Consider the following 286,673-nt stretch of genomic DNA (forward strand, 5'->3'; position numbering starts at 1 on the left):
AGTGCTACTTCTGACTCAAGAGCTAAATTTGAGCCATCTTCTCTCTCTTCTCCGGGCCACGTATATCACACAACAAGTAAGAGTGAGGGGGGGATGGACCCATTCATACATGAATGCATGAATGGGTCTATCGGGTCTGGTTCTAACGGTCAGTATGCATTTAGTGCCCCGTTGACTGATTCCAAGGGGAGTGGGGCGGAACAAAAAGTCGTATCGCGAGTGTACGTTTCTGTGCTTTTCCTATAATGACTAGCAGTAGCAGCACAGGGCTATTGTTTTAACTTGGTCAGGATTCTACTCGAATTTCACGCGGGGTATTTCTGTTATAGGGAGTGTTCAACAGGACGCGAAAGGGTCAACAGGACGTGAATGTCGGCAAAAATTGAAGATCTTGGTGAGATTGTCTTCCCCAGTTAGTGGAACTGTAAGGGTTTTTAATACTGAGGGGAGTCGAGTCATCTTGTCGGCCCTCTTTCCAAAACTCCATTCATAGGATACAGATATAAGTATATTTTAGCTTCTTTATGCAGTCACCTGCCTAAATACCTCTATAAATTTGGTGACTTTTTACAAACATTTCATAGCCGGGAGCTATTGTACGGAAGATGTAACAGGGGATTTAAGAACATTCAGAAGCGGTTATCTAAGGAATATATTAACTATCTAATAAGGCATCCAATTCAATCAAATATGTAATATTTAATGCACGTCTTCCAGGGTGGGGCAAGGGCCTCCATCATGGCTACCAAATTACACAAAGAAAAGAAACAAAAAGGAGGACAACCATAAAATAATAATGATGATGAAAAAAAACAAGGAATAACAAGAAACATTCACGTAAGTAACAACTATTTACATATGTACATTTAAATTCAAAGAATCAGTTGTGATCTGTCTAAATCATAGAATTTTGTTGGGTGTTTCAGTGTAGCAAATAATTGTGGTCCCTATCCCTGTAGAAGACCTACAATAAAATGTTAATGATGAACTTTCATTGTAGGTTGTCATTTTGGAGAATAATGATTTCCTACAATTAATTTGCTCATGTGTACATCGTTTTTGTGATGGTAATGCAATGAAACGTGCATCAAAAAGCGTACCTCATAGCATGCATCTACTTAGGTACTTGGTAAACTCTGCTAAGGACAGAATCTATAGCTTGTAGCCCTATGCATCTACTAGTCGTTTTAGAAAACTTTATGCTTTAAGTTTATTCGAAGAATGGGCTGTTTCTTCTTGTGGCAGCAGTGAATGAATATTTTATTCTCTAATGATGACACAGACTCTTAACCGCTTGAATTTCATGAAGGGCCTTCTGTAACGCAGATGCATAGTGCTCCTCAAGATTTGCTGTATGAGGGCCCTCAAGAGCCTGAAAGATCAAGGAGGGAATCTCAAACTCAACCCTATAAATTACCAAGATTGCCAATTTCAGCAAATTACACAACTTTGAGTTTACACAAGAGGTCCTGCGCGTTTGGAGAGCGTTTAATGTTGGGCCTGGAAAGTTTATTCAGTAAAATTAAAATTGCAATTTTTCCACGGAAAAAAGACGGATCTGGTGGAGGAGATTCCATTTTCCCCCACTAATGCTCGACAAATTACATCAGCAGGACAAAGCAGTGATGGCAACGACGGTACTTCCTATCAATGTCCTGAACCTGGTGGCGATGACGATTTTAAGACCCAGGCCGACTTTGACCTCCATATGAACTAGCTAGTTCATCATGTAAGTCCTGTGGCTGCGAGCATGACTTAAAGTCTTTATGACAGACTGAAGAGGTAGTGGGTTAATCATTTTCTGTCATCGTCATTAGAGGGTGAAAGTTCGACTGAACTGGTTGCAGTGGCCACAGAACCCTTGACAACTGCTTCACGGCTTCCCATGGAATGGGCTCTTCATAGGAGAGTTGCAAGTGTACGGTTTTCGCAAAACGTCAGGCAGTACTTGACCCAAAAATTTAATATCGGATGAGACACTGGCAGAAACCAAACCCAGAGAAAGTAGCAAAGGATATGCAGACTGCTTGCACAATAGATGGAGAGAGAATGTTCGATAAAACAGAGTGGCTATCCAACATACAGATTCAGGGTTTCTTCTCAAGATTGTGTCCTCAATAGCGATCTAAAATACGACAAGAATCGGATGATACCACCGACGCAGACGACGAAGAGGACCACTTCGTAGAAGCATTCGCGTCAGATGTAGACGAAGAGTTGATATCTATGATGTGTGCTAGTTGGTAAGAGAAGCAAGGTTGCCAAGCCTCAAAGTCAAGATGCTAAGAGACATGTGCAAACATTCTGAGCTCGCATTGAAAATGTGAGATACGAATGCAGCACCTCTTGCATAATGGAGGAAATGATTTCGGAGTGCAGTTGTTACGCAATCTAGTTATGACGTCCACCCGTCATGCGAATGCGGTGTCCTTTTTCACAAGAACTGTCCAAACTAATGAACAGAAACTGCTATGCAAACAAGTGTGACGACCAAATTTTTTTCCTTTCAGCTAGAAATCCGAGCAATCGCTGCTTTATTCAGACGTGAGAAGTATTCAGGACGATTACACGATGGAATTACGTGACAGAGTCACTGGTCACGGTGTATTTCAGTGTGTGCTGTTATCACCCGTTACACTAAATAGAATCCTGTAGTTTGGTTTGAAATGTTCATACAGGTTTGAATAGCGTAAGCTGTCAGAACTCAAATATGAAATAACAGAAGCCAAATTTTTAAAAAAGAGTTTGTGAGCGCTAATCAAATTATGATATTCGATACGTTGTTATTGACGTCTTTCGTCACGAGATGATAAAATTTGTCAAATTTTGGCCTTTTAAAATGTTTAAAGTATTAATCGGTGTGGTCTTAAAGCTCTTTCCTCCTACTTAAAATGATTAAAATCTAAGATTTATTGAGCGACTCATATAAAACGGTCGGAGTTTGCTCAATGAACTAATTTGCATAATCGTCTGTCACGCTAGCAGTATCGCTTAAAGTAGGAAGTCACCCCGGTGAAGAAAATAAATAAGTGCAAGATGTTTTTATATTTTCTGCAGCCAAACATCTTCTTAGCAGAAATCAAGCGGAGTTTTTAATGGTCAGGTCTGGACTTGAGCAATATCAACCAAGAAAGAAAGAGTACTTTCGACCACTTTCAGAAAGCTGTCCAACGAGTGTTTTTAATAAATTATGACGAGCCTCTGAATAAACAAATATCAAAATTGAAATGCATTTTATACACCTCATATATCACACAGTTTAAGGATACAAAATATTTTTTACTGCATGCGGTGTGACGCGAGGACCGGGCTATTCAACTTTTGAAATTTTCGATGTCGCAAGAGGTCGAAAAAGGGCCTTTTGCAGTTTTGACTTTTGAGAGCTCTAAAAATGTTATTTTAACGTATTTCCAGAAACTAATGTGGTTTTATTTACTTGTTACCAAAGATAGTTTATTAAGCAAAATTTGGGGGAAACTTTTTTTTCTGATGCGAAATGCCCTGGACTGCTCTTACAGAGATCGCCACTTAATAATGGTAATAGGACCGATTGGAGTCTAACTTGATCTGTAATCATACGAGTGATCAACAAAATCGGTCGACCGCGAAGCGAGAGTCCGATTTGTTGATCACGGTATGATCACAGATAGAATTGGACGACAGGAAGTCCTCTTACCAATTAATCAAAACTATGACAAAATTCCAGAAAGAAACTAGGTCAAACCGCGGCTAGACATCGGTTATACGTTTTCTTAAAAAAAAAAACAACAACAACAGATAACTCGGCGAAATGCGAGATAACAGCGCGTGCCCATGATGCGTTCTGTCCACTCGTACAGGCATGACATGTTAAATGTCCCTTTAACTGTCCTATTACACTTTCTTATTACAAGCATGACGCGCGCACTGTCCTATTAGTGCTCAAATCGGGCTGGTGATAACCAATCACGTTCGTGAATTTTTTTATGGTTTTGAATTTAGTGAGAACATGATAAGAAGGATGAATGATAAACGTAACAGTGAACATGGCAACTCTGTAGCGTTTAGCTCTACAATAATCAAACAACGAAACATTTTTCATAAGTGAGGTGCAGTTTTTTCATGTATTTTGTCTACAACCACTTTAATCATTTCGCTTTTCAAGCTAATTGTTTAGATCTAATCCAAGGAAGCACAAAAGCCATATTTTTGTCTAATTCAAGATTGCGGCACACATGTTGATTTTTTTCTCAGAAGAAATCCGACGTCGATCTAAAAAGCTGAGAGTCTCGAAACCTCTAACTTCTAACCAAAAACTGCCGACCGCGGTTCGACATTTGCGATGAACACTCCAAAGGTGGAACTAAAACTCTTTACTGACTACAGATAGTAATTGATACTTGGAGGGTGCAAAGGCGACGGTCTCTGTTTCAACACTTTGTTGTGATAAGTTTTGTCGAAAGGTTTTGTATTTAAGCGTCAAGAATAATTGGACAATTGCCTGCTTCATAAATTGTACAAAGTAGCAGTTACGACATCCTATGATTTAAGTGATTTAAAGTAGTAGTAGCCGTTGTCCGGATGGCTTTTTATAAATAGTAACTGAGATTCGTGTAAATTAATCCTAGTAAATTATCAGAATCATACATCCCTTCTTCTTTTTAGTTAGCAGTTCCTATTCAGCTATTTAATTGGAGATCTATTCAGTGCATGTTGATTTGTTGTCACAAATCATCGTTAGTGTCAACCTCAATAATTTTCAAATTATTTAGTTAGTTTTCAAACGTCCTTTTCTTAATTATTTTCTTCAAGATTTCTCAGGAGCATCTTAGCCGGCAAAACATGCTTAAAAAGTGTATGACGCATCACTGGGAAATTTGCTTCAGTCTTATTTGTTATTAAACTGAAGTCATACCTTTTCCTAGATCACAGACGCTTTGATCACGCCACGTACCATCACGTAGCCAGCTTAGCGTTGTTATTAAATATCCTGTAGCTATTACAGTCACAGGATCACGAGCAAGCTATCCGATTTGATTTTCCATCTGGCTACCTGGCCCTTTCTATTATGCAAGTTGGCACAAAACTGAAGAACCTTAGGCCTTCGTATGCCGTCTTTATCGTTTAGTTTCGTTTAGTGGTAATCGATTGTTTCATGTTCTCCATTTTCCTTCTTCGGCATTCACACAATTGTTATTTCCTAGGCAGACAAAGCCTTATCCATTAACTCACGTTTCAGTGTAATCTGCCTTATATTATAACGTTGTCAGTCAAGTCTTTGAACTCTTGCGGTTATGCTTATGGATTCCTACCTTTTCAAGAGGTGTGGTCGAGTCTCCTAATCAGAGTGTATGGACTTAACTTTAGGAAATTTGTCGCTTTTAAGGTCGAGAGACTAACCGATAATTACGTGACCATGATCGTGTTATTGGTATGTAAGAACCAATTGTGCAAGGCACGAAGCCAAGTAACTGATTAGTACGTGATCGCTGTGAATTTGTTATCAGTCTCACCAAACACATTTGTGACACTTACGTCCATTCAAACAAACGAACCTTTATGGAGTTCCATGGGAACTGATGTCATGTAAATGTTGAAATGTTAACCGTATGTCAGACATTATTTCCTCGTATAAATTTACAGATACACCACTAGTTCCAAAGGGTCAGTGGTTACGAGCATGAAAGAGAACTTGAAAACTAAATATAAAAACTGTACAACCTGATAAAAACAAAGATCCTTAGTATCAATTCTGCCCAGTGGAACGCGGTGTCTAGTACAAACAGATTAAGAGGGCGTAACCCCGCTCCAACTTTAATTTATTAACTATTTTTACTCGCGTCCACTGTTCTGAGCGGAAACTCCATCTAAGTTGATATCAACAAACTCTGTAGGGCCAGGGCTACAACTCAGTGTGCATTTGGAGTCTCCTGGTCTAACCCCAGGGGAGTGGGGTGGTCGTAAAAAACCGTATTTTCACTCTTTGAGTGCTACTTCTGACTCAAGAGCTAAATTTGAGCCATCCTCTCTCTCTTCTCCGTGCCAGGTATATCACGACAATCAAGAGGGGGGGGGGGAGGGTGAGGGGTGGAATGAATAGGTCTATCGGGTCTGGGTCTATTGGTCAATATACATTTAGTGCCCCGTTGACTAATTCCAAGGGGAGTGGGGCGGAACACAAAGCCGTAACGCGAATGTATGTTTCTGTGCTTTTCCTATAATGATTAGCAGTAGCAGCACAGGGCTATTGTTTTAACTTGATTAGGATTTTACTTGAATCTCACGCGGGATATCAGGAGTTTTAGGGAGTTTTAGGGAGTATTCAGCAGGACGCGAAAGCGTCAACAGGACGTGAATGGCTACAGCAAGCGGAGATCTTGGTGAGATTGTTTTCCCTAGTTAGTGGGACTGTAAGGGTTTCTAATACTGAGGGGAGTTGAGTCATCTTGCCGGCCCTCTTTTCAAAACTCCATTCATATGATATAGACATAGTATATTTTAGCTTCTTTATGCAGTCACCTATCTAAATACCTCAATAAAATTTGACGACTTTTTACAAACATTTCATAGCCGAGAGCTACTGTACGCTACTGTCATTTCGGAGGCTATTGTGTTCCTAAAATTAATTTGATCATGTGTACATCGTTTCTGTGGTGGTAATGCATTAAAACGTGCATCAAAAAACGTACCTCATAGCATGCATCTACCTAGGTACTTGGTAAACTCCACTAAGGACAGACTCTATAGCTTGTAGCCCTATGCATGTACCAGTCGTTTAAGGAAACCTTATGCTTTAAGTTTATTAGAAGACTGGGCTGTTTCTTCTTGTGGCAGCAGTGAATGAATATTTCATTCTCTAATGATGACACAGACTCTTAACCGCTTGAATCTCATGAAGGGCCTTCTGTAACGCAGATGCATAGTGCTCCTCAAGATTTGCTGTATGAGGGCCCTCAAGAGCCTGAAAGATCAAGGAGAGAATCTCAAACAACTTTCCAGACTTGGCAGACCTGGATGCATCAGAGTCTTTCAGTGGGTCTGTTTCATGTTTGGCAATTCCAGACTGAATTAAGGGGTTTGTTACCACCGTTTGTGTGTCTTGGTAGAATCCGTCTCCAAAGAAAGGTAGATTGGGAACAGTAGAAGAGCCTGGATGCACCTGTTGTATGCAAGGTTGTGTTTGATTTCCAAGCACTCGGATCCCTTGGCTGAAACATGGTCTTAGTATTGCGCCTAACTGACTGGGAGAAGAATCATTTTGTTCATAGAGGAATGACCGGTCAGTGTGGGTGTTACTGGGAAACTGATCCAGAATCCCCAAGCTTTGAAGGTCTCTCCACCATTGCTCCATATCTCCATTTGCGGCGACGCTGTTCATTTTACAGTCAGCAGCATTTTTCAGGCTCATATCCGTAGTTGCCTTAGAATTTTCAGCTCTTTTGCAGTCAGTGCTTTTCATGATAAGGTTACCAAGCTTTGAGTTGATGCACATTGGGAGCACACAGTCTGAATTTGAGCAATGAACACCATTCTCTGTAATTGTGTGGTTGGGATCTTTCAGCATTGCTAAGGACATTTTTATTCCGCGATCTGAACAAAACTGGTAAGGAAAGTCATCGCAAAAAGTCGTTAATCAAGATTTTTACGGATCAGCGTGTTTTGAGCCAATTCTACAGCTGCCTAAGGTAAGAAGCATTGTCGCAAATTGTGTGGAGAATAACTTTTTACCACAAAGTCAGCATGCAAATGGTCATTTTTTCCATGGCGTGATTTGCGATTGAGAACGAAGCACAAAGTTCGGAATGCATTTCGCTTGCTTTATTAAATTATGGCAGAGTACTAACAATGAGCTCTGTTATCAACCTGGTAATTCGCGACTTTTGTTGGCTGTGTGAACTTCACTGTCAATGCATTAAAATGAATAAGCCTATTTACGTGTTTTAATGACACCTCTTTGAAATTGGCCCACGTTTTCTGCCAACTTTTAATTTGCTCCTCTCTAATTTGTAGATTTTTTAAAAAATTATTGATATTTTAAAATATCTATTTTTCAGTAGAGCAGAGGTTCTAAAATGCTCTCTGATAAAGCAAAAATCAAAATATGTTGATAAGTATTTATGATTCTAATCCCTGAAGTCGAGGCATGCATAGCTTTAATTTACAGAAGCACGAAACTTCTTCATCCATCAAATCTTGTGACTTCTTTACGAATGCTTGACTTTTTCTAGAACCAGTACCTTATGAAGGTCGTGCAGGATACAAAATTTGATCGATGTGTGTTCACTAGGCTTCATGTCGTTGTTTATATGGTACAAGTGAAGCAAACGGTAACGATAGTGAAATAATGAAAACAGTTTTCTTTACTATAGCTATTGAGCCTTCAGAAAAATTGAAACGTTCCTTTGTAACACTTTCACGAGTTGTGGTTTACAAAAACAAACGATACTCACTTTCAATGTATGGACAACGTTAAGATTATTTTCGTTTTCGAGTAGCAATCATTGGTATTTTACCAGACAATACAATTCCTTTTACATCCCCTCTTGCAGAACAAATATCAAACATTTTGTGTTATGTTTCCAAGGACTTAAATTTTTCAATTCTCTGAATATAGAAATCCAAAACATGGGCACACTTTCCCTGTTTAAGTCTAAGTTGCGAACATTACTCCTAAGTTGGCTCCTTTGTTGTTCTTCTTTATTTATTTATTCTTTTTTATTATTATTGTTTTTTTCTTACTTTTCTCACCCTGCTTAAGTAAATGTTTGTTTGAGTGCCAACTGTTGTTGTTATTGTTTTATGTGTGTACGATCTTTCCTTTTCAACCTTAAATATTTTGTACATAAATCACGCCATAAAACTGATACCTCACTTTTGAAAAAATATGAGGAGCCTGTAGCTCACATAAGCTTCTTAATTTCCCTAGGGGTTTCCTCGCCCCATGCTAAATCTTTAGCCATATCATATTAATACTGAAGATAACTAAAGTTTGCACGTAAGTTATGCCGTCTTTATCATTTGGTTTCGTTTAGTGGTAATCTACTCTTGCATGCTCTCTATTTTCCTTCTTCGGCATTCACACAATCGTTATTTCCCAGGCAGACAAAGCCTTTCTTTTCTTTACTTCGACTGCCTAGCTATGGAATTCTATTAACTCAAGTTTCAGTGTAATCTGCCTTACATTATAACGTTGTCAGTCACGTCTTTGAACTCTTGCGGTTATGGATATGATTTTTAATATTTTTGTCAAGTGGAGGTCGTTGAGTAATAATCTCAGTATCATCTGAACGCTGTCACCGCCGGCGAAAAACCCTACAGACCTGAAAATTGGGCAAATTTTACTTATATCAATATTCTAAAATAGCCCACTCTCTTGGATTTTGGTGGCGTGAGAGAGAAAATCACCAATTGGCCAGCGTAAAGAGTTTCGAAACTCCGACTTCAATACGTATCCAATTTCAACGCTATTAAGCTGTCATTTTTTCAGCCTGTGAAAAACAAATTATGTTTTCTCGTTTATAAAATTCTATTTTACGCCTCGGTGGACGTTTAGATAGAGGTCAACAACCTTTGCTGGATACTGGTGTTTGACTGGATGTAATAGACAACAATCAAGTTTCCGTTTTGCTCTCTGTTCCCGCATCTTGCCCTTAAATAAATAAACAGCAAGCAAGTTGCCGTTCTGCTCTCTGCTCCCGCATCCTTCCCTCAAACAATCCCGCTTCCCGCTCTCTCCCGCCGCCTGTTTTTCTGGACTTACGCCCTCTTGTAACTCTCCACATATTTGCAAATGAAATAGCGTGATGTGAGAAACGTTATTTTCATATGCTCGATGTTGGCTGAATGATTTAACACCGGATGTATAGCCAAGTAAATTATGCGGTTATGTGCTCCAGGCTAACTGGAAGTTGTACCGGAGATGTTGGACAATTTCACAAAAATCCTGTGAACGGGGCCATCGGAATGGGAAAAGGCAAAAAAATTGTGCTTTAAAATTTCGTTTGTGAAACATGGTATTGATGGTCCATACTACATCAGTGTATCCGCTCTGGACTTTGAATTTACAATGAGGTGTCCTTTTCCACTGTCCTAACTCGCCGAGGGAATAAGTCTTAATTCAAGGAAACAGTTGCAAACAAATCTGTTTAGTCCAGGGGTTAAAAATCAATACTACTAAAGACCTTAAATCGGAAGTTTCAAGGAATCGCTTGTTTGAATGGTTCGTACGTGTCATAAATGTGTTTAAATAGTACATTTCCTATGGATACATACATACAGGAGGGTCTCAATGGGGTGATGGCTTTTACGGCTAACGGTTAAAATTTTGGCCAATTTACGGCTAACGGTTAACACCTTTCCATTGTTTCTACCAGATATATTTTTCACGGTAAACTTTTTTTACGACTAACGGTTAAAATTTGTCAATTTTTACGCCTTACGGCTAAATTTTTTGGCCGTTTTACGCCTAACGGTTATCCCCATTAAGACCCTTATACAGCGGATGAAAAGTGCAAAAACAGTTGATTATCGCCATGGATGCCTACCTTCTCAATAGCTGTGCTTGAGTTGCCTTATTAAAGTAAATGAACTTAACTTTGAGAAATTTATCGCTTTTAAGTTCGAGAGAGTAACCGACAACTACGTGACCGTGATCGTGTTATTATGTAGGAATCAATTGTGCAAGGCGCGAAGCCAAGAAACTAATAAATACGTGACCGATGTGAATCTGTTATTGGTGTCTTTAAACACATTTGTGACACGTACGGTCCATTCAAACAAACGAAATGTTAACCGTATGCCAGAAATTATTTCCTCGTTTAAATTTACGGATACATCACCTGTTCAAAGGGGTCAGTAGTTACGAGCATGAAAGAGAACTTGAAAACTAAATATTAAAACTGTACACCTTGATAAAAACCATGATCCTTAGTATCAATTCTGCCTAGTGGAACGCGGTGTCTAGTACAAACAGATTAAGAGAGCGTAACCCCGCTCCAACTTTAATTTTATTAACTTATTTTACTCACGTCCACAGGCTAAAAAAGGGAAATGAGCGTCATGAGAAGTAGTTACCTGATCACTGTTTGCATCTTGTTTAGCGTTGTATCCAAGCAACTTATAGGGTCACATCGACCACAGGCTGAATAAAGCATATAGCGTTATTAGAAGTAGTTACTTGATCACTGTTTGCATCATGTTTAGCGTTGTATCAAAGCAACTCATAGGGTCACATCGACCACGTGGTGAGTGAAGCAAATAGCGTTATCAGAAATACTTACCTCATCACGTGTTTATTGTTGTATCAAAGCAACTTACAATGTCGACCTAAGTGGGTGGAACATTATCAAAACGTCTGTTGATGCTTATTATGCGACTTCCTCCTGGATCAAGTAAGTGCAGAATCTATCTATTCATAACTTTTGCAATCGTATCAGAAAAAATGTCGTCGTAACGAGGAGGTAGCCAGCTTGAACTTAATGTTTGACAAGTTCAAGAATGGGTAAATTAGCACATCTTACCTAGTGCTCGCTACAAGATGTTAATTGATTGATGTGCTCATTTCTGCATGTTTTACTTCTAAGGTGCATCAGTGAGCAACAACAGAGGCTATGCAGTCTGATTAATGATAAAGATATACTTCAATTACAAAACGGAGCAGTTAGGACTCTTTCGTTGATAAAAATTTTCCCGAGGAAAATTTTTTTGCGTAGATAATAATTGCACGTTGACGAAAAATTCTGGAGCTCAAGAGAGCGAGTTTTGCGAGGCCGGAATGGCAAATATTGACTCGTTTTTCTCTTATTCAGATATTCTGTAAAAGAGGTCGTATCAAAGTTTTCTTGTCTGGTGCTCAATATTCAGAGAAGAATTCTTGTAGTTTTGTAGATGTAGTTTAGAAAAATTCCTTTCGGTATATGTATTGAGACGAGAAAATATCTCTATGCTCCGAAGGGTATGAACCCAAATGCCTACGCAATACGACGTTTTCTCATTAATTCAATTAATCTATTAGAGAAATGTAAAATTAAATACCAATACACTAATTGTTTCTTTGTTGAAGGTAATAGCTTCTACAAGCCACGCTGAACTTGTAAGTGCTTCAAAATAATGCGAGCTTACCTTTTCGTAGCTGCTTTTCACTTTAAGTAATACGAATGGAGACTCGTATGCTAACCCGGCGTACTTATGTATGATTCCAAAAGAAACTGACTCCAGCTTATAAGGACACCCGGGATAGACTACGCCTGTACACTGATACTTGCAAAATGTTTTTTTGCGTAACAGAAATCCGTCAAATAAACGATACGAACCGGTAATTACAGGATGTTTATTTCTAGTCGGTAAAAAGTGTAATAATAATAATAATAATAATAACTTTATTTGTATAGCGGTATATACAAAAGCTCTATATCGCTTTACAATCAAAAAAGAAAATAACTAACGAACAATAACACTAAAACAAAAAATCAAATGAAAGCGAGTCTGAAAAGATAAGTTTTCAATCTAGATTTAAAAACATCAACTGATCCACTTAATTTAATGTCTAAGGGGATATCATTCCATTGCTTTGGGGCAGCGACCGAAAAGGCCCTGTCCCCATAGCTCTTCAGGCGCACATTCAGTACTTCTAATAAATGTTTGCCACCAGACCTAATATTTCTTGTAGGGTTATATGGGACTATAAGTTGACTTAAATACGGAGGCGCCAGATTATTGAGAGCTTTAAAAGTTAACAGTAATACTTTAAAGGTAATTCGCTGCTCCACAGGTAACCAGTGTAGTTCCTTAAGGATGGGGCGAATGTGCGCAGCCCCAGGTTGCCCAGCTACAAGGCGTGCGGCGCAGTTTTGAACGCGCTGGAGCTTCTGAATAATATAGTCCGGTGACCCGAGGAGCAACGAGTTACAGTTGTCCAGTTGACAAGTAACGTAAGCATGGACAAGGGTCTTTGTGCTCTCAAAAGTCAGATACATTCTAATCTTAGCGATATTCCGAAGATGAAATAAAGCAGATTTACAAACGGAACTTACATGCTTATCCAGTGACAAGGTCTCATCAAAAACAACTCCTATGTTCCTAGCTTTGTCAGACCGCTCTACACGATGATCACCAATCAGGATACTATCTAAAGATGGGCGTGGTCGATAGATAGTATCCTGATTGGTGATCATCGTGTAGAGCGGCGACACTTGAGATGGGAAAGAGGCATGCAGCGAAGGCCCACAAATACTGAATTTGTTATATATATTTTGATTTGGCTGTCTTGGAATAACAAAAAAACCTTTCCAAGCATTTGACCATAAAAGTATTTAGACACTGTTAATGCAGTTAGAGGTTTCACACGAAACTGAAATCCCGCTAAAAACGCTTTATTATAATTGAACGTGATAGACTTTGAGCAAATATTGCTAAATATTGCCTTCCTCCCAATTACACGTTTGAGAAACTGCCAAAGGGGAACCACTGAAGGCGATCTATAAAGCCAGAGGCAGTTATTATCATCAAAATCAAAACTAATTATCATGGCATTTTCCTCTGCGTGGGCAGATGGCTTCCGTTCAGGATATTATCACTTGAAAAAATCAGTTAGGGAAAAATCTTAAATTAATGTTTGAGACAGTTGTACTCAAGGTTTGTTTAGCTGCTAAGACTTCGTTATCTTAATTAACAGTGTACATGTTCCGGTAGATTAACATCCGCACCTCTTTTCATGGGTCGCCTTGAGTACAAAATGAAGGTAAGGGGTTGGTCGGTTTCTTAACACTGGGTGCAGCTATCACGCGCTGAAACTCTATGTTACGTGGCATAGTAATTTGCAATTTTATGCTTCAATGCGTTAGTGACCTATGACAGTCTATCTATTTACCACTAGTGAAATCCTTCCGCTGTCTCGAGGAACAGTGCGTTAGTCATTTACCTTCAATATCTCTATCAAACAAATTAAGTGGAGTTCATATTGTTAATCATCGCTTAGCCATCTTAGAGTCTCGGCAATTTCAAGGTGAATGAAGAACAGTTAAAAGTGCCTTTTTCATTTAGCTCCTCACAAGTATGTGACCTGAGGATATTGCGTAACAATGAGCTCTGTAGTTTTTTTTCAAACAATCCGAATAAGGTTTCTTCTTTCACGATCATGGTTAAAGGATCCACTCATCCACAAACGTTGTTACCCTCTCCCTCGATCAACTTAAAGCAGCCTTCATCACCAAGAATAAATAATAAAATAAGAAAACAGAAATGGACTGTTCGCTTTTAGCAGATGTATAGTTTGAAAGATAAGGTCGGGAAGGGGTTAGCTAACGACGAGCACCGTAATTTCCTCGTCAAGATGAGGCATTTCGGCCACTGACAGTACTTATCACTATTTTATGCGATAATATTGTTCTTTGAAATCGAAGAAGAAACTACTTCAAGCTGTCCAAGGAAAAGATGTTTGAATGGCTCAATTAAAGAGCGAAAAGGCAACAGAGCATAACACGATAATTACAGTCTAAGCGCTAAAGTAAAGACGTTAGATTTTTAAGAATCTCGTTCACACACGAATACATCCAAAACTGGAATAAATAATATTCAAACAAATTTGCTTAGCTGCTTATCAGTTAAAGTTTTCTGCACATATTATGAATGACATCAATTGTCACTGATGGATTAAGGTCGGGCCTTGGACAGTCATCGGTAAATTATGTTTTTTAATTATGTGACTGCGTTGTTTTACGATATCTCTTGACGGCAAAATATTGAAGATTGCCACCATGATCATGAAATGATTATCTTTTGAAAGGAGCGTGAGACTTGTTGCAAAGGTTTCGGTCAAAATGGTAGTAGTCAAAAGCGCTCTTGTTTAGGTAAGCGGTGCCTTTCGAGTAATGAGAGCTACGCGTGGGTAGATGCAGCCTGTAAGTATTATCTTTGTGAGAGTGGGGGTAGACAGTTTATTTATCAAGAGAAATGAAATAAAAGTTTACAGTTCGTGGAAAACTATTTTGTCAATGACGCATATATATTTGTTTTCTGTGAAAGAAGTGTAACTTCCCTCAACGCATTCTCTACTTGTTACGTCACCTCTGATTTTAATCTAGCTCAAACATGGGCAGTGAGTGACCAGGAATCGATTTTATTTTTGTTTGTCGCGTATATTAAATTCGTATACCAGAACTTACTTAAGTAAAAAATCAAAGTGCTCTGTGAACAAACTCGTGAATTGACGCATGATTTTTTGGATTATGTTTAATGTTATCTGGTTTAGAGAATTTTGTGGTTGATTGTTCTTTAAAAATTCACTGAGAATCGGTAGCTAAAATTGTTTGTTTAGGTGTTATTTGATTTTCGTGATAACTTGTAATTTCGTTAGTCGCCGGCATCTTCTGTTGCTTCACACAGGAAAAACACACGATACGTAAAGTAATGATCAATTTTGTCCTCAATCTCACGCCATAACAGAAAAACCTTTTGGGCATCTGTAAACTCCAAGTGCTTCGCAGTAAGTGATATTTTCAATGAATCTTCGGATTGTTTTCAAGTTCAGGGATTGTAAATTACAATTTTATGAAAAACGAAGGTTGTTCTGTTATTTCAGTGTGAATCCTTGCATGCCTGCCAGTCGCTGGCGCCGCTTGTTGAAACTAAAACAAAACAAAAAAACTCTTTTAAGATTATCATTGGCTTCTTTTTCACCCCACCACTATTCTTAGCAACAAAGGTCGCCATTTCGTTTGTTTACTGCTCGCCAAAAACTATCAAATGCACTCAAAAGCCTAAAATCGAAAAAAAGTTTACAGGAATCGACCAATCGAGCGAGCGAGCGAGCGAGTGCTATTCCCCACATCGTATCTACAACTCGCTCTTGCGCATGCGCGCAATTCACGAGTTAAAAAACGATTGAATTCCTCTGAAAAACCATTCAGGTTAATTATGTTTCGGACTCTTATCCAACAAGGCGGATTGTTTTATCTAATTTTCCACTTTTCGATAATGCTGCGAGAGCTCACTACAATTTTTTTCAAAAATAGAGGACCGGAAGTGAATATTTCCGACCGCTAAAATGGCAAAACTTGATTCACATGACATGCCCAACACTTTTCGACCGATGCTAAATGAAAATTTAACGCTAGGAAATTTACTATTTACTTAAGTGAAACTTAAAAGATGCGTACCATTCAATAATGTAACATCATGCTTTGGCGCTTTTACTTTTGCTACCGAGAAGAAGTTGATTTTTATTTGCTTTACTCTATTTACAATGAACGACAGAAGCGTTGACTTCCGGTTAAAAGTAAATGCAGCAAACCTTGGATGAATCATTTTCCATTTACCAGGCAATTTGGTACATAGGCTGATAACCGGAGTTGAGAGAACCAATCAGAACCTCAGAAATGCCAGAGTCTTCAATTAATCGTTGAGATGTATTTGTAGATACATGGGTAATGTTTCTAGTTGGAAGTCAGTTCTGTATTTATCTCGAAAAAGCCAGGAAAAGGACATTATTAAATGATTTTTTGGGCCAATTTTTCATGTACTGTGTATCGCGGCTCTGTTTTAAAGTTTAATACAGGAATTTCAAAGATATATTGTCTGGTTTTAATTAAAAAATAGAGAAGCCTTGACTGGCTCTGTACTGTTATAAAGCACGCAGGAAGCGGCTAGAACACGAAAGAAGTGTAGGCAGAAACACGAGACGTAGTGGAGTGTTTCTCCTCACTTCTCTATTTTTTTATAATAAAGAATCCATTAAATTCCCCTAGTATTACTTTTAATTTTCAAAACAAACTTTATTTCCAAAGCGATCAACAGTGTCGTCAGCATGCTCTATACTCTCATAAAGCACGCTACAATGAGCCAATCAGAATCCCTGTTAGAATGGTTCAAACAATCTGATTGGCTGTACAAGACGAAAGCTGTCAAAAGTGTCAAACCATCAAAGTTCAAAAACCATCAAAGGTCACAATCTGCGATAGTTTAGAAACTAAAATAGTTCGGCAGGTCGAATTTAACACTATTGCCTGAAGTTTTTAAGTCTCTAATACAGAATCTTGAAGTGAAATGTTCAGTGAACTTCAGCCGAATTATGGCTCATAAAAACACGCGAGTTTTATCACATGACAAGGTAGAAAACAAACTGTTCAAGGCGAGTGTTTTTGGAATGAACAACAGCCGAATTCACCGGAACATGAAGATCACTCGGGATGAAAGCGCCGCAAAACTCGGCTGCAGTGACTGATCTGACTTTTCACTCAACGCATCGGAAAGGATATCAGAGCAAGCTCTTATTTTTTCACTCGAAGGGCGGCCGATGTAGTTTCTGATGCTTGCTTTACTGTGACGACCGGAGATCGCCATGATGAGCGAGCCGCGATGGACTTCAGCATGATCATATTCGCTCAGACACCGTCATGATTAGTATGAATTTTAATATTTATGGCAGTTTGGTTATATTTTTCATCATTTCTGTTTTGTTCTGTTTTGTTTTTACTTTATATACTATACGAGTGTTAGCTGTGTTTGATTTTTATTACCGTACGTAATCTTGCAATCTAACTGAGCGCGAAAATATTTAAAACTCGGAATGTCTGTTTTGTTTTTCCTTTAAGGATTTTTGTATCTGTTCACGTTTTAATAACGTAAATTACGGCGCCTGGTATGTTTACAAACCTTTGTTTGGTTCTTCTGTTGCTACTTGCCGGCTCGCTTCAGTTCCGAAATTTCACTTTCAATTATCGGAAAAAAGCTAAAAAGAAGTCCGGAAAAGGTCGAACATAATACAATTTGGCAGATGGCGTGACAGCTTTAGCTCAGCTCTATGCTCTATACTCTCGTAGAGCACTCTCTTTCAACCAATGACAGCGCGCGTTATATCCGAACTTTATTATAATGACGGTTAATAGTTAACCCCGTACGTACGTATGATAATTTTTCATCCGTTATTTTGATAAAAAACTTGATGTATTGATCTCTATACAAATAAGAAGTAGTTTGGTCGGTAATTTTCATGTTTTAACCCGGATATGTCATATGTTAACTTCTTCTTCCTCGGTTATATGTACTGGGACGTCTTACCTTCAGTAAATAAAAGATGAATAAGTCCCGAATTTGCATGAACGCGATTTGTGTTTTGATCTATTGGCACTTGGGGTGTTCCGAAAGTCTACGATATCAAATGAGCCGCAGGCGAGTGAAATTTGAAGACCTTTTTAACATCACGCGTTGCCATAACTCAAAAAAGATGCTAGCAATTTTTTTGCTCATTTTATTCTTGACAAATCATTGTCTACCGCAATTTGTTGGTTCTCGGTACTCATAACTTGAAGCACTTTTCAACGGTTTTGGAAAGTCCCCGTGTTATTATTAAGTAAGGCATAGCTGTCACAAACAGGTTGAGCCAAATGTATTTCCATGTGTTTCAAAGTTATCTTATTTATATTCATTTCAGACAAAAGCGGAGTTTTTGAGAGTGCAATACTTGTATTTCGTCTTTCCCCCGACAACCTGTTATGATGCAATGATCATTTACCAGTCTTGTTGACTATATCATAAGGCTGGTTATGTTTTATCCATGGTGGTAGTTACCGCATGCATATCCAAATAAATCAGACTAAAAGCCTTCGCCTCTATCCTAGCTATCACTACTGAGGTGAGAAAGCAGAAGTTAGTTTCTTCGCAGCTTTTCTTTACTTTATCGGCCCTCCTGTCCTCAATCCTAACTAAGGCTCGCTCTCTTTGGTACCTCTCGATTTTTTCTACTTACAAGCTCGAACTAGCAGCGCTTAGCAGGTCCGCCCCTGAACTGGAATCGCCTCTATTTCTCCTATTTTAGTTTTTTCCGAAATTACTCGCCGAAAGAGCCGAGCACTGGATATCATTTTCAAAAATGCGGCGACGATGCGAGTTACCACAAAAGCAAATATAAAGAACCAGTGAGGTTCTTGATATTGGGTTTTCAGCTGAAGCCTTTAATTCTAAAGTCACTAGGAGATCGATATCTGCTCTTAAGTTCGCAAGCGAAGAAACGAAAGTTCGAGGGAACAAAAAAAAGAACAGGAAAGGATCGAGGAACGACAGAAGGAAGAAACGAGAACACAAGAGAAACAAAGAAAAACATTAACGAAGGTAGAGGGCACGAAGGGGGCGAAGAAACAGAAAAAGGAACATGTTCAATAGAACAGAACGGCGGAACGAAGGTTTGAACAAATAAAGTATCGAAAAATCAAATTAAACAGTGGTGCTGTGTATGTGCAATAGGAGTGAAATCAGAATTGCTGCCTGACATACTTAAATAATTTTTTGCAATTGAATCTAAATTGTGTTACAAATGGAGACTGTAAAGTTTGCTCGCTACCAATTGTTTGTTTCTGCATTTGTTTTTACGCACTTTCTGATTGCAATCTTTACATAGCGAGATTAAATTGGAATTTCATATAAAATCCAAGGAACCACAGATATTGTTTGGGAGTTATTTTGTGCAGCCTGGTTAAATATTTATCAATCATTTGTCCATTTGTCTTGTGTTTGTTAAATCTTGATGTGCCTGAAGTAGACCCCTGAATATTTAATCCTTCAAGAAATCTTTTAGCAGCTGGATATGAATGGGATATTGCTTTATATTCAATCAAACAAACGAGCGAGTATGCTTTTAAAGCCGGCTTACATCAGTGTTAAGAGTGGCTTCGACCAGTTAACTCTAGTGTATGTGAAAAAGAATCACTCTAGAAAAAAGAAACGAAGTCACTGCAAACGTCTACAACATATAAGATAGGCCCACACACTATGATAAATAGAATAATTATTTGGTTCATTTATGTCGGTACAATCTGACAGTTTTTAGGGAAAATTAATAACGCGGAGGGGAAAAAAAGATTTTGAGAAAGACTCCTCGGCCAGTAAAAACAATCATTAAGTCAAATATATTACAGAAAGTACAACTCTACCTTTTTTTCACGTCGGCCACTTAAACTTTCTCCTCTCGAAGACTCTCTGTGGAAGAGCTTTCTTCCTTGACAATAAATTAAGTTGTGTAAGACAGCTCTAAAACCACTACGATAATTCTCGCTATAGATTGCGTAGATGAACGGATTAACAGCGCTTGTGGCTTGGCAAAGAAAATACCCAATAAATTGAATCACCCCACGGACAGAGCATCTCTCATTACCAGTATAAACTAGGAATTGAAATATGTATATCGGGAGCCAAAAAAGAGCGAAAACTACAATTACCGTGACAAGCATTTTAAGCACTTTCTTATTTGATTTCTCGACTTCTTGATAGTTGGCCTTTGCTCGAAATTTGACGGAATTCCCTCGCCATAACTCGATAACGATTGCCGTGTAAAGTACCGCTATAACTGTGAGTGGTCCTGCGTAAAGAAAGCCAAACTGGACGAAAGTGTAATCACTCCTAGCTTTGCTGCTGTTGAAAAGAGGCTCCCAGACTTCCTTACAAGTAAGTTTGCCGCTTCCGTCTTCCACGACAGTCCTGTTAGCATACAGAACAGGAGCTGTGAACATGGCACCTATCAGCCAAGTAAGAGCGACGAGGACTTTTGTTGTCCGGCGGTTGATGATTTTTCGAAATGGAAACAGGATGGCGAAGAAACGGTCAAAGGCGATAGCGGTAAGAGATAATATGGAAACTGCTAGCGAGACTTGCTGTATGAAGGTGACAAGCTTGCAAATCAGGTCAGCTGTTATCCCACGAACTAACAAATAATCTCCTACGTAAATTGTTCGAATGGATGGAGGAGTTGTGAAGACCGCAAAGAACATGTCACTTACAGCCATGTTTACTATAATGAAATTTGTTGTTGTCCTCATTCGTCTTTTCTTGTACACCACCAGTATAACCAATGTATTTCCAAAGAGAGATGCAAGGATGATAACGCAGTAAGAAATTGTCTTCCAAGCTTTAGTTAAATCCGTGTCAGGACTTGTGGATGAGCAGAGCAAATCAGGTCTCGATGTACCATTTTCAAAAGTGTTATTGTTTGTCATATTTGAACCACCCATAGTATCCGAGACTGTTTTCAGAGCTTCGAAATATTTCTGTGATGAAAATACGTGATAAACTCGATATGTCTCTGTTTGCTCGACTCTTGAACTTTGTAACTGCAGCTGATGTACAGAATAATCTTAGCAGGGATATTCACCAAAGAGAGATCCGACGCTTTGTGGATAGTTCGACGAATTACACTGACACATCTAGACCGATGTAATTGGCTGTAAACAACCCAAGGTTTATTACTAGTCACAAATAGTTTAAACTCGTATTCGGAATCGACTGGCTAAATAAGTTTTTTCCTCAATGTTGATTCAACAGTGATCTTCAGCGAGTAAATGTTAGCATATATAATAGGAAAAGAAAACCTTAAAATTTGGAATTTTGTCGATTAAATGGCCTTTCGGTACCTTTGATCCCAAATGAGGTTTAAAACTTAGAGAAATAAACTCCACCCTACTGCTAGAGCTGAAAGACGCTTTTTTTGAGGTGCAAATGAAATAGCTGACACTTAATCCCAAACGCTTCCTGAGGCCTTTATCTACTCTGACAGTTTCGACCCTAATCCAAGCTTTTAGCCTCCAGTAGATGATTGTTTTGTCACAGAGACTTTACAAAAGGACGACGAAAATGGCGATTCTCACGTTATCTCAAAATATCTTCGCCTGGCTTGACTCGACAATTTCTCTTGATAAGATTGCACTGGGTCTGAAAACTTCTTAAAGCGTTTTCCAAACTTGAACAAGCGGACAAAGTTTCGCTCTAAATAGCATGAACAATCTACACTCAGATAAGTGATGTTTTTTTTTTTTTAAATTAAAATTTCTTGCCAACAGGTAAACATCATTTTTAAACAGAAGCCGTGAAAATGTCATTTGAGGTAAAGTAATATAGATTGTGATTTTCAAAAGCAAACAAAAGTCCTAAAAAAGAACCACATATTCGTGTAATTTATTCTGTACTTAAATTACTGATAATGTATTTTGGTGTTTTTAGTGAAAACTTACTCACGACATACAGGAGCGGACGAGCCCATCTGTCTACTTCTTGAAACGATCAATATTACACCTTTCATCATTGATTTAACACGTGACAGTTGGCTTTTAGTGTTCTTTATATACAGATATTGATGAAAACATGCTCTAGAAATTTTCTTAATTGAAATTTACTCTTCTTCTTCTTCTATAAATAATTAATATGTATCAGTCAACTGAAGTTTTCTCTGACCTACTCCATCGGTCAAAAAACAATATTTTTCGAGCAAAGATGGTTTAATATTTTAAAATTTTATCTGTATTGTTTTACAATGATTGATAAGGAGAAAAACTGCAAAACTCATAAAATTTAATTTTCAAATGGAATTCAGACTATCAGTCTTCACGTATTTTAGCATTACAAAGCAAGTTTCTGTCTGTGCATCTTGAGGTTCAGTGAGCGTTGAACTAAACGCAGCTGCTGAAATTTGCTATAAAGGATTGTTATCTCAAAAAGCAGTTGAAAGAAAGTAATATAAAGTACTAATGACATGTTCATTATTTGTGACAAACACATCAGAACACGAAGATTGATTGCCCAGATCTAGCAACCAAAGGGTTGATGGTCTATGGCGGCAAAAATATCGTTCTGTGGTCGTTGGTTTCGTGAGGGGGATATCAGAAATGCATGTGTGAAAAATTTATGTTTACAAATGACCATTTAATGGGTGTTGAACAAAGGGAAAAAAAGAGGCGAAAGGTCCATTCAGTAGTCTGTTGCTGTTAAGACTTTATTACCTGAAAAATGACACGTCGTTATCCAACACTGTTGGATAGCTTTTTAAGTATAATGTTGGTAAACTTCACCTACGAAAATTTAAAGAAAAAAGTTCTCTGTTGAATACTTCGCATCTCACATATATTTATAAGACTCGTGCCATATTTTAGTTCCTATGTATCACAACACCGAAGTAACGTTTAAAATCAATCAATCTGATTTTGTTACCGTGTTCAGTTTCAACTATTGGACCAGACATTTGGGAGTTCAAGATACTGTACAAGAAGCTTTGACAGTAACCATCATTGTGGCCCAAAATGATCATTTAGACGACGACCTTTTATCTCCCCTGAACTTTAAGATTTCATCATATTATTACGGTACAACTTTCGGGACTGCACTAATACTGACAGTCGGAGGAGGATATGAAATGGTGATTGAACTGAGTGCAGTGCAATTTGGTCTGAAATCATACTTGTGATTTCAAAATCGAGTATAATTTCAGAAAAAATACCTCGACACGAGGTCCAATTACCATTTAATTAAAGTTTTTTTAATCATTGTTAGCCTCTTCATGCGAACAAGTATTATTACTCTTAAAAACAAGGACTATTCTACATGCTGTGATGCTGTTTAACGCGCGATGTTAATATTAAAAAAATTATTTGATTGAACAATATATACAAAGAATAGCACTCCTAGATCTGGAGTAATTTCGAAAGAGAGTTACGCAAGCTTGACTCTAGTTAGAAATTGTTACGTAGTCTTTAAGTTAGTTCAACACAGCTTACACGATTTGTGACAATGCCTGATAACAAAGTCATACAAACTGTGTGTTGTGGTCCAACACAACTTTTTAAAGTAGTGGCAGGCTGGCAGTTCTGGACACTCTGGTTCATCTCCTGCAACTGACAAAATAACAAGATAAAATAACGGTAAGTGACTATCCGTCGTCTTGTTTTAATTCGATTTAGGCCGATTTCGAACAGATTTTTCCCTCGCTTTTTTTTTGCTGCGTAAAAGGCACAGATTAGCCTTTTTTAAGGACGCATTTTCAAGAAATCTTAAAAATTGTCTGAACAGTGGTTAAGAGAGACAAACTCAAATTAATTTTTACTCACAGTTATCTTCAAGGGATGCTGCATCTGTTGCGAGAAGGAAAGAGGAGTATAAGCCAAAGATTTTTTTGACAGATCGATTTGGAATGTGGTGTAAAAATATGGGATCGTGTCGTTACTATTATGACAACATGATAAAGTTACAACATTTCTTGTTTGAAACAGGTTAGTGAGGCATACAGATTTTTCGTTAAAAGGTACAGGGTTTGAAATCTTAGATGGTACACTCCACCTCAAGCATTCAAAAATATCCTCTCTTGTAGCGTCGGAGGATTCAAGGTCTACATGTAGACTCTTCTGAGGGTCGATAGTGGTAAATGAACGGTTTATTACAAACAGGGAAAATAAAACTAAGCCCTAGTCCAGGTTTAAAAAAGTTAAAAACTGCTTTTGTAGCTATAGGCTCTGCGTTATTTTAAGTGGCGAAGCAACATTAAGAGCAAAGGCATGCTAGACCTTCGGAAGTGTATCAAGATATCACGTTGGAAATCCCATTGGGAAACTGGGTAGATCTCAGCGATCTGTGTAGTTTTTTCATTTGTCCTATACTCTGCAGTGTTTGATCGGCTCCTATTCGATGTAACTAAAATTATATCACGGCTAAGTCACATTGATACTAGGGTAAAATCAAGCGGTATTCGGGCTCTAGAATAGACGCGGCGGTGTAATATTTCATGTAGATTTTCATTATCGTCAAAAATGCTTCCTTCTATGAAATAGTTTTGGTAATCTCCGATAGATCTATCAGCCACCTGTTTCGAATGACAATTTTCGCTAAAATTTGCTTTCATTCGTGAAGAATGTGTGGTTGTTGACATGAATATGTGACTAAAAAAATGCTCCTTCATTTATTGATATAAGATCTCGTAAATAGACTAGACACTTCGTACACCTTCACTGATCGATAGTTCTGTGTGGGCAGGAATATATAGACACGATAGTTTCCTTTTAGATTCGCGCGTATTTTTAAGGAATATTTTTATTTTCTTAGAACAATAGAAGACATTTCCCATTTTTTTTTCATAATATAATAATCAAATTCTCGAAAGTAATCCACACCCTCGACTTTTCTTATACCTTCTCTGCTCGTGTTTACCTGTCTTTAAATTTACGTACGTAATTCTGTTACCTTCCTCGATGTATGGATCTTCTCCTAATTTATTTAGGCTTGCCTCAAGACTTTGAACGATGCAGAAAGAAGCAATCAAGGCCAACGAAATCGTCATTTTCTCCATTTCTGAAGTGTCAAATCGAGACGGAAACACCGCAGGGTTACTGTTTTGTCTTAAAAGCGAAACAATTTTGTATTCTTTTTAATCCGGAGTCGAGTCAGTGATAATTTACATAACGAAATTATGGCACGATTTTCTATTAACCACAAAAAATTTGTTTTAATTCCCAAAAAATCTTTTTGTATTTATCTGCAATAAATTTTGATTGCCAAGACAAATTGGATAAGCATTAATTGATCTCCCCGTTAAAAACGAGGATTGAAGGCAATGATTTTGCGAACAAAAACAGATGGGAATACGCTGAAATACGATGGCATTCCACCTAAGTGTTACAAAAGTCTATCGCAGCAATTTTAGACTTACAAAACTGAAATTTCATATTTTTAGAGAAGTATTACGACTAAATTTTCATTCATAACGGGAAAATTTTAGCTCATTGTAATCATTAGTCAAGATAAATTGTACTAGGGGGTAAGTTTCTAAAGAAACAGTGGTGCTGCGTCGGTGGAAGAGTATGACAGGGTAATTAAATATTATCAACTGAGTTGATAACGTAAATTGACCATCGTAAAGAGTTTCAAAGCTGACGTTTCGAGCTTTAGCCCTTCGTCAGAGTAAGTGAATTGTACCAGCCTTTGGGAAAAAATCCAATACCTAATTTGTTGCAATCGCAACAAATAACGTTCACTTGTGGTCAAGTAGGGTGATAAAGAATATCACCGCATATCATATTATACAAAACTGATAATACAATGGATTGGGGATTGGTTGAATTATCAGCTTTTTTAATTTGCGGGATCCTTATTTTTACTTTCCCTATTCCGAAAATTTGATAAAAGTAAGTCCTACAAAGAAAATATTATGTAACAAATTTAGAGTTATTTCGTCAATAATGATAACGGATCAGTTGTCCGCGCAAAGTCATCAAAATTATTCGAACTAATTGATGCAGTATAAATCACGTTCAAATTGGGGTGTGAACAGCAAAAAACACCCAAAAACAGGAATCTACAAGCAATGTACTTTGTATCTCTTTTGCAGAGGTGAAATAAGGTCAACTTGAAAGGCCCATAAAAAAAGTCAACCATATATATATTTACAAATCACGATAACCATCATCTTAAAGTTTTATCCTTGTGGTTAAATTTCTTCAAATCGTTATCTTGGTCAGCCATAAGCGGTGTTTGAGTTCAAGCTGTTTTTAAAACAAATGCAAATCTCTTAGCTTGGCCAATAATGTACCATGTACTTTTTTCAATACAAAACTTAAGGAAAAACATGTCATCAACTAAACGCCTTTGGAATTGAAGTGTGCACGTCTTGTATTCTGCAGCATACACCTTTATTGATATCTGACGGGCTATACCAGCAACAAAACTACTCGCAATATCTAGTTACAATCTCGGCTTTTATAGGTACGGTTAAGGATCTAGAACGTTCCGTAACATTACAGTAGATTCTATTTATATATTGATTTAGGGATGACTTAGCATGACACAGCTACTTCTAGAACATTCTTGAAGGTAACACTACAGGAATCTTGCAACACAGAGAAGGATCTTGGTGTGTGGGTGCCTAGTGGTCTAACTTACGAAAAACAAGTGCCTGAACAGTGCGCTAAAGACAAAAAATCCTTGGCTATGTGCACCTAGCATCTAGGGGCATCCAAACGCGTCGCACACTGTATTTTGTTTCTATCGTCCGATGCCATCTTGGCTACGAAAACCAAGTATTGAAGCCATAATTCATAAGCGTATTATAGCTAGGTAAAATTGTGCAGCAGCGCGCAACAAAAACAATTTGGAAGCTTCCCTTCCACTGCGATGTAACCAATAAAACCCGCCTCCAACTAACAAAGTTGGCACGAGGTATTGGATATACTGACGGCTGTGAATATATGAAAGTCATATTTGAACTGCCGATAAAGACGTGAATATGAAAGTGATCTTCGCAGTAATGAACACTACTTGAGCAGTAGTGAAAATAAGGCCTGAATTTTTTTCAGGCCTTATTTTCACTACTGCTCAAGTAATGTTCATTACTGCGAAGATCACTGTCTTATTAACGTCTTTCTTTTAAGCTGTAAATAACATAGAGAATCAAGTCACTTCTCTCTAGCTTCATTTAAACGTTCATTACTTTAGTATTACAGTTATGCTCTATATCAGTATGACGTTGACGAAATTAGAACCTGGAGGACAATCTGTCGCAGGTGCAACATAGTGAGGACTCTCCTATACACGCCGTCGTGCTGCTTCTAGCAATTTGACCTTTTTCGATTTTTCTCGTTTTTATACGAGTAGCCTTAGTTATTAATATTTATTAACGAGGGATCCACTGTAATTGGCTAGGCTGTGGTGGTCTCCTTGCCCAAAAATGTTTATGTATATGTGTATTGTATTCTAGTCAAGCGATGCGAAATAAATAAAGAATTTGTGACCCTCCACGGGAAAACAGGGATAACGGGCACGCGTGCGATGACACGGCACGCTAGGGGCGTCATCGAGCACATTAATAGGCAAAAAAAGACTGGCACGGCAGCCTTCTGTGTGGTATGCTCGAGCCTTTGTCTCAATTAGTGTCCTTGATGTCATGCTTAATGAACGTGTGACAGGACTAACATGCGAAAAGACGTGCTTACGAAATGGCTCGTGTGTCTCAGTGATAACAGAGGACTTAGAAGAAGGAATAGCACAGAGCTAACCGAAAAACATGCCCTATGAACTAAACAATGGTTTCCTAGATTCGCTAATCCCTCTATATACCGTACTTGTCATACAGGAGTTGCAGTTTGTAAGAATGCTTACCTGCAGTCAGTCGAAGCGACCACAATCAAATAGGAATAAATTCGAACTTGTTTAACTCGGTAATTGTGCTTTAATTCTACAATTTGAACGAAATGGAGAATCAGGGGCGAAGTCGTTGTAAACGCAAGTTGAAAATATATACAAGCCATTACAGAACTTGTAAAGGTTTTCAAGTGAACATTGTAGACGCCATGGCATTCATAAATTAAAATCAAAATATGCGCAGGAGCCCATTACTTAATGGGCTCCTGGAATACGTTATTTTCGGAAGAAGAGCTGGCAAATGGAAAAATAGATAGAATCATCATTTTCTGTTATTCGTGCTGCTATTAAAGTATGACTCAGATACATATAGAGATAAGGTTCGACACGTGGTATTTGCTCGAAAGTTTCGTGATTGGCCGCGTAAATATTGGCACTTTGAATTAATTTCATGGTGGATCAAACTACAGCGTTCAGTTTCTAATGACCCGAGGATGGATGTTTTCAAAGAGAGAAATGTAATTGTTCGTCTCAAGATGTGGTCACTTTGCTTAGGGTTAGAGTTAGGGTTAGGATCGCAACGTTTTGACTACATACTGCTGGTCCTCTTCAGGCGATGAGGTTGACTGAGTACGCGTTGTCTATATTCCTTCGTGCTCAGCTGTGATTTAATAGAATTCCACGGCGGCGATCGGTGCATCTTTGGATAAGGTCTCCCCTGCGGTCCTTTGCCGCATGGCTCTCCCGCTGTTGTGTTTTTCGATCATCGTTATGCAAGGTTCTGTAATTTTAACTCAACTGTCCCCATCTTTCTCAATTCTTTACCGAGCTCAAAACTTACCATCTCTACTATTTGTGTCGTTAGGGTGTGGTCTTTCACCCTGGGTATGTAGAAATAGGGGTCACGATCAATAAACTTTATCTCGTTCCAGAGCGGGCGATATGTGGTGTTATGAGTTTTCCCTGATGGCGTAGGTCTGCATCTTGGGGATTCGGACATCCTGTAGTGTTCCTTGATCTTCAATATATTTACATGCTCAAATAATAACTTTAAAAACCTTGAAAGAAAACACCCCATGGGGGAAAACGTTTTCTATAATAGCTGAGGTAACCTATTATTCATTGCCAGAATCTAATGTGAGGCTTGGAAAAAATATATTTTTGGACTTACAAGTTAGATATAATGGCGAGTCTCTGGATAATAAATGACTTAATCTATGCGTGGGCTATCCAACGTATCACGTAATAAAAAATTGACGTTCAATTTGCTCAGTAAAGTAATACCTTTCGAAAAGAATAGGACAATACGATTATCTTGACTGCTTAACTATACACTTCTGAAAAAGAAGATTCTTGAAGTCTGTTCACTGTTAAATATTCATAACTCTGCGATAAGAACTGTTCTGTTCCGTATTATATATTACACGCTCTTTATAGAAATGTTCTACAGTGACTATGGTTGAGTACCAACAGTTCAGCTCTCAGTTGGCGTCCGTTTTCTACAAGGGGCAATTGACAATTACGAGTGTTGCTTGCTCAGTTCCAGCAGTTTTTAATGCAGACGGTTTACTTGACTCCAGGGAATTTGAGTGTAGTTGGCATCGGCCATTCTCCAAACTCAAAAGTCACGTTGTCGCCAATTAGCATAAACGAGGCCCACCTAGAAACTTCGTTAAAGCCGTTCTTCCTCATCCACTTTCTGGCCTAATGGAGAGATTCATTGGCACTTTCACCGCGGAGCAAGTGTCCTTAGAAACAAATCATGAACTTCTCTGTGGCTGTGTCATCCAGGGCCCACTGCGCCGCTAACACTGAGCGAGCACCGGATCCTATGAACAGTTGTGTGATTCCAATAACTCCCTTAGCTCTAATCCACGAGCACTGTGACAACAGCTAAGCACCACCAGTTTCGCTCACAGCTTAATTTGTGAAATTTCCGCCATCGTCAAAAGGTAGACTTCTTCTCGTGGAATAGAAGGCGTAAGGTGGTTAGGAGAAAGAAGAATCTCTCCTCTTTCATCATCATCATCATCACCATGGGCGGCAAGATGAATTAGACTCACCGAGTGAATCGCTTGAAGTACAACCTCCTTTGTCACTCGGTCTCCTATAACCTCGTAAAGTGTCGAACTTTTCAATGTTCTGGAAAAGGTACGATTGGAACAATGTTCCTATGTTTGCGTAACATGAAGCTTCTCCATTTCTGTCACCAATTTCTATACTGATAGCGAGTGCTTTCTCCAGATATTTTTTAGACTTGTTTATTATTATTATTATTATTGCTACCTTATAAAATTTTCTGGCCTCTACAAACTTGTTTTAAGTGTGTAGTTTTACGGCAAGTACCAAATTCAACCTTCTTTTTTCGACTTTGCCAGCAGAGTCCTTACATAAGAGTAACCCGCGTATTTAGTTTTCCTTGCGATCGATTCAATTTTAGTTAGGTTCATGTTACATTTCGCAACGCATTTTTCTTAGTTTAATTTTTGTTGTATTTTCTTTAGTTCGAACCACGCGCACGCAACCTCAACCGCTACTCTCATCAAGGAAATTTCGTCTTAACGCTATCATCTAAAAACAATAAAGATCACTGTGTGCGTTCGAATTACCCGCTCATTCTCTTAGGTAACTTTTCGAGGTTAAACCAGGAATTCGAAAAAAAAAAAAAACTCAAACACAGTTTTAAATGATGGACAAAAAGTCGAGATAATCCTTTATGTTAGGCGATTTAGCGACCAAAGTCGCACTGGTTTTTTGTAAAAAAAATTCTTTTATTGTAACAATATATTAGATAATGTTAAATATAAACCAAAGATAAATTCTCCCTCTCTGATGTACTCTTTAAAAGTTTTTAAATTGACAATTATACGTTCTGAAAGTATGGGTTTTCAATGATCAATATAAAATAAGTGTAGTTAAAGGTCGCTTGTGTTCCTAACTTGTCCATTCAAAAAGAGCCGTTTTCCATGGTGTAAATAAAAATAAAACCATATGTGTGATTTAGAGCCAATATTGTTCATGAGAAAATCCATTTGTCTTGCTCGTTTTTCTCCCTCCTCTGCAGTTGCCCAGTGTTGTGAAATGAGAATCTATTCATTTATAAGATGTGGAGAACAACCATTGCCAAGGCAAGATAACATTAATTGAAAGGTATTTGGATCTCTTATCGGTTTTTTCCAGAATTTGAGTTGTTTGTCATTCGGCCAGGAGGAAAGTGGGTAAAAGGCATCACCACTGATTAGAGTAAGTATACTCCTTCTTTTTTCGATCATTTGTGGTCTTGACAGGTGTTTTATATTGGTGTTAAAGATGTTGATTGCTGAGAAGTTGTTCATGGTAGAGAAGCTGATGTGATCGATACTACATGTTTAAGAAGTGGAAGGTATGATATATTCTCTTGGGAAGAAAAGTATATCAAGAAAAAGAGTAGCAAATAGTTCAAAAGAGTAAAATAACTGAACATCGAAATATGAATCAGATGCTTAAAATACATCATTTGTAGTACAATATTATTAAAATATTATTTCATGTAAAAATATTTGTTATCTCCGTGTGAATTTTATATTCATTTGTATCGTCAAAAAAAGAAAGAAAACAGGAAAAACGAAACCAATCAAACCAACATAAGCATAGTACATTATTACCGTAAATATCATTATGAATCACTTAGCATTTTTGCAATTCAAATTTAAGCCAAAAAAAAACCCTGACTTCATTGATGATAGAAATGACGTTAGTAATGTTCAGAACTAAAATGAAACCACGAGGTGTGGCAAAGTAGTTTCACTGCAAAATGGGGGAAACAAAACTATGAATTAATAATAAGCTTGTAATCGTTTCTTAAATTTTCAGGTACAAGGAAGAACCTCAGCCATAAAGAATTATTATCACTGTTCAGATAATTGGACGGTGTTAATGCTCTTTAACTGCAAGGTTTTTGGCCGTAGGAAAAGGGAAATGAAAACGTAAACGCAGGAAGGGTGATCGTTCCCAGTTTTCATGAGAGTTCCATACAGGTAAAAGGATCCTAAAACGTAAACATGGTCTAGGTACATTCCAACCCCCGCCTTTCCCCCCCCCCCCCTCTCCATCTCTCCCGTTCCCAAAGGAAATATCAATTATTGATTATTACTCAATGAGGGTCAAGCTTGATCCTTCCCCTGACGTCACCTGATTGTCATCGTATTTCAGCCACTGGATTGATGCCTTCAAAGGTACGACAATTTGTGGGGTTATTTTAGAGCAAAATGCCTATCAACTGCATCCAGTGTCGGTAACAACTGTGGAAAGTGCCCATTCTACTTTGAAGGAGATTAAAACTAAAAAACGAAGCACCAGAGGATCAGACCGCTTGTCCGCACTGATTCTTCTGCATGTCCACACAGACATCACATTAGATCTAGATGATATAATTGACATCTATGTAAGAGAGTACCCAAGAAGAATGAAGCTATGAAACCCTATGGAACGTGATTAGTCTGGGTAGAATAGCAGTAGTGTAGCAGCCTTACTTTTCCTCTAGATTACACCATGATTTTTAATAGCGTAACAAATGGATAAAGAAGCCTAGAATTGGGACTGTTCGAGTGAAAGTCGTAGCGATCAACAAGCCTAAGCTAATGCGTTAACACTAGAAGAATGAACTGAGTAAACATTAGAAGAATAAACACTTTCTTTCTTAAATTTCGTTTTCTCTTAGAACTTTATCGCGTCATTAACAGTGATCATCAAGCTCAAGGAAAAGGAACTTTTTATAATTGTCCTGTCTTGTAGTTTGGCTATTCTCGGCTTGCACGCATCACGTTCCACTTGTGCTGGTGTCTAAAGTGAAAATCAGGTTGGAGCATTCGGCAAACTTTCTACCTTAACTATCACAGCAAACACAGTCCGAGCTGCAAAATCGTGTGTTTGGTGGGCAGCTGCCGAGCCTCAAGCTCAAGGTCTGGAATCGCCACTGGAACTTATGAGAGAATTCCTTGATCGTCACCCAGAGCTCAGCCGTGATCGTACTAGACCGTGCTTGCGTAGATGCTGTTGACAGATAGAGACGCCTGACATGGTTTTTGTTTAGAAGCTGAAATACGACTGAAGTTTTAGCAGGGTCATTTAGCATTATCAACTGAGTTGATAACGTAAACTGGCCACCGTAAAGAGTTTCTAAGCTGACATTTCGAGCGTCTGCTATATTCGTACGGTCGTACGGTCGTACGGTCGTACGGTCGTACGGTCGTACGGTCGTACGGTCGTACATCCAAATTTTTTCGGCTTGATGGGTTACTACTATTTTTATGTAATATTGTATTATGGAGCTACGCTCTGCGAGTTCCGCTATAAACTGTTTACGTTTATGCAAATAACGAGGTGATCCACAAACATATTAATGCAGTAAAGGCTATGATAGTCGAATAGATAAGATTTCAATGATGTGTGACTTGTGAAACGTCCGATATAGTCGCTTCTATTTGGGTAAAATATCAGTTCATTTTGATACTTATTTCAGATCTCATAACTTTTAAAACTATGGTAAATATCAAATGCTGCTATATTCAGTACGTTTCACATTCATTCTTAATCATGTCGGTTTAAGTTGGATTGAGTTTTAAGACATCATGTAACTACTTCTATTCAAAAAATATTTCTTCTATATGCGACAGGGCTTCGTTCAGCATTCCTAGGATGAACGGCCTAACGAATTAGCTGTTTTGCATGAAATACTTGGGCCATATCATGAGGATATTTGTCAGCGTGACTGCTTTAAATCTAAGTTACTGACTGTTAAAAACAATGCGAACGTTAATCTTGCGTATAATTGGGTGGAGTAATGAGCCAGAACTGTATGCCTACCAAAAGCCCTTTACGATTCCCGTAGAGCAGATTATCCGCCTTCAATTACGTTTTCCTAGAAAAGCGGAAGCGACGATGAAGGATTCTTTGAAACTTTAGCAGTTTATTCCAATGTAAATGGGCGGGTTAATACTTGGATAAAAAAGGTTTTAAGATTGAAGACGATCGAAATTGTTCACACCTTACTTAGCAGCGGTAAGACATTTCAGTTACGAACAGTACGAGCGTTAGCTTATAAGGAATGATACTGCAAGCAGAACTTAATTAAAAAATTTTCCGGGATAGAATGTCTAATGCTTCATAACCTGAATATATTCAGTTATAACGGCAATGAAGTCGCGAATCAATTGATTGAGGCCATAAACTTACTATGAAATTTGACAATTGCATGCAAATTTGACTCGAAAATAAAAAATAATCCCGGGCTAGTAATCATATTGTCAAGAAAGTAGGAATCTCAAAGCGTTCCTTTGAGGCTTGCATATATTAAAAACTTAGAGTTTTCTCTCACGCAAGACATCGATTTATTGTGAATAAAGTCGCTATAGAATATGATCCATTCGTGTGTAGCAGTTCAAACGAAACTGCCAAAACAGTAACACGAAGACTGGAGTGAACAGATTCAAACTCAACGCCCAGCATAGCAATACATTAATACATTAACGGTTTCTAAAATTAATTTCCGTCTGATATATATCCTATACTATATATCCTTAACTTTCATGGCTGTTTTCCTTAACTTTTGAAGTATCTTTCCTGGTTTCTCAGTTAACGTTTGATGTTGGTTTGCACTTCAAACCTTGCGTCATATCATGCTTGACGTTAGCCCGTGGGAGGTTGGAGGCAACCTGTGCGTCATTACTGCATTACTGTGCAGTTTTAAAGAATTTGTCGTCATGATAATTTGTTCCTACTCCGTCAAGTTTCCGAGAAAAACCGCAGGAATTTATTGTGAAACACGATCTCTCAGAGCCTTTTTTGTCTCAGCAAATACTGCACTTGATAACTGAATATTTTACTTCAGTCATTATTTTCGAATCCTGTGTTACTAAAAAAGACGAAAAACTAAATTTACATCAAAGACAAGAAGTAATTGTCTAAAGATTAGACATTAAAATTCATCTTGAATCTCCAACCGTCCATAACAGCTCATTGTTTCGGGAGACATCATTATGCAAAGTCGCAGTAGTATCGACTTTCTCGGAAAACAGAAAGCAACTCTGTAGAAACTCCTAGAATTTAGGAGCACCGGTCTCGAGCGTCTGTGAAAATCGTATCTCTTAATGATAGCAATTTAGAGTGCTTCCCTAAAGACGTGATCTGGTTTGCCCAGAACAACTGCAAAGCTGAAGTCATCCTTGTATTCCATTTTTGAGACGAATTGTCTTCGAATACTTCGGAAGCAAGATATTCTGACGAAAGGAAACTTGAAAATCGTTTCTGCGTTAATTGTTAATGCACTATGGATATTTTCTCCCCTCTGGGAGGTTTTTTTAAACTTTTTGTATTTCAATAAATGTCGTGTACATGAAAATTGAGTATTTAGGATGACTGCGGCCAACCAGCTTAAAGGTGTCATGAATAGGTATTGTAATCACCACTAATAGACAGTGTCTAGTTTTTTCGGAGTAATGGTAGACTTAAGCGGGAATTTTCCCTCAATCATCAAGATTGATGCCAATTACAGGAGTAAAATCACTCAAACGAAACCAAAAATACAAAACCATCGTGCAATACATGTTTTGTTTGCTTCATTTAATTTTGACAGCTATATCCAAACTTGATCATGAGTACTTTATTTGCCTAAGTTATTTAAGATCGATATAAGAATCTTACTATCTTCTTAACTTGAAACATTTCACGGAAACTTCTTGGATTCCTAGAATCCTTACGGTCAATAAATTCCGGAAAACATGAATATTCCCCTAGATTTCCCAAAATAATATGGCGTCATCTCATGGCTCACATCAACAATTTTTCCGTTTCTATGCAAGCGCCTCTTCTAGCACGAGATTCCCACCAAATTGTGACGTGGAGGTAAATATGTCATAAAGGGATAATATCACATACCAGTGTACTCAGAAGTAATTCCCAGAAAGTACCGATACATATTATTTCGACATCCACTATTTTAGCTTTATTTCGTCATTCAAGTTTCCGAGAAAATCCGCTCTGATTTTTTTTGTCAACATTGCAAAAATCTGTCTTATCTTATTTACGTAATTGAAAAATTACAACCGTTAATTAAATATATGACTTTATCATTATAATGACGAATTCATCGAAAGAATAAGCAAGTGAAAAGGGACAGTAACTGAATTGCCTACCTGCTAACATCAAACAAAACATAGGTCCTTAATCAGCAGTTATGTATGGTTTGACTCTAAGTTGACAGGACAGGCTCATGCAAATTTTACACTGTAGACACGTGCTATGATCTTTCTCGAAAACCGTGGAAAATTATTCATCATCGTGTATTTCTCGATGATTTATTCCTCAATAGTCCAAAAATCTGTCTTATCTTTTTAACATAATTGAGAAATTACAACTGTTAATTAAAGATATGGCTTTATCATTAAAATGACCAATTTTAACGAAAGAATAAACAAGTGAAAAGGGACAGTAACTAAACTGCACCAGCTAACATCAAGCAAATCATAATTCCTTAATCATCAAATATGCATGGATTGACAATCAAGTTGACAGGGAAGGCTCTTGCAAATTTAACACTGATCTTTCTCGGAAATAGGGGAAATTTATTCTTCATCGAGTATTTCCTAGAACTTGGTGGGAAATTTCCCTGTTGACTGGTTATAAAACTCGTGTCAATTGAAGATCGCAATTCGTGGTTATCTGAAGACAAGCTAACGTCCCTATCCTTCTCAAAAGGAATTTGTTTTTAAAGAGCTTTATTGCGATCGTGAGTTCAACAAACGCACGCACGCATCGGTGAGGTAAGCTTATTCCGTTCCATTTTTCAAACGAAATTTCCACAAATACTTTTCCACCAAGACTTTTCCATCTCTCGAGTTAAAACAGAAAAGATAATGCCTGGCGCAGCCTCTTCTCCTGTTTCTTCTGGATCTTCTGTGCTAAATGTATCAGAGGAGAAAACGAATGGCACGAAGCTATTACGGCTGCTGGTTGACAGAGGAAGACACGTCCTACGCAATTTATTGCACTCTGTCTACCCAATGGATAAATTACAAGTCGTATTAAACAATAATAAGAAAAAGCTTCAACGGCTAAGGTCCGAAGATGTAATATTTGAAAACCAGTGGGAAATGTTATTTCCTGCCTCAGGCGATCCACCGGACTCGAAAATGTTCGACATTACACTTTTACATCTATTGCTTCGTGAAATTTGCCATCTTACGGCGCCTTCGACGGGATGGCACAACATGCCTGCAGAAGATGATGATAGTCTCGAAGCAAACATAACTCGCATCAAATATTTCCGAAATGAGCTTTTTCACAGCTTCTCTACCGGAATTCCAAACGCTGAATTCGAGTACAAGTGGAAGGAGATTGCATCGTTGTTAGAGGCAATTGATATTTATGTTCTACGAAAGAGGCACGAAGAGGAAATGGAGGCGCTGAAGAATGATCCCACTGGTTACGATACAAAGCTACGTTTGGAGGAACTAGCAAAAGAATGGAACAAAATACAGGAAAAAGAAAGGATTCACTCGTCAAGTTTTAGCCCTCGCAGCTGTCTACCGGACAGAATACCTGAAAAACGTGTATTTGGCCGCAACCAAGAAATAGAGCGTGTCAAGAAAATGGCCGTGGGTGGAGACGTCGCTGTCGTCCTGGTTACTGGTGGACCTGGATTTGGAAAGACGACTGTGGCCGAAAGAGTGGCTCATGAATTAGCAAAATCAGAGAAGGAAGCAACTGTGTTGTTTTGTAGTCTACTAACGAAGAAAAATTTCAAAGAAGTGGCCGAAGAAATAATTAACTCGTGTGGTACAATCAGCAGGCAAGTACCAGAGAATCCGGGACAGTGGCTAAGAGACTGGAGCAAACGAGTTCGAAACCAGGTCACGTTTGTTCTTGACAATGCAGATAGCGTCCTCGAGTCGAGCGATCGAGAATCATTTATAAGCATCTTATCTGACGTAAGAAGGTTATCGAGGCAAAAGGTAACATTTGTCGTAACTGCAAGGAAAACATTTGAGAATCCTGACTTGCAGTCTTGCGAAGTCAGGTTGGGCCCTTTGTCCGCCGAACAGGCAAGAAATCTCCTTATCTCTAGGGTGCAAGTCTATGAAGATGCCCCGCAGAACCTTTGCAGGGCAGAACACATCGCCAGAAATCTATGTGGCTGCGTTCCTATGGCACTTTACATTGTTGGATCCTTGCTATCAGACTATTCTGAAGAAACACTTATAGAGAGCCTCGAAAAGGAACAATTAGCGGTTTTAGAGGACGACCAAGGATATGTTGAAAAGGCCGTAAAGACTTCCTTTGACCTTTTGACGAAACTCGAACAAGAAGCTTTCATTCTCCTATCTTTGTTCCAAGGTTCATTTGATCTAGATGCAGTCCAAGCTGTGACGCAGGCGGAATGTTCGATCTCGAGCTCCGGCGCTTTACCTATCACCATCCTGCGCTCCTTAAAAAACAGATCTCTTGTGGAGAAGCCCTATTCGCGCAGATATCAGATGCATCGGCTCATTCAGTCATACGCAAAGAAGATGGGTCGAGATAAGTATGACAAACTTTTGGCAATGGGCGAAAAACTGGCTTGTGTACACTTCATGTCGCGCCTCGCGAAGAATGCTAATATTTACTGGAGTAAGGACACATGCAAGGATTCCCTTGCATCATTTAAAGAAGACAAGTACAATTTCGAACATTTTCTTCAAATTTACGCTCGAGGTAGGGAAGAACAAGATACAAAGATCGTGAACGGCTGTGAACTCCTTTTGGACAGTTTCCCTCAGAAATGCATGTATTTGGAAAGATGTCTTCATCCAAGGTTCTACACTGAGCTCCTTGAAAGATTATTGAAAACTTTTGACTCTGGAATCCAACCAGTGTGTGTAGTAGATCTTTTGTGTCTTCTTGGTCATGAATACAGGAAAAAAGGAGAACAAGAGAAGTACAAAGAGGTCATGGATGAAGCGCAACAAATTCGTTTGGTGAGTGATGCTGCATTTGCGATGAAACCGTTATCAGAAGTCTATTTTCACAACAGCAATGCTCGTTTCCTTTCTGATAAAAAAGATGTTAGAGTGAACAGACAGACTGAAAACGAGGCTGCACTAGCTGTGAAAATATCCAGTGAACTGCTTCATGATCACCCGGAAAGAGCAGCTACTCTCCTCCTTTCAGGAAATATTACAAAGCGCAGTAAGCAGTTCGATGCAGCCAAAGAAATGCTCGAGGAAGCGTCGGAACTCTTTCAAATGAGCCTTGGGCAACATTTTATGACTGCTGAAACCCTGAAGGCCACTGGAGACCTTTACTTCTTTCTTGATGGAAAGTCCGAAGTCGACTTTGAAATCTGCCTTAAGTATTATAAAGCTGCTTTGGAAATGTTCGACGACCTAGGAGTGGGTGAAAGCAAAGAAAGCATCTTGACGATAAAGAATTTTGGAATGTGTCACATGAAAAGTGGAAACTTTGACGAGGCAATGAATCTACTCTCGAAAGCAGAGCAAATTGCCGAACGAGAATTAGAAGAGGATCACACCTGGAAAGTCTTTATAAAGACTTCACTGGCCCTCTTGCATGAGAAGATGAATGAAGTTGAGCGGGCGATAGACGTAATGCACGAGGGACTGGTGCTGGGCAAGAAATTGAATCTAACCATATACAGGATGGGAGAAAGATATTTGATTGGAGAATTTCTAGACCGGTATCCAGGGAAGTTCCCCGAGACTGAATTCCCAAGTAAGTAAATATTGTGTTTAATACAGTGCTCGATGTCCTTGTTAGTTAGCTGTCCCATATGAAGCAGCATTTACAGCTTCTGCCTTACCATGGAAGGATAGTTTCAAAATTATCCCCACTGTTTGATATGAGGAGGGAAGGATCTTGGCCTTACACTCAATAAAATTGCAGAGGTAGCTTAAAAGCACTCATAATTGAATTGGGAACGTATTATAGTTTATATTTTAAAGCTTCCTCTCTGGTAAGAACTTAAACATCCATAGTAAAAGCCACCTGATCTGAATATCAACATTCTTTATGAATTAACGTGAAAAGAAACTTCTTTTCATCGCGCGCTTCATTTTCCTAAAAAATCCCTCTTACCTCTTTACGAGATTGCAAGCTATCAATCAGAAATTATGATTAAGTTTAGAAGCTTCTGAAGACACATTTAGGCATGTCGAGCTTTAAGTAAAGTATAAGTTAGAGAGAAGTGTTACCCTTGTTAAATTGCACTGTGATGATTCACGGCATAATTTATACTGTGCTGTTAATCTTTCAGGGAGTGTTGTCAGTCGAACAAGCCATCGAGTCCAACAGCCCCACTGGAAGAGGAAAGCTGGCTTTGGAAGAGGATGGAATCATTGAGAAAACTAAGGAAAAGGGTTGTTACTGATGGAGAGAAATTTAAATGATAGCTATGAAAAACTCGAAAACTACCAAAGTGAATCTTAGAGATGCGCAAACTACGATGATAAGGAACCAATCTTTGAAACGACCGCTGCAAATCGACTTTAAAATAATAGTTTTATATTTTACAAGGGAACATAACGATACAACAAGAGATAATAGGGATCTCTTAAATACAACCGATTCACTTCTGTGTAGTTTTTTTTTTCTCAAATGTGAAAATATAACCAATTAAATCGTTCTGAAGCGAGAGGCAGATTACCGACGATTAGCAAATAACCAAATTCTGTCAGCGTGCCTCGCGCTAATTATTTTAACAAATAGATTCCATTGTGTACAAACCGAAAAGTGACAGAGCGTGTCGCCCATGTTTTTACCACATTTAGACATTATTTATGGACTCTTACTTTACAGACTCACGACAGCATGATGAAAAAAGGTGTCAATATTTTTATTCACTCTATTCAGAATTATTTTTTCACTTTGTGGAGGGGTAGTTTTAAAAGTGATTTTAGGAAATGTAACTCTCTGATCAGTACATAGTGTAGGCGTAGGCGAAAAAAAAAATGTCTTTGAGCACAATCAGTTACTCGCTATAGAAATTTGTTTCACTTCGTTCAAATGGAAATGTGGCGAAGATTATAAGCATCAACGTGTTATCACTTTCACAAGCAATCTGTCAAACTCACCAGGATGTTTAAATGTTTTTTAGGAAGGTATTAAGCGATTTTTACATTCTGTCCGCTTGATTATTTTAACAGTCTGGGTATGTCCTCCTCTTCTCGAAATTTTGCAAATTATTTTTTTTTCGTACCAAAATATACTGAAAAGAATGATATAGTCTTTCCCTTTTGCTTAGAGCTGTTAAATTTCGATTGATTTGCTGAAGATACATTTGAATAAAGTCTAATAATAAAAATGGATATCTTTACAAATCGCTGGTAGCGACGATAAGTAAATTAGTGAATAAAGATTCTATCAACGAATACATTCTGTGTTTGATGAGTAGGCGTAGTTTAATGAAGGAATGGGATATTGGTGCAAACTGTTACCGTAAACGCCTAGGAATGTTAAAAAAATAATGAAATAATAAAGAACAGATTTGCAGAAATACTCCTGTAAGACTATAAAGCAAAACCAAAAACACCATATTTGTTGTAGACAAGTCCGAACTTTATCGTGGGAAAGTTGAAGACTGAAATGAAACCATTAATGCTTCAATTTGTACGATGATTATTTTGATCGCGAACCTTGGTTATTTTTTCTTATTCCAATGATAACCATGCATGAAATAGAAAGGGCACACATAATGCAGTGCCTTAAATTCAATGGGTGAATTTCTTGGAAACACGATATTCTGGATAACTCTGTGTAATCGTTTGTTAAATTTAGAACATTTCGTGGAAATTGCTTGGCTTCCAAGAATCTTCAAGATCATTATCTTCTAGACAACATTTATATCCGCTTTTAAAATCCAGAGTGAATTGGTTTCACATCATGGGTCACATCTAGCATCTTTTCAGTTTCGTAAAGACGGTTCTTGAAGTGTTTTTCAAATTTCATAAAAGCGTTTAAACTTTGACGAAGAAAAAAACCGTTCAGCTCGAGATTTTAGCTCTGAGCACACCTCGGGTAAAAACTCGGGATTCCGATCCAACTGTGACGTGGGACTTGCCCTCGCATGCTAACAATAAATGAATTATATCGCATATCAAGTGTACTTAGCAATGATTCCGAGAAAGAAGTCCATTATTTATCTATCTACATTTCCTCTAAGTTTCTTGGAAAATCCGGAATAATAAGAATAATAAAATCAGAATTTTAACCACAGACTTGAATTGTTTTGTTCTTGAAGCAGCAAATATTGCTTAAAGAAGAAAATGCAAGTCAATTGGAAGTCACTATATTCATCTTATTGGACTGCTGAACTTAACTACCTTGAGCAACTCGCGCCAACGGAACCATGACCAGAAGTCTGATCAAGCACTTTTAATTCATCCTCTGAGACTCTGTCACTCTTCTATCAATTCAGCCCTAAGTGCACGCTCCTACAATATCCTAACGGTAAGCATGTTCGGGCTTACGGGACAGCTGACTTGGAGGAATAAATATATTTTTGAATCTTTACTGAAACAATTTCACGAGACATTCGAAATAAACAACAAAGTACTTAAAAAAACCAATATTCGAGAACTCAGTGAAACCTAAACTAAACTTCCTCTCGAGGACTCTAAGCAAGGTTAAGGACAAACCCAAACACGACCAAATATTACGATCATCGTGCGAGAATTAAGCCCTATTACAATGATCGAGGACAAATCAAAAGGTAAAAATGAATATGTGGTCTTACTGCACATGACAAACTAAGGTTCACAAGACTCGCACGAGGATTTCAAGATGATTTAAACAACTCCCAAACACTTAGTTAGAACATTTCTAATTTTAATAGTTCCCAAACACTTCTTATTTTAATAGTTTAATGGAAAGTGATCAGGTACAAACATATCACGCAAATTTTGCTTAACAACAGCGCATGACAGTTGAAGTTTTATGACATCACATTGTGCGTAAATGGAAATGAGTCTTCTTGGAAGTTACAGATTCAGTTACAGTTATCAGTTATCAAAATCCTCGGAAAGATACAATGATGATGTCATAAAAGTTCAACTGTCATACGCTGTTGTTAAGCAAAATTTGCGTGGTATGTTTGTACCTGATCACTTTCCATTAAACTATTAAAATAAGAAGTGTTTGGGAACTATTAAAATTAGAAATGTTCTAACTAAGTGTTTGGGAGTTGTTTAAATCATCTTGAAATCCTCGTGCGAGTCTTGTGAACCTTAGTTTGTCATGTGCAGTAAGACCACATATTCATTTTTACCTTTTGATTTGTCCTCGATCATTGTAATAGGGCTTAATTCTCGCACGATGATCGTAATATTTGGTCGTGTTTGGGTTTGTCCTTAACCTTGCTTAGAGTCCTCGAGAGGAAGTTTAGTTTAGGTTTCACTGAGTTCTCGAATATTGGTTTTTTTAAGTACTTTGTTGTTTATTTCGAATGTCTCGTGAAATTGTTTCAGTAAAGATTCAAAAATATATTTATTCCTCCAAGTCAGCTGTCCCGTAAGCCCGAACATGCTTACCGTTAGGATATTGTAGGAGCGTGCACTTAGGGCTGAATTGATAGAAGAGTGACAGAGTCTCAGAGGATGAATTAAAAGTGCTTGATCAGACTTCTGGTCATGGTTCCGTTGGCGCGAGTTGCTCAAGGTAGTTAAGTTCAGCAGTCCAATAAGATGAATATAGTGACTTCCAATTGACTTGCATTTTCTTCTTTAAGCAATATTTGCTGCTTCAAGAACAAAACAATTCAAGTCTGTGGTTAAAATTCTGATTTTATTATTCTTATTATTCCGGATTTTCCAAGAAACTTAGAGGAAATGTAGATAGATAAATAATGGACTTCTTTCTCGGAATCATTGATAAGTACACTTGATATGCGATATAATTCATTTATTGTTAGCATGCGAGGGCAAGTCCCACGTCACAGTTGGATCGGAATCCCGAGTTTTTACCCGAGGTGTGCTCAGAGCTAAAATCTCGAGCTGAACGGTTTTTTTCTTCGTCAAAGTTTAAACGCTTTTATGAAATTTGAAAAACACTTCAAGAACCGTCTTTACGGAACTGAAAAGATGCTAGATGTGCCCCATGATGTGAAACCAATTCACTCTGGATTTTAAAAGCGGATATACATGTTGTCTAGAATATAATGATCTTGAAGATTCTTGGAAGCCAAGCAATTTCCACGAAATGTTCTAAATTGAACAAATGATTACACAGAGTTATCCAGAATATCGTGTTTCCAAGAAATTCACCCATTGAATTTAAGGCACTTCATTATGTGTGCCCTTCCTATTTCATACATGGTTATCACTGGAATAAGAAAAAATAACCAAGGTTCGCGATCAAAATAATCATCATACAAATTGAAGCATTAAGAGTTTCATTTCAGTCTTCAACTTTGCCACGATAAAGTTCGGACTTGTCTACAATAAATATGGTGTTTTTGGTTTGCTTTATAGTCTTACAGGAGTATTTCTGCAAATCTGTTCTTTATTATTTCTTTATTTTTTTAACATTCCAAGGCGTTTACGGTAACAGTTTGCACCAATATCCCATTCCTTCATTAAACTACGCCTACTCATCAAACACAGAATGTATTCGTTGATAGAATTTTTATTCACTAATTTACTTATCGTCGCTACCAGCGATTTGTAAAGATATCCATTTTCATTATTAGACTTTATTCAAATGTATCTTCAACAAATCAATCGAAATTTAACAGCTCTAAGCAAAAGGGAAAGACTATATCATTCTTTTCAGTATATTTTGGTACGAAAAAAAAAATAATTTGCAAAATTTCGAGAAGAGGAGGACATACCCGAACTGTTAAAATAATCAAGCGGACAGAATGTAAAAATCGCTTAATACCTTCCTAAAAAACATTTAAACATCCTGGTGAGTTTGACACATTGCTTGTGAAAGTGATAACAAGTTGATGCTTATAATCTTCGCCACATTTCTATTTGAACGAAGTGAAACAAATTTCTATAGGGAGTAACTGATTGTGCTCAAAGACAATTTTTTTCGCCTACGTCTACACTATGTACTGATCAGAGAGTTACATTTCCTAAAATCACTTTTAAAACTACCCCTCCAGCCCAAAGATAAATTATGGCCGGCTAAGTTACAAAGTGAAAAAATAATTCTGAATAGAGTGAATAAAAATATTGACACCTTTTTTCATCATGCTGTCGTGAGTCTGTAAAGTAAGAGTCCACAAATAATGTCTAAATGTGGTAAAAACATGGGCGACACGCTCTGTCACTTTTCGGTTTGTACACAATGGAATCTATTTGTTAAAATAATTAGCGCGAGGCACTCTGACAGAATTTGGTTATTTGCTAATCGTCGGTAATCTGCCTCTCGCTTCAGAACGATTTAATTGGTTATATTTTCACATTTGAGAAAAAAAAACTACACGGAAGTGAATCGGTTGTATTTAAAAGATCCCTATTATCTCTTGTTGTATCGTTATGTTCCCTTGTAAAATATAAAACTATTATTTTAAAGTCGATTTGCAGCGGTCGTTTCAAAGATTGGTTCCTTATCATCATAGTTTGCGCATCTCTAAGATTCACTTTGGTAGTTTTCGAGTTTTTCATAGCTATCATTTAAATTTCTCTCCATCAGTAACAACCCTTTTCCTTAGTTTTCTCAATGATTCCATCCTCTTCCAAAGCCAGCTTTCCTCTTCCAGTGGGGCTGTTGGACTCGATGGCTTGTTCGACTGACAACACTCCCTGAAAGATTAACAGCACAGCATAAATTATGCCGTGAATCATCACAGCGCAATTTCACAAGGGTAACACTTCTCTCTAACTTATACTTTACTTAAAGCTCGACATGCCTAAATGTGTCTTCAGAAGCTTCTAAACTTAATCATAATTTCTGATTGATAGCTTGCAATCTCGTAAAGAGGTAAGAGGGATTTTTTAGGAAAACGAAGCGCGCGATTAAAAGAAGTTTCTTTTCACGTTAATTCATAAAGAATGTTGATATTCAGATCAGGTGGCTTTTACTATGGATGTTTAAGTTCTTACCCAGAGAGGAAGCTTTAAAATATAAACTATAATACGTTCCCAATTCAATTATGAGTACTTTTAAGCTACCTCTGCAATTTTATTGAGTGTAAGGCCAAGATCCTTCCCTCCTCATATCAAACAGTGGAGATAATTTTGAAACTATCCTTCCATGGTAAGGCAGAAGCTGTAAATGCTGCTTCATATGGGACAGCTAACTAACAAGAACATCGAGCACTGTATTAAACACAATATTTACTTACTTGGGAATTCAGTCTCGGGGAACTTCCCTGGATACCGGTCTAGAAATTCTCCAATCAAATATCTTTCTCCCATCCTGTATATGGTTAGATTCAATTTCTTGCCCAGCACCAGTCCCTCGTGCATTACGTCTATCGCCCGCTCAACTTCATTCATCTTCTCATGCAAGAGGGCCAGTGAAGTCTTTATAAAGACTTTCCAGGTGTGATCCTCTTCTAATTCTCGTTCGGCAATTTGCTCTGCTTTCGAGAGTAGATTCATTGCCTCGTCAAAGTTCCCACTTTTCATGTGACACATTCCAAAATTCTTTATCGTCAAGATGCTTTCTTTGCTTTCACCCACTCCTAGGTCGTCGAACATTTCCAAAGCAGCTTTATAATACTTAAGGCAGATTTCAAAGTCGACTTCGGACTTTCCATCAAGAAAGAAGTAAAGGTCTCCAGTGGCCTTCAGGGTTTCAGCAGTCATAAAATGTTGCCCAAGGCTCTTTTGGAAGAGTTCCGACGCTTCTTTGAGCATTTCTTTGGCTGCATCGAACTGCTTACTGCGCTTTGTAATATTTCCTGAAAGGAGAAGAGTAGCTGCTCTTTCCGGGTGATCATGAAGCAGTTCACTGGATATTTTCACAGCTAGTGCAGCCTCGTTTTCAGTCTGTCTGTTCACTCTGACATCTTTTTTATCAGAAAGGAAACGAGCATTGCTGTTGTGAAAATAGACTTCTGATAACGGTTTCATCGCAAATGCAGCATCACTCACCAAACGAATTTGTTGCGCTTCATCCATGACCTCTTTGTACTTCTCTTGTTCTCCTTTTTTCCTGTATTCATGACCAAGAAGACACAAAAGATCAACTACACACACTGGTTGGATTTCAGAGTCAAAAGTTTTCAATAATCTTTCAAGGAGCTCAGTGTAGAACCTTGGATGGAGACATCTTTCCAAATACATGCATTTCTGAGGGAAACTGTCCAAAAGGAGTTCACAGCCGTTCACGATCTTTGTATCTTGTTCTTCCCTACCTCGAGCGTAAATTTGAAGAAAATGTTCGAAATTGTACTTGTCTTCTTTAAATGATGCAAGGGAATCCTTGCATGTGTCCTTACTCCAGTAAATATTAGCATTCTTCGCGAGGCGCGACATGAAGTGTACACAAGCCAGTTTTTCGCCCATTGCCAAAAGTTTGTCATACTTATCTCGACCCATCTTCTTTGCGTATGACTGAATGAGCCGATGCATCTGATATCTGCGCGAATAGGGCTTCTCCAAAAGAGATCTGTTTTTTAAGGAGCGCAGGATGGTGATAGGTAAAGCGCCGGAGCTCGAGATCGAACATTGCGCCTGCGTCACAGCTTGGACTGCATCTAGATCAAATGAACCTTGGAACAAAGATAGGAGAATGAAAGCTTCTTGTTCGAGTTTCGTCAAAAGGTCAAAGGAAGTCTTTACGGCCTTTTCAACATATCCTTGGTCGTCCTCTAAAACCGCTAATTGTTTCTTTTCGAGGCTCTCTATGAGTGTTTCTTCAGAATAGTCTGATAGCAAGGATCCAACAATGTAAAGTGCCATAGGAACGCAGCCACATAGATTTCTGGCGATGTATTCTGCCCTGCAAAGGTTCTGCGGGGCATCTTCATAGACTTGCACCCTAGAAATAAGGAGATTTCTTGCCTGTTCGGCGGACAAAGGGCCCAACCTGACTTCGCAAGACTGCAAGTCAGGATTCTCAAATGTTTTCCTTGCAGTTACGACAAATGTTACCTTTTGCCTCGATAACCTTCTTACGTCAGATAAGATGCTTATAAATGATTCTCGATCGCTCGACTCGAGGACGCTATCTGCATTGTCAAGAACAAACGTGACCTGGTTTCGAACTCGTTTGCTCCAGTCTCTTAGCCACTGTCCCGGATTCTCTGGTACTTGCCTGCTGATTGTACCACACGAGTTAATTATTTCTTCGGCCACTTCTTTGAAATTTTTCTTCGTTAGTAAACTACAAAACAACACAGTTGCTTCCTTCTCTGATTTTGCTAATTCATGAGCCACTCTTTCGGCCACAGTCGTCTTTCCAAATCCAGGTCCACCAGTAACCAGGACGACAGCGACGTCTCCACCCACGACCATTTTCTTGACACGCTCTATTTCTTGGTTGCGGCCAAATACACGTTTTTCAGGTATTCTGTCCGGTAGACAGCTGCGAGGGTTAAAACTTGACGAGTGAATCCTTTCTTGTTCCTGTATTTTGTTCCATTCTTTTGCTAGTTCCTCCAAACGTAGCTTTGTATCGTAACCAGTGGGATCATTCTTCAGCGCCTCCATTTCCTCTTCGTGCCTCTTTCGTAGAACATAAATATCAATTGCCTCTAACAACGATGCAATCTCCTTCCACTTGTACTCGAATTCAGCGTTTGGAATTCCGGTAGAGAAGCTGTGAAAAAGCTCATTTCGGAAATATTTGATGCGAGTTATGTTTGCTTCGAGACTATCATCATCTTCTGCAGGCATGTTGTGCCATCCCGTCGAAGGCGCCGTAAGATGGCAAATTTCACGAAGCAATAGATGTAAAAGTGTAATGTCGAACATTTTCGAGTCCGGTGGATCGCCTGAGGCAGGAAATAACATTTCCCACTGGTTTTCAAATATTACATCTTCGGACCTTAGCCGTTGAAGCTTTTTCTTATTATTGTTTAATACGACTTGTAATTTATCCATTGGGTAGACAGAGTGCAATAAATTGCGTAGGACGTGTCTTCCTCTGTCAACCAGCAGCCGTAATAGCTTCGTGCCATTCGTTTTCTCCTCTGATACATTTAGCACAGAAGATCCAGAAGAAACAGGAGAAGAGGCTGCGCCAGGCATTATCTTTTCTGTTTTAACTCGAGAGATGGAAAAGTCTTGGTGGAAAAGTATTTGTGGAAATTTCGTTTGAAAAATGGAACGGAATAAGCTTACCTCACCGATGCGTGCGTGCGTTTGTTGAACTCACGATCGCAATAAAGCTCTTTAAAAACAAATTCCTTTTGAGAAGGATAGGGACGTTAGCTTGTCTTCAGATAACCACGAATTGCGATCTTCAATTGACACGAGTTTTATAACCAGTCAACAGGGAAATTTCCCACCAAGTTCTAGGAAATACTCGATGAAGAATAAATTTCCCCTATTTCCGAGAAAGATCAGTGTTAAATTTGCAAGAGCCTTTCCTGTCAACTTGATTGTCAATCCATGCATATTTGATGATTAAGGAATTATGATTTGCTTGATGTTAGCTGGTGCAGTTTAGTTACTGTCCCTTTTCACTTGTTTATTCTTTCGTTAAAATTGGTCATTTTAATGATAAAGCCATATCTTTAATTAACAGTTGTAATTTCTCAATTATGTTAAAAAGATAAGACAGATTTTTGGACTATTGAGGAATAAATCATCGAGAAATACACGATGATGAATAATTTTCCACGGTTTTCGAGAAAGATCATAGCACGTGTCTACAGCGTAAAATTTGCTTGAGCCTGTCCTGTCAACTTAGAGTCAAACCATACATAACTGCTGATTAAGGACCTATGTTTTGTTTGATGTTAGCTGGTAGGCAATTTAGGTACTTTCCCTTTTCACTTGCTTATTCTTTCGATGAATTCGTCATTATAATGATAAAGTCATATATTTTATTAACGGTTGTAATTTTTCAATTACGTAAATAAGATAAGACAGATTTTTGCAATGTTGACAAAAAAATCAGAGCGGATTTTCTCGGAAACTTGAATAACGAATAAAGCTAAAATAGTTGATGTCGAAATAATATGTATCAGTACTTTCTGGGAATGACTTCTGAGTACACTGGTATGTGATATTATCCATTTACGACATATTTAGCTCTACGTCACAGTTTGGTCGGAATCTCGTGCTAGAAGAGGCGCTTGCATAGAAACGGAAAAATTGTTGATGTGAGCCATGACATGACGCCATATTATTTTGGGAAATCTAGGGGAATATTCATGTTTTCCGGAATTTATTGACCGTAAGGATTCTAGGAATCCAAGAAGTTTCCGTGAAATGTTTCAAGTTAAGAAGATAGTAAGATTCTCATATCGATCTTTAATAACTTAGGCAAACAAAGTACTCACGATCAAGTTTGGATATAGCTGTCAAAATTAAATGACGCAAACAAAACATGTATTGCACGATGGTTTTGTATTTTTGGTTTCGTTTGAGTGATTTTACTCCTGTAATTGGCATCAATCTTGATGATTGAGGGAAAATTCCCGCTTAAGTCTACCATTACTCCGAAAAAACTAGACACTATCTATTCGGGGTGATTACAATACCTATTCATGACACCTTTAAGCTGTTTGGCCGCAGTCATCCTGAATACTCAATTTTCATGTACACGACATTCATTGAAATACAAAAAGTTGAAAAAAACCTCCTGGAGGGGAGAAAATATCCATAGTGCATTAACAATTAACGCAGAAACGATTTTCAAGTTTCCTTTCGTCAGAATATCTTGCTTCCAAAGTATTCGAAGACGATTCGTCTCAAAGATGGAATAGAAGGATGACTTCAGCTTTGCAGTTGTTCTGGGCAAACCAGATCACGTCTTTAGGGAAGCACTCTAAATTGCTATCATTAAGAGATACGATTTTCACAGACGCTCGAGACCGGTGCTCCTAAATTCTAGGAGTTTCTACAGAGTTGCTTTCTGTTTTCCGAGAAAGCCGATACTAAAGCGACTTTGCATAATGATGTCTCCCGAAACAATGAGCTGTTATGGACGGTTGGAGATTTAAGATGAATTTTAATGTCTAATCTTTAGACAATTACTTCTTGTCTTTGATGTAAATTTAGTTTTTCGTCTTTTTTAGTAACACAGGATTCGAAAATAATGACTGAAGTAAAATATTCAGTTATCAAGTGTAGTATTTGCCGAGACAAAAAAGGCTCTGAGAGATCGTGTTTCACAATAAATTCCTGCGTTTTTTCTCGGAAACTTGATGGAGTAGGAACAAATTATCATGACGACAAATTCTTTAAAACTGCACAGTAATGCAGTAATGACGCATCAGGTTGCCTCCAATCTCCCACGGGTTAACGTCAAGCATGATGTGACGCAATGTTTGAAGTGCAAACCAACATCAAAAGTTAACTGAGAAACCAGGAAAAATACTTCAAAGGTTAAGGAAAACAGTCATGAAAGTTAAGGATATATAGTATAGGATATATATCAGACGGAAATTAATTTCAGGAACCGTTAATGTATAAATGTATTGCTGTGCTGGGCGGTGAGTTTGAATCTGTTCACTCCAGTCTTCGTGCTACTGTTTTGGCAGTTTCGTTTGAACTGCTACACACGGATGGATCATATTCTATAGCGACTTTATTCACAATAAATCGATGTCTTGCGTGAGAGAAAACTCTAAGTTTTGAATATATGCAAGCCTCAAAGGAACGCTTTGAGATTCCTACTTTCTTGACAATATGATTACTAGCCCGGGATTATTTTTTATTTTCGAGTCAAATTTGCATGCACTTGTCAAATTTCATAGTAAGTTTATGGCCTCAATCAATTGATTCGCGACTTCATTACCGTTATAACTGAATATATTCAGGTTATGAAGCATTAGACATGCCATCCCGGAAAATTTTTGAATTAAGTTCTGCTTGCAATATCATTCCTTATAAGCTAACGCTCGTACTGTTCGTAACTGAAATGTCTTACCGCTGCTAAGTAAGGTGTGAACAATTTCGATCGTCTTCAATCTTAAAACCTTTTTTATCCAAATATCAACCCGCCCATTTACATTGGAATAAACTGCTAAAGTTTCAAAGAATCCTTCATCGTCGCTTCCGCTTTTCTAGGAAAACGTAATTGAAGGCGGATAATCTACTCTACGGGAATCGTAAAGGGCTTTTGGTAGGCATACAGTTCTGGCTCATTACTCCACCCAATTATACGCAAGATTAACATTCGCATTGTTTTTAACAGTCAGTAACTTGAGACGTGGAAGGAAAAAAAAATGCAAGCTCCGCTTTTAGGCTTGGCTAAATCTAAGAATTACTAAACCTAGAATTCTCCATTCGCTCTTTCGAAGAGTTAACGTTCGAAATGTCAGCTTAGAAACTCTTTACGGTGGCCAGTTTACGTTATCAACTCAGTTGATAATGCTAAATGACCCTGCTAAAACTTCAGTCGTATTTCAGCTTCTAAACAAAAACCATGTCAGGTGTCTCTATCTGTCAACATCATCTACGCAAGCACGGTCTAGTACGATCACGGCTGAGCTCTGTGTGACGATCAAGGAATTCTCTCATAAGTTCCAGTGGCGATTCCGGACCTTGAGCTTGAGGCTCGGCAGCTGCCCACCAAACACACGATTTTGCAGCTCGGACTATGTTTGCTGTGATAGTTAAGGTAGAAAGTTTGCCGAATGCTCCAACCTGATTTTCACTTTAGACACCAGCACAAGTGGAACGTGATGCGTGCAAGCCGAGAATAGCCAAACTACAAGACAGGACAATTATAAAAAGTTCCTTTTCCTTGAGCTTGATGATCACTGTTAATGACGCGATACAGTTCTAAGAGAAAACGAAATTTAAGAAAGAAAGCGTTTATTCTTTTAATGTTTACTCAGTTCATTCTTCTAGTGTTAACGCATTAGCTTAGGCTTGTTGATCGCTACGACTTTCACTCGAACAGTCCCAATTCTAGGCTTCTTTATCCATTTGTTACGCTATTAAAAATCATGGTGTAATCTAGAGGAAACGCAAGGCTGCTACCCTACTGCTATCCTACCCAGACTAATCACGTTCCATAGGGTTTCATAGCTTCATTCTTCTTGGGTACTCTCTTACATAGATGTCAATTATGTCATCTAGATCTAATGTGATGTCTGTGTGGACATGCAGAAGAATCAGTGCGTACTGGCGTATCAGTACTGGAGAAGAGGCAGTTGCAAAGAATCCCTTTTTACATTCATCAAGGAAAGGAACAATTTTGAGCATTTTGTTTGCATTTACACCAAAGGAAGGGAGGAAAAGAAAATTATGGAACGCTCTCAAACTCTGTCTTTACCCAAAGAATTACGCTCAGTTCCTTGAAAAGTTGCTGGAAAAATTTGACTCAAATGTTCAGCCAATACGTGTTGTAGAACTTTTATGTCTTCTTGGACAAAAGACCAAAAGAAGTACAGAGAAAGTATGCAGCGAGTGGAAGAAATTTACCTCCTGAATGCTGCAAAGTTTGAAGAAAATCCGTTATCAAAAGTTTACTTTCAAAACAGTTATGCACGCTTACTTTCCGATTAAAAAGATCCCAAAGAAAACCAAATAATTGAGCAAGAGACTCAATCAGCTCTAGCTGTTAGTAGTGCAAGCCAGGGCGATCGTCATCCAGAAATAGCAGCAACTCTTCTTCTTTCAGAAATCATTGCCAAACGCGGTAAGCAGCGTGATACAGCTACTAAAATGCTAATAAAGGCGTTAGAACTCTTTGAATGGTGCCTTGGTAAACATTTTATGACCGCCGAACCCCTGAAGGCCATTGTAGACCTCCGTTTCTTTCTTGGTGGAGAAACAAAAAAGGAAGACGATTTAAAAATTTCCCTTTAGTATTGTGATGCAGCCATAGAAATGTTCGACGGTCTTGCCGAAGGTGGAAGCAAAGATAACATCCTGACTTTGAAGAGTTACACAGCTTGTCACAAGAGGAGAGGAATCTTTGATGAGGCAATGACTTTATTCACAAAGGCAGAACAAGTTGCCGAGAGAGAATTAGGAGAGAATCACGAATGGAAGGTCTTGATCAAGACTACATGGGCCATCTAACACGACGAGATAGGAAACACGGATAAAGCGAAACTGATGTTTGAAGGACTGTCATAATGATACAAGTAATGGCATACCAATTAAACAAGGATATCAAATTTTATAGAGACCTCTATGATTAAGACCTCTGTATGTATGAGTGACAATTCCTATTGAATACAAAATGTTCAAATTTATAGAAACCAAGGTGGCTGATTGCTTTTGTCGTTTTATGCAGAATAAATATTTTTAGCAGCTAATCCAAGGAACTCAGGTTCAATGGAGCTTTTCTATACCAAATAAAGATTAAATGTCCCATTAGAAAAATTTCCGGAGTAGCACGTTTATTCTGGGCAGCAATAATTCCCAAGATGTTCATTTATGTATTTTTCCTACTGCTGGATTACCGAAAATGACTTGCCTTGGTCTCCCATGGCAACGTGGCCGACTGGTTATTTGATAAACCTTATCGGCGTAAGAAAGTTGATGATACATGCAATTACCTTACTAACTGCGGAGAAAGCAATCAAGTCGGTAGATTACCGTTGAACAACTTTGTTTATCATGCCAAAATGTTCGTCAGATCATTGTTTGACCTCAGTGTGTCAGATATAATCGATATTCTGACAGTTTATATATCAATACACCATAGCCAAATATTGAATTTTCAGCAAAACAAAAGGTTCCAAAACATCTCAAATTCATTTGATTCACATCTTTAAAAAAATCAACTTGTAAACATTTGAAGACAAAAAAATTTCTTTAAATTCATTATTATCACCTTTATTGATATTCTTTTTTTTAAATGAAAGGAAAATCTCAAGTCCGTGTTTGAATTTTCAGACGAGATGAGCGCGTAATTCATGAGTGGAAATTAAGCCCAAGTTTTCTCGCTTCGTTGATAACTTAAATCTCATCTGCTTAGGAGGTAATAGCTGATAGGCTTATTCACGGTGAAATTGCCTTAGATTGCCGCAAATCCCTTCCGCACAATTGTTCAACGGCATGAAAAGAAAATACATTTTAAAATTACACTGGAAGTCGACCTTCACAGGTGCTCTATACACTGGCATTCAAATAATATCGAAATATAAGCAGTTGAAATGTTGATGTAAAACTCAATAAGCGAAAGACGAAAAAGGTATAATGGAAAAGAAAAGAATGAATATGGATGAGCTGCCAACCAATGGTTTTTGGTTTCCAAGATTCCCTTTATTAGAGTGGCATATTGACAAAATTAACACAATTTCGCGCTTTTATTGTAATGATGTCACAGGCAAGTAACTTTAGAAGTAAACAATCAGTTTTCATTCATTACCTTTTGGTTTCTTAGTCGTCAAACACTTCATAATGCTCTCAATATGGAAATGAATATTCTGTCAGACAGTAGAATATTCTGTAAAACATGCACCAAAGTTAATCTTCATTGTTGTATTTTTCGCTTTGTCTCTCTTCTCAAATGGTAAAAATTTTCTACCAAGCTTGCCAAAGTTTACCATTTATGGGCCTCTGTTTTCTGATATTCCGTGACGGATTCATGACCACAAAAAAGAAAATACGTGATTTGCTTTATTCTTCATAAAAATTACCACACGAAAAGTGACAAAATTGTTTTAAGCTTCGATAAGCTTTATGAAGTCTCGACCTCATAGAACAATAGCGTCAATAAATTTAAAAACTGAGATACTCGCAACAACACCAGTTGTTCTTTTAAAACACGAGACCAGAGTGAGAAATCCATTCAATTTTATTAGGGTGTAAACGCAATGTGTTTTCACTTATTATAAATATTTCAGTTATGCTAAACACATGTTTCTTTCTCAACGTACGTAACAACCTTTCGACAACATGGCCCTGCAGTGTCTGAATTTTGTCTGTAACTAGCAGACGACCGTCTTGAAAACGACGAAACTAAAGATGACCCAAAACGTTTTTGTCTTCTTCCAAATAACTTACATCTTTCCTGCGTTACACGCGGTCTCCTACAACGAAGAATATCGAGAATAGCTTTCTTAAAAGTTCTACTGACCATAATAAATAAAAGAGGATTGATACATGAATTCAGGTAGGTTAGAGACTTAACAAAGTCCAAGACGCCAGGATTTATCGAAGAAGAAGTGGATCGTTTCGTGGAAAGGATAAGTGTCAAGACAAAAAACCCGACCCAACATAGAATAAACATTCCGATAACCAGAACCATTTGTTTAGCCGAGCGAATATCTCTTTTAAGTTGCATACCCCCACTACGCCGTAAGACGCAAGTTCTTGTGGTGACCTGGTAAATCTTTGCGTAGGAAAAAATGATTATTATAAGTGGTAGGAAAAAGCTGATAATGGTGATAAACACTCCTTTGTAGTTCCAGTTTACGTGGAGAATTCCAGAAAGACCGAGAGAGGTTGCCCAAACAAGTACAATGACTCCCTTAGCTCGAGTTGGCGTGAGTATCACTAAGTGTTTAAGCGGGGATGTGACTGCAAGAAATCTGTCTAAACTAACCAAGCACAGGTTCCATATTGATGCCGTGCCACAAAGGATATCTATTGATCGCCAAACATCGTAGAATACGGCTCCCCCAGGGAACATAGTACCATCCGATGTAACTCGAGAAACCAAAAAGATTGGCATTGCTAGTAAAGCTGTCAGCAAATCAGCCAAAGACAGCGACACAAGGAAATAGTTTGTAATTGTACGCAGTTCTTTACAGAGGTAAAACGCAACCATCACTAAAGTGTTTCCGAGGAGCGTCAATATAATTAGTATTGCGATCAGTGTACAAGTGATGACTACGAAGTACAATTCCTGTTTATCTGAGTTTCTTGATGCCTCCATCGCAGACACGCTGAAATTGGTCATTTTTATTTCGTGTTTTCTTTTACGCTCCAGCTAAAGCGATCATAGGCTTACACTGCCCCGTGCTTGACGAAAATTTACATGCCTAATAAGGATATGCAAATTATTAAGTCTCATCGCGTACCAATTGGCTGTTCCTCTTAATCCCCTAAGAAGTATTGAATATTTGAAATAAGCCGAAAACACTGCACGAATAATAAGGAATTTCTCAAGCTCAATTTTCTATACTTTTCATTCTTAACACGATTTGAAAATGGGGTATTTTGGATTTTATTGTAATGTGAATCTTCTCTTTGTTAGACAGACGATGACCATTTACGAAAAAAAAATAGTTGCACTAAAAATTTTGATAGATCTCTACATGTTTAAAAAGTGATATGAAAACTCAAGAAAAATATTAAAAAATGCATCTTGGATGATCTGTATTTTTTCCAATTATGAGATACGAGATAGGTAATATAGCACTATTTGGCACAGAGCAGCTTATGGCCTGAATAAGATTACGTTTTTTTTTCCAATGTCTTCGGGGAACTCCCAAAGCTGAACTTGAGAACGAGACGTAATTAACAGGCTGCCAATTTAAAAGTAGAGTTTTGCTTTTCGCACTCGTTTGGTATAACATTGTGCTATATAAAGAGGAATTAACATTTCTACGTCATGTTGTGCATGCTTACTTTCACGAGTCCATTTAGACTTTTATTTTAATTACACTGCGCAAATCATCACCTACCTTAGTTTTTGTTTGAGAAGTGTCTAAGTACTTTATGCTCTGCCGCACGATATACCAACTCGTGATGAACTACAGTTCTGGAAAGAAAGACATCTTTATAGTCCAATGGTTTAAGCTAACACCTTATTCAAACCATATTTACATACACGTCTCAAATAATTATATTGTGTAAATATGAGGCATAAACTTCCATTAAAGATGGCCTTTGATCGATTCTAACGCCGATCTGTCTCAACCTAAGTCTGCCATCTCACATCCTTTCTTCGCGAATCGAGAAAGAAAAAGATCATCTTGACCTTGGAAAATTGAGGAACAAAAACCATAAAACCTCATCTAAGTCAGGTGTGCTTTATATTTTAGCCGTGTTAAGTTGTTATGAGTTCATTTACATAAAAAATCATTTGGTGGGCGGTGATACTAAATCTCAGATGCGCACGGAACTGTCAAATACAGGCAGTTTTCCAGTTGTTGGCCATTTCGAACGTGAGTATATAATCCGATTGTTCTCAGTAACTGTGATAGTCTCTCCAGTGCGCATCAAATATGCTCTTAGTTACTTCATTGTCCATGTTCTTCACTAATCCCCGTCATGAATACATGCAGCTTATACGTATTATGATTGGTGATACACAAAACTTTATTTTTAAGATAGCTTTTCTTGTCTACAATTTATGCAAATTTGGCTGGCAATTTTTAATGTACTTCTGAAGTGTCGCAGTTGTCAGATCGGAAGTTGGAAATATTCTTGTATTGGTTATCAAGATACTTGGAATTGATGTGCCTCAAAATCTTTTCCCAAAAAGCTCTTCCAAGCCTTATTTTTTCGAGCTGTGCCTCACGGAGTTGTTATTTCACTTTTCCAACGAGAATTAATTTGCCACCTTTCCAGCCACAAGTCAACTGACATCACTTATTTCAAATATCAATTGGGATTAAAATTCTACTTTGGTAAAACTCGCAACTGAAGAGCTTACCTGAGTAGTTATACCCCATGTGAATCAAATTTTCGCTAAAAATTATCTCCCTAAGTGGTAGTTGATGAGGCAAGGAAGTATTAATTCAAGCATCAACCTTGTTACCGATTATCCAAACCGGCAGCGTGAAGCGGCACCAGTTTATTACTGGTTGAGGCAATTTTAACTGGCGGTGACTTGTCTCAGTAGTTATTCCGGTACCTTTTTTTCGGTCCAGACAGACAGTTTCAAGATTGGGTGCAAATGTTCAGAGCACGGAAAATGCGAGAGTAACCATATCCTTCGTCGTTTACTTTTTCTTTTCAGAAAATAACTAGACACTACGAGCGCCCTAATTGGTACAAACCTACTGTTGAACCCATAGCAAAATTGGAGTTTGTTTTGTAAATACGAGAAAATTTTGCCATGAAAGCGTTATTAGTAGTTATTAGTAGTTAGGACTTTTTACGCGAGACAAAAAATATGATCAATACTTTGGTTTAATATGCATTTTAATAAATTGCGTGTGGCATAATCTGTGACGGTACCTGACTCAATAATTTTGAAATTAAAAGTATAGTAGGTGGGAATTTTACACAACAAATTCTTTAGTGAGGTTATAGATTAGAAATATGCAGCATTCAGGTCGCCCTTTCTTCTTTCAAAATCTTGCAGTCTTGGGCTGTTTCTGAAGATAAGATAAAATTTCATTAGCCATAACGGCCGTCTGAACTTGTTCTCTCTTAGCCCTATAAAAAATAGATAATATAATAAAACTCCCCAATTTCTTTCTCCGAAAAACATTCCCTAAGCAGAGATCCAAGTTAACTGAACACAAATGGAATGGTAATATTTATTATTTCGTCAATTGTCCATTTAACTTGTAGCAAATCAAATAATTAAAACCGGACTTTGTGTCGGGTCGCACTAGATCGAATTCAAATATTTTCCGATTTTCCAGTTCGCAAACCAAAAAGTGGCAAAATTTTGAGCAATTTCCAAATTTCATCCACACACATCTTGCATATCATGGCAGCTAAATGGTTAAAAAACATGAATGTTTATTTTGCCTTCAAGGCAGGACAGCGGGTCCTTTAAAATTGGCGAACAGGTTGGTAAGTTTTTCCTGGGCTCCTGGTCGCACTTAGTTTACGCTATTTTGTTGACAGATTTTCAGACTTAAACACACAAAAAAAGCGCTACGCATTGCGACCCGGGCCTTGTCAGTAAATTTATTAAATACCAAGTGGCATTTCACGCCACTTATATATATGGAGGTGCCCTGATAGATACTTAACATGCACGATAACTATTCAATGGTCCAGAATCATCTCGAACCCATAAGGGACACGCAAGGGACAAGGTCACGGTAACTAATTCTATTGTGTATCCTGGCACTAGATTTTGCAATGTTTTTTGTAGGCTATCCTTCTTCAACATTTCTTGACTAATTCTCTCTTTCGTGCATGTGTTTGGTTTTTATCTCCTCCCAGCCTCTCAACAACGTCCTATTTATTCAACACCATTAATTTATGATGATAATTGAGCTGAGCGGAGTATAATTTGTACAAGTAATCACAAGATGTCGAGTGCAATTTAAGATAAACGGCACGAGTAAATTTTTAAATGGCTAACCAAATTGCACAGGCCTGTATGATTAGAAGTCTTTGAAAATTTTACGGGTGCTGATTTATCCCGCGATTTATGGACGAGAAAAATCACGTGATTACTAATTGATAGTATGGCTCTGTTTTTATTTTTATTTGTCCCTATTTCGTACCGTATCTCACTAGTTCGGCCACTTGCCTTTGATTTACCTTGTTGCCGGAGTAATCGGGCTTTTTCTCCAAGAATCTGCTTTAAACTTTTAAAACCCCTCTCGAGAATAATTGAGCGTCTGTATTCTTTCTCTGCTAACTATCGGTCGACGACAGTAACCATTACACGAAAGCTATCACGCTCCTAAATTTCCCCGTCTTTTGTGCGAACTGTCGCGTAAAACTCCTCAAGAATTTTTTCAGGGCCTCTGGTTCATACTTTGATATCCACTTTTGGAAGCCAAACTTTTAGCCAATTGTTTTTCTTTGTTGATTGGTTTTGTTTTAGCATTCTCCCTCAAACTCTGAGTTAAACCCTTCTTACTTTCTCCTGTCCTATCCGCCATTTTGTTTTGATGTTCTTCTGCGAGTTACCCGACAATCAGTTTAATTTCAACTTTCTGTACTGTTTAGGATTAATTGACGTGTTCTCAGCCAATGAAATTTTTGCATGTGTATTATTAGGTCTGAAATCCTACGAGTGATTTCTACATTGAACGAGCGCGCAGCGCGAGTTTAATTGTAATCACAAGTATGATTTCAGACCAAAATTGCACAACACGAAGTTCAGTCACCACTTTATTACATCCATTTTGATGCTCCAAAATTCAATCCCTCAAATACAAGACTTTTTAACATGTACAAATATTTAAGTGGTCCAATACTGAGCTGGTTTGTTAACAGTTGCAAAAGTTGTCTTTCGCTTTCCTCTAGCTTGAGTGGTTACTTTAAACAAGCCTTGAAATCTGATTTGTTGTTGTGTTTTAGTAGAGGTTCCACATTGGCTGGGGAAAGGATGATATTTAGGACAAAAACTGGTCCGATTCGTAAATAAATTGCACCAATGGGAGCCAATCAGATTGTAAGGATCACATGTGATCTTAAAATGGATGTCATAGATATATCAATAATTACCTGATTTTGCAGTATTGTCAATTGATAAAGATTATTTATTATTATTTAAATAGAAACGTTAAGTTGTGAACCAGGAAGCTAAGTTAACCACGATTCCCTCATCGACTCCCTGCACATTTTAAGTTCCAAGTAGAAACAGGTGAGTGAGAAAAAAAGTAAACAATTAAGCTGTGCTTATTGAAAAGGAAGGTTGTTTATTTCATCTTGTTTTGAGAGCTATGGATTTTAAGGTTTCCTTCTTCTTATAAACCATTTTCCTCATTCGGAAAGTCACTGTAAGTCTCTTGAGCTTAAAAGGCACATTTTTTGGCACTTTGGTGTTGTTTCAAGAACTCCTCGCGTTATGAAAAAAAACTTTCGATGAAAGTGTGTTTAGTTCTAACAGTCCTAATTTTGTGTTCATTGTACCTCGAGATTAACGTGACCTACCAGCAAATCGGCAGAACGCAGCATCACGTTCCATATATCTGAGGTTTAATACGGCAATTATATTTAAAGTAAGAAGCCTGTAATTTTACCTACCTTAGGAACAACGTCCACAGGTTTTGGGGCATGTCATTCGAATTATACGAGAGTACTTCGAATATTTGTGAAGACACTTCAATCGCTTCCCTTTACATCTTTTGGGACTAAGATCTCGGCATACTGCAAATAAATGTTTTAAAAATATCGACAACGTTAAATTCGCTCCTTCCGTCGTGATGGGATAGGATGGAATAAAAATGGATTGCACAAAGAACACACGAATCAGCTACGTTAATCCCGAAGGAAGAAGATGATCTGGGAACGTTTGTTATAATTTAATTAATTCAACAGTCCACTGTTAGGTACATGTATGAGGTCACATTCTGTAACAGACAATATAAACAGTTTTCGTTGCGGGAGATTGTAGCTTCTCTATGGTCATTAGACTTTTAATCGAAAGGCGAGGGACAGAGCCCTGAAAGGGGTCATTGATTCACTTTTCTCTGGAGGAGGGTCGGTTGTTTAAACAAAGTATCATTTAGCCGTCGTTTGGCAAAATAGCGTTCCATACCATTTTCATTTTAACCAAATGCATATTTATTTTGTTGTTATTGTAAAGGAGGCAGTGGACAACAGTGGAGAAACATTGAACCCACTTTAGAGAAAATCTTAAGGTACAGTGATCTCCAAAACCCGCACCTCAAAAAAAACAAAGATTAGATGTTGCCCTTGTGTGTGAGTGTAAATAAGCTTTCCTGTCTTTTAGAAATTGTATAAAATAACATATATTTCATCCTAGAAAGAGGTTAAGAGGTTTAATTTGCGAGTAAAAATTAGAGAAAAAGAATCAGGCTCGCCTTGCTTGAGAGAGGTGTGTCAACATGAGCATTAGCTTGAATAACTATAGAGCTGGTGGAGGGGGGGAGGGCTAAAATCCCATTCAGGAAGAGTAGCGATGTTACTGTATAGTTTATGTTTGTGCAGCTGTAAGCTGCATTGTACTCCGGATCATCAGTTTTTATTAGTGATGTTGGATCCCATAATATCGCCATGGGTTGGAAGACAAGTAGTCTTCATTTCTCAAAGAGAAATTTCCTGTTTCCTTGACGTGTGTGGAGAACAAAGGTAAGATTTATTCTGTATAACTCTTTAGTGGTTATGAAGATCATGTCTTAAAAATTTAATATCATTTCAAGGAAACAGCAAACTTAAAGTCACTTTGAAAATTCAAAATTCCCCTCATCCCAACCCCAGCCACAGTGATCTAATCCACTAACTGAGCTGTCACAAAGCACGAGCCTGACTATGACTCGTGGGACAAAAACAAAACAAAGGCCAAAAAGAACTCTACCACGCTGTACAATTTTTTTCGAAAAGAGAACCCCCTACTCAAATAAGAAAAAAAAAATACTCTTCCCACCCCTGATCCGTAGATACAGAGCCATTTGCAACCCACCCTTAGATAGGCCAGTGGCTGGGCTTCATTTTTTTTTTTTTTTCACTTTTCTGGTTCCTTCTTTCGGAAAAAAAGTGGTCTCAGCGATGCCAGACATTACGGACAAATATTAGAAAAATAATCCTGAAAAATAACAAATTTTTCAGGATGATTACCCAGGCAGTCGCTCCACTGACATTCATGATAAACTTTTCTAGAACTCGATCGAGATATTAACAAATTCTGGCATCAGGGAACTAAATTTGCGAAAGATAGATTAAAAAAATAAACGAATCCTCATCGGTTCAAACTTTTCCTATAATTGATCATGATAGCAAAATGTCAATTTGTGCACACAATCACTCCAACATTTATTCTGAAAGATGATCTTGGAGAATTCAGCATGGTGGTCGACAAATATATAGTACTTTTTTAAATACAGATCTCTTTTTTTCTAAGTTCTCCACCTTTAAATTTTTGATTGAGCAAATAAGTGGGATAAGATGAATTTTAGGGGAGTATCGTGTTGTGAGCATACCTTAGAGAAATCTCCATTAATCGATTAGCACATACAAAGAAACTGAGAGAAATTGCTTATCCTGATAGATTTATACACCCTCTGCCCCTTTTTTTCCTCAGCGCATTCTGACATTACCTTTCCATGACAAGGTCTATTACATTAAGTAAGAAGATGGCCAAAGTTACATCTCACCTCTGCCACGTTTTGACAGCCAACTTTCCCCTGAAAGATAAGCGGAAAAAGCCGCAATAGGGATTGACATAAATTATTGAGTAACTCTTGCTCTGTTATGAGGGTCGTTTATGATATCAAACGACTGCTCCAGTTTAAAACTACATCGGCGGGGTAACTTTAATTCGCGAATTGCCTGATCATGGCTGAAGGTATCCCTATTTAGTTATGTGATGAAGGAGAAAACACGAATTTGAATTTCTATCTTTTCTCGATCATCGAATCCGCAAGTTGAAGCACTGGTTATAATCAACGCAGTTTGGGAAGGCTACATTTCTGTTTTGAGTTGTTCGATTTCACAGGAATCTCCACTCCAATCTCTAATTTACAGTCTACAGAATCAGGCTACACATCCCTCGTTGATGACGGCAATTTTAATTTGTTTGAATAAAAACTTTGTAATGAATGACAGAGAAGTAGACTGAAGCCAGAAAATGTGTCAAGATATCGAACTGAAAATCAATTCAAACTTTACATGGGAAATCGTAGAATTAGGTGGAGTCACGTCAGTTTTACTCTCTGATTAAAAATTTATACCACAAAAAAAATTTCGAATATTCCACCATTAGCCGGATTTTCTCTTCCCTAAAACTAATCCAAAGGGTGTTTCAGTAAATTTCAAACAGAGAAATGTGATCCTGTTTCAGTGGATTGCGTACCTTATCACCTCACTTGTAATTAACGAAGAACTCTCTATATTTTCAAAACTCATGGCATTAGTTTAATAAAATGAATTTATGATCGTACCTTCGTTCAATTCTTGTGTTATTGAAGAGCTGTCAACTGTATCCATCACAGAGATCACAAACAAGATGAAAACGCAAATAATTATTTGGCTTTTCATCTTTATTACAGGCACCTGAACGGAGTACGCAACTTTGCCAGAGCAGGAGTGGTGAAGTGTATCGTGAGAGTACTGCAGGTATGTAGTTAATTGGAAAGATTATATCTGTGTTCAGATTTACAGTTCGCAACTGGTGTCGTCTCCTGCTGAAAGTGTACGGCTTGAGATTCAAAACAATTCTGATTATCTACCTGATTTAAGCTCAACCAGACACGATCAAGGTAAAATTATAATTGCTATAACGAACCGTAAACGTAATAAAAAGATGAGATATAGGCGCGGTTCGACATCAAAGAAAGTTTTTGAGGCGTAAATTACCAAAAAGGTACAATAAGCAATGAGTAAAGATCAACAACAAGAGTTTGTATATTGACTGCAGGGCTCTAAAGGTAAAAAGACTAATTACTGGCTACTATGTTGATTATTTCGCGAACATCTGGTGCAAACAGGACAGCATCAAAATCAAAATTGTTAAAAACATCACTTCGACAATTTCAAGGGCTGTATAGAAAAATGAAAAAAAAACAGAGATGTCTATCTATAACCCAAATAATATGTTTTCCTATCGTTTTACATACCAATAGAATCATCGTGTGCGTGGACCGAAGATGTTTATTATCATTATTGTAATAATTTTTGTACGCTCTGAAAAAAATGCGTTCACAAGCGGTTTAAATTCCCGCTGAGAATTTGAGTTTCAATTTGTTTTGCGCTGTCTTGAAGCGTTTGATTGTTCGCCGATTTGATTTCTACAGGATAACCCCCATCGTTTGTTATCAGCCTTCTTTTCGCATTTTTCACATCATTTTGACAAGGCCTTTGTCGGGAAACATAGAGAGTGTTAACTTTACGGAAAACTTCCCGTTTTACAAGACAACGGGGAACGAGCCTGGCCATGTTTGTTTATAAACTTTAAGAACAGTTCTTTTTGTTATTTTAATTCAAACATCTCCAACTGTTGACTAAGGGTCTGTTTCCATTATCTATCGAGTAAATCTTTCAAAAAAGGAAAATTTAGTTTTTGTCGGTAAAGCGTCTTTGCAGTCCGGAAACCCAAATTCTCATTGTTATTCTGTGAATTAAAGTGGTTCATGCCTTTTGTTATTGCTTACCCTCACTATGTACGCTGAATATATAGAATTGAACCCCTGAGCGTGTGTGTTGCGAGTGGAAGTAGACAAAACATAAGGAATATGGTGTTAATATTTTTTTGGGTTGCGCAGCGACTCCCTTTTCAAATTTTCATCTTCGCCAAGTTATTTCCACAGCCGATTCTTCTAATATTTTGATGAAAAAAACAAAAGAGTTTTTAAGAATTTCTTTTCACATACAATCGATTCGGTTGTGTAAAGGGGAAGCGTGTAACTTATTATCAGTCTAATCTACATAATAATGTTTGTTTAAAGAAATATTCGTGTATGGCGAGCGCATTAGATGTAAATTTCCCTTTCTATATGGGGCTAACTCCGCCTGTACGAGTGGGTAAGATTGATTGACATTGGCCGCTTGATCCTGCCGAACAAAACATTATTTGCAGCCGGTTCAGAACAGACTTCCTAACCTTCTAGAAAACTCCATCTGAAGTAATAAACAAATTAGTTCATTAGAAGTTTCCATGGCAATCGCATCGCAAATACATATAGACAGTGGGTCAAACGAAAGAAACACGAATTCATTCAGTTTTTTTCCCATAAGAAAATCGCTCATCGTCATCAAACGCAAAAAAAGGAAAGGTTGAAAACTCAGCCAATTTTCAATTATCTCGACCTCACAGCTTGCACTTGGTTATAACGCATATGCTAAATGCGTCAAGGCGTCTACCTGTCCGTGTTTTTCCTATTGGTAATCCCCAGGCACTAAACTACATCTTCTAGAGTAGTTTTATCAACAAGCTAATTGTCATGGCGTTTAAGTACTCTATCGGATTCCCCACAATGCTTCTCGAGCAAGAACGGTTTCAGTTGAGAAAATTCAGGAAGAAGCTAGTTAAACCCATTTGAGTTTCATCGCCATCTTTTTTAAGCTTAGAATTTCTACCCACTACTGACGTGCCAAAAAATTTAAGGATGCGCATAAAAAGTTGAATTCTTTATTACCATTCGCTTTCCTCATAAATGTTAACCCACATCTTTCTTTGTCGTTATCTTTGACGCACGAGAGAAAACCTATCGAAAGCTTATTATCACCTGAGCAAATAGGAACCACTTCTTCATATCTGTATTTCTCTTTATCTCTTACATACATATTTTATAGTATTCGGGTTATATTTTTAGTCAGTCTCAAAATAGAAAGACATCCATAGCCCGTTGAGAAGAGCCCTGTCAATTTTTCTGCTCGAATTCTATTTTTCTAATGTCGTTGTTGTGCGAGGGTGGTGTTTTTCTCAGTGAGGAGTTCTTGGTAAGACAACTTAGATATTAAAAGGGAATGGCTGTGGGTGTTAAAGTTAAAACAGCTTTTTTAATCAAACAATTGAAACATCCAGGGGGCATAGAATGTAAGTAAAACTAGACAAAACATCCTTTTGAGGGAGCGAGCGAAAGCTCCGTATTATCATTCATGATTATTCACCCAAGTGCCACCATACCTCGACCTCGCCGGCAGGAACATTCTTCTACTTTCAAAAGTAAAGGTAGCGATACATTTTATGCTGAGGATTATCATGCAGACCGTAATAAGGTTAACAAAAATAGCGAGTGCATCCTCAGCTTTTGTTATTTAAGGAGAGTATCATTTGGGTTTAGGATAGACAAAATACATTTAGGAAATGATCGTTAAAAATAAAAGTCAATTGAGACCATTGATTTAGGTGATGTAAATGGTAATGTACTTTAATAGAATTCAAACTAGTTTTCCTAGAGCAACTTAAAGAAATATTTTAGATGATAAGTATTCTTTTTATCCAAATGGCTACGCGAAGTGCTGATTACATTTCAGCTATTCATAACATGACACCAAGCCTTTCTTGTCTTGAGACGAGCTCACAGTTTACCTAAAGATGAAACAGAAACACATTTATTTCACCTGCAGCCTCATTATACAGGAAAATCTAACAAATGTTTTGTTCCCTCCTATAGCCTAAGATAAAATGGCTTTCTCTGCCTCCAGTTACTGGGCTCTCCTCTAAAGGTCGGTGACCAGATTGGTGAAATATGATGGCGCCGGCTGGCGAAGAGACCGCTGCTTGATATCAAATTCGGAAAAACGCCGCTTTACGATGACGCTGAGGTAATATGATTATATAACCGCAGACTTTTTTCACAGAGATGATAATGTGTTATTAATTCGCGATTCTCTTACCTCATCCGCAAAGTCCACATGTTCTGCGACATCGAATCTGAACGAAAGCGTGACTCGGATTGTTCCTCTGGCTACAGATCTTGGCATACCTTGGTTGCTTGCAAATTGGATACCGATCCCGACAGGCTAGAAATCATTCGTTAAAAGTTTTTAAAAACATGCACACTATCAATAATCTCTTTTGATGAATTACTTCAATTGACGCCGTCGTGGAGAATCGCTCCACAAATTAGAAGTAAAAGCTTATTAACAAGCTGAATCTCCGCTCCAATGGGAAATTATGCTGCCCCTTTTACGCCTTAACGAGGCCAATTAATATTTCCATGACAATAAAACTTGGTTGACATGTTTTTTCAGTCTTTTCATTTACTTCACCACGATATTGCAATAAAACTACCACAATTAAATATAGTATTGTGTGGCAATGAAAATACTGATATCATGGTCGAGACGCTGGAGCAAACTCGACTATAAACACTTTGGAAACTACCTCACAGAAAATAAAATGCGAACGTCTTAACTCTTACTAACCTCTTTTCCCTAGATCCAAGTCTCCTACTAAATTGATATAAAGAGGAAGAAATGAGATCACATCAATGAGGCAATGAGATTCAGTAGTCGTAGAAATAGGGCCAGAAGACAAAGACATTTTTTCTTTTCTCATCGGGAAAAATTAAAGAAAAATCAATAACCTAAATAACAAATTCATGACTGTGCATCTTTATCGTTTATTGCGAGTGAAATAGTTTCCCAGTTCGAGATAATTCACAGGAAAATAGCGGCTTGAACATAGATATTTTCACCGATCAAAGCTTTACAATAAAAGACATTCATAAATTTGAAGGAACTTACTTGCGAGCAAATTGAAGAATTTCCACTTTGAATATTCATAAATGCAAAATGTTTTTTGGACACACCGATCCGCGATGTTAGAGTAACCGCTATCAATTTGGTTCTGTATTTCGTATCTTGTAATTTACCACTCCTAAGATTCCCAATGATCCTCTTTTCTTTGTTGGAACAACAACGATATCATTGTGAATTTAGGAGTCGATTTACCAACTTTTTTTTTTGAAAATAAGCGTGCCCCCAACCTCGAAATTTATACAACTTAAACAATAACTTGCCTTCATTTCTTCGCCATGGCCCGTTTGCTTCACGCACAGACATCGCGGTCACATGGGCAAGAACCGCAGCAAAAATGACCGTTACACAGAAAAAAACGCGAAGGTTCATCCTATAAGGAAAGCTGTTGAGAAGAAGTGAAGGTGTTGTGGGTGTGTTATATTTGAGCTGACTTCAACCTCGTACTACTCATAACTAGCCTGGTGTAAATTGAATGCGCATGAACAAACCAACATCACCTGCTTCAAATACTTGGTTGTTGAATAGCCTTGTTAAAAACTGATGATCTCAAAGGAAAACATTAGCTTGTTTTTCTTAGGTTAATTACATGTTATACAGGTGTCTTTTCAAATGGCTCTTAACAGTGGTCTAAATTCACCGAATCATTCATACTCCTTTTAATCACTGGTGTCCTATATATTTCTCCGACAAATATCTTTTATCGCGCTGATAATTTAGAGATCTCACAGTAATTCTCTCGTATTTGGTAGCTGTGAAATATATTTATTTTTGTCCTTTCGATGCTCTGACTTTATCACAGGTGAATGGTTTAATAAAAAACATATTACATTCATATTACCGTAATGAGGTAGAAATTAATGATTTTCTGTGCAGTTGAGAGGATGAAGCAAAAGAAGAATGATTAGTTTTCTTTTTAATCATCAATCGGCGAGAGTGGTTAACCACAGACTGATTTTAGTCGTCTGAAGGCTTAATTCATATCTTTCTTTTACCATAAAATTAAGGTATATTAATTATAAATATTTAAAGTTTGCAGGAAATAAAGCCGTTTTAGAATAGAAATTCATTTTAAACTGGTTACTTCTCTCTCCGATTCGCATTGTCATTTCGGTAAATTGTTAAAAACCTCATAAGTTTAACTTGCTCCAATTTCCTATTTTTGATGATGAGTAACTCACTTGGCATTTTTCAAAAACATAACCAAAAATCCTATATTGGTTGCCAAATTAAAGAGTACCCTCAATCTTTTTTCCCATCACAAACAGGACCTAGTCGCTTGTCTTGATGTTGCACTAGTTTGAATAATTAATAAAGAGGTCTTGCGTCCATCGATAAGAAGTCCAGTCCTTCAATATCAATTACACTGGTAATATTTCATAAATTTAGTCGAGCTCCGCTTTTAGGCTTGGCTAAATCTATATATTACAGTAAGGATATAGTTATGTATAGCCTTTTCAATCTAACTGGCAAACTGAATATGGCCTTGATAACGTCGGTATGAAATATTAGTATCAAAGTGGAACAAACCAATTCGGGTGACACTTAACACTTCATCTTAGAAACAGAGATTAGTTATGCGCAGTAAGGATGTAAAGGAAGATGGTGCATTTGGATTAATTGCATGGTAAGGAAATTCACTTATGATCATCTGTTTGCCTGATTAATTCCCCAGTGTAAGGTAAACCTCAACATAAAGTGTCGCAACGTAATTCTACCTGAATGGTTGGTATTTCTGACTCCCTTGATGCTAGGATGATTTGTATTTGGCCGGCGTAGCCGAAGGTTTATTCGGGGGCTTGTTGAAAATGTCGGGCGTTACTATGAGTGACGAATCTTCCTACACATTTCCATTCCTCCCACGGCTTCGCCGCTTATTTTCATGACTCAAATGCTCAAAACTATCACACTTTTTATTGTAGGCTCACTCACTACTGTATTCAAATGACCTATATCATTTTTGGGGGTAAGTTTCTAAAGAATCTGTTGTGCCGTGTCGATGAGGGATACAACAAGATAATCAGGTTTTATCAATCGATTTGACGATGTAAATCGGCCACCGTAAAAAGTTTTGAAGCTGATGCTTCAAGCGTTAGCCACTCGTCAGTTTTCATTCATGCCAGTCGATGAAAATCGGCGGATGTCGATCGATATCATCTCAAGCAATTCAATGAAGCTGATGATTGCTCTCTAATCGAAAAGGAAAATTTTTTTTCAAAAACTTTGACATGATTCATTTTCAGAGTTTTTCATACATTCGATTTAATGGGTTGCCTTCCATTCATAGGGAGACCGCTATTTTCTGTTGATATTCATCCAGATGGATCTCGATTATCATTTCATGTATTCTGCCTCTCCCGATTCTAAGTAAATTTTATGTTCACACAGGGAAAGGAAACCATCCGCAACTTAATCTTGTCTCCAGTCTCTTGCTTAAAACGTTCATTCTTTCAGTCGTAGTTACATCGAAATAAGTACATCAAATTTCCGTCCGCTATTGCACCTGCGTATTTTGCACCTGGCTGTTTAGTAAAAACTCGTAGAAGGAAGAATTAAAAGCACCTCGACGACATGCCACAAATCAACTAACTTTACATATCAATGGCGCTGAGTGATTTCTGTTTAAAAGTCAGCTGGTCCGGAGGCAAAGAGATGTTTGAGAAAATTACATAACATCTTGAAATAAATGATCTTTTTGAAAGAATTAATTAACGAAAGAGGTGAACATGCTCATGATTAAGTGACAGATGATGTTAAAGTGGATGACTCAGACATTCTCGATAAAAAAGAACTTCGAGGGTTCCCTATGGCCGTTTCGAAACTACGACCGTAGGACGCTCTACCACTGAGCTGTGGCAGAATCGAGGGAGGCTAGGCTATTTAAAAGTTTTGTTCTTGTTTTTCCTTTTCATTTTTTGAACATCTAACCATTCCGCGTTACTGAGTGCTCTAGACTACTCACACTTTAGTTAGTTTAAACCAAGCGAGACTAATGCCACATTAATGTATGTGTACAGCGGGAAATTTTGGTGGTTTATTGCCATCAGACTAGCGGCAGTAAGCCAATAAACCAAAGTTTGAACGCTTTAAGAGCTTGAATGGCGAACGTAACCTTACGACAGAATACTGAAGTTTTTAAGAACGATCATATTTTTCATTTGCAAAAAACTTATCGAAACAGATATTTCTACTTAAACCTTGTTTTTATTATGGTTGTAGAAATGCAATTCGTAGTTGATTTGATCTTCAAAAATGTATTCGCCTTTTACAAGGGACAAGAACTGAAATGTTTTAAAGATAAACTTACCTTAAAAGCTGTCAGCTGAATGAAGACGGTAGAAAGAGAGCTGTTTTATCCGTATTTTTATTCGTCGAAAAAAATTGAAAGTTTACACTGTGTATGGTGTACGTGACTGGCTACAAAAGAAGTTTAGTTTAATTTTATCATTATGAAAGTAAAACAAACTCCCCGAGGCATGGTGATGTTTTGTTACAAGATTATGCCGGCATAAAGGTTTTGTTAATTGAGAGCATAACACTGCCAGTTCGTAGAAAAGAAAAAAAACTAAAGGCGGAAAAGCAGTTTTTCCTTTTTTGTTTTATTAAGTCTCATGTCGAATGCGTGCTGCTGTGAAAGAATACAATTCAAATCTTCAATTCAATTTTAATTTTTTCAATTTTATTTAAACTCACACGAATACAGTGTATTAGAGGTGATAATTAGTACAGCAGTGTTACAAATATTAATATAAAGAATACAGTGCAATAGGGAAACGAAAAAAGAAACCAAAATAATTTTCGATTCATTGTTACTAAGGATATCTAAGAAATAAAAGAAGGACAGGTAGAAAAGAATGTTTAAATACTATGTTAATTGTGTGGAGTTTGGGACACCCAAATAGTTCTAAGAACTAATCAAGTGGGTGCGTTCAGGGCAGTTTCTGACGCTGTTAATTTGTAGGAGTTAATCTTTGCTGGTCCATTATAATTCAACGCGTATAACCCCGAGGCGTTTTTTCTAAAGCTGGTCAGTAATTATGACTCAGCAGTCAGCCATTAATTGTCTATACGGATTTTTAGTTCGCGAAAATTAGCGGCAAAGCAGCGCGAGGCTTGGACGGAAAATCGTCATCAGTCCCAAGCCTCACGCGTACAGGGCCTCTTAGAGCTCTAGCCTTGCGTGATGGGAACCTATGAGATCAACTCCATAGAGAATATATAAATCCTTTAGAGAGGCCTGTAATCACCCTTGAAATAATTAATTTTTTAAGTTTCTTCAACGTCGCTTCCTATTCTATAAAGAAAGATAATAAGACACCGACAACCAAATTAATGTTGTTAAACAGCGGAAATTTTTATCTCCCCTAGTTTAATGCTTGGATATTTCTATGAGTTTTTCTGAATTAGTTTTTTTAATTTACGCTTCCTGGCTTCTTACTTTGGTCCTATTTTAAAACCGACACAGATGGCAACTTTAAGAGCAAGTAACCTGGGCTGGAGTAAACAGCGGTATTGTGGTCCAGCGGTTACTACATTAAACGCTGGTAATTAAACATGGTGGCATGGACAGTTTGAAGTTCGCATCTCAGCTGTTTTTATAATCTTTCTTAATATTTGAGACGATGCGAATCCTTAAACCAAACTGGGTTTCACACGAAGGTAAAGCTATAGATTAATATTTTACACGTAAGTGGTTGAAGAAAAAATTAGTTTTCTTTGGAACTAGCTGTGATCTAAGCTTCTGGCGCGACAGTTCAAATCCTCAATCATGTTTTCTTGGGAAATTCTTTTGACCTCTTGACGAATCTCTCTGAAAATCAATTTCTAAACTTTTTTTATTCGACTCAAGAGTTTTAATTGTTTGGTTTTTGCGCGTGTCCAACCTTGTATGAGTAACTTTGAACCTCGCATAATTGATCTAGAACACGCGCCCCGTCCACATTGTTGTCAACTGAGTTTAGTTAAAAACTGCTAATCGATTGAAAAGTGTTATTGGCTTTGCTGATTTTTCTTTTCTAGGGAGACCACTATTTTCTGTTGATATTCATCCAGATGGATCTCGATTTGCTATTGGTGGCCAAGGTACGTGGTGTACATGTACACAGTTTACAATTTGTGAGATTGTCCTTGCTGCTGGCAACGGTCAAAATGCTTTAAGGGCCCTCACGCCACCTCGTTGGTAAGCTAGGCAGTTGCCAGGCAGAAAACAATGTTCTATCGGTTTTTTTCGTTTTGCACATTTAGCTGATGGTAGGCAACACCTCTACAAACACCTGTAGAGCAGCAAGTACTTAAAATTTGCAACGAAATCAAAATGTTGTTTTTATCGTTATTGACTTATTCCATGCTGATATTTAACAATTTGGATTTTTAATAGCTCCAGATTAAGATTTAGAAGAATGAGATTGAAGGCAAAGTGTGGAAGTGTGAATATAGGAAATTAAGGGCTGCAGCTGGGGCTGTTAGTGGCTAGTAAACTGAAATTAGACTAAACAAGGGGACAAAATCTGGTGTAAAGTGGCAGGTGCTAAGAGGATATGGAAGTGGGAAAGGGGGTCCTGAGAATGCTCTTCTAGTGTGCAAACTTTCAAGAAAATCATGAGGTTTTCACAAAATGAAAGGGAAAATTCATGGGTCACATATATTTCAGGAGGCATGTCACTCCTCACACTCACACTCACACATGTCACTCCTCACACTGGTTCAGAAATTCACAACTTATGCTTACCATTAAAAAAAAAAAAAATGTTTCATGTATAAATTTTGTCCTTAATCACTTGTCACATGTATACCAATTGCCATCCTCCCTGAACCTGTAGGTAATACTCATGCATTAACAAAAACATGTGTTCAAAAAAGTGTACCTGAGCATCAAGAATCCATTTTAATGTGCTACAGTCAACTACATTTTCACATTCACATTCAAGTGACACAATGCATGATGGTTTAATGAGTTAATTGATTGTTAATAAATATATTTTTCTAAATACATTAGCATATTATACTCTTAAAGTATCTAGAAATTGCTTACATGTATCTTTTTCTGGATGCATAGTGCATGTTTTCTTATGTTTATGTTGACAATTTTCAGGGGATGATTCAGGGAAAGTCACAATTTGGAACATGGCTCCTGTGAAAAATGAGGAAGATGAAATGAATGAAAATATTCCCAAGTTATTGTGCCAAATGGACAATCATCTTGGTGAGCTGCATCTTATTTAGTTGTTGTGCAATCAATTGAGTGATTGAATATGTACTTGTGCATTGCATATGTGCAGTTATATTAGCACTTTCTGTTTAGATGAATATGTTACATATGTTTTGGCAGCTGAACATTTCAATCCCATCTACTTTTGCTGTGTATAAGGTTCAAGAGACAACAAACATTTAACTCTGCAGGAGTTATGAATGTGCTTTGTGTGTTGAAAGCATTATGTAGATGAGTTTCCCTGTTAGCCTTTTCATCCCTAGGAGTGACAGGCATCTACCATATTTATTCCACTATAAGCTGAGTGATTTTTACACAAATTAAAACTGAAGTGAATTAAAATTTGGGCTCTAGAGGGGGTCTCGGCTCATAGCCGAAAGTTAATTTTAAATTGAGTTCTTGGATCTCATTAATTCATCTGAGTTATGATTTGTTGCATTTCAATTGAATAGTTAGCTTTTTTTTTCCTTTGCATATTAAATCACCATAAATCACCATCGTCTAAGCCTCATTTATGACAATTAATGTGATTTTTTCTCTGAAAATGTTAGGTTTTTTTTTTAGGTAACAATTCAGTCTTATAATAATGAATGGGTCTCGGCTTATAGATGGGTGTTTTAGATTTATTTTTGGTTCTCGTTATGCCAAGTCTACATGTACTAAGTTTGGGGTCTTGGCTGATAGCTGAGATCGGCTTATAGCTGAATAAATATGGTAATATTTCACCTTTATTTCAGAATAAGACCCTGAATCACTCATTTAGGTCATGAGAATAAAGGAAGTTCACCAACACAGGGAGCATTGATTGTTAAACAAATTCTCCTTGTTAACTCCTCAAGAAATGTACAGAGAACAGTATGGAGAATATACGTGTATATACTGTATGTTAGGGTGTAAAGGTTTGATGAAATACTGTAAATCATAAGTGAATTATTTTTCAGCATGTGTGAACTGTGTTAGATGGTCTTGTGGTGGAAAATATCTTGCAACTGGAGGAGATGACAAACTCATCATGATTTGGCAAATGGCAAGGTAACAGAGAAAACCTCATGCCAAATTAATCCTCACAAGTAGATGTAAACAGTCTAACTGCTATTCTAATAGTAGATATTTGTCTTTGAACTGGGACCAGGATAATGGGAGCAGCAGCAGTATTTGGTGGTAACAACAGTAAATTGAATGTGGAGCAGTGGAGATGTGTCAACACTCTAAGAGGTCATAGTGGAGGTGAGTCTCTGGTCAAAGGTCAAAGGTCAAAGGTTTTAACATTTGTTTACTGGCACTATTTCTCATTTACTATTGTTAGCTGTGCCAGGTTAATGCCTGTACATTTGTATATGTGTGCCACTACAAGCTGCAAACTTAGAACCATGCATTTATGTACATGTGTACATCTTGAAAAAATTAACCCTTTAACTCCCTGAAGTGATTTGCATATAACTTCTCCCTACAATATCCATGCACTATCCATCAAACAGGTAATGAGAATACTCAAATGTATCAGGTAAAAGTTTTTATCTTGATCTAACACCAAATTCTTGCAACTAGTTCAAAGGAAATATCTAGCAGCTAGAAGGGAGAATTAACAATCAGATCCTGGGAGTTAAAGGGTTAAGACTGAAAAGATCAGAAAAGGTGGATGCAACAAAAACAAATACATACTGAAAGTCACATGACCCACTCTTTGGCCTGAACAATTTTGTACTAAGAATTTCACTCTTACTCTTTTTCTCTTAGCCAGTGGAAAGCAACATGTTATATTTCTCAGTCAGTGCATGTGCTTTTATTGGTTAATTAGCAGGTGATATTTAACTGTTAGGCCCACAAAATTCAAAAGTTTCTTTTGAATTAAAATCTTCCCCTCCTAGTTGAACCCAAAAATATAATAAGTATCTTTAGTTAGTAATCTTGTTTTTTTGATTGGTACTGTTTGTTAAGAAAGTTTGTTTTTGCTACTCAGATTTAAAGCCTGCATGCTCTCATGCTTGAGCCACAAATCTAAGTGGAAAAAACTTGGTGCAGAACTTACAGTATGCAACTTGGAACTTAGCTAGTAAGAGGTTTGAATTGTACTTGAACTGTTAGCATTAACAGTCTTCAAGTTTGCGTATGTAATGTGTAAGGTTTAACCTTGTAAGCTTGTGTGACAAAGCTGATGAGCACTTCTTTCTTGACATTCACCCCATGTGTTTGCGTTAGATGTGTTGGATCTGGCATGGTCTCCAGATGACAGCTTCCTTGCATCAGGAAGTGTTGACAACACCATCACTATTTGGAATGCTCAACGATTTCCAGGTTAGTGGCTAATTCTCAAATTATTTTAAAAGAACAGTGTATGTGGCCACAATTTCAGCTGTTACTGACAGTAGCAGTGTCAAATTTTTTTTGTGTGTGTGCAAACTTGTCCAAAACTGTGAATTGAAACATGTCTCTTGCAAAGAAATGAACAACATCCAGTAGACACCAATGTACAGTTTGATATTTTGAATGTTTGGGCTTATAATTATTGGGTGCTATTGAGTAGTTGTGACAACAGAAGTGTTTTTTGGCCAGACTCCAGATCTGTAACTCGAGTTTGAGCCCTGGCTGGTTAAGCGTATTATGTTATGTTCTTAAGCAAAACACTTCAGCCTCATGTTACATGTACCTCTTTTCACTCATGCACCGGTTGTTTGAAAGTTGGATAATGCTATCCATTGGATAAAACTCTATTCGGTGGAAAACGCTATACATTTTGCTATCACTTATCTGCTAGATAGCGATTTATCCATTGGATAGTGTTATCTGCTCCTCATACAACCAGGCCTAGGAGTATAAACAGGGACCCTGATAATCCCTACCATAGAAATTGCTTTAACCCTTTTACTCCCAAGATCTCACCATTACATGTAATTCTCCTTACTGTCTGTGGTTCGATTCTTATGCTGATACTTTGGAGAATCTGGTATTAGATCAATTACTTGTCCCATCATTGATATTTTCCTTTATTCTCAACATTTGTCTGTTTGATTTTATTTCAATATTGTAAGGAGAAATTCTGTTTTGGTCACTCGTGGGAGTTAAAGGGTTAAGATATGGAAAAGGGAGTAAATTTCTAAAGAAACTGTGATGTTGCATCTGTGGGAGATTCATGAACTGCTATACTATGAGTCAATTTGCTTTTATCAAATAAGTTGGTATTGTAAGTTGGCCTCTAAAGAGAGTTTCTAAAACTGATATTTTGAGCTCTAGCCCTTTGTCAATTTATTATGATGAAGGTTTCACACTAGAAACATATGGTTTTGAAACTCTCCAGGGTGGCCAAGTTATGAATTCTGTTGATAGACAAAGAAATGCTAAAGCTGTGGCAATCTAGAAGACTATTTTGAGACCCAACCTTGTATGATATTGTTTCTCTTAATTAAATCTTATTTCTTTTCAGATGTTGTTACTGTACTAAAGGGCCACAGTGGTATGGTCAAAGGCATCACTTGGGATCCTGTTGGAAAATATCTTGCCTCTCAATCCGATGACAAGACTTTGAAGGTTTGGCGAACATCTGATTGGCAGCAAGAGAGTGAAGTAACTGAGCCATTTGCTGAATGCAGCGGCACCACCCATGTTCTTCGTCTCAGTTGGTCACCTGATGGACATTATGTGGTATCAGCACATGCAATGAATAATGCAGGCCCAGTGGCAAAGATCCTTGAGCGGGATGGCTGGAAAATGAGAATGGACTTTGTTGGGCACAGGAAAGCTATTACATGTGTGGTAAGATTTGATATGATGAAAAATAAAACTTTGTGGATAACTACAATAATTGCATAACAGTAGATTTTGATCATGTCGTCTGATCATGCTTCACGAGAGTAGTGATGTATAATTTAACATTCGGGACACTTTGTGCTTAGAACTGCATGATTTAACATGCCTTATATTTTTGTGCTTGGAGGTTCTTAGAACTGCATAATGTTGTGTAACAAATTCTGTGTTGAGTTGCATTTGAATTGCTTACTCAGAGTACCTACCCACCACATCTTTCTACTGTGATTTAGTAAAAGACTGTTTATTAAAACCTGAAGTTTAATTGGTGAATGTCACCTTTATATTACAACAAGTACTGTAGTCCTGTAGAGCTAGGACAGTGGAATCAAGAATCAAGAGTCAATAGTGGCTTTTATAAACTAACTTCACTGAATTTGTTAACTCTTAACAGAGATTCAACCCAAAGCTATTTGTAAAGAAAATTGGTGAAGAATCATCCAGACCCAAGGTAACATTAAAAACATGTAACGTCGATGTTTACATTTAGATAATTATATCAATGAGAATTCTTGCATTTTACTCATCAAATTTTGTTGTATATGTATGTTGCAATAACGTCAACAGCAGATTATTTTTTTTCAAGTTGAGGCTTTGCAATCTGGAGTTATTTTTGTGTTTTCTAACTATTATATGAAGACATACATTATTGTAGTGTGTTGTTATTTATTTGTTTTCAGCCTGAGACAATTTAAACCAAAAATCTGACTTGTGAATTGAACCCCAGACCCTAGTTTCACAGTTTCATGCTCTATCTCTTAGCTACAGAAAACATGTTAGTGACCTCAATACATGTTCATATAGATAAAGAGACCCACTTTATGAACAATTGTTTTCTTAGTTTGTAATATGTGACTGTGTTTGAGAAGTGAATCAGTTTTCAGTTTTCTTTTTACTTGCTAACCAAACTCAAGATTTATGAGTACCTCTAGTTCATATTTACAAGTTCATTTATAATCATTTCATTTTCGTCATATAGTATATATAATGTACATGTATACATGTAAATATACATGCCTTTTACATGATTGTTTGCTCTTTGTCCTCAGCAATATTCTTGTTGTGCAATTGGAAGCAGGGATAGGTCTCTTTCAGTGTGGGTATGTACATGTTTCCTGAATTTTGAAGCAAACTACAAGCTAGAATTTGACATGACTATGCAGTGAATAACTTAATATATAATATATATTGCTGATTCAATATTCAGTGCTAGATATGTGACATATTGTATACAGAAGCTATTGAAAGTGGCTAGATCAATCATGTAGTGGTGAAGTTGATAATGAGAATGCAAACATTTCAATTAAACACAGTGGAGTCAAATTTTAGAAAAGGCTTCCTAAGAAATGGTGTCAAAGAGGTACTTACAGCTTGCATTCAAATGAGCCCTGTCCTCTCTTACTCCCTTAATTGCAAATTTAACTAAACTGATTTTCGGATGAAACCCTCTTTTTCTACAACAGCTAACATCCCTCAAGAGGCCTCTTGTTGTTATGCATGACTTATTCAATCACTCAATCATGGATGTATCCTGGTAAGTCTTCTTGACAAAAATCTGTACATGTTAATGTTAAACTACTTTTGACATAAGAAATTTGGCAGTATTACAAATAAATATTTACAAATAAATACACTATATCTGTAGTACACACTCCTAGTAATTGCTAAGAAGTTAAAAACATGAAAACCTTGAAGGAATATGTTGTGGCTGTTGACATGATTGTGAGTGAGCATGCAAAATTGTAATTGGAAATTGAGTCACAGTTCTGTACATGTATCTCTGCTAAACCAGAACTTGCTGTTCCTTTGATGTTGGAGTCACCTCTCCCCTCCCTCCTTCCTCTCAGCATATCAGGCAGTCAGTTGGTGTTGAGGTTTGCTCTGGCTTTGCTTGCAGGAGTGATTCAGGTTTTCAGCTGCTGGTTTGTTCATGGGATGGATCTGTGGCGTATGCTGATTTCACAGCTGAGGAACTGGGTAGGCCTATGACTGAGGAGGAAAAGGTGTGTGTTCTTTGCTGAAATCTCTGAATTAATATAAATCAGCTTTGGTTATTGATATACCTGTAGAGCAGCTACATCATCAGAAAGATGGGTTGTCATGCACTTAAGTCTCATTTTTCATTAAATGAGCATCTGCTGAAAGCAGGGCGTTCCAGACACTGAAAAGTAATCAGCGTACAGAACTGATGGAATAGATTTCAATATCTCTAAATTAAACTAGCTCAGTGTTTGGTGCCAAATCATGAAATCCAAACTTTTTCCACTGACCAGATTTTGTGGACATAGTGTCTGCCAAATGCCACATACATACTTATGGTCTTTTAGTACATTATAATTATCTTTGCACTTTTTGTATGAAGGATTATACAAATGGGAGAATTTTATGCTGCAATAAATGAAGTTAGGAAATAATTGAAATGAACGTTTGGTTAAAGAATGTTACTTAAAAAAGCGTTTGATTGTGTGCCTTTTTGTGCACGATTTAATGTCTTACAAAATTTGCACCATAAACAGTAGAGTGTAGAGTTCTCGACGTAGTTTCTCTGCAACATTATCATGTGTTGTTTTCGAGTTTAAATCACACACAGTCAGTGTTTTAATTCGATTATTGAAAGTCATTCCTAACTGCTGTACAGCATTTAAGATTTCAATTTGGATTTGTCCATTCAACCGTCATTTTCCCTTGTTTGTTTTGTAGGAAAAGTTCCACAAACAGGTTTATGGCATTAGCATCAACAGCAGCAAGACGAACTTAGCCAGTGCCATTATTGAGAATCCCGAAATGTTAAAGATTCAACAACGACACGCAATGAAACAACAGACACTGGCCAACACAAACAAACCTCCTGCTCCACCTCCCCCGTTGATTCCGTCAGGAACACCAACCAAGCAAGATTCGTCAGCTATGAATGGTAAGTGTTTTTAGAACGTGGTGTACCATAGGCAGCCCAAGCTCGCTCGATGCGCCTCGTCAGCAAATATGAAAATATGTCTGTATTGCGCTGTAGGCGAAGTACAGTGTAAGGATTTGTGTCCGAATGAACGTCGCATCGGTATTAGGTGAGTTCGTCCCCATGCACGGTCGCCCCAAATTTCGTCGCCCCCCTTAAAGGTCAAAAGTTGAGGGCGACACAACCACATCAAGGGGCGACGAAACTTGGGTCAACCGTGCATCCGGGCGATATCACCGATAACCATCGCATCCTTAACATGAAAATGTCAACCATAGTTTTGAATTAAAACACACTTACGATATACCTCGCTTCTCTATTTGTTCCTCTAAGTCTTGTGTATTTTTTTACGCTGATTTACTATAGTTAAACTGGTTTTTAGTTCCCTTGCCTTTTTCTTCGATGTTAAATATTCTCAGAAAAATCCTGATATTTCACCAGTGGCACAACGTTACCATTTTTTTCTTAATATTTACGGAGGCTCGCGCTGCGAGCTTTAGCTTTGTACCAGTCGTCATCTTTTGTTAACCTGGTGGTATTACAGTACACGAGTTTTCATTGACTTCTATATTTTTCTCTGTGTGTTTCAGGCAGCACTCCCATGAAGAGTCCGTCATATTCATTGACCAGTCCAGTTACAAGGAGCCCAATTGATCCTGTGGTGAGTACAGACTGGGAATTTTGATTTGATGTATGTCGCATGCGGAAATGTTCGATTTATTTCGCCCTTTAAAATGCATATACGTACTGGATAATAAACTTTACATCCAATTTTTTTTTTAACCTTTAACCCTTTATTCTCCCAAAGTCACTGGCTTCTAATATCTCCTCACATGATCAATCTTGAATCAAATACAAAGGTCATGAGAATAAAAGAAATGATCACCAATTAAAAAAGCTCCAGATTGCTAAATAAATTCTCCCCGTCTGTATCATAGGAAATGTAAAGAGAACAGTTTGGAGAATATGAATACTAATAATGTCAGGGTGTTAAGGGTTAAGCTTGTATTGCCAGAAAAGCACAATGGTGAAACCGCTGGCCTCCAACCACTGTTATCCAGGTTTGTTTCCAAAACCCAGCATCCGATATGAGCTAAGTTTGTTGCTTTAGTTTCTCAGGTGTTGCTTTTGCAGAAATACCAAACTTTCCCAATTCAGTTGGATAGAATTAGGAGTCCTAGGACGCATTCGTCCTGTCTAATTAGCTTTTAAAATTTACTAACTGAATGTCTCGAACGGTCTAATTTGGCCTGGATCCGTGAATGAAGAACTACCGCGTGCATTTGGCACGTAACGTCCATTTATTTTCATTAAGCCAGATTTTGTTTCTCTGTAGAATGTTTTAGAAAAGCAAGTGGAAACCAGAACTAAAGATGGTCGTCGCCGCATCACTCCACTCTTAGTTTCAACTATGGAAGTGAGGTGTGCTGCTTGCTATGTTTTCTTGTTCTTGTACGACCCCTATATAGAAGCAACGTTTTACTTGTGTTCATAAAATCTTGTTTGTTTTCAATCATATACCTTTAGAAAATTTGGTTCATTTCAATTCGAGAACTGCAAAACCCAATTTTAATTCCCTTGGAAAAAAGAAAGAAAAAAAAAAGCAGCCAAGGAATGATGAAGCGAGACATGAAACAGCGGAAGAGAGGAATAGGCGCTAGTGTTCTCCTAAGTTTTTAAAGACAAAACAATCGGATTAGTAATTACGGCCGCAGGGGTGAAAACCGTCGAGATAAATGAACAGTACGATAAATGTGGGCAAATCCAAACGATTTGGTGAACTGGCTTTTGTTGATCTTTTAAAACTTTAGGTCACCGAACGACATTCGATTCATTCAAGAATTCGATTCATTCATTCGACATTCAAGAAAATACTGCAGTATTCTTGACATTTTATCTTTGCAAATTTTCACTTTTCTCTTATTTTCTTGTTTGCTGTACTTTCGAATGTCGTTCGGTGACACGAGGTCAGGCAGGGGAGGAAAAGGCTTATACATTACTTCTCTTGGGCCAAGAAAATATTAATCCTCTTTGGGCTTTTGCCGATGCCTGACAGGCTTTCCTATTCCTTTTAAATCTCCGATTCGAAGACTCGCCTTTGCAGTCCGAATTTCCTACCGCCTAGAAGTTTTTTTTTAGCTTTAAGAATGCAAATGCGTTTGTCAGGAAAAGCATCGCTTGCCGTTTTGAAATGAAAACCTTTGCAACGTCGATGATCTGTCCGATAGTGGAAAAATTTCAGGGCAATAAATGGAAAAATTTCATTGATTGATGTAGACTATCGCAAATCGGACCGCCTTTGTCTTGTTGCAAAATACTTTGTACTCATCTGCTCCACAGTGACTCGCCTGTTCCTTTTGGAGGATCTTCAGCTGCTATTTCACCCCCCGGAAATTCAAACCCAAGTGGTGCATCTCAGGTGTCGAACTCCATTCCAGCCACATCCCAGGTAAAAGATGTTTACATGTAGATTGACGAAGATAGTACATTTGAAGCTGGGTCTTTGGGTCATGTCGGTCTCCTTAGGTCATAGGTTTCTTGTGGGATTTGGATATTTTGTTTGTCCCACACTCGTTCCATTTGAATAACATTCTCCTATTTTCGACGAACCAGCTCTAAATTTGCCACCTTTTTTTATCCATTTACAAACACGACTTATCTGAGCAGTATACTGGCGCTTGAACCTACTTCATACCCCAGCTCGTCAACAACTGGTTTCTAGCATTTTTGTAAATACTGCTCATCTTTTTCTTATCTGTGCGTTACCAGAGGTAATATCCCGGATTACCTCTCACATTCGTTGGAAAACTGCTCTGTGTAAAGAATTATCACGCAGGCTGTGGAGTTACACGTTTCTCCAGGAAAAGTATCTTTACGTTGAACTGAATATTTTTCCTATTTAGAATTTAGTGGCACTGGACTCGAGAATCGGCGAAAATGCAACGACAGGATTCACAAGCAAGTAAGAATAGTTAATTTGATTCATAAATAAACGTATCTACACCGTACAATTTTCATGTTGGCCCCAGTGTGTCGGAAACAGAATAATGGCATGGATGTCGGGTGGCGATTGTGAAATGTTTGTCTGGAAATTTTATTATTCTTATGTCTGGAAGATTCGTATCTAGCCAATCAGCGTTCTTTTTAACTAAGGTGTCCTACAAAGATAAGAAACAATTGTCTGTGATTTATTTAGCTTTCAGTCGAAGTAATCTTTTATATCAATCAGTCGAGTCGAGGAGTTGTGACAGTTGTGAAACCTAGCGAGAATAGAAGAGGAGAAGAATAAAAATCTAGTGAAGACGAGACAGTGTGGGCTATCTTTACTAATTCCCCACATGTAATCTGTAAAGGATCCGAAGGGAAGACTCGGCGGCGTCGTGTTATTACAATTAATCAAACGATCTGGATTCGAGTTCTACTAGTGGGTGATCGTGAGGTGTCCTTTGGTAAGACATAGGTATACTCCCTTTCGAGCATCCATTTAGTTTATGAATACTCCCTTCCCTTCTTTAAACTAGAAAAGGAAAGGCAGAGGATGATGGCCCGACCAAACGCACGCAACATTTCAACGCAGCGTCTTGCAACATTGTTTTGCCCACCGCGTTACACGCGTTTGGCCACCTTTTAGCAACAAGTTGCATCAGAGCACGCGCGCAATTATAGGTTTTCGTCTTTAAACATGACAGCCAATAATACCCAGGTCACGGGTCACCAAGAATGTGGACTGAGATGGAGACCACGTCGTTGCTAGACACGTTGGAGGATTATCCGTGCCTTTAGAACATATTCGCAAAGTTGCAACACTCAAGAGAGACAAGGGAACAAGGGAACGAATTGTTATAAGGCGCTCTTTGTATCAGCGTGTGCGATATGGAGGCAAAAGTAGGTACATAAAGGTCGACGAACTAAACTGTTGCAAGATTTTGCGCACTTTTGGCCATCTCCTCCACAACATCTCAAAACACGATCCAACAATGTTCCAAGAGGTTGCGTTGAAATGTTACTTGCGTTTGGCCCGGCCCTAAGGGAAAGGGTCTGGGTGCCAAATAAGTTGGGCTTGTGAATTGGTTAACTAGGGTAACCATCAGCCGAAAAAAAGCTTGTAAAATTATTTAAGTCTGTTGCCAAAAAAAAAAACTAATAACAAATGTTCTTCTTTGGTGTTTAGGTCAAAGGACAAGACACCCGAGAGAGCAGAGATCCTTGCCGTAAAACCTGTGTCTGCCACTATGAAGCCCATCACAGCAACCAAACCTACCTCAACTCCCACAACAACGGTGTCTTCGACCTCTGCGTCAACTACTGCTACGACTATTGCGGTGAAGAGGAAATCAGATACGCCCACATCATCACAGTCTAAACGAGCCAGGAAAGATGGAAGCAGTTCAGGTATTTTGTATCTTAATATTTGGTTGGATCCATGACTGCAAAGAAAATGGCGCTTTTTTTTTTTTTTTTGAACAATGGCATTTATAAAGGAAGATGATTATTCTGAGTGTCACGATTGTTAAGCAAAGAATAAAATTAGAAAGCCTCACGAAGAATCGAACCTCAAACCTTCGGAGCTGACGGTTCCACGCTCTAAAAGCGATTCACAGATAACTCATAAGTGACTAAGGCCATATACGAAAGCCATATACAACATGCATAGAATCAGCAGTGCTGTGAGCGTCCCTTGTGCGGATAGAAAAGCAGACAGACTTTTTTGTAGACCAGGTTAGAAATATTTCACTCTATTTACTCTATTAACACTGGAATTTGTGTCAAACATCGAAACATATCTCTCTCTATTACAGTCAATACAGTTGAACTTCGTTTTTACAAGCTAACACCTAAAATGCCAAGCCCCTTTGGCCACATACAACAGGTTCGCCTTGGAAATTTTTTAAGGATTGCAATCACAAGCTGATAAATAAAACAAAAGCTATCATTTTTGTCTCTTGGAAAAGTGGTCGCTTTTAAGTGGTCTTCCAGGAAAGCTCGACTGTAATCAAGATAAGTTCAGCTCCAAATAAGCGTCCGTTACCCATCACTTCGAAATTCCGCTCTTTAAATCGCGATTCCACCCAGGCACTTTTTCCACCTAAGGGCTAGCACCAGCAACATGCACTTGACTAAATGTTTCTTCTATTAAACTTTGACCTTTCCGTATTTTGCAGGTTCAAAGAGTGCAGGTGGCTCTAGCAATGTAAGTAACTGTAAAACCCGTCAGTCAAGCTCAGTTCTGCACCTTTCTTAACAGTGATTGAAAACTGTATTCCCCGTCGTGAATGCGAGAGAGCATGTTTCTTAGGGTATCAAATGATGTGAAGAAGAAATTTATAACACTGCGCTGAAATCCTTCTGCTTGTCCTTTTCAGGGTAAAAAGGGTTTTTAGAGTACTGCTTAGGTTCGCTTAAGAGTTATCTACTTTTTTGTTTGTTTGTTTGTTTTCTTAGTCTAAACAGCGCGAAGATAGAACAGATCAAGAGGAGAGTGTCGACGCCTCTTTACATGTGAGGCATTCTGTGGCTATTCCTTACCCCACCCCACAGAAAAATCTCACAGTCCAGGTAACTTTGTGATCTAAAATGTCAATGTTATTGAGCAGACATTTCTTATGGGGCGTGAAATTTCTTTTCAAAGGAATAATGTGTGATAACACGTGCTTTCACTTCCTTTGCAGATTAAAGGAAATGGTGGTGAGCCTGCCCTTACACTTGACCTAGAGAACAACTTGGCCAACCAAGGTAAACAAGGTTTCTACAACCGTCCAGTTAATTTTGTAGTCGCTTGAATAATAAGTTGGTCTCTACCATCGCAGACTTTCATTGTGTATGTTGATGAAAATCGTTACCTTCGCATGAGAAAGTGATTTTCTCGGACAGATGTAAGGTCCATCGTAGCTCGCTCCCTGATGAGATGTCTCTAGTAGGAGGAATAACAATTTTTAGCTATTTTAGCAGAGCACCAAGCAGCCTTTTTTTGCTTATGTGCCTTGCGGGAAAGTGTATGTAGTTCATCAATCAAGGCTGAACGATTCCGCCACGTCTTGTTATCGAAGGAAAGATATACAAATGGTAGTGGACAAATTCATAAATTTGATTAGACACAACGTTTCTTTCACTCATCCCACTGGTTCTTTTTAGGGCCCAGAGCGCATATCTTGAAGTGTTCTGCTGCTGGTAAACCTTTGTGGGAGACTGTGATTATAAGTCCCGGTATAGCCTTGGCTGGCAATCGGTGAGTTAGGGTGGACTCCCTAAAGATTCTGAAGGAGTAAAATTATTTGTATTTCACCTCTAAATCCAAGAAGCTTGAGATACAAGGAAAGAACAGAGCCAATGATTTTGAGACCCAATGAGTCAACGCAAAAACGCAGATGAAGTATTTTTGTCAATTGTCAAATGATTTTTAACTTTGTGATCTCCTTTCATTTTGTTTCTCTGATTTTCATTCCCCGTAAAGACAAGTGGTCTCCGTGGCTTGTGAAAACCGAAGTATCGACATGTTTTCTTCCACTGGACGAAAGTAAGCAAGTGTCGTTTCTGTATGCAATTTACACCATAGTGTGAACTTTGGGATTCGTGTTGCGAAGCGCTCACGTGAATTTCCTAAAAATGTTTGAATTATAATTGAACAGAATCCTACCTTCCATGGTGTTGGACTCACCAGCCTCCATTCTGCAGTGTAGCCGTCATTATGTCATGCTTGTCACCTCCTCTGGGGGAGTGTTTGTTTGGTAAGTATTCAACAAACGTCCTTTGGTTTTGAAGTTTTCTCTTTTTTTTATGGAACCTCTGCTAAGAAAAATTGTCGTGGTTGTTTGTTTCGTATTTGTTATTATGTTTTCTTTGAAAACCTGTTAGAGAGTACATTTAGTTAACACGACGTTTTAAGTATAAACTTTTGACCCCTAAGAGTGACTCGCGTCTACTTTCTCCTTCCAACATCACTCTGAATAAAACATTAGGGTCACAAGAACTAAGAAAATGATCACCAACTTAAGAAAATCTTGATTTTTAAACAAATTCTCCTTGTCCACACCTTAGGATAACTAAAAAGAACAATGTGGAGAATATGCATTCTGATTTAAGGGTGTAAAGGGTTAAGAAACGTTTTTCTTTTTACCCAGGGACACAAAGAGAGTCACCGCAGTGCTAAAAAATGAATCAGTGCTTCCACTGCTATCAGGTATGTTGTAAAATTTGGAGGAAGAAAAAATTAACCTTTAGCGATTACGGGTACGTTACACATGTACATGTATACATTTATTATTTGATACATAAAAGATTTGCAGCAAATATTTGCAAACGCTGAGCTTACCTGTTATTCTACAGGTCCAGATGTGACGATTACTCGAGCCTCGATTTCAGAACGAGGATTTCCAATCATCACCTTGTCCAATCACGCATCTTATTCCTTGGACACATCTGTAGGGGCGTGGTAAGAACATGTTATTACAAATGGGTTCAAGCGTAACGTACAGTTGGAAAAAAGTGAACTCTGGCTCTGTTTTCTTTGTCCTAATTTCCACTGATCCTTTGAAGTTTGCTGTAACTGATCTTCACTTAAGGCCTTTCTATTAAGGCTAATAGCTTGAACTTGTGCAACATGTTTGATACTTGTTTCAGGAATTATCCTTCGTAATAGAATCTTGGGGTGTCAATCAAAGCCGATGGTCAGCGGTCTACCGCCGGCTAGAAGACCTTTTACCGCCGTCTGTTGAGCCGGCAAGCTGCAAGCAGGCTCTTGCGTTTGGGTTGCCTTACTGCCTAGGCACCTAGTGCACGATGGGTAGCCACTTAAGGAAGATTTCATTGAAACACGTGAGAGTGATAACATTTGATACCCGCCATAAATGTCTAGTTGACAAACGTGTTCGGTCAAGATAGTTGGAAATTTTCCAAGCCCCTTTTTCGTTGCGTTTCCATGGACCAAGATGATGTGAAGGAGCGCTAATCACCCTTTAAAGAATGCGCAGTAAGAATGCAATAAGATATGTTGTTTATAGGGTGCAGCTTATTTACGCTGATGACCTCCTGGCTGTCAACTCTGACCATCAGTCGGTGGCGCCATCCCAAGATCCCCTTCAGGCGAAGGGTCCTCTCGCTCAACTACAAGGGCAGAGTTCGAGGTGCGTCTTAAAGTAGTTTTGTTGGTTTTAAAACTTAAGGATTTGAAAATTTATGACATTTTTCATGCTAAGTTAAATGCTGTCGAATCTCTTCAAACTCTGGCTCAAGACCTCTTCCACAACTGTAAAAAACCTCACATTATTTCTCAAACGACTGGAGGGCAGACGGCAAAAGTAGACTTACAATGGCTATTGCCATTTATGAAAACGCGTTGCTTAATTTATCCATCTAAAACATGTCTTAGTATTGATGTGTAAAATTTATTTTAAAATAATTTGATTTTCATTGTGTCAGAATCGGGCGTCAGTCCTCAAGAATCTTCCGGTCAAATACAGGGAGACAACAGTCTGCTACAGCAGTTCATCTGGAGGTTAGTCAGAAGCCGCAACTACTCAGAAGTTCATTTGATTCCCAGTGACATCATTCTTGAGATAGAATCTGCAGTGAGATCTCTGTCAAGCCTTTCCGTATTTTTGGTGTATTCAAGGAACTAGCATTTATTTTGAAATACATGCTCAAACCTCCGCGTGAATGGAGGGGGGGGGGGGGGGGAAGGAGGCATTTAAGTGCAGCAGCACCACTTTTACCCCCCACTGGCGCGTGAGCTAATGCAATGCGATTCCACGGAAGTTATATTATAATATGCATCTTACATGCCAAGAGCAGAGAGAATTTGAGTAGGATATTAGTAACTATAGATGCAGGTACTCTTCTTGTCGGTCATGCCAAGAGAAAGCTGGGCCTTGTGATCTGGGCCAGGTTGTTCAAAGTTGGGTTAAGATAACCCAGGGTTAGTGTGAAATCTGATTTCAGATCTAAAAGCTTTGAAAGGAAATTCAGTCGAATTCTTTTAGACAAGAGTATGACTATTTGACGCTTTAAATAGAACACTGAAAATTATCCCAAAAAGGCTTTTTGAGTAAAGGAATAATTTAACCCTGGGTTAGCGCTAATCGGCCTTCGAACAACTGGGCCCTGGTCATTTTAGTTGTAAATTTATTATGTTCATTTATTTATTTTCAAGAACCAACTGTCGTCTTGCGTCGCCTTGGGATCTGGTAAAGAGTACTATTTTTGGTTGACAACGTACGTACGGTATCTCTCTCAGGCAGGTTCGTGAACCTTTTTATATTTCAATTAACTAGCTTATTTCTACTCTGACTCCTCATTTCGTAAGGTGGGACACACACTCCTTTATTTGGCCAGACGAGGGAACTACTCTTAAACAGATTATAGTTTTCGGGGCCTGAAGGTGTACAGTTGAATCATGTAGTCTTGAGTAGTGTCTCGGAGCACAATTTATATGTGTGGTCCCAACAATCTCTAATTTTGACGATTCTTCCTGTTGACACGCCTCAATTTTCACAATTTTATGTCTTGAACAGGGTCGCGAAATAAACGGGTTTTGTTTACAAAAAAAGTTTAAAGACGTCCGCGATTTACCCCCACCTAAAGTTTCCTCGTCTGTCCCTTCCTCCCATGTTCTTCGGGTAAACGAGATGTTTCCACTCTTCCAAACGTCGTTTTAAAACTTGAGATGTGTGTTTTTAGGGTTTGAACCACGATTAAGGGAAGTTTGCGAGGAGCTACTTGGACCTCCACACAGGTAAAGAAACCAGATTAATAATGAACACAGAAAAGAAAAACAATTTGTTACTGAATTCACTAAGCACACCTTTAAATGAGCTCGTGTTTTCAATAATACAAACTGACGTTAACCCAGACTGGAGTTTCGTCAGTTTACAATTTAAAAAACTGCTAACCACCATTTTTTTTCTGTATTGTAGCTGGTGAATTTTCGTCAGTTAATTGGTTACACTGTTTCCTGGCTGCTTATTCTTTTTTCATGTTTATTTGTTCTATGAACTCGGTCATTTAAACATTTACCTCCCATAGGATCGTTCATTTGTGATTTTCAAGACAGTCACAGTCAATTTTCTTTTGGTTCACGTCCTTTTATTTTTTGATTTGTTGTTGTTTTGTTTTTGTTATTGTTATATAATTTTTGGTTTTGTGTTGTTTGTATTTTTTGTTTGTTTACATTTTGTTCTTATTTTTTTATAGAACAATAGGAGCACAAGACAAAAGTGTCAATTGGAACCCTACCATACTGGTAATTGTGACAAATCAACTTTTCCTTTTTTGAATTTATGTATTCAATTTTTATTTTTTGTCATTTTATTGGTGTTAGTGCAATTTACCGTTAGAGCGTCGAAAGTTACTTGAGATTACACTGGTTTTTCTTTATTTGCTCTGTGATTGGTCTAGAAAACTCGCACCATTCTCAACCATCAGATGCAAAAATAACAACATCACGACTTGGTCGCCCGCGTTTTCCCGCGCTTTAGGTGGTTTATTTGATTTACTTTGATATCTCATTGGCTCTTCAGGTTATTTTTCTTTTTTTCTGATTGGCCGTTGTGATTACTTTGGTTTTGTTTTACGACACTCAATCGAAAAGTGTTCTAAGCGTCGAAAGTAATGGGGGATTGAATTGCATAGATGCGCAGCTAAACAGATGGCGACTTGGTTACACGCGTTACATGTCTGCGTCTTTTTACTTCCACTGTCATAGACCTCTGACGATTTTTCCCTTGTTTTAATTGTTTGTTTTGATATCTGTGGTTTTCTCACTGGATCGAAATGCGCCCTTGTAGCACGTCAGTTTTGCTTGGTACCGTTACTTTTCCATTTCATGTAACACAATTCGCATAATAGGTAATTTGTCAATGTGCGTAATTGTTTGAAAATTTCCATTTTTAGGGACACCAGAAAAGAAATCTTTTGCGTGAACTGTTGCCTCATATTGGTAAGTTCATAATGGGGTTCTTTCAACCTTTTAGACCCTGTGAGCAACTAGCGTCTAATTTCTCCTTAAAATATAACCGCTGAATCACTATTAGTGTTACGAGAATAAAGGAAATGATCACAAACGAAAGAAGCTTTAGATTGTTAGGCAAATTCTCTTTGTCAGCACCTCGGGAAATGTATAGAGAACAGTATGTAGAATATGCATACTGATGGTAGGGTGTAAAGGGCTAAATGCTACATCGACGAATATGGTGAACTGTATAAACGAAGCTTCACATACCTTCCTTACAGTTATCGTTATTTATTTCACTGGACTTATTTATGGCGCGTTTTCTTTCAGGAACAAACATTCGTCTACAAAGGCTCTTTACAGAGTTCAGGGAGCAGCTAGACGCACTCAACGTGCGGTGACATACGACGGGTTCTGTAAGAATGAACTGCTTTAGAGGTGAACGTAATAGTGTTTGAAATGTGCAAAGAGGCGTGACGAGATGAGTGTCACGCACGGGTTAGTTCAAGTCACGGATGCTGTGACGTCCAGCGTCAAGTGTGGAGGATCAACAATGGGTAATATTCGAAAGACTTTCGCTTTAAAATGGCGAAAATAAATATCGCTTAGATTTCTCAGCAAATAACACATTACTCACTGAGTATTGGATGTCAGTCAAGCGAGGAGGCATTTGAGTGCACGGGACGTCTTGTTCCTTTAACAGAGTAGGAATCAAGAAAAAACAGCTCTTAGGCGCTGAGGGAAACATATTATAGCGACGATAGTTTGAATATCTGCATCATGTCTCGGAATAATTAAAAAGTGGGTCTTATTTTGGAATGATAACCGCATATCATGTAAGTGCTGTTGCCGTCCGTTGCTGTATTCATACCTCCCGCTTAGCTTTAAGGCTTACTAGAAAATTTCGTGGGAATTACATTATGTTTTACAGTGTTCTGTTACATTCTGGTTATACCTCTAATACTCTATTCACACCAAAGCGTAGACATGTTTAAAGCTGTTTTGCTATAGACGGTTGAAAATTGTTTTCTGCATCAAAGCAATGTTTGTCTACTTCAAATTTATCACTTTGAAGGTACAAGCTGGTGACTACTTGAATCTTATGGAAAATTTGGGTTTTAAGTTTTCTGTTTCTGATTTTCATTCGGTTAAATTCGGTTCAACTAAACATGTTGTACTGGTGTAAATGGGTAGAAGTCAATACAGAAGTTCTTTTTCATAAAAGTTTTCCACCTGAAAAGTTCTTTATTCAGTATTTCAGTGCACTCGATGTGTTAGCTGTGCGCTTCGCTCTGCACACTTACATGGTCGCCATAATTATTTTGCCGAGCGCTGTAAGATATCGCAGTTGAGGAGCGCTACTGTCAAAGAAGTCACACAATTATTCCTAGAGCGACACTATGAACTGAACTGTAGTATACTGATATTAAGCGTCGCATTCAAATGCTGGTAAATAAATATTTTGTTAGCAAAGGTGCGCTGTACACTTTGGGTATCTCAAATGCTAATTCTCATTGAACTAGTCAGTTTCTCCGTTGTTTATTCACAGCAGTCTTTGTGCAACTTCTTCTTGTCCTTGTAATCTTTACCTTAACCCTTTAACTCGGAACAGATCAGCATGTAACTTCTCCCTATAACATCCATACATTATCTAGCAAACAGGTAATGAGAATACTCAGACTTATGGAAGTTGCTGGGGACCTTAAGCAAACCACGACGGCGACGGCAACGAGGAAAAACAAAAGATCTAATTGGCAGAACAATAGCTCAGCACGTACGTTTTAAAACTTTGTACATTTCTTAGCCGCCTTACGCAAAACAAGAAAGTGAAATCACCACAATTAGCGTCGTCTGCAAACCGAAACCGCGACGGCGAATTATTTTAATTTCCATTCGAAACTCAACGCTTCTTTAATACGTTATGCTGAAGTTGAGGTGTGGCGCTGTATGAGACGGTAGACACCTGCAGCCATTTTTAAAATTCTAATTAAAGGAAATTCATTTTTTAATCGAAGTCTTAGCGTTGATGTCCTGACTGCTTAAAGTCCCTGTTATCTTGATCCAACACTAAATTATCGTTGCTAATTTAATTTACAAGGTAATGTGTCGCAGCTAGAGGGCAGAATTAACAATTAGATCCTGGGAGTGAGAGGGTTTACTGAAGGCATTGTCTAGGAGCGGATTTCGTGGGACTTTATTTTTTGTCCATCCGGAAAGATGTTCGTGAAATTTTTGTATCCATTGTCAGCATTGAAGGTACACCTGGAAAATGAACCGCAATGAAAGGTGGCATAAATTTAGTCAGGGTTAAATCGTTCCACTTTGTTATTTGCAATCCGTGTCTTGTAATATTTCCTTTCCTTACCCATCCTCATTGCCTTTTGTTTTTCGATTTCTTACCCCGCTATTAAGAGCATTCTTCTTTCACATCACAATAGTAACCTTATATCAACGGCGTATCTCCGTTTGCATCCTTTTCGTTTATCCTAGGTGTATGCCAAAACGCCCTCACACAAGCTCCCCGCTAGTGCTTCTCCCTCTAGACTTTCCTCTGTGAACTTGACTATTCCCTTGCTGCCAGCGGTTGAGTCCAGACGTTTTACAGGCTTTTTTCATTCCAGGTGTTTTGTGTATGCAAACACCTTCGTTAAGGGTCAGAAACACCACATAATACCGCACGATCTTACCAGAACGAACTGTCACACTTCACGGTCTTGTGCAGTAAATCATTTCTAACCTACACGAACCTTAAAGTTTTGAAACGATTTTGAATTCAATATGATTTTGATTTAAATAAAATAATGAAAAATTGATTATAGTTTGGAATATTGCAGAATACTGAAATATTGAAGTAATGGCAATAATTTGATATAACAGCTCAGCAAATAAGGCAGACGTTATGAAAGAAAAGTTATGTATCAGTTTTCATATCACTTTCACTACCTTGTAAAAGCCAAATGGATATGCCGGTTGTGATACGAATAACAAAAAAAATAGATTTACTTCCCGGATTTTTCTTGAAAACGAAGCTGACATCTGCGGTCGTTGACTATGTATGAATCACGCGCAATGGGAACTAACAGTTGGTCACAAACACTTGTGATATCGTTTTTTGGTTTTCTTTTTGCATGCAATTTTCGCTGCGTTTTTTCATCGTTGGTCTTCTCATTAGTTTATATCCTATTCGCATTCGCAATTGTATCTCTCAATCGTTAATTTTGCATCAAACAACTTAGCACATTGCACAAAACACTTTTGGTTGTGGTGGGAAATTTCCTTCTTCTTACATCTGAGGTTCTCTAGAACTTAATTCACGTTCTTTCCCCAGTTTTTGCTAAAGCAAACGTTATCTTGAAGGTACGAATTATTCAAGAAAAATTAAAAAAGAAAAGAAATTGCGACGCCAGATAATCCCAATACCGCGATATGTTCAAACATGTTTATGTGTAGAGTCTGTCTTAGATTTATTGAGATGAAATTCTGAAAGACAAAAATAATAATATTACATGTAATCCGCATGTTGCATTTTGAATATTAAGTTCTCAACTTGGAGTAGAAAAGCTGCATAGAATATGAGACCTTTTTAATTCTTTGAAAGCTATGACAAGGGAATTTGTTCGATCTGAAACTGATTCCAATTTTTTTGACGTTCAAAGATTAAATGTTCAAAATATTAAATGAATTTCTTGCAGGCATATTAAAAAAAAATGGGATTAATGCTCATAATCCTTTTAGAAATAACTTCGTTTTGAATAGATGTAAAATTTTTTTGGTTGGTAAGCTTTGCAGATCTTGGAAAAGGCTTTTTGGACGTTTTTTTTCCTCTCTTTTGTTCTTTTCCTACCATGTATGATGGTTAAATCAGTCATGGATTAGGAAAAGTGAAATTTGATACTTTAAAGCTACTATTTAGCATGACTTCTTTCTCTCTGTTGCTAGGCTTGCTCGGAATGTTTTTTTTTTGGCAACAGAATCGAATGAAGTTGTGTAGTGTCGGTTTCTTTGAAGATGACTACATTTTGAATTCCTCTTAATGAAGCAATGCGAGAAGTGAATATTAATCTTGCTTAAAAAAAGTGTGTAAACACTAAAATTATCCTCGTTAATATCATTAGCTTGCATTGATCGTTTTAGGCGTCAATACAAGTTGAACTGAAATGTATCGGTCGATCTCAGGAGTTGCTTCATATTTGTTGTCACAAAAACAGTGTATCGGCGATAGGAGTCTTGCTAAGCCTTATCAACTGTTTCCGTGTTGGACATTTGCCTAACATAGCGATATTCTCTTACGAACATCCGAAAAGAAAATCCTAAACGTGTTTCTAAAATCCCTGCCCTACCGTATGATTACGGAAAAAGGCCACAGACTTTATAAGTTTTAACACGCAGTGAATCAGTTTTATCATGGGTCAGCGAGCGGTCCTGCGTACTTATGGCGTTTTCTCAGCAAGATTTCGTTTCCCATCAAAAACAGTGAACTTTGCGAAAATACCAGTTAAGTGCATAATGGAGTTATTCTCATTTTCATATTTTTTCTACATGCTGTATATGTATTTTGGCGTGTTATAGCAGCTGTCGGTATATTTATCATTCTCGTTGCCCAAAGGCTGAGATACGAAAATCCAGTATTTAAATAAGATTATTGTTTCCATGTGATAATCAGGGTTGTATTGTCTTCATGTATTTTTTTCCTTTTTTTTTTGTTTCGATTTTCGTAGGCCAAAAAGGTTGGATTTTTAGTTTCCTAGACGAAGGAAATAGTAAAACAGATTGCTCTTAATAAAACGTATTTTCTGTCAGTAATTTATATTTCGTTTGGGTTTGCAAGTGGTTTCCATCAACATCAGAAACTAACAAGCGTTATAGATTTTTCCGATTATTTTTGATTCTGAATTGACCAGTGTTTTTTCTAGTCAGTTAACGAAGTTTAATAGCGATCGATTTGCAAGTAGAGGAGGATGTGGACAAAGCAAAGTTATCTGTTGGGTCTAGAGATACAGAGTTTTAATCAGCACTACCGATTGCGATCTGTTTACTCGAATATTTCTACACCATTAAACTTTAATGACTAAAACTGAATTTACAGCTAGAAAGTTTGTTCCCTATTGAAGTGGGGTATCTTAGCCACAGGATATTTACCTTGCAAAGTAATCTCGATTAAAAAAAATGTCTCAAAAATTAGCTAAAAAACGTACAACTAAAATAATTGGAAACCAAAAACTCCACCTGGCGCTGTTTTTCTGGAAGTAATTTGTGCCTGTTTGCGGAGGTGTTTTTGTGCCAATTGTTTACCAAAAGAAATAGTCTGGGAAAAATTTACCGCTCTGTCAAATTATAATCTTCACTCTACGACGGTGATGTTTATGTTTTAAAAAGCAATTTTTAACTATAGTGCAAAGGTACATACTGCGATGATCGAAAAAGTTAAGCAATTTCGCGTTATTATGTAGTTCATAATTTTTTTACGCCGCCCACTCACACTCTAAAAATCCATTATTTCTCCATATTAGCACTGTACCTACGAAGCAGAAGGTTTGCCTTACCTCGACTGAGAAAAAAAAAAAAGGCTCCCTGAAATGTCATCAGTTTCATCTCGCTTCGTTGTTTGAAAAAGACCGTGAATAAATACGTGATGTTGTTGAAAATACGCTGGTATGTATTTCAAAGTGTTTTCCGTTCTGACACCAAACAAGGGAAAAGTGAAAGGGAAATGCTATTTCCCAGGAATCCTGTTCTTTCGCAGCTGCAAGAGTCGCATAGATGGGAAAGATCCCACCTCTTATGTCGCTTTGAGAAAGTACAAACATAACTTGTAATCGAGAACAAAAAATTTGCATGATAATGCTTTATCAAGACCAAGTAGTGCTCGTGTACGAAACAATACACCTTTTGGGGTTCAAGTAATATTCTGGTGTCCTTTCTCTTCTTCCCCTTTTATGCATGGTTTTTGTGTTTCGCAAAAGTGTTCCAAATTGAATTGCGGTTACATCTGAAGGGAATCGTGGTGTACTTAATGACGTGCCATTGTAAGGCTGTTTTGACTTTCGACCAAAGTGTTCTAGCTTTAATATCTAAAAACATTTTTGAATCTTTATTCTTAGTTTTTTTTTTTAATTTACTTTATCTTGAAACTTTTCTCTGATGGAATCAAGTCTTATGTTGTCTTCTCGATCAAAACATCGGATTAAAAAAAAAAACGGTCTGGGTGGGTAATGCTGCAATATTTCTCCAGTTTTTATTTGAATTGATTATCAGACCTACTGTGATTGCTTGAGTTCTGTTGTTAAAAGATTGAGTGTTGTTGAAATTCTGACGCATGGAACAATACTCATGTTAATGTGACTTTGCGTGGGAGTGAGACACGTCAGTCAATGTTAGTGGAAGCGTGCGCATTACCAATAAATTCTGTGAATCTGGGTAACAACCTTAAAACTGCTATCACCAAACACTTTAGTCGGGTGAGCTATTCCAAACAAGATGCCAAGACGAATGAATTCTTCTTGAAGTCGCGTGAAGTGTTATTACCATTCTTCTCTTCGCGCGCGTTCGTTATGGCGGGGAGGATCAGTTTTGATTTACAACGGAAACTCTTGGCGCCGGGAAATTTCAGTTTCGATGAGTAAAAGACCAGCGGGAAAATAGGATCTGTCGAACCGGTCTCTGGCTGTGATATCAAGCCGGATAAACAAGGGTTTTCCTTAATAAGTGCTCTCTAAAGAAAATGTCAAAGAGCGGCAGTAATATAACATGGAGAGACCAGCTTGTTGGATCCATCGTGGTGATCTTGTTTGCCTTTACTCTCGTCTTAAATTTTCTAGCCCTTCATTATACCTATGTCAAAGTTCGCAAGCCCTCGCTGAAGAAAATCCCGCATCTTTTCGTTGGCGCGCTGTCATTAGCAGGACTGGGCATCGCCTGTTTTCAATATGTTCCATTCATAACGTCGCGTTTTAATGGCGAGTGGTCGCGCGAAGATGGCGTTTGTCACTTCGTCGCGTTTGGTGTTCTGTTTTTCGGGACGCTAACAATCTCCTTGGTAGTGATGATGAGTTTGGAGCGATTAGGTGCGATAGTCTTCCCTTTCTACTACAAGGAGAGCGTCACATTTCAAAGATGCGTAGTCCTGTTGGCTATCCTGGTCGTGTACTCCTTTATCCTTGCCATTCTTCCGCTAGCGCTCAATAAAGTCGAGCTCAACGTGTCTACTGGCGTTTGCAGTTACGCCGTCGAGTCGCACAACGTGGATACGGGCATCGTTGTGTATGTAATGTCCATACATTACGTCTTGTCTGTGATAGTTATGGTTCTTTCTAACATTACCGTTGTATACACCCTACACGTTCTAGAAAGAAATTCACTTTCGGATGTCTATGATCAAGACAACAAAACCGAGAAAGGAACTCGCGTTAAAGGCTCTGGTACCTCCGCCTGTGTTAGCTTCGCCAAAATGGTTACGCTTATGGCAGTGTGTTACTCAATTTGTTGGACCACAATATTGGTAAGTACTGCCCATGTTTTAATGATCAGTTTTTAGGCACACATCTCCGCTCGCCGGCGAATTTAACTTTAATTTCAGTGAGTCTCTCCGGCAAGCTGATCATTGAAATTTGTGGTCTTTTGGGGACCTTAACGATGTTTATTTGCTTATGTTATCACAGATTCCGTCTCGTCAATGTTATTGTAACTTTTTCCCGCGCGATCAAGCCACGGTAGATTGTTTCACCAAGGAATTGCTTCATTAACTTGGTGTAAACGCAAATTGTTTTAGTCTTTTTTTCTCGCTTCTAAATTCAAGCTGCTTCGCTCCAAGTGGCCGGAAATCTAAATCTGGAATCAGGAAAAAATAAGCCATTTTCGCTCTGAATTTCGCTGGATCGCTTTGTGTTCACTGCTTGCTTACGCGATGATATGTAGAATTATACTTATTTTAGAGCGTTTGAAGAGAAATGAGTGAACATCCAAGCATCTATTAAAGAAATTGAGGTATTTCTTTAAGTATGGTTATCTTTACAAGAAAAGAAACAAAAAGCGCTATAATACTGAAAATTGTGTTGGCACATTTAAAAAACACATCTGAAGTTGTCGCGAAGATTACAGATCAAGCCGTACGCGGTAGTTTTCGAAAGAGACGCAACTTTCGATTTATTTATTTTTTTTATCGCAGTTTTATAAACAACTTACAGCGCATCGAATCAAGAGCGTGCCAGTCTGTTTTAGTTTTTACTCGTGTTTTATTTCATTAATTCTTTCGTAGACCTCTGAGGTGAGTGGTAATTAAATCGAGAATTTTGAGATCAGTGAAAATTGTTTCCTCATTTTTTTTATTTTGAGGCAATCGCAAAGGTTTCCGCGACCAGATGTCTGCGAAATGCGCTGAAATAAAATACATTACACGATGTTCACAAAGCATCGAGAAGCCTGTTAAACAAAAGCGAGTGAACTTGAATGAATGAAATTGTTTCCTTGAAGCCAATCCGCAAGGTACTGAGATAAAACAACAAAGTGTATAATGATTTCCGCGCGGACTCGCCTATCTTGAATGAAGTAATCGTCTTGAAATGCTTCGAGCGTAACTGAGTAATGGGCTAGGGAAGCTTCATCATTAAAATTTCCGAATAGCGGCGTCCTTCGATCTCTTGATACAGAAATGCCGGAATTGTTTTTATCTCAGGCCTCCCGCAGAAATTCATGTTCAACTTAAATTACTTGCAGTGAAACACAAAGTAAATAGAACGACGGCCCGGAGAAGAAGGAAAGCAAAAATACAAATAGATAAAAAAAAAAATAAAAAATAAAAATAAAATAAAAACAAGCGAAGAATTGTTGTGCGGCTTGTCAAATTACTTAGATTCCTATCATCAAGACGAAATAAGGATTTCGTTGACGGGGTTATCTCAGGGAAGAAATCTGTTAGACAAAGTTGAATTATTAAATTGATTAGGTCGTTTTTTTCTTTGCGTTTTTTTTTTTCATCGCTTGTTTCTTTGGATCGATGTTGTACCTGATATGAAGACTACAGTGACAGCAAGAACCCACAAATGAAGAGAGTCAATTTGTCCATAGTATTACCCTGTAATGAACCGAATCAACTTAATAGCAAAGTCTTTTTACCTTATCCAAATGTTATTTTAATGTCGAATCCCTTAAGATGCCGCTTACTTTGGTCTTGTAAATTGCTATCCCCTACAGACAGTCATTCACAAAAGTACCAACTCATTTCGCTATTCATTGCAAAATATTTACGAAGTTTCTAATAATGCGAAAAATTCATCGAAAATTACTAAAACACTAATATAATTTAATTTTTTTAGTGCCTGAAAAATGTTTTGAAAGGTGTGAATTTGCATCTGATCTGAATTTTTATTGAAATAGGTTTTGAATGAATTGAAATAAAAAAGCAACTTTTTCAGTTCGTAGTTTCTAAGAATGCATTGCGTTTATTCTGTACTTTGTTGAAAAAGGATTCTTTTCAAAACCTGTTTCCGAGGTTGGTTTTAATCTTTGTGAAATAAGGTTTTAAAATATAGCGGTGATACTCACCGAGTAATTGCAAGTCGTTCGTAAAAGCTAATGAATATTTGATAGTTTTGCTTTAGTTCCCGCAATCTGCTTTGAATAATGGATCAGTGGGTGATACATGCCTCACTCAACCATTCAAACTATGCCGAATAGCTTTCTCTCTCTTAGTCACTCAAAAGTTTTGATTTTGTTTTCCATATAGGTTGTTTTTTAAATAATTAATTAAAATTAATTGTCTGTGGTCTGGAATAACAGGATGGTTTTTAAGTTTGGTGAATGCGGCGGGAGCAAATGTAAAGTGTGATCATCACTTACTCTTTAATATCTGCAAGAGCATGGAAAATATAATTGGTTTTTCATTTTCCTCTTTTCAAGGGGAAAACGTGCTTGGTAACTCTAGCGAGGCAATATCCCAATTTTTCGCGATCTCGTCTTTTTTATTAGTCATTTCCGCCGAATTCTCCTTAGCATAATTGTTGTCCATAGGAAAAGGCCGGTAAAACGAGGCCTATCGAATATTTTTACCATTTTTTTGGGCTTAAATTATGTGACGATATGTTTTGGAAAGAATCTCAAGCCTCTTCATGCTCATTTTAAGTGCCATCTGCCCCATACATCTTGGTGTGGTATTTGAAAAGTGAAAGGGGAGTTTGTATGTTTTGCCGACTGCCACCCATAAACACTTATTGACTGAAAGGGAAATTACATTCGAAAGAATACCATGAATTTACAGGAGAGTTTGTTGTTGTTAGTCGAAAAATACGCTTGACAGAATTTTAATTAACGGCGATATAAATTAAGTAAAGCTTGGAAAAGGTGTGGGAAAACATTCAGAACTTTCATTACTTGAAATATTTATTTTTTTCTTTTTACTTTAACAGCAACTCTACGTAGGAAATGTCATAAGAGATTTAGGTTTCCGCCTAATTAGATCCGCCTAATGTCATACTCTTTGTTAAAGAGTAACAATGAAATGACTAGTTGTAGTTCTGTAAAGTAAACTAGTGTCTAATTGCATTCTACGCAAGTCGGTCAAATCTCCGTGACGAAGGAGTGCGATGCGTTCATTTTGGTAATGTTATCAAGTGGAGGGATGTTATATTAGATTGCCATCAGTCGCTCTTAAATACGATGACGTGAAATGAAAGTTGTTAATCTCAGTCACGGTTAAAAGGTTAAAAGCAATTTGCCACATTTGCGCCTTCACCAAACTATTTCAGTGACTGAGTGCTCCCCTTTGAGTAAAGAAAAATTTTAGAGAAGTATACCATGAGCGTGGGAAAGGCTATAGCCAAAAGGCGTCGAATCGACAGCCCTTTGTCTGGTGTTCGGATGTTCTATCTTGTCGCCTTTCCGTTCGCTATCAGAAAAAGCTTGGCAATTTTCTCATTATCAGCGCTCAGCTGAAATAAAGAAATAAAACACGACTGACTTCCTTTGCGTCGCGGAACACGCTTCTGAATACTTCCTATCCGGAAAATAGGTTTAGGGATTGCCTTGAAACTAACATGGGTCCCCGGTGGATCTTTCCTACAAAGGTCGAATGCCAGCTTTGTCAGTTCGCGCTGGTGTCTTCAGTACATTCAGTTATTAGTTTCCACGATTAAATCAGTATTGCCACCGTTAGATCCAATTTATTTTTTCAGTACAGAAGGAAGAACTGCTCACAGTCAAAGCTTTTTTTCCAAAGTCTTTTCACACGAGTTTTGTCTAAAAATTTTTGATTTAAAATCACAAACCTTCAAAAACACTAAGGGTGGGTATTCAAGGGCAACTGAAAATGCAGCCTCGCGCTTTTCATTACAGAGGCCCTGCATGAGCTTATTTCTCCCTCTTCAAGCTAAATACATCCCTTTGGATTACTTATGTTTGGGGTTTAAAGTTACATGGAGTAACGCCGATGTAGTTGGCGCTGTAAAAACCTACAAATGCGCAAGGCTTTGAGATGCCCTTGTAAAAGTTTAGCCTTTGACTATTCCTCGTCAATCTTGTCAGACCTACGATGTGAAAAGAAGTCACTTTCTATCACTTTCCCATCTTAAGATTACGTTTCCCGTTGTTCTGAAGTCACTCCAGATCAACATTCTCTTTGACGCCAGGATGTATGCTATATCATAAAGACAAGGACTATGTACCTTCTTATCATTGTTTCCCTGGTGTATATTTTTGTTTAATTCCCTAAGGAGAACAGATTTAAGGAATTAGTATTGATTTCCCTTTGCCACTTTTAGCGGGTGGCATGCAATGTTTCTTCATGCCAAAACGAGCACCTTCCATCGGTCATTTCAAACTGATGACATTGTAAAAAATAAGAAAAACGCTGTCACTATCAGTGATAATATTGTTGTTAACTTCTTATTTCTTTTTATCCATTTATTTTTTCTTAATTTTTCACGTTTTCTGTTATGTCTTATCTACCAGGGAAGACATTGGTGTTTATAAAAGAAAGAAGGTTCTATAGAATATATGTTATTTGTCGCCTTAAAAAATAGAAAAAAAAAATGAGGATTATGATTTATTTTGGGTTACTTTTTCGGAATATGGTGCATACCATGGAATTTTACTCCACTGAGTTAATTTTGGGGTTCATTGCTTCCAATGGGTCTTACTTTCAGATTTTCATGGAAGGAACTGTGAATAAGTTCCAGAGATATCACGTCATTCACTATTGATCGTTGCTTTCCAGATGCGTATTATAATTTTGTACGCTTACAACTGGCATAACATCTATTTTGATCAAGTGGTTCTCGTCCTGACCACACTGGATCCTTTAATAAATCACTGTGTCTGCTTGTGGACCATGAGGAAATACCGCGATGGCTATGCTTCGTCGCTGGGCAAGGTGTTCTCCTGTTTAAAGCCCTCAGAGGAAGGCATGTTCCGCTCAGCTATCACTCGAATCAGCTCTATATCAAGGCGCTCATTCAGTCGATCATCTTCATCTGCTCGTTCATCATCTATGCGAACTTCAAGAAGAAAATCTTGTAAGTTTGGATTAATCTTGATTTTAAACCTTGAAATTTTTTAAGTTTAAGATAGTTGTGCCTTTTGTTGTTGTTATAGAAGGGATTGGGTTGTTGGAGGGTAACTCTGAATAAAGAATTAATTTTCATGCTTTACATAATATTTTCGAACTTCTCAATACAATAATCGAACCATGGAAGTCTTTATACTGTTAAAATAAAAAAGCCGGAACAAACAGTAAACGATCAAATGAGGTTACGAAGCCAAAGAATGAGAGAAAGCGTGAAAACCGGCAACGAAAAAGGTGGAGAAGATTTTAATTGCTCTTAGATGAAAAGCGGGAAGTACCAACCGGAATATCTAGTTGTTACAATTTCCTGTTACCCTGGCGTTTGGCTCGATGCGTGGGTAAAAATCTTACCACGGAACAAAGTTAAAGAAGGAAATTCATTCAGGGATGACTGAGGGTGAAAAATATGACGTTATAAATAGGCAATCGATGAATGATTGTGAATTTATTAGTCAGGTTGTTTCTGTTTAGTTGGAAGATGAAATTTCTCCCAGAAAATAGTCCTTATGATCGCATCAAGTTCAGCAGGCTCTCATTATAAAACGGGAGTGAGGAGATTTCAGACTTTAATTTTTATGCTCTTGCTGTTGATTTATTTTGCACTCTGCGACAACAAAAGCACTTTGCACAAACTGCTATAAAATTCAACCCCTGACAGTTTAATGTGATCTCTCGTATCCCACGCCAACGTCTGTATATATTTTCATCTTTAATTTTCCGGCCATTGGCGATATCCTGTACAAATATAGTTATGTCACATTCAGAATGAGGATTACGCCCCAATCGTATAGTTCCAAAATCTCTAGTTTAACGACGTGCGAGAATTCCCAAAGTTAAAAATGTTTCGCGTGATGTGCATTACAAGCCAAAAATTATCTTCCACAAGAGAATATTAACGACACGCCTCCACATTGCGTGTTAAAAGATATCGATTTGCGAGGTGACGTCCGTTTTATGACCTTTTGATGCATTCTACGCTCTATAAATATATTTAACTGATTGCTGTAAGAAGAGAGCAGGTCATAACCTGGTGTGAATTATGCTTCCTCGTATGAAACGATCCCCCTGAGAAAAGTTGACCTTTTTCGTCTTATGATCCCCTACAGCTACAACAAGACTTTCAGTTTCTGGCAGATACCACCATGCTTCACTCTCCGAGAGAAGATGTTAGCTTCATGAAATATATGTTGCATAATCTGTAATCTCGCTCTAAACGTAACAATAGTGTTTTGTGTAGGAGGAGGGAAATTTTCTCTGCCATAATTTTTCCTTGTATAATTTTTTCGCGTGCTTTTGTTATCATGTTTTTCTTAAGCACTTATAGTGATTACAATATTCACCTGTCGACCTCAATCGTGCTCGATCGACGAGGTTGTAGCGTGCTGAGTGTGATTTATTACCATACCATTGACGAGGTACGAGGAAGGCACATCTAAGTTTTTTTCCGACTTTTTTTCCAGCCATTATCGTTTACATCGATATCCCTTAACAATCAGTCAGAGAAACATGATTAAATTCTGTTTGTGGTATGCTTCTAAGGTTTGTAGCACCAGAAAACGTTACAAGCAAGACGATATTCAGTTAGAAAAGCTCGCTGTATAACCGAATTAATATTCAAGTCAGATTCAGAAATAAACTATTCGCCAATTCAGTGCAAAATAACCCTTTCGAAAGCCATTTTCAGTTTTCTTCAATCCCAAAACTCTCCCGCAACACTGAAATAATGCTCGTAAAGAAGAGAAGAGATAAAAATTAAGACCGCAGGAGTTAAAGGAATTTATCGATAAACTGAATGAGATAGGTCCCGGCGTTGACAAAGCTATACTAATAATGATGCTTGGGTTGGAGAACTTTCGAAAAGGTGTACGATGATAATGACTACAATGTTTACATTAGTAACACAAAGAATAGCGTGGGACATGGATGGCCATGGATGGCCATGGATAGAGAGAATGAGCGTGAGCGGCAATTGACGAAATTAAAGCGATTTTGTTTTTGAAAAGGCAACCCGTGATGCGACTCACTCAAGATTTATAACTGAAAGAATATCGTGGGTCACTGAGCCTGTTAATTTTGGTTTTATTCATCATCTAACAAGACAACTCTTATTTTTCTTCGTAGCTGCCGCACATACGTATAAACAAGTAACTCAAAATAACCCGGATGTTCCAGCACTTGTAGAGGCTCAAGTCGGTGGTGAAATTCAGTCCGATCCTAAGGAACTTGTGGAACAAGGACATTCAGACGACCCTTAACGAAGGGCCCATCATACTAGAGGTAAAAAAAAAATGATGTGGCCTTCATGAAAAATGAATGGATTGCTTCTCACCCCTCCCCCCTTGAGAATGGCGCGTTCTTTCGGAGAGAGAATCGTAATGAGACGTGTCAGAAATGTGTGAGGATTCATTTCCAAGCTATGTGACTTTGATAATCTCAGTATCATGATAGTTGTTTTGTATTTCTCAAATGGAATGTAGTTAAATTCCGTTATAGGCCGTGGCACCCTTGGCCTCTTACATGCTTGCTTTGTAATGATCTCATTCTGAAGTGTGAGTGCAAGATCTATCGAAGCCTCTCTTTTGTTCGTTTTTCAGCTACAAGAATTATGTAGATCACTTTCGCAGATTACTTACCTTTTTCACTATGAACTTCACACGCTTTGGATTGCGAACATTTGAACAACTCAGCGTTCGTTCTGGGGGACTGAAGAGCAGAAATGGTTTTTGGAAGTGGAAACAGTGGAAACAGTGACAATGACGGAATTAAGGGCAATCGATTAAGTGTTAAAAATGAACATTCGTAACTTATTATATTACGTGATTCGCCGCTCTAGACCCACTGCAAAGTAAGCCTTATGTTCACGTGACCATACTAAAACTTTTTCCCTTTTTGGCAGTTTTTACCGCAATGGAATCGCATAACATTTCTTAAAGAATTCAAAACTAAGAATACTGATAGGGTCATATCTTTTAGCCGTGTACTAAATCCTTCATCGACCAGCTTTTCAGCCAAGAGGGCTGGGCATCGACCACGAACTAAGTCATCCATGATGCAGCCATCTTAGCCTCACACGTGGTCAAGAACCTTTATATTATTAACCAGCATGGCTTTTTGCCACTCTTTTAAGTCAAGCGAAAGCTAGGGCCGAAATCATTCTGTTCTCTCGGTGGCGTAAATTTTCTAAAATTCTCTGAAAATGGTTGTCGCGTAATTCCGTAAGAAATCTTACTTCTATGCTATCGCAACCCTAAACTATAATAAACCTCCAAAACTCACAGCGAAAGAGAAAGCACAACAACCAAGTGACAGGGGGGTTGTTAGTTTATTTATTTACTCGTTGATTCCTTCATTTAGCCGCTAGCTTCTTACAATCGGCTTAGACCGAATAATCGACAGTCAGCTCCCACTTGCAATCGTAAATAACGCTAAAAAAATCCTCGTATTGTGAACCTCAAGGTACCAAAGCACGTGATTCCATTTTTAGAGCACCTTTCGACTGAGTTTCGTGAAAAAAAAACCCAAAGTTATCACGAAGACCAATCAGAAGACAGGTAAATACCCTTAAGAGCCAATGAGAACTCAAGGGGAAAGTAAGCAAACCGTCCAAAGCGCGCGAAAACGTGGGTGATGAAAACGTGATATTCGATTGGTTGAGAGTGGCGCGAGTGTTTTTGGACCAATCACAAAAACAGAATAAATCAAAACCAATGCAATCTTGGATTACGTTCGAAATTCAATTGAAAATTTCTCTACTTGTGTCCTTTTATGTGCACATTCCTTTCTCCGCATCAAAAATCTAGAAGAAAGTAAGCACTCTAAACCGGCCTGAAATCGACCGTGGGTAATTTGAAGAAAAGTAATGGGAGCTCGGGGAATATTTGATGGAGTAGTTCAAAACTGCGATTAAATAAAGCACCTCTCTAAGTCATGATGGAGTACTTAAGACTTATTTATTTTCGAATTAAAATAATAAATAAAAAGGACATTCTCAAAATGTGTGTGAAGTATGCTTAAAATAATATTTCGCATCCAAATCAAGTGACACCTTGAATTCAGACTGCTCAATTTGTGGAAAAACTTTGCAGCGATTGTGCGGCAGCAGGGAATAGAGGCCCAGTTTTGAAAGCATAGAGACAAAACTAGTTGTGGTCGGCATTAGCCCCTGAAACCCTAAGAGCGACCAGCCTTCTTGTTGCAGTAACACCACTGACTCATTCATTAAGTTAATGAGAATACACAAAATGATCTCCAACCTAACAAGCTTTGATTGTTGAACGAATTCTCCTTGTTAGTACCAAAGGAAAGGTATAAAGAATGGTATGGAGAATATGGATACTGATGTTAGGATGTGAACGGGATAACACCCAGCTAACGCAAACGCTTAAGAGAGTTGGGCAAGGACCTAACTTCAGTAATGATCGTTTTTTTACAGTTTTCCCGTGCAATACCATCTAAAACTTTTCTCCCTATTAATAAATACAATAAGGTACCATTTTCTAAAACTATAGTTAGGATATAGAACGATTTCTAAAGATTAAAAATACACTCGAAGGAAAACAATTCTACTCTTAGTGGGTTGTTTGCATCCCAGCTAATGACTTGTCAGAAAACATTAAATTCCAATTTCCTTGTTAATAGAAGCGTTACATTAGTAGCTTCTGGTAGATGACAATGGTTGACCTTGACTCGACGTTATCTGTCGAGTGTTGCATTCCTAAAAGAACCTGAAAATAAATTAGGGACATTGTTAATTCCAGTCCCTCAGTCCATCAACCGCTAGGAGCCAGGTGATTAGTATCTAATTTCTCCTTACAGTATCAAGGCTGAATCCACGGGAAATGAACAAAGATCATTATGGAGATTAGGAGTATGCAAACTGATGTTAGGGGCTAGTGTTTTACGGATTATGACTTCCACACTTCATCTTTCGTTTCCTCGAAAAGGCCTATTATTTCTAAAAAAAAGGTTGTAATTATGATAAGAATTTAAGGTGGCTCTGAACCGCATGTACTGCGTTTTTTCAAGTTTGCAGAAAATTAAATCTTGGTATGGAATAAGAACAATTTTGATTAAAAAGGTTTAAGCTTTGAAATCCAACCACAAGCATAACTAGTGCAATGATTTTGTCCCTGTAAGTAAAAGGTCGCATCTACGTCCCTAAAAACAACAAAAATGAAATACCCGGAGACAAAAGTAAAATGAAACATATGAAAGACATACCGTCTCCCGGATGCTCGTTGCGTTTACCAGGCAATGTATAAGTAAGTCCCGTAGTACTGTTATATAACACCACCCTATCGCTGTCATAACTGGCTGCATACAGTGTACGAAGATCTGCAAAACTGTTCAAAACGAAACAATTCGATTCAACGGAAGGGCAACGGTGAGCGAAGTATGAAAGTAAAACGGGGTGTGTGCCATACTTTTTACCAAGGTTATTTTATAAGCGGAACGTGAGGTAGGATAAATTACTTTTAAGAAAAGAAACCAAAACAGCAGAACGAGACGAACTTAAATCGTTAACGTGAATTAACGTCACGAATAGTTCAGTTATAGAAGAACAAGAGCTTTGGTTATAACGTCGGTAACAATAGAAGTGAAGGAAAAGATATGAAAAGAAATAACAATGAAATAACCACCAACAAACTGATAAAAGTGATAATGATATAATCAAAAACAATTTGTAAAAAAGTGACAGAGGGATGATGATTACGATAATGGTCGAAAGAAAAAACAGAACAAAATAACAGGTATCCAGTTGAGGAAAAACAATGCGGTCAGTCGTCCACGTAAAAATGAATTGAACTCGTTGCTGATCAGAGGATTACTTCAGAAGTCCACAACCTCTCTTAAGGTCATTGTAACTCGGGGACCAACACATATTAAGTATACACTCAAGGTATAATTAGTTACCTGACACTGGACGGTCCTTCCAAGCCGCCACCAGCCGCATAAACGTCAATAAAATTACCTAAGGTAAACAGGAAATGAAGCTGTTTAGTGTATGATCACCTCAATTCTTTCTGTGAAGTTTTCGAATTGGTGAGGGGATTGGAAGACGACTGTTGGAGGTTGAGTTTTAAAATCTTTCAGCTTAGCATTCGATCGCGTTCCCACAGATAAAATTAAATCATGCTGCAGTTGATAAGCTTCTCGAACACAGGTCGGAGCTGTACAAAAAAGGTTTTACATTATATTACTTCGCCATGCACGATGCTGATAAAAAGATTTGTGAAAAGATCACGAGACTGAGTGTTTTGCCAATTTTTAGCGATATTTTCGGCACCAAAACGTGGAGAGGAGGGGAAGTAAGGCACCCAAATTTTTTATCTGGGGGAGCTATACGGCTCCCCTGCTACGCCACCTATGCATATAGCCCTGCCCTCGAAATATGTAATTTTATTGAATAATTCACGGTCTTAAAAACAATCTGCTGCTCCAGACCATAAAAATTGATGCTCTCTATAGATAGACAATAGCTTCCATTTGGCGCGAAAATATGCACCCGTCCGCGGACATTTTCTGTTCCAAGTTGAGAACAGTTTTCCGAGAGCGAAGTTCGAGGAAATCTGTGAGCCTCAAGGATTACAACACAAGATAGTTAGTACCTGTTTGTCCATCAAATCGAAGGATGCTGTTTGAAACATAGCTCGTCACGTAGACATTGCTGCAGTTTCAAAAGACAACGGAAAATAATGGAGTTAATCATCGTTTCCCTAAAGAATCGTCCATTCAATAAAGGAACTTCAACATCTAACCTAGAGGAGTGGTGAATTACCACATCCGGCCAAATCTGATTCCAAAAAGACTAGAAAGGAGGAACGTATGTGAAGAAATGGGATGAGAAAGTACACTATTTGAGAGAATGGAAGAAAGATGAAGGGAGTGCTGGAAATGAGGAGAGATGAAAAAACAAAAGAGTGGTAGGGGTATGGGGAGGTCTTACCCGTCAGATCCAACAGTCAAACCAACTGGTTTTTCCACTGTGGCAAACACACCAAGCTGTTCACCTGCAGTGCAATAGAAAGGAACTATCAATATTCTTCTACAACTGCTAAAAACATCACATCAATAGAGGCTGATTAACACTAGACTGAGGTCACCTGAGGAAGAATTGAGTTTTAACACATTGTCGGTGTAATGACTGCAGATGAGGAGAGTGCCATCCTTTAAGAATGCAACATCTTCAGGCCTGGAAATCAAACATAGCTGTCAAATACCTTGTTGTCAGCTAACACAAGAGTTAGTGTCTTAAAAGTGTGCATGATCCTGGCACCAGCCACACACAAATAACTTATTAAGGAAATATACTTGGCAATCCATGAAAGGATGCTGTTGAGAAGCTTGGGATGAAATTTAGCCACACATTACCAAAACAAACTTCTTATGGTTTTCCACTCTGATCAAAACTGAGATAATGATAACTATACACAGTCAAGAGCTTCTCTTTTTTTTTTTTCACCCTAACAGTTGTACAACTAGTTAAGGCTGTGATTTTTCAGTCAGCGGTGACAGAAAAAAGGAAATTAAACAAGCCTTGGTTCTGTAAATGAACTTAAAGTACTCTAAGCATTGTTAACATGGATATTGTCATTCTTACCCCTTAAGACCATGACTTTTATCAGCTACCTACAAAGAATAAAAAATATAGCCACCTTTTTAATTCTTATTAACCACTGACAGGAAAAAGCACTTTAAACCTGTTCATTTTAACATACAAAAAAAATGACTTACCACACCCAAGAATTTTCCATCAGGTATAGAGAATTTAACAACTTTATCATTGAGAAAGCTTGCAACATAAATAGTGTTGTTGGGACCTATGGCCATCCCCTCTGGACAGTCAAGGTAACTCTCATTACCAAAGGCACCTACAAACCTACAAAAGTCACAAAAGTTCAAGGCATGTCAGCAGAGTATTCAATTTTTCTTTCCTTATTGAAGTCTTAAATTAAACCATGTGAAGGGAAAAGGTTATTGAGCTTGTGGGTAAAGTGTAGGTGGTAGAGCAGTTGGTGTGACATAGGAAAGCTCATGCCCTGACTGAGAAACAGCATGCATAGCAAATACATACAAAACTTGAGCATGCTCAGTCATGTATTATGGCCCAGCATGTTCCATATCTACACCATGTGATATGCACTGAGAAAACGGAAAACATAAAGAATACAAACAAAAATTGAACATGCTCAGTCATGTGTTATGGCCCACCATGTTTCATCTACACCATGTGAAGAAAACATAATGTACATTGTAATACAATGATAACTTGGACAATTATGGGAAAAAAAGAAGATGTGCACACAGGAGGAGTTATCAGATTCCTTTTTGTTTGTTGTAATGAGGTACATGTAAGCATCAACCTTATTCCTACAGTAGATGTTTTCATGCTGGGTCACATTTCTTCTCTTATTGCTCATGTTGTTTATAGTCAATTACCTTCTGGTAGTTAAATCATACTTGTGTATTTGATCTGTTGTGAAACTTGCAACATACAAGTACTCATCATCTGAAAAGAGAAATAAGTGAAAAAACAATCAGCAACTATAAACACCAGCTTGCCCTGACCTATGTGTTTATAAGAAGCATTCTGTAAACCATCCCTAATGATTAAAATAATGCATTTAATCCATGATTGATGCATGAATTAGTTGTGTAACAGATCAGAATGGTGTGTGTGAGTGAGTGGGTGAATTTTTAGGTGCATACCTAAACCTCTGTATGACTAATGTCATATCATTTCATATCTGAAATGTAGAGTAAAATTATGGACAGTTCAACAGCTCCTTGAGGTTTGTTCAAACTGTTACATCAATAATTCTTGTAATAAAAACTTTGACCTGCTTCTTACCAGCAACCATTCCCCATGGACCATCAAGCCCATGGCCTTGAGTAAAAGTGACAGCAGGGCTTCCTATCTGTCTAGTGTCTGCCACATACAAAACCTGTCATTTAACATACCAAAAAAAAAAAAAAACAACCATAACTATGTTAAAGCTACCTTATTTTAGATTTTTGGTAAGCAGTAGTTTTCTGTCCTCTTATTAGCAAGAAATGACTTGTCCTCCACTTTGACTGGAGACCATCACAGGATACAAGTCTTACGATCCCACCTTAAATGCCTTGCAACTTGTCAAGTCCCCAAACAGGTTACTGGTACACATACGTTAATTTTATACTCATGGGTGGAGAGAGGCATTGTGAGAGTTAATCCTTCACTCCCTAACATCAGTATGCATTTTCTCCATACTGTTCTCTATACATTACTTAGGGAGGACATGTTAAATAATCAAGAGCTTCTTAAGTTGGTGATCATTTCCTACATTCTCCTGACCTTCATGTTTCATTCAGGGGTGATATTGTTTGGAGAATTTAGATATTAGTTTCTCTTTGGGGTCAAAGGGTTAAGTTTCAGCTGCCTGTGAATAAATACAATGATTCAGCCAGGAGTGAAGCTGTACCTCTCAATTTAGAGTATAAGGCCATCCTGTTTTTAACCCTTTCTACCCTAACATCAGTATGCTTATTTTTGATACTGCTCTTTACACATTTCAAGGGGAATTGGTGCAACAATAAAGAGCTTCTTTAGTTGGTGATCATTTCCTTTATTCTCATGACCTCAATGTTTGATTCAGGGTTAGTAGGGTAAGGGGAAACTAGATAATCACACTTAATGGTCAAAAGGTTAAACAGGCTGATTGGAAGTTTTTAAATTTGCAACAGGAAATTTGCAACAGGAAAAAGCTGGGTGACACAGTTAAAAAAATACTAAAGCTACAGTCTAAAATAAATTACATTTTCTGAGGTGTGATAATGAAGAGGTGAGATCAATAGTTATTTACCTGGTCAAGTAAAAAGCTGATGTTGAATTCAGGCAATGAAGGTAAAAAAATGACAAGACAACATTAGAAGAATAAAGTAATTACATTAATTGTCTACCTTAACATGTCATTAACTTTTTCTGTCAGTGAACTAAGAGTCAGTCACCAATTAACAATTTTTAGCCTTAATTTCAGCTACCTTGAATGAGAAGGAGCCATTCTAGAAATGATAACTGGGTAAGTATTATATCTCATGTGTCTACGTCTGGATGTATATAAAATGCAAAAATAGTTAAGACGTCTTGATTTTCAAAGATCACCTATAGTGAAACAGCAGCCCTTCACCAGTAAGTCACAATAAGGTTTATACCTTGATATATACAAAGTGTGTTGTGGTGTTGCCAAAATGTATGATGGCTTGTGTACTTTGTCAAGTTCTTTAATTACTTGAGTTGTTTTTCCTTGCCTGAAAAGAAATAATGGGGTAAGTTTCTAAAGAAACTGTGGTGCTGCATTGGTGGGAGAGGGTAATTTAGTATTATTAAATGAGTAATGATAACATAAATTGGCCACCATAAAGGGTCTCTAAGTTTTTAAACTCTTTACAGTGGCCAATTTACATTATCAACTCAGTTGATAATACTTAATTACCCTGAAAATAAATAAGTTTACTTTTAACCATGTTGGACAAAATAGCACTGAATCTTAAGCTGGGGTCAGCTGGTTTCCTTTGCAGGACATGACAAGGAGAACAACTATTCCCGTGGGAATGGGATGCCAGTCAATTACAACAGTACCCCCCAGCATTCCATTCAGGGTTGCATAACAATTTGCATGTAACTATTTATACTCCTGGGTGGAGAGGTGCACTGTGAAAGTAAAGTGTTCTGCACAGGAACACCAGTTAATGACCCAACCTGGTCTCATACCTTTCGAGCCAGAGTAAAGCAGACTAATTTGGTAAGGCACATTAACTTGATATTCTAGAAAAATTTTCAGAGCAAACACTGAGAGTAAGCTCCCATTGGCTTTAAAAGATTGATTTTTTTGCAAATGTAATTAAGTGTTTTTTCTTCCATATTACTTAGAGTTGGCTGGGTTGCTGACGTTGATCATTGATGATAATTGAGAATTCAAAACACAAGATTGGAATTGATATAAATGAAAGACTTCCTCAATAACACAACGCATAAAACATTAAAGCATGGATGTATGAAAAAATGGTGCTAAAACATTTAAGCCATTTCCAACTCACCATAGATAATGAGCAACTTGAAATGATGGATTAATGAAAGTGTCTGGAAGGGGAACTTGTTGGGGTCCCACAAAATAACTGAAAAAAAAGAAGACATCACATTAACAGTTTACAAAATTCTGGATTTCTCTTTTATCATCACTTTCTAGAAAGTTTTAAATATTCTTCCAACTTTTTTTAATTTTTGTTTTTCTTTTTTTTTCTAAGATAATTTTAATTAGCGGCCTCAAAATTTTATTAATTTAATTTTTTGAACCGGCATCGTCCAGTTTAAAGACAAATCTTGTCTGTTTTGAGATCTCACTTTTGTCAAGTTTTGTATCACTGCATAATTAGCGAACTTTACACCTACAAACTCACCAGTGTGAAAGAAGCCACATCCAAACTTTTAAGAAAAATAATCGATATATTCGCAGAGGTGTTTTGGCCGCCATCTTGAATATCAAATATACCTGGATGTGAGAGGCCTGGATATGAGATTATGAGATTAGAACCCAGACTTACAATGGAGCGGAGGCTCCTCGCTTTTTCTCTTTTTTTGTTTTTTGTTTTTTGTTTTTTAGCTTAATCTCAAAATGGAGCCGACACATGTTCTGCTGGGCGCATCTATTTCGCTAGCCAGTTTCAAAACTAAAACCAGTCGCGACTTGGTCACTCCGCTGGTTAAAGCAGTTTGTGAGGTACTCTTTAAATACCCTCATTGATACGTGCCTACTTTGGTTTTGTTTTTTGACGACAAACAATCCAAAAGCGCTATAAATACGAATAGGGTTCACTATTTTTAGAGCAGCACCGAACCTAAAATAATGCCCAATTGAAGCTTACGCAATCGATAAGAAGCACGGGATTCCCTTTTTCTTTTACCGACGAGCACAAAAAATTGAATGGTTTATTTGTAGGTAGAGTTTCATTGTAACTTATATTCCGCTGTAACAACACCATTCAGTTAGGACTTCATGCTCAGCTATTTGCAATGTCGATAATAGGCGACCTAATCTCTTGAAAAAGGTCGGCAGAAATGAAAGTCTAGTCGCCAGAGCTCGCATGCGGAGGGTCACGGAACACCAGAAAGCTTCCTACTCGGACAGCCAAGGAGAAAAAGGCAGAACAAATCGACAGAACATCAACATTAATAAGTTGCGAAAATATTTTATTACCCGCCATAACCATGAAAATGGCCGCACCTTTGAGCACTCTATTAAGTGCATCTCTATACTGAAGCTCAATTAAACATCTTGGAGATAACTTCAGAACTCATAGGAAAACATTTTCACAGAAAAAAATTTCAGAGATCTTAAGGTTGTTTTCCGCTTACTCTTGTACGCTTATTACAACTTGCTCGCTCAGTCTGGCACAAGAATTGGTAACGGTACCCTATGAAGAATAGTGATACATAAAAACATATTTGGTAATACCCTGATACAAATTTATACATTGCAGCAAAGCTCAATCAACAATTAATTTTCCTCTCTCTCCTTTCGGGCAGTGTACCCGGTCAAATCTTTACTCTGATCACCTGATCTTACCTGGTTTTACCTGGTCTTACGCTAATTATAGCATAATCCTACAGAAATAGTAACACCTTCGTAATTGTTTTCAAATCGTTAAGCAGATTTATCGATTTCCTTTTTTCAGGCAGCTATAGAAAGGCACAACTAAGTAAATATTTTTTCACTTTTTCGGGCATTGGGGCCCATTTTGTGGGCTAAAATACGAATTTTGGTCGGCAAAAAATGTATTTTAACCACTTGCCTGATTGTTCAGACTGATTTGTTAATAATTTTAAGTATTTAGCTGATTTTCTCGATGCCCTCAAAGTGATAATTATGATAATAGAGTTCATAGTCTTGAGCATTGATTCTGTGTTGGGCTCTAAACATATTTATGCCCGTGAACTTAAACTATATTGCCTAATCGTTTCGCTGTGAGGACAATTTATATGTGCCCCGACAGCGAAAATCTTAACAGTGTACGGGCATTAAGAGACAAAATAATACTGATTTAAAAAAACTTCATGCAAAGATTCCTCTTCAATCACAAGAGAGATTGTCCTCGCTCTTTCTTTAAATTATTTCGATGAATGTACTCACTCAGGCTAATATTAAACTGTTCTGGTCCGGTCTTGCTTGAGTTACTGCAGTATGGCACAAACAACCTATTTAAAAATCAGTCAGGATATTTCCTTCTAATTTTTTTCCACAAAGTTCCACAAGCATGAAAAAGAATTTCCAATGTTTAATAAAATTTCAACGCACGTCCATGCTCTTTATGCAACAGCTTCGATCTGTTCAGATATGATATTCTTGTGCGATGTTATATTTATAAAGCAAAACGCTGCCATAGAGGAAATATTCCATCGTCCTTCAGACATTTTCCATCTTACAAAATCCAATTATTCTAATTACAACCTTTCTGCCCAAGCTTGCGTGACGCTAATCATACAGGAAAAATATAATAATAAAAAATGAATAATGATTAACACCATTTTAACTCTCGACACAATCGACGATAATAGTTTTCTGCTTTACTTTTGCAGGCATTTTCTGAGCACGTCATACGAAAACGCTGGAAGATGCTGGCTGTAGGTCATGTTTAGGCCTTAAAAGATGCAATTGGCTACCAATTTCAATCCTCGTGTTCTTTTAAACATCAACGAGTTCCTCGAGAAATGAATACACGGGTGTATATTTAGATTTTATAATAATGGTACACATTATTGAAGCATTCCATCTTAAAAAGTAATTAATGGCGTAATTACCTCCTGATTTGTTATGTAACTTTTCTTACTGAAGTACCGCACGAAAAAAAAAAAAATTTCATATTTCTACACAGTCTAAAGGATTTTCATTATCTTCCGCCAGAGTCTAAAAATAAGTAGGAAAAAAATGGGAATATCACATTGCAAAGTACGTGTCTGCGCTGAAGGTGACAGTGACAGCAGCGCCTCCAACACACCTCAAAGTAAGGTCCGCCAAGAGGCAATAAGGCGAACGACAGATGGCCAAAGCAGTTCAGCAAACGAAGCAAGTGGAGACCATTTGAGAATTAGTCCCACACGCCACGAGCAGTATTTTGTGCCAAGAATGGACTGTTTGTCAATATTAGCGAGTGGAAGCAACACCACTGGAACAAAAATTCGTAAAGAAAAGGAAATATTCCATAGCGACGCGGAAATGTTTAAGCCAGAGAACAGGTTGCAAACTAATTATGGAAGAGGTATGTTGGAAGTGATAAACAAACACTTTACATATCTACCACCAGTTGAAACTGTCAGTAAATACTAACATGAGAAAATATAGGAACGATAACCTCTCCTTACTAATAAATGGAAGGTGAAAAAATATATTTTGAAGAACGCAATATCTGGAGCGAAAAGAAATGGTGTTACTGATTTGTGGATTGTACATACTACGTACTTAAATTAGCAATGAGTTGTAAAAAAAGAAATTAGCGTTCATTATAGTGTATAATATAATTCAAAACACAAGCAGGATTATGAGTAGAAATTTTTGTAACGTTTCAATGGTACATTCACCTTATTAGAAGTTGCGTGGTAAATTTCTGGCCCCGTGCGAGGAAATTGAGAGTAATGAAAAACTTTTACTGGTCAAAGAGGTATTTATTTTTCTTTTTTTACTTTATTTATTCGTTTTCGAAACACATCGATCTTACAGTGTTTGCTGAGAATCGTATCGATCGCATAGGGTGAGTGTGATGGATGAAAGCGACAAAACAGAAACCATGCAGGTGTCCTTAAGACACACAAAAACAGCTTTTTTTTCACTGAAAAAGCTCGTCGCTTAAAAAATAAAGCATCAAAAAGGTTGACTACGATCACTGTTTGGATAGTTTAGTGCAGCCACTTTGTTACTGCACTTTCTGCCGGTATTTTCGCCCTCTATAGTGAATACCGTCGTATATACACTGCATTTTTGTTGCCAAAATATGGTAAAATGGCTTAATAACCGAATGATAATGGTTATGACCACTACTGTTGTTTATTTGAAAGTAAGTAGTGCTAATTGGTTGTGTACTGTAGGTAAATAATGGTAATTAACTGACTGGAGTGCAATTAGGGTCAATTACGGGTGTTACTAAACTTCAGATCAGCAAACCGCGGAACCCCTAGAAACTCCGGAGCCTGCAGAACCCTATATATTTTTGTAAACGAAAAGTAATGAAATAAAACAAAAACTAAAAAGACTTTAACACTATTTGAAAGTTTGTTTTCTGGTATAAAGAAGATTACTTTAAAAGAGATTTATGTTTTAATTGTCTTCATGTCTAACTTTAATTATGGCGACATTCACTGTACAATGGTATGTAATATCATGAGGAGGAATCAGCAGTCATCTACCACGAGTACTAGTAATTGAACCATAATTTGAAAGCTCTAAATGGTTTGAGTACCGCGACATCCCAGTAACGCCTCATCCGAAGGCTCTTAGAAAACCTATAAGCTGCAATCGGCGGCCTTTAATTCCATTTCACTGAACATAACCCTAGAAAGTAGAACACGAGGGTAAAGAAACATCATCGCCTGTGACGCATGTAGAATTTCGGGGTGAAATTCTTCCTATTTAAAACTAGTTCAGATCTGTTTAAGGTTAAGAGCGGGACTGTTCATTTCCATACAAATCCTTACATTACATCCACTGCGCAACGAAAATACATTTGCATATTCATAGAGGCTCACTGTGTGAGCTTGGGCAGTTGGGCTTTTTGTGGTTGGACGTCAAAGTAGATGGAAAAAAAAAAAACATGTTTCTCAGTTAACTTCATCTTCTTTATACCTCAAACCGAAATTTCGTACAGTGTTAATGTATTTCAAATTTTTATTTATTTCATTATTACTATTTTTTTACATTAAATTTGATGATTCCGTACGTTTGGATGGTTCTGGAGGTTCCGCGGTCTGCTGATCCACGGTTGTAACAATACCTGTCAATTACCACTTTACTACATCTAATTTGAAATCGCAATGTTCAGCTGTTCAAATGCAGGTTTTTGTAGTCTACATGTTATTTAAAATATGTTATTGATCCAGTATCGGGTTGATTTATAAAGAGTTGCTAAAATTTGTCCTTCATTTTCCCGAAATTTGATTGTTTTTTTTACACAAGTCTTGAAATTTGATCGTTTGTTGAACTGTGTTTTAGTGAAGTTGTCTCTATGCGATTTAGAGCATTAAATGGTGCGATTCGTGAATAAATTGCAGCAATGAGAGCCAATCAGATTGCAAAGTTCACCAGTGATTTCAAAAATACTAGTTCTAGAAATTTTATGTATTGTTTTATGAATATCGTAAGAATTTTATTATAAGTGGTATAATTATTCGGTATACATTGTTAAACTTGTATATCTTTCATTTCATTGTCCTACAAAATGCATTCAGTCCCCCCTACACTCGGCTCTCATGTTTAGATTTTTAATCCGTCTCTAGCTAGGCCTCTCATGATTCTCTCACTCGTACAACAATCGAACAAAAATTAGATTCAGATAGGAAAGTTTGTTACTTCTGCCTAAAATCGCACTATTCTAGAAGGAAATACGAATATAGTAATATTAAATGTTTTTTATTTTGTAAGAATAGGAATCCACTTTTGCAGGATACATTTTTTTAGGATTATTTCGCTTATGTATATATTAAATAAACATTATATTAATGACATAAATTGTATTCTATTATATTAGACCAAATAGTGAATATATGATGATAATAAAATGGTTTGTTAAAAAGAAAGTAGCTTAATAGAGTAGATTAAGCAATAGAGGAAATTTTCTGTGTTTGCTGATCTTTAAGAGTCTCGTAATCGGAGGGATTTCTTCAATTGAATGTTACAGGTGAAGGTCTCATAAATATAAGAAACTAACGCAAGTTGGCTTATAGCTTTTGAGAAGTCTTCCTGACTTCCTGCTGTTTTCACAGGACTTTATAACGATGGAAACGTTGACCAATGATCGAGTTGCTAGTAATCGGATCCTTGTGTTTGCGCAAAGATTTCTGGGATCGCCACGGGGCGAACATTACAAGAGGCTAAAAGGGAATATATAGCGAAAGGTTGTTTCGACGTCCAAAAAAACGATTTTAGAGATAGATCAACGTTTTCGAGCCGCTGTTTATGAGAAATGGAATAAGACAATGTTGATATGAGGGAAGTGTCAGTTTTTTGTCGAACATCCACGAAATATGTTGTAAAACTTACGAGTAAACTTCTCCCCTTGCGTAAGATTTATGGTGAAATAGTCATCGCGTGATGGTCTCGAAGTATTACAAAGTATACCGCAAGGAAATAACTCAAAGAAGTATTTTTAGTCGTATTTGTGTGTATACAGCATGTTTTCATACTTGTTAACGTTTCAAGATAAACATATTACGGCGTCTGAAGATAAACCTCTTCAAAGGAGAGAAGCCGTTATCAGCGGAAATAGAAATTGTTTTTACCGAACTGTTACACCCGCTATTGCGGAGGGTTGAAATAAACGATGAGAAACCTGAAGAAATCCTTAGATAAAGTCACAGTTTGTTTGAAAAAAATCGAAACGTTTTTGAGCTGCTACTTTTTTCTTCGAACTCCTTGGAGGATCTTATCAGGAAGAGGAAGATTACGGGAATTTGGGCACAAACTGTGGACATATATTCAGCACTTGTTAGTAATCGTCGTCGCAGAAGAAATGGCAAAGTTTTGAATGGACTATCAACGCTGATTCATTCTCATCGATCACAACAAATAAGCAATGTAAGCGTTTAACCCTTTGGCTCCTAAGCTTTAGGAAGAGTGACTAGCGTCTAATTTCTCCCTGGTGTATCACACCTGAATCAAACATGAAAGTCGTGAAAATAGAGGAGATGATCACCAACTAAAGCAACTCTTAATTGTGAAACAAATTCTCCTTTTCAGCTTCTTTGGAAATGTACGGAGAACAGTATGGAGAATATTGATACTAATGTCAGGGTGTAAAGGGTTAATCACTCTAATGTATCACTATGATATGCTCAGGCAATCAATCTCTTGCTGCCTCGAGGTAGCTGTTCAAGCGCTCTTTTGTATTACTAAGCCAAGAAAAAGCTAGAAGTAGACTTAATACACGTAATGAAATTTGAAAGGCTTTATTTTAGTTATTTCCTGGCGACTTACAGCTAAGTTTTCTAAATTCGAGACCTTTACGCGATGTCAATTTCACAATAAACTTTACACATACATGCGTGGAGAAAGGTTTATCTGTAGGTTTTCTTACATATTTCATGGTTATTCAAACAAAAACTTACGCTTCCCTCGCATTGACATTACTCAAAGCCATTTATGATAAACAGCGGCGAAAAAGCGATGTTTTATCTCCAAAAGGATTTTTTGAACGTCGAAATAACCTTTCGCCGTACATCTCCTTACAGCAACTTGCATTGTTTTCCCCGTAACGATCACAGAAAACTTTGCGCAAACACAAGGATCTGTTTAGCAACTAGGATCTGTATTTCTGTTTGTCGTCAAGTAACTGCGAAATTATTTTATAGTGTTTTTCTTTCAATTGAACTACTGTCTTATGTTATGTTTCTATTCAATATAGAGTTCACGTTTTTGCGTGAGGTTGCGTAAGATTTACGTAATACCAGTAGCGTTTTATTTATTGCTAGTACAAAGCGTTGTTTTCGTTGGATAATTTTCATTGCTTGCTGCATCCTTTTGCCGTGAGTCTTTTTCTTTTGTCACGAGGTTATTTCTTTTGCCGTGAAGTTATTTCGGGCCATCGTACCTGAGTGTTTTTATTGTTTCAATGTTTGGATTTTAATGTAAAGTTTTTCCTGGGTTGATCTCAAGAATAGGTGCTCTTTTTAAAATATCAACCCTACATTGCAACTCCAAAACCTAGAACTTTGTCACGATGGATAAATCTGGATAATTTCAAACTGTGCTTTCATTAAGCAAGCCTGCCCTAGCTCGCTAGAACAGGTAAGTCCTGAGTGGAACTAAAAAACGTTTTACTTCAGTTTCCATTCGACAGGGTGGTGTTATTATTAACCCTTTGGCAACTAGGAGTGACTAGCATCTAATTTCTCCTTACAATATCTGCCCTGAATCAACCATGAAAGTCATGGGAATAGAGGAGATGATCACCAACTTAAGCAGCTCTTGATTGTTAAACAAATTCTCCTTGTCAGCCTCTTTGGAAATGTATAGAGAACAGTATGGAGAATATGCATACTGATGTTAGGGTGTAAAGGGTTAACAAGAAAAGGAGTGGACATTTTCCCTGTAACCATTCTGTCATTGGAGTAAAAGATGGAAAACTCTGTGGCCCAGGAGAAGATACTGAGCTGGAGAATCAACTCCTTTTCAACGTCCATGAGATAAAGAATAGAGAAAGTATGAGGATCTTTAATTCAGTACCCTCTAGGGTACTATTGACATAGTTACTCAACCGCCATATTAAAAATTATTCCGCAGGGATGGTAACGCAGAAAGTCAACAGTACTTGATTCACTTTCGGTCTCTCTCTCTCTCTTAACTCGTTCCCAGTATACTTGTTTTTCTTTTCCTTCCAGTTGTGTTGTAACAATCAAAAATCATAAAAGAAGTCACCGTGAGTGGAAACGAGTATTAGGCGAGGGCGATGCGGAAGTTGCGCGCGAGAGGAGACGTCTTTCGCTACTCGCGAGATGATCTCCCCGTTCTGGTCTCGCGTCGATGGGCTATAAGCCATTACACACGATTTATATCAACGCATCGCATCATTGAACTCCCCTTTAACTTATTACCCTGAGGATATTGAAAAGTTCTTTTTTAATTTGGCTATTTAACTGCTCCGTAACAAATTGAAGGTAAGAAAAAAAACTGTGCAGCTAGATACCGTGATTATAGCAATTTTAGGATTAACCAACCGATCGCTTATTGCAACCGTACCGGAAATGAGAGAACGGTGTTTCATGTGTTTAATAGAGAAACGCTAGACTGCGGGTTTTTACTTTAGCATATCATGATCATGCAGTGTAAAACTGAATTTATCATAAATTATTTTCAAAAAACAAATTGCATTTTTTTCCCTACAACTTCAGAGTGCAATATTCATTATTCATCGTTTTATTTTGTAGAAACGAATCTCGATTCTTGGCAAAAGTCCCCGTAACCTAGTAACCTGGCAGTATTGACAAGAATTATTGTCGTCTGTTCAGCCTTTGTAAATATGTCAAAGATGTAAAATTTACGTGTTTATCTTTACGAGGAAAACTACACGAATTTACTTACAAAAGTCTGCTAAGAGCATTTGATAAACTTTCCCGGTGAATCCTTGCATTTCCAATTATCATTCTGTCTTTGGTTTATAGAAAACTATTTTTTTTTATTTATAGGTCATGTTATTCAGTGTCTAAATTTTGATTTCCTGTACGTAGGAATAATTTACTGCAAACACCTTTATACCAGCTGATATGCGCGGAGTTTCCATCCATCCTTGAAGTTTAATAGAAGTGTGTTGTCTCGGCTGTTATAAAGAAAACTGGAGGGATCAAAGGTGAGTTCCTAACATCTTATTATTTCATTTGTTGAAATGAGCTTTTTGTAAGGCCTGGTCACAGCTCTACACCGCAATCTCCTTACATTCACGCGGAACTGTTTGAACTACGTTTTCGTCATGACCGCTTCGAAATTTTTGTATATATTGTTTATACATATATAGATCAAAATGCCCTGGGCTATAGTTTGCTTTGTCTGTTCTTTATTCGAAAGGTGGGTATTACATTCTCCTAAATAGTGAGGAGAACAAAATAAAACGATGACCTGATTAAAGAAAACAATTTTATGCCATTGAAACAAGCCACAACAGTAAAATCAAATAATCCATATCTCACACTTGGTCGAAATATCCCGTGCACTGTCCCGAAATTTCACACCAGTGCTAGATGATGGCGCCTTTCAGATAAAAGCTCTACAATCGAACCATCTTTATTTCATTCATAACGACTTAGAAACTGCATGAAAATATTCAAGGTGCGGTTTCTAGCTTTGGCATGACAAAAGCAAGGTCGAGTTTGTTTCTAATGAACGATAAACAACTGGATGCCCCGAAAACCAAATGTACAATTCTGACATATTTTGCCCAGCTCAAGAATAAATGTAATTCCCAAAACAATCCCCCTTGTTCTTCTTGACAATTCAGATAATTATGGAATGTTATTCCCCTGTATCCCCAGGATATCTTCACTTTATTATCTACTAGACATCATAGATACATATACATCACTGATTCATCCTATTCATGACAGCGAATTTTTCGGACTGCTCTGAGACCAATTGGGCAGTTACGGCCAAGATCTGATTTAATTTTCCTCACTCGATTTTTTTCCATTTTCAACTTGCTGTAAATACCAGTCTGTGGAGTTTTAAATGCCTCAGTCAAATTTGCATTTTGAGTTTCAAAATTGGCGTAGTTTCTAAGTCAGGCACCAGGCAAGCGCCTGACTAAAAAAACTGAAAGCAAGTGAGCGGTAAACTTAATTTAGTAACCATGCTACATTAAAAGCGATTTTCCCTTGTAGCCAGCTTAATCTTGTATAAAACGGCTTAGAACACTTGAAAACAAAATCAGGCATTATTTGACTCAGTTCACTCCGAAACTATAAAATGAAAGGTTTCGAAACTTTATCACATGCCGTTAGAAAGGTTCAATAGTGACAAAAACATTGTCACGTTATTATCACTTGCTACTAGTCAGAGCATACGATCTTTGGTACCTATACGTCATATTTGATATCCTGTGTGATCTTTGTTCTTTTAAATCCGTTATTGCGAGTGACTAGTTCTGTAGATGGAATGCAAACGACTGATAAACATCTACTGATGTTTCGACCTCAATAATGAAGAAAAACGAGGTAACTTTCAAAAGAAACTGTGCTACTGCATCGGTAGAGGAGTAATAACAAGATGATTTGGTTTTATCAACTGACTTGATTCTGTAAAACAGCTTTAAACACTTGAAAACAAAACTAGGCATCATTGATTCAGTTCACTCCGAATCTTTAAAAAAAAAAAAAGAGCTTTCAAAGCTTTCACACATGCCTTTAGAAAAGTTCAATAGTGACGAAACCATTATTGCGCTATTATCACGAGCTATCAGTCTCTCGATACCAGTATGACTGAAAGATCTTTGTAACTAATACGATATGTTTGATATGGAAATATTACGGTGGTTACGCTTTAAATAGCGCGGTAATAATTTTATTAGCGAAGGACACCCGTGAAGGTCTACCTGATCCTTAAAATAACAAAGATATATATATATATATATATATATATATATATATATATATATATATATATATAACTAACTGCAGACAGTACTGTTTCGGCCTTCTGGGCCTCATCAGTGCAGTGCTGATGCTAGGATGGAGGAAAGACTATATAGCCACCTCATATATATATATATATATATGGAATGGTTATGAAATGCACTATCCAGAGAAACCTATTTCGTTTTACTGCGATCACTTCACGTGCACCTCCGCCAGTGTCGTCTACTGCATAACTTGCTCTTATTGCGAAAAGTTATACTTTGGTGAAACGGGAAGACGACTAGGCGACCGATTCCGAGAACACCTACGCGACGTAGAAAGAAATGTCAAGGACGCATCCAAAGCAGTCGCTAAACACTTTAATCTCCCTAATCATTCTAAGCAGCATATAGCACATTGCGGCCTTTCCCTACATCAAGGCAGTTCGGAAAGCCGCAAAACTCTAGAACAAAAATTTATTTTTCAAATCGGCACTCTTAACTCCCACGGTATCAACTCGCGCTTTTCATTCAACTAAGTTATTCTTGTTTTCTCGTCACCATATTCCCACCGATAACGTAGCTCCATTTTCTGCATATAAACCCACAAACAACCCATAATTCCTCCAATCGCTCTTACGAAGGGAAACGCTCGAAATGTCAGCTTTTAAACTCTTTAGCCAATTTACGTTATCAACTTGGTTAATCATAATTTATTACCCTATTTCGTTTTAACTTGATCTAATCATAAAATGACTCAAGCGCCACGATGCGAAACGGACGATGGTTCGTTGAGCGAATTAATCGGGTATCAAATCGAACCGCACAAATAAAACTTCTGCTCAGTGTCAATCTTAAGGGCTTGGTCTTCAAATCTGTGTGTTGCTTTTTTGATATTCCTATTGGCTGCCTTGCAATCTTTCTTTTAAGTTTAATTATCAAAATTTTACCAATACACGTTACGTCGGATAGTATTGCGGGAGATTAATTTCGAAAAACGGAAAAGCCCCACACGCTGTTTTAAATTGGTATCATAGGAAGCCTCCGGACCAAATTTCAAGTCAATCCGGAAAGGCTTCATTGATTCGTCTAAAGAAGACACACTCGCGGAAAAAGCGAGTGATTTTTTTTGCTTCCAAAGTTTTGTTAACACATCACGCCTCTGGTTGATCATAAACCGCCAATAAAAACACAGAAGCAGAGTCCCAGGAGACTTTCGACAAAACCGTGATTCGTGGGAAACTATCCTGCAGCTGTGTGTGACAGAGCTTCGTTCAATTCGGAATGCCCGCAAGAAGAAGAAATTCAAGGGAATGGAAAATTCAACTCTCACTAAAGCCGAGCAGCAGAACTTTTGTCGATGGTTGCTCGAGGGTGAGTAGCGAAGATTGCTCATACCAGGAGTCCATGTCCGTTACGGCGAGATTTTCCCTCCATTCTTCATCAAAATTCTTCAATGTCTGGCTCTTACGGCTAGGCTTCTTCCTAGCTTCAACCCAAAAAAAATGCTCTCCCTTTTTGTCTCTACCCATAATTTCACGAACTACTGTGATGAACACGTGTAACTGAAATGGGAAGATGTTTATACGATTGATACTACCCCAGATGTGTTCTGCGAGGAAAAGGTCACAGAAGTCATTTGTGTTGACATATCATAATTGGCTTTTCACAAGTGACTTTACTTCCCTTCACCCCCGAAGAATTCAGTTCGGAAAATGTTTTTGTAAATAACTCGAGTGCGTCTCGATATTTTACAACAATGTTTTTTGGAAACTGTTGTTAAAATAGTAATACTTTGTTTGAGGTGAAAAAATGGCAAAATTTGGTCTGTGAAGGTCTACAGTATCCTTAAATCCTTCATTGCGTGTGACTAGTTCGGTGGACAGAATTCAAACAAAACGAGACTGAGAAACATTTACTGATGATTCGACCCAAGAATCAAGAAATCAAGAATAAGTACAGTGCGTTCGATCAAGCATGGGAGTGGATAGCTTCACTTACATTACCCAGCGGCATTCAACGCATGAAATCGAGGCGAGTAGTCGGCCAAACAATGATGGCGCCCAAACCTTGAAATTGCGTAGCATCCAGAATGAAGCGATACGAATGCCATGCGTTCTCATAATGCCGAAAGCAATTACTTTCACTAATATCTACAATTAATTATGTTGACATCTAGTGTGATACAGGCTGACGATTGTTTCACAAGAGCAACTTATAAAATGGAAAGAGGGCTACCGATAGCATTCAAACCCTTTCGTGATTTATCCCCGAAACAAACAGGTAATCGCCGGAATAAACATGTTGAAGAAGGTAGTAGGTGGGATTGATGTCCAGGTCTGCCGAAAAGTATATCTGTGAGGACATGGAGGACTCGTGGGGGTTAATGCGGCGGAACGAACGACCCACGTTAAAAGAAGTTACCAAAACCTCGGTAGTTGTCTTTTTTTAGCAACTCTGAACTCTATTAATCAGCGACAACTGCAGACAACTGTTGACAAATACTGGTGAACTAAACATCCATTGGCCGCGTAAATAACTGAACTATAGATATGTTTGTGTTTGTCGAGTGTGGACACGTACCGCACCAGTATTGTAGAATACAATGCATTAAAACACGCTCAATTAGACTGACAACATTAGAAAAAACTAAAAATAGACTGTTGTTGGGTTAGGGGAGGGTAGGTGGGCAGGTGCCCAGATACTGATATTGATCCTTAAAACATTTTATATAATCTGTTAATATTATACATCGGCTGGTAACCAGCAGGCTCGTTGAAGTTCCTGTTCTATTATTAATCTTATAGTAGAACTTGATCTGTAAAGCGCCTAGGACAGTATCGTTTCCGCGAAATAGATACTCTGTTCCAGCAAAGTGATATTTTATTAAAGTTTGTCTCGACTACGTGCACCTAAACTGGTCAAAACAGTCTGCCTCTCACTCAGCTTTGGTACCGATCATATTTTTCGAGATGGAAAGTAGATGTTCGGATCAACCAGATACAAAGATACCAAAAATAGAGTTGAATTGTTGGTGAATTACATTAAGTATAAATCGCTTGTTTAGTTTTAGCTCTCGGGTACAAAAAGACTGCATCAAAGGAATATCATAATGCAGTTTCTTACATGAGACAAACTACACATGCCGTCACATGCTACATAAAAGGTTGAGCTAAGTACCAAGGCGTGAGGTACTTTAAAAGAAAGTCAAGTTCAACTGTGATTGTTCGCGCTGTTACATCAAAGCATCGAGCTTGTGACAAGTGGCCCTACCTGAGTAAATGTTAGTAACTGACTATGAAACAGGATGCAAGAGTTCGTGTAAACTTTCCTTTGTCTTCCTCAAGATTTCGAAAAACGGAGATATGTCATCTTTCAACTTCTTCATAGCCTTCTCCAAATTCTTAAGACTTTCTTTACAAACATTTGCTTGCTCCACTTCCCTTTTGAACCAAGCGCAGATTTCCTCAAGCCCCTTTACTTGACCGCCTGTTAACTCCATTCGTATTTGTGCCAATTGCTCAGCCATGAGCACGCTCCACACCACTCTATTTCCATCAGGTTCTTGCATTGCGTTAGGCATATAGATCCGGTACTGATTTTTACTTTGAAGGAATTTTACTTCAAAATCTCTGGCTGGTGAATGATTGGAAATTCCACTCTTTAAAGATAACAGGATTCCAACTTTAAAGCTGGGATATGCCGTCAGGTTTTCTTCAAACTTGTTGCATTTGTTAAGGGGAACTGGTTTCGTTTGATTCTTAACCTCGATCATTATTTCATCGCCTAATGCAGTTGTTGCGACAATATCGCCCATCTTCTGGCCAGATGAAGCGACGTCTTCCACCGACCAACTAGGAAAGCGGTGTTTTAGAATTTTTAGTACAGTCATTTCTCCCACAACTCCTTTGACTCCAGGTTTCACCAAACTCTTGGAGATCTCATCTATTTTCTCTTTGCATATGTAGACTTCACTCTTTATCCCTTTTAACTCGTTACATACGCGTGACTCAGAACTCTTCATCTCCTGAAACGTGCTGGTAATCTGGGTCTGAATGTTTTTCGCTGACTGGGTGATGGTGGTGTTCAAACTGCTAAGTGGCGGCACCCTCTCAGCAACGGTATTAACTCTTTCGGTCAGGGAATCGTTGATACCAGTTAAATGCTTAGACACGTCTCCTTTTAAAACTTGTACGTTCTTATTCATGCCCTCGATTTCCTTACCGACATCTTGAATGACCCTCCTCTTAATCTCCTCAACTTTAGTCGTGACTTGTTGTTCAATTCCCACAACGCTCGTGTGCAATTTTGTCACACGCTCGGAAACACTGTTGTTGACTTCTTGTTGGACCCTAGTAACCTGTTTATCCACTTGCTCCTTGATATCAGTCATCGCGTCGCCAATTTCTTTAATCTTAGGATCGAGGGCATTCTGGATATTTTCTTTCAAATCTTCTGTGAGCGTTTTCACCTCTCGGCTGACGTTCTCTTGCACAGTATTTACCTGTCTCTTTACCTCTGTCTCGATGTTGGAGACGCTATCTTGGATCGGTTTCATCTGAGAGGTCAGAGCCTCCTCCAGGAACGCTTTGTCAACGTCTATGGTTAAGGTAACTGACTCTCTAACTTTGACTCCCAGCTCAAATATGCTGACAAGTCCATCTTCTGAAAGCTCACGAACCCACGTGCTATATCTCTTCATGTCGAGCTCAATGGTCGTAAAACGTGACCGACCATCTTCTAACTGTTCTTGATCCAAACGCTGCCTCTTGGTATTTGGTTCGTACGTGTTTGAAGCCATTACTCGAGTTTCTTTCGTCTACGAACGTGTCAAGAGGGAGCATATAATCTCAGAAGCGTCTTAAAACGATCACAAACATGTCATGGCCAGAAATCTGTGACAGTCAGCGGTTTGAAAAAAAAAAAAAAAATTCCTACTACGCATGCGTTCTTGCATCAGATTACATACAGCAAATTATGGCGAGCGGCGTAAGGGTTCGAGCAAGAATAGCCGCGGTTTATTTCTTCAATTACACAATGTTTCTTCTGCAGACCTTCTTTGGGATGAAAAAAATGTAGAAAAAGGAAAGCTAATTTCTTCTGATTATTTTGCCGTGGAAAGGTGAATCTCGAGGAGGACATCATATGGAACGGTGAGTTCACAATTTGCCCTGGTCTACGATGTATGTCATTAATTTTCTTACATGCTAAAGTTTTATAATTAAAATCTTCAGGTTCAATATTTGGTGAATTGGAAAGGATACAGCGCGTTTCATAATAGTTGGGAAGATGAAGAGAACTTGACTACCGATCTTATTAAGTATTTATTGTTGTATCATTTTTTCAAACTGTACTTAAATTACCATTACAATTGAACATGCTGAAATACGGAATTAACAAGAGAGATGCACTCGTATAAGCTCATACATAGAAAGGTTTATACTTAACTAATTTTTTTTCACCAATAATACACGCAGTGATTGCTGCTTTTCTTTTTCTTCTGCCTTTGCACTGCTTTGAGTATTACTTGTTCATAGACAACTCCTCTTACAATGTTTCCATTTTCATTATTTTTCTTACAGAACTTATGACAAGCCAATTGTTGATAAAGAGAGGTTAACTCGAAACTTTGATAACCTGAGATTAACAGTCCTCTTTAAATTAAGAAGTAAATCAAGGTCTAATGCTATTTTGGACTTAGATCATGATTGTTTTCGTTTTTTGGTAAAGGAAGGGAGGGAAGGGAGAAGGGGTATACTTTGTTAGATAAGGATGATTTTAAAAAATGTGATTTACCGGAAAACTGGGATAGGGTTATTGATTGTAATGGTGATGGGGTAAGGGTTAAATATCCATTTAAAATTAGATTGTTTTTAGCAAAATCACCAAAAACATATTCTATTATAAATGGGAAAATTCAAGAAGATCAGAGAATGTTAATTGAGAAACTATCAATCGATTTCAGTCGCCAACCTGTAACTATTCAATCATAGATATTATAAACACAAACTGAAATTGAAATTAACTGTAATGGCTTTAGGGACTGTAAGGGGTTCCACTTGAATGCAAAAGCTGCTAAGAATATGACCAACAAGTGAGTTGAATGTACAGAATATACATGGCCCCTATCTAATAACCTTAGGCTTAATCTACAGTATGAATTTGCTTGAAATTGCTTTTATTTACAAAGTTAATTATAATTTTGTTGAGTTGATGTGTTTTCACTGCACTCTGTGCTTGTCATGTAGTTTGTTTATATAATTTTGAATGTGTAAGGGAGTCCCCCCTTAGAGTAACTAAAGCCATTTCATGCTCCCAGAATACTAAATATTCCATATTTTCTTATTGACAAATTTCCTTCAGTTGTTTAATTAGTTCAGCCTTGGTTTTGTTGCTGAATCCTCTCACATTTCTCTTTAATTCTTCTTTCAATTGCTTCACTGTCATATGAGAACAGCTAGTGTCAGTGGTAGTGGACTCAGGGAGGAGATGTTCATTTTGAGCTTCAATAGATTGCTGGAGAGGATCTTGACTTAAATTTACTCATGCCTTTTTTTGGTTTTCTTTAATTTCAACATCCCAGTAGTTCTCCTTGCGCTTCATGTAATTGCGTACTTCCCACTTGTGTTCTTTAAGCTCCACTGACGTTGCTCTTGTTGCAGAACATCTCCTGCAGAATCCCACTTGTTGGACTTTCTCAGAATTATTGCGCGTGCTACATCATTGTTCTTTTCAACTCCTTGCCCTGTAAATATTTTGACTGAGTGGTGGAGCTCAAAGAACTTGGGAATGTGTGCAACCATAATGTGCATATATGGGGTAACTCTGGCTTTCTCATACCCTTCTCTTTTGCCATTTAGACTGACAAAAAGAGAAATCCACTCTTTGGCTTTCATGAAAAATTCTGTGGGGTCTTTCTCAGGGTTCCAGTCATTGACAACTTTGTAAATTTCTGCAAACTCTGTCCAGACTGCAACCACAGTTGATGCTGTTTCTGGGTGGAGAATGCTATGTAGCTTACTGGGAAGGTCAGTGAAAAGGATCTTTTTGTCTTTTCCAAGGAGACTTGTCCAGTCATGTTTCCCGCTACCTTTCCCATCTGCATTTCTTAGTTCTCACACATCAAAAGAAACACCACAAGATTTGATTACCCTAATAAGGCTTTTTAGGCGTAACCCTGTTGCTGCCCCCTTTTTATGGTCTAAGTCATCATCTTTATCCCAGTCAAGGCACTCCTGCACCAGATTTCCAATCAAAATATCTGTGATTCTCAGCATTAAGTGCAGCTCGCCTACCACTATACGATCCAGTGGGATATTTAGTATAGGTTGAATATCGCAACAGTAATTATCTCTAGATGTTTTAGACATTTCAAACATTTCTTTCAGTGTTCTTGCTAAGGGGGGAGTGTTATAACTTGTATAGTCATTGTTGATTCTCCAGCGATCATTTTTGTGTGTTTTACACCAGGCATAAGTCAACGTATCAAACTCTCAAAAATGTCTTACCTCTTCCCGAGTTGAAAAAGAGAAGGAAAAAAAAGGGTGAGCGAAAAAAAAGACATTTGTTAAAAAAAGAGCTGTACCAACCGTCCGACTGTGAGACCAATGCCTAACCGACTGTGCTACGAGAATATTCGATTACACGACATTAATTTTATCGTTAAATAAACCGGCGGCACTCCTTCGCGTAAGCGTTCGACAGGAGCGTTTTCGTATGAACTTTTGGCTATGTCAACGTATCTTTGGTTTTGTCTTCAATTCTGCTGTAGCGCGAGTTTGTTCAAGGATATTTTACGTTTGCTAAACGGTGTTTTAAACTCAAAACAAAAAGCATACTCTTTCTTTACACTGGTTATGAATATGCAAGTTCTCGGGGGCTGTATTGTTTTGATGAAACAAAAGGCTTCTTTTGTTTCGGCTTCATTCAATGAAAGCCGCTACGAAATTCAAGGTTTTTTGCATAAGTTATTTCTCGAAAACAAAGCGCAAACCAGCGAAAAAAAAACCAAAACAGTGTATATCGAGTAAAACTAAGTCCACATGCCAAAATTCAACTACTTCTGAACACTTTCAAAAATGGCCGAAAAATCAAGGGGTCGTTCTTGCTCTGAGCCTTTCAATTAGATGTTGCCCCCTTTAGTCCAAGCATCAGTAAAATAAATTTATAATCACCACCAAGATATAATTCAGTTTTAATCTCTTGGCCATCCACATTCATTTTACCTTTGGCAGTCAAGTCATTTACCTCATTGAATAAACTCTGGAATGACTCTTTTATTGTGTGGTAACTCTCGGTTCCATTGACTATGCCAAGTGTTCTGTTTCCTTTTGCAGACATTACGGACTCCTCTGTTTGCAGAATGGAAAATGAAAGTAAAATAAAATTTGAATTTCTCATCATTCTGGCACCATCACCATTGATTTTGATTTTGATTTTATCAGTGATGGGGTCAAAGTCACTGTTTTGCTTCAGGAAATCAGAGATATGTATTTTAAACCCTGTTTCAACAGAAGTTACTTTGGCCCCTTCAAACTTAGCATTTAGTGGTTCAATTTTGCACATTTTGTTTAGTTCATCACCGCACTGTTTGACCAAGTAGGACCTTGGTAAACTATCAGTGATCATGGAAATTTCGTGGTAAAATGAATCCCCCACACAAAATTTGTCTAATAAGAAAAGGATTTTTTTTAACATTCTCTTTTTCATGTATGGACAAGGTACTATACTTTCTTTCTCCTTCCGCTTGAGTGGCTAAATCTTGACAGTTGGGTTTACTTGTTATGTTGTGAACCACATCACTGTCTGATTCTTTGACAGTTAACCCTAGTAGTTCAACACCAAAGGAAGAGCAGAACCAGAGAGCAGCTTTGACTCGTGAAATAAAAGTTTTCAAGGTCCTGAACTTATTTTTCACAGTTGAAAGAGGTTTTCCCTGGTATGAACTAACTCCCACTGAATTTTCTAATGATGCAATATAATCTTCAAGCTCTTTGTTTGTTTTCTGCAAAACTTGGGTTTCATTTTCCTTTTGGTTCACTGCCAGCACCATTTCCTCATAGATTCTTTCCTTCTCCAACTCTAAATCTTCATAGGCCTTTTTCCAATCTTGTAGCTCATTTTGTATGTTTTCAATTTCTTGATAGAGTTCATGAACAGGTTTTTTTTGACCCTCCATAACATGAAACTTTCGGACTCGATTATCCAACTCTTTTCCTGCCCTGCCCTTAGTTTTTTTGTAATCTAATGAAATTTTATAAGCAATATTTAACAAAGCTTCATCAATTCCATCTCGTATATTTTCATCATCGCTTAAGGCAAAGCATTGCCGGTATGTGCACTTTTCCACCAAATCTACGTAGCTGAACCTTTTTGCCGTGGGTGAGTTTTCTGCTGCGCTTGTAGAAGGAGAATTTGCCTCCATCTCTTCACATCCGCTTGACAAATCTTGACCGGAAGTGTCACGCGACAGAACGTTTCGTTCTTGAACAATTTTATGCCATTCTCTTAAAAGAGGATAAGGAATTTCCAAAGTAAAAAGCACTCTTTTCTCTTTTTCCCTCGCCTCATATCTTAATTCCGGTTGAGTGAATTTGATTGCATCCTTAAAACGCGAGCAACATTGACTAAATTCGTCGCTCATTTTACTTGCAAATTTTCGGAGATTGTGTAACGCCATTGCACAATGTATTAAAGGCACGGTTTCATAGGTCAAGTAAAGCATTTTGGGATTCAAGATGGAGGACGAAGGGGCTAGAAACTACGGTTGACGGTCGACTAAAAACATGGCGTTTTCCCGAAATTTTTCTTGGGTTTTAAAAATGGCTTCACATTTAGAACTATTTAGCAGTATTTGGGCTGTTTTTCCACCAAGTTTGGAACTGATTTATTGGCTTCAATGGCTCCTATTTTTGCACTATAAATGAAGTTTAGCATGTGAACAAATCAGTTCGATCTGGAAGAACGTTCCTGTGAGCTCGTGAAGTGGGTTGATTTTCGACAATTCTAACCTTGGGAGATCAAGCATTTGTTGTTAGAACGCTCAACCAAACAATTTCACGAGACTTTCCATCTGAACAACAAAGTACTTAATCATAATGCTTTTGATCAACTGAGTAAACTGTCGAAAAACCGCTCAAAATAATTTGTATGACTCAATGAAAATTCCGTTAATCAGTAGCAGTTACTAATAGTTCGTCCTCCACCCCTCCCTCAGTAACAACAGTCTGCCTACCACCCCTCCCTGAGTACTGATTGATTGCATCCCACCTCTCCCTAAGTACTATTAGTTTGCCTCCCCACCATAAAATGGTCCTAAAAGAAAAAAAATCCAAAAAAATGGTTAAAAAAAGGTGTCCAAAATATAGTCCAATAGTCTAATAGCCCATGGGTCCAATGGTCCACTCTTTATTTTATTCTATGCCAGTCAAAACAAGAGTTACGTGTGGGTCAGGTCCAAATTAATTAACGCAAGGTCAAACGAGTAGACAAAGTAGGTACGTCCACTTAAGAAACTTAGACAAGGCGGTTACACTTCGGAAGCTCATCACGACAGCTCAGACGTAAATAACTTCGGAATTCGAATTCGCACATTAAATACTTTCTTAATATAAACGAAAAATTAAGTCATACTAAAGTGACTAACTAACCGCCTCACTAATTATAAACTAACTAAATGCTTTTTAACGATACTTTTGTTTCATCTTTAATAATTATACTTTGTTGTCTTTGGTAACGACTCATTGATCTTGATGAAGAGTAACCTTTTGACAAAGTGTGTCATCATTGCCTTGTGCACAGTTTAAAACTGCAAGATATTTCATTCTTTTAGAAAGGCAGTAACTAAATGCCCGGCAGTCAAAAACTTTCACGCAACTTCCACTTAAAGGTTCTTTCAAACTTCTTAAGATGAAAATTTATGACTGCCGGGCATTTAGTCCATTTGAGACTGTGCCCGGCAGTCTGATCAGAAGCGTAGAGTTTCAAAGTGTCGACAACCGAGCGATATTGTAGAATCGGAGAATCTATCCACTAAAAAAACAAATTAGGTTTTGGAATCGCTTTACATTCCTTAACAAACATTTTGTATTCTTAAGAGGTTTGAAAGAACCTTTCGGCAGAAATTGCGTGAAAATTTTTTACTGTTGGGCATTAAGTCTACTTGAGACCGTGCCCGGCTGTCGGGCATTTAGTCTCTGCGTTTCAGAAAATACTTCAACAAAAACTTAAGAAATTTTTGAGAAATCCGTACTCTTGTCTGATATTGGTGACGGTGATGAAAAAAACTGAATACATACTGGTCTCGAAGATTGTTTACTCTCCTGGAGGTACCTAGGGTCATGTATTATTGAATCGACCCCAACACACCTGCGCTCAAACCACGATCACAACTGGCAAACGTCTGGCATATCTAATTCATTAAAGATGAAATCAAGAAAACTCGGGCCATTTTCTGACTCTTCTGGGTCGAAATGCTGCCTCCTGATATTTCGTTCTTCCGCTTTTGGTGCCATTATATCACTCCAGTCTATCATTTACGAACACACCAAGGGAGATTGCATGATCTCGGAAATGTCTGCTAAAATAAACAATAGCCTCGGGAAAAAGGGGACAGTTCTCAATATAAGATAAATTTAAATACTTCTTTGTTACTTGGCATATCTTAAGGGGATGTCGAGGAATAAAAAGGGTCGATAATGGGAATTGAAGAGAAATACAGAGTAGAAACCAAAGAGTAAACCACTGATTTGGGGTAACGCAAGGGACCTTTCTCTCGTAATTGAAAGACCATCACGATGGCTTCAAGGGAATGTTGATCTTTTTTAGTTCAATGGAGATAACCATCATTATGTAGGTATGTCGCTCTGTGGTCTTGTGTAATTATTGTAAGCCAACGATAAATTCATCATAAGAATATGTGAACATTCTGAATACAGAAAATGAGAAGTGAAAAGTCTATCAAGTTTATCAAGACAATGTTCTCGGCAGTAGTTTGCTGTGTATCTATTGCACTATCGGAGTCGAGCGCTGTACATTCTCTTTTATAATTGTTTGGAGAATATGACGTATATGAACAGTAAACTACCTAAAACAATCGCGTTTACTGAAGGGGTTTACAATTGTTGGATAAACTAATCGATATCCCACACTCGGTCAAGATACGTTGTGCACTGCCATAAAACTTTACTAAAAAGTTAAATAATCAGTTAGTGTAAAACGCAGACTGCAAACTGCAGACTGCAGACTGGGGATAAAATGCAGACTGAAGACTGCAGACCAGGGGTAAAATGTAGACTCGGGTTCTAAATTAACCCGCTTCCTCGGAAAAACTTCAAGAGTGAGCTGGGGTTGAGGCCGCGTAAGTCGTGAAAGGTTGTCAATAATCGTCATGGCGATTGACGGTTTTGGCGTTGACACATTGTGTTAAGGTAAGAACGATAAGAAACGTAAGTGTTTGAATATGCAATTCACAGCCGGTTAAACACATTTCCCTTGTTAAGGAATAAACAGTTCTACTGAGCAACATTAGGTAGCTTTAACATACGTGTAGCTCTATCTGTATCTATACTTTGTTTGGCTTTGAAAGCAGACTTTCGCCACATCGGTATTTTCGATTACTTGGACAATAAAAACCAATTTCTTGTACCTTTGTTTTGCGCCGCGAAGTTAGGCGTGCAAATTCTTCAAATTAAATGCAAATTTGTGGGTGCGAAATAAGGGTCTGATTCAAAACCTCCAAACAATATTTTCAGCTCAGGTGTTTGCCTTTCCTATTCCGCTTGGTGTTTCACTTCAATATTAACCCGTGGTAAATCTGCAGCTATCATGGTTTACTTAGCCTATGTCGGGCCTCTTGCTGGCCAACAAGGGATGCTAAAGAAATTTAGTTATGATGTGACGTGTTTATATTCACTGGAAAAATAGCGGAGTCTTCCTTAAATAGGAACAGATTAGAGCAAGTAGAAGTTTCAAGTTCCTTTTAAGTTTAATCATTCAGAGAAACCAGAAATATCCATAAATTTCCACTAAAGAACCGAGTCTGCATTCTACCCCTGGTCTGCAGTCTGCAGTCTACGTTTTACACTGACCGGTTAAATGATACCGTCTTTCGGGCGTAAGCTCATCTATTGAAGTTATGTACTGTAACGTAATGATCGGACAAAAGAACATTTAATCTATGGATCATGCTTATTTAACGTTAAATAATCTTTTTTTTTTCTATTCATTTCGTCGTATTGTAGTTTTTTTCATTACGTAGCGTCTTTTGTTTTGCAAGATAATGTGTGGGTTTGTTTTTCGTTTCGTTTGCTGTATAAGTTTACTGCGTTCAGGTTTATTCGAAGTCCTGTTCGAATTTATTCGAGGTCGTTCAGGATTAGTTCGTGCGAAATCGGGCATTTTGTGTTCAATTAAAATTTGCTATTCGCGAATTTAGTTCGAGTTAATAATAAAATGATCAATTAGTATACAAATCTAATTGTTAATTAATCTATCCGGCTTAAATAAAAGGATGAAAAAAAAAAAAAAAAAAAAAGCTAACAGGAGATGAGCTGCTTAAAAAGTTATGATAATACAAGCTGCGAAATTTGAAAACCATAAACTATAAATTAGTTGCTTTGAGACATGAAGAGATAACGCTACTCACCCTTAAGAAGGCTTAAGACAGTCGGTTTTAAAACTTGGCATGTTAAAAGGTCACGCACGTCTTCATAACTAAGCAGTTCGTGCGTCAAAAAAAGAAATTGGTGTCAATTCTGTCGCTGTCTATAAATATGCAGTTATCATTTCCCCATTTTCTCCCTTGTAATTGTGTTATTCAAGCTCACCCATTTCATCTCAATATACCATTTCCCCTTCTATTTACTGCTGAAGCCCGTACATATCGGAGGAATATTCTGCCTTTTTCCGACAGCTATAATCGAAGGTTTGCAACGTTTGACTACAATCGTACCCCACAGTACCATTTTCAATGTTCATTCCTCTTAGAAAGCGACAGATCATCTCGATAAATATTCATAACAAAAAGTCGTCATCCTCTCAGGAATCCTTATCGTATTGGTTTGAAATATTGAATAAAATTGGCAACCAGTAAGGCGGATCTTTCCCCGCTCAAAAAGCACTTGTAACGATAATAAAGTTAACATATGTATACCAGTTGATACCTGTTAATATTTTGAATATCCAGTTACGATAACCTGTAACTCAAGCTCAGTCAATTTATTTCACAAAGCACGGCAGTTGTACAAAGTAAATGTTGATTTCTGCAATAAAACTTTTATTGTGTGAGCGCTAGCCAGTGCTGACTTAGTACTGAAATATTGTAAGATCGGCTTTTGAATTCTCTGTGGTTGGCCTTGCATCAATATAACTTTTATAAGATCATTCTTTCGCGAATCAAGTTTTGTTTAACATGCTATCACTATTTTAAACCTGCGAAAGCTGAAAGCATACTTTCAAGAGATAATAGCTGAGGGAGACAGATGCAATGGGGTGATAGCAAGATAATAGCTGTTTTCTCTCCACGTAGCTGCACCAGAAACCCACGAACGTAACGAAATCACGGTGTCATCGAGAAGTTCCACTGAAGAGCCATGGCGTTTAGCGGTTATTTCGAATTCACTGATGGGAAACCTCCTCACAGAGTCCTCTCTCCACCGACGGAATTACTTGAATCCTGTCAGGAATCACAGTTAAACGAACCGATAGCACCTAGGGGAAAGAACTATAAAACGCTAGAAGATAGAGGCGAGAACAGTAAGTAATTATTTTTTGTTTATCGTGCTTAACCAAGCATGCGATGTAGAGTAGCTCACGGTGATATTGTTTATATTAATATTTTAACCTCGGCAAGGGGTATAAACCACCCTTTGGTTGTTAAAAGCGATGGTCACGAATGGTTATTCATTTTTTGTGTGTGTGCTGTCCAAGAATGCCTTCATTTTGAAAGACTACAAAGTGTTGGTTGTGAAAAAACGCAATAACGCGGACAAAATTAAGTTAAGCAGCACAAAGTTGGCCTCGGATAGGGAATATTAAAATGAATTACAAATTTTAAAAAACCTCTAACTGTTCCTTTTCCAGGTAAATGAGCGGCCCAAACGTAAATTAGGCGAATCAACTTTGTCCAAAATTTACGTTTAATTTAAGTCTCTACTTGGATTTAAGTGTTACAGTAGTAGGAAAAGTAATAGCTAGCACTGAAGAGGCTGTTTAAACAGATTTGATACTAAGAACTGAGCATTACCGCTAAATTTGTGAAAGCGAGTCCGGTGCGAGACTGGAGACTGCGGAGCGCGGAAAGCTTACAAATGGCAGGGAAAATGGAGACTACGGACCAGTCATAATTTCTCGCCTGGAAGAGTGAGACGAACCGCGATCTCAGACCCTTACATTGCACTTCGATTTTGAATGAGCTTTACCCCATTCCATCTGTCTCCCTCTAAAATGATCCTTGCAGGTAGGCTATGCATGCTGGGAAACACCCGACTTGCTCAGAGTCTTTAAACAAAAAAAAATCTATGTTAGCGCATCAAATGGTATGTTACTCACACCAATCAGATCGCAGTATTATGGGGATCATCTCGCACCAATCAAATTACCGCATTAGGGGATGAGTCTCGCACCAATCAGATCACGGCATTGGGGTATGCTTATACCTATCAGAACGTCAGGGTACTGTCCCTTATGTCATGGAATTATGGTGTCGAAAAAGTGTCCCAAGGTTGACCAGGAGCTTATTACTAATGGTCTGCTGCGCATACTGGGAACCACATCAATAAAACAATCAATGAAATACACATCAATGAAATAATTTATTTCTTTCGTGTGGACCTCGTCGCTATGAGCTGTCTGGGTTACAAATGTCGGCAGGGAATTTTTCTACCATTTAAAAGTTAAAAAATGTGTTGTGTATCGCTCCCTCACGTACGTACAACGCACAAGCCGTCAGCAAAAGGTCTCACACGAAGTTATCATGGGAGCGTTTGTTTTGGATGACCCAGGTAAAAATTGCTCAAAGCATTTTCATAACGTATATTTGATCGATAATCTTGTTTTAGCCTCATGATGTCTCTTTTGGCGAAGGTTGAAAAGATCATTAAGTTATATCTACTTTCTGTATCGACTGCCATGTTAAATTTTCGTGTCTTTGCTTTTAAAAGTTCTCCATAAATTGCATCTTTTTTAACCAGTATTTTCCCAATACATTACGTGTTTAGTTGTATTTATTGACTAAGATTTCTGAGACGAATGTCGTTTTCCTGTAAACAACCAAAATTTTACGACATATTCCTATCCTTCTGAATAAAAGTACAATTGGAAGTAAATGCTACTGTTAGTCAATTTTCTTTCTACTCATCAAATTCGCGTTTAGTTACCTTGGACTTCACCTCATCGAGTGCCAATTCCTTGTAAACAACCTGCATTTTATCACGCATTTTTATTCAACCAAACAGAGGCCCACATAGAAGCCTTTAAGTGTGATACTTTCTCTTCTTTCAATACATTTTCACTTGTTGGAAGAACGGAGACCTCAAAATAGCTTCGGGTAGAGACTATTGAAAATGAAGTAGAATTTCGGTTTGCCTTGCATAGAAAAATTAAATGGAAGAATATTTGTAAGGCAGTGAGTTGCCGGTAATCGACCTTGCATGCGCACAAAGATTTCTGGGATCGCGACGGGGTAAACGTTGCAGGGTTGTTTCGACCGAGAAACGGCTTTGGAGCTAGATCAACTATCATCGCTATTTCGCTACTGTTTTATCAGAAATAGCTCTAGCTAAAGTTTATATGAGGGAAGCGTAAGCTTTTGCTCGAATAACTATGAAATATTTGTTAAAACCTACCGATAAACTTTTCTCCTCGCATGTATGTGTAAGGTTTATTGTGAGAGTTAAATCATTTCACGAGTCAAGTTCGAGCCCGAGTCATCTGTTCGTACTTTAGTTGAAACAGCTTATTTCATCTGTTTCGATTTCATCACAGGCAAAAATTCCTCGCATTCTAAATTGTTGTTAGGCGCTCCTAGACCGTTCACATATGTCCGTTAGGACATATGTGAACCCTTGTGATAACCACAACTGCTGCTCTGATTACTCGTTACAACTTTCCACTTCTTTGTATATGCATACGACTCAGCGCATATCATACTTTACGTATTCCACACATAATATAGCATGACTCGCTCTGAAAATTTTGAACAAGAGAAACCTGTATATCACGAGAAAAACAAGAAAATGAAACATTATCATTTTTATGAAAAAAACGTTTGAATTGACTCGAACTTGATTCATAATATGGTATAACTTTACACACATAAATAGAACTGGAAAGACTTAATTGAATTATTTCCTGGCGATTTATGGCTAATTTTGGAATACTGCAAGACCATCACGCGATGATGATTTTATAATAAACCTTACGCGTTAAAGCGTTAATCTATTTCCAAAGTTGTTTCTAGATTGGACGTTGAAACAACCTTTCGCCACACAATTCCTTCTGGCAACTTGCAATGTTTTCCCCGTGGTGATCCCAGAAATCTTTGTACAAACACTAGAATCCGATTACCGGCGACTCATCCATTGGAAGGCTTTTTTTCCTCTCCATCCCCCCCCCCCCCCCAAAAAAAAAAAAAAAACTAATAATAACTATGGCACGAGTGTTTTCCTTTGCTTCTTTCCTTCCGTGACCTAGCGTTCCCGTTGGATCATGGGTACCGGTTTGTTATCATGGCGGCGAATTTGTTTCGAAAATTTTTTTGAACTAAACGAGTCAATTTTACCGTAATGACAGATTTTTGAAACTGTCGTGAACGAAGTTGATGTTCAACGCTAGTGGAGTATAATTAACGAGATCGTTTAGAGAATTAACTCTTCATCAAAACTTCAATCGGACCAAGCCGAGTTCATTTGAGCGATGGATTATGCCGCAAGTAACAGCTCCGAACTCAAGGTTTTTTTCGCGAAGTCTCGATCGCCTACACGTCGCTCAACTGAAGAGGCCGACAGGCTAACAGATGACATACTTCAGCCTCTAGTCGCTGGAGATGAATTTGAAGAAGAAGAGTTCGAAGGTAACACGGATATTTTTTTTTCGATCGTGAAAGTTATCCACGTCACAATTTCAGCTTTACGCCTAATGAACTTTACATCTTGTATTTTTTTTATTAGCAAAAGTTTGAGGAAGTAAAGTATTTTCTCGTATATATTCCACAGGAAAGTATTATTTTATGTTACATATGTTCTGAAATCAGTTTACTACAATTAAATACCAAGATACCAATTATGCTAGATTAGTATGGACATTCGGCTTAATACCGTGTTCCTCTGACGGATGTGATCAATATCAGGTTTACTTTGTTTATTTTGTTTAAGTTAAGAAAAAAGAGATTCCATGTGTATCAATTCAATCTGAACAGTGAAACTGAGTGCCATTTAGAGTTCATGAATACCTGAATCTCTCTCTTGTTATGAACTACTGAAATTTGGAACTTCAAATTTCAGAAGTAATTTATTTTATTTTTAATCACAACCATCACATAATTCAGACATCAAACTTCAGTTAATCAGGAGTCCTGGTAAAACCTTTTTCTAAAGTCGCCATTAGCCAACCTAAAATCATAGGATAGTCGCCAAAAGATGTAATGGCGAAAAAGTTTTCCCACTCTCCAATTTGTGACCAAAATGTTCGCAACTTGGAGCACTGTTAATCGTCTTACGAATCCTAGATTGAAGAGGGGTTGTTAAATGGTAAAATCATCCATGTGCAAGGCCCCAAAATCTGAGAAAACTAGAGACTAAAATATTTTCCCAGACACTGTATATTAATTTAATTCATTTAACCATCGCTTAAATACTCAGATTATTGTTAGGTACCATTAAAAACAGGAAAAGTAGTATAAGAGTTGTCAAACTCTCTTTTCATTTTGTTTCTCCCAAATTTAAGTTTCTATCTCACAACATTACCATTAATGAAATTGTTCATACACAGGCTTTTGTCCTCATAAAGTTGACTTTTGGCTTAATCAGCTTCAGACCCTTAGGTCTAATAGCGTGGTTATACTAAAAAATCTTTTTAATGGATACATTTAAGGAAAGGGAAATATTTTTAACTTCAGGTGCATGAGAAAAATTAGATGCAAATACAGATTTAGCAGTTTGGAAACAGGAAAATAATTTTGCCCCAGGCTTCCAAAACTTTAAAATTATCTTGCCCAGACTAGCCTGCATGGAAGCAATCTTGACTAGTTTCCATGGCAGAGTGTGTCAGCTGAAGCCAGCAGAAAAATTTTCCATGTATGTCAGGCAAAACTGCCATTTATTTTCTCTGAAATGAAAAACATTAAAGTACGGACTGAGCTTCTATAAGCCGCCTACATACAATTTATGCCTTCTACTTAAAAACTTATTAATTAACATCTGCATTGCACTATGTTAAAAATATTTCTTAGCAACCATGGCTAATTTATAACAATGACTGATGATAAAGTTGGAGTAGAAGAGCTACAAGTAAATCATAGAAAAAAAAGCAAGAGACTGAAGGAAATTGGAAGGACGAGGAGAAAGAGTTTTTGATCATTTTATATGAGTACATGTACAAAGATGTATTTGAAATGTACTGTGTAATTACATGTATGTAGCTCATGATGACTACATGAATAAGTCCCACTAGTAACCTAGACAGAATTTCTCCACTATCAGTATGATATCAAGCCGACAAGTAATAGGAATATCAAGCAGACAAGTAATAGGAATAAACTAAAAATATCAATCAGGGGATTATTGGTTAATCCAATGCCAAATTCTCCAAACTAACATCACATAAATTGTATGGCAGACAGTAAGGAGAATTATTTGTGAAATCTTGGGATTTAAAGGGTTAAATTGATGAGAAGATGTAGGAATGAAATGGATGGAAGATTTTGAATTGAGGTCACAGTTGAGTGAGACAAAAATATGAAAAAACAATTCCTCAACTTGTTAAAAAGAGGTAATTTTTTTAATAAATGCAACAATGACAAAATTTTTCAAAAGAGTGTTTTCTTGATTAGCCTGATTTTCTTTGAATCCACCTAATTTAACCACCTGGAAAACAACAAGAATCAGTGTTTGTGCAGCTATATTAACAAGTGAATCCAGGCCTTTAGAACTTTAAAAGAAATGAAAAACTTTGAGACTTGTAGGAAATGTATACAATGTTTTGAGACTTGATGAAAATTTTGGGATATGTGCAATCTTTTGTGTTATTTTTTACCAACATCTTTTATTTTCAGCCAAGAGTAATAGTTTATTTTTTCTGATAAATTGGATTTTGTATATTATAAGGTTACTTCAGAGGTGGAAGTTTTCTATTGTGCATATTATTTACTAAATATGCAGATTATTTTTCATATCCTGGTATTTTTATGTTCACTTTTCATATGTTTCCTTACCGCACTGAACCACAGTTAGGGTACACATATATCATTACTTTTAGCTTGTAAAGAATGTGAAAAATACCCTTTTTCTGCTTGACAAGTTGGGGTGTGTGTTTTTTTGAGATGCATGTTTATTTGAGATTTGATAAATGCACATAATTATCTTAATTACCTTGTAATATCTCACTTGTACTGTAAGTTATAGTCAAGACCCTTGTTTTTTCTGCTCAGATTTATGGTCAGTGGGCTTCCCAGTTGGGCCACAATTTTAGGCAAGGAAATTGAAGTTCCTGTTTGTTTGTAATTTTGTAACTTAAGTATCAGTGGTATAAATTTGACCTATAACCTTGCTTTTTAAACTTTGGAATTCTTCAAACTGAAAATTATGTTTATGGTTTCTAATTTGGAGGTCTGTTCCTGGAAAAGATGTTTACAGGTATACACATATCACAAATTCAGTTGTGAAAAGTATTCAAATTGTTAAGATTTCATGATTTTTTTGTTCTCTCCACAGGTTCAGGGGAAATAACTTATACACTATCTGAAGCAGTGGAGAAGATTGGCTTTGGAAAATTTCAAATTAAAATGTTGTTAATAGTTGGCTTTTTCACAGTGAGTACAGTTCCTTAATAAATTATAACCTATGAAATTATATGATTTATGGTATTATTGTGGCAAAATTACTGAATGCTGATTGGTGTAGACAGTGACAGCATTTTTTTCTGAATCACAAGGGCTGACAGTTGGTAATCAAGAGGGCATGATTACTTGATGCTGATTGAGCCCATCACTAAGTTGTGTGGTCATAATTATTTTAGATTGCTGATGCCTTGGAAATGATGCTACTCTCTATTCTTGGGCCAACAATACGTTGTATATGGCACCTTCCAGCTTGGAAAGAGGCCATGGTTACAACTGTAAGTTTCAGACCTTTACCTTGTATCAACAAAATAATGTATTTAATACTTAAACCCGCAAATTCTATTCTTACTTGCTTCAGCGCACAACATTCTCCTACAGCAATGAATAACTGGCAGACTTCACCTTTTATGAAAACCAGAGAACTTGTTTACAAAGAAACAAAATTGTTTTCATACTCAACATTCATGCATTCTCTTTCATTGGTATGATCATGTGGGAATTATGCCAAACTAAAGGGGGTAGTGATTGATGAGTTCAAATGTGGCAGGCAGTATTGCCAAAGCTATGCTCTGAAGAGGATGGAATGCTGAAGACTCTTTAGCCTATATGTACTGGTAGAGACCAGTTTGATGATATAGTGTACATGTACATGCACTCTTTAGACTGGGATGTTGCAACAAATGAATTTGATGGTGTTTGTAGTTAGTTTTATAATCAAGTTATTTTTAGTGTTAACTATAGCATCACCGAAGAAATTACATGTAAGCACTTAGAGGCACTTAGGTTAGTGGATTTTAAGCTCTCTGAGATGGCCCAAGTAACTGGTTTGTTCATCAGTATGGTAACTATTGTTATTAACTCTGTTGAATTACAGGTTGTTTTTGTTGGAATGATGTTTGGTTCATCTTTCTGGGGATGGCTGGCAGATAGATATGGACGGAAAACTGTAAGTAATGCAACAATAATGATAATATTAATATCAATTTGATAGTTACTGTAATTATATTTCATTATGACTATTGGTTTAGCACACTAAGTGAGTGGTTACATAGTGGTTCTGGACTACTGCAGTGCATCTCTCCACCCAGGAGAGAGCCGGTGGACTGTCAGAAAAATCTGACATAATACTGGAGGATGTGGCAGGGGGAGGTTAACCTGAGATGGACTAGAGAGTTCTTACTTGTGTGAAGCAAATGGCACATGTACTAGTCCAAGCTCCCCTGTAATGAGCAGTTATTAGATGAGGTGAATCTGCCTTGATCTCCATGGCAAAACTAAAAATATTTTTCCTTCACTTAACAATATTTTCCTCATGTTGCCTGATAGTATTCTACTGCTGCTACAATTTGCCTAAAACTTTGCTAAATGGTTATTAACTTTAGGTCTCAATTCAGATTTTCTTTCCTGTATATACAGGTAATTGTTATCTGTGCCACCTGGATATTTTATTTTGGATTTATCAGCTCTTTTTCTCCTCATTACTATTGGATCATTGCTCTACGTTGTTTGGTTGGTTTCGGAATTGGTGGTGCACCATTATCGTAAGTTTGAAAAACTGTTACTAAGGATTATTTTTGTTACAGTTACTGCTAGGTTGAACATGATTGTATGTTATACAGTAAAGGCTTTGAACTCAGGGTAGTAATAGTGTAGTTTGAAGATGACTTCTGCTCAGGTTGTTGAATTATGTTAGTCACCACTACCGACAACAGTCCTCCTGAGGACTACACTCACTCAGACAATCAAACTATGCTATATCACATGATTATATCTTATCGATCAATTATGAGTTCAAGTTACATTGTTAATTTATGTTATATCAACACCAGGATCCAGCTATTCTGACCAAACAAGATGTATATAAGTCAGAATAGCCTATGATTTCTCAAATCTTGGTAACAAGGCTCACCTGGTTTTTTTTGGTACAATTGTCCATCTTTTAAGTAATGTATTTGTGCATAGAAAATGAAAGAAGAAAAATGGACTTTGTTAAAAGCCCTCCATCATCACTGTACTAGTAGCAAGAAGAATTTAAAGTAATTCAATTTACTTTTTTCTTTTTGAAATTTTTGTAGGACAACTCTCCTTGCTGAGTTTCTTCCTTCCAGTGCTCGGTCATACTGCATTTTATCATTATCAGTAAGAATTACATCGTCAACCTCATACTTTCTCTCTTTTATGTTACTATATTTTTTGATACATTTTGCAGCTCTTTTGTCAATGCATGGTAATGATAGTTTGTTTTCAGTGATTTGTCAGCCTATAATGTATTTCTGAAGTGTTGAGCCTCATTTGCATTTAACAATACCTTTAATAATACATGTGCATGAAGTAATTAAACAGACCCTTTCATACTTTGGAAGTCATCCAAATTGGTTGGCAAGTTGATCAAATATTGCTGACAGTTTTTGTATACAGATGTACCAGTGTTTCAAATCAAAATTAAAGGAGAAACCTTATGCACAATCAAGGCAAACTTCACCTAGCCAAAATATTTGACAGGATAAATTCTAAGGTCTTACCTACTCGAAAATTTGCATGGTGGAATTTCTTAAGTTTACTTCCTGGCCAATTCATGTGATAAATATATTTTAAAAATGTAGTTAAAAGGCTCATTGTCAATATACTTGAAACTGACTCCCTTTTGAATGTATTCCACAGTTTTTCTGGTCGATAGGATCATGTTTTACAGTTGGAATTGCTATGGCAGTGATGCCAACATTGGGCTGGAGGTGGTTGTTAGGAATTTTGTCTTTACCTCTTCTGTGCTTTATTTTGATGAGTTTTGTAAGTATTTCATGTGTCTGTCCTTTTCCAATTAGATGATTAACTAATTGTTAAAGTTTGAGAAAAATTGCATTCATTTGCTGGTTTTATTTTTAGGAACAAATTTTGAATGCAATCTTATCTCCATCAGTTTCCCTTATACACAGACTGCATCAAATAGTTGTTGCTCTCATGAGAAGAGAAATGTTTGGTCCTAGGTCTGATCATCCAGAAAAGAACCACTCAGATTGTATGAAGACATGGTTAATTATATCCCAGTTGCAACAAATCTGATATTTAGGTTACACAAAAATAAAAAAGGAAATGCTGTTGATACCTCTTCACAGATGCTGACAGGGAAACTACAGTAAGGTGTCTGCGAAAGGAATGTACATCTACTAATTTTGCAATTTTTATTTTTAAATTTTTTTATCAATTTATTATTTTAGTGGCTTCCAGAGTCTGTTAGATATTTAGTAACTGCTGGTGAAAAAGAGAAGGCATTGATAATGCTCCAGAAGGCAGCAAGAACAAACAAGAAAGAATTGCCCTGTGGATATCTCCAAGATGCAGGCGAGGTTAGTGGAATTGCTTTATGCAACAAATCTGCCACAATTTTTCTAGTCCATTTGACAAATAGATTTGATGAGGCATGCTCAACCAATGAGCATGTCAGAATTTTTACAGTTATTGTATAATTCTTTTTAACTGCTTGTAATAATGCTTTGAATTTTGAAAATTGTTCATGCATTTTAAGTTGCTTGCATTTGTGGTTTCAATAAAACTTAGTACAAATGGGAAGGTTAGAGTAGCAGGCATGAAATGTGAAGAGCTGGAGGCTTTCCTGTTCATTGGGAAGCCTGGGCTCCAGTAGGAAATTTCAGAGGTCTGGATTTTGAGGTCTTTTCTAATTTACTTTGCATTGTTGCTCCTATAAGTCAACCTAATTGAACAAATTTGACAATAATCTCTTGTATGTTGGGAGTGAAATAAGAGACAGGGAGTTAGCTCATCACTAACAGGTAGATCTTCTTACCCTGCAGCTGCTACTGTAACAGCTATTGTTGTTGTTTTTTTTCCTAACAGAATGGAAAACAAGGAAGAATTGCAGACTTGTTTAGCCCAGAATACAGAAAAACAACAATTCTACTATGGTTCATATGGTAAGTATACTTTCTAGGACATGTGTGTACATTAAAATTTTGGTTGTACATAATTATGTGCAATTGGTATGGAGCTTGTTAGCCAGTGCCACTCAACTAAGTAACCACCTGTAATCTAATAACAAGACGTAAAAAGGTTACTCTAATTTGCTTCATTTGATTTCAATGTGGGTTTTAAAATATTAACAAGTGTTTTTATCTGTAGGGTTAATTTGGCCTTCACATATTATGGGATAGTATTAATGACCACGGAAATGTACCAAGGGCTAAATGAATCTGAAGAATCTGGTGGTGGAAGCTGTAACGGTTAGTAGAGAACGTGAAAACCTACATGATTAATATCCATTTACTGGTAATAAACTATCAAAGGCTCACTTTTCAAGAGAACTCAACACATGAATGGATTAGCAAACCTCTCTGTAAAGCAACCATGATGAAATAACGACTCGAGCGTTAGCCCTTCGTCAGAGTGATCCAATCGCTCTGACGAAGGGCTAACGCTCGAAACGTCAGCTTTTAAACTCTTTATGGTGGCCAATTTGCGTTATCAGCTCAGTTGATTATACTACCTAGGTTTTACTTTCTCACCGACACAGCATCACAACTTCTTTAGAAACTTACCCCCTTTATGGTGAAATAACCCCAACTTTCTCAGCTATTACAACATGTACCAACACAGTTATAGAAAGCAGCTGCCTGTTTCAGACCGTCATCATTGATACATGTAGATGCATATATTGACTCAGTTGTTGCTTCTCTCTTCAGTCCAGTCTTCTCTTTTTGTTTGGAGTAGGACCTCAGGCTTCTCCTTAAGAGCAGCTAATAAACATGCAAGTCTAACATAACACTCGCTCTGACAAAGGGTTAGCGCTTGAGACGTCAGTTTTAGAAACTCTTTCTAGAGAACAGTTCATACGATCAATTCAGCTGATTAAACCAAATCATCTTGTAATACACGCCACCGACACGACCGGTTTCTTTTGAGAGTTTCTCCTGTAAGATAAGGTTAGTTGCTTGACTCTGTAAGCCCATCAACATTGTGAAAGAAAAAAACCAGTTACATGCAGGAAATTGCTGATTTTGGTTTTCTACCGAAAAAGAACAGTTAATCAAAATAATATAATTCCACCCCAAAAACTGATTGGTTTAAGTGAAATACAGTGAAAAACCACTTGTAAGAACCTAGGTTTTTCAAGTTATATGAATGGTGTTTACTGTGAAATTAGGCTACCTAGGTTCCTAATCACGTTCTTAATTTTTATTTTAAAAAAAACAGCTAGCTATATGCCAGCCTCATACTGCCCTGCATTACATGATTAACTAGTATATAGTTGGATATGTTACGCAGCTATGGATGTATTGAGAGAACGTTATTGTGGTCTTTTAACACTACCGATGTTTTGGACAATTTTTGTTAACTTTTTGTATCACGTGCATTGTACTGTATCAAACTCTACATTCTAAAAATAAGAACCTGTGTTGAGATTTTAGCCTAGAGTGCTTCTTATAAGATGGATGCTGAACTGGGAAATTTTGGCCTAACAGGTTTTTATACGCAGGTTTTGTAGTGCAGTAAGGTAAACTTCAACTGTTCTGTACAATCAGCTTTTCAATCATCTACCCAGATACAATACCACTTCTTTGATAGTTTCACAAATGCTTATCCCATTGCATGAATTTGCTACCCGGAAAATGATTAATTAAGGGTGCGTTTACATTGCAGCCGACAGTAATTCAGTGAAGAATCCTGATTGCGGATGCCAGCTTCTTACTGTAACAGACTACACAGACATGATGTGGACAACACTCGCTGAGTTTCCAGGTACGCTTTAGCTATTTCCTGGCAAAACTTGTGGCCACATGTACGGTAGTTGCTTCGCATAACATAAACCATAGGTTCTAGTTGAAATTGGCAATAAGGCTAGTACGATTAACCATTTTTGTGGGTAGTACAATTTAATTACATTAGCCATATTGCCGTCGTGAGTGAGTGGGTGAGTGAATAAGTGTAGGCCCGCAATGCATGCATGAATGGCAAGTTTATGGTTGTTATCACATTCACTGTTTTACGCTGTGCATACTTGACGAAATGGATAAAAATTCTCCTCACGAGCTAAAGGTCTAGTGTTAGAGCCCTTGCTGCATAATTTTTCCCTGTAATGTTTACTCAAAAATTTCTCATTTCTTAACACAAAAGTTAACACTAATTTTATTTACAGCTTGGTACATAAACATATAAACTTCAAACCTAGTCTTGAAATGATGAGTTGCTTTTTTTTGATACAGGTATCATTGTAACCATGCTTTGTATAGAGAAACTTGGAAGAAAGAAAACAATGGCCGTACAATTCCTTCTTACTGCAATGTGTTACTTTTTACTTTTCATCTGTTCTGGAAGGTAATATTGTAAAAAAACTCTGATCACAAATGATATACAATTCTTGGCCGGAAGTGACTTTGACCAAATTCGCAGAAACATACCCCTATTCTTTCTCTTTTAGAACTCTGATGACTGTGTTTATATTTGGGGTCAGAGGATTTATATCAGGGGCTTTTCAAGGATTTTATGTCTACACACCAGAGGTAAATTGTATTAACCTATTTACGAGTATTGATGATTCTATTTGTTTTCAAAACGCGAGAACTTGGCTTGTTAAAACCGATACGATGAAAATATCATTCCTCCTTTTTCCTGAAGGGCAAAATCAGTGGGGTATTTACTCGTCCTTACGGTTTGTATCAAAAATTAAAGCACAAACAGATCAGTAAATGTTCGGTGATACTAACGCGACTTAACTGGTAATTAGGCAAACTTCTTGAACCCTAGAAAACCTTACAAGAGGATAGAAAGAACGCCTGCTTCATTTACTTGACGAATAATTTGCCCGGACGGGATTTGAACCCATGACCTTTGCGATACCGGTGTAGTGCTCGACTAGCTGAGCTAACAAGACAACTGGGAGCTGGTCATTATGTTGGTTCCAAATAAACCCTTGAAGTGATGAAAAAATGACTGCAGGATAGCGAAATGAATATGAAAGCGATCTTTGGAGAGCACTGCACCGGTATCGCAGAGGTCATGGGTTCAAATCCTGTACAGGCCTGAATTTTTTTCAGGCCTTATTTTCACTACCGCTTAAGTAGTGTTCAGTACTGGAAAGATGGCTTTCATATTCATTTCTCTATCCGCAGATCACATACATCTTTTTATATTCACAGTCATATAAAAGTCTTTCAAACGTATACCGATTGGTTACACAATCAGATTAACAGTAGATGGCGTTTCATATTTTCCTCTTGCCTTTTTTTCTCACTGAGGCTTTTTTCTAATTGGAAGATTCACTGCGTGAAACCCTCTTACCTAAAACATCTCAAGAAGTAAAAACGTTTTCTTCGCTTTTGAAATTTTCCTCTTAAAATCTTGTTTTGCCTCAGGATAGCTCAATTGCTGTTTCTAATTCTGCTATTCTTATTGTGTGACACAAATAACAAAAATGTCGTGCATTTCGCAAGACCATCATGAAGATTGGAAGAGCCTTGGGCAAGGAAGCGTGCGGTTTGATGGAGATTGATTTGATTACTTTTTGGCCTTCCATCCCTCCTTATTTTCTTCCCGATTGGGGACGAGTCAAAAGTAGACACACATAGGTCATGAATAATGTTTTACCTTTGATGTTCCTTTGATAACAGGTTTATCCCACTGTGGTTCGTGCCTTGGCCTTGGGATGTTGCAGCGCAATGGCACGTATTGGAGCAATGGTGACGCCTTTTATATCACAGGTATGGCGTTTAAATTCATCGTAAGTAAGATGCTGAGATGCTCCTGCTCTATGACAGTCAGTTTTTCATCAGTGTTTTTCGAAACATTATCGTTATGTCAATACCTCAGCAATCTCAAGGAAAGTGCTACGGTTTCAAGGGTTTGTGAGAATTCAAGGTAAAAACTAAATGCTTTTTTAGAGTTTTATCAATTAAGCTGATGGTGTGAATTGGCCACCGTAAAGCGATTCTGAAGCTGTCGTTTCGAGCGTTAGCCCTTCGTTAAGGAGAATCGACACAGTTTCTGTACCAATTGCGGCCGTTTTGTAAAGGTCTCATTTGACACTAAGATGAACTCGCATGGTTCCAGATTGATTACGGCGAATCGGTTTTCAAATCAAAGTTGGCGGCGGAGATCCTTTAAACAACTATCTTGGCTTAAAATAATGAAGACACAAGTTACAATACTGATAAGTAAGAACGTGGATCTTGGCTTAATCATAATCACGTGTTCTTGTGTTGTAGGTGCTGCTCAGAGTTTCACTACGTTTGGCGTTAGGTGTTTATGGTGTGACGTCATTAGTCTGTGTGGCATTTACTCTTATGTTACCGATTGAAACTACAGGAAGACCCATGGTGGTAAGTTTTGAGCCGTTTTCCCGCTCTTTTTCGTTACTGTGACTTATTTCTGAACCCCTCACAGACTGCTGAGTGAGTATGGTATTGACAAACTGGAAAATGACTACAAAACGACGCAATTTTTTTGCAAGCCTGAAAAGCAATGCAAATGACGGAGGGTATTTTTCGACTGAGAACAACAAAGCAAGAGACACCTTGATTGAACTATCGTTTTCACACAAAAACATGTCTCAACTAAAACTTATAGAAAACATCAAAAGCGTCATCTGAAATACACGCCACCTTAAATTGATTGTTTTCACATTATTCAGGAACCAGCCTCTTGATCGCAAAGTTCTCTTAGCTAGTCTCTCTTTAACTCTTTACACCCCAGCATCAGTATGTATATTCTCTATACTGGTCTTTAGATATTTCCAAAGGTACTGACAAGGAGAATTTGTTTAATAATCCAGAGCTTCTTCAATGGGTGATCTTTCCTTTCTTCGCGTGATCTTGATGTTAAATTAAGGGGTGAAGCTTTTGAAGAGAAAGTAGATGCTATACCCTTTTGAGGTCAAAGAATTAAGCCTAAGAGTCAAATAAAAGAAAATTTAGTCATATGTCAGGACCACGTGTTCTTCTACAGATCTGTCAGCTCTTTTAAGTTGTCTGCGTCCATTCTTAATGTTACATTAAAGAGAGTACATATGACGAAGTCATGAGGTCTCAATTGTTGTGCTCTTTCACTCTTTTCGCAGGAAACATTACATTGAAGGAATATTTGGGAAAATAGCCATTTTTTGTTTTGATTTGTTTTTTACATATTTTTGTAATTGCCAAACCACGAAGTTCAAAGAAGGTTATAATTTTCTTTTATAATTATTGGGAAGAAAAAAAAATGGGTTTGGTAATTTTCTTTTTGTGTTTCTCGTTATGAACTTTATTATTGTTATTAATGTATTTTTTGAGGAAGCCGTTGCGTGCTTTTTGATACAATGTTGTAAGAAAGCTAAATTTACTTTCGAATGTTGCTTAAGAGAGCTTCCGTGATGGTGGAATCGTTTTTCTGGGGGTGCTCCCCGGCCTTAAAATGAATTTCGGGAGAGGTGCAAAAAGACATGCATGTAAAGTCAAAGTTCAATGTCAATTTCTCTCAGTTTTTTATACTTAAAGCACATATCTTGTATAGCAAAATTAAAATATTAAAGTATATTATCTTTCGCAACATTGTTAAGTTAAGTATTTAAAATACAATTTGCCGGTAAGAAATAAAATTTTTTGTTTAAAAATGTTTGTGTGTTTTGCGCGAAAGCCAGGCTCGTTCGAAAGTGTAACCGAATCTTTTTTCGTTCCCCCTTTTTTAGTGTGAAGGCGTCGTCCTCACAACTGTTAAACATTATGAAATAAAATATTAATCAAGAGCTGAATTTCAGCTAGGCTTTAAGCTGAGTGGTGAAGAGTCCCGCTGATTCGATTCAGACCACTTTAAAGCTGGAGGAAAAACTGTATGTGATGCCCAGCAGCAGTTACAGTGTGGTGAGGTAGATGTTCTTGAGTTGAGAATGTACCAGTAAGTACGTTCTTGTGATTGGTCGATTTAGCGGGCCGTATTTCACCGTACCACCCGCCAGATTCAAAAGATTGTTCGAATTCAAATCCCCTCTATTTTAACCCAGTGATGTGATAAATATCTTATCACATCACTTTGCCGGTCCATACTGTGAGTTACAGAACCGCATGTCTTCCGCTGGGATTTATCGCCAGCGCGCTACGCACATGGGTCATAAATCCGAGCTGAAATAAACTCAAGAATAAAGAGGGTAGTTTTCTAAAGAAACTGCGCTGTCGCGTCGTTGAGAGAGTATAACAGGGCAATTAAGTATTATCAACTGAGTTGGTATCGTAAATTTGCCTCCGTAAAGAGTTTCAAAGCAGACGTTTCAAGCGTCAGCCCTTCATCATGGCGATAGTTCTAACGAAGAACTAAATAAATACAAGAAATTTTCTAAACAACAGACGAAACAGTGAACACAAGGAAAGCGTAGCACTGCAACAGTGCAACATATGTATCATATGTAAGTGTCAACCTCATCTCAGTAAAGATGCACAATTTGAAGTTTTCTCTTAATTGTTCAAGAATTGCGTGTAGCATATGTGTAGACGTCCCTTCCCCCGAGGTGAAACAGAAGCAGAATAATCCATCTTACAGTCGCGTGCTTGGTTGCCAAGCCTTTGAACAGGAGTAAGGCTAAGGGTGACCTTGTTATGATAAACCTTGCAGCTCTCCAAATGTAAATGACTTTGTTATCATGCTAACTAGATACTGATCTCTACCACAACAAATCAAGGACTTGGCAACTAAGTACACAACTGTAAAATGGCCCATTGATACGACATACCTATAGCTAGCCAGCGGTAAACTTCCTGACTGTTCATTCTTAAACTTGAGTGATTAACAAAGAATATCTTGTACCATAAGAGGAACGTTAAATCACTCGTTTACATCACAGCTTACTCAACATTCCACAATTACCTCCAAGATGTATGTTGTTAAGCCAGGTTTGGCTCACACTTCAGACTGCTACCACTATGCATATGTCAACTTTGATAACCCTTAGAAATGGACGCATTTCACTTATCTGCCCAAAATTTACTTCTGATGCAAAAGTATGACATGATTGATAAGAGATGAGTAGTATTCCAAGTCAAGAACTGACAGTGGATGGGTTTTTTTTGGGCAGAGAAGCTGCTTGTTTATGCTTCTTAAAGTATTCCATTACAAAGCACCATCATAGTGCAAATACTTACAAATCATACGAGAGTGTGTGAAAGGAGATTCTTTTAGCTTGCACTACCTCTTAAAACTGGATTAAGGTAGGTCTCATCTCCAAAACTATTTCTATACACATTGCTTTTAAGATCCTAACCTACCACAACTCAGATGAAATGATGGCTTTCTAATGGTGGGAGACAAGACATAACTTACAACCATTGCCTATCACTTAACCCTCTAACTCCCATGAGTGACGAGGAGAAAATTTCCCTTAAAATAGCAAAACAATACTATACAGACAACTGATGAGAATAAAGAAAAAATATCCATCAGGGGACCAGTAGTTGATCCAACACCATATTCTCTAGGCAAACATTATAATTGTATGCCCAAAAAGGAGCATAACTAATGAGATTTTGGGAGTGAAAGGGTTAAAGTAACCTGCACACTGACAATGTTGTTACCCAGTATATGAAATGACAAGAACAGACATGAAACAAGATTTCTTCCTGTTTCCTTACAGACAACTCCCTAAATTCAGCTCCTGTTTGGAGCCAGTTATCAATGACCAACTTTGTACAATGTTGCTGAAAAACAACCTAGTATTTCTAAATATACGTCTTTCTTTATCCTAAAGGTGGCATAACTTAAGTTAGGCGTACTTGTAAACATTTTTAAAATAGTCATTATTTTTGTCATTATTTTCTATAGAAATAGTCTCTACATTTCAGTCTTCAACTTGGGTCCAGTCCTCCCCCAGGAGGAGTAGCATCAGGTGTGTGCCTCTGAAATTATGATGAAAGAAGCAACAAAATCACTGAAAAGCTTACAAAACTTTCACCTGTAAAGAACAGCAAATTATTACAACCAAAACCAGACATGCACATGAAATGAGACCACTTAACAGGGCAAGGTGCAAATGCCATCCTTCAGATTGTTACAGCTTTGAAGCTTCCTTGTATAATTATTCAATAAATTGCTGTATAGTTGTTACAAATTTTTTTTCTCCATAATATTTTATCATTAATTTTGTTACAAAAACAGCAAACCTAGAGACATTATTATTTTAAAAAAATCACAACACAATAATTCCAATTTTTTCAATGCAGTGCATAAATTTTTCTACAATGTGGTTAATATTTCACAGATTATTTATAGCACAACAAGCTTTTTCAACTTTGAGTACAAAGCAAGTTTGCTGAAATGTCTCTAAAGGTAAAAATGCACAAACAAATGACATAATAGGCAGACCATGATATCATCATGATAAATACTACCATTTAAAAGAGATGGGATTTATCAGACAGTGATGCATTCTCTCCAACACATTTCTTATCATGGACCGCACTGAATGTGAAATAGAGAGATACCTTTTTCTTTTTCTTTTCCTTCTTTTTCTTTTTCCGTTCAGCATCATCATGCTTTTTCTAATAGGAAAACAAACACAACAGATAAGGCATGTTGTATAAGGAATGCAAAACATTTTTTTCTATATCTTCAAAATAACATCAGGACATACACACTATGATAATCTTATGAATACAAATAGTAAATAAACCATGAATTACAATAGCTCAAAATCAAGGTTTTCTTAATCTAGTCATCTTCACAAACCTGTTTCTTGTGTTTTTTGGAGTCATGTGCACCCTCAGGTTTATCTATGAACAAACATTCCACAACAAATTGGCATGGTAACTTTAAATTGATGTAAGTTTTTTTTCTTGTCCCTCCCTGTCTTCCTTATATTACTCAAACAAATTGATAACAGGTGCTTTTATCACAAGAGAGACATTATAGAGAGAAAAAATAAGAGAGCTTGCAAATCTGCTGCCAGCTCATCCACCAGTGATATTTTAAGTAAAAATAAACTTTCTCATCAACTGTATTGAACAGGAATGAAGGATCTTCTCTGGTTATGGCTGAACAAGGGCTGGGCTGAGTGGGTGGATTGATGTTAGAAGCCCAAGGATATAGAGTTAATGGGTAATCATACGCTCTCAGAGAAAGACATATGAAAGCAAGGATCCAGCATAATATACATTGTGGTAAATCACAGCTGAAATTTCATAGCCGTGTACAATATCTTCGACTGAAAAAGAAAAAAAAAGGTGTAAAGGGGAAACTGAAACACTTAGGTTGAGACTGAAGCTGGTTGAAGTCATCCAAGAACCAAAATTTGAAACCCTCTTGCACTAGACACCCCTCTACATCATCTATCTCTTTACCTGTTCCACAATTCATCTACTACATGGACTACACAACTCATGAATATGAGTAAAACAAAACTGACAATTCTTCATACCGGTAGAGGAAGATGCTAGCTTTTCTTGCTCTTGACCTGACTGACTGACTGCTTCACCTCCTTCCTTATTTCGCTCATTATCTTGGCTTTTGTGCTTCTTATGTTTGTGTTTTTTCTTCACTGGATGCTGACTCATGAAACGAAACTGTTCTGGAATCTGGAATATGCAGAATATATATAAATTATCTCTCTGCATGACAAGTTTTGAAACATCCATGATTCTGAGCCAAAGTTTCTGATACAAACTACACTTGTAGTTTTTCACTTCACCCTTCAACCAGTGCAACTGTGACAATACTGTACCTCCGCAGCAATATTAACAGTTATGAAATTACTAGTTAACTGAATTGATATTACAGTCAGTAATTTCTTCATCTAACACTTGACACCAATTAAATGCCAACCTCATATAAGTGCTTCTAGGGGCGTTTAATTGCAGCCCTGAAGTTTCATCAACTTCTCAAGTTCACAAGTACCTAAATTCTGTTGAATAGGAAAGCTGGAATATGCTGCTGATTTGATAAATTTTGATTTTAAACACATACATACACATGTTCACAAGAAAAGTCTATTTCTTGGAGACTATTTTTTTTCTACTAGATGAAGGGGGGAATATTGTCATTCTGAGTAAGGGTAACAAAAAAATACTTGATTAAAACAGAGAAAAATTATAACAATCCTCACATTAAGTTTACCTTGCCAATTTGAAATCAACAATAGGGCCATTTCATCGAGTAAATACCACAGTTGCACTATTGTCTTTGAGCTGAAAATGGTGTCCAGGAAAACAATCTACTCTAAGTTGCCCATTAACAATAGCAGTTACTAAAGGCTTTAAAGGGAAACTGCTGAAAAACTGGCATTTTCATGCAAATGCTTGTAAGCTGAATCATACGATACTTACCGGACCAGGATTTAAGCGAAATCCAGACAAGGAATGCCCAGTTAAAGGAAGGAGCTCCTTTCCACCAATGGGAGGCTTGTCTACCACTGAACGAAGACTAGGAAAGAAAATGAAACATTTTTAATGGTAATCAGTGAACTCTTTCAAATTCCTTTGGCAGACCTAAGGAGCAATTCTTGTAAATTTTAAATCAGAACAAATTGTTTTGCTATACTAATGAACAGTGAAAGAGTAAGAGGGAAACAAATTACCTATTTTCTGGTCCTCCTAGTTCATCAAGAACACCTGATATAAATAAACGAAATGAAACCAGAAGTTAGTAATTAGTATAATACATGCTTATCTGTCCTTTCTTTCTAACATATGGTAATTTAATCTTGAAGATGATATTACTGTTCTAAAGATATAATCTTCTCTTAATTTCACAAGTGAGTACTGTATCCACATTGACACAAAGTAATAATAATAATAATAATAATAATCATAATAATCATAATAACAATAATGGTTTAATATCAGTACATCCATGGTATGGCTCTTTGCCTGATATAAAATAAAAGTAAAAAATAAATAATAAATAAAAATACATAAATCTGAATTATGAATTTGTAAAAAGCTAGGTAATAAACAGTAAAATGTAATTATACAATATATACATGATTTAAAACTAGGCAAGAAATTATTCTGCCCTATTCTAGCAGCGCTCCCTTAAGTGGCTTCTTTGTAATTGCCAAACACACTCTACAACCAAATAGTGAGCTTCAAAACTTCAGATCGAATCACCTAGTATAAATCCACAACTGGGTCACTGTGTTGGGCAAAATACATGACTCTCTCACACCTGACCCAGGACATACCCCTGACCAAATGCTGAAGGGGATGGGGGGGAGGGTCAGTATCCCTTTTATGGACAGACATCTAGTCTAAGTGGATAATACCCTAATTGCTTCATTTTACTGAAACCGGGATAAACTACAGAGATTCCTACTGAGATAAGCCTTTCATCAGCACTTGGGATAAATAGAATAACACCCATGCGAAGGGTAAGGTGTCTTGCTATAAATACACAGGTAAGCAATACAGACTTCTATAAATTTTGAGTAACTTTTCTCAACAAGGACATCTTCTTCTGCAGTTTTGACAACAATTGCTTGTGGCTATCATTTTCTCAAAGAGTTAAAAAAGGGATGGAGAAGGGGGGTGTTAAACTCTGTCATTCCACACGTTAATAGCCAGATAGCTAAGCAAGGTTCAAAATGGCAGTGTGGTAGTCAGATCTTCAACACAGAGGAAGAGGAGAGATGTGGTTTCTGGAGCACGCTTCATCCTAGTTAAACAAGCTAAACTTGTCCAATATCCGGCCACCTTGACCTCACACTTAATCAACAACACATTTATATTGCTTCACAGCTAGTGCCTATAGAAGAATACATTCCGAGTGCTCAATTGTCTGTACTCTTTTTCTTCCAGTAGTGCTGTATGCAGAAAGGGGAGTGTGACATAGGGTCAAATATGATCGAACAGGAATATTGTCAGATATTTTGAAAACAAGATCATCTGTTTAAGTATCTTGTCTGCGTGGACTATTTGATTATAACATTTTTTCCGTCTCTACATTCATTTTAAAAAGTAAGAGTTCATATTTTCCTCCCTATTAAAATTCTTTCGCAATTCTTGAACTATATTACGGATCTCAGAATTGTCAGTTTCATGAAGTATACCTCTCAAACATGTTGCTTATCGATACGCAAATGGTAAATACGTTGGCGTGTTTTCAGTAATGTGCCATTTCAAATTAGCAAGGTTTTGGTTTAAAATCACTCGAAATAATTAATGATACATTTGCACGTACAGTTGTATTATACAATAGGAAGCCTTACCAGGCAAATGCGGTAAAAACGAACTCAATCCTTCTTTGACTTTTTTGCTCTTCTGATACGTCTGGTCAAAGCCATGTTTTACCAAAAGGTTGCTATTTGCTTCTGAAGGAGTCACTGCAAAAGAAAAAAAAACGAGCTGAAAGATCGGTGAATAAGCGTCAGGAAAGACACAGCCACAAATGAAAAAATAAATTCGTTAACTCACGAGTATCTTCCCGTAACAGATAAAACGGTGACATTTGTGTTGACGGAGTCGGGGTGGAAGTTGTCGAAACCATTGTTGCTCGATAATTTACGCTGGTTGGTTCCGGATAGTTCCCAAACGGCGAAGTTACGCTGAAGCTAGCACTCGCTCTCGAAGCGCTTCTCACATTGTTTAAGGCGAGACTTTGAAAGGAGCTTTGTCTTCCTGGGTCTAGATGTTGTTGTCGTGAATTAAGGCTTTCCATTTGCCTCTTCTCGCCGCCATTAGAAGACTAGGTTTCCCGTGAGTCACTGCGAACGTTGATTAGAACAACACGCGAGGTTTGTCTACGCGAGTCACACGAGATGCGTGTCATTTTCGCGCGAAATTTATTTCAAATTAACACGGTTGAATAAACTCTAATTTCACCTTCGCCATATGTGACGGTCTACAGTATATTCCTCTATTTTTTTTTTACCTAATTTCCCTCATATTTCTGTCGAAAGTGGATTAAAATATGACCACAAATATGACCAACCTCTCAACGTCCGGAAGAAATCAGATTCTTCGGAGTCTGGAAACGAAATTAGACTGTCTATAAACTATTCAATTGGTAATTTTGCACGTTCCTCAACCATCCAATGATTAATTATTCTTGTCAGGTTTCTTGAGTATTTCGCGAAGAGGAAGGATGAATTCTAGCACTAGAGCAAATCGTGGAAGCAAAGTTATTTCTGAAGCTCTGAAAGGTATTTTTCAACGCTTGTACCTTTTAATGGTGACTGTCATTGAAATTTTTTATCTTTGACATCTCCCGATTCGAATGTAAAGTTTAAAAATTCTTCCAAGATGTGAATTACCTCCGTTAAACTTATGTTTTGTTTATGTTCTGCAACTCTTTGGCCTGCGGACGATGCAATCTTCTCACAAAGAGCCGGTAAGATCTAATTTTCTTTTGCTAAACGTCAAAATACGTATCCCGCCTGCTTTTAAACTACTGCTCTGAGGTTCGGCCAACACAGCGCGCTCTTCATGTGACGAGTTAAGCTAATAATTACCCCTCCCTTTTACTAACAAATCCAACAATCTTATTAATAATTGAGCATTGTACTTTAAGTACTTGGAAAACAGAAATGCTTAATTCGTATCTCCGTTCGTGATGTTTAGCCAAATTTATTTTTCTAGCCTTATCGCTTGTTTGTAACACCTTAATTCCACATAAGATATCACTTATCGAGCCGAAATTTTAACATCTGTTCTCGTAGTTCTTAAAATGCGCTGGTTATTCAAAGGTTCAATTTATTGGTGTTGTTATTTTTTGAAATATTCATCTATTTATAACATATCGGTCAATACTCTGAATCAACATAGGGATATAATTTGAATTTTAGATGTCGCTATTCGATAACTTTAGCACTATTACATCCGTTTCGGCGGCGACCGATGTACCTTGCTGTCAAATGTCAATATGTCTAAATTTTTTATCGTATTTACCGCTTCGGAAAGTCTCTCTTGATTCAACGTCGAGACTTAAAGTCAGATTTCCCTTAACAAATTTAGAACTGAATAATAAGATTAATCTTAAGACCTTGAGCCTTTACAGCTGCTCAGCTAACGTTAAAACTTGTACACTAGTACGTGGAGGCGCCTAGGTGGTACGTATACTCCTCCTAATTCTGTAGACTAGGCTTGACTCGTCAAGGTGATGATGTGGTGAGGTTTGTCACTTCACAGATAATTTGAGACAGGGAGAATGCTTTTTCATACAAATCTCAGTCTATTCCTTGACAAGGATTATGAAACAAAAAGACTCATCCTTGTGATGAACATCATGTCATTGTTTAGACAGGCTGATGCCAGCTAAACATATGTAACATCTTCCTTCTCGTTCTTTACCCTCTGAAACGGTAGATGACTCTCTTGTCAACATTTGATTGGGTGTGGCTATAGTGCAGAAATGGGTGCTTGCTAAGGGTTTCAAAAGAAACAAATTGGAAAATGAAAAATAAATTTTGAAATCTGGTAACTAATTTCTATGTTTTAAATTCATGATTCCTTACTCCAAAAGCAGCCCATTTGGAGGCTAGTTGGTGCTATTGGCTCTACAGGCTCCAGATAAAATTTACTTCACATAATTTACATGTTTGAGTGTATTTTTCAGGAACCTGGTTATGTCGGATTTGCAAATCTCCCCAATCAAGTCCACCGCAAATCTGTGAAAAAAGGCTTTGAGTTCACCCTTATGGTTGTTGGTGAGTTATTTCTTATATCTAGTAGTAGTTGTACTATAGAAGCCATTTAAACAAAGTTGAGAAATTTTTTGGCAGTTGTCTATAAATTTTTAACATCACCATTGGTTTTTCTTAACCCAGATTTACCTTTCTCTCTTAAAGAAAATTAATTTTGTTATGAAGTAAATGGAACATTTTTGCAGCAATGTTAGTGATAATTAGTAACACAATGGCTACTGTATGAACATACATCTGATTATTACACTTAAAATTATTTGAATACCTAAAAGTTATTATTTGTCATTTCCTTATTACATATTGTTGTAAGTTGTGTGGCCTGTGAACAGGTTCTCCTCAAAGAGAACAAAAATTGCCACAGCAATTGGGAAGTTAACCATACTGAAAGAGATGCAGTAGTCCTTTCCCATTTTAGAAGTTCTGCAGTTCATTTGCTTGCTGCTTCCTCTGGCAATCTTCCAAGGTTTGCCTTTCCCTCACATCTAGAAAGGGAAATCTTGCTCACTCTTTATAAGATGGCTGACAGTCAGTTATGCACTATAACCAACAAGAGGGGCAAAAGGATTCCACTGTGAAAGAGATAGGGATTGTAAACCCAGGTTTCACTCCCACTATCTCAGTTTTATGATATTAGTTCATATAATTTATTATTGCATCAACTATTGATCCTTTAATTTATTCTTTTTGTTCTTATTGCTTGCCTGCTTCATCAATATACTATTGATATTGATGGTTAAAGCTCCCTATAAAGGAATCAGATTGCTGTTGTCTTAAAAATGTCTACCATAAGTAGTCTTGGAATGGTTTATCCAATCGTTGGCAAACTTGCTTGACTCCTGCTATCTTTGTTACACCATTCAGGTGAATCTGGTTTGGGAAAGTCAACTCTTGTGGATAGCTTGTTTTTGACAGACTTGTATGATGATACTGCCATTCCAAGAGTAGTTGGTGAGTTCGTGTAATTGTTCTATGCATCCTTTTGATAGAAACATACATTAAAAGTTCTGATACTGTAGTTTCTCTCTTAACAAGAGTAATCAAGTTATTTGACTGAAAGAAGACTTTCATGCAAGAAGGGTGCATTGCTCTCAAGGCCATATATTTTTTTAAAGTATTGAACAAATTAATTCACCCATAACAAAACACTAATTTAGAAGAAATCAGAGACACAAAGACATAAATTTTACACCTTGTCTTAGTTCTTGAATTGGGGTGTGCTGTGGCATAACAGAACTGCACCCTGAGAGGCTTGGGTTTGAGACTTGACCAGGTCATTGTGTTGATTTCTTGGCACTATGCCCCTCTCCACCTAGGAGTTATAAATGGGTCCAGGTGACACACTCAGCTATACCTTGTATACCTCCTTGTTGTTTTTTCCAAATTTCAATGTTGTCTGTGATCTTTTACTGGAAAGACCCACAGCAACATGGAATCTATTTATTCTAGATATATGATAAAAAAGCAAAATGCTGTTGATGGTGAAGTACGTTTGTATCTGTCCTCTAATAAATCCATCATTTGTTAAATGGATTATAATCTTTTTATTTGATGCATGAATGTTTTATTAGCTTAGAGTTCACAGATCAGCCAGTAAGCAAAGCCAATGATTTTTGTTTCATAGATCGTATACATCAGACAGTTGAAATTGAAACTAATACTGTAGAAATTGAAGAAAAAGGCATCCGCTTAAGATTAACAGTGGTTGATACTCCTGGATTTGCTGATGCTGTTGATAACACTGACTGGTAAGACACTGATTGACAAAGAGAAAGATAGAAATAGCCATTTTGAAATTTGATTTAGCATCACTCAGACAAACAAGACAAGCCCTTCAGCAATGTGCTCCGAGGTTTTTCCACACAGCTCAGCTCAGCTCAACACAACGCAGCTCACCTAAAATCCCTAATAAATTTCCTGTTCCCTAACAAAAATTAATTTAATTTATAATTTCATATTAAGTAAACCCTTTAACTCCTATGGATGTTCAAGACAGAATTTTCTCCTAAAAATATCAAGCAGACAAGTGACAAGAATAAAGAAAAATGTAAATTAGGGGTTATTAGTTGATCCAATACCAGAAGAATTGTATGACAGACAGTTGAGGGGCTGGTAGCGAGATCTTTGAAGTGAAAGGGTTAATATAACTCTGTTCAACTGTTAGCTACATTGAAGTGTTCTTTTTCCATATTAGCTGGCAAGCTGTAACAAATTATGTTGATCAACAATATGAGGCATACTTGCAAGATGAATCAGGACTCAATCGCAGACACATAGTGGACAACAGGGTTCATTGCTGTCTTTACTTTATTTGTCCCCATGGCCATGGGTTAGTGATTTATAATCATTTAATTTATTCACTGTAAACGCTCATTAATTGTTAATAAGATTTACTTCACTGGGTTGCCTGTTTTGACAGGTCAGCATCACACAATCACAAAGAGCCAGGGATGTGCAAGCTCAGTGATTTGGACACTAGATGAAATTGTCTTTTTTACACACGTCAGTGTTAACTGCCTCTTTTGTAGAAGTATGTGACAATGTTTGAGGTCCCATATGTTTTAAGGATTTGGAGATCCTTAAAGATGCCAGAATAACCTTTTTCATATCTTTAAGGATTACTGGTTCATGGGGTTGAAATGCCTGATTACTAAGTTATCAAATGAATGTATAATCCAATTAAGTAATTATCTATTAATAATTAATTATCTTTTGATGTAGGTTAAAACCCATAGACATTGCTTTCATGAAGATGCTGCATACCAAAGTAAACATTGTTCCAGTTATTGCGAAGGCTGATTGTTTAACAAAGTTTGAAGTACAGCGACTGAAAAGAAAGGTTAGTGGTATGAATCAAAATGTTTTACTTAATAAACTGCATCACACACACACACACAGTTTGATTGGTTCTTACCTAAGATCTGTGGGAGGACAGATGCAAAGATGACATCACCATTAATAATTGTTTTGCTTTTAATTTATCATATAAAACAAATAGACTCTATATTGCTGTTGGTCTGTTCAATTTGATGGGCCTTGTGTGCCACTATTGTGCTCTTACCACATTTTGATGTCATCTGCTATCTATTACTTAACAGATGCATGGCAACATGGAATCTGTTTGTTAGGTGATCAGAGAAAGAAATGTTTTTTTTGTTTTGTTTTGGGTTTTTTTTTTTTTGATGGTAAGGTCTCCTTCTACTGACTTAAAGAGATTACTTCCCTGCGGATTGTTACCAATGAATGGTAGCCAAGAGATGAATTAAGTTTTCTATTCAATCTCAAATTTGGTTTCAAGTAATTCATTTCAATATTTTAATTCTGTTAGATATTAGAGGAGATTGATGACAATGGTATTAAAATTTACACTTTCCCTGAATGTGATAGTGAAGATGATGAAGAATTTGTCCAAATCAACCAAGAACTCAAGGTTAGTGCAAATATGTGTTAATGATGCACAGTTCCTCCCAAAAACATAAACATAACACTGAACTTCAACCAGACGAGGCTTAAGGCCAGGGCCCAGTTGTTCAAAAGGGCAGATAACACTATCCAGTGTATAAGTGTTAACAAAACAAAGTGTGCCATCCACTGGGTAGAGATTCATTTAGTGGATAGCATTATCCACCCTTCAGACAATGGGGGCCAGCTCATTTATAACCAGGTCACAGCTGTACCTTGTCTCCTCTTATACTACAGCATGGCCTCAAATGCATTGTTTTAAGTAGGCTTTAACCTATAATTAAAAAATAATTGAGTTTACCATGCTTAGGCTTTTAATGAGAGAATGTAAAATGTTTATTCCATGAATAGACGATGTTTCACCAAACTACAAGAAACACTGAAGAATGAGCGGTGTTTCTAATAGGTCTTCAATGCAAAAACGTACAGTGTTTCAGGGACTGATCTTATTAAACAGCGATTCAGAGGGGGCCCAAAAGCGTGCATTGCGGGGGAAGGGGTAAAGTTCTAATGCATTCAACCTTTTACTGCAGGGTAGCATTCCTTTTGCTGTGATTGGTAGTAACAACGTAACAGATGTGAGAGGAAAGCAAGTACGAGTCAGGCAATATCCTTGGGGAATGGCAGAAGGTAATTAATTCTAACTAAAGCAGAGGTACTCCTTTTTACCGGGGCCAACTGTGGAGCATGAAAACTTGGTAATAATAGAGGGATGGTTGGATGAACGAGATAACGTGAATGGCTGACTCTGAATTCCAACGGTTCAAAAACTGAATTAATAATATACATGAAGAAATTACGCGCGTCTGATTGGCTGATGTTGTTACCTATACTGATTGATTGTAGTAATAGATTGTTGCTTTGTCGGTGTTCCATTACAATGAAGCAAATCCAAGAAGAGAATGCTTGAAGCGCTGTGTGTTGTAGAAAAACGGAGAGAATGTTAACCCTTTAACTCCCAGAAGTGACTAAAATGTAACTTCTCCCTATAATTTCCACATTATTTTTAGCAAATGGTTAATGAGAATACTCAGACTTATCAGGTAAAAGTTGTCATCTTGATCTTTCACCAAATTCTCGCAACTAATTGACAAGAAATTGTGTAGCAGCAAGAGAGGAGAATTAACAATCAGATCTTGGGAGTTAAAGGGTTAACAGACGCCTCCTGTTAATATTTCTTATTAACACAGTTAAACTATTGTTGTCTTAGACATGGTTTCATGCTGCTCTAGTTAAAAATTTAATCAATGGAACCGAGAAGTTACAATTCATAGACCTATATATGGATCTATGGGGCTATGAATTGTAACTTCTTGGTTACATTCATTAAATCGTTAAACCAGAGTAGCATCAAACCATGTCTGATTGTCTACTTGGTTGCCTTGTGAACTTTAATATAAATTGTTGTCTTAATTTGCAGTCGAAAACCCCGAACATTGTGACTTCATAAAGCTTAGAAACATGCTTATACGGTTAGTCGTTTTTTTTTTCCTATCGCATCACACTACTTTATTGACTTTTCAACAAAACTTTTCAAAACCTTTTTAGCGGAAGTTAAGTGAATTTTATAAACGATGCAGCTCTCGTTGGACAAGTACAATGTCTGACCATCTGTGTTTTGAGGTCTTTGTAGGACGCATATGCAGGACTTGAAAGATGTCACACAAGAGGTTCATTATGAAAATTACAGAGCAGAAAGACTGTCGAGCCAGGGGGAACCTTCCAGTCCACGAAAAACAATAGAAGGAATGTAAGTTAACCACCTCCTTCCACCATAACATGCGCAGTTCGATCTCTACCCTCTCCGTCATTTCTCAGCAAATGTGGGGTTTACAATCAAACGGGAGCAACTTTGCGTGGAGGAAGAAGAGGAGAAGAATTAAGGGAAATTATGAAATGAAACAAAGGAAGGATGAAAAAGTGGTCGAATGAAGAACTTAAGAGGGAGAAAAGGCCTAAACTTTTTAAAGGAGGGATTAAAGTTTTAAAAAGGGCATTATTTTGAAAGATTCTTTGCTGATTTTTTTGGCAAACTTAAGCTGCATGCTGTGGTTGTTTTCGAAATAGGAACTTAGATTCAAGAATGTAAACGAAGGTTACTATCATCCAGTGTGGCGTAAGACTACATGGTTTATGGTTCATCGTTTTACGGAGGGTATTTACGGGGAATTTCCAACGGTTGCGTTGTTTCTCGTTTGAAGTCTACAGTGAGAACTGTGGTTGTATAAATTTCACCGCGAGAAAGCAATAGAATAAAGAAGAACTGCACTCCCCGGCGATGAAATACAAATTCCGCTTTCGAGAGCCCTGACCACCACGGGAAAGCCTCGCATCGTAACGAGTGCGCAAATCCACTGTTTAACGTGTGAACGCGAGCTGCGTGAGTGATGTGTGTGAAGTGTGGAGTTGAGCGTGGCAAGGGTGCACCGTGCCATACTGAGGAATGATATTAGAATGAGGGAGATAGGATACAGCGTGACCCATCCTTCTTTCCTTTTATGATATTGCAATACACTCAAAAAGCTTACCATGGACACTGCTTTTCTTTATTGCAGGAAACGAAAAAGTGGAAATTTCGATTTGGATGACGTGGATACAGCAGAAATCTCGGAGAAGGACCGAATGTTAAGGGAAAAAGAAGCAGAGGTATTATATATAACTGGAATCGTAACAGACGTGCTCACCACACTTTTGAAATAATGACCGTGACATCGATCGGTGCACACCAGTGTGCCTAACTTACGCACATGTTTTTATCTATGGACAAGGCGACCGCACGGGTATGCCTTGGGGTTCTAGAGTGCTTTTAACCCCCACCCCCACCCCTCCCCAACACAATCATACAATCTTTTGATTGATCTTTTTTTTTTTTTTTTTTTTGTAAAACAACCAGGCATACGCCCTCATTCGCCAACGCTAAGACCCTCAGTAAGACACCCTTGTGGGAAAATTCTTCTAGTTCCCCCGTTGTTTGTGATACAGTTTTGACTTGAAATGTGTTTCTTGTGTGTGTTTTGAGATAAGTGAATGTTTTTTTTTTCAGTTGAGGCGAATGCAAGAGATGATAGCTAACATGCAGAAACAGATGGCTAAACAAAAAGGAGCTGCACTCGACGAAAAGCTCTGAATTCGCAAAGATGTGTCTAGAATTTCTGTAAAACTTGTAGAATTTCTATCACTTTCTGCCGGTTAGTTCTTATTTATAGCACTTGTATAATGTTATCACACAACAGTGTTGAGTTCTTCATCTGAGGGCCTCTTCATATGAGCCCGGTTGACCAGGCTGGCCCGGTTTCCGAGATCTCGCCTTACCTCTAAATCCTTTGTAAAATTTTCTATGTGTTCATATGAGAGGGCGTCCTGGCTCGGTTACCGAGACTTCTGTTTTTCCAACCGGGATCTCGGTAAGGGGGCTGGAAAATTTTGCCATATGAACACTTCATCCCGGTTACCGGGATGAATTATTCGCAATAGCGCATGCGTTAAATGGTCGATGACGAAGCAGCGCACTTTCATCACACAACAAGGCGGCCCGAATGGCATCGTTTTGCTTTGCCTGATGAATTTTCCATATCATTACCAGCCCGTTTAACTGCAGTGATACTGCTAAAAGGGTTAGCAAAGCCATGATAGGCGTAAAAGTAATATGTCGGTTGCATTTCGCCATCTTTGTTTTGTGTTTCTAATTTCGCGCCAAATCTCGTCCCCAGGATCTTCGGCCTTTTCTCATCTGGGAAACTGGGCTGAATTTTCTCATATGAACCCAAGACGAAATTCGTCCTGGTAAGCAGGCCATTTCGGTCAACCGCGCTCATATGAAGAGGCCCTCAGAGTTGTGTTTTCACGTAAGCTTCTCGTGGAGAGTATTGCGTGATGGGCTTGGCAACGTGACAATCAAGTAACGTAATATAACAAAAAAAGATAGTTTTCAAGTCGATATATGACAATTAACGGAAGTAAAACTAAAGCATTGGCAGGCGCATTAAGCGACATGTCATTCACAGTGGAGAATAACAATTCTTTTTCACGATTAACTACAGTTAGAATAATTTTCTTTGTAAATTCAAGCCATAATAAATTTTATATTACCACCGTTGCGAAATGTGCAGTGTGTTCGATATGTGTTAGGTATTATTTTAATTTGCTTCCTTCATGTTTGTAACCTGCTGTTTTGAAAGTGATAATCTAGCTCAACGCTCCAAGACCCACTTCAAACCTTTAGTTTATACTTTACTCTTTTGTGTATGTTTAGAGTTTATCTGGTTTGGAAAGGAAAAAAACATGACGATGAAAGAATGGTTTGAATTGTGCAGATCTGCTCTTTCTTTTTCCACCAAAAACGACTTACGTAGTCGAGATCCCGCTGTCATTCAAAAGACTACAATCATATTGATATGGCTATTGAATATGGCCTACGGATTTACGGATGGCATTCATAACGAAATCTGGATCAATATCAGTATCTGGGCAACTGCCCATCTACCCCTCCCCTAACCCAACAATAGTCAATTGATGACAAGTTAGGGTTAATGTTGGGTTAGGGGAGGGGTAGGTGGGTAGTTGCCCAGATACTGATATTGATCCAGAAAACCTGTACTTTTACACGAAAAAAACAATTCAGCGTAATTTGAAAATAGGCTTCGGTAAATTTCAACTGCATGAGCCATGATATTGGAAGTTGGAGTATTTTCGAGAAAGCAGAATCAGTAGTTGGGTTCGTCTTGGGGTTGCTAAATAAGTAAGAGAAGGAAACCGTAAATAAAATTAATTATGAACCTGGTCATGATGAGCCATAATTTGAGCAAATTTTACGTGCAAATGACTTGCAACTTTTCTCTATGGCATTTTTTACATTCGGTGGAAAGTGGGACAGCCTGCATGACAGACGTGCCTCTAGTTGTGGCTTAAAGCTGGCGCCATCGTCTCCCGTATCATCGGCAAAGGAAGCCCGCAAACCTGGACTACACCAACACGCCTGAATTATGTAAAGCACTTTGACTCCAGCCGAAAAAAGGAAAATCAGATTTGTAGTGGAGTTGTTAACCAAGAGTCATCAAATGGGGGACTAATTGGCAAATGTGGCGTTAATGTCCTGATGAACATTGTACCAAAAGAATTAGAGATCGTCTTTCTTCGTTTGGTACTACTTACATGTTTTAAGTTCTCCTGTAACAAGATCCAGGATGTTTGCTCTGAAAAATCTTACTGAGCGAGGCATTGGGGTCAACTGGTAACCGCAAAACCGCATTAAATTCTCACCTCCTTTCCCCTCTTCGCATAGAAACGCGACGCAATCGACAATTGCTTCGTGAGGTCCTTGAGCTTCTTCTGTTGCTGGCACGTGAGGCAAGTTGGAAGCCATAGTTCGCAAACTGATCGACGTAAGTGTTCCACATTGCAAGGTCGAAGTCTCTGGCGTTATTCGAGACGCATGCCCTCCAACGTAAAACTGATCTAAAAAATAGCCAAAACCGCAAAACCGAAAATCCCAATACCCCCTCCTCACTTGAACCACACAGTCCTGTGGTAAAGAAGTAAATACTTAACCTAATTTTCATGGCTAAAACTCTTGCTGTAACGAGTTGATGTGGATCTTTGGCGTCAGTGAAGACGTAGAGTGATGAACCCTCCTTAACTTCGCCATTGAGGGCACCTATTATTCCCTTGAAGGTCAACTATAGACAGTCTCCCTCTTCACTCGGTTTAAAACTTTCGATTGCTGCTAGATAATCTTCTCCTTTTCCGGCCGGCATTTAGGTTATTGGTCTGGTTTCCAAGAAGGAACAAACCTACAAAAAAATTTCAAAAACAATCCAAAGTGCATGTATAAATGAACTATTGACGGTTCCAGCTTGTTATGATCAGGGAGGATAGGAGGGTGAACCTTCCTTGGGTTAGAGAAATACTCTCTAAGATGTCCTCAATAATTTTTAAAATGTTGCATAAAATGTTGTATTTTCCAGATATATATCACCTCAATATTTCATTGACATCTCAGCATATAATACTAAGATTTATTTCCATACTAGGGTCGTGAAAAGGCGTGAGCAAAGATACTATTTCCATGTTTTCCCTCCGAGTGTTGATGATATACTTTGCCTGAACCTTTCCAGTTGGATGAATTCGAAAGTGACTCGGACAGTGACTCTAACGAAGCAGAATCAGAAGAGATTGTGGAAGAATCTCACAAAAAGATCGGGGAGACAGATAAAAGCATCGATGAGATTTAATCTCCGATAAGCAGGGACTTTGAGATCTTCATGCGACTCCTCATACAAGTACACCACTTGGTTGAGCAGGTTATTAATACGTCTAGCGGCAGTAAAGGTGATATAATTACACTAATTAGACACGTAGCTGAAGGCTAAAAATCTAATTTTTAACGCACAAATTATAGGATTAACTTGGTTATCAAATAATAAGAGAAAAATTGTAACCTTTTATGAAACATCACAACCGAATTCACGCGTTTATTTCGTTTTATAAACGACAGTCCAAACAATTAACCGTCAACTGTCAACCGTCAAATGCCCTAAAATTTTAACCGTCAACCGTCAACGTGAACTCCCCCATTGTGGCCCTCCTCTAAGACTTGAAGGTTCAAAGTCTTTGCCGTCTTTCCGCTTCACACTAAGGATAAACTTGCAGATATATTCGATGTCTTCAAGATTTCCTTGCTATTTTTTTCTTAGAAATTCAATGAGTAACTTCACATCTCTCGTCGTTTTAGCTCTTGTATTTTTGTTTTTTTGCTTGATAATATGGTCGTCAATTGAAATATTCAAGTGTCGTGGATCCTTGAGTCATTGTTAAAAGTTCAATTATTGTACTTTTGGTACGAAAGTTTTCGCTATAGAGGTTTGCACGCAAGGAACCTGAAGTTATTGAATGAAATCAGTGGCGTGTTGTGACAAGTCTCTCCTGATTGGACGAAACGCTTTACGCTCGTGTGAGAAAGCCATTTCGCTGCTCTGATTGGCTATCAGAATGTTTTCAGCGGTATGTAAATAATAACAGTATTTCAACTTATAGCAGTATAAATAATAACAGTATTTCAACTATTTTTTCTCTTGACTCAAAGCTTTGAATTTGCAATATTGGAAATATAAAAGAAAGTATTTAAAATTTGATTAAATCTTCAATTTCCACACTAACAACTTATTGATTGAACAGTTGAACTAGATATGAAATTTGGCTTGCTCATTTCTGTAATGTAGGCAGTAACAAAAAAATTTATGTGTTTTGATTTGAGGTTACTGTCAACAAAATCTGGTCAAACTTTCAAACTTTCGTTTCATTTGCTCTTTGGTTAAAGAAAACATTGAAACTAAATTTGCTGAAAAAAAACTTTTACAACTTTTCTTCTATACTTTATAAGCTTTTAAGTGGTGTATAGTTTTGAAAGTAGGGCGTGGAGAACGATTTTGGTAAATGTTTTCCCAAAATGTTTCTTGGTTTCCTTACATTCTGATGTTTACAGCGCATTTTGTTGCATACTTATCGTCTTTACCTGAACTCCTTCGACGAGGCCGCACAACTCATGATCATCAAGGCAGGCAAAGCAAGAAGTTCCTTTTCTTCCTCTGGTCCTTCTTATTCCCCGAAGGTGGGGATTGGGGTTGGGGGGTTGGGGGGTTGGGAAGGAAGAGGTAGCCAAACCCCAGATAAAAAATTGGCAATTTTTTCTCCAATTCCAATACTTGTTATTTTTAATTTAAATTACTTTGCGAATATTTGGAAAACTTTGAGGTGGAAATGTTTTCAAATTGCGCCGGGAACCATTTAAAGTGTGACGTCTCAACTAACTTTGTTTACATACTCTCATCTAAGCTGACTAGTTGACCCTTTCTTCGTGTAACAAAACTCTTTCTCGTCCTTCTGTCTTCTATCAACCTTCTACCTTGGTTTTCTACATGGAGTGAAATAACTTATGTTGGGAGCGAAGTAACTCATTTGATGGAGCGATCTAACTCTTGGTTGGAGCGATCCAACTGGGAGCAATCTAACCATGGTGCGATCTAACCGTTATCCTCTGTGAAATATCTATGGTTTCAGCTGCGCATGATAGCAAACAATTACGGTAAGAAGCATTTTAATGTCAGTTATTTACCACTGATTTAAGACGCCATAAAATTCTAAAGGGTCTCAATGGGTTTAACCGACAGCCATGTAACGGCCAAAAAAATTTATAAGCGTTCAGCTAAAAATTGTCAAATTTTAACCATTAGTTGTACAAAAATTTAACATCAAAAAATAATTTCTGTTAATTGCTTGTTGCCATATTTCAGTCATTCGATTAATACCTTCAAAAGTAAGACAAGTGATGCAGTTATTTTCAAGCAAATTACCGATCAATTCCGTCCATTTTTTTTACAGTTGCTATTTTTGTCTTCGATCATGCAAATCACACTCGCACGAAAATGAAAAGCTCATGAGTACAACGGGCCATTTTTCACGCATAGATAGCTTACTGTTTAAAGACAGAAGCTTTATTTGTACTCTCAATCTGATCGATCTCGTGATGCAAATCCAACCGTTCCAAAAAGGATGAACACTTAAGCCTGACGTTTCCCGTTAAACAGAGTAAAATGTTTCATTTTTCATCCTTACTTTTAAAAGTGTGACGTATCAAACCGAAATACAGTCACCTATTTTTTTTTAGCATTTTTGGCTTCGATCATGCAAATCACATCCGCTAGAAAGTGGAAAGTTCAAGGAGACAAGGAGTCGATTATCACGCACATATAGCTTACCGTTTAAAGAAAGAAACTTAGGTTGTACTGTGACCGATCTTGTGATGAAAATCAAATCTTTCAAAGAGGTCAACACTAAAGCCTGATGTTTCCTATTAAAAAAAGAATGACACTTTTCATTTTTCATGTTCAATTACATCACTAGTGATAAAAATTGCGACGTAAAAAACCGAAATACTGAGGACCTACTTAATGAGTGATAGGACCGGACGGGAATTAATATTTGGCACGGGGTCATAACCTACGGACCGAGCGCAGCGAAGTCCTTGCTTCATGAACGAGAGCCAAACCAAACTCACATCAGTAAGCATTTTATCATATAACCACTAGCTGTTCAAAATTTCAACCTAAATAGGACGCGATAGACGGGCATACGAACATTATGCAATTGAAACTTTTCGTTTTTATTTCGATTAGCCCAGAGAGGGGAAGGGAATAACCTCAAACAAAAATGATCTGGATTCCCAAAAGAGAAAAGAGAGCGGAAGTTCGGAAGGTTTAGAAAAGTCCCGAGTTTAATTCGTTATTTTTGTTATTTCATTTCAGAGCATCAGCCATATAGTCAACATCTTGGTAAGTGCGATTGAAAATCTTTTCTTGTCACTCGGTTTTTATCAGCTTTAGTTATTTAATAGCTGTAGAGAGGTAAGGCACTAATGGCAAAGCTCAGTAACGGCTATTTCGATCCTTGTGTTTGCAATATGTAGTTATGTCTCATTTCGAACGTAGCCCTTCATTAAAGCAGCGCGCGGTTGATGGGGCGATTTAATAGCCACCACAATTCAATAAATTCGTTCTACTGCGACTTTTTCAAATCTCTGTTTTTTTATACCGTATAATTTATCCTCATTAACTAAGGTTATTGAGTGTCGTTCAATTTGAGAAATTGATGATCATAAAACTAAAATCAGACCTCTATTTATGCTGTGAACTGTCCCTCGCTGAAGGAAATCCGTGGTGCTTCATTACGTGGTTTTCCAGTGGTTAAGATCTGCACTAGCTATTAACTTGACTTTGTTTCAGGAGAGTTCAACAAACGATTTAGAGATCGCGATAGATTAGAGTTGAATTTCCGTTTCCTACTTGTACACAAGCGTTTCATGGTCGAGATACTCTTTACTTAAATCTTTGGTTACCCGCGGTCGGTTCTACGGTACATATATATTCCTTAGGCCGTAATCTGTTTCTTTCTCTGTTAAAGCGCCAGTCTCGCATAAGAAGATAAGTCATGACGCTGCGCGTTCACGAAGAGATGTTTTAATTTTCTTAGAGAAACTGAAACGTACTTAAATTCACTGTAATTTCATACATAGAAAAATTGAACGGATGCTTCATATCTCCACCATTCAATTGCTTTCTTCAAACCTTTATGTTTCCATACAAGATATTTCAATCTCATTAGCTATGCTTGTTCTGCATTGTTTAATTCGAGAAACTGATGGTCTCCACAATCACGTGATCAAAAACTAAAATCAATCCTATATTAAGACATATTCATAATGCGTACCGTCCTTCACTGATGTCACTGAGAGGATATTCGCAGTGTTACAGTTCGTGGTTTTGCAGTGTGCATAATTTTTATTAGTAATTCACATGACCTTGTTCACTTTTTGTGAAAGTACCAAGATCTGGCATATGAAAAGAGGGCAGTCTATGACACCGCGTGCTCACTAAGGAAAATGTTATAATTCTCTGTGAGGAACTGGAAGAAGTGTAAGTGATCACTGCGCTTACTTTTCAGATGCAAGCAGTTTATAACGCCCAGCCGTTAAATTGGTTGAGAAGTATTGTTAAGCTTTCAAATGAACTCAAACAACATTCGCTCCAAAATCTGAATATTTTGTCATTGCTATTTCACAAACACATTATTAAATGCCTGTATAAATGTGGGAGAAGGAAGATCACAATCTTTTTATTTCCATTACATCATCACGTTACTGGTAAAATGACAACAAAAACGTTTCTCTATCTCTTCAACGGTCAAAAACGTGCAGAACAGTATTACGTCTTTAACATTAGTCAAGATGTTTTTAGGGAAAGAGTGCCGACCGTTTTTCACTGTTTTTGTCGTTTCACTTTCATAAGTATCAGCTGGGATATCGATAATTTTGTATTGTTTTTTAGGGTAGCTTTACCTTAGGTTAACTTTGACCTTACGGTTACTTGTGGTATGAGTAACTTTTTAACCGCAAAGGCTAAAAATGATTGCTAATTTATCGTGTCCTGAGAATATTAGCAAGTTGTATGTAGACAAACAAGAGACTGAAGGGAAAAAGTTTTTTAGTTTCCTCATCCAAAAGTTCTGTTTGGATGATTATGAACACGTTAGATTAAAGTTCCTTATTCCCAATAATGTCCTACAACGTAAATGTAGTCCAGTCCATTTCCCCCACCTCTCTCCTCTTCCTAAAAGAAATATGTTAAACTGTTAACTATGACTATTGTTTATTACTGAAAGTCAAGCTACCTCCTCTCTCTGATGTCATCTGCTTTTTGCCATATTTCAGTCACTGTATGAATACTTTCAAACGGTAAGACAAGTGATGTAGTTATTTTCGAGCAAATTACCAGCCCATTCCGTCCGTTTTTTTTTATGTATTATAACAGTTGCTATTTGTGTGTTCGTTCATGCAAATAATACTCGCACGAAAATGAAAAGTTTTTTTTATTGCAACGGGCCATTTTTCACGCACAGATAGCTAACCGTTTGAGGACAGAAGCTTTATTTGTACTCTCGATCTGATCGATCTCGTGATGCAAATCTAACCGTCCCAAAATTAAAGGGATGAACACTTAAGCTTGACGTTTCCCGTTAAACAGAGTAAAATGTTTCATTTTTCATCCTTAGTTATAAAAGCGTGACGTGCCAAACCGGAATACAGTCATTTGGTTTTTTTTAGCATTTTTGGCTTCGATCATACAAATAACACCCGCTAGAAAGTGGAAAGTTCAATAAGACATGGTGTCATCATTAGTGATAAAAATTTTGACGCACAAAACCGAAATACTGTGTGCTTATTGATTGAAAGGTAGGGCCGGACGAGAACTAATACTTGGCTCGGTGTCATGACCTACGGACCGAGCGAAGCGAAGTCCTTGCTTCATGAACTAGGGCCAAACCAAACTCACATCAATAAGCATTTTATCATATGACCACTTACTGTTCAAAATTTCAACCTAAATGGGACGCGATATACGGGCATACGAACACGAAAAAATTATGCAATTAAAAGTTTTCGTTTTCATTTCGATTGGCCCAGAGGGGGGAAGGGAATAACCTCAAACACAAGTGATCTGGATTCCCAAAGCACGGAGAGAGCGGAAGTTCGGAGGGTTGAGAAAAGTCCAAAGTGTAATTCGTTATTTTTGTTGTTTCATTTTCAAAGCATCAGCCACATTGTCAACATCTTGGTAAGTGCGATTGAAAATCTTTTCTTGTCACTCGCTTTTTATCAGCTTTAGTTATTTAGTAAGGCACTAATTAATGGCAAAGGCCATTAACGGCTTTTTCGATCGTTTGCAATATGTAGTTGTGTCTCGTTTGAAGAGTTAGCCCTTTATTAAACCGGTTGATGGCGCGATTGAATCACCACCATAGTGCAATAAATTCGTTTTACGGCGACTTTTTCAAATCTCTGTGGCTTTATACCGTATAATTTATCTTCATTGACTAAAGTTATTGAGTATCATTCAATTTGAGAAATTGAAGAGAAGATCATAAAACTAAAGTCAAACCTCTATTTATGCTGTGGACTGTCCCTCGCTAAAGCAAATCCGTGGTGCTTCATTACTTGGTTTTCCAGTGGTTACGATCTGCATTAGCTATTAACTTGACTTTGTTTCAGGAGAGTTCAACGAACGATTTAGAGATCGCGATAGATTCGAGTTGAATTTCCGTTTTCTACTTGTACACAAGCGTTTCATGGTCGAGATACACTTCACTAAAATCTTTGGTTACTTGCGGTGGGTTCTACGGTACATATTTTTCTAAGGCCGTAATCTGTTTCTTTGTCTGTTAAAGCACCAGTCTCGCATAAGAAGATAAGCCATGACACTGCGCCCTCACGAAGAGAGATGTTTTAATTTTCTTAGAGAAACTGAAACGTACTTAAATTCACTGTAATTGCACACATAGTAAAAGTGTACTTTTCCCTTGAACGAATGCTTCATATCTCCACCGTTAAACTGCTTTCTTTAAACCTTTATGGTTTTATTCAATATATTTCAACCTCATTAGCTATGTTTGTTAAGCATTGCTTAATTTGAGAAACTGATGGTCTCCACAATCACGTGATCAAAAACTAAAATCAATCCTACATTAAGACATATTCGTAATGCGTACTGTCCTTTACTGATGTCACTGAGAGGATATTCGCAGTGTTACAGTTCGTGGTTTTGCAGTGTGCATAATTTTCATGAGTAATTCACGTGACCTTGTTCGCTTTTTGGGGAATTACCAAGATCTCGCATAAGAAAAGAGGTCAGTCTAGGACACCGCGTGCTCACGGAGGAAGATGTTATAATTCTCTGTGAGGAACTGGAGGAAGTGTAACTGACCACTGCGCTTACTTCCTAGGTGCAAGTAGTTTACGTAGCCCAGCCGTTAAATTGGTTGAGAAGCTTTGTTAGGCTTTCAAATGAACTCAAACAACATTCGCTCCAAAATCTAAATATTTTGTCATTGCTATTTCACAAACTCATAATTATATGCCTGTATAAATATAGGAGGAGGGACATCGCAATCTTTTGACCTCCATCACGTCATCAGGTTACTAGTAAAATGACAACAAAAACGTTTCTCTATCTCTTAAACGATCAAAAACGTGCAGAACAGTATTGCGTGTTTTGAACATTAGTCAAGATGTTTTTAAGGGAAGAGCGCCGACTCTTTTTCATCGTTTTTGCCGTTTCACTTTCGTAAGTACAAGCTGTGACATCGACAATTTTTTACTGTTTTTTAGGGTAACTTTACCGTAACTTAACTTTAACCTTGCGGTTACTTGTGGTATGGGTAACTTTTTAATCGCAAAGGCTAAAAAGATTGCTAATTTGTCCTGTCCTGACCTGTTGTCCAAAAATTGCCACCGGAGTGAAATGAATTCGTCGTAAAGCTTTGTGACCTCACAAATTGTTTATCATTCTCATAAGCCATGAATAGATTCATTTTCAGTGAGATTCATCTGATAAGTAAGCTTGTTACTTGGTAATAGCCTGCGACAACAATATTTTGCTACAACTCATGGAATGATGTTAACCGTTAGTTGTAAAATGGCCAAAATTTTAACCTTTAGCCGTAAAAGTTATTACCCTATTGAGACCCTCCTAAAATGAATGCTGTTTTGTTAAAAATTTTTCCTGTACCTATCAAGTCATGTAATATTGTGCAAAAATCGCAAGCGAAGTGAATGAATTTGTTTAAAGCGACTTCATTAAACATTTGTGGTTTCACATCTTACCACTCTTCCTCATCGACTATGAAAAGGTTCGTTCCCAGCGACATTGGTATGTGAAGTAGGACCATTACCTGGTGATAAACTGCTAAAACAATCGTTTCGAATGTTGTCATGTTGCACAATGCCGGTCAGGAAAATTTCTAGAACGCTTTAGTACTAAGGTGTATCTTTCTTGTCGGGCTAAGATTGTTAACTCTTAAAACTCACTAAATACTAGTTTGAGTCAGTATTCAATACATGGTCACCACTGATCACCACAAAAAAAAAAAACCAAAACTAAGAAAAGGGAAACTAGATATTATGCTGATAACTATTTCTTGCCTGCTTCTTTGAATATTCGCGGTGAAAAATGATTGATTTGCCTGTGGCTGAATTTACATTTCTTTTCTGTGTTTTTTTTATGAAAGTGGAAGAGTAAATTCTGAGGGGACTTTCGTTTTCCAGTAATATTATCCTGGTCTAATTGTCCACATACTCAATAAAAGCACCCCGCAATCGCTGAAAATATTAGCAAGTTGTATGTAGACAAACAAGAGAATGAGGGGAAAAAGTTTTTGAGTTTCCTCACGTGATGAGTAAATCCAGAAGTTCTGTTTGGAACATAAAAAGCGAGATCAAAGTTACTTTTTCCCAATAATGTCTACACCTGAATGAGTCAGTGAGTAAGTAGGCGGGTGGTACATTGACAAATCGGAGTCCTTGTAAAAACCTGTTTCTATACTTCGCTTAGCTGCGAGTTAAGAACATTAGTTCAAAATCAAAGTTCAAATGCCGGCCATCAGACAAACTTGGTGAATTAGATTTCTATCAAAATGTCAGCTAAATGTTTACGAACAAACGATTTAAGGTGTTAAAAAAGAAACAATCGTAAAGAATGGTTTTAATATTTAAAAATTAAAGGTAAAAGCAGCGGGAAATGCCGTTGCGAGTTTTCAGGAGAGCGCCTTCTGAATGCGAGGATCCTAAAACGTAAATGTAGTCCAGTCCATTTCCCCCACCTCTCTCCTCTTCCTAAAAGAAATATGTTAAACTGTTAACTATAACTATTGTTTATTACTGAAAGTAAAGCTATCTCCTCTCTCTGATGTCATCTGCTTTTTGCCATATTTCAGTCACTGTATGAATACTTTCAAACGGTAAGACAAGTGATGTAGTTATTTTCGAGCAAATTACCGATACATTCCGTCCGTTTTTTTTATGTATTATAACAGTTGCAATTGTTGTCTTCGATCATGCAAAGAAAATGAAAAGTTCATGAGTACAACGGGCCATTTTTCACACACAGTTAGCTTACTGTTTAAAGACAGAAGCTTTTGTTGTACTCTCGATCTGATCGATCTCGTGATGCAAATCCAACCGTTCCAAAAGGGATGAACACTGAGGCCTGACGTTTCCCGTTAAACAGAGTAAAATGTTTCATTTTTCATCCTTGGTTATAAAAGTGTGACGTGCCCAACCGAAATACAGTCATTTGGTTTTTTTAGCATTTTTGGCTTCGATCATACAAATCCCACCCGCTAGAAAGTGGAAAGTTCACGAAGACAAGGAATCGATTATCACGCAAATATAGCTTACCGTTTAAAGAAAGAAACTTAGGTTGAACTGTGATCGATCTTGTGATGAAAATCAAATCTTTCAAAGAGGTCAACACTAAAGCCCGACGTTCCCTGTTAAAAAAAAGAGTAAAAAAGAATAACACTTTTTATTTTTCATGTTCAATTAATCATCAGTGGTTAAAATTGTGACGTACAAAACCGAAATACTGTGTACTTATTGATTGAGTGGTAGGGCCGAACGGGAACTAATACTTGGCTCGGTGTCATGACTTAGGGACAGAGCGCAGCGAAGTCCTTGTTTCATCAACGAGAGCCAAACCAAACTCGCATCAATAAGCGTTTTATCATATGATCACTAACTGTTCAAAATTTCAACCTAAATAGAACGCGATAGACGGGCATACTAACACACCGAAAAAATTATGCAATTGAAACTTTTCGTTTTCATTTCGATTAGCCCAGAGTGGGGAAGGGAATAACCCCAAACACAAGTGATCTGGATACCCAAAACACACAGAGAGTGGAAGATCGGAAGATTGAGAAAAGTCCCGAGTGTAATTCGTTATTTTTGTTGTTTCATTTTCAAAGCATCAGCTACATTGTCAACATCTCGGTAAGTGCGATTGAAAATCTTTTCTTGTCACTCGCTTTTTACCAGCTTTAGTTATTTAGTAACTGTAGAGAGGTAAGGCACTAATGGCAAAGCCCAGTAACGGCTTTTTCGATCCTTGCGTTTGCAATATGTAGTTATGTCTCATTTCGAGCGTTAGCCCTTCATTAAAGCAGCGCGCGGCTGATGGCGCGATTGAATCGCCACCACAATGCAGTAAATTCGTTCTACGGCGACTTTTACAAATCTCTGTGGCTTTATACCGTATAATTTATCCTCATTAACTAAGGTTATTGAGTGTCGTTCAATTTGAAAATTAATGATAATGGAACAAAAATCAGACCTCTATTTATGGTGTGAACTGTCCCTCGCTGAAGGAAATCCGTGGTGCTTCATTGCGTGTTTTTACAGTGGCTATGATCTGCATTAGCTATTAACTTGACTTTGTTTCAGGAGAGTTCAACGAACGATTTAGAGATCGCGATAGATTCGAATGGAATTTCCGTTTTCTACTTGTACACAAGTGTTTCATGGTGGAGATACTCTTCACTTAAATCTTTGGGTACCCTCAACCGGTTCTACGTTGAAGCGCCAGTCTCGCATAAGAAGATAAGCCATGACACTGCGCGCTCACAAAGAGAGATGTTTCAATTTTCTTAGAGAAACTGAAACGTACTTAAATTCATTGTAATTGCATACTTAGTAAAAACATACTTTTCCCTTGAACGAATGTTTCATATCTCCACCATTAAATTGCTTTCTTCAAACCTTTATGGTTTTATACAATATATTTCAACCTCATTAGCTATGTTTGTCAAGCAATGTTTAATTGGAGAAACTGATGGTCTCTACAATCACGTGATCAAAAACTAAAATCAATCCTATATTAAGACATATTCATAATGCGTACTGTCCTTTACAGATGTCAGGGGTTAATCGCAGTGTTACAGTTCGTTGTTTTCCAGTGTCCATAATTTTCATTAGTAATTCACGTTACCTTGTTCACTTTTTGTGAGGGTACCAAGGTCGAATTAGAAGAGAGGTCAGTCTATGACACCGCGGGCTCATGAAGGAAGATGTTATAATTCTCTTTGTGGAACTGAGGGAAGTGTAAGTGATCACTGCGCTTACTTTTTAGATTCAACTTGTTTACGAAGGCCAGTCGTTAAATTGGTTGAGAGGTATTGCTAGGCTTTCAAATGAACTCAAACAACATTGGCTCTAAAATCTAAATTTTTCGTCATTGCTGTTTCACAAACTCATAATTAAATGCCTGTATAAATGTGGGAGAAGGGAGATCGCAATATTTTTACTTCCATCACGTCATCAGGTTACTGGTAAAATGACAACCAAAACGTTTCTCTATCTCTTAAACGGTCAAAAACATGTAGAACTGTATTGCGTGTTTTGAACATTAGTCAAGATTTTTTTAAGGGAAGAGCGCCGACTCTTTTTCACTGTTTTTTTCATTTCACTTTCGTAAGTAACAGCTGTGACATCAATAATTTTTTACTGTTTTTTAGGGTAACTTTACCGTAATTTAACATTAACCTTACGGTTACTTGTGGTATGAGTAATTTTCAAATCGCAAAGGCTAAAAATGATTACTAATTTGTCTTGTCCTGTCTTGGTACTATTAAGTCATGTCATGTTGTCCAAAAATTGCCACGGAAGTGCAATGAATTCGTCGAAAAGCTTTGTGGTCTCACAAATTGTCTATCTTTCTTATCAGCCATGAGTAGATTTGTTTTCAGCGACATTCATCTGGTAAGTAAGCTCGTTACTTGGTAATAGCCTGCGACAACAATATTTTGCTACAACTCCGCATGGAATGATGCTAACCGTTAGTCGTAAAATGGCCAAAATTTTAACTGTTAGCCGTAAAAGCCATTACTCCATTGAGACCCTCCTAAAATGAATGCTGTTTATTATGCAAAAATCGTAAGCGAAGTGAATGAATTTGTTTAAAAGCGACTTCGTTAAACCTGTTGAAATGTAATAACTGTCCTAAATGTAATACAGTCCTAAATGTAATAAAATTTGGTCCTAAATGTAATAAGCCTCTAATGCAATCCTTTAACTCCTTCAGTGCATTGTTGATATGGCGGACATCCACCTTGAGATGTTAAAGTGGCAGCTGTTGCACCTAAAAACCGCTGACCAGTATACATGTCACACTACGGGCTCGCTGATATCAATCGGCGTCCTTTTACTTGCTAGACATAAGAAATATCAGCAGTCGAAGTATGGTCCTTTGAGCGGTTTATTGATCGATTTGATAAAAAGCCTAAAGTAGGCTAGTGCTTGGCTAAAAGCTCAATAGGATGGAATCGATTGGTACGTAATCATTAGGACTTTTTGGAAAAGAAATTGACTACAATTGATGATGAACTAGCATGTTGTTGTTGATGTTATCGTTCGTGTTAAGGTCTTTAGTAGTGATGCACCATTTTAGAGCAGTCTGAATGATTTCGCTGTGTCACATGTTAATCCAAAAGAAAAGTATTATTATCAATAGTGTTACTGAAATTTTGCACATCAATGTTATTCAGTGTCAATAGATTTTAATGAAGCATTTGAGTTCATTTTAAAGAATGACTATCTTGATTTATTCAATTTTGAGCCTGGGATATTACATTTCTAGCCCTCTATGGCTTTACTCCACCTCAGTAATCAGTTCATGTACCATATGACTATAAGTGGAAACTGTTGAGCTTTCTTTTTTCATTCATTTATTTATCTATTCATTTTCTCCTCTCACGGCGGGGAGAAGAGATGAAGACAAAAAATGAAATATAAACTTGAGATCAACGGTTCGGGAACTGATGAACCCGTCATAAGGGGCTAAAGGAAAAAAAATGAATGGTTTATAAGACCATCAGCTGACCATTATGTGTTGAATGTTGTAGATCAATGGTTCAATTTGACTCTTGCGTGGAAAAAAGGCAACATGTCGAGACCTGTGATCGTGAAATGGGATCATATATGATCGGTCAGTAGATATCTTTCTCTGTAAGTCACTTTATCATATGGCTAGCAGCGCGCGGGCAAGATGAAGTAAATCCTGTGTTCTGATTGGCTACCTGAGCGAGCATGATGGGCCCATCCACGCCCGCTTGGGATTCCCCCTATTGACCCCACGCAAAAAACTTACAAAGTTCGTAACTTTTGGACAATGTCGGCATATACATAGAAAAAATAAACGACCCTCTTGGGTTCATTGTGTTGCAAACACAGTTGGCTTTCACTATCGGCTCTCGAAATAAACAAGCCATTCTTAATTCTTATCAAAGCGAAATCTTTTGTTATACAATAAATCCTTTAATGATTAAGCCAAGAGAATACAAACTCTCTTGACCAAGCTTGTTCGGTCAAGATGACTGGATATTAGCCTCGTTCTTTTTCTACCTTTTTTATGGACCGAGACTTCGTCTCAGTCCATAAAAACGCAAAAAAAAAGAAAAGAACTCGGCCAATATCCAGCCATTTTGACCTCACGCTTGGTCAATAACGCTTATTAATATGTTTTATGCAGACCCATACAAATCTGGCAAGGGAAGACAGTACAAAAAATGCACTTCCGAGCCCGGAATTTGTCTAACGTATAGGTCAGTGGACTTCCTTTTCCTTGTAATTTGGTTCATGAAGTGTTAACTTCAGCACTGATTACACAAGTATATCGTCAAAATCTGTTACACTTAATTGAGAGTGTGAGCCCATGATATAAAGAGAGCTATTGATCAGCGTTCTCATTGCTTTTGCGTCCCTCAATTTGATGCCAAAAGCACATCAGTATAAGGTTTTGAAACCAATGCTTCTCAACCTACGTCTTTAGCAAATAAAGAGACCCTGATTAATATCAGCGAGTCCACAATATGCCATGAATATTGATCAGAGGATTCTTTGGTGCAACAGCTGTCACTTTAATATCTCAATGTTAGCGCAGTTAAACGATTGCATTGGAGGCTTATTACATTTAGGACCGAACGTTATTACATTTAGGGCTTCATTACATTTAGGACCAAATGTTATGACATTTAGGACTTTATTACATTTAGGACAGTTATTACATTTAGGACTTCAACAAAACCCTTGTGGCTTCACATCTTACCAATCATCCTCATCGGTTATGAAAAGGTTCGTTTTCAGTGACATTGGTATGATATGTAAGCTCATTACTTGGTAATAAAAGCAGATATTATACTGATGAACGTTCCTTGCTTGCTTCTTTGAATACTCGCGATGAAAAATGATTGATTTGCATGTGGCTGAATACAAAATTTTCTTTTTTATGAAAGTAAAATACTAAGTTATGAGGGTGCTTTGTTTTCCAATGATATTATCATTGTCTAATTGTCAAGCTACGCAATAAAAGCGCTCCGCAATCGCTGAAAATATTAACGAGTTGCCTGTGGAGAGATAGGAAACTGAGGGGAAAAAGTTTGCGAGTTTCTTCACGTGATTAGTAAATCCAAAAGTTCTGTTTCGATAAAAAAAAACGAGATCAAGTGTACTTATTCCCAACAGCGTCTACACCTGAGTGAGTGAGTGAGTGAGTGAGTGAACATTTACATATCAACCTTTCCACAAAAATCCATTTCTACGCTTTGCGTAGCCACAAGTTAACAACATAATATCACATCGTAGTTAACTGCCGGTCATCAGGGAAACTTTCGTGAGTTAGACTGCTATAATTAGAATTTTAGCGAGAGTTTTACAAAGGTTTTAAGATGTTAAAGAAAGGAACAGACTCCGGTTAAAGAATGGTTTCAAAATCTAACTGAATATATAAACCATCAAGATGTTTTGAAAGTTTGCGTTCTTACCTGAATAACAAAAGAGTCGCAGTTAAGGTTAGTCAAAGGCCGAGGTTTTGGAATAGAGGGAGAAGTCATGACTGTCTTTCATCCAAGTTTTTTCTGTTTTCTTTGTAAGTGAAAGTAGAATGATATCCAGCATTCTGTCATGTACTCGGTAAAAAGTAAACGTAAATTGTTAATTAGAGTAATTTTGCACGAGTAACATTTTAATTAATGGCAAAGCCTGCAATGAATCAGTCTTGTTCTCTCCGTTAAACTTTTTTCTGTGACTATTAGGTAGGGTAACGTTGTGCAAAATTCGCTACCGAAGTGAGATGGGTTCGTTACAAAGCGACCATGTCAAACCTTTGTGGTCTCACATCTTATCAATAATCCTCATCTGCTATGAAAATATTCGTTTTCAAGGACATTCGTTGGATAAATGCGCTCACTACTTGTAAAATGAACAATCTTCCTCTGATGGGTCATCTCAGCCGAACCTCTTTTTACTGAGTGTTTGCAATAGCAACTCCGCCTTCATGACATATGGCACGATGAATCCCAAAGATCGAAGATGGAATAAACAGCTGACACAATCCCTCTTCGTGTGTTGCTCTTTGATTCACTAGCTACAATATCTTCTCCACGACCACCCATGCAAACTTGTCTTCCTCTGTATTCCACTTGAGGCTAAGAGCACTCTCTGTTGGAAGTCATTCAAGCTCTACATTGACCACTGATCTGGCTCTTTCAGACTCTGGAATCACAGCCAGCACTTCTCTATCATTGCTATGCCACTTCCTCAAGCGAAAACCGCCTTTCTCTAACAACCTACGTAGTTGAATTTCTAAAATTGACTGCTTTTTCTGTGGTACTTGCTGACTTCATCATGTCATCTACTTACTTGTTGCGCTTCACTGTCGCTTCTACTTTTGCATCAAACCCCTCCTGATTCAACTGGTTTGTCTTCCTAAGACAGAAGGTAGCAACGCTTTGTGAAGATGTAGCACCAAATAGATGTTTCACCATTCGATACTCTTCCATTTCCTTTTTTCAGGTTCCCATTCGGCCACCATAAAAATATATTAAGATTTAAAAAATGTCACAATCTTTTCGGTCCACCAGAAATTGGCCAAACATTGCTTCTATGTCAGCAACTACTAGTGCTGTTTGTCCAAACTTTGCTGCACAATCATGAACCACCCTCACCTTGCCGGGCTTTAACAGATGCTTTACTGGGTAGTAAGGACGGTACCACGCTGGTTTATCTCTTGTGTTCAATTCTTCTTCAGGAACTCTTTCTACATGTCTTCTTTCTATAAAGTCGTTCACTGTCGTCCGATACCTCCTCAAAAATTCTTCATCCTTCATAAGACACCTCTTCAAAAACAGAGCTCTTCGCTCTGCCATCGCCGTGTTGTTGAGTTTGTACGGTGGGTCGTATCGCCAGGGCAACGAAACTTGAAAGTGTCCATCGACTTGCTGCAGAATCCCCTCCATAATCTTGAGAGCTCTCCTATCTTCGACTGATGCGCAAACTTTGGTATCTACTTCTGTGTTGTCAAAGTCTGTTTCCCATAGCCTTTCTAACTGCTAGTGTAATTCTTCATTGCGAATTTCGCATTCAGTTTTGCTGTCCAATAATATACTGAAGTCCTTCCGATGAGTCAATTTATCAGTGGATCGTGTTAAAGGACCTCGGTCTTCAGCATCATCATCTGATCGCTCATTAAATCTTCCACCTTTAATCATTAGAGTAGCACACACTTTCATCTTCCAAGTCGGGAAGATTGTCGTGAACAATAGGACCCTTTATGATACGAGACAAAGTCGGACGACTGCGCAGCGGGAGCCCGATTTGTTCATCACTTGTATGACTACAGACTCCACTCAGTCCTATTACCAATACATATATGATCATAATGAATTCAAATAAGTTACTTTGTTATCGTAGCTGATGAGAAACCGGGTACTTCCCGTTATGTTGGTGGTTGGTCTGCAGGAGAAGCCAAATTCGTTCCTTCTGCCAGATTACAAGGCAGGAGGAGAAGATAAACCAGTCGCGGTCAGTTATCGTTTAGGATGTACTGTAGTAGGTCCTGTTGGGTGCCCAAAGGATGGCCCAAATTGTTCAGCAAATTCTCACGTATCATAGACAGTCCTATTGTTCACGACAATGTTCCTAACTTGGAAGATGAAAGTGTGAGGGTGGTTCATGATTGTGCAGCAAAGTTTGGACAGACAGCACCAGTATGGTGGCTGAATGGGGACCTGACATCACGAGTATGATTACAGACTAAACTGGACGACATAAAACCCCATTACCAATTAATTATAAAAATTACAATTTTCGAGAAAAGAAGAACAGCCAGGTTATGAAAGAAAAGAAAAAAGATTTGCCCTAAAAGACTAACAAAGGAGGCGTAAACTGTTTGATTGGTTGATCATTTAAAACTGCAACTTTGAATGTGATTGACTCATTGAACTGTCCGATAACCAACGCTTTGGATAAAAAAAACTGTTCGATAACAACTTGGCAAGTGAATTAGTGGAACATGAGAATTTTTTTAAAACCAATCACAATCGAAGAAATTGCAATTTTTATACTTGATTATGGTAATTGGGCCGAGTGGAATCCAACTCGGTTTGTAATCATATGAGTGATTAAAAATTTCCGAAAAAAACAAATACATTTCGAACAAACATCTCAGGTAGAGACAATGTGTAAAGTAAAAAGTTACTCCATTTTTTTAATTCCCGCAGTTTTCTTTTTTCAGGATAAGTGGTTGTTGCTATGATCAGCTTGTTAGCTGAGCGGACTTGGTATGATGCTGCTTCAATTGTCGGATTACAGGTGTCCGGTTACAGCCAACTGTACGATTACACTGTCCGATTACAACTGTACAGAATGATTAGTGAAAAATAACGCAGATAATGCACCTATCACATTTGAGGAAATTGTAATGGTTATAATCAATAATGTAACCAGACATGTTATGATCACTTTGATTTGAACGCCATACGATAAATCCAAAATAAATCTCTTAAGATTTTTTCGTTCTATTTCTGACTAATTCATGGTTAAATGCCACCATAAATAGAATACGAGGGAATTACAATTTCTATTAGTTCCCTCACGTTATCAGACAAACTTCTCAAGTGTTATTTTAATCAAGACTGAAATGCCAACAAAAAAGGTTTCGTTTATTTTAAAAGATGATAAACGAACAGAATCATAGTGAATGGTTTTAATATCTTAGCATGCCCTCACGGTGTTTGAAAAGTTTGTGTTTCAATCCATTACTTAAAAAAAGTTACGGTAAGGGTTGGCTGGCTGACTGAACAGTTTGGAATGTTGGGAAAAGTCCCGACTCTCATTATTTTTGCCGTTTTACTTTCGAAGTATTAGCCAAGAGAGGATACCCAAAACAGAAGTGACCTGGATACCCAAAAAATCTGTGACAGCGTAGGTTTCGGAATGTTGGGAATACTCAATTTTTTTGTTTCAAAAGCATTACCTACATAGTGAACTCTTGGTAATTACGATTAAAGAACTTTTATAGGTACTCGGGTTTTATCACCTATAGTACTGTTATTTAGTCACTCTAAGGAAGTAAGGCTCTAATGGGAAAGCCTTATGAATGTTTGCAGATCACGTTGTGTACAATCGAAATTGCAGAAACTGATGGTTTTGACAATTACGCTATTAATTTGTTTTAAAAAAGCAAATCTATTTACTCCATTTCTGATGTCATAGGATAATCGCGGTGTAAGAGCTCGTGGTTTTCGAATCATTAGTTATTAAATTGACCTCGTTTACTTTTTGTGAAAGCGCCCAATTCTTGCGTAAGAAGATAATTCAGCCTATAATACTGAGAGCTCACGAAGAAAGATAATGTATGTTCTGTGAGGAAAAATACAACAAAATACTTTTTTAGTCTTGTCCTGTCCTGTGACTATTAAGTCATGTTATGTTGTGCAAAAATCGCCGCCGGATGAAATGAATTCGTCCCAAAGCCGGAGTTCGTCAAACCTCTGTGGCTTCACATCTTGTTCATCATTCTCATTAGCTAAGGATAGATTCGTTTTCAGTGACATTCATCTGCTAAGTAAGCTCGTTACTTGGTAATAGCTTGCTACAACAATATTTTCGAATGTTCCATGCCATATTGCAGAATGTCGTGAAATCTTCCATGCAGTCATGGTAAAGGTTACCTCCCCTGTTAGCCTAAGAATTGAAACGCTTAAAACTCAAGTGCATTGAGCTTAAACCCAACAGGCTTTATTGTAAATAGGTTCAGACGGTCGATAGAAATGCAGATGGATTCCATAGGCGCGAACATTTGCTCGAATTGGCATCCAGGCTGGCGCGGACAACGCTTTCCCTACTGCGCTTGCGCATTAGAGTATCAATCGCATTAATGATAATTTACATTTGTAACAATGACGGCTGCAAGGGAAAGTATCCCAAAACGATACTCCGACGAGGTCTTTTCAACCGGACTTTTATTCAGATGAAGACAAGAACAAAATCCAACGACTATTAACTTTATCCTGTCGTTGTGACAGCCGTAGACCAAGTCACAAAGCGAGTCGAAATTCACTACGTTGGAATCCTTGGAATCTTTGGAATCTTTTTATGTGATACTTGCAGCTTCTCTCTGTGTCGTCGAGCTTTTACTCAAGTTTCTGTCGCTTGGTAATTTCATTCTCCAAAGATTCTTTTAGCGCTCTTGATTTTCCTTTTCAATAAAGTAATTATTAAGCTCATGATAAAATAACTTGACAGAATAAGTTTGGTTGCGCCATTTGTCAGTGGGCCTCATGACACCGAAACCTCCACTTTTCTTCTTTGCTCGCTTTAGCTCAGCACACATGGTCCCAATCTTTTTCCTTAAGGCATTTGTTATTCGATTGTAGACGATGATGCCTCTAATACCCGTTTGTTGCAAGATTTTCTCCACAACTGCAGCGAAGGTAGATTCGCCACTTCCTTCTCCATTCTCCTTAACAATTGTGTAGAGAAGATAGCTAAAAAATTGATAAACACGACCGGTATCAGACCTATTCGAGACTTGCTAGCAACAAAATTTTAGCATTATATGAAATTCCGTATCTCTGAGAACAAAGGGAAAAATCAAATCGCTCAATTTATTTATGATACTACTGACTTGTTAATAATGCATGTGAACGAAGGTAACGAGTGGCCCTCTGATCTTTCTCCCGCGGCTTTTACGGATCCACAGAAGTAAAACCAGTGAGAGTGCTCCAACTTGAGCGGCCATTTGACCTATCTAAATCGGTCGCAAACTAGACGAATTAGATACCAAAATAAAGGAAATGTCTCGCTCCATTGGAATGTGGCGGTAAAATTGGGGAGTACTATATCACGGGCGACGAGCGGAGGAAGAAGAATAGACCGAAATACGACTGGTCAGCGGGGAAACAAATTTAATAATTCATATAGAGACATATCAATTGTTGTTACAGAAAACAAAAGGTGTTATAAAACAGAAATGTTAACAGTATACTTCGCTAATTAAAATATTTAGCGATTTTTCAAAAGTGTTGATGACACATATATCTTTTACTGCTGTATTAAACAATGGAGGCATCGGAAAAGGCATTGGTGGCATTCGGAAAAGCACCAAGAAGAATTATATTTACGTTTTGTAACTTGCAAAAAGAATCGTGTTGTAAAGCCAAAATGTTACCAGGTTATACTTCGCTACTCAAAAATTTAAGCAATTTTCCACACGCTTTGACTGGAACAATATTTTTACTGCTATATTAACCAACGGAAGCATCGGGAAAGCATCGGTGACACAAGTAAAGGCATCAAAAAGAATGATATTTACGATATGTAACTTGTTTTATGACAAAAAAAGTATCTTGACTTGTTTAAGGCATTAATCACAGTTGGTTTGCTTTTCACTTGAATTTTGCAATCTCGACTTTCGATTCCGGAAAAATGAAAAGCTGAGCAACGCTAAAAAAATTTCGTTCTAGATTTTTATATTTTTAAAGTCATTAATAAGTTTGTATCCACAGCCTTTAGATAAGAAATTTAAAATTTCCATCAGCTGTAGTTCTTTTAGTGATTATTATATATATTCAATCGCCTCACTTCACGTGAAAAACACTGAGCTTCGAGAAACGGCCAAGTTAAGGCTAATGAGTTTACCGTGCTTGAATATTTATAATCAGGGCCACTCGTTTAGGAGACCTTTTTTCAAAAGATCCAGACATTAAAATAATTCTGTTTTCCGTTCGATAGGCTTTTGTTAACAGTGAGTTTGATATGTTGATACTGCAGACCACTCTTTGCTAGTTTCTTTACGGAATATTGGCAATACGACATCATTGATTCCCCAAGATTATCAAATGCTCTAATAAATGGCTAACGCTCGAAATGTCAGCTTCAGAAACCCATTAAGATGGCCAATTTACATTGTCAATTTAGTTGGCAAAGCCCACCTAAGTTTCTTCAGAAACTTACCCCGTTGATTAATGTTGTTTATAGAAATTATGCATGGGGAAAGTTCTCATGGCAAAAATCAAGATAAATGCTGTTTTGTTTTATCTATGTCCTGTGATTTGTCATGTTGCGCAAAAATCACTATTTGAGTAAAATGAAAGGTGACAAACCGTTTTTCAAACCATGGTGACCTCAGATCTTGAAAATCATCCTCATCAGTTACATAAGGATTCGTTTTCAGCCATATACTTCAGATAGATAAGCTCATTACTTGGTGATAAACTGATAGGACAACGTTTTCAAATGTTCTCACAACGTTGTAGGTAAAGGTTTATCAATTCTTCTTGTTTTTTTTAAGAAACCCGCGACCTTTTAAAGCCCCCCGATTGATGGCGAGACCCCCCGACACACGACCATTAATCAAACTCAAGCATGCGTCATTTTTTTTACTTGATAAGATAAACAAACGAAACAGCTGGATCAAAAATCACTTAGAAAACAGTTGACTTTGACAGCGTGACAGTCACACAGTCCGTTTCGAAAAAACTGTACATGTCAAATTAATTTTTACAAGTTTCACCGAATGTGATCCGTTGATGTGCTCCAGTTGTACTTATATACGCCTCTTCTTCGCGTATTTTTAATTTTGTTTTAAGTCGATATTGTGAATTCTAACACTTTCAGTACAGTTTGTTTGTAGTGACTCATTATGAATCTAGATTATCGACTCATGTAGTATTTTTAGTTTTGTTACTGAAAATAATGTTCCCTGATAACAGGATGGAAATGGAAACCTAACAGCAGAAGCCATGATAGCTTTCATAAGCATCGCCTTACTTGTTGCCCTGTTTTTGCTCAACTCAGATCGCATTCAGAAAGCCATTGAGATATGCAGCGAATGTTTGATTTTGCTAAATAGAACCGATCAAAACAGCAAAGACCAATTTGATTCAGTATCGCTACAATTTTACAGCGACATCTACACAGTTCTTTTCAGCGCTTATCGTCATATCTCTGACTACATAAGTGCGGAAAGATACGGCAGGAAACTGTTTGTCTTATACAGCGAGTCTGGAATTATGCTTCATAACCTTGGCGAAAACCAAAAAGCGAAAGAGTATGTTGAGAGAGCCCTAGCCATTACAACCGAAATTGGCGACAGAAGCGGAGAAGCATCCTGTTACGGAAACCTTGGAGCGTTGCTTCAGTCGCTCGGGGAATGCGATAAGGCTAAGGAGTATCTCCAAAAAGCGCTTGTCATCAGAACTGAGATTGGCGATAGAAAAGGAGAAGCAAATGACTACGGAAACCAAGGTACTGTGTTTCTCTCGCTCGGCCAATACGACAAGGCTAAAGAGTATCTCCAAAAAGCGCTTGCCATCAGAACTGAAATTAGTGACAGAGAAGGAGAGGCAGCTGACTACGGAAACCTTGGTACTGCGTTTTTGTCGCTCGGCCAATACGACAAGGCTGAAGAGTATCTCCAAAAAGCGCTTGTCATCAGAACTGAAATTGGCGACAGAAAAGGAGAAGCATCTGACTACGGAAACTTGGGTACAATGTTTGTGTTGCTCGGGCAATACGACAAGGCTAAAGAGTATCTCCAGAAAGAGCTTGTCATTAGAACTGAAATTGGCGACAGAAAAGGAGAAGCAACTAATTATGGAAACCTAGGTTATTTGTGTGAGACGCTCGGGCAATACGACAAGGCTAAAGAGTATCTCCAGAAAGCACTTGTCATCACAACTGAAATTGGCGACAGGAAAGGGAAAGCATCATGTTATGGAAATCTAAGTACAGTGGTTTGGTCGCTCGGGCAATATGACAAGGCTAAAGAGTATCTCCAAAAAGCGCTTGTCATCAGAACTGAAATTGGCGATAGAAAAGGAGAAGCAGCTGATTACGGAAACCTAGGTTTTTTGTGCGAGACGCTCGGCCAATACGACAAGGCTAAAGAGTATCTCCAAAAAGCGCTTGCCATTAGAACTGAAATTGGCGACAGGAAAGGGAAAGCATCATGTTATGGAAAGCTAAGTACAGTGTTTCTGTCGCTCGGGCAATACGACAAGGCTAAAGAGTATCTCCAGAAAGCGCTTGCCATCACAACTGAAATTGGCGACAGGAAAGGGGAAGCATCATGTTATGGAAGCCTAAGTACAGTGTTTATGTCGCTCGGGCAATATGACAAGGCTAAAGAGTATCTCCAGAAAGCGCTGGTCATCCGAACTAAAATTGGCGATAGAAAAGGAGAAGCAACTGACTACGAAAACCTAGGTACTGTGTTTTTGTCGCTCAGGCAATACGACAAAGCTAAAGAGTATCTCCAGAAAGCGCTTGCCATCACAACTGAAATTGGCGACAGGAAAGGGAAAGCATCATGTTATGGAAGCCTAAGTACAGTGTTTCTGTCGCTCTGGCAATATGACAAGGCTAAAGAGTATTTCCAGAAAGCGCTGGTCATCCGAACTAAAATTGGCGATAGAAAAGGAGAAGCAACTGATTACAGAAACCTAGGTAATTTGTGTAAGTCGCTCGGCCAATACGATAAGGCTAAAGAGTATCTCCAAAAAGCGCTTGCCATTAGAACTGAAATTGGCGACAGAGAAGGAGAGGCAGCTGACTACGGAAACCTAGGTACTGTGTTTTTGTCGCTCAGGCAATACGACAAAGCTAAAGAGTATCTCCAGAAAGCGCTTGTTATCAGAACTGAAACTGGCGACAGAAGTGGGGAAGCATCATGTTGTAGAAACCTAGGTCCTGTGTTTCTGAGGCTCAGCCAATACGACAAGGCTAAAGATTATCTCCAGAAAGCACTTGTCATCACAACTGAAATTGGTGACAGAAAAGGGGAAGCATCATGTTATGGAAAACTAGGTACTGTATTTAAATCGCTCTGGCAATATGACAAGGCTAAAGAGTATCTCCAAAAAGCGCTTGTCATCACAACTGAAACTGGTGACAGAAAAGGGGAAGCATCATGTTATGGAAAACTAGGTACTGTGTTTAAGTCACTCGGGCAATATGACGAGGCTAAAGAGTATCTCCAAAAAGCGCTTGTAATCAGTACTGAAATTGGCGACAGAAATGGAGAAGGAACTGGCTACGGAAACCTGGGTACAATGTTTCTGTCGCTAGGCCAATACGACAAGGCTAAAGAGCATCACCAAAAAGCGCTTGCCATCATAACTGAAATTGGCGACAGAAAAGGAGAGGCAACTGGCTACGCAAACCTCGGTACTGTGTTTCTGTCGCTCAAGCAATACGACAAGGCTGAAGAGTTTCTCCGGAGGGCGCTTGTCATCAGAACTGAAATTGGCGACAGAAAAGGGGAAGCATCGTGTTATGGAAGCCTAGGTACTGTGTTTTTGCCGCTTGGGCATTACGACAAGGCTAAAGAATATCTCCAAAAAGCTCTTGTCATCAGAACTGAAATTGGTGATAAGGAAGGGGAAGCAGCAGATCTTGCAAACCTCGGAACTGTGTCTAGAACTGTTGGAGATTATGAAGTTTCGGAAGTATTCTTGGAGAAAGCTTTATCCATATCCAGAGATATTGGAGATAGAAAAAAAGAGTTCGAAATTCTTCAAAGTTACGCCATTTTGTATTTATTGCAAAATAAAAACAAAGATTCCCTTTCGTGTCTTCATCTGTGCATTGAAAAGTATGAGAAGCTGAGATATTTCTTGGGCGCCAATGATCAGTTCAAAACATCATTTCTGGAGGAATCAGGAATATTTCCCTACAAACTGCTTTGTAGTTTGCTTTGTGACACCGGAAATGCTCGGGATGCACTTTGTGTTGAGGAGTTGGGTCGAGCTAGAGGCCTATCAGACTTAATGGCAGAGAAGTACTCGGTTGAAACGCACATCTCTCCTAATCCACAATCTTGGTTTGGGATTGAGAACATTTTTGGAGAGAAAAATAACTTTACTTGTCTGTACATTTCTTATTTTTACAATCATCTGCATTTGTGGATCTTTAAAACAAGTGGAGTCCGTCACTATAGAAGGATATCACTAGAAGAGAATCTAGTTCAGGCTGGGTTGCCCAAAGATTTGTCTTTGAGTAAATTTTTCGATCACAATTTCCGGAGTCTTGGTATTTTGCCCACCAATGATTGTGAAGATCGGTCTTTAAATTTGGTAAAATTGCAACCTCTCTCCCCCGCACAAAAGAGCTCAGCAAGACTGCGACTCGTGGAGGAGGACGAGGATGAGGACGAGGATATGATCTATCTTCGTCTATCACAAAGTCTACCCTTGTGCTACAAAATGTTTATTGCTCCCGTATATAATGATTTACTTGAGGAACCTGAAGTCATCATCGTTCCTGATCGCAGTTTGTACAAAGTTCCCTTTGCTGCACTGAGTGAAAAGGAGGGAGCCCAATACCTGTCGGAGACTCATAGGATCCGTGTCATTCCCTCTTTGACAACACTCAAGATTATTCAAGATAGTCCAGAGGACTATCACAGCAACACTGGTGCCTTGATAATAGGCAACCCTAAGGTCGATTGGCTGCCGTCATTACCAGGTGCAAGAAAGGAAGCAGAGATGGTCGGAAGACTGGTGGGTGTTCCGCCTCTGGTAGAAGAGGAAGCAACGAAGCAGGCGGTACTTGAGCGAATATGTTCAGTGGGCCTGATTCATTTTGCTGCCCATGGTAACGCCGAAAGGGGAGAAATTGCCCTCTCCCCCATTCCTACTTCCAACAGTCGTAACGCTAACCTACCTCAGGAAGCGTACATGTTGACTATGGCTGATGTCTCACGAGTGAAAGTCAGAGCTAAACTGGTGGTCCTTAGCTGCTGTCACAGTGGAAGTGGTCAGATAAGAGCCGAGGGAATTATAGGAATTGCCCGTGCGTTCTTAGGATCCGGTGCTCGCTCTGTGTTGGTTGCGCTGTGGGCCATTTCAGACTCAGCAACAGAGCAGCTGATGAGTCGGTTTTACGAACACCTTGTCGAGGGGGAAAGTGCCAGTGAATCCCTTCATCAGGCCATGAAGTGGATGAGAAAAAACGGTCTTACCAAAGTGTCTGAGTGGGCTTCATTCACGCTGATTGGAGATGACGTGAGGTTTGAGTTTGGCGCGCGCAGGTGAGACTCAGTCCGAAAAGATATTTCACAAATTAATTAAGTTAGGTTGTGAAGGTGGCTTTGGTTTAGCGGTCGCTGACCGTCGGCTGAGATCCTTTGTTACCTTAACCATTTCCAACCTTGGCGCAACGCGGTCGTTTGTTTTTGTTTAGAACCACCGCTTTTGTTTAAATAGCGCCTCTAAAGGGGTCAGTTATTACAACATTGTCAGGTTGTCTCGAAAAAGTTTCTGCGATTTCTCCGATGAGTTTAGTGAGCTTGTCAAAATAATTATGTTTAAAACAGTTCTATACGTTTTAATCCGGTATAGAATCAGATTAATCCATTGATTTAGTAGATTCCGAGGTAGTAAACGCTTATGGATCGGTTGTTGCTAAAGAGGAACACGAAAATCCTTGCGAGCATTCCGAGGAAGGTGAAATGTTGATCCATCATGCTTTCATTCATACATCAATTTTTTTCATTGAAGTTTGCCATCCTTGTTAAATAGGAACAAGGGTCAGTTGAAGTTTCCTGCGCATGGAGAGGAGCTTGTGCTCGAAAGAGTGATCGAGGTTGTTGTCCATGCAAAGCAGCAAATAAGAATTGTTATGCAAACTGTCAGTGTCGCTGACGTTCCTGCAATGAAGTGACTAAACGTCCGGCAGCTGGACACGTCAATAATTGAACGTCAGGCAGTCCGATGTTTTTCCTTATTTCTCTTCGAAATCCAAAAAGATTTATACGAAAATTTTCTGCCTCTATTTACAATCTTCAAGCGCTTCCAGGCAGCCTAAAATTTAGAACTTGATGTTTCCCGCTAACCCTGTATACAGAGTACGAAACCACCCAAGCGCTTGACACAGAAACTTTTCAATGACACGGCTGGACACGGTCCTCAAATAACTCCATATTTCTCTTTGAAATATACTAATTTTCCTTAGAAAATATTCTAACTTCATTTACAATCCTCAAGCGCTTTTAGAAAGTGGAAAAATTCGAACGTTGTCCGTTTCGCCGACCCTGTACACAGAGTACGAAGAGGTTCAAGCGTGACACGTAGGAAATTTTCACCGGACACGGTCTTCGAATAACTAAACGTACGGCAGTCTGACATTTTTCCATATTTCTCTTTAAAAAATACCGATTTCTATTGGGAATTATTTTATCTTTATTAAGAATCCTAAAGCGCTTCTAGAAAGTTAAAAAATTCGAACGTTGTCCTTTTCGCCGACTCTGTTCACAAAGTACGAAGAGATCCGATCCGATAGTAACTGTTAAAAAAATTTTCTTCGGATTCTACCGGAAAAAATTCAAAATACTGTCAGGAAACTGTAAAATGACGAAAAGCAAATTCATTTACTATAAAACAGTTGACTGTATGTCCAGGATGGCTCTTGAGACAGACGACTTTGGAAGGTTTACAGTAATCTGGGAATTTCTTGTTACAGGAAATTGGGTCGAGGCGCGCGTTGCATCAAGGGTGAAAATTGGGTTTTTAACATCAAGGCTAGTCCAATACATCTATATACATATATATATATATATTTTTTTTCTTTTTTCTTTTCGGAGAGTTACTATCGACGCTCTCTGGTGTAAATATAGAATCTCGAAAGGGCCTTTCTGCCAATCACATACAAGTGCCATTTATATTTTTACATATTGAGCTTGGTAAAATAGCATTTTTTCCATATCCAAACTTTTAATTTAATTTTTTTAAAAAATTGTTGCTTTTTACTTTTTTACAGAAAAAGAGACCCCGACAGAGTTAATAATGAGAATCAATCGAAGGAAACAGAGCTAAAAGACTTTTAGATGGATAAATTGAATAGAAACAAGAAGAGAAAATACTCTATCCGGTATTTTTTCGAAATTATAAAAAAGATCTATCCCAAATAATAATAATAACAACAGTTTATTAAACTCTTTTGCAGTAACTTACTGAATTAACGAGTTATAATACAATGAAAACTTAATAAGATCAACTATGTATATTTCTGCATATGTATAGTAAAAATTATATACATAATAAGGGAAGGTCTAGTTCAATTTTGGTGCTTTCTTTTTCATTATTAAATGATCAGAGCGCGCCGTGATTGGTCAAAACGAGCTCATTATATTTCCATAAAGCACGCGCCTTACGTCACATGAGTGCACTGTTGAGATACAATCACGCAGTCTACGTCATCGGTACGAGCGCGCGCAATTTACGATTGAAGAATTTGTTCATTCTTAGCGTACGTATATCGAGTTATGGATGCACGCAGGAAGTTTGGAGAGCACAAAAAATGCGTAAGAGTAGCTCGAGGCGCAGCAGCAAGTCTAGCTTTTTGAGTGCTCTCCAAACTTCCCAAGTGCATCCATAACTCGATATACGCACAGCTAAAAGCATGAGCAAATTCTTTTATATCAGGGCAACAACAAGGATCTGCGCGAAGAAGCCTTTTATTGTGATAGAGAGCAAAATTCTCACAACGCACAAAAAAGTAAACAAACGTCCCTATTGGCTGGTCAAAAACACGCCACATTTTATACTTTGGTTTAAGCGAGAACTCTTGAGCCAGTTAACCGATAACAGTGAATGAAAAGCACAAAATCTACAGGGAAAATAGAGAAAATCAAAGCTAAATGAACTCAAGTGACACTAAAAAATGTTTTAAAAGTCAAAGATCCGAAGTTACCCAAGGTTTTGATTGTTCAAAATAATGTTTACGCTGCCGTGCACGGTGCAATTGGAAAAGACAGATTGGGCAACCACTACACTTTTATTTTGACGAACAGTTATGGCTGCAGATTAGGTTACTGGTCACCTCGCCACCAAGCAGACTCGCCACCAGCGAACTCGCCACCAAGGAACAGCCGAACATCCTACTGTCCTCGACTAATCTCTTTATTGGTGGTTGGTGGCGAGAAGACTTCACTTGGTGGCGAGTACGTTGGTGGCGAGATCATTCCTTGGTGGCGAGTCTGCTTGGTGGCGAGGTGACTGAATACCGTTCTCCCAACCTCCCAAGTTCAATTTACGCACGCCCATGCGTAAATAAGATGACGTGAGCAATCATAATCTGCGGTATCCAGTCACCTCGCCACCAAGCAGACTCGCCACCAGCGAACTCGCCACCAAGGAACGATCTCGCCACCAACGTACTCGCCACCAAGTGAAGTCTTCTCGCCACCAACCACCAATAAAGAGATTAGTCGAGGACAGTAGGATGTTCGGCTGATAAGTCTGTACTCAAACTTTATAAACGTATGTTGTCGAAAGCACGTTCGAAACCGATAAGTTTGTTCGCTTGTCTTTACATCAGGCTATGTAAACACGGAAACAATTTTACATTTCTTTTATAAAATAACTAATGAGAGAGGAACGAAAACCGTGTTTACATGCGCTCATGCAAAATTATTTTATGGCCAATCAGAGCGCGCGTACTATTTGATTTATTTTATAAAAATATTTTGTTCATAGCGGCTCACTAGGACTTAGATAGGGTAAGCACACGCTCTATGTTATAATTAACAATTGGTTCATACATCAGCGTGCGTTCATCGAGATATGAAGCACTTGGGAAGTTTGGGGAGCACGAAAGATGCGTACGAGTTGCTCGAGGCTACGCCTCTTACGCATCTTTCGTGCTCCAAACTTCCCAAGTGCTTCATATCTCGATGAACGCACAGCTGACGTATGAACCAATTGTTTTATAAAATTTTCAACCCGATGGAAATTTTTTTTCTCGAGGGATTTGTTTGCTGATGTCATGATCGCGCGCGATAGGAACATGGAGCACAATTGCGCAATTGAATTTGGTTAGACAAATTTAATAGATATGCTATAATACATTTTATAAAAGAAATAAAAAACGCGCCGAGTGCATTGTTTAGTTAAATAAGCACGCAGGAATTTTTAAGAACACTTGAGAAAAGCAAGAAGCACTCGCCCTCGGCTCGTGCTTCTCCACACTTCGCTCGTGTTCTTAAAAATTCCTGCGCGCTTATGTAACTCAACAATGCACTCGGCGCGTTTTTAATTGCTCTAATAATAAGCACAAAACAATGTTGACGTATGTAAGGCTTTAAAGTAGAGCGAAAGCGATAAAGTTAAAACAGTACTTCAGGTATAAAACGAACCACTAGAATCTGGTTTGATTTTTTTCAAAGGCTTTTGTAAGGCTTAGCTGACAAAACCTTCAATATTTGAGGAAAGAATTTGATGTAGCATCTTAAAGGATCCTTGTCAACCACTCCTCTTTTTCTTTGTTGACATATGGGCAACTGCGGAGAAATTCGTTCTTATTAAGTCAATGCCTGGCAGGAGTCGTGCTGGCCCGTAAACACTTTTTACGAGGCGTAAATAAAGGAGAAACGTTACGCATCCTAAAAACAAATCGGACGCGCTCCACATTTGTTGAGAAACTTAAAGAGCTTAAAAGACAGCTAAAGAAGGGGATAGAGGATACCTGACGAAGTTCTGGAGAAATAAACTTATACTTAAAGAACAAAGGAAACATTATGAAGAAGAAAATTTTGCCTTTTGTAATTCAATATCACCCGGCTTTATCTAAACTCAAGAACATACTGATGGGGAAATGACACCTTATTCAAAATTACATCGGAAAAAAATAATCATCAAAAAAAAAAAAGAAAAAACCTAGAAAATCTTCTGTGTTTCTCTTGAAGAGGTTGTAGTGTAAAACCGTGGCAATCAGATGTTCAAAGTTTCGCCATGGTAACGGGATAAGGGATGCAACTGGCGGGATTCGGGAAACTAGAATAAGTCTCTGCATGCTCTCAGCTGAGGCTCTCAGTATCGAAAATAAAATGAACAGCGTGATCACAGGAAGGATTTTATCTGTGCATTTTTCTGGTTGGTTTACCTCGACTCATGTTACTTGATACTCATCTTTTAAGGTGATTCCTTAGGAAAAAAGGTTATCGAAAAAAAGTTTTTAACTTTCCCTTAATGTTTGGCCCGCAGTGCAGGTGTCTTCTTAAGGTAAACTAACGTTTTAAGCTCGCGACCGTTTATCCGACCGGCCATATTTGATTTGGAGTTAGAGTGGACGGTGGGGGTAGGGGCGGGGGAAGAGAGAGAAGACGCCTGCCCGAAGAGGCTGTTGAATTGCAAAACACCCCCTAATTAGTTGCGCGACACTACATTTCCGGAAATGAGCAGGTAAATTTAAAAACCGGAAGCACTGTCTCCCGACAAAAACAACACACCTAGAGCTTATGAGTGAGACGGTGAGCCAGTTTTTTTTTTTAGCCGGGAAAGAAATGGCTTCGACAAAACCTCCTTCGCCGTCACAAGCATGAGCTGATAATTGTTGTAATCTATATTTGTCAAACGACAATCCTCTGTATAGCTGCCGTTAATCTGTTTGACGATTTTTCTTCCATTTGATGGTAAACAATATTTTGAAGGAACAAAAACTGCACTCAGACGTTTACCCGCCATAATTTGTTTCATGCAAACCGGCAAACTCTGGTGAAACGCTGTGACTTCCTTTTTTTTTCATCAATGAAAAAAATGGCTTCACGAAACGTTCACTGCTGACGCAAATACGAGTTAATATTTGCCTCACTCTATATCCTCCAAATGACAATCCGTGAGCGCAGCTACCGTTAATTCGATCGAAGATGCTTATTCCATTTGATCGTAAACAAAACGTTGAAGCGGACAAATGACAACTTCGCTCGAAAGTTTTCCCGTCATAATTTCTTTCATACAAACCAACACCTCAAATATCAGGCTCTTTTGGCAACACGGCCAGTAGATCCTTTCCAGTGAAGAAATTGCTTCTTTTTGTCACAATTTTAATGCGCGAGGCATATTAAATTCCGAAAGACATTTAATTAAGTGCCTCTTCGAAAGTGGAATCTGAAAGTAACAACTTCACCATTTACAGAGTTTGCCATCTTTCGCATTTCCCCGCAAGAGCAAAATGTCCAAATGACAAATTTGGCTTGTGATTGACAGCTGGAGCTTAACCGCACCAATCAGGAACTCTTTCCGTCGGGGAACGGAATTTCGCAAAACAACAATGACCTCGGGCAAGCGTAATTTTCACTCTCCCAACCCTCTCCTTATTCGTTTATTTCATGTAGAAGCTGAAAAATCAACAGCAAACTTAATAGCGTCATTATTTTGGAACAGCTAAATTTAATCTGTTAATAATCACTCAACAGTGAGGCCTTATCTCAGTTCCTGCCCACGCTGTGTAATAATTAGCTCCAAAGCTGAAATTAAGATATTTTATGTCGTATCTAGATTTCGATGAGTGAAATTTTGTTTAGCTTACTTAGTATGGTATCATCATTCTCACATTATCCATACTTTGGATAATAGAACGAGAATTTGATACTAGATTTTTAAATCCTACACTTTCGTGGTCACAATTTTGTGATTGAGGTGATTCTTCAGTTTTGCACTGCGCATCCTGTACTGCGCATAGAAATCTGTAACACGGTATTGTTCTTCAATCCATGGACCGGGTAAAGAGTGCGATACCCGAGAGTGAGACTAAATTGGCTCGTTACGTGTAAGCCGGAAGAAAGGAGTTGTCCTTTTAACAATTTTTCTATTTTTTTCGTTATCTTCGTTTGAACCTCTCATATGAAAATTTTATTGCAACCTAAAATCAGTCCGGAATTGGAAAAATGTGATAAATAATGTTGCCACTCCCTCTCGACTATTTGATACGTATCACATTTTAAAAAAGGTGAAATAGACTAAATTTGGCTTTAAACTGCGTTCAGAAAGATTTGTCTTTTCACGGGACTTGATGACAACAATGTCAAGTTGTAGACAACCGTCTGTCTCGGAAGACAATGGAAATCTGCACCTAAGAAGTAAAATCACGTCAAACTGCACCGCCGGCTGTGGCTGTAAAGCCCAATACGGGAGCCGCAGACCCGCTGGCATTTTGCGCAGGTAAAGTCATTTGTGGGGGTTGGTGGAATGGGGGCAGACTGGAGCCTCTGTCGCCTGCGAGTCCTCTTCACCTCCCACTGGCTCTCCCTCTTCAACTCGGCTTGTTTGACGCCGGCCTTGACAGTCGATCGCCAGAGTGTACGGTCGGCTGTTGCTGACTCAAGGTTTCCAGGGCTGATGCTGCAGGTCTTCAAGTCACGCTTGCAGACATCCTTGTAGCGCAGAGTTGGTCGTCCTGTTGGCCGCGTCCCTGTGGCGAGCTCACCGTACATGATGTCCTTTGGGATGCGTCCATCATCCATTCTGCATACATGGCCGAGCCAGCGCAGTCGCCTCTGGGTCAGCATGGCATACATGCTGGGTAGACCTGCCCGTGATAGGACCTCTGCGTTTGTGATGCGGTCTTGCCAGGTGATGCCAAGGAGTCGTCTAAGGCAGCGCATGTGAAAGGCATTCAACCTGCGTTCTTGGCGGGAGTAGAGGGTCCATGTCTCACTACCGTAGAGAAGGGTGCTCAGTACGCAGGCTTGATACACCTTCATCTTTGTGTTGATGGTCAACAGGGAATTGTCCCAAACTCTCTTTTCGAGGCGAGCCATTGCCGTTGCTGCTTTTCCTATCCGAACATTGAGCTCAGAGTCCAGGGATAGGTTGCTGGAGATACAGGAGCCAAGGTAGGTGAAGTTGTCGACTACCTCTAAGGCGTGCTCGCCAATGGTGATGTGTGGGGTGACGCTGACACCTTGGCCCATGATGTTAGTCTTTTTCAGGCTGATGGTTAGGCCAAAGTCATTACAGGCTTCCGCAAAGTGTGTGATGAGCCGCTGCAGTGCCTCCTCGGTGTGGGCGGTGAGGGCAGCATCATCCGCAAACAACATTTCCCTGATGAGAACTCTGCGCACCTTGGTCTTAGCACGGAGGCGGGCCAAGTTGAAGAGGTTCCCGTCGCTCCTGGTGTGGAGGAAGATGCCATCTTCAGACTCACGGAAGGCATAGCACAAGAGAAGGGAGAAGAACACACCGAAAAGTGTCGGGGCCAGGACACACCCTTGCTTCACGCCGTTCTTGATTGGAAAGGGGTCTGAGCATGATCCGTCAAACTGGACTGTACCGTACATGTCGTCGTGGAAGGATGTGGTCATCTTCAGGAGCTTTGGCGGACACCCAATTCTTTCCAAAAGGGCAAAGAGACCGTTTCTGCTCACCAGGTCGAAGGCCTTGGTCAGGTCAATGAAGGCAAGGTAAAGTGGGCGTCTCTGTTCGCGGCACTTCTCTTGAAGCTGTCTGAGGGAGAATACCATGTCGATTGTCGATCTCTCTGCACGGAACCCGCATTGCGACTCTGGGTAAACGCGGTCAGCCAGCAACTGCAGTTTGCTAAGCACGACGCGAGCAAAGGCCTTTCCTACGATGCTGAGAAGGGATATCCCACGATAATTGTTGCAATCGCTGCGCTCGCCCTTGTTCTTGTAGAGCGTGACAATCTTGGCGTCCCGCATGTCCTGGGGTATCGTGCCCTCCTCCCAGCATTGGAGCAGGAGATTGTGCAGGTGGCCGAGAAGAGAACTCTCACTTGCTAGCTTGACAATCTCGGGGGGGAAGGCCGTCACTGCCTGGTGCTTTGCCGCTGGCAAGGGACTTGATGGCTTTCCTCAGCTCGTCGACTGTGGGTGGTGTGTCAAGCTCTTCCATGGTGGGTAGGGTGGTGTTCTCGATGGTGGTGTTGGTGACAGTGGTCTCCCTAGAGTACAGCTCCTGGTAATGCTCCGCCCATCTCTCCATCTGTTTGCCGCGGTCGGTGATGATCTCGCCTGTGGTGGACTTGAGTGGAGCAATCTTGATGGCGCTAGGGCCAAAGGCTTTCTTCATGCGCTCATACATGGCGCGGATGTTGCCACAGTCCGAGGCAATTTGGATGCTGTGACACAGGTCGAGCCAGTAGTCATTTGCACACTTGCGAGCAATCCTCTTGACGTTGTTGCGAGCAGCTCTGTAGGCAGCCAGTGTTTCCTTGGAGGGCTGTTTGTGCTCGAGGAGTGCGGTGCTCTTGGCCGTGATGGCGGGCTCCATCTCCTTGATCCCCGCCTCGAACCAGTCTTCACTTTTTCTCTCCCGCATTCCGAAGGCGTCTGAGGCCACCTCATACATGGTGTCGCGGATGTAGTTCCATCGCGCTGTGGCACTGTCAGTTGGGCAATCCTCTAAGGCTTTCTCCATGGTCTCGGCAAAGCGTTCACGCGGTCCTGGGAGTGAAACTCTGGCTGTGCCAACACGGGGGCATCCTTGCTGTTTGGAGCGATGAATGCGCTTGGGCTGGAGACGCACCTTGCTGCAGACTAGGGAGTGGTCCGTGTCGCAGTCGGCACTGTGGTAGGTGCGAGTGATGAGCACGTGGTTGAGCAGGGACCTCCTGGTGATGACAAAGTCCAACTGGTGCCAGTGCTTGGATCTGGGGTATCTCCAGGACACTCTGTGCTGCGGTTTAGTGGAGAAGAAGGTGTTGGTGATGCACAGACCATGGAAAGTGCAGAGTTCAAGTAGCCGCTGTCCGTTCTCGTTAAGCTTGCCCACTCCGAAGTGTCCTATGCATCGCAGCCATGAGTTGTGGTCTGAGCCTACCTGGGCGTTGAAGTCTCCAAGTAGGAACAGGTCTTCTTTCTGTGGGATCTCTCTGATCTTGGCTTCAAGCTCCTCGTAGAATGCATCCTTAGCCTCGGCTGTAGCGCAGAATGTGGGGGCGTAGACGCTGAAGATGTTTGCTGGTCCAGAGGGGGTCGAGAGGCGGAGAGAGAGGATCCTTGCGGTCCCCTGAGAGGGAGGCTCCATTGAAGACAGGAGGGTGTTGCGCACTGCGAATCCGACCCCGTAGAGGCGGCGCTCTTCTGGCTCGAGTCCCTGCCAGAAGAAGGTGTAGTCCTTCTCCTTGAGACTGCCACTTGCGGGGAGGCGTGTCTCCTGAAGGGCGGGGATGTCGACCTTGAGTTTGGACAGCTCACGGTCGATGATGGCGGTTTTCCTGGCATCATGGATTTGCTGGAGGTCGTCAGAGAGGCCAGGACACATTGTTCTGACGTTCCAAGTAGCAAGCTGTAAGGCTGGTGATTTCTTGTTTCTTTGTTGTTTGCCTGGTGCGGGGGCTTTATAACCTGCCTGTCGGTTTTGCCTAAGCTCCAAGCACCCAATGGAGCAAGCAGGTTGTAGCGGGGTAGCAACTCAATTGTCCGGGGGCTGCCCGGCTTGAGGTGGGCGTTAGCTACCCAATGGGGCTCGAAGACCCCTCCCACCGTCGAGAGCAACCCCTGGCGCCCGGCTCTACGCCAAACGAGCCTGGACTTATAACCGGTAGACTGCTGCTCTCCGTGTTGTGCCTACGCTGGTCAGCGAAGCTGGAGTGGCCTCTCCAGGTGCAGGCCTGGGCGGAAGATATAGAAATCCTGGTGTGCCCAGTCGCCAGGATCCTCCTCTCGGCGTTGCTGGTAGGGTCCGACGGAAAGGACGAGCCGATACGGTCGGTACCAGCGCAGCTGCAGGAGTTGCCGGAAGGTTTCACGTTGTTCCACCAGCCGCCTACGGGGCTCTACTCAGGATTTTCTGTAAGGGTTTACTCCCATAGCCTTCACTTCTCCCAAAGCAACCACAAGGCAGTGGTGGTTCTGCGGCAGGTAGTACTGGGTTACAGGGTACCAGTAGCAGGCAAAATATGTACCTGACCTGACAATGTCAAGTAGAATTACGTTTACGACTATCTTTCTCATTCAATGAGACATTTGTTTCAAATTATGGTAAAATTTCCGCACAGCCCCATATTATATTTTGCATTTAGTTCTTGGATAGAGAAAACAATGACAAAAACAATACATTGCTATTGGGGAAACAGATTTGTTTACAGTAGTATGGGGCTGTGCGGAAATTTTTACCCAAATTATGACGAGGTCTATGATTCGTGTTGTGCCGAAACAGCACTCAGCTCAACTACATCATTAAGTGTCTTTTATACTTAATAACGTCTTCTCTATTTTCAGACATGACAAATCAAGATCAAGATGGTGCAGCAGGTGAATATTAATCAAAATATCAATAACATGTTTAAGCATCAAAGGTTTTTCTAGGACGATCGAGCATCCGCCATTTACCGATGGTTGGGGAATATTCCTTGGCGGAGACGTGGTTGGCACCCGTCGGTTAGCTTAATAAAGGCTATAGATTTATTATCAGAAATTTAAGCTTCTATGAAAAGATGATCGTAAGTAATCTATTATACTTTCCAAGAGAATTACTTTATTTCAACCCGATCTTGCTTTTTTTTCATGCTTAACAGGGCAATCAACGTTGAGAACAGGGGCATCGGGAGGCAACGAAGTTGTGATCATCTCTCCAAAACCAGGTACGTTGGATTGGTTCAAAACTTATTGGATAGTTAGCAATGAAACTTTATTTAATACCAATTAAGGGAGCGTGAGCTGAGCAACTGCTCAAGGGAGCTCACGCAAAGACAGAGAAAAATATGCTGAAAATTACACAGACAGAAAACGTTTTCGAAGGAAATTTTCGCATTTAAGTTCTGTAATAAAATTCCCCACAAGAGTCGTTCTTTATCATGTTTGATTTGATTTTATCTGAGACATTCTTGGCGGAAAAACTACTTTCAAATTGGCACTGTTAACTTTGTTATTCATAATGGGTCATGAAAATTTTACTCACAGGTTTAACTTTCAAAAGCAGCAATCATCCACAGTGAGATTCATTTTTAGCTTAATTAAAATCCTCCTCTTGAAATTCTCTCCCAAAGGAATGGTATCCTTTAAAAAAATGTCTGCATTTTTCTGTCAAATTTATGAGGCTTCAGAGCTGGAACTTTTAATTTCGGTACACGGTACTGTTGTATGCAACAAATTTCAACTTGACTTTGATTTTTATGACGCGAATTTTGATTCGTTGTATGGGTTGTAAGATGCATGATTTGATTAGCTATTACCATTATTCAGAGCATATATTGAGAAACCGAATCAGTCAAGAAGTAAATAAACAACATTTTCCTTAATTTAAAGAGAAATGTTTTATAAAAGCATCAGAGAACTCTTTCACATTTTCATCTTAACACTCAGGAGGTTGGGAGAATTTTAGATGCAATGTTAGAATTCCTTCCCCCCCTTTTTTGTGTTTAGATGAGATTATGTAAACAAGGAAACACTTCTAAATTGTTAATCAGCTGGACCCTAAAATATCATTTGCATATTATTTGATTCCAAATAATTTTTTTTCGGATTCCAGATTAAAGCAGTGGTGATGAGAAACTGGCCACCCCAATGCCTTCATCCACACTAATAGGACAATTACCTATTGCAGCAGGTAGGTGTATTTTCTAAACTACTTCTATCTGTTGGAGCACTGACGTATTCTTTAACACTACTTTTGTAGTTCAGATGGACTTTTTTTTCTTTTTTTTCCACTTTCAATAAGGTGAAGAGAAAAGAGCCAAGGCATTTGTTGAAAGCTTGTATGGTAAAGATGAAGGCGGCTCATTATATTTCTAGGATTGAGTTTCAAACCGGAGTGGCATGTATTGCACAGTGAAGAGATACAAAAAACTGAGCACACATACATTAAAAGAATATGAGAGTTGTGATAACTTGAGACATATCACTAAGAACTGAAACTAGTCAGTTCGTGCTGTTTATCTTGTATGTGATTATTCACTGTAAGGTGTTCTCAACTTCCTAGAGTCAGTTGTTACCTGCTATCCTGTAGCAATGGAAGACCGCAATTTGGCTGCACAGGCTGTGGAAGGTAATGATGCAGCCCATTATATACAAATTTTAAAGGTCACTTATTGACTAGTCCGGATCCTAGTTCAAATCGTATTTTCAAGCATTTTGACCATGAATATCTTAAATCGTGTAATATTAAAAATGGGGATTGAGTTAACAAGATGTGTACTGTTTTTTAGTAGGAACAGCGAAGGAGGAGGAGGATCTCCTGGTTGGTGCACAGGCAAGTAAGTAAAAATTAGAAATGAGTCATCTTAATCTGGTCATGCAAGGAACACATGTACCTAATTGATTTTCCAATATTCTACTGTTATATTAGACCCAAGATGTGGACCTGCCTACGACCTCCAGTTGTTTAGAAGGTTGATGGTAGCATATGACCTGCCCCTTGTGCCACCATTTATGTGCACCAATGCATGAGGAGTAAGTGTGTGAAGTTTTTTTTAGAATGAATTTAGATAAGATTTTCATTAGAAGTCTCTTCAGGTTACAATTAACATGTAATGGTTTAGTCATTAGCACAATGAACTCCAGATTGTGTTGTGTTCAGGTTCAAGACCTGGCTATACATGCATACAGGTTGTGTCTTTGGATAAGATACATTTACTCTCAAAGTGCCTCTTTCCAGCCAGCACTGTTTACTAGACCCAGAGAACTTGCAGGGAAATGTGATAAAATGTTGGGGACTAACCTCAATTGAGCCACCAGCTATTCATGGCCTGGTTTCTTCATGGGACACAAAAAAGAACTTATTGACTTTACAATTGTTTCCTTGACTGACATTTCACAACTTGTAAGGTCAATTGCTGTAACTTGAACTAAATTCTAGTAATACAGCTGAATGAATTCTGTTTGGGGTCCATACCCTTGCGAAATGGCTTTTGGAATTCCTAGGAATTCCTAGGAATAAAGGTGTGAATTTTCACGGTAAATTCGGACTGGGAATTCCTAGGAATTCCTAGGAATTCCCAACCATAACAACTCTGGTTCTAAAAACCTAGAAATTCCTAGAAATTCCCAGAAATTCCCAGAAATTCCCAGAAATTCCCAGAAATTCCCAGAAATTCCAAGTTTATAGCCAACAGGACTTGGAATTCCTAGGAATTCCTAGGAATTCCTAGGAATTCCAACTCAGAGAACCAATGACTTTCCCTGAAAAGCTGTAAATCTAAAAAATTTCTAGGAATTTCTGGGAATTTCTGGGAATTTCTGGGAATTTTTGGGAATTTTTGGGAATTTTTGGGAATGTTTAAGAATTACTGGGAATTTTAAGCAAAAATTTGAGGCTAATGATATAAAATAAATACTTTAAATTAAAAAAAACCCAGCTAAAATTCAAGTATTCAATGAAATTTATTTAGAAGCTTAATTAAGGCTTACATGTAAAATATTTTTGATTAAATAACATCAATGTGTGGTAATATTAGGATGGAATTTGATTTATTTTTCTTTTCTTGAAAACTTCATACGGATTAATCCTCAATTACAGCTATTCATATAAAATAGTTCTAATCAATCATTAAATTTGGTTTGACACAAATTGTGAATAAAATCTGTTGATTCTTTTCCATAAAATACAATATCTTAAGTTATATTTGAAAACCAAGCACTCTTGGGAGTGAAGGGGCTAATTACAGACAAATAAAATTGATTTTTTGATTAAAATCTTGTTGTAACTGTAACAATAAATTAGAATGAAGTTATCCTAAACTGCAAACTTAGCTGCTGTTTGTACTGTTTGTATTTTTTTTCCTGGGCTCACAATGAGTTGGCCTTGAATGAGGTTGTCAACAAGAACCTTGACCATTTTGTATCTGGATTCCTTGACATCTGAATTTGAAAAAAAATAATATATTAAAATATGTATATTTAAAGCTCAGACCAGGCTTTTAAGATGGCTATGAGGAAAAGGGCATTCATTGGATTCTCAAATTGAGAAATCTCTGTTATATTGAGTGACTTTTATATTGGAGTTAGTACATCTCTCTCATGGATTTTACTAAAAAAGGGCTGAATACATTATTTTGTTTTTACCCAGGAGGGCTTCTTTATGTACTAAGGTTTGTTTAATAACAGTTCCTATTATGAATCTTGAATGTTCCCAAACGTGACTAGAGGAGTCTTGAAACCTTACTGATAGGTTTATTTCATTGTAAAGCATAAGCTTAAGAAACTGCGGCATGCAAGTGACCGATTCGATTCTCAGAATTATTCTAGTTTCAGTTGCGCCGAGCGTTACGTAAGCTTAATTCAACCCGCTACATCTATTCTTTTGTAAGATTTTGATCACGTAACGAATATCGCAATTTTTACTCACCACAAACTTTCAAAATCGTAGCTTTACAGATGGCCACTCGACCCTTGTTTGTACCAGTCAATATGTCAACTGTTGTCCCTTCTTTTAACTCCACGGCGCCAACGACTTTCTTTTCTTTTACAACACTCACACTATTCTCGTTTTCCCATTGAACCACAATAAAAGCTATCTTTAGAAATGTTATATTAAGCAAAACAGTTGAGGAAAGCGATCAACCGATCCAAAGTACATTCAAAGATGAGCGCCAAATGGAGTCTTATTTGTTTCCGATCACGGGCATGATCACGTGGATCTTTTAGGACTTGTAATTGGCTAGCAAAGTGAATCCGCTGGCTTGCCGATTGCAGTGTTAAGAGAAGCGCCTAACTTTATTCTGACTTCTCCGACCGGTTCTCTGCTTCTAGAAAATGGATAGCTTGGTGATACAAATAAAGATGTGAGCTCACTCTATGTAGAAATAATCGAAAAGAATCGATCGTATTACAAATGCACGATCTGTGGCCGAAAGTTGTCGAGGAAACAAAGACTCGAAACTCACTTGAGTTGTGTTAATGGCCAAGGTGAGAAATAACACAAGCCAATCACAGTTTTGAATGCGACTACAAATCGTCTTTTACCCTCATACTTATAAAAGAAGGATACCACATTCGGAAGTATAAGAGATACATAGATGATCCCAGTGTACCAGTACCTAAATCTACAAAGCTTGACCGTAGCAAGCGTTCAGCAACACGTTCCAACACTGCCATCTCGATTCCTCAGTCAGTCGTTTCCAATGAACTTAAAGCAGTATTGACAACAGAGTACAGTGCGTCTTACAAAGGAGAAACATTTGTACAAGAGACAGGAGTAGCTATATGCGATTACAGAGGTGCGTTGGAACTCTGGTCCACAAATAGTTATGCACTGCCCGAAGTATAAAACAATCTTGTTGATAGCTGACAGACAGAGAAGAACAACAAGTAAACTTAAGAGCTGTTATTATTGAAGTGTGACTATCACTTTTCATTTTTATATAAAGAAGGACTTGTAATTTGCACCAAAAATAAAAAGATATAATATTTTTTTGGGAGATCCAGTGATTGGGACATTTAAGAAATTAAGTTATGAAAGGAAACTTGGTTGGTAATTCTCACTACTAACAAGTCTTGTTGACAAATATTTTCAGATCAGAGTTTTAAATAAAGTAAATTGAAGACGTCATATAAAAGGTGTTTTTCCTCTAAGGGAACATTGACTACCTCTGTCTTGTCTGCATGCCAAATGTTTGCAAAGTGTGTGGATGATCCACAAGTATTGGAACATATACAAAACATTTTTGTAAGAGTTCCAATACTTGTGGATCATCCACACACTTTGCAAACATTTGGCATGCAGACAAGACAGAGGTAGTCAATGTTCCCCTTTTCTTACAAAAATGTTTTGTAAGAATAAAAACAGCAAAACAAATTACAGCAATTAGTCATGAAAATAGAGCAAAAAACTGAAAAAAAAGCAGCAACAACAATCATGAAAAAAGAAAGATTAATTAGGTGTTGAATTTGTTTGTCTAAGGCATGAAATTTCTACTAAAAGTATTGTCAACAAAAAGTCTCTGACAGCGTTTGAGGCAACTGAGCTTGACTGTTCCAAGGTTTTCTAACAAAGGCAACCAGTAATGTAGGTTAGGGAAGTAAGATAACAATGTAATTATTGTTAATTATTGTGGAAGTTGGCAATATCCATTTAACATAACTGACAGCTGGTTCATGAGAAAATCCATATTAATGTGAAGATTTACTAAAACTTAGTTTGAGTAATAAATTTCATGATCTTTAAGTTATAAACATGTACATGTATGTATATCTCTTGGTAAGTTTTGTATAGCATACCTTTTATTGAGCCAAAGTTTTAAGCCTCTGAAATTACTCTTTTTCTTAAAACCTTCACATTCAAGGTATTGAGAATTTCTTAGAATTTATGTGGACCTCAGGGTATTAAAATTGCCTCAAATTCAATTCCCAGAAATTCCCAAGAGTTCCACACTTCTTAAATTATAGGTAGTTTGTAAAGCTGAGAATTCCTAGGAATTCCTAGGGATTCCAAGTCCTCACAAAACTGGAGTCTTCCTTTCCCAGAAATTCCCAGTAATTCCAAGCTTTTTAAATCAGAGTTAATTTGCATAGTTGGGAATTTTTGAGAATTCCTAGGAATTCCTAGGAATTCCTAGGAATTTTTAGGAATTCCTAGGAATTCCCAGAAATTCCCAGAAAACTGGGAATTCGGTTTGCAAGGGTCATTTGCATAATTGGGAATTTTTGAGAATTCCTAGGAATTCCTAGGAATTCCTAGGAATTCCCAGAAAACTGGGAATTCAGTTCGCAAGGGTATAGTGTTCTTACAAAATTATTTCAAATGTACATGTAATTTCGTGTTTTGTGTTCATTTTTTTCCTGCTAGCCATCAGGTTGTAGTGTTAGAATTATGACATGGAAAATGGATAGTGTTAAGATATTTCCAATTGATTCTTCCCACTCACTAAATGATACAGGTGAATCATCCCCAGCTGAAGGTTACATCACAGTTCAGTCTTGAAATACATGTCATATGAACTAATAGGTTGTGCATGATACTTTTTGGAAATGACAAATTTTGTGCATTTCTACAATTGAAAGCAATTACCTTGTCATTAATTTCATCATTTAAAACTTAACCCAGATGAGACAGCAGTGCCATCAGGGCTCCACTCCATTGGTGCTCATCAAATACAGAGCAACAAAAAAAGCCATGGATACCTTAAGGTACACTTCTTGTATATTTCAATAATATTTTACATGCATTGGCTTGACATTGATAAAAACAACACTGACCTGAATCCATTTTAATCAGAGTGAGGAATGATAGTCATGCATATCATTTTAAGTGACAGGTGATTCTAGGTAAACATATATGAATAATGGCTGAGATTTGCAAGTCAATAGTATCAGTGTATCCATCACTTCATTGAATAAAGTGAACACCATTGTTTTATTTTAGAGCTTTGTTGGGTATAGCCGATGTTTTAGGAAGCTGCTACCTGCATGCCTCCCTTCAAGGCAGCAATTTTGATGATAATGGTAAGGACGTGGGCTTGATTACCAACCTTTGTTTCTGAATTAAACCTCTCTTTTCCCCACCATTATTATTAGCTGTTGAGACAATGGTGGTTCCCCTAGTGACCCACATGATTGTCAAGCTGTAACCCAAGGAAATCAACATCAAATTATTTTTAATTTCACCAGTGAGACAATATTTTAAAAAAGTCAGTTCTCATTGATTAAGGCATGCAACCGCTCAATTGAAAATTTCCATGGCACGCACTTTATCAAAAGCAAGATTGTCTTGAAAATAAAAGTAAAAAACACAAGTTATCTATCAAAAAACAAGTTAATGAAAATTGTGTGAAAAATGAATATGTTTGGAACAGAACCATCCACCAGAGACACTATCATGTACTTAGTAATGTAACGGATTGATCATCCTATTTCCATAGCTTGTGGGAAACATCAACAATCTCTGTGCAATGATGATATCGAGATCAGGGTGATGCACGCTATCATTAAACAGGATGATTGTTGGAAGCATGATAGCCGGTCAGTGGCCTCTGACCATTTGTGTCACTCACATCATATCCTGTAGCTCATAGTTATAACTTAACACAATTTCAAATCTCTTAATTTACTTCTAACCTGAAAATTTTGAAACAATTAAGAAACAAAAAAAAGAAAATAATCGTCAAGTGTATGATGTTTTGTTATACAATTTACCAAATTTTTGTGTGATATTATCGTATATATTTCAGGAAATGACAGTTGCCTTCTAAGAGACTTGGATGAGGGGTAACCAGTCAACTCGCCGACGGACCAACTCGCCGACGCCAACTCGCCGACGTATAAAATCGAGTCGAGACGTCGGCGAGTTGGTCCTCAATCCAATACAACTTATTAGAAGTTAAACATACAGAAAAGTAAACGATATTTAGTAAAAAAACACTGGTGAACATCAAACAGAAGCTTAAACATCGGTGAACATTGGTGAACATCACCAATGACTACAACAGCTTAAGACGCGAACGAGTTATTGTGCGACAACAACACCGTAAAGACTCATCATGTCAATCACTCAGATTTTTTAACGAAAACTTGGCTTTCTAGACAAGATCTTTAGTAAAAAGCATTTCTTTTTATTTTTAACAAAGTTTATAAGGATCTCAAGGCGAATAAAGGGAAGTAAACATCACCTACGACCCTAACAGCTTCAAACGCGAACGAGTTATTGTGTGACAACAACACTGTAAAGACTCATCATGACAATCGGTCAGATTTTTGAAGAAAACTTGGCTTTCTAGACAAGATCTTAAGTAAAAAGCATTTCTTAAAGTAAAGCCAAGTTTTCGTTAAAAAATCTGAGCGATTGACATCAGATAAGTCTTTACGGTGTTGTTGTCACACAATAACTCGTTCGCGTCGGAAGCTGTTAGAGTCGTTGGTGAGGTTTACTTCGCTTTATTCGCCTTAAGATCCTTATAAACTTCGTTGCAAATAAAAAGAATTGCTTTTTACTAAAGATCTTGTCTAGAAAGCCAAGTTTTCTTTAAAAACCTGAGCGATTGACATGATGAGTCTTTACGGTGTTGTTGTCACACAATAGGGAGGTTAAGAAACGACGACGGCGACCCCGTGGACAACGTCGGTTAAAAAATGAAGTTATATTTTACCAACGAATCTCGCAATACTCAAAGTCATTTAGTTTTTTTCTCTTTGTCAAACTATCTCGAAAATGAATATGGAACACAGCGCTAAATTAGAAAGAGAAACAGAAAAAATTAGCCTACGTCGTTCACGTTCTCCAGACAACGCAAAGTTTGGTCATTTCAAGCTGAGGACGCGAAGAAATTTACAAAGATTTATGACGCATCTGCATAGCCATTGTTCTGCTCATTAAACCTTTTGTTTAGGGACGTTCCCGTTGCCGTTGCCGTCGTGGTTTTCTTAAACTCCCTAATAGGAAGGTTAAGAAACGACGACGGCGACCCCGTGGACAACGTCGGTTAAAAAATGAAGTTATATTTTACCTACGAATCTCGCAATACTCAAAGTCATTTAGTTTTTTTCTCTTTGTCAAACTATCTCGAAAATGAATATGGAACACAGCGCTAAATTAGAAAGAGAAACAGAAAAAATTAGCCTACGTCGTTCACGTTCTCCAGACAACGCAAAGTTTGGTCATTTCAAGCTTAGGACGCGAAGAAATTTACAAAGATTTATGACGCATATGCATAGCCATTGTTCTGCTCATTAAACCTTTTGTTTAGGGACGTTCCCGTTGCCGTTGCCGTCGTGGTTTTCTTAAACTCCCTAATAACTCGTTCGCGACTCTGAAGCTGTTAGAGTCGTTGGTGAGGTTTACTTCGCTTTATTCGCCTTAAGATCCTTATAAACTTTGTTGCAAATAAAAAGAATTGCTTTTTATTATAGATCTTGTCTAGAAAGCCAAGTTTTCGTAAAAAAATCTGAGCGATTGACATGATGAGTCTTTACGGTGTTGTTGTCGCACAATAACTCGTTCGCGTCTTAAGCTGTTATAGTCATTGGTGATGTTCACCAATGTTCACCAATGTTTAAGCTTCTGTTTGATGTTCACCAATGTTCATCAGTGTTTTTTTACTAAATATCGTTTACTTTTCTGTATGTTTAACTTCTATTAAGTTGTATTGGATTGACGACCAACTCGCCGATGTCTCTACTCGATTTTATACGTCGGCGAGTTGGCGTCGGCGAGTTGGCGTCGGCGAGTTGGTCCGTCGGCGAGTTGACCGTAATTGGTTGAGGCAATCGGGCAACTGAAGGCTAAGAGGCCTCGCATGCTCTTAACGCTTACAGGTAAATGTCACAGTGTCCTGTTCATTTCATTAACTATAATTCCCATAATTTTCTAACTCAAACTACATTTATTTGAACTTGAAGGGATCTTTTGAAAAGGGATAGAGCTTTAAGGGCACAGCAGGACCTAGAATTTCAAGCTTCTGTACGTTTTATAGATCACAGATAAAATTGGAAGCGTCGAATTGATTCAGAATTATTCACCAAAGATAGTTTAATCTGCAAACACCACATGTTCCCTACACAGATGGCAATATGCCATCAAACAAATATGGGTACATTGATGTAAACTGCATTAGAAAAAGAAATCATGATATATATATATTTTTTATTCGTAAAAAAAAAATTAAAATACAAACAATACTGAGGAAAATGGAAACACGATCGTTGGCTTTATTTGAAATGTATTTTATAAGGTGGTATCATGAATTTCTCTATGAATTGCACTGTTAAAGGAAGCTTCTGACAGGGCCAAATGTACCCAAACCGAGGTAAGAGTAAGTTCAAGCTCCTATATATTTTAAAAAGATATGTGACTTTTACAAGAGCAGAATATTAACATGGCATATTTACAGTTGTATTACTTCAAACTAAATTTTTAAATCTGGACATATCTATTTACATGTATGTCTTTCAAAGGCAGACAGACCTCAAGACAAACGAGGTAAATAATTTTTTAATTGATTTTTTTATTATAACATATAGGTAGAAATAAGTAAACACGAAAAATATCTGAAAAGTAGTACTTCAAAAAATACTCCTCAACAGAAATGCATGCAACAGTACCATAGGTGTGATAAGAATACATGAAAGTCATATATTTGTACTGCGGAAAATACATTTTAAGCAAATGAAGATCATCGCAGTATGTACTCAACTTAAGCAGTTGAGAAATAAGGCCTGAAAAAATTCAGGCCTGAACGGGAATCGAACCCATGACCTCTGCGATACCGTCAGGCCTGAATTTTTTCAGGCCTTATTTCTCAACTGCTTAAGTTGAGTACATACTGCGATGATCTTCATTTGCTTAAAATGTATTTTCCGCAGTACAAATATATGACTTTCATGTATTCTTATCACACTCTTCTCCATCTACGGGTATATAACGAACTCACAATTGACCAGCTCCCAGTTGGCTTGATAGCTCAGTTGGTTAGAGCGCTGCACCGGTATCGCAGAGGTCATGGGTTCGATTCCCGTTCAGGCCTGAATTTTTTCAGGCCTTATTTCTCAACTGCTTAAGTTGAGTACATACTGCGATGATCTTCATTTGCTTAAAAAGTACCATAGGTGTTAGTGAACACATTTTTTTTTACTGGAGCCGATGTGGCTGTATTATAAAAAACTGCTAATATAGTAATAATAATGTTATTGATGATGATTTTAAAACTGTCTTAATTGTTACAATTGCTATTACAGTAGAACAGGAAATCAGGAAGTTATCACTTTTATGCCCCTTTGTTAATTATGTTAAAGTGAAATAATTCAAACGCATCAATCTTTATTTGGCCGACTGATCTTGGCGAAGAAGGAGAGAGCTTAGATTAAACTGTGGTGGACACTGTAGAGGTAATGTCTGTACTTCATTTATTATACTGTACTGCAATGCAAAATCTCTGGCACAAAGTGGGAAATGTTGTTTTGATTGTTTACTGGATATTTGGAGTTATTTGTTTCTAGTTGAATCCTTGATATAACTTTGCCTGCAAGTGATGGTGTAAATAAAAGATGCTCTTTAACAATTCCAATATGATGACAAAATCCAGCAACTTTGCCAGTGCAGTAAAGGTTTCCTTCTAAGAGTTTCAAGTGTTGATTGGATGCAAATTTCCTCACTAAGTTGTGAATATAAACTGCGTGTGCAGCACTGGTAATATTAGAAAGGCAAAGTGATATTTTTAGGTTTGAGAAGATAATTCAAACGGTTTATTTGCAACTCTTTGAACATTGGAGAAATTATTCCCTTAATAAGTCTTGGGAAATAATTTGGTGAATATTCTTTATTGCAAGTAAACCCTACATTTGATCTTTCACTTCTAGGTCCAAAAAAAAAAAGGCTTGTAGGAATCCATAGAGAGGTAATTATGAAATATAGTTGAAATATTATCCACCTCAAGTCTTATATCATTGACAAGTTAACCTCTCTTTTGGTGATCAAAACACAAATGAGCCATGTAATTTTTGATACATTTTCCAGGAATATTGTAAACATCCACATGACTGTGATGGTGACAGTGAGGGAGATGGCCATGGAGACAGTACAGTTGTAAGTATCGTTAGTGGTTTGAAATAAGTTCCAATCCTTATTTTAAATCTTGAGGGAAATAATAACAATATTTATAAAGAATATTTTCATTAAAACATGTTTTATTTTTTTCTGCAGTCTTTATATTATAAGTAATGTATTTTTTTTATGTAACAGTTCAATTATTGACTCAGTCAATAAACTTTCATTTCTATTTTTGAGTGATGTGTTCTTAAGTATATATTTAATATATCCATAGTGAGGTTTTCCTCCAGGATTTGGGCATGATGATTTTGTTGGATTCGCAATGCACAGAGTTTCATACCTCCCTGACTCGAGACGTGTCAACGTATTTGCAATAAAGATCCTTAGGATCACACTATTTATTTCTTATTTATGAATAATACAAGAAAAATTGATGAAAGAGAAGGGGGGAAGGAAGAGGTAGCCAAACCCCAGATCAAAAATTGGCAAATATTTCTCCAATTCCAATATTTGTTCTTTTTAATTTAAATTACTTTGCGAATATTTGGAAAACTTTGAGTTTGAAATGTTTTCAAATTGCGCCGGGAAACATTAAAAGTGTGACGTCACAACCAGCTGTGTTTACATACTTTCATCTAAGCTGACTAGTTGACCTCTGAGAGCGTGCGAACCATCTCATTTATTTTATAACCGTTAGTAGTTTTGTCTTCGATCATGCAAAAAATGAAAAGTTCACGAGGACCTTTTGATAAGAATCAAACCGTTCCAAAGGGATGGACCGTGAAGCCTGAGATTCCCTGTTAACGAGAGAGAGATATAGAGAGCGAATCAGCATTTACCAAATCAAGAGAATGAATTTCGGTTTTGAACGTCACACTTTTAAAAAACATGTAAAATAACTCATTTTATTCTTTTTAACAGGGAACGTCAGGCTTCTGCGTCCATCGCTTTGGGAGGTTGGATTTTCATTACAAGATCGATACCAGTAGAACCAAAGCTTCCTTCTTTAAACCGTAAGCTATCTGCACGAGATAATTAACTTTTCACGAACTGATATGGAAAACCAATCGGCAGTTTACTTCGCGGTGAACCTAATTCGATTTTGCACGTCTCACTTTTATAACTTCAGATGGATTTGAGCATGCAAAATGAAGCATTTATTCTCCTTTGACCGAAAAAATATTTCCAAGGCAACAATGGAAAGATATTAACCGTTAGCCGTAAAAGCCATGCCAACACCCCTTTGCGACCCTCTTGATACTTAGAGGGGCATCCACGGGGTTCACTGGGAGATTTTACCCCCATCTCATAATTCATGAAAGTAAAACATTCTGGCCGGTACGCCCTTAAATTCAAATCAGACGCAGCTAAAAATCACCCACCCCTCCCATTTGAAAAATGTTCCCAACGCCTCAGATTTTAATAAATAGTATATAATCTGTGAAGGTATCCGGTTAGATCGCACCATGGTTAGATCGCTCCCAGTTAGATCGCTCCAACCAAAAGTTAGACCGCTCCACTCCACTCGCCCCATCAAATAAGTTACTTCGCTTTATGTTGTACTGTGAAGTATTACTTACTACTGATCTTTATAGGTGATGATGTATCTGGGTTCGACTTTGGGTAAGAATGGCGAGTCTTTCTTCGTGTTATAAAACGCTTTTTCATCCTTCTGTCTTCTATCAACCTTCTACTTTGGTTTTCTACATGGAGCGAAGTAACTTATGTTGGAAGCGAAGTAACTAATTTGATGGAGCGATCTAACTTTTGGTTGGAGTGATCTAACTATCGTGCGATCTAACCGTAACTCTCTGTGGAACATCTAGGGCTTCAGCTGCATATGATTGCAAACAATTACAGTTAGAACCTTTCTAGTGTCACTTATTTACCACTGATTTAAGACGTCGTATACTTCTAGAGGGTCTCAATGGGGTGAACTGATGACCATGAAACGGCCAAAAAGATTTAAGCGTAAAAATTGTCAAATTTTAAGCGTAAGTCGTAGAAAAAAATTAAACCTCAAAAAAAAATTCTGATAACAATTCATAAAATGATATTAACCATTTTAGCCAAAATTTTAACCGTAAGCCGTAAAAGCCATCACCCCATTGAGACCCTTCTTGAACTACAGTGAGCCGGTATTTCTCAAATACGACATGTTTGGCAATGACCGTGTACCCTTGGAAAACGAAGTTTCCCCGAATTTCGAGAAATCAGGAAATGTTGGCATCAATTCTAAATTAAACGGGAAGCAAGCTTGTGAAGCTTGCAATTACTGTTATTTTTCGAACGCAAGGAAAAACGTTAGCAATCATGAATTTTTATCATTTAAATGATCGCTCGGTGTTAGTGCCCTCTAATGGCAATTTTCTTGTAATTGTTTAAGAAAAAGAGGAAACGAAAAGGTAAAAGCAGCGGTGAATGCAGTTGCGAGTTTTCAGGAGAGTGCCTTCTGGATGCGCGGATCCTACAACGCAAATGTAATCCAGTCCATTTCCTCCACCTCTCTCCTCTTCCCAAAAGAAATATGTTAAACTGATAACTATGACTATTGTTTATTACTGAAAGTCAAGCTAAGTCCTCTCTCTAATGTCATTTGCTTATTGCCATTTTTCAGTCACTCGATTAATACCTTCTAAGACAAGTGATGTAGTTATTTTCACTTAAATCTTTGGTTACTCGCTGCTGGTTCTACGATACATATTTTTCTAGGGCCGTAATTTGTTTCTTTGTCTGTTAAAGCGCCATTCTCGCATAAGACGATAAGTCATTACACTGCGCGCTCACGAAGAGAGATGTTTTAATTTTCTTAGAGAAACTGAAAGGTACTTAAATTCATTATAATTGCATACATTGTAAAAACGTACTTTTCTCTTGAAAGGATGCTTCATATCTCCACCGTTAAATTGCTTTCTTTAAACCTTTATGGTTTTATTCAATATATTTCAAACTCGGTATTATTAAGTATTGTTTAATTTGAGAAACTGATGGTCTCCACAATCACTTGATCAAAAACTAAAATCAATCCTATATTAAGACATATTCATAATGCGTACTGTCCTTCACTGATGTCACTGAGAGGATATTTGCAGTGTTACAGTTCGTGGTTTTCCAGTGCCCACAATTTTCATTGGTGATTCACGTAGCCTTGTTCGCTTTTTGTGAAAGTACCAAAGTCTCGCATAAGAAAAGAGGTCAGTCTATGACACCGAGTGCTTTCAAAGGAAGATGTTGTTATTCTCTGTTAGGAACTGGAGGAAGTGTAGGCTTTAGTGTAGTTAGGCTTTAAAATGAACTCAAACAACATTCGCTCCAAAATCTAAATTTTTTCCATCGCTATTTCACAAACACATAATTAAATATCTGTATAAATGTTGGTGAAGGGAGATCGAAATCTTTTTACTTCCATCACGTCATCAGGTTACTGGTAAAATGACAACCAAAACGTCTCTCCGTCTCTTAAACGGTCAAAAACGGGTTGAACAGTATATCATGCCTGTGTTTTTAACATTAGTCAAGATGCTCTTAAGAAAAGATGTTTTTCACTATTTTTGTCGTTTCACATACATAAGTATCAGCTGCGAGATCAATAATTTTGTATCGTTTTTTAGAGTAACTTTACCGCAACTTTAGCTTTAACTTTTCGGTTACTTGTGGTGTGAGTAACTAAATTATCGCAAAGGCTAAAAATGATTGCCAATTTGTCCTGTCCTGTCCTGGTACTATTAAGTCATGTCGTGATGTCCGAAAATTGCCGTCGTGATGTCCAAAATTGCCAAAGCTTTGTGGCCTCACAAATTGTTTATCACTATCATCAGCTATGAATAGATTCGTTTTCAGCGACATTCGTCTGATAAATAAACTCGTTACTTGGTAATAGCCTGCGACAACAATATTTTGCTACAACTCACGGAGTGATGTTAACCGTTAGTCGTAAAATGGCCAAAATTTTAATCGTTAGCCGTAAAAGCCATCACCCCAATGAGACCCTCCTAAAATGAATGCTGTTTTGCTAACATTTTTCCTCTGCCTATCAAGTCATGTAATGTTATGCAAAAATCGTAAGCGAAGTGAATGAATTATGTTTTAAAACGACTTCATAAAACATTTGTGGCTTCACATCTTACCAATCATCCTCATGGGCTATGAAAAGGTTCGTTTTCAGCGACGCTGGTATGATAAGTAAGCTCCTTACTTGGTAATAAACTGTTAGTAAAATCTTTGGGAATGTTGCCATATTGCACAATGTCAGGAAAGTTTCTAAAAACGCTGTAGAACTAAGGTGTATCTTTCTTGTCGGGCTAAGACTATTAACGCTTAAAATTCATTCAATTCTACTTTGAAACAGTATTCAATATACGGTCACCACTGATTACAAAAAAAAAAACAAAAACCAAAAGCTAATAAGGGGAAAGTAGATATTATATTGATGACTATTCCTTGCCTACTTCTCGCGATAGAAAATGATTGATTTGCCTGTGGCTGAATTAACACTTGTTTTGTGTTATTTTTATGAAAGTGGAATACTAAGTTCTGAGGGGGCTTTCATTTTCCAGTAATATTATCGTTGTCTAATTGTCAAGCTACGCAATGAAAGCACTCCGCAATCGCTGAAAATATGAACAAGTTGCCTGTGGTGAGATAAGAGACTGAGGGGGAAAAGTTTTTGAGTTTCCTCACGTGAGTGGTATATCCAAAAGTTCTGTTTGGATCATAAAAAACTAGACCCTGTGAGCAGGGTAACTGGGATACCTGGATGGTACTGGATCCTTGGAATCAAGTGTAGTGATACTACGGGTGTCGGACTAGTATACTGAAATAGTGCGCTCAAGTCTGGCCAAGGGCATATACCTATTTTAAAAATTAGGCATGCTATGCATGCAAGAGTTCCTTTTTTGTAGGGTGGGTGGATTACTTGAAACATTGTGAGTGATGTCTACATTCTTACAAAAGGAGAGAAGAATATTAATGTGGGAAAGAACGAAAATGTCGAATTACCTTGCTCACAGGTATTTTGTGGGAGATTATGTGTGTTTTGCGAATAAATGTAACCAAAAATAAACTGTATTGGTGCCACGGATACCTGTTAGTACAAAATGCAGACAGCAGACTGCAGACCGGATACAAAATATAGACTGCAGACTGGGTACAAAATGCAGACTAAGAATCTGAAGAGTTTTTACGTCTGGTATATAATAACATGTCATCTTACAGCTTACCGAGCGTCACGCAATCGCTTTTCTGCAATCCGCCTTCACGATTATTTGCACTATTGTGGAATATTCCTGGCCCATTTCTTGATGAAAATCGATCGCAATATTATTTCAAGCCTTCAATATATTCTTCTTACTTTGCGCGCGAGTTGGTTGGTGTGATGTCTGTACAGATTTTATCAACGTAATAAAAGTAGATGATGTGAACAACAGTGATGGTAAAGCAAGCTTAAAACGGCAGAAATCGCCAGAAAATACAACGGATACACAGGGTATGAGTAAGTTTTATTGATTTTACGAGAAAAATGTTCATATTTCGAAATATGTATCGTTGTAAATCGACCATACTTCGTTCCCTGTACTATTCCTTATAACGTGCAGTTCCTCTCGTAACTTAACACCAAGTCACACAACGCGTGACGCGTTCATGAGTTAATCGTTGGCTTTTTCTCGAGACGTGAGCTTGGGCCGCTTGTGACAAGACAATTGCGTAAACAATATCTAACATAACAACATTATACACAAAAAAACACCGGGTTTTGGATCACGTATTTATTAAAAAAGAATATCCATACAACTACAATAAAAACAAACATAAGATTCACCTTTCTGATCGTGAAATTAATACCATTCGTACTGTTATCGTAGCTACGTTCCTTGCCATCAAACGAATCCAACATGTCGTCTTTCTTCACAAGCAGTTTGCATCCCATATAGTTATGTTCTTCAGTCTCACGGTAGTAGCGTTGTTCAATAGATTGCATAGAGTATATGCAGTTTGGTTTCAGATTTCAGATTTTGCTTTTTACAACAAGCGAACGTTTTTCAACTAAGACATTGGCATACTTAGCATACAAGGCATTCAAGGCTTTCATGGCCTTCAAGCGTTCGCGACTCAATCCGTTCCAAAATTACCGCTCAATAACATCTTTCAGTGTGGATTAGCCGCGATTAATACGACTTGTATATGCGTCTGTAAGTATTTTGCGCGTTTGCGCTATAATGCTCCAGGAGATCGCAATCCAAATACGTTGAAATGCAAAACAACTGACCAAAGAGTTTCATGAACAAAATCTCGTGTTCGTCATGTGACCCGGCCCTGTCTGTGCATGAAAACGTCAATCATCATCAAGATAACACGCATGATCAGCATGTGAACACCTCATTGGATCACAGTTAGTTGTCATGGTGTCGAGGGATAACACGCGTGATCAGTATGTGAACACCTCATTGGATCACAGTTAGTTGTCATGGTGTTGAGGGCCCAATGACCTCTGGGTACTATTGCGCAATTTTTCCATTTTGTGGCGGAGGAAAAAAAAAAAAAAAAAAAAGACAAAAAAACAAAGGCATTTTATGACTGGGCTACCAGAGGTATCCCAGTAACGAGATCAAAGTTACTTATTCCTAACATTTTCTACACCTAAGTGAGTTAGTGAGCGAGTGAACATTTGCATATCAGACTTTCCACAAAAACCCATTCCTGCCGGTGCCGGTGTCACAGCGGACTTAGACCCCCCGGTCCAAATCCGTAAGCGGATATGGACCCCCCTTCGCAGATTTGGACCCCCTACCACACTTTCCTTTTAAGCATCGTTGTATCATATTTGGTAACAAATTCTATTTGCAAGCTTTCTGTCGATGTTCTTTTCAATCGACAGAAAGCTTGCAAATAGAATTTGTTACAACACAACATTCCTCAGTGAAGATGAAGATAAACAGCTATTTCGTTCCAATTCTGCCGCATTTATTATAGCGAGTCGTGCAGTATACACAAGACTCTTTAGTTTGTTCGCATCCAATTTAATAAGATGCGAACAAACTACTGCATTCTAACTATTGAAATTGTTACAATAAATCTTTGCTTCTTCAGCGATCCCAAATGTAAATTTTACATATTTTGTCCAGCGCGCAGCAACTGCCATACTATAACTTACGGAACTCTATCTTGCTACAAGCTACAAGATGTATTCAAGTGGTTCACAGACAAAATATGGAAACTTCACTTGAAATATTTTTCATGCCAGCGTGATCAGAGGAGAATGGGCAATGACAGGTCTTACAGGTGGGGGATAACTGCCAGAATGTGGCTTTTATTGAAACCTCTGTTCAAAATATGAAAGCAAGTTAAGTTGCTGTAGAATTTGTATCAATTGTGCATTGTAAAGCCGAAACTAATGCAATCAAAACAGCCAAGCTGAGGATAGAAGAATACCACAATGTGCCAATGAGCAGGGATGTCATTGGAAGCCAGAAGGTGATGGAAACACATCAGCTATGAGGCCATTTTGCATGTTGCTTTACCACACACCCTGCTTGCTACCCAAGCATGATTCATTTCAGCCACCTTCTCATTCCAGACCCTTTATCTATTAGATTTTGCTATGACAACCCTAAATGAGAGTGCAACAAATAGAAACAAGCACACTGCTTTTAGGATAGAAAAATACAAATGACCATGTTGCAATTGGTTTTCATTTTGAATTGGATTTGTTGAAAAAGTAGCTTGGTTTTCTGGACCATTTACGAGATCTCCTTTTGACCGTTCAAACTTCTTTTGTTTATCTTCTATGTTAAGGATTTTAGGTCTTCAGAACGACAAAATGGACAATAGATGCCGAGTTGTCCTAGTACGTGCGCGCTTGCGTGACTTACAAAGTAAACAAAGGTGATCGGAATTCTTGTTATTTTTCGTTGAAATATAAGGTCATGAACTAAGCACAGTGTGGAGAAGATCAAAATTGAAGAATGAAATTTGGCACTCTGGTCATTTCAGACATATCGCGTTGCTTAAAAGGACACACAAAAATTTTTTAAATTCTTGCAGTTTCTCCCGAGATTTAGAACGCAATGAACTTGCTAGTTGTAGCGAGCAGTATTTTGACCAGTAGGCTTCCTGCAAATTTCCCTTGATGAAATCCCAAGACATAGTCAGTTGTTTTCGTGAGCAAAGACAATAAATATGAAAGAAAAGTGAGATGCAAATGTCGTTATTTTTTTTTTTAGCTTAATAGCAGCTGTACCCTCTGCTGCAGTCTTCGTCTAAATTTTGCAAGGTCCCTCCTTATCTTCTGCCTTGTTCGGTCAGTTTCGACTTCTGAAGCTAGATCATCGGCATCGGCCTCTTCGTCATCATTCATATTTACAGAGAGGGACCTCGTCAGTAAACCAATTTTTGTTACTGCAGATAACCGCCTGAAGTATCGAGCGATTTGCTGCTCTATCAACCGGTCAGTCTTAGACAACATTTCTGGCTAGTGTCGTCTCTTAAACTCGATATTTGGGAAGTCACATTAGAGGCGGTTGCCTTGCAAGTTTCCTCCACTGTCCAGCACACGTCTAGGAGATAATTCTTTGCTTTCTGAGAAAAGGTGGCTGTTTTCTGTGTTTCCAAAGAGCCCATCCAAAGTCCACTTGGCTAGTTAGGGATTGTTCGTCAGAATTTTACCTGAGGTCCGTCCTTGAACGTAGCCATCCCTTATAGAATGGCAAGCCGGTCTTCGTCTATTTCCTCTTGATCTTATCATAAGCGGATTCTTTTTTGTCAGCTTCACTGTGTTTGTCTTTGTTAGGGTGCTTTTGGATGGCAGTCAATGACTGAAACGTCTCGATACGTTCTTCCTTTTAGCAAGAATATCTCGCTTTCTTGTTCTGTCTGTGACGGATTGGATATAGTTCTCGCAATGACTCGCGTTCAGAGATCTGTGCACGTTACCGATAACCACCCGCTTCTACGATTAATTTCTGAAGGTTTCCAATGTGATGAGCCTAGTGAGACCCTGAGGTGCTCCAAACTGTGTCAGTTGGTCTGAGCTCTAAACTTGTCGCAGTTCTTAAGTCAGAGGGAGGATCGCCCACCTCTATTTATGTGAGCGCCTCTACAGTACCTGCGTATCCCTAACAATCATATGATATAAAGTTCATCTCAGTCACAAATCACCAGTTAGGAAAACTGATGTTCAGATAAGTGCTCTTCTTGCCCTTCTTCCTTATTCGTTGCCGACTCCAAGATAGCAGTTACAGTACGCGTTCTATTAGGTTTACAGTCACCTTGCCACCAGGAAGACTCGCCACCAGCTTTGATTTCTTCTGCCATCTTCAGATTCACCTCTCTCAACTTTACGTCTCCGATTTTTATGAGGCGGATAGTGGCATTTACGAACCCGAAGGTCTGAATCTCACACTAAGTTGTGCACGATATTTGAGGCATATCGTGAAACCGCGGTCTTCGTAACTCTCCAAATAAGCCAGTACGCGCTAGAATAAGCTTCTTCTCGGACGAAACGCATGTTTGGGATACATCGACGTCTCTCAATTTTTTTTTTAAGCTGTACACCCACGAATTTATAGGTATGAGCTGTTGCCGTCCCTGGCCAGCGCGAGAAAAATGACATTTGGTTCTACAGTTAGTTGCAAATGAGCAAGACAACTGCACCATCTTGACTCTATCAGTTCGAGTGTTAGGTTGAATTGAGGGCTTTTTAGACACTTGATTTCTTATATGGCATCACTATGAAGACGTAATACAACTGATACACCTACACTACATAGAATTAACAATGTCTGTTGCGCTGTTGCGAGAAGGAGGAAAATATTGCCGCAAGTGTAACTCTTTAAGAGTTTCTGAGACGTTTCAGAGATGTCTATCTTCGGCTGTCACAAAAAATTGACCCCTCCTTTAATTCGCTGGGAAAAATTACAAACTCCTTGTTGAAAAAATTGGAATTCATTTGACCGATACGCCGGTTGTTTCAATTTTGCTTTTTCCTCGCGCTGTTATAAAACAGTTCATAAATTGACCAATAAATAAAATATTTTGAACTACCGATCGGAATTTGCCTTTTCTTTTCTGCGTGCAAATCAAGGGTAGCCAAAGTTTTTAAAACATTTGACAAGAATTCCATGGGGTTCACCTCGATAATTTTCGTCGGTCAGAGTCAAGACGCGCCAAGCTAAGCGACATCGCCCTTGAGTAAAATAATTTTCCAAAGCATAAATGTTGCGTGCGTGAGGAAACGCACATTTTTTTTTTCATTATTGTGATCAAAGCCCAATGATGTACCTAAATGGGTAGTTACGGTATCAAACCATTGATTATGACAGGGTAAGCTAAATTTTTCTGTCGAGGCCGACCTGACTTCACATTAAAAGCGTTATTGACGGAACAAACAAGTGAGCATCACCGCACGAACTGAGAAAGTAAAAACTTGTATTTATCTCCCACACGTTTCGTCTGACAAGAGTAGACTTCATCAAGGATTTTTTCATGTAGGGCAAATAAGCTTGCTCATATACAAATAGTAAATAAGTTGTCTCTTTACTATTGAAGCCAGTGGATAGAATTCGCTAGGTGCGCCCACGGTGTGATATATGCGTGATATTTTCCGGACGTTACATGTACGAATACGTGATCCGTTTGAGGGTCACAGATTTAGTGTAAATATTTGACCCCTCAACATCACGTAATGTCTCTAGTTTACAGAGGTCTTAGAACGTTTCATTACATGGATTTGCCTTATGCGGGTAGAAGGATAAAATGTAATTTCTGACGTTTGAGAGACATGGGAACGAATTAGTCAGAAATTAATATTCTGACGGCACGTTCGAGAGGTTCGCATGGCATCATGGTAGTTTCGGGTTATTTAAGCGTTTCGTGGGGAAATTAGGTCATTCTACGTCGGTCAGTCTTAGGTTAGGCCACTTTCTTTTATTTATTTATTTTTTATTTAATGTAATTTTGCTTTACAACTCTATGTAAAACATCACTCCTTTCATTGAATTTCAGTGTGATTTAGTAGTGTAACTAGGTTTATATTAGTTACCCTTTCCTCGGGGTATAGTGCTGCTGCATTAGATGAGGAATACGTTTCCACATAGTTTTTGGCCACTTCTAAAGAGTGGCTTTTTAGTGGTTTTTCGTATCTGGCGTAGCACAGCCTATTTTTGTATAACCCTTTATTTTCAGTGAATACTTGCAGAACATTGCAGATTGTAGTAGGATATGTAGACTACAAGACTGGCTGACTTCTCCTAAATAAACTTTCACATTAAATTTCTTGTCTGAGTGTAGTCAGAATAGCGAATTTCTCAGGCGTAATTGCCTTTGATTTCTCAATTGATGTTGTCGCAAACACAGCTTTTGGGAGTCACGAAACAAAAAAACTTATCAGGACCTAGTTTCATGTTCTAATGGAAATAGATAGCAAATAAAAACACATTCTCTTGAGAAATAAAGTTATAAATAACAGGGATTCTCTGAAACAAATAGTGATAGAAAAGGGATTAAGTTCTGGTCAATATTGACTTTTCATAGCCTACTTCCAAATCTGAGTGGACGCGCTGAAGGAATAAAAAAACATAAATGTGTCATAATGCAAGGCAGAGAATAAAAATACAAATAAAGAAAAAGAAGCAAACATAGGAACCCGTGTTGTAGCCTGCAGATATCTTTTGAGCCAGACCTACACACCTAAGCCCGACACCACCAAAAGAAACTCGAAAGAGTGCTGTATATGAACTGGCAAGCACGTGCACGCAGGAAAGGCCATGACAATCGGCGAAAATAATAGCAAATGTAGATGATATTTGCAGTCAAAAAACAGGAAAATAAGATAACAGAAGGATAAAGGGGTAAGTTTCTAAAGAAACTGTGGTGCTGCGTCGGTGGGAGAGTATAGCAGGTAATTAGTGTTAACAACTGGGTTTAAAACGTTCAGAGCGATTGGCTCTCTCTCAATCGCTCTGACGAAGGGCTAACGCTCAAAACGTCAGCTTTTTTATCCTTTACGGTGGCTAATTTACGTTTTCAACCCAGTAGATAACAGAAGGATTAAGAACTTTCTAGAAGTGTCTTCTTGAAAAAAAGAGATCAACAATTTTTACTTCTCATGAAAGGTCACGCAGGCACGCTACAAATACTACTTCTACGTGGAATTTCTTGATGGTGGAAAGTGGAAAAAACATTTTCCAGTCTTATTTTCTGGAAACATGACGCAGTTACAATGAATTTTATGGGGCTATTGATATTTCCTATCAAATAAAGGGGGCAGAGTTTCCCGTCATCCGCGGTATGGAAAAGCCGAAGTTGTTACACACAGGAACTTGTACGTCAACAAGCACGCGACATGACTTTAAAATCTCCTCTCCTGTTGCAGTTTCCTTATTATTTGTGCGATAATGATAATAGACGATAAAATTATAGGCTAATGAATGTTTTGTTCTGTAACAAGAGCCCTATTTCCTGATTTTAGCAAATCTCCAAAGTAATAAACGACAAGAGAAAGAAACGCTACGATTTTCCCATCGATTTTTCGCCCACATGCATCTCTCTAAACGTGAAATTTTCCATTCGTACAAAAAATCTCGAAAGTTTTTCACATTTTTCACTTTTCTTGATCAATCATCTTGTATAAAGAGCCAAAAAATGTAGGTTTATTTGGTCAAGCGACCGTCTAAAGCAATAATTGCGTGACAGGTGTAGTTGAGAGAAACTTGTCACAGTCGCAGATTTTAAAAGGCATCCAAGACAAAAATACGGTAGCGCCCAAAGATTTTTTTGATGATTTTCAGAGATGAAATAATGGGTTATAAAGGGGAATCAAGATTAGTGTTGTAGCTTTCTGGCAAGGGGAGATATTTGACCTCAAAGTTGTCAAATATTTGGATGAATCGAAAAGTCGTTTCTTTGCCTCTGTTGATTAACAAGCCGTCAATCAAATTGACTGATACTTGCGGCGAACATTAACTAAGGATGGAAAAATATGTGTGCAAATCCTCAGAGTAATTGGTTAAATACAATCGCAGTGAGAGCTTCATACATTTTACCTATTTTGAAGCGATTTCCTTGGTGAAAACCAAGAAAAACCGGGGGGTGGTCTATCTCCCCCCGGAAAAAACCAAAACAGAAACTGGTTAGTCTTTTTGAGTTTTGAGGTAGACCCTTTAAACTGGCAAAGTTTCATTGAAATCGGTGAGATGGCATGTAGCACGACTGCCCGGTACTCTCGTGGACAGGCTCTTAACAAGTTGTCTGCATTCTATTATTGGTGTTATATATCTGGACCCTCATGGCCAGGGAAAGGCCTATGATTTTCCTTTAAAGATGAAAGCTTACCTTGGAAACTCACTAAAGCATTTCGTTGTGCAAGCAAGGAAACTTCTTCAAGCACCAAAAATGCCCCTTGAGATGGTATCTCTCACAATTAATACTAAAGCATGCATTGAAGAATATTTACCAACTTAACTTTTAGCTAATTAATAATTTTTGTAACACTAACGAGGCATTGATATTTGGTTGATAGAGGTACTTTTAAAGAAGGATATATAGTTTTTACATTTGAATGTATTTAACACATAATACAACATGCTTGTTATCAACAACATTAAATTATGTTTTTATATGAAATTGAATGTGCTCAGAGGTGCTTTTAAGTTACCATTTTGAATAATATTTATTTCCCCTGGTTTTCAGCTTTTGAGAGGTAGCAGAATTTGAAGTGAATACAAGTCAAAGAGATATAAAAGTCAAGCGAAATAGAAGTTGTGCAGCAATGCCTCCCCTGTTGTTAGTGAAGGAGAGAAATAAGTTGGGTTTCGTTCATTTTGCAGAGTCCCTTCTTCCTCTGTATTTCTTTGCAAATCCCTCATTTCATGTATCAGCTTTTGCGTTTCTTCCTCTAGATCATTAAAAATTTTCTTTCAGTCTGAAAGCTCATCTCTTGTGAGATGAAGGTCCCTTTCCGCTCCCTCAACAGACACTAGTTCACTGTATAGAATGCTTAAAGTGAGATATTTTGACTAAACCTGTTCCCTTTTTCTTCTTTTGATTTGCCCATATTTGCTTGCCACAACTCTTGCTTCTCTTTCTAGCTTGCCTTGGATAGGGTAGCCTGTCTCTCAACTAACTCTAAACCATGATCTGGAAACCGTGGCATTAAGAAATTCAATATAATCATATCCATCCTGAACATTTTCATGCCATATCTTTAGTAATAGGTATGATATATTTACTGCCTGTTTAATATATGATAAAGTTGGATCTGGGACAAAGGTTTTCCATTCATAGCTTCTCTGCATGTACCTTGAAATTACATCTGACATTGCTGTAATGTATTTTGGGTTTCTTATATTTTATGTGAAGGAAATCTGCATTTCTAAAATTACATTTACAAGTGTATAAATCTAGGCTTTCTATAACAAGTCCCAGTTCCTCGATGTATTAGAACGCACGTGTCTGATGAACGGTTCATTCAAATCTCCAGTTCTTTCAATCGGTATACATTCTGTGCCCACACAGCCGAATAAGCCAGGTTACAAAGTTTGTTTTGGGAGAAAGAAGATGGAAGCCTGTCGTAAAGAAATTTTGCGCAAGACCACGGTGGTTTCTCGAACTCCACACACACTCATATCGGTCCATTTGCAGACGTATTTACAGGATAAAATTTGCCTTTTTTAAGTTTCCTTGGAACTTATTTCCTGCATGGGCAGAAGCCGCGAAATACATTAACAGAAACTGCAACAACAGGAGAATGTTATGTGAGGTCGGGGAAACACTTTTTGTCATAAGACGCCTAACCTTACGACCTTTAATTGAGGATATCTCAGACAAATCTCAGACACTTGAACGAGTTACACTGGAGCAAAAATACCCTATTTGATACGCATTTGGACCTTACAAGGAAGTTTCGTTGATTTATCTTTTTATATTTTCGAATTTGTCAGATGTTCTGGAAAAAAAAATGAGGTCGGGGACACATGCGCAGCATCTCGAGGTATTTTTATTTTTCAATTTAGTTCATTGTTCCATACATGTTATTGTAACGCTCCAGCCATTTTTAAATACTCCGTTCCTAAGCAGCAAACCACCACTGCCGCCATTTTGTCCGTCATTTCTGGCAATGAATCCAATTAATGAGGAGGAGTCAAAAATACCTTCTGACAATACAAATGCGCAGCAAATGGCAAGTTGTTAGCAAGGAAAAGGAAAGGATTTAAAAAACAAAAATAAAGGAACAATGAGGATGGGACACAGTCCGTTGCGAAGGTCTCCGATAATTCCATTACTGTTGCCGCCAAAAATTCGATTGATTACAAATTCGTGCTCTTCTTTTGTCACAGTTCATTCATGCCTTTTGTTCTGTGCACATAACTTTCATCAATATTCTGTTACACTTTCCTGCATAATTCCCTTTTGTTTATGTCCCTTGTATTAGTCTTTACCGCGGATTTTATTCATTCGGATCAACCGTTTAACTATTCGAACCGTCTAACTGTTTATACCTTCTCTGTCGATCGCTTTATGCCGCTTTACGTTGCTTTACGTCGCTTTACATCGTCTTTAATTTGGCAGTTGACCCCGATCTCGTGCGACGTTTGTAAGTGTCTTTTGTTTTCCTTTATTTTTGTTTTCTCGTTTGTTAATTTCTTTACCTTGAATTGTGACAACTATAACTTGTAATCCAATTCTTGCAACCAGTTACGTATTTATTGCTGAACTTCGTTTCGTTTAGCCATTTTGGAAGTAAAGTTGGACATGTAACGAGCATTTGTGGCTACAACACTGATGTACAACCCTATCAATTGGAGCTTCCTTAACAAAGACAAATATATGTTGTAAAAAGCTAGAAAAAGCCGTTGGCCAACCAGCAGTGGTCAAATTATTCTGTAGCGCCACCTCAAAAGCTATGAAGACCAACCTCAAAGTTAGCCTGAAGCATTCGCCGGACCAAGTCGTTCTCTATGTCGGCTACAATAACCTTAAATATAAAAAGTGTTGCAAGATGCTGAATCAATCATAGACAAATCGAAAATTCATCCGACGCCACCTCCGCTATATCGAGGCTTACTTCCACATGGGATGAATTCAATAGAGCAGTGAAAGATGCGAATAAACATCTAAAGAGCTACTGCCGTCAGAATGGATGGAAACTTATCCAGCATCTAAAGATAATAGAGAATGGCCTAATCAAGGGAGGACTGCATCTTAGTTATAAAGGTAATCAAAACATTTTCAACAACTTTAATGTGCTCTCCGCAGATTTCCTGCGTGCTCAGTGTATTAAATCCAACAGTGAATCCCGTATACTGAATGAAAGTGGTAGAGAGGGTCCAACATAGGTTTGGCAGGATGCAGGATGAGGCTTAGGAATACGAGATAGGTTAAAGGCGAGATGCGGGATGAAGATAGGAAGGCGAGACCGGGACATACTCCGATTCGAATGCGGAATAGGGGTTGGGACAGGTATAGGCGAGCTCATAAAAAGTATTTCTTTGCTTTAGAAACGGGCTTAATTAATGCTCCCGTGTAAATTGAGGTTGACATGCCTAGATGATTCAGTAGTGCGTCTAGTTTTCTCTGTATTAGCTACAAAAATACCATGGTATATTCAGTTTTCTCGCCCTCGGAATTTTCTCTCACGAGTATGTCTGAGTGATCATTTGTTTCTGTACGATATTATCGGTTTTTGGAGGATTTCTCTTAGCAATGGTTGTTGCTGTACTAAATGCCACTTGCTCATAGGGAGTTTTTGTAAGGTTTGGAGACTTGAAACTGTTGGAAAGTATTGTCGGTTAGCGCAGGAAAGGGCTTGAACTTTATTACAAATGATACATTTCTATTATCAAAATACGATGGAACTACAACTGATAGGATTTTCCTAAGATAAGAAAAGTGCAAATGTAGTCATGTGGAAAGACAAGGAGTATGAGTACATCTCAAGCGCGTGAAATAAACAACAATAAAGAGCTCACCATTCTTCGCTTACGAAATGTCAGCTGAAAGGAATGTTGAACAATCGTGTACGGTGTGGGAACAGGCCCTCTAATCAGCATTATTTATAAATGAATTCATTATAATAATAATAATAATAATAATAGTAATATTAATAGCAACAACAAAATTTATTTAGCGCCATTTCCATGTAGCCCAATGGCGCTTTACAATCAAAAAAGAAATAGAAAAGTAAAACTAACCTGCTTATGATGAACAAATATGCAAATACATGGTATCCAGTCGTTTCGTACCCATGGATCTTTCGTACCCAGACGATTCGTACGCAGGCCTAGACGTTTCGTACGTACTTTCGATTAGTTCGTGCCCAACTCTCTGGTCGATTCGTACCCAACAAATTATGACACAAAATGTTTAAAACAAACATAGAAATTCATTTCATTTATCCTAGTAATCGTTAAAAAGCTAGTTTCTAAACACAAAAACATTGAAAAGCTGTCTTTTAGTTTATACTCTTGAAAAATCGTGAACTAGTTCACCCATCCTTATATATTGCCTACTACCACGCAGCGCCTACGACTAAACGTACTTATTCTACATAGGAAGTAGAACGTGTGGGAACAGGCCCTCTAATCAGTATTATTTATAACTGAAATAATAATAATACTACTAATAATAATAATAATGACAATAAGAATAATTACAAAGTTTATGTAGCGCCATTTCCATTTAGCCCAATGGCGCTTTACAATAAGTAAAGAAATAGAAAACTAAATCTAACCTGCTTATGATGAACAAATATGTGAATACATGATTTAAGAATATCTCATGAAGCACTATTAAAATCATATGAACCTCTTGCGAGGGCCATATCTATTGCTCAGAAAAATAAAATAACATAAAATAATGCACAAAAAATGGTCTATTCAGGAAAACTCGCTAAGCACTGAGGTGGATAATTTCTAATTTTAAATACAGCTATTATCTATATCTTTTAGCACGTTAAAAGTGGGGGCATATAGATCTCCAACGAAACAGAGTTACACTTAGTCTTTCGAGTCCCAATGAAACCCAAAATCCTTGAAATTACAAGGTTTCAATGCTATGAGAGGTCTGAGAACTAATTTTACATACTGGCTTGGCCTCTTGATCGAAATTTGCATTAAGATGTCGGGTTGAACCGCTGTTTTGTGGTAATGAGGTTAGCATCGTAGCAATCGTAATGTAGGCAGAATCTTTTTGTTAAGTCTCTTGGTTTTTTTACAAAAGAAAAGTTGAAGCTCTTAACTCGGAGAATGGGCAATTTTTGGTGGAAAAATCAGCATCTTTCCAAAGTGCCGGAGGGTTGTTCACGTCTCTGATCTTAGAAATCTTGTACTGCGCTGGTTTACTCTTGACTTGGGGAGCATTTTCAAGTAAAGATTTCATGCCATTAGGGTTTTAGCTGGTGATGGGAAGGGTCGTAATGAAGTGGGAACGGCCTCACGAGGATGAAGACCTCAAAGAAAAAAGAATGTCGAGTGAGTTCCCTCCAGTTTACAGTGTTTGTGGCCGAAGGCGAAGTCTGGGGAACATACGGACACTTGGTGAGTCAAACGAGGCGAGTCATCTAATATTTGATAGATCTTAAATTTATTCGTACAAACATTCTAATTCTTATGATAAAACATAGGAGCTTATGTGTTGTTTCAACCTGCCCCCCTCCTACCTGGTACGACTCAGGTGCATTTGACTGTCGTCCGTGCCAAGGGAGTAAGGAATTAAAAAACCTTACCCTCCCAAGGTGGTTAATTTAAAGCGGAGGTGTCAAGTGTTTCTATAGGGAATACAAGTGTCTTATTTTTAAGGTCAAGGAGTTGAAAGGTATTGAGTTCGCTCTTGTGAAAGAATAAAACATTCTTAAAGATGGGCAAGGAACATGTTGCCATGATCTTAATAGTTATCACTGGCTTTACAGAAGTTTAAAGACCACATTTAATAGCGGTGATACAAGTAGATTTGCTCTCACACTGCAGTGATGCACTCTGTATGAGAGTAATCTGCATTGCTATGAAAGGTGACCATTTTGATGTAAGGCCATACACTTTACCTTCTTTTTTCGTCACCAATTAAACAAGTTTTAAAATTTTTTAAAATAGTCAAATCAATTGCTTCTTAATGAGTAGAAAGTCATGTTCCCTGATCTTGCCTTCTACAAAACAAATAGGTCCACACTGCTTTCGTGTGTCTTGGACAACAACAACAATAATAATGATAATTAAAATTTCTAGAGCACCAAAATTATAAAAATATTCTAAAGCACCTTACAAAATATTCTATAAAATATTAAAAGAATTAAACGATAAAATGTGAAAAATATGAAAGATATTAAAATGTTAACACTATTAAAAATGTTAAAACAACTTAAAAATGGCTACACTGACTGTTTTGAATTTCAAACAGCAGTTTGTTCCACAGAAGTGGCCTGGAATGGGCAAAGGTGCGATCACCAAAGGTCTTGAAATTAGTTCTTGGGATCTTAAGAAGGCCAGGAATGTAGGTGATGACCAGAAATGGAGTGTGGCTGCAGATATTCTTCTCAGTGAAGATGGGATAAGGCGGACGAAATGTGATCAAACTTTGGAATCCTAAATATTAATTGAGCAGCATCGTTAACCACCTTCTGGATACGATCTGTCTGGTACTTGGGATGCCAAAGAGAAGAGAGTTACAGTAGTCCAAATGTGAAGTCACAAATGCATGAATAAGAGTCTTCGTGGACTCAGGACTTAAAGGCATTGCCTAATTTGGCAAATTAGATGAAATTGTGACAAGATGAAACTGCATGGTTACAGTTATTCTGGGCCATAGGTCTGCTTTGAAGGTATGCTGAATGGATGTAGATGGTTGCATCAGCGTGTTAAAGTTGACTGGTTTTCAAAGAAGTTGTTTGATAGCCTGTTTAACAATCAGACATTGCGTTCTGAGTTTTCTAAGTAATTAAACCTTTTTAGCCATGTGGTCACATGGTTTGAAACGGGTAAACAAGAAGCAAAAACGACTGCTGAAGTATGTGCTTCAGATGACATCTTATAGTTGAAACTGCCTCTTCTATTGCTGAAACTTTCATTGTCACAGGTAAATCAGCGCTTTAAAGACTGTGGTATAAGAAATCGGCAACAAAGGAAATATAGTTTGTAATTAAGATTACAAACACCTCAAGCTGGAAAGACAAACTTTTGAGTGAATGATCTTTCAAGGTCGCATCATGCAATATTCCATAGACAATAAATGCTCTGCGAACATAGAGTCATAGTATCCCTGGATAGCCTACCTCAAATTTTACTTGAATCCATGTCTGGAATTTTTATCTTCAAGATAAATTTATGGCATTTTCTCTCTTTTTCTTCGACCTTTTGGAAGACTTAAACAAGCTTTTTTGTCCAGCCTTTCAGCAATTTCTGTTGTGGCCAGAACCACAGCTAGTTAATGTTATGATATGCAAAAAAAACCTTCCGGACATCAACGTTTGCTTTTTCTTTCTTATGTAACTCTCAACTGTTATGTAATCACTTCGGACTACTCACGTGTCAGTTCTCGGGTTACACGGGAAAAAACATATTTTATAATGAGAGAGTCGCTATCGCGTTGTTGTTGTTTCGTTAGCTCTAAAGGTAACCTGCCTCTCAAGTGATTAAAGTTTGTGTTCAAAGAAGCTTACTGGACTCAGACTCACTATCTTGCTCTCTCGCGTCTAAAGGACAAAACTTGGTGTCAGGAGTGGGATCACGTTTTCACGAGCTTTGTTGTTGTTGGTGGAAGTTTATTTTATATTGGTCATGACCTCGACCTCTGCTAGTCAGCAACCTTCTGGTTCATCGGCTGCTGCACCGATCTATACCACCACAGTACCGCTAGCCAAACCTCCAGATCCTCTTAATCTCGAAGACAGGTCACGTAGAGGCGATAACTGGTTACACTTTAAGAGAGCATGGCAAATCTATGAACGGGCGGCTGGGATAAGTCAAAAGGACGGCCCAGTCCGTGTTGCTCATTTTCTTAACATCGTTGGAAGAGAAGGAGTCCAATTGTTTGACACCTTTACCTTCGCTGAAGACGAAAGCGCTGACAATATTGATGACGTCCTGGCTAAATTTGAATCTCGTTGTTTGCCGCAGCGAAATCAGACGTATGAACGGTACCTCTCCAACAAGAGAGAGCAAGAACCAGGAGAAAGTGTCGATCAATATTGCACAGCACTGATGCGCCTTTCTGAACACTGTGGGTTCCTAACCCTAAGAGACAGCTTGATAAGAGACCGCCTCATCCTTGGAGTCAAGAATGATCGGTCACGCAAGAAACTTTTAGAGAAGAAAGATCTCACTTTGGATAACGCGTTGGATATCCTGCGAACACAAGAGCTAACTGATATACGCGCTTTAGACATGACAACTGAAGAAGCCAATGTGAATAGGGTAAAAGCCAAGAAAACGAAACCGCCTAAGACCCAGACTGAGGATACAACACCGCATAAACACACTTCAGGTAAGAAGCGGACTCCTCCGTGGAAGTCAAGAGGGAAAAGTTCTGGTAACCCCGACAATGTATACACACGAGAATGCAAGTTTTGTGGTACTGTTCACGAGATGAAAAAGTCAGCTTGTCCAGCAGTTGGCAAGAAATGCACCAAATGTGGCAGAGACGGACACTTTGCAAAAAAATGCCACTCTCGCTCTGTCAATCACGTACAAGATTGTGAAATCTACAGCCACAAACCCTCCCACACATCAGCTTATGTAACGGCGTGCCTTAACAATAATGCCCAAGTACAACTTCAGATTGATACAGGTGCTTCATGTAATATTCTCCCCAAAAGTGCCTACATCCGGGCTACAGGAGACAAACAGTGTACAAACCTTGAACAGTCGTTTACAAGGCTCATCATGCACAACAAGACTGTAGTCTGGCCACTTGGTCAAATCCGCCTACTAACTGAACGGAAAGGAAGAAAATATGGAGTTCTTTATCACATTGTGAAGCAAGATTTGACACCCCTCCTCTGTCGAACGACGTGTGAAAAGATGAACCTGGTCAAAATCTTGGATGCTGACGTAAATGCGATTCACGACGAAAGAATTGACGTCTCGTCAAATGTTAGAAGTGATCCTATCCTATATGAATTTACCGATATCTTCACTGGAATTGGCTGCCTTGAAGGAACCTACTCCATTCAAGTGGACGAAGGTTTCCGCCCGGTGGTACATCCCCCTCGTAAAGTGCCAGTCCCACTTCGAGATACCCTCAAGTTAGAGCTGGATAACATGGTGAAGAGTGGTATCCTCGCCAAGGTAGTTGAACCGACATCATGGGTCTCTAGCCTTGTCATAGTGAAGAAATCTAACGGGAAAATACGAGTATGTCTGGATCCTCGAGATCTCAACCGCGCAGTGAAACGCTCGCATTATCCACTTCCAACTATTGAGGAAGTAGCAGCTCGCCTTAGTGGTGCTAAAGTCTTTAGCGTGTTAGATGCCAAATGTGGATTCTGGCAGGTACAACTTGATGGAAAGAGTAGTTACTTGACAACCATGAACACACCTTTTGGTCGCTATCGATGGCTCAGAATGCCATTCGGAATAAACTCAGCCCCAGAAGTATGGCAACAACGAATGCACGAGCTAGTAGAAGGACTCGCAGGTGTTGAAGTCATCGCCGATGATTTCCTAGTTTGCGGTTTTGGAGACTCTAATGAAGCTGCAATTGCCAACCATGATCAGAATCTCAAGGCTTTCCTCAGTCGCGCAAGAGAAAGAAACCTCACTCTCAACAGCGAGAAGTTGAAACTTCGACAGTCACAAGTTCCTTTCATAGGACACCTCCTTACAGCGGAAGGTCTAAAACCTGACCCGTTAAAGGTACAAGCTATAGTGGACTATCCGGTGCCTACCAATCTCGCTGAACTCAGAACGTTTCTGGGAATGGTGCAGTATCTGGCGAAATTCTGCCAACATCTGTCTACAGCATCACAGCCCTTAAGACAGTTGGAAAAGAAGGAAATAGAATGGCATTGGCAACACCCCCAAGATAAAGCCTTTAAGGAGATAAAAGAGCTCATCACTAAAGCCCCAGTCCTACAGTACTTTGACGTGAGTAAGAATGTCACCATACAGTGCGATGCCTCACAGTATGGCATTGGCGCAACTCTACTTCAGGAAGGACAGCCAGTTCACTACGCCAACAGAGCACTGACGTCGACAGAGCAAAATTACGCACAGATTGAGAAGGAGCTCTTAGCTGTTGTATTCTCTTGTGAGCACTTCGAGCATTACATTTATGGCAAGCACGTCACAGTCGAAACAGATCACAAGCCACTGATTGCTATACAGAAGAAGCCAATCAATACAGCTTCTAAGAGATTACAGCGTATGATGCTACGTCTTCAAAGATTTGACCTGAATCTCACTTACAAGCCAGGCAAAGAGATGTACATCGCTGACGCACTTTCTCGCGTTCTACCTAAGCAGTCAAAGGTACCAAATGCTAGCACCTCATCCTGCTATAAAGATCTAGAAACTGTCAACTTTGTTGAAGACTTATCGATATCAGAGTCGACACTTGCCAAGTTTCAAGTGGAAACGGCCAAGGATGAATCTTTACTAGCGTTGTCACAAGTCATACGCGCTGGCTGGCCTACAAAAACTTCCATGGTACCTACAAGCGCACAGCTTTTCTTCAAATACCGAGATGAAATGACGCTCCAAGATGGCCTAGTTTTCAAAGGAACGAAGATCGTTGTCCCAGAGAGCCTTCGCCGTGACATGATAGAGGAAACACACAAGTCCCATCAGGGACTCCAAGCATGCCTTCGAAGGGCCAGAGAGGTTTTCTTCTGGCCAGGAATGTCTGCACAACTCAAGAATCGTATTGATAAATGCTCTATATGCCAAAGTGTGAGACCTGAACAAGCCAGTGAACCTCTTCAGCCTCACCCAGTTCCTGACAGGCCATGGCAACGAGTTGGAACAGATTTGTTTACCTTCGAGAACCGAAACTACCTCGTATTAGTTGATTACTACAGCAACTTTATCGAGCTGGATCATCTTGCCGATACTACGTCCCAGACAGTCGTTCACAAGCTGAAGATGCATTTTTCGCGACATGGGGTACCCGATTACGTAGTTTCTGACAACGGTCCTCAGTACTCATCCTCAGAGTTCCGAAGATTTGCAGTAACGTGGAAGTTCACTCATATCACCACCTCACCACACTACCCACAAGCTAATGGGATGGCCGAAAGCGCAGTCAAAACCTGCAAGACTTTAATGAAGAAAGCTCTTCTGTCTCAATCCGATCCATATCTTGGTTTATTGGATCACCACAACACCCCCACTGCTGCGACAGGTATGTCTCCGTGCCAACGACTTTTTGGGCGCCGAACTAAGACACTTCTACCCTTCTCAGAGTCTTTACTCAAGACTGACCAAACAGTTAGTGATCTTCTCAAAAGGGATCGTGTCAAGCAAGCGAAACATTTCGACCAACATGCTAAACAACTCTCAGAACTCAAATCAGGTGACATAGTGCGCATGAAGATGCCTGGAGAAACAAAGTGGTCAAAAGCAGTTGTTTCTTCTAAAGTGGCATCTCGCAGTTACAAGGTTGAAGTCAATGGTAGATCCTACAGGCGTAATCGCAAGCAGTTGCGTTCTACCATGGAACCACTTCAAGAAACCCCCTTCAAAATGGACGAAGATGACCTGACCGTTCCAGACAATCTGCAGGAACAGGACCAACCCCCTCCAGCAAGTTCTCAAGTAGGAACATCCATGTCCCCTCCAAGATCTCAACTACCCCCAACACCTCAAACAGAGCTGAGTGCAAGACCACCTCACGAAGCTACTACAACTGAAATACGGACACGACATGGACGATTGATCAAGCCACCTAAAAAGTTTGACATTGAGTTATAGTTAAAAAAAAAAAAAAAAAAAAGAAAAATAGGAAAAAGGGAAAGATGTTATGATATGCAAAAAAAACCTTCCGGACATCAACGTTTGCTTTTTCTTTCTTATGTAACTCTCAACTGTTATGTAATCACTTCGGACTACTCACGTGTCAGTTCTCGGGTTACACGGGAAAAAACATATTTTATAATGAGAGAGTCGCTATCGCGTTGTTGTTGTTTCGTTAGCTCTAAAGGTAACCTGCCTCTCAAGTGATTAAAGTTTGTGTTCAAAGAAGCTTACTGGACTCAGACTCACTATCTTGCTCTCTCGCGTCTAAAGGACAAAACTGTTAATACCACCTTGAATTTGGCACTTCGATCTTGAAAATTCCGGTTGAATTATTCTATTATTGATTTCAAGGCTAAGGCATGTGTGTCGCTGATGGCGTCTCTGTGATTGGTTAAGGTATAAAGCTACTTCCGGTCTTAGGGGGGCAACAGTGTGGACTTATCTTTGTTGTTGGATTAACTTTGGCAGAACTCTTAGCTGGATAAATATTTGATAAATTTAGTGAATTTATCAGGCACAAAATATGCACACAATATCACATTGCAGCTAGTAAGCTGAATTGCAGAAAATTTAAAGTAATTTTGGAAAAAATTTAACATTATGCATGGTCCTTAAAAACTATTATACATGGTAAAATTTGCATTACAAAATCTATATTTATTAGTATTACTAATAAAGACCTAGTTTATGTAAAACTGATATTTACTCATTGAAAATCGTTTATGACTAGTTAAAACTAGGAATTGTCTTTTTCATACACAGATGGTATTAAAGAACATTAATTTTGTATCGGTCAATTCTTGTGAACAGTCTTTGGAAGGTTTGAGTTTTCCATGTTCTGTACTTTGGTTGGGGCTTGAGTGGTAGCTTTAACCTTGGCATTTAAAGCAGACACATGAAGGCTCTCCCAAAGGGGAATATAAAGAATAGAAAGGATCACTAGGCAAAGATATGTATGAACTTGTAGCTGCGGAAGAAGGGATTGCCACTTTCAGATGAGTTTATGGTATTAACTAAATGTCTTCATGTCTTCTACCATTTGCTCCTTAATAGCCTCAAGTCTCCAAGTAGGGAGATTGGGTGGGTGCATTTATTTCTCATCTGCATGTTTGGCCTGAATTAGAATTGCTTTCCTTGCCGGTTAACTTGAACCTTCTTTGCCTTTGTGTCTTTCCAGTCTCCCAGAGTAACCATGCAGTAGTTTATTTCCTCTCCTAGAAGACTATTCTGAGTAAACTTGCAATCAATGATTATAAAAGCTATTTATAATGGTTATTAGGAAAGTACAGACTAAATTACGAATAAAATTATCTAGAATTACAACATGCTTTAAAATCTACAAGTGTACAAACTAGTGAAAATTAAAATGTGTGAGTGAAAATATGGTGGTCTTTGATGATATCTTTGGCAGCTAACAGTTCCATGATAAAAATGTAACACTGTAGAAATCACAGCACAGGGAATCACTTTCACATCAGGACATTTATGCTTTGGGCACTGAACCCAAACCAGATAATTGATGCATTCATTTCAGTTCTGTGTAACTTGACTTTACGAGGGTGGGGTGCAACAATTCCACAAAAACCTGGGGAAAGCAGTTATCCGTTTATCGGTCAACGTTCTTGTTGCCAGTCAAACCAGGAGTTCTCGTCAAGGGGACAAAATCTGAGTTTCTTTGCTGAATCTCCAGCTTGAATAGAGTGGTGTAAGATGGCTATCAAGTTCTTTGTCATGGTGTAAACAGCTACATTTATCTCACTATCGGATGGATTTGAGGTTGACAGAACGTTATGTGTAATAGTTAGACCATGGTATCTCTGAATCTTCTTTACTTGTTTGTCTGAGGTGGCCACCCCCTCCAACTGGCTTTTTCATGTGAAAAACACTTGCCTCAAGGAAATTGTAGGGCATTAGATATACAGGACAAGCAGAAAGCAAAACATTATTGATTGAATCACTGAAGTAATTTATAGTAGAGAAAACATTGCCAAACAATAAATCAACAACTATGTACCTGCTGTCTTATGCATATAGTCAAACAGAAACTGTACAATAAAATTGAAACATTTTTCAGAGAACTGTTCAGAACAGTTGAAGTTGATCACATGTTAAATAATAGAGATAATTGAGGAAAACGGGCTTAGATATACTAGCTTATATACCTTTCTTCATCTGAGCTTTATGATCAATAGTCTGATAAAGCCAGGTTGAATCTAGACTCACCGATTGGTCGATCAATGTCAGATTGAAAGAAAGATGACCTTATTGATGTATCGGGTGTTGTATAATCATAGTAATAATGATAATAATAGTAATGATAATTGTTATTTGTACTAATTGACCAAAAGCACCAATCAAAGTTGCTAATGCATATGTAAATTACATTATAAGTTTAATATTTTCAGGAACAAATCTGAGGTCTTTGAAAGCTAAAAGGAGTAACTCATTGAAAATGTCTTAACTTTACTCTTAAGGAAACTTAAGCATGCTACAGTTCTTGTTTGGTCTATTTGTTTGGCCAGAGTGAGGGAGCAATGACTGAAAAAGTGCAATTTTCGTAGGAGTCAAGATTATCCTCAGAGACCTAACAATTCCTTGTTGGTAGGGTGGAGTGGAGTGTCCAAGGTATGCTATTAATTAAGGAGTCTGCATCAACAACTTTATTCACAGGGGGTGTATCTTTAGTTTGCCTTTCTTTTCTTTCTATAATGGTTTAGGACTTTTTACTGGTCATCTCAGAGGACAATCACTACCTCAAGAGAAAAGTCTCGGCAAGTTAGTTGTCAGGTTGATTGTAGCTTGCTAGAGATCTATCTCATGAGCTCCCCTTCAAGACATGTGCCTCACGTAAAACTATACTTAGATATACATATAGGAAGTCTGTGATCTTATTTTTCCTGTTGTACAGTGCTTGATACGTAGAAGTAGAGCGCAATATTTATGAGATAGGGGAAAAAACAGAGACTATACTTTCATCCCTACAAGCCTGTTTCGTGATTACTCACTCATCAGGGGATTTTATTGTGAAGAACATTCATAACCATCATTTATATAATTAACAAACTTGCATAAAGGCATGGCGGGAAATTTCAATGCTTTGTTCAATTGTTCATATACACAGTAATTGTTTGTTTCTGTGGTGGCATGAAGACACGTGTTCATTACGTTTATTGAGTGATGATAATTCAGGTTGGTGGATGATAAGTAATTTTTCTTTGAGGTAGAGGTTGCATCTTTTGCTTGCGTTGTTGTAGGGTGATCTTGATGAAAGGATGTGCCATAAAATAAAGTGGTCATTGTTATTTTCTTTAAGGGTCCAGGTGTGTTTGCTGAGTTCGGTAGAGTTTCTGTGTTTTGTGTGTTGGAATGATGTGGTGTGGTTTCTGTATCTAGTCTTGAAGTCGTTTTCTGTAAGTCTGATTTACGTTTCAGTGGTGCTGTTGTCCTTACGTGTGACGGTGGCTCGGTAGATTAGTGATGACTGGAGGCAGTTTCAGTTAAGTGGGCATGTGTTCTTCTGTTGGCAGCTCCAAGTTTTGGCGTCTTTTGTGTTGGTGTTATTTGCGGTGTCATTGAAGGGTTTGGATGAATTTAAAATGCGTTTGTTGTTGTTGTCGATGGTCTGCTTAGTGTTATTCATGCAGCTGTAGCAGGTTTTGATTGTGTTACGATTAAAGATTCTTTTAAGTTTGTGGTCTTTCGGGAAGTGCTTGTCTTCTATGGCAAGGAATCTGTGTCTGATATTGGTGCTGACATTTTTGTTGAATTGGGGGTTGCACCAGAGTATGTTGTTCCGTTGTCGGCTTTTTGGTCGTTAGTTATGGGTGGTTCATAATGTAGAGTGGACTGGTATCCGCATTTGTCGAGTGATTTTTGATATGGAGCCGCTCCTCCATATCAAAAAGCACTGGATGAATGCTTTTTGATATGGAGGGGCGGCTCCATATCAATAAGCACTCGAAGAATGCAGATACTGGTACATTCTACACTACGAACCACCCACAACTAACGACCAAAAAGCCGACAACGGAACAACATACCCTGGTACAACCCCCCATTCAGCAAAATTGTCAGCACCAATATTGGACACCAATTCTTTGCCCTAGTAGACAAGCATTTCTCGAAAGACCACAAACTCAGAAGAATCTTTAATCGTAACACAATCAAAATCAGTTACAGCTGCATGAATAACACTTAACAGATCATGGACAACCACAACAAATGCGTTGTAAATTCATTCAAACACATCAATGACACCATAGATAACACCAACGCAAAAGACAGCAAAACTTGCAGCTGCCGACAGAAGATCACATGTCCACTTAACGGAAACTGCTTCCAGTCATCACTAATCTACCAAGCCACTGTCGCACGTGAGGACAACACCACCGCTGAGACATACATCAGACTTACAGAAAACGACTTCAAGACTAGATACAGAAACCATACCGCATCGTTCTAACACACAAAACACAGAAACTCTACCGAACTCAGCGAACATATCTGGACCCTTCAAGAAAATAACATTGACCACTTTATTTCATGGCGCATCCTTTCATGAAGATCACCCTACAACAGCGCAAGCAAAAGATGCAACCTCTGCTTCAAAGAAATATTACTTATCTTCCACCAACCTGAATTATCATCACTCAAGTAACGTAATGAAGTTGTCTACTGTGTAACAATTGAACAGAGAATTGAAATTTACCACGACGCCTATTTGCAGATATGAATAATAGGCGTGGATATGCATATTATATATATATATATATATTCCTTGTGGTTTAAATTTACTTTGGCATTTATGGGAATAACAGAAATTCAGGGGATGAAAAGATGGCAAAAAAAGAGATTATACACCAACATCTGGGCCTCATAACACATTTTAGAGGTGACCTAAATAGTTAAGGCAAAGTATGCCTCCTTAAAGAAAATGTTTGAATTTATTTATGTTTATTATATGAGGGCTCAAGGCTGTTCATAGCATTATGCAACTGTGTGACATTGCATACTAGCAGCTGTTTCTTAAAATAAGAGAAACCTTGTCCCTGCAGGGCTGGGGAGATGTGTTGAACTTCTTAGTGTTTTTCAGCATGAGAGTGGCAAACTTTTGTGCATGGTGCTTCTCATGTATGTGATCCATGTACAATTATATCATTACCCATTACAAATAAGAAAGTAAAAAATTGATAAAAAAGCTAAAAATACGGTAGAAAAAATCAAAATACAGTCTTGAATATCTATACAAAGACAAGTCTAACCCCTTGGTATGACTTTATCTTCATTGCAAACATGTAAACATCAAGATATCAAGACTAATAAAAAGAATTCTTTGGTCGAATAAAAATAGTTCAAAGTATCGATTTAAAATCTATTTACATAGCCCTGACAGTGTTTTTCTCTTGGCATAGGTTTTTTAATTTTCATTAAATTTGTTTATCATTACTACAACTGTATCATTCTATTAAATCTCCAATGGGCGTATGCATTACTGACAATGCATGGCTCACAGCATCTAGTTCTCTTTGCTCACTTTTACAAAGTTTTTTTCACTTGTTTACTTTGATTTACTGACCTTCATAGATTGCTGTCTAAATGGCATATGAAGCAAATTTTTGTTTCCTTTTTCTGGCTGGTAGTTGTATTAAAGGTCTGAAATTATTGGTCTCAGTTCCTGGTGACTCAGTGACCATTTTTTACGCATAAAATGTAATACTTTATACACTGTTGTACATTACAAATTTAAAATACAAAATACTTAGAACACTGAGGAATAGTTCAAATGAAGAGCCAGGAGGCTAAAGAGCCGCTAAGTTTGGGTTAGGATTTTGTGATTGGGTAATATGTATTGGTCAGCATACGGGGTAAAATGCTCAGAAAAGCAGGCTTTGTTTTTGATTAAAACATTTCCATTTCTGCTTGGGTGGGCGCTGGCACTTCTGGTTTCAGAATGGGACTTTCAGTGATGACTTCGATGTTCCCTTATCGAGATTCTCTATTGTTTTGTCAAGGTCATTTTTTATTTTCTTTGCAAATGCTTGTTCTCCAGAGTTATTGTACACTCAAGGTTTACATAAATTTTTTGGGAGCATATCTGGTGTTGTATCCATGAATACTGCTTGCATATTGAAAATGATTTTGGAGTAGATCCACCTAAGCAGGCCTTTCTGCCATAGATGCAAAAACTTTAAAGCATTGTGTTGATACAAATTATTTACTGTTAGAATATCTAGAATGTTGAGCAGATGGAGGGTGCTATCTGTTTGTTTATGTAATGTACCAATAACAGTGTGGCAAAACTTCCTCGTGTTTGTTCTAAAGTGATCGATCAATAATTGCCAAGAAGATGCACATGTAAAATACATCTTCTGCTCTTCTTTGTCAACCAGTGTTTAGTTAGCAGTGTGGCTGTCACTTGGGATTGAGATTGACAGAGTATTCCATGATTAATCTCAACTGTTCTCCTGAGGGAAGTGGTAAGTGAGTTGGCACACCTCTTGCATCTTCAGCGTCTGAATAAGTCATGTAAAATACCATCTTTCTTTTGTTGTATTGTGAACCACTAATTACCTGGAGAGTAGCTGAGTTGATAAAGGATTATGTTAAGTGGGAAGACAGTATTGAAAGGAAAAAAGGCAATTTGCAAATCCTGAAAGGTTTCTCTCAAAAACTAACAGAACTACCTATATAGGGCTTTTATAAGTAAATAGTAATTGAAATAAAATATTCTGACGGATGTGGTCTTTTGGCTGGGTTGACTGAATTTGTGAGGAAGCTGAATCCGTGATTTACCACATTGGTTTATATCAGTAGCATTCTTATGAACCTTCAATAAAATTTCCCCTAAAAGAAGCTTGGAAAATTTGACTTCAGATGATTTGAGGTCATTGAAGCTATGTTTCTATGCATCACGACTGCCTAACTGCTGGAAAAATTGCCACCTCCCATGAGGGGTATATTCAGTGCCTAAGAGGCATCCTTTGGCACATCATTAGATTTATTGAATTTTGGACCAAAAACCATAATTGGAGTTTGAAGTTTTTCCGATAGGAGCTGTCAAAGAAGTACACATTGCTCGCACAAAATGCTTTCAAGTTGGAGTCCAGTGTTTTACAAACAGTTACAAATGTAAAAACGATGATAAAAATGCCTTTGTTCATTCATTGATCTTCTTTAAGTTTGGACAATAACACTGGATGACAATTCTTTTGTTAAATTTTCCCTACATTGTGATTTTGAAGATATCTCTTCCTTGCCCAATTTTTTGATGTATGGAGACCATGACTATGCACGATTGTATTAGTATATTAATAGAATCACCCTCATAAAATTGTGAAGATCCTCATCACTATTCAAAGCTGATGGAATGCTTGCCAATCAAGCGAAGTATTTTCAACTATAAGGGGTTATTTGAAATGTGCAGTAGTACGTCATCATATAATAATGTACTTTTGTTCTATGCCACTATCCAGTTTTTGTTCCACTGTGGACAGTTTGTTCTGACTGGTTTCCAAAATTGGACTTACTTAAGTTTGCTCTGGGCTTTGTAATTGGCAGGAGAATCTTGATTAAAGTAATAAGATATATATACAGGGCATCACAATGCTTGTGTGATCAGACTGTTGTTAGGATACTATGATATTTGCACAATAACCAACAAGCAATTTCTCAAGTGTCTGCGAGTACATGGAAAAAACATTTTCTGCTTTCCCCAAAGTTCATTAACATAGTGAGAAACTTAAAAGTTTCACCTTTGCTTTTGCTTATTCAGTTTGCACTAGTGTTTCACCTGAGGAGATCTGAGGACTCTATACTTGTTGTGCAGCACTTGTTATACTTGTTGTGTAGCACTGACAAAACAAAAGTTAATTATAAAAGTGAAATAAGGTTGCGTTTGATCAAAAGGATATTCTTTATCGATCATCAAATCATTTTAGATTCTGTTAAAAAATAAATCAGTTAGGGAAAAAGATATTCTAAAGATATAATAAAGTAAGAATAAGAATTAAAGAAAAATTATCAGTAACTACTACATTACAAGAGTATTTTAAAAAAAGGCTTGAGAATTGAGGTTACCAATTTCAAGTGGTTTGAGCTTTTTAAAGTAGGAAACACTCAAGTTAACCTCTGATCCAGTGCTCTGATCAGTGTGTATGTATCGGAATGTAAACAGTTTCATTTCAAATCACTCATGATGATTTGATCGTATGCAGAGCATGTCAAGTTATAGGTATTAGCCATGACAAAGATGAAAATTCATCTGAAAGCCGAAAATGCTTAACCAGCTATGGTTCATTATCATGTTATGGAAACATCTGTCAATAATTTGAAGGTCTTTCAAAAGACACTGACAAATTTCAAGTCTAGCAGCAACCCAAATATTTTATTCACATTATAACATTGTTTATTCGACAATAGAAAATCAAAGTCAATAAGAAGTTAGCTATAAAAGTTTTGAAACAAAACAAACAGAGTTTTATTAGGTACTATTAGTGCATGCCTGTTCAGCCATCCTTCTGTTACAGAGATAACTGTCAATAGCTCTAGAGCAATCCACAGCAATTCCTGTTGTGTCAACATCAATGGAAGAATTTGAACATAATCGGTTCGATCTTTTTTATTTAACTGGATCTAAGGTAAGTTTTTCCTCTGTCCTACTTACATTTGGATGCCTTTTAAAATCTGCGACTGTGACAAGTTTCTTTCAACTACACCTGTCACGCAATTCTTGTTTTAGGCGGTCGCTTGACCAAATAAACCTACATTTTTTGGCTCTTCATACAAGATGATTGATCAAGAAAAGTGAAAAATGTGAAAAACTTTCGAGATTTTTTGTAGGAATGGAAAATTTCATGTTTAGAGAGATGCATGTGGGCGAAAAATCGAAGAGAAAATCGTAGCGTTTCATTCTCTTGTCGTTTATTACTTTGGAGATTTTCTAAAATCAGGAAATAGGGCTCTTGTTACAGAACAAAACATTCATTAGTCTATAATTTGATCGTTTTATTTAATTTTATCGCACAAATAATAAGGAAACTGCAACAGGAGAGGAGATTTTAAAGTCATGTCGCGTGCTTGTTGACGTACAAGTTCCTGTGTGTAACAACTTCAGCTTTTTCATACCGCGGATGACGGGAAACTCTGCCCCCTTTATTTGATAGGAAATATCAATAGCCCCATAAAATTCATAGTAACTGCGTATTGTTTCCAGAAAATAAGACTGGAAAATGTTTTTTCCACTTTCCACCATCAAGAAATTCCACGTAGAAGTAGTATTTGTTGCGTGACTGCGTGACCTTTCATGAGAAGTAAAAATTGTTGATCTTTTTTTTTTTTCAAGAAGGCACTTCTATAAAGTTCTTAATCCTTCTGTTATCTTGTTTTCCTGTTTTTTGACTGCTAATATCATCTACATTTGCTATTATTTTCGCCGATTGTCATGGCCTTTGTTGAAGGCCTAAATGTAATAACTGTCCTAAATGTAATACGGTCCTAAATGTAATAACATTTGGTCCTAAATGTAATAAAGTCCTAAATGTAATAACATTTAGTCCTAAATGTAATAACATTTAGTCCTAAATGTAATAACATTTAGTCCTAAATGTAATAAGCCTCTAATGCAATCGTTTAACTCCTTCAGTGCATTATTGTTATGGCGGACATCCACCTTGAGATGTTAAAGTGGCAGCTGTTGCACCAAAAAACCGCTGACCAGTATACATATCACACTACGGGTTCGCTGATATCAATGGGCGTCCTTTTACTTGCTGGACATAAGAAATATCAGCAGTCGAAGTATGGTCCTTTGAGCGGTTTGTTGATCGAGTTGGAAAAAATTATTTCCAGCCTAAAGTAGGCTTGTGCTTGGCTGGAAGCTCAATATGATGGAATCGATTGGTACGTAATCATTAGGACTTTTTGGAAAAGAAATTTACTACAATTGATGATGAACTAGCATGTTATTGTTGATGTTATCGTTCGTGTGAAAGTCCTAAGTACTGATGCACCATTTTAGAGCAGTCTGAATGATTTCGCTGTCACATGTTAATCCAAAAGAAAAGTGTTATCATCAATAGTGTTACTGAAAATTTGCACATCTATGTTATTCAGTGTCAATTGATTTTAATGAAGCATTTGAGTTCGTTTTTAAGAATGACTACCTTGATTTATTCAATTTTGAACCTGGGATATTGCATTTGTAGCCCTCTATGGCTTTACTCCACCTCAGTAATCAGTTCATGTACCATATGACTATAAATGGAAACTGTTGAGCTTTCCTTTTTCATTCATCTATTTATCTATTCATTTTCTCCCCTCACGGCAGGGAGAAGAGATGAAGTCAAAAAATGAAATGTAGACTTGAGATCAACTGTAAAATATATGTTTTCCCAATATTTCGGTTCGGGAACTGATGAACCTGTCATAAGGGGATAAAGGAAAAAAAATGAATGGTTTATCAGACCATCAACTGACCATCATGCGTTGAATGTTGTAGCTCAATGCTCTTGCGTGGAAAAAAGGCAACATGTCGGGACCTGTGATCGTGAAATGGAATAATATATGATTGGTCAGTAGATATCTTGCTCTGTAAGTCACTTTATCATATAGCTAGCAGCGCGCGCGGGCAAGATGAAGTGAATCCTGTGTTCTGACTGGCTACCTGAGCGGGCATGATGGGCCTACCCTCACCCGCTTTGGATTCCCCGTATTGACCCCACGCAAGAAAACTTACAAAGTTCGTAACTTTTGGACAATGTCGGCATATACATAGAAAAAAAATAAACGACCCTCTTGGGTTTATTGTGTTGCAAACACAGTTGGCTTTCACTATCGGTTCTCGAAATAAACAAGCCATTCTTGATTCTTATCAAAGCGAGATCTTTTTCTATACAATGAATCCTTTAATGATTAAGCCAAGAGAATACAAACTCTCTTGACCAAGCTTGTTCGGTCAAGATGACTGGATGTTAGCCTCGTTCTTTTTTTACCTTTTTTACGGACCGAGACTTCGTCTCAGTCCATAAAAACGCAAAAAAAAAAAACAAAAAAAAAACACTCGCCCAATATCCAGCCATTTTGACCTCACGCTTGGTCAATAACACTTATGAATATGTTTTATGCAGACCCATAGAAATCTGGTAAGGAAAGACAGTACAAAAAATGCACTTACGAGCCCGGAATTTGTCTAACGTATAGGTCAGTGGACTTCCTTTTCCTTGTAATTTGGTTCATGAAGTGTTAACTCCAGCACTGATCACACAAGTATATCGTCAAAATCTGTTACACTTAATTAAGAGTCTGAGCCCATGATATAAAGAGAGCTATTGATCAGCGTTGTCATTGCTTTTGCGTCCGTCAATTTGATGCCAAAAGCACATCAGTATAAGGTTTTGTAGCCAATGCTTCTCAACCTACGTCTTTAGCAAATAAAAAGACCCTGATTAATATCAGCGAGCCCGCAATATGCCATGAATACAGGTCAGAGGATTCTTTGGTGCAATAGCTGTCACTTTAACATCTCAATGTTAGCACAGTTAAACGATTGCATTGGAGGCTTATTACGTTTAGGACCTAACGTTATTACATTTAGGGCTTTATTACATTTAGGACCAAATGTTATTACATTTAGGACTTTATTACATTTAGGACAGTTATTACATTTAGGACTTCAACAGCCTTTCCTGCGTGCACGTGCGTGCCAGTTCATATACAGCACTCTTTCGAGTTTCTTTGGGTGGTGTCGGGCTTAGGTGTGTAGGTCTGGCTCAAAAGATATCTGCACGCTGCAACACGGGTTCCTATGTTTGCTTCTTTTTCGTTATTTGTATTTTTATTCTCTGCCTTGCATTATCACACATTTATGTTTTTTTATTCCCTCAGCGCGTTCCCTCAGATTTGGAAGTAGGCTATGAAAAGTCAATATTGACCAGAACTTAAACTCGTTTCTATCACTATTTGTTTCAGAGAATCCCTGTTATTTATAACTTTATTTCTCAAGAGAATGTGTTTTTATTTGCTATCTATTTCCATTAGAACATGAAACTAGGTCCTGATAAGTTTTTTTGTTTCGTGACTCCCAAAAGCTGTGTTTGCGACAACATCAATTGAGAAATCAAAGGCAATTACGCCTGAGAAATTCGCTTTTAGCCTTCTACCCGCAGAAGGCAAATCCATGTAATGAAACGTTCTAAGACCTCTGTAAACTAGAGACATTACGTGATGTTGAGGGGTCAAATATTTACACTAAATCTGTGACCCTCAAACGGATCACGTACTCGTACATGTAACGTCTGGAAAATATCACGCATATATCACACCGTGGGCGCACCTAGCGAATTCTATCCACTGGCTTCAATAGTAAAGAGACAACTTATTTACTATTTGTATATGAGCAAGCTTATTTGCCCTACTTGAAAAAATCCTTGATGAAGTCTACTCTTGTCAGACGAAACGTGTGGGAGATAAATACAACTTTTTACTTTCTCAGTTCGTGCGGTGATGCTCACTTGTTTGTTCCGTCAAAAATGCTTTTAATGTGAAGTCAGGTCGACCTCGATAGAAAAATTTAGCTTACCCTGTCATAATTAATGGTTTGATACCGTAACTACCCATTTAGGTACATCATTGGGCTTTGATCACAATAATGAAAAAAAATGTGCGTTTCCTCACGCACGCCACATTTATTCTTTGGAAAATTATTTTACTCGAGGGCGATGTCGACGAAAATTATCGAGGTGAACCCTATGGAATTCTTGTCAAATGTTTTAAAAACTTTGGCTACCCTTGATTTGCACGCAGAAAAGAAAAGGCAAATTCCGAAGGGTAGTTCAAAATATTTTATTTATTGGTCAATTTATGAACTGCTTTATATCAGCGCGAGGAAAAAGCAAAATTTAAACAACCGGCGTATCGGTCAAATGAATTCCAATTTTTTCAACAAGGAGTTTGTAATTTTTCCCAGTGAATTTAAGTGGGGGTCAATTTTTTGTGACAGCCGAAGATAGACATCTCTAAAACGTCTCAGAAACTCTTAAAGAGTTTACACTTGCGGTAATATTTTCCTCCTTCTCGCAACAGCGCAACAGACATTGTTAATCCTATGCAGTGTAGGTATTACGTCTTCATAGTGATGCCATATAAGAAATTAAGTGTCTAAAAAGCCCTCAATTCAATCTAACACTCAAATTGATGGAGTCAAGATGGTGCAGTTGTCTTGCTCATTTGCAACTAACTGTAGAACCAAATGTTATTTTCTCGAACTGGCCAGGGACGGCAACAGCTCATACCTATAAATTCGTGGATGTACAGCTTAAAAAAAATTGAGAGACGTCGATGTATCCCAAACATGCGTTTCGTCCGAGAAGAAGCTTATTCTAGCGCGTATTGGCTTATTTGGAGAGTTACGAAGACCGCGATTTCACGATATGCCTCAAATATCGTGCACAACTTAGTGTAAGATTCAGACCTTCGGGTTCGTAAATGCCACTATCCTCCTCATAAAAATCGGAGACGTAAAGTTGAGAGAGAGGTGAATCTGAAGATGGCAGAAGAAATCAAAGCTGGTGGCGAGTCTTCTGGTGGCAAGGTGACTGTAAACCCTATAGAACGCGTACTGTAACTGCTATCTTGGAGTCGGCAATGAATAAGGAAGAAGGGCAAGAAGAGCGCTTATCTGAACATCAGTTTTCCTAACTGGTGATTTGTGACTGAGATGAACTTTATATCATATGATTGTTAGGGATACGCAGGTACTGTAGAGGCGCTCACATAAATAGAGGTGGGCGATCCTCCCTCTGACTTAAGAACTGCGACAAGTTTAGAGCTCAGACCAACTGACACAGTTTGGAGCACCTCAGGGTCTCATTAGGATCATCACATTGGAAACCTTCAGAAACTAATCGTAGAAGCGGGTGGTTATCGGTAACGTGCACAGATCTCTGAACGCGGGTCATTGCGAGAACTATATCCAATCCGTCACAGACAGAACAAGAAAGCGAGATATTCTTGCTAAAAGGAAGAACGTATCGAGACGTTTCAGTCATTGACTGCCATCCAAAAGCACCCTAACAAAGACTAACACAGTGAAGCTGACAAAAAAGAATCCGCTTATGATAAGATCAAGAGGAAATAGACGAAGACCGGCTTGCCATTCTATAGGGGATGGCTACGTTCAAGGACGGACCTCAGGTAAAATTCTGACGAACAATCCCTAACTAGCCAAATGGACTTTGGATGGGCTCTTTGGAAAACACAGAAAACAGCCACCTTTTCTCAGAAAGCAAAGAATTATCTCCTAGACGTGTGCTGGACAGTGGAGGAAACTTGCAAGGCAACCGCCTCTAATGTGACTTCCCAAATATCGAGTTTAAGAGATGACACCAGCCAGAAATGTTGTCTAAGACTGACCGGTTGATAGAGCAGCAAATCGCTCGATACTTCAGGCGGTTATCTGCAGTAACAAAAATTGGTTTACTGACGAGGTCCCTCTTATTTTCTAATTTTAACGACTATTAACTGTTGAGGGATCTGAAATAACAAACTCGCACTGCACCATGTCGTTCCAACACTTGGGCATTGAACAATAACAAAATAAATTAGGGTCACAAGTTTGTCTCTTAATGAATCTAGCGGTGTTCGACTGTCGCGGAAAAGGTTCGAAAACGACCTTTCCCCAAACATTGAACTAAATGCTTGCTCATTTTCCCTTGGTCAAAAGAAACGTCCGACAGGCCATTTCTAGCTGCCAGTTCGTATGCATCAGCGATACGCATATTTTGAATTCAAACATACTTTATCACGCACTGAAACGTAAAGTACTACCTATTTCTACGAGAACGTTAAGGACGATGTTTTCACTCGGTTCTGTTGCGGGGGGGTCCAAATCTGCGGAGATGGGTCCATATCCGTTAGCAGATTTGGACCGGGGGGTCCAAATCTAGGGTGGTCCAAATCCGCTAGGACACCGGGACGACATATCGAGTCATTTGAAGTACTACCGGCTATACAGCAATCCAGCTATCCAGCGAATTCCTCGAGTTCAAGACCCCCCCGGTCCAAATCCGCTGGCGGATATGGACCCCCCGGATATGGGGGGGTCCATATCCGCCATATTCATATCTTATTGAATCTAACGGTGCTCGACTATCGCGGAAACATTAAACTAAAAGCTTGCGCATTTTCCCTTGGTCAAAAGAAACATCCGACGGGTCACTTCCAGCTGCCAGTTCGTATGCATTGGCGATACGAGTGTTTTGAATTAAAAACATACTCTCGTACGCACTGGAATGTAAAGTATTGTTGGGGGATTTGGACCTGACACCGGTATAGTTTGCCGATAGACTCAATCTCCAGTTGCCAGGATTCATCGTACTTCGTTTCAAAGTTTTAAAATCCGCGAGTTTTGCAACGAAAGAAAATTAATGCCTTCCTGGTAAATTTCAGTCAGTTCAATAACAAGCTGGTGGCAGCTTTTACGCCAAATGGTGTTGGACACTCAGTCTCCTTTCACTGCTTCAAATTTTCCTCTGTGCTTCCTCTGTCTTTCCGGGTGTTCCGATGTTTAGAATCGAACATACCAATTTTTGTTTTATTTTTTTCCATATCGAGGCGAAAATGACCAGACCAAAACAAAATTAACTCGAACTCGCGGATTTCATTGGATAGCTGGTAGTACTTCAATGGCCTCGATACGTCATCACGGCATTTCAGGAGAGAAATCAGGGCTGAAATACCCGCAGCCACTTCAATCTTTGCTTTCCGTGGTTCGCTAACATTTTTCCTGCGCCTATATATTCATGTAATGTTATGCGAAAATCGGAAAGTGAAAGTTTGTTCGTTTGTTTGCTGCAGTGGTGTATGTAAATCTGGTCTTTCCTCCACAAAAAAAAAAATTAAAAAAATTCATTCGAGTCGAATGCGGCTTTTTGTTCATTAAATTCCTTCAGTCTCTGCTATCCAATTTACGGTACAAATTTCCAAATTGAACGGACTGGGAAAGACTCACCAAAAGCGTATTTATAGCCGGAACTGAAAATTTCGCTCGCCCTTCCACAACGAACAAATTGTTTGAGAGAATTCAGATATTAAATGAATGCAAAGTTTCATCGATTAATTCAATTGTAACCAAATACCTCACGTTTTAACTTTCCAGGTACTTTTTGTGTAGGGTTAAAATTAAATACAGATGGTTTTTAGGCCGCTTGTCAACCGATTTAAGGACAATTTTGCATACATAAATTCATTTCGAAGTCAATATTTTTCTGTCAACCAAAGTGATTTGAGAGAGAGAAAAGAGAGGATTAATAAGTCATTTATGGGCTTGAGGTAGTCACTGACGTCTTTGCTTAAAAATACAGCCCAGTCGGAAAAACGAAAAATGGCAGCGAAGGTAGGAATGTATATGGCGACTCACGAAAGCGTTACCGAGTTTGTGGGCTGAGATTGAGATTGAGTTTTCTCACGTGATTAGTAAAACTGTAAGTTCTGTTTCGATCATAAAAACGAGATCAAAGTTACTTATTCTCAACAGTGTCTACACTTGAGTGAGCGAGTGAACATTTGTATACCAGACTTCCACAAAAACCCATTTCTGCACTTCGCGTAGCCACAAGTTAACAACATAATATCAAATCATAGTTAACTGCCGGCCATCAGGGAAACTTTTATGAATTAGACTATTTCGCACTAACTGGACTTTTGCGGGGAACGAAAAACAACAGGGGGGAAATAGCTCGGAAGAGACCACTTGCAGCGGGAACGGAAATTCGTCATGGTTTCCTGGCAAACAGAGACCTGCTTCAGGCGAACTTGCTACAGACGTCGAGGATTAGACAGCGTTTGGTGCCACAGTAACTTTACTTCAGTCCATGTCGACAACAGACATGACCTCTAGTGTGCTCAACTTCGTAATCGCCACACAGTCGTCAATGTAATCACCACGCAGTCGTCTACGTAATCGATAAAAGCTTTACAATATACTTCCTTCACTACTTTCGAGCGCGTGGTTCAATTGTTCTCTAAATTTACAATATTTCACTAGTATCACAAAAGAAGAGAAAAGTGTCTCTTTGAAGTTATCGATTCTAGCTAAGAGAAGGGAGGTTGAACTCACAGCTTCAAAGTTAAAAATATATATCTTAGCAAGCAAAAGTGAAAAGTCAAAGTCAATTAAAATCTCTGCCTATCCATGCCATGTTGGTGTTAAGTTCGAACAAGAGGCAAGGAGAAAAATTATGATAGTGCCAATTTACGGACGTAAGTAATTTACCAGAAAAGGTCGCTACGAGAACTGATTACCCAACAATTTCCACTAAGAATAAGATCACAAATTAAAGGACCGATGTTCAGGCGCACAAAGGCGGCGAGAACAAAGCGATATGTTCAAGTTGGTAATTGAAAGAACTTATTGTTGGCTTTTATCTCTCTCAAAACATTACAATAAAAGAAACTCGAATGAATTGAGGACGGCTAAAAATATTGAAAAAGTTATAAATATACTCTGAACAAGCACACGGAAAAATCATCCAATTTTCTCGTAACACAGTGAACTAGGTTGGTGTCATTTTTCAAACGGAGGTAAACGAAGGCTGTATATCATTGACGAGAAGCGTCTGAGAAGAGGTGTAGTTGTACTTTGTTAACTTCACCAAATCCCTTGGGCTTGAAACAGTAGTCTACTTACATTTCTTGCAGCTTTGGGAGATCGTATAGTTAACACTTTCATTGTTTTGTTGTTTTTTTTTTTTGTCATCTTCCTCTAATGGGTCATCCCAGCCCAACCTCAACAGCAACTCCGCCTTCATGACATATGGCGCGATGAATCCCAATGGATCGAAGATGGAATAAACAGCTGACACAATCCCTCTTCGTGTCATTGCTCTCTGGTTTGCAAGCTGCAATATATTCTCCAAGACCTCTATTGCAAATTTGTCTTCCTCTGTATTCTACTTGAGGCCAAGAGGACTCTCTGTAGAAAGTTGTTCTAGCTCTAAATTAACCACAAATTTGGCTCTTTCAGACTCTAGGATCGCAGCCAGCACTTCTCTATCATTACTTTACCACTTCGTCAAGCGAAAACCGCCTTTCTCTAACGACTTGCGCAGTTGAATTGCTAAAATTGACTGCTTTCAATGTGGCACTTGCTGACTTCATTATGTTATCTACATACATGAATGCTCTTCCGATTTTTGTTTGCATATCACGTTGTGAAGAATCGAAATCATAGAAACTGATGGTTTTGACAATAACGCTATTAATTTTTTTAAAAAAGTTAATCTATTTACTCCATAGCTGATGTCATAGGCAGGGACCGCGCAGAGGGAAGGGCTGGGGGGCTTTAGCCCCCCCACTTTTTTGCAAGAATAAAAATAAATTAAACAAAAAATAATTTAACAAAAATATTTTCCTTCACGCATTCTTCTTTAGCCCCCCCACTCGAAAACTTGCTGCGCGGTCCCTGATAGGATAATCGCGGTGTAAGAGTTCGTGGTTTCCCAGTGGTTGTAATTTGCATTACTAATTAACCTGACCTCATTTACTTCTTGTTAAAGCGTCAAAGTCTTGCGTACGAAAATAAGTCAGCGTATAACGCTGAAAGTTCACGAAGAAAGGTAATGTATTTTCTGTGAGGACCAGAACGTTACTGGACTGATTTCCTATAATCTTGTCCATAATCTTTTCTCTCTTAGTCATTTCCTTTCCTATGACTATTAAGTCATGTTATGTTGTGCAAAAATCGCCAACGGATAAAGTAAATATCGTCACAAGGCCGGGGTTCGTCAAATCTGTGGCCTCACATATTGTTCGTGATTCTCATCAGTTAGGGATAGATTCGTTTTCAGTGAAATTCAACTGATAGGTAAGCTCGTTGCTTGGTAATAGCTTGATACAACAATATTTCAAATGTTCCATGCCATATTGCGGAATGTCAGGAAATCGTCCAGACAGTTGTGGTAAAGGGTCATCTATCTTGTTATCCTAAGTGAAAGTCAGAGCTAAACTGGTGGTACTTAGCTGCTGTCACAGTGGAAGTGGAGAGATAAGATCCGAGGGAGTTATAGGAATTGCCCGTGCGTTCTTAGGATCCGGTGCACGCTCGGTGTTGGTTGCGCTATGGGCCATTTCAGACTCAGCAACAGAGCAGCTGATGAGTCGGTTCTACGAACATCTTGTTGAAGGAGAAAGTGCCAGTGAATCCCTTCATCAGGCTATGAAGTGGATGAGAAAAAACGGCCTTACCAATGTGTCTGAGTGGGCTTCGTTTACGCTAATTGGAGATGATGTGAGATTCGAGTTTGACAAGCAGAGGTAAGACTCAGTCCGAAAAGATATTTCACAAATTGAAGTTAAATTAGATGTGAAGGTGGCTGCGGTTTACTGGTCGCTGACTGTTGGCGGGGGTCCTTTGTTACCTTGAACATCAACGCTAGTTCAATATATATCCATATAGAAATTTATTATATACTCAACAAAATATCGCGTTTCTGATTGGTCAATGATGAATGCATAAATAGGTTATAGAGTGCAATAGAGGTTATAGAGTGCAATACGGAGAAGTTGCCATGGAAACACCGGGGAAGCGCCAAATTTGAACACCAAATTATAAAAAAATGGCTGACAGCCGATTTGCTTTGTCAAACCAAAACATCGTTTAGCAACTTAAAGAAAATGCAAAAAACAAAAACACGTTGAAAGCTACACAGACCTGGTTAAATGTCTGGCAAACATGGGCGACTCAACGAAAAGTAAACCCAAAAATGGAAGAATACGAGCACGAACAACTCGATAAAATGTTGCAAATCTTCTACACAGAAACACGCACAAAAGACGGGTGTGAGTACGAACCTGAGAGTTTAAAATCCATGCTGGCAGCCCTCGACCGCTATTTGAAAGAGCATGACTACAAGTACTCTATTATACGAGACCGAGAGTTTCACCAGTCGAAGTTGGTACTCGAAGGAAAAGTGAAGTGTCTCCGTCAACAAGGAAAAGGCAAGAGACCCAACGCCGCGAACGCACTGACAGCCGAAGAAGAAAAAATGCTATGGAGTGAACAAAGTCTCGGCGACTGCAGTCCAAGAGTTCTTTCCCAGACGATGTGGTGGATCTTGACGCAACATTTTGGCCTGAGGAGAAGACAGGAACACCATTCAATGGAAGTCGAGGACTTCAGTTTTTGTGTGTGGACGACAGCGGCACAGAGTGCGTCACATTTAAAGAAAATCCTACAAAGACGAGGCAGGGAGGACTGAACACAAAACATCGTAGTGTTCTGCCAAAAATGTTCGCTACTGGCGGTCAGAGATGTCCTGTTGAGTTACTGAAGCAATACCTTAGTAGGCGTCCTCAAGAGCTGCGCGACAAAGGTCCTTTTTACCTTGCCATAATCCCAAAACAAATGTTTGGTACAAGAAGCAGCGGCTCGGCGTAAACAGCATCGACAATATGATGAAGAGCGTCGTCTAGAACACAGCTCTGGAAACAAGCAAGAAGAAATTGACTAACCACACTGCAAGGAAGACAGTTGTGAAGAAACTCAGAGCAGCAAGCGTCGAGAGGCAGTCGATAATCCAGGTGACCGGCCACGCAAGTGAAAAGTCTCTTAACGACTACGATGAAGGTATCGAGAAGGAACAGCGACAGCTTTCAAACATTATCAGCAATGCTCCACAGTCAGCAGCCTCCAGCAGTTTTCCTGGTCTACCAATGTGGTCTTCTCCTGCAACGACTTCAACGTGTGAACAGGTGAAAACAAGCGGCCATGCTTTCACTGTGAACAACTTTCACAACTGTCAAGTCACATTTAACGTCATTCAGGGGCAATGCAGTTCACCAAAGTCTACAAGTCAGAATGTTATTCCCTGAGGCCGATTGAGATCAAACATTTGAAAACAGTTTAGCGGGCTTAAGTACTCTTGCCGCTTTTAATAACTGAAATTTAGCTTTTGAGTTCGGCTTGTAATATTTTCTGAGAAACTTTCAAGAACTTCACGCTTGATTTACCTGTCACAACATTACATTTTTGATTGGTTCAAATAAAACATGTGAGCATTTTGGAACCCATTGAAGTGTTTTTTGTAGTACGTAAGGCGTGCAGAGTAGCGCGATGGAGTAATTTTGTCGAGAATATAATAAATAAAAAATCGTATGAACCTGCTCGTGCATTTCGTGATTTATGGTCACTCTTGACGTTTTGAAAGTTCTCAAATTGTACTCGCCTACGGCTCGTGCAATTTTGAGAACTTTCAAAACATCACTCGTGCCCATAAATCACGAAATGCACTCGCGTTCATACGATTTCCTATACATATGTAAGTGTGGGGGTAGCGTCTACCTTGTCATAAAGTGCTTAACGCTGTGGTAGCAGAGCTGAGTATATATAAGTGAAAGAATCAAAGAGGACGCATCGAATCTCTGTTACTCAGAGTTTCGCGCCTAAGCGCTCGTCAGACAGAACTTTTTCTGTAGGGAAAATACTTCATCCGGTATTTCGTTAAAAAAGTTCTGCCGACGAGCGCTTATGCGCGAAACTCTAAGTAACAGAGAATCGATGCGTCCTCTTTGATTCTTTCACTTATATATATATTTTTTTTCCTTTCGAGGAGTTACTATCAATGCTCTCCAGTGTAAATTATAGAATCTCGAAAGTGCCTCTCTGCCAATCACAAACAAGTGTTAGCCATTTAAATTCTTACATACTGACCTTGGTATCATTGTATTTGCTTTATATCCAAAATGTTAATTGAGTTAAAAATAACTTTTTTTTAAAATTTTTTACAGAAAAAGGGGCTCCGAGAGATTAAATAACGAGAATTTCGAGAAGGAAACAGAGCTAAAAGACTTTTAGATGGATAAATTAAATAGAAACAAGAAGAGAAAATACTCTATCCAGTATTTCATCGAAATTAAAGAGTTATCCCAAATTAGGGGAGATCTAGTTCAAATTTTTTGTGCTTTCTTTTCCAATATTCTAAGGAGGATACATTGCTTACATACTCAAGAGTTTTTCTTTTTTAACGAAAAACTATATTTCTGATGTAATAAGCACAAAACAATGTTGACGTACGTAGGGGTTTTAAGTAAAGCGAAATCAGTAAAGTTAAAAGAGTAGTTTAGGTATAAAACGAACCACTAAAATCTGGTTTGATTTTTGTTTTTTCAAAGCCTTTTGTAAGGTTTAGTTAAGAAAACCTTCAATATTTGAGGAATCAATTTGATGTAGCAGCTTAAAGGATCCGTATCAACCACGCCTCTTTTTTTGTTGACATACGGGCAATTGTGGAGAAATTCGTTCAAATAAACTCAACGCCTGGCAGGAGTCGTGCCGGCCCGTAAACACTTTTTACGAGGCGTAAAGAAAGGATTTGCAAAAAGAGAAACGTTACGCATCGTAGAAACAAATCCGACACGCTCCACATTCAGTTAAAGGCGTACAGAGCTCGGTAGCGAACAGATGTTCAAAGTTTCGCCATGGTAGCGGGATAAGGGACGTAACTGGCGGAATTCGGGAAGGATTTTATCCGTTCATTTGTCTGGCTGGTTCACCTCAACTCCTGTTACTCGATACTCATCTTTTAAGGTGATTCCTTAGAAAAAAAGGTTATCGAACAATTTTTTTAAACTTTCCCTTAATGTTTGGCCAGCAGTGCAGGTGTCTTCTTAGGGTGAACTAGCGTTTGAAGCTGGCGATCGTTTATCCGACCGGCCATGTTTGATTTGGAATTAGAGAGGACGGTGGGGGCAGGGGCGGGGGAACAGCGAGAAGACGCCTGCCCCAAGAGACTGTTGAAAAGCAAAACACCCCATGATTAGTTGCGCGACACTGCATTTCTGGACATCATCACTGTGACGAGGGAGCAGCATCCGTAAGGCTTATTTTTATCTTTCAAAAATGAAAATTCATTGTAAATAGCAGGCCGCACTATCTCCGTACATTTAGCACGGAAAATAATCTTAAGAGTCTCCATTTAGCTTTTAGTGTTGAGTTTCTTTGATAATGGAGTAATTTGTTCCCGAACTTATAGCTTGTGAACTGCTCAAAAAGCACAAAGTGATAGCGTCTAGCAAACTGACCAGTGAGCAGAAGCAGGCCTGGCACATAAGTAACAAACATTTGACACCCAATTACTAGTAGGCAGTAACATGAATTCGAGTGTAACTTGGTGTTGATAAGCACGAGTAAATTTTTCAAAGACTACACAATTGCACTACCCGAGCACAAGTGCTTATTTACACCAAATTGCATGAGAAATCATGTTGTAACTTGATCATAATTGACACGAAAAAGCGTTACAGAAAGTCAAGACGGCAAAATTTTGGCAGCGCGCACGCTATTTGTTATTTGCACTCTCGTTACAACTTTTGCACTCGTGTTAGTGTTAGTAATATGAACTCGAGTGTAATTTGGTGTTGATAAGCACGAGGAAATTTTTTCAAAGACAAAAAAATTGCAGCCGAGTTCAATTTAAAGTCTTTGAAAAATTTATAGTTGCATAATTATACCAAATAGCACGAGAAATCATGTTGCTACTCGACTATAAATATACGAAAATCATTTATGTGTACTGCCGCTGAAGAAACGAATATAGAAGCGATCCTCGCAGTTATGAACACTACTGCGATTTTAACCCATGACCTTTGCGATACCGGTGCAGCGCTGTACCAACTCTAGTGAGCTAACAAGCCAACTGGGAGCTGGTCATTATGTTGATTTCAAATATATCCTCCAAGTGGTGAATAATATTCATTACTGTGAGGATCGCTTCTATATTCGTTTCTTCAACCGCAGTGCACATACATGATTTTCTTATATTTAAACCGCGTCAGTAAAGAACACGCTTAGTATAAAATCCTTATCAATATTATTAAATAGCTTATCATTAGTGATAAAATTATAATTTTTCCTCACAATATCAATATATTATCATATTGCGATGTGGGTAAATAAACTAAAAACAGCCCAGGTTCTCTCTTCATTAAACACAGACACACCTACACACACAACGGTACACGCACCCTCACGAACACACGTGCTGGGACACGTTTAAAATAATAATCTCCAATGTAAGACATGGCAGAGGAGATAGGAGGACAGCAAGGATCAGATCTTGGGAATTTAACGGATCTTAAAAATTTTATCAATGATTGTGTTTTCAAGGTTTTAAGATGTAAAGGAAGAAAAAAGTTGTGGAAGAATTACAGACGTTTCCAAGTCATGATGACGCTATGTAAAGCCAAATAAGCGCATTTTAAGCGTAATTGTATAATCAAACAATTCAACATCATGATAATGATCGTGCTACGATAATTTGTGTTAAAAATACCAAATAAAATCGAATGGAAGAAAGGAAATGAATGAGCGAAAATGTTTGAAGTTTTGATCATCTGGTGTCCTTTCAAAAAGTTATATAAAATCGTCCAAAAATTGACATATCTTGTTAGCTTGCGGTTGTCTGTAATTGGAAGATATATTTGATGTAGATGTATTAAGAAAAAAGAATCATATGACTGAGTAATAAGTTTTATCCACGTTATTGATTCCAATATTTCAAAATTTTGTAGAAACACATTTCATCTAATTGCGTCAACGTTTGAACTATTTTCTAATTTCATCACGCCGACTATTGGCTTACTTGTTATACCTTGCAAATGACTCCTTGTATATATGCTGAGATATCACTGAAATATTGAGGTTAAAATTATCATATACAGGCAAAAAAGGCTTCAACGCACGGCATACATACGTACATACACACATACATTATGTGTGATATGGAGATGACATCCAACACTGAATGGGTGTGTTGTAAATGTAGTAGTTACTAGATTTATCAAATGTTGTTGTACTTTCCTGAAATTGACTAGAGGGTATACTGGAGTAGATATGGTGAGTGGACGATATATTTTGATTGCTCCTGCGATGGGTAAATTACAAAAATTTTTATTGATCATTTTGTGTGGAAACGATCGTAACAGTGGATTTTATGACAAGTTTAATGCTTTTATTTTTTTTATCTTAACTAAGAATTTATTGAGGCGACGAATTCTTTTTCCTCTATTTTTTATTTTGTTCTTGTAGAGTTATTTTTCTGCATGTGCTGGCTGCATGTCGGCGCGCTCTGAAGACAAAGCCCTTACTTAGATTTTTGAAAGAAGTAACAAATTTGTGGTCGAAAATGATATTTTGCTCCACCAATCAAACACAGAGACAACAACCAATCAAAGAGCACACTCTGTGGTGCCTATGAAAGCCTATGAAATAAAACACTTATGAATTAGGAAGTCGATCACTGCTTTTGCACTTCTATTCAGCCTAGTTCTTTTGTGATCCCCTCTCCACTCCCCCTGAAAACGATTTGAACAGCCCAAAATCCTCTGCCTCCCCCAGATGACTAATCCCTAACCAATGCTGACATTCTGAAATATCGGTGCAGTCACGTGGTTGTCAAACAACGCACGTCTATCATAGTACTTCTTCCCCTAGTTTGCCTCAAATTGTTTATCTAAAGTAGATTTTACGGAAGTGTTTACAGATCCGTTTTCTAAATAAGATTTGTCGGCAGAAAAAAGAAAGAGAAATAAACAGAATCAAAATGGTGAGTCAAGCTTTGAAAAGTATCATTTGGTGGTGAAATCTGAGATGCTAACTGAAAAAGCGAAGAGGAAGGCTCCGGAAATAGCTAATGTACAATTTCGGCCAAAAAATGCTCCACTTAAGAAGGTAAGTCTGCACCCAAAGACGAGAAGAAATGATAAGGAACTGTTAGCTGATTTAAAGGTTTCTAAGGAGAAGCAATTTAGAATCTGTCATCAAAAGTTATAGAAAGCTTCATCACAAGTTTCATTCAAATTTTAATTTTGAAGGCTTAGCCAGATTCAGTTAATATCAACTAACAGACAACATACAATGACCTAGATTCAGCATTTAAAACCGAACCGTCATAATGCATTATTTACGTTGGTAAAAGATTTCTTATCGACATTGAATCGTAACTATATACAAACAATCTAAATACATCTCTTAATCTGATGTGAAAAAACCAAAGTATGATAAAGTTTAATTTACTGGTAATCTTTAAATAGCAGTGACAATCAACATCAGCCTGTGAATAATTAATCTGTTAAATTTTTACATTCTTAATGGTCACTTTTACTGAATGTATCGCTGATTTTTCCTAAATCATTATTTCTTAACATCAATTTGTGAAAAACAAGCAAAACGCTGCTATTTGCTCAAAGTGACGCTCAATTTTATTTAGATAAATTAATACAGGTTCACATCTGCAAATATCTTTGATATTAAGAGATTTCCTTTATGGACAAAGCGAGTTTCTAATTCGACAGTTTAAATTTAAAAGACAAAAGCCTGTTTTTAATTAAAAAAATAACATTGAAATTGCTGCCTGTCTTCCCGAATAATTATGGTATATTTTATTTTCGTTTACGCTGTTAGCTTATGTTGAAGGAAAAATTTAAATGGTAATCGTTTTAGTCATGAGGCGAGAGGCAAGCTATCTATAAAAAATGCTCAAAGTTTTTCGTTTCTTTCGCCGCGGACATCGTTCTGTCGATATGAATGAAACGGAGGGGGAAAAAGGTTTGAACTATTTAATTTTCGATTATTTATCTTTAGTTTTCGTCATGTTTGTATTTTCGATTTTTCCAATGCCTGATGTTTATGGCATCAAACCAATGTTTGTTACAACAGTTTATTCCAAAAAATATATTTTTCGTTTATTGACTTTGTTTTTGTTAGGGGGAACCCAGTGCATATCAAGCTGGCTTTTATTTAGCTGATAATGTGGGAACGTTTAAAATCTCGCTTCGTATTCCGAAATCTTACTGAAAATGTAACGAAAGGATTAACTGATAAACAAGAGTTTTTCCACCAATATTACGTAACAAATAGAGAAACCAAGAATAATTAATTTCTGTGTCATATTTTACTGTTGACATATACTTCGCTTCATCCAAACTTTCATATCTGTTTGAAAAAGAAAAACAAACTTTTCGCGAAGTAAATTGTCACTCGTTTTTCTAACTCACAAAAAGTTTCGTGCCGTACACTTTTCATCTAACACCATTACCTTGATTAAATTTTTTATTAAAAACGCGTGCAATTTTCGCCTTTGGTCGCGTTAAGCCGTGCTAACTGAATTATAACATCATTGTCTACAACCAAATCACATCAGCAAACGATGCAGACATATTCTGTAGCGTCCATTATTTAACTGTGAATACAGAGACCATACTGCTGTGCGTTTAGATCATTTATTCTTATAGCGTGGATTTCGTTCGTCGCGCTTTCCACGCGCGTAGAATGGAAGACCTAAATATTTTCAAATCTATTCCCCAAAACAAGCTGTTGTATTGTACTCACATAACACTGTGTTATAATACAAGCAGAGAAAGAGTTCGATCGAGAAAACATCTTACGGTTGAATTCCATCTTAGCGTACATGTACTTTTTATGGCAGCGCCATAATCCGCACGAAAACTATCAAAACGATGTAAATCCCTCATTTATAACTTTTATTCTGTTATTTGTTAGAATGAGTATGTTATGTTTGTCCCCTTTAGGCACACTTTGATTCAAATGTTACCTGTACACTATTTTATAACGTTTATCGTCTATATCGCTTGTCATTGACTAGTCACAATAATTTAATTTTTTCGTTGGTTCATCACGTGTGGGTGGAATTTACTTTAAGTCCTTCAAGTGACGCATGTCTGTTAATCTACGATGTTTATTGTCCAAGTCAGTTTTCCAGCAATCATTTAGAATAAGGTTGTTCTTAGGTTGTATGTTATGTTTGTCATTTTCGGGAAGCCTTAAGCTCAAATTACGGATGCTTGTTATTTTAAAGTCATTGTACAGATAACCAAAATTGTCTCCTCAACAATCCAAAATGCACGTGTATTCAAAGTGGTTCATATATCATAAAGCCATATTTCGTTTGTACTTATCTTACCCTGGAAATGATCTAAGCTGTCGGACGCATCCTACACACTACATAATTCCCGCGCTTTACGTATGCATTGCGTGCCTATGTTTATTTTTGATGCTCGTCGAATGTTTTGTCTGCACAATTACCTACACATGATCCAATACTAATTACGATTGCGAAACTAAAGGAAATGAAAAAAATACAAAAATCTTCAGTTTGATGTTAAGGTTTTTTTCTTTTTGTTTTGTTTGGCTTTTTCTTAAACGATCGGTGACGATGGTCGTTGTATTTCATAAGTTACCGTCTTTTTCTACAATCAGCTTTCAGCCGAATTTTTCCCAGCATACAATTTCTTGTTGTGTTATCAAAGAAATAGTAATGAAAAAGTCAGATCTAATCGATTTTTCATATAACGTAGACCTCTGGTGCCGATGACGTTACGCTAGATCGCCACGTTGGGTTTATACAAGCAGGAAAGTGAATTTGAATAAGTAAAGATTTGGTAAAACATTTGACAATAAAAATCTGCGATAAAATATTATAAAGCATGACACGACGTTTCGACGTTTCCAGAACGTCATTATCAAGTAAACTAAAATAATAAAATCGAGTATATATATAATGAAGCGGTGAATAAATTACAAAGCGTTAAAAGTTAAACAAAGAGTTTAGCCCTAATGGAATCGCTCTGGGTGTTTAAATTGGGCCTTATTGTTCTTATGTACAACTTATTGTACAACTTATTGTACATAAGAACAATAAGGCCCAATTTAAACACCCAGAGCGATTCCATTAGGGCTAAACTCTTTGTTTAACTTTTAACGCTTTGTAATTTATTCACCGCTTCATTATATATATACTCGATTTTATTATTTTAGTTTACTTGATAATGACGTTCTGGAAACGTCGAAACGTCGTGTCATGCTTTATAATATTTTATCGCAGATTTTTATTGTCAAATGAAAGTGAATTTGCGACGGTTTTTTTGTTTGTTTTTGTTTTTTGTTTTTTTTTTTCCATTAGAACAGTATTTTAGACTCACCATATCGATAACCTTTTTGTAACTGTTATTCTCTCAGTGACTCAAACTATATTCGTGATTATTTAGCATAACAAACTTAAAAAAGAAAGCCTTAGTAATTTCCAAACCTACATTACGTGCGCTGAGCTGATTTTTTAATTACTTTATCTACATCTACATATAAGAAGATTTATGCGTAGTTATCAATCAAGAAATTCAAGCTCACGAAAATTTAGTTTAGTGCTTGAAAGCTTTTTGCAATTTTTGAGATTTAATAACGTAAACGAGGAGGCCGTGGGAACTCAAGTGGTTATTTGTTCAAATACGTTATCTCTGAGTAACAATACAACAGCGAACGCCTCCAGTATTTCAGATTTGACAATTAAGCAATGCAAAACACTTTGGTACAATTCCGGATCGAAAGTAAATGGAAGAAATGGAGGTGTAATTTAAAACAGAATATGATTTTAGAAGGAACATTTTCGCTTGTAATCAGTTTTCGTTTCATTTTTCTGTTCTGAGTTTGTTTATATGAGAAAAGCTGATGACTGAGTTTGGCACTGCATAGTATTCGGAAATGTTTTGCATTCTGTAAAAGGCTCGATGTTAAACTACCTGATAAAAACAGCATGTAGATTAGCTTTTCCAGTCCAAATCCCTATTTACACAAAAAATTCCAGAATTACCTGCAAACTGATTTGTCCGCTTTGTGCTCAATTTAATAAGCTGGTGTAAGTTTTTTTGTGGTTAGGCGTACTAAGCTGAATGCACGCACTTGTTTATGAATTCTGCCGAGTTCTCCAATCATATGTGTCATATTAAAGCTTTTTAAGCTGATGATAGGCAAGTGCAAGAAAAAACGAAAACGAAATATGGGTAAAGTTTCCAAATTCACGCTTTCTAGGTAAGGATTTTGTTGAGACATTAGTAGACTTCGATAGACTGTTTCCCACCAGTGTTTATTTTTAGGACTAGTGGGAAAAGACTGAATCTTGAGTCAGAGTTTTGTTTATTCTTTTTTCACAGAGGCAACTTTTTGGTCAAAGAGAGGTCGTCAGAGAAGAAAGCCGCTTGAATGCGAGTCGCGAAAAGCGAAATATTTGATCAACACTCAGTCACTCGATGAAAGCACAGAGACTTATGAGGAAAGAAATGTTACTCCAATAGATGGAGAGCTGGCATCACATAAGAAATCTCTTAAAGCTATGTCAATGAAAAGTTTGACACAATCAAAAAGAGAGCGGTCTTGTTCTCGGCCGTCGCCTATGTATTCTGATGACTTCTGGTTGCGGCACTTCGACGGTGAAAAGTCAGTCTCTTGGAAAACTTTCCGAGCTGCTTTTCTAGAAGATTACGGATCTGTTATACACGAATTTTCTCCTAATAGAATGCACTGGATCTTAACAATTGTACATAAGGATATTTTTGGGTCGGTAGAAGACATTCATAAATTGTATTATGAGAAGTTTTGCGGAAAATCCAAAAATCCGGATCGCCTATGGATAAAGATCAAAGAGTACGCGTCAAAGAGGATTTTTCGGGAGGGCGTCATTGAATCGATGTTTGAGTAGACTTAACATACTTAAGTAAAAGCATTAGAAAGTGAAAATAGCTCTCGCACATTTTTTATGAGATCTCCTATACAACAATTCTTGTGTTTGTATTTACAGGTTCACATGGCACACAACAAAATAAAATGAACTAGAACACAGGCTATCGTATAATTTATAATGAGTCATATGATAATGCAGTTGTTCACTTTGCATCATAACAATTTAGTCAATTTATAACAAGCTGTTATCATCTATTCGTGCTTGCACGTCTTTTAAACTGGTATATTTTACGGCCATATACCAATATCTTGTTGAAGTCATCTTCAGCCTGATTTTCAAAATCATGATGGCATAAAAAGACTTTTATCCGTCATTTCCAGAATCATAAACGAGATCTACAAACTCGCAATTTGTACCAGAGCTCGAGAAATGTTTACCAAAGAGAAGCAAAAAGTCTTTCACTGACTCTGGCGTGAATGAGTGATGTAGCGGACCAAATTGCTGCTTAAATTGTGACAATATATTGTCATACGGTACTGAGAACATTAAGATGATGAGCGGTAACCGAGTTAATAATTAATATGAAAAAGTTACGCGCTTCTGATGGGCTGCCAAGAGTGCAAAGTTGTGACGCGAGTTCTAAGATGTAACACGAGTGCAAGTCACAAATAGCTCGCGCACGCTCTCAAATTTCGTCTGTCTTGCCTTTCTGCGAAGTTTTTCATGCGCATTATTAAAAAGTTGTAACATGATTTATCATATAAACTACGGTGTTATATAAGGATCTCCAGCCCTGAGAAAAGCCGTAACAACACACGTGAAAAAGTATCGTATTTTTTACGTGTTTGATATCACCAATGAGCTGCTGACACGTCACTCGCCTTTCGCGCCCCTCGGTCAGGTTGAGGAATGAACGGTGAAGCCTTCAAGATTCTCAATGCAAGGTCGTTTGTCGGAACTTTTTCGAATTATGGCTGCTACAACATTAGAAAGTACGTATCGCTTACAGAAGGTGACGTTCAAACTTTCCTAGCAGGGGAAGAAAACCAAAATACGGAAAGGAAAACCGAAAGTTACGTATTCAGTGGCTTTGGTAATGGCATTTCTCGCGACTGAGAACGAAAATTGAAGAAAACTAGAAAATTGGCCACAGGCAGATTTTTGCCGTGTACCTAAAATATTTCTTCTGTCGGTAAGGACTACGTTCGATAAATGAGAATTTTGTTTATTAAAAATTACGCCCAAAAAAATTACGTTTGTTTTTTGTAATGTTTCAACGCGTTTTTTCATATTGAGTGCGCCAACTCACTCGTAAGCTGTCAAGTTTTGACTCCAATTTAAACTTCGAGTGTTTAAAAACACTCCAACACTCTATTATGGCCATGGAAAGGTTGAATAACTACTAGAGATTGTGAAATCACCTTTAAACAAACCAATTGGCATGCATCAGAAGCCTTGTTACCGATAAGCGGGACCCTACAGCCATATTGTTTTGTATTGCTAGAATTTGGTGCCACAAGTTATAGGTGCAGCTCACGCCGCACAAACGTGTTATAACTTATGAATAAAGGGGGTAAGAAACTGTGATGCTGCATCGGTGGGAGAGTATAGCAGGTAATTTAGTGTTAACAACTGAGTTGAAAACGTAAATTGGCCACCGTAAAGGGTAAAAAAGATGACGTTTCGAGCGTTAGCCCTTCGTCAGAGCGATTGGCTCTGAAACGCTCGAAACGTCAGCTCTTTTACCCTTTACGGTGGCCAATTTACGTTTTCAACTCAGTTGTTAACAATAAATTACTTGTTGTAACTTAGATTTCTTGTGTTTTACTGTATTTTAGCTACAGGGCGGTGCCTCAACCTGGTCGCCCGTATTTTCCAGAGCTATGGGCAATTTGATCGGTTTTACTTTGAGTCGGGATGGAAGGAGTGACTCCATTGGCATCGAATGAACACCGCCAGTAACACATCACGCAGCAACATTGGAAGCGCTCCGCTTGTTGTGCTCAATCTAGCGAAGGACACAATTAGAAGCTAACAAAGAGAAGGTCAATGAAAGCTAAACTTCTTTATCACTAGTTAATTTGCCGTCTGTGTGTGCGGTTTGTTGTATATATTGTCTGTGTATTTAAATGTGTACTAATTTCTGAACGTGATTGCTTATAGGGATGAAATTACACTGAAGAAGAACTTTGTCAGAACTACTACGTTTAAAAGCAGTTTTTTAATACGATTGTGGATATGTGGAATAAATTACCATTATCAATACGTCAGGCATCTAAAATTTCCAGCTTTACCAAGAGTGCAAGGGACTTCTTGCCATCAAGATATGACTGAATTTTTAATCCTTCATTCATGCACTCTATTTCAGTTTGGATGATTGTTATTTATTTCTTATTGGACGTTTTTTATATATATATATTATAGATTATTGTTATTTTTTTCTTTTAGGAGGTCTGCCTTTGTAAGGGGTCCATGACTCTTTTGTAGACTATCCTAATGATGATGTTATGTATTGTAGTTGAATTGCAATAAATAATTTCATTGATTAAAATTCTGGGCAAATGCTGATCGCCATGTTGACTTTGAAAAGTATCAAAACAAACCAATTTTAATATCGTTTTCTTTGCAAGATCTGATCAGATCGACCTCATAAAAGAAGGTGTTTTTTTTTCCTTATTAATATCTGTTTATGCCTTATGTTATTTGGAGTCAATCAAATCGGTCATTTTGCTCATAAACCTTTTAAGTTTTAGTCACTTCATCGAACTGTTTTGAACTTGACGAGCCAAGTGTGTGTATTTTTTTCATTAGCTCGTGTTCTCGTGTTGTAGATACTTGATGAGAGCCAAATTTTCTTGATTTGCTTTTAGTTTAGCTTGCTGCTTTTTGTTTTTAAACTTTTGATTGCCGAAAACCATCGCTTCATCTTTTTGGCTCGTAGATCTTGTGTCATAAGCACTCTGTGAGCTCCTCTGATCTGTTTAAATTATTTTCGCTAGTGCAGTTATAACTGCTGATAGCAAGTATAACCAACGCACCAGCAATAATCTTAGGACGACTTTAATTCTTGACGACTCGAAACTCTCAAATTTACATCATTACATGTCTTTGCCACTGGTTTCAAACATATATGTTACATACATAATACATTAAGAACGGAAAAAATAATTACAACATTAGAAATAATATGCATGGGAAATACGAATGAAACAGAAAATACGAGACACTCGATTCAAGTGGCCATTTATCTCACGATTTGAGATTATGGCGAAACCGCTTTAAGAACGTACTTGTGATTACAGGTCAACTGGAGCGAACACCTTTTCATTTGCATGCATAATCCGCGCGAAGGTCAAACTAGGATAGCCGCGCTGAAACCGAGACTTTGCATGGGATGTTTTTTTTTACTTGTCTTATACTTCCGCACGTACTAATTTCTTTTAATCTTTTTGTTATCCACGTATCATTTCTATAACATTATTTTTCACACTTTTAAGTGAATTACGCCGCCCTTTATTATATCATGTTTCAGACCTTTTTAGCAGTGTGTCTTAATTTGCGTCAATGTAAAGCTTTTTCTTACGTTTTTATAAAGTCGTTTTTCTTTTCCCTAGGGATTTCCTTCTTCTTCACCTGCTTATTAAAGAGCAGTTAAACTGAACGCTGAGTAAACATGTTTTTAGTGGAGAGGGCCTTTTCTCCTTCAAGGTTGGTTAGAGGTCTACAGTGCTGTTTCAAGGGTTGTGGAAATTAATCAGGGTCTCAAAAAAGTTACAGCATGAAATGAAATATAGACTTCATGACTTGCGATTTGCTTTTGAAATTCTAAAGAATCTAAGAGTATGCGATTAACATTATGGCAGTGTACCAAGGGACATAATCCTGCAAAGGGGAGAAGTTCTCTGAGGTCATGTAGTGATGCTCAGCAAGGTTTTCTGAGGACAACCTCTTGCATTGCGACATCCTCAGAGTGTAACATTGAGTATTGCCTTACCTGCAAAGTTCCCTTGAAAAGAAAAAAAATGCAAGAAATCTTTTTCAAGTTCTTTAATTGTCCTGACCAGATAAAATTAGAAATATACCTACAATCATCCTCACGGCCGGAGATAAAATTCATGAAGGGTAGTTGCATCTCTTGAAATCAGTCCCAACAGTAGTCTCTGTGTTGTTAGGGCTCGGCCACAGATTTGAAACAAAAAGCTACATGCACATTGTCAGAGCATTATGTACAATAGACAAGAGAAACATAGCGTCTGTTTTGAGATCCAAAACAACACTGTAACTACAGAACATAATTTGTGAATTCGAAAGCAATTACAATGTTGACTTTCTCCAAGGTATAAAGTGCTGAATGACAATATTTATTAACCTGAAACCAATTTAAATCTATTAAATGCTACTCTTGCAAAAGTGCTAAAAAATATCGAAAATATCGAATATCGAAAATATACCGCTGTGATCGCTGATGACAATCATCACCGTTGATTTGTCTTCTCCACGTGCCTCTTCAGCCTGAAGAAGGACTTAAGGGCATTGATAAGACGAACCATGCTCAC

General features: G+C 38.1%; 16 protein-coding genes, 7 long non-coding RNA genes and 2 pseudogenes across 47 annotated transcripts; 11 read left to right on the top strand and 14 right to left on the bottom strand.

The window, feature by feature from the left end:
• Nucleotides 1–679: 679 nt before the first annotated feature.
• Nucleotides 680–5,346, bottom strand: LOC149036497 (uncharacterized). The gene is made up of 2 exons (XR_016181851.1): nt 5,292–5,346; nt 680–1,372 (listed from the first exon to the last, which is right to left on the bottom strand). It is a non-coding gene; the product is annotated as an uncharacterized LOC149036497 (long non-coding RNA).
• A 1,109-nt stretch (nt 5,347–6,455) lies between these two features.
• LOC113679266 (uncharacterized) lies at nt 6,456–12,219 on the bottom strand. 3 transcript variants are annotated; one of them, XM_089190012.1, is made up of 2 exons: nt 12,100–12,219; nt 6,456–7,579 (listed from the first exon to the last, which is right to left on the bottom strand). In XM_089190012.1, the coding sequence occupies exon 2, from the start codon at nt 7,553–7,555 to the stop codon at nt 6,836–6,838; it is 720 nt and encodes a 239-aa protein (XP_089046138.1). In that variant the 5' UTR covers nt 7,556–7,579; nt 12,100–12,219; the 3' UTR covers nt 6,456–6,835. The 3 variants fall into 3 exon arrangements, with proteins under 3 accessions (XP_089046138.1, XP_089046139.1, XP_089046137.1); XM_089190013.1 differs by lacking the exon at nt 12,100–12,219 and adding an exon at nt 11,053–11,217; XM_089190011.1 differs by lacking the exon at nt 12,100–12,219 and adding an exon at nt 10,524–10,696.
• A 6,199-nt stretch (nt 12,220–18,418) lies between these two features.
• LOC113667341 (QRFP-like peptide receptor) lies at nt 18,419–21,408 on the bottom strand. The gene has a single exon (XM_027183156.2). The coding sequence runs from the start codon at nt 20,973–20,975 to the stop codon at nt 19,881–19,883; it is 1,095 nt and encodes a 364-aa protein (XP_027038957.2). The 5' UTR covers nt 20,976–21,408; the 3' UTR covers nt 18,419–19,880.
• Nucleotides 21,409–22,708: 1,300 nt separating this feature from the next.
• LOC149036498 (uncharacterized) lies at nt 22,709–25,211 on the bottom strand. The gene is made up of 3 exons (XR_016181850.1): nt 24,964–25,211; nt 23,838–23,861; nt 22,709–23,624 (listed from the first exon to the last, which is right to left on the bottom strand). It is a non-coding gene; the product is annotated as an uncharacterized LOC149036498 (long non-coding RNA).
• Nucleotides 25,212–36,479: 11,268 nt separating this feature from the next.
• On the top strand, nt 36,480–41,255 carry LOC149036499 (uncharacterized). Its single transcript, XM_089189248.1, has 2 exons — nt 36,480–39,600; nt 40,142–41,255. Exons 1-2 carry the CDS (start codon nt 36,747–36,749, stop codon nt 40,225–40,227), a joined length of 2,940 nt encoding a protein of 979 aa, XP_089045374.1. The 5' UTR covers nt 36,480–36,746; the 3' UTR covers nt 40,228–41,255.
• Nucleotides 41,256–44,489: 3,234 nt separating this feature from the next.
• On the bottom strand, nt 44,490–49,956 carry LOC113667347 (uncharacterized). The gene is made up of 2 exons (XM_027183160.2): nt 46,175–49,956; nt 44,490–45,632 (listed from the first exon to the last, which is right to left on the bottom strand). Exons 1-2 carry the CDS (start codon nt 49,026–49,028, stop codon nt 45,547–45,549), a joined length of 2,940 nt encoding a protein of 979 aa, XP_027038961.2. The 5' UTR covers nt 49,029–49,956; the 3' UTR covers nt 44,490–45,546.
• Nucleotides 49,957–55,111: 5,155 nt separating this feature from the next.
• Nucleotides 55,112–62,451, top strand: LOC149036500 (uncharacterized). 3 transcript variants are annotated; one of them, XR_016181596.1, is made up of 3 exons: nt 55,112–55,239; nt 61,283–61,368; nt 62,314–62,451. It is a non-coding gene; the product is annotated as an uncharacterized LOC149036500 (long non-coding RNA). The 3 variants fall into 3 exon arrangements; XR_016181595.1 differs by lacking the exon at nt 55,112–55,239 and adding an exon at nt 57,748–57,886; XR_016181597.1 differs by lacking the exon at nt 55,112–55,239 and adding an exon at nt 57,899–58,027.
• On the bottom strand, nt 55,693–57,681 carry LOC113667340 (putative G protein-coupled receptor No18). 2 transcript variants are annotated; one of them, XM_089189252.1, is made up of 3 exons: nt 57,545–57,681; nt 56,461–56,899; nt 55,693–55,945 (listed from the first exon to the last, which is right to left on the bottom strand). In XM_089189252.1, exons 2-3 carry the CDS (start codon nt 56,815–56,817, stop codon nt 55,916–55,918), a joined length of 387 nt encoding a protein of 128 aa, XP_089045378.1. In that variant the 5' UTR covers nt 56,818–56,899; nt 57,545–57,681; the 3' UTR covers nt 55,693–55,915. The 2 variants fall into 2 exon arrangements, with proteins under 2 accessions (XP_089045378.1, XP_027038955.2); XM_027183154.2 differs by having other exon boundaries at nt 55,693–56,899.
• Nucleotides 58,992–64,766, bottom strand: LOC113667344 (uncharacterized). Its single transcript, XR_003445885.2, has 4 exons — nt 64,628–64,766; nt 63,842–63,871; nt 61,752–61,874; nt 58,992–59,185 (listed from the first exon to the last, which is right to left on the bottom strand). It is a non-coding gene; the product is annotated as an uncharacterized LOC113667344 (long non-coding RNA).
• LOC113667342 (protein HIRA) lies at nt 64,661–94,265 on the top strand. 4 transcript variants are annotated; one of them, XM_027183157.2, is made up of 34 exons: nt 64,661–64,802; nt 67,802–67,952; nt 73,354–73,547; nt 73,908–73,970; nt 74,980–75,090; nt 76,038–76,128; nt 76,229–76,323; nt 77,296–77,391; nt 78,518–78,846; nt 79,292–79,348; nt 79,947–79,997; nt 80,361–80,431; nt 80,795–80,900; nt 81,598–81,811; nt 82,441–82,511; nt 83,187–83,272; nt 84,191–84,299; nt 84,754–84,812; nt 86,022–86,242; nt 87,013–87,041; nt 87,293–87,406; nt 87,520–87,583; nt 87,983–88,076; nt 88,302–88,364; nt 88,477–88,575; nt 88,969–89,027; nt 89,174–89,279; nt 89,848–89,970; nt 90,266–90,341; nt 90,996–91,083; nt 91,523–91,577; nt 92,036–92,084; nt 92,735–92,780; nt 93,123–94,265. In XM_027183157.2, exons 3-34 carry the CDS (start codon nt 73,511–73,513, stop codon nt 93,191–93,193), a joined length of 3,003 nt encoding a protein of 1,000 aa, XP_027038958.2. In that variant the 5' UTR covers nt 64,661–64,802; nt 67,802–67,952; nt 73,354–73,510; the 3' UTR covers nt 93,194–94,265. The 4 variants fall into 4 exon arrangements, 3 of the variants coding, with proteins under 3 accessions (XP_027038958.2, XP_089045376.1, XP_089045377.1); XM_089189250.1 differs by lacking the exons at nt 64,661–64,802; nt 73,354–73,547 and adding an exon at nt 66,966–67,124; XM_089189251.1 differs by lacking the exons at nt 64,661–64,802; nt 67,802–67,952 and having other exon boundaries at nt 73,432–73,547; nt 76,204–76,323.
• On the bottom strand, nt 67,529–72,325 carry LOC113667343 (neuropeptide ShK-like2). Of its 5 annotated transcripts, none has more exons than XM_089189256.1 (5): nt 72,196–72,325; nt 69,152–69,273; nt 68,556–68,579; nt 68,025–68,150; nt 67,529–67,716 (listed from the first exon to the last, which is right to left on the bottom strand). In XM_089189256.1, exons 2-4 carry the CDS (start codon nt 69,258–69,260, stop codon nt 68,026–68,028), a joined length of 258 nt encoding a protein of 85 aa, XP_089045382.1. In that variant the 5' UTR covers nt 69,261–69,273; nt 72,196–72,325; the 3' UTR covers nt 67,529–67,716; nt 68,025. The 5 variants fall into 5 exon arrangements, with proteins under 5 accessions (XP_089045382.1, XP_089045379.1, XP_089045383.1 ...); XM_089189253.1 differs by having other exon boundaries at nt 68,556–68,582; XM_089189257.1 differs by lacking the exon at nt 72,196–72,325 and adding an exon at nt 70,607–70,730.
• LOC149036501 (uncharacterized) lies at nt 94,018–98,530 on the bottom strand. The gene is made up of 2 exons (XR_016181594.1): nt 98,336–98,530; nt 94,018–96,272 (listed from the first exon to the last, which is right to left on the bottom strand). It is a non-coding gene; the product is annotated as an uncharacterized LOC149036501 (long non-coding RNA).
• Nucleotides 98,531–98,728: 198 nt separating this feature from the next.
• LOC113667350 (uncharacterized) lies at nt 98,729–109,339 on the top strand. Its single transcript, XM_027183168.2, has 4 exons — nt 98,729–100,290; nt 104,998–105,295; nt 107,467–107,622; nt 107,940–109,339. Exons 1-3 carry the CDS (start codon nt 99,514–99,516, stop codon nt 107,598–107,600), a joined length of 1,209 nt encoding a protein of 402 aa, XP_027038969.2. The 5' UTR covers nt 98,729–99,513; the 3' UTR covers nt 107,601–107,622; nt 107,940–109,339.
• LOC113667345 (uncharacterized) lies at nt 109,277–116,977 on the bottom strand. The gene is made up of 14 exons (XM_027183158.2): nt 116,782–116,977; nt 116,422–116,499; nt 115,537–115,632; nt 115,188–115,203; nt 114,197–114,290; nt 113,785–113,854; nt 113,080–113,224; nt 112,946–112,974; nt 112,449–112,537; nt 112,292–112,355; nt 111,954–112,012; nt 111,259–111,316; nt 110,566–110,687; nt 109,277–110,069 (listed from the first exon to the last, which is right to left on the bottom strand). Exons 1-14 carry the CDS (start codon nt 116,853–116,855, stop codon nt 110,038–110,040), a joined length of 1,026 nt encoding a protein of 341 aa, XP_027038959.2. The 5' UTR covers nt 116,856–116,977; the 3' UTR covers nt 109,277–110,037.
• Nucleotides 116,978–125,581: 8,604 nt separating this feature from the next.
• On the top strand, nt 125,582–142,903 carry LOC149036502 (uncharacterized). Its single transcript, XR_016181599.1, has 4 exons — nt 125,582–125,698; nt 125,810–125,928; nt 142,211–142,437; nt 142,765–142,903. It is a non-coding gene; the product is annotated as an uncharacterized LOC149036502 (long non-coding RNA).
• LOC113667339 (uncharacterized) lies at nt 130,552–132,598 on the bottom strand. Its single transcript, XM_027183153.2, has one exon. It carries the CDS (start codon nt 132,482–132,484, stop codon nt 130,979–130,981), a length of 1,506 nt encoding a protein of 501 aa, XP_027038954.2. The 5' UTR covers nt 132,485–132,598; the 3' UTR covers nt 130,552–130,978.
• On the top strand, nt 132,661–133,897 carry LOC149036503 (uncharacterized; annotated as a pseudogene). The gene is made up of 2 exons (XR_016181534.1): nt 132,661–133,003; nt 133,266–133,897. The product of XR_016181534.1 is annotated as an uncharacterized LOC149036503 (transcript).
• A 2,404-nt stretch (nt 142,904–145,307) lies between the features above and the next one.
• On the top strand, nt 145,308–158,333 carry LOC113667349 (synaptic vesicle 2-related protein). 4 transcript variants are annotated; one of them, XM_089189260.1, is made up of 17 exons: nt 145,627–145,753; nt 145,851–145,888; nt 148,604–148,708; nt 148,915–149,013; nt 149,613–149,684; nt 150,155–150,279; nt 150,814–150,877; nt 151,400–151,525; nt 151,954–152,082; nt 152,591–152,667; nt 152,873–152,973; nt 154,391–154,489; nt 154,954–155,065; nt 155,169–155,250; nt 156,358–156,447; nt 156,952–157,065; nt 157,803–158,333. In XM_089189260.1, the coding sequence occupies exons 3-17, from the start codon at nt 148,682–148,684 to the stop codon at nt 157,815–157,817; spliced, it is 1,332 nt and encodes a 443-aa protein (XP_089045386.1). In that variant the 5' UTR covers nt 145,627–145,753; nt 145,851–145,888; nt 148,604–148,681; the 3' UTR covers nt 157,818–158,333. The 4 variants fall into 4 exon arrangements, with proteins under 4 accessions (XP_027038966.2, XP_089045386.1, XP_089045385.1 ...); XM_027183165.2 differs by lacking the exon at nt 145,851–145,888 and having other exon boundaries at nt 145,308–145,753; nt 148,611–148,708; XM_089189259.1 differs by lacking the exons at nt 145,627–145,753; nt 145,851–145,888 and adding an exon at nt 148,223–148,368 and having other exon boundaries at nt 148,611–148,708.
• Nucleotides 158,334–159,679: 1,346 nt separating this feature from the next.
• On the bottom strand, nt 159,680–165,409 carry LOC113667351 (uncharacterized). Its single transcript, XM_089189263.1, has 8 exons — nt 165,109–165,409; nt 164,904–165,017; nt 163,275–163,308; nt 163,024–163,120; nt 162,120–162,276; nt 161,432–161,475; nt 161,188–161,244; nt 159,680–160,602 (listed from the first exon to the last, which is right to left on the bottom strand). Exons 1-8 carry the CDS (start codon nt 165,350–165,352, stop codon nt 160,552–160,554), a joined length of 798 nt encoding a protein of 265 aa, XP_089045389.1. The 5' UTR covers nt 165,353–165,409; the 3' UTR covers nt 159,680–160,551.
• A 276-nt stretch (nt 165,410–165,685) lies between these two features.
• On the top strand, nt 165,686–174,888 carry LOC113667348 (septin-2). 3 transcript variants are annotated; one of them, XM_089189262.1, is made up of 13 exons: nt 165,686–165,835; nt 165,989–166,024; nt 167,249–167,339; nt 168,198–168,284; nt 168,958–169,081; nt 169,528–169,662; nt 170,055–170,172; nt 170,662–170,763; nt 171,329–171,425; nt 172,216–172,267; nt 172,429–172,545; nt 173,351–173,441; nt 173,839–174,888. In XM_089189262.1, the coding sequence occupies exons 1-13, from the start codon at nt 165,779–165,781 to the stop codon at nt 173,920–173,922; spliced, it is 1,191 nt and encodes a 396-aa protein (XP_089045388.1). In that variant the 5' UTR covers nt 165,686–165,778; the 3' UTR covers nt 173,923–174,888. The 3 variants fall into 3 exon arrangements, with proteins under 3 accessions (XP_089045388.1, XP_027038962.2, XP_089045387.1); XM_027183161.2 differs by lacking the exon at nt 165,686–165,835 and having other exon boundaries at nt 165,878–166,024; XM_089189261.1 differs by lacking the exons at nt 165,686–165,835; nt 165,989–166,024 and adding an exon at nt 166,583–166,742.
• Nucleotides 174,889–179,757: 4,869 nt separating this feature from the next.
• Nucleotides 179,758–205,729, top strand: LOC149036504 (uncharacterized). Of its 4 annotated transcripts, none has more exons than XM_089189275.1 (5): nt 179,776–179,851; nt 180,095–180,121; nt 187,015–187,170; nt 199,224–203,542; nt 205,270–205,729. In XM_089189275.1, the coding sequence occupies exons 1-5, from the start codon at nt 179,822–179,824 to the stop codon at nt 205,334–205,336; spliced, it is 4,599 nt and encodes a 1,532-aa protein (XP_089045401.1). In that variant the 5' UTR covers nt 179,776–179,821; the 3' UTR covers nt 205,337–205,729. The 4 variants fall into 4 exon arrangements, 2 of the variants coding, with proteins under 2 accessions (XP_089045401.1, XP_089045402.1); XR_016181603.1 differs by lacking the exons at nt 179,776–179,851; nt 180,095–180,121; nt 187,015–187,170; nt 199,224–203,542; nt 205,270–205,729 and adding exons at nt 187,181–188,277; nt 189,257–189,504; nt 190,077–190,159; nt 190,703–190,775; nt 194,744–195,029; XM_089189276.1 differs by lacking the exon at nt 187,015–187,170 and having other exon boundaries at nt 179,782–179,851.
• Nucleotides 205,730–212,018: 6,289 nt separating this feature from the next.
• Nucleotides 212,019–213,512, bottom strand: LOC149036505 (uncharacterized). Its single transcript, XM_089188594.1, has one exon. It carries the CDS (start codon nt 213,510–213,512, stop codon nt 212,019–212,021), a length of 1,494 nt encoding a protein of 497 aa, XP_089044720.1.
• A 4,039-nt stretch (nt 213,513–217,551) lies between these two features.
• On the bottom strand, nt 217,552–218,810 carry LOC149036506 (uncharacterized). The gene is made up of 2 exons (XR_016181536.1): nt 218,535–218,810; nt 217,552–218,047 (listed from the first exon to the last, which is right to left on the bottom strand). It is a non-coding gene; the product is annotated as an uncharacterized LOC149036506 (long non-coding RNA).
• Nucleotides 218,811–271,044: 52,234 nt separating this feature from the next.
• On the top strand, nt 271,045–272,656 carry LOC149036507 (uncharacterized protein KIAA1958-like; annotated as a pseudogene).
• A 3,667-nt stretch (nt 272,657–276,323) lies between these two features.
• LOC113674503 (uncharacterized) lies at nt 276,324–282,275 on the top strand. 4 transcript variants are annotated; one of them, XR_016181768.1, is made up of 2 exons: nt 276,324–277,316; nt 281,591–281,718. XR_016181768.1 is itself a non-coding variant. In XM_027190980.2 (2 exons), the coding sequence occupies exons 1-2, from the start codon at nt 278,168–278,170 to the stop codon at nt 282,133–282,135; spliced, it is 570 nt and encodes a 189-aa protein (XP_027046781.2). In that variant the 5' UTR covers nt 278,153–278,167; the 3' UTR covers nt 282,136–282,275. The 4 variants fall into 4 exon arrangements, 2 of the variants coding, with proteins under 2 accessions (XP_027046781.2, XP_089045793.1); XM_027190980.2 differs by lacking the exon at nt 276,324–277,316 and adding an exon at nt 278,153–278,192 and having other exon boundaries at nt 281,591–282,275; XM_089189667.1 differs by lacking the exon at nt 276,324–277,316 and adding an exon at nt 280,296–281,006 and having other exon boundaries at nt 281,591–282,275.
• The last annotated feature ends 4,398 nt before the right edge of the window (nt 282,276–286,673 follow it).

This window comes from Pocillopora damicornis, chromosome 12, assembly GCF_964200805.1.
Source record: "Pocillopora damicornis chromosome 12, jaPocDami1.2, whole genome shotgun sequence".
Lineage (NCBI taxonomy): Eukaryota > Metazoa > Cnidaria > Anthozoa > Scleractinia > Pocilloporidae > Pocillopora > Pocillopora damicornis.

Coding starts and splice junctions, on each gene's coding strand:
- LOC113667339 (XM_027183153.2), bottom strand. CDS start 132,484: ATGGCTTCAAACACGTACGAACCAAATACCAAGAGGCAGCGTTTGGAT.
- LOC113679266 (XM_089190012.1), bottom strand. CDS start 7,555: ATGTCCTTAGCAATGCTGAAAGATCCCAACCACACAATTACAGAGAAT.
- LOC113667343 (XM_089189253.1), bottom strand. CDS start 69,260: ATGAACCTTCGCGTTTTTTTCTGTGTAACGGTCATTTTTGCTGCGGTT. Junction 68,583..69,151: donor GCCATGGCGAAGAAATGAAG/GCAAGTTATTGT, acceptor ATATCAATTTAG/TAGGAGACTTGGATCTAGGG. Junction 68,151..68,555: donor CTTGGATCTAGGGAAAAGAG/GTTAGTAAGAGT, acceptor AATGATTTCTAG/CCTGTCGGGATCGGTATCCA.
- LOC113667342 (XM_027183157.2), top strand. CDS start 73,511: ATGCGAATCCTTAAACCAAACTGGGTTTCACACGAAG. Junction 86,243..87,012: donor GAAAGATGGAAGCAGTTCAG/GTATTTTGTATC, acceptor CGTATTTTGCAG/GTTCAAAGAGTGCAGGTGGC. Junction 89,280..89,847: donor GACACATCTGTAGGGGCGTG/GTAAGAACATGT, acceptor TGTTGTTTATAG/GGTGCAGCTTATTTACGCTG.
- LOC113667347 (XM_027183160.2), bottom strand. CDS start 49,028: ATGCCTGGCGCAGCCTCTTCTCCTGTTTCTTCTGGATCTTCTGTGCTA. Junction 45,633..46,174: donor CCCCGAGACTGAATTCCCAA/GTAAGTAAATAT, acceptor TTAATCTTTCAG/GGAGTGTTGTCAGTCGAACA.
- LOC113667345 (XM_027183158.2), bottom strand. CDS start 116,855: ATGGCGGCCAAAACACCTCTGCGAATATATCGATTATTTTTCTTAAAA. Junction 112,356..112,448: donor AAAACTCAATTCTTCCTCAG/GTGACCTCAGTC, acceptor ATTGCACTGCAG/GTGAACAGCTTGGTGTGTTT. Junction 110,688..111,258: donor GAAGGACCGTCCAGTGTCAG/GTAACTAATTAT, acceptor CGTTTTGAACAG/TTTTGCAGATCTTCGTACAC.
- LOC149036499 (XM_089189248.1), top strand. CDS start 36,747: ATGCCTGGCGCAGCCTCTTCTCCTGTTTCTTCTGGATCTTCTGTGCTA. Junction 39,601..40,141: donor CCCCGAGACTGAATTCCCAA/GTAAGTAAATAT, acceptor TTAATCTTTCAG/GGAGTGTTGTCAGTCGAACA.
- LOC149036504 (XM_089189275.1), top strand. CDS start 179,822: ATGAACGAGAGCCAAACCAAACTCACATCA. Junction 187,171..199,223: donor GCTACATTGTCAACATCTCG/GTAAGTGCGATT, acceptor CCCTGATAACAG/GATGGAAATGGAAACCTAAC. Junction 203,543..205,269: donor TTTGAGTTTGGCGCGCGCAG/GTGAGACTCAGT, acceptor ACTTTTTTACAG/AAAAAGAGACCCCGACAGAG.
- LOC113667350 (XM_027183168.2), top strand. CDS start 99,514: ATGTCAAAGAGCGGCAGTAATATAACATGGAGAGACCAGCTTGTTGGA. Junction 100,291..104,997: donor TTTGTTGGACCACAATATTG/GTAAGTACTGCC, acceptor GTTGCTTTCCAG/ATGCGTATTATAATTTTGTA. Junction 105,296..107,466: donor AACTTCAAGAAGAAAATCTT/GTAAGTTTGGAT, acceptor TTTTCTTCGTAG/CTGCCGCACATACGTATAAA.
- LOC113667349 (XM_027183165.2), top strand. CDS start 145,597: ATGGATTATGCCGCAAGTAACAGCTCCGAACTCAAGGTTTTTTTCGCG. Junction 149,014..149,612: donor AAGAGGCCATGGTTACAACT/GTAAGTTTCAGA, acceptor GTTGAATTACAG/GTTGTTTTTGTTGGAATGAT. Junction 155,251..156,357: donor TTTATGTCTACACACCAGAG/GTAAATTGTATT, acceptor CTTTGATAACAG/GTTTATCCCACTGTGGTTCG.
- LOC113667341 (XM_027183156.2), bottom strand. CDS start 20,975: ATGGGTGGTTCAAATATGACAAACAATAACACTTTTGAAAATGGTACA.
- LOC113667348 (XM_089189262.1), top strand. CDS start 165,779: ATGAATTCTAGCACTAGAGCAAATCGTGGAAGCAAAGTTATTTCTGAA. Junction 166,025..167,248: donor AATCTTCTCACAAAGAGCCG/GTAAGATCTAAT, acceptor TGTATTTTTCAG/GAACCTGGTTATGTCGGATT. Junction 168,285..168,957: donor TGCCATTCCAAGAGTAGTTG/GTGAGTTCGTGT, acceptor TTTGTTTCATAG/ATCGTATACATCAGACAGTT.
- LOC113667351 (XM_089189263.1), bottom strand. CDS start 165,352: ATGGAAAGCCTTAATTCACGACAACAACATCTAGACCCAGGAAGACAA. Junction 165,018..165,108: donor TCTGTTACGGGAAGATACTC/GTGAGTTAACGA, acceptor TTTCTTTTGCAG/TGACTCCTTCAGAAGCAAAT. Junction 160,603..161,187: donor AGGAAAAGAAAAAGAAAAAG/GTATCTCTCTAT, acceptor TCATAATTTCAG/AGGCACACACCTGATGCTAC.
- LOC113667340 (XM_027183154.2), bottom strand. CDS start 56,817: ATGACCAATTTCAGCGTGTCTGCGATGGAGGCATCAAGAAACTCAGAT.
- LOC113674503 (XM_089189667.1), top strand. CDS start 280,757: ATGCGTAGTTATCAATCAAGAAATTCAAGCTCACGAAAATTTAGTTTA. Junction 281,007..281,590: donor AGTAAATGGAAGAAATGGAG/GTGTAATTTAAA, acceptor CTTTTTTCACAG/AGGCAACTTTTTGGTCAAAG.
- LOC149036505 (XM_089188594.1), bottom strand. CDS start 213,512: ATGTGTCCTGGCCTCTCTGACGACCTCCAGCAAATCCATGATGCCAGG.